This window comes from Emydura macquarii, unplaced genomic scaffold, assembly GCF_026122565.2.
Source record: "Emydura macquarii macquarii isolate MOO-44397 ecotype Brisbane River unplaced genomic scaffold, CSIRO-AGI_Emac_v2 contig_2246, whole genome shotgun sequence".
NCBI classification, from domain to species: Eukaryota; Metazoa; Chordata; order Testudines; family Chelidae; genus Emydura; species Emydura macquarii.
Window position 1 is genome coordinate 2708789 of NW_027132383.1, and position 281779 is coordinate 2990567.

The 281779-nt window shown below is 53.0% G+C and overlaps 8 protein-coding genes across 9 annotated transcripts in view; 2 read left to right on the top strand and 6 right to left on the bottom strand.

Annotated features, from left to right (window-relative positions):
- Positions 1–238: 238 nt before the first annotated feature.
- Positions 239–82065, bottom strand: LOC137161083 (uncharacterized). The gene is made up of 30 exons (XM_067560119.1): positions 81920–82065; positions 62015–62142; positions 61289–61476; positions 60937–61046; positions 60241–60312; positions 52387–59380; positions 49373–50795; positions 45173–45398; positions 38014–38226; positions 37671–37877; positions 36833–37014; positions 35252–35369; positions 32286–32375; positions 26255–26374; positions 25483–25708; positions 24377–24510; positions 22890–23090; positions 21643–21791; positions 20358–20517; positions 20003–20111; positions 19279–19412; positions 17709–17820; positions 16768–16997; positions 14989–15022; positions 14033–14173; positions 13276–13481; positions 11533–11768; positions 5106–5259; positions 4385–4433; positions 239–320 (listed from the first exon to the last, which is right to left on the bottom strand). The coding sequence occupies exons 2-30, from the start codon at positions 62113–62115 to the stop codon at positions 310–312; spliced, it is 12330 nt and encodes a 4109-aa protein (XP_067416220.1). The 5' UTR covers positions 62116–62142; positions 81920–82065; the 3' UTR covers positions 239–309.
- A 3061-nt stretch (positions 82066–85126) lies between these two features.
- On the bottom strand, positions 85127–150751 carry WDR97 (WD repeat domain 97). The gene is made up of 28 exons (XM_067560055.1): positions 150718–150751; positions 150188–150336; positions 148884–149467; positions 148200–148321; positions 147212–147875; positions 146755–146903; positions 145666–145902; positions 143765–143855; positions 142947–143079; positions 141126–141253; positions 140185–140251; positions 139396–139551; positions 136384–136539; positions 135241–135396; positions 132526–132681; positions 118199–118354; positions 116415–116570; positions 115986–116096; positions 115017–115154; positions 113173–113310; positions 106292–106441; positions 105337–105534; positions 103690–103811; positions 101743–101908; positions 100520–100603; positions 99611–99807; positions 97314–97375; positions 85127–85560 (listed from the first exon to the last, which is right to left on the bottom strand). Exons 1-28 carry the CDS (start codon positions 150749–150751, stop codon positions 85358–85360), a joined length of 4863 nt encoding a protein of 1620 aa, XP_067416156.1. The 3' UTR covers positions 85127–85357.
- A 4742-nt stretch (positions 150752–155493) lies between these two features.
- On the bottom strand, positions 155494–177723 carry MAF1 (MAF1 homolog, negative regulator of RNA polymerase III). 2 transcript variants are annotated; one of them, XM_067560179.1, is made up of 8 exons: positions 177390–177723; positions 165506–165647; positions 159571–159699; positions 158772–158937; positions 157316–157437; positions 156605–156724; positions 155999–156118; positions 155494–155644 (listed from the first exon to the last, which is right to left on the bottom strand). In XM_067560179.1, the coding sequence occupies exons 2-8, from the start codon at positions 165586–165588 to the stop codon at positions 155623–155625; spliced, it is 762 nt and encodes a 253-aa protein (XP_067416280.1). In that variant the 5' UTR covers positions 165589–165647; positions 177390–177723; the 3' UTR covers positions 155494–155622. The 2 variants fall into 2 exon arrangements, with proteins under 2 accessions (XP_067416280.1, XP_067416279.1); XM_067560178.1 differs by having other exon boundaries at positions 155507–156118; positions 177390–177722.
- A 4556-nt stretch (positions 177724–182279) lies between these two features.
- SHARPIN (SHANK associated RH domain interactor) lies at positions 182280–228009 on the top strand. The gene is made up of 14 exons (XM_067560144.1): positions 182280–182782; positions 198927–199101; positions 201522–201638; positions 202147–202288; positions 202834–202924; positions 203275–203554; positions 207318–207454; positions 208109–208282; positions 220607–220767; positions 221020–221131; positions 221594–221773; positions 226433–226531; positions 226938–227081; positions 227750–228009. The coding sequence occupies exons 1-14, from the start codon at positions 182495–182497 to the stop codon at positions 227828–227830; spliced, it is 2181 nt and encodes a 726-aa protein (XP_067416245.1). The 5' UTR covers positions 182280–182494; the 3' UTR covers positions 227831–228009.
- A 464-nt stretch (positions 228010–228473) lies between these two features.
- On the bottom strand, positions 228474–236406 carry CYC1 (cytochrome c1). Its single transcript, XM_067560168.1, has 7 exons — positions 236255–236406; positions 231509–231702; positions 231056–231182; positions 230658–230815; positions 230031–230191; positions 229699–229799; positions 228474–229505 (listed from the first exon to the last, which is right to left on the bottom strand). Exons 1-7 carry the CDS (start codon positions 236348–236350, stop codon positions 229401–229403), a joined length of 942 nt encoding a protein of 313 aa, XP_067416269.1. The 5' UTR covers positions 236351–236406; the 3' UTR covers positions 228474–229400.
- A 2624-nt stretch (positions 236407–239030) lies between these two features.
- On the bottom strand, positions 239031–248930 carry GPAA1 (glycosylphosphatidylinositol anchor attachment 1). The gene is given in 14 exon segments (XM_067560140.1): positions 239031–239517; positions 241074–241244; positions 242970–243166; positions 243643–243738; positions 244134–244287; positions 244553–244749; positions 244909–245105; positions 245404–245505; positions 245912–246059; positions 246755–246866; positions 247304–247329; positions 247331–247490; positions 247989–248101; positions 248901–248930. Coding segments are annotated over 13 exon segments (1878 nt in total). The 5' UTR covers positions 248063–248101; positions 248901–248930; the 3' UTR covers positions 239031–239273.
- A 3084-nt stretch (positions 248931–252014) lies between these two features.
- EXOSC4 (exosome component 4) lies at positions 252015–255255 on the bottom strand. Its single transcript, XM_067560183.1, has 3 exons — positions 255055–255255; positions 254320–254526; positions 252015–253747 (listed from the first exon to the last, which is right to left on the bottom strand). The coding sequence occupies exons 1-3, from the start codon at positions 255223–255225 to the stop codon at positions 253388–253390; spliced, it is 738 nt and encodes a 245-aa protein (XP_067416284.1). The 5' UTR covers positions 255226–255255; the 3' UTR covers positions 252015–253387.
- A 7244-nt stretch (positions 255256–262499) lies between these two features.
- The window catches only part of OPLAH (5-oxoprolinase, ATP-hydrolysing), a 25612-nt gene continuing 6332 nt past the window's right edge, over positions 262500–281779 (top strand). The window contains exons 1-15 of the mRNA XM_067560186.1: positions 262500–262673; positions 263681–263872; positions 265777–265891; positions 266239–266362; positions 266619–266814; positions 267250–267415; positions 267700–267838; positions 268791–268858; positions 268941–269209; positions 269831–269943; positions 270427–270597; positions 270859–270996; positions 271384–271522; positions 272110–272222; positions 273301–273452. Coding sequence (XP_067416287.1) covers positions 262500–262673; positions 263681–263872; positions 265777–265891; positions 266239–266362; positions 266619–266814; positions 267250–267415; positions 267700–267838; positions 268791–268858; positions 268941–269209; positions 269831–269943; positions 270427–270597; positions 270859–270996; positions 271384–271522; positions 272110–272222; positions 273301–273452 — 2269 coding nt within the window. The remainder of the gene's footprint in view (positions 262674–263680; positions 263873–265776; positions 265892–266238; positions 266363–266618; positions 266815–267249; positions 267416–267699; positions 267839–268790; positions 268859–268940; positions 269210–269830; positions 269944–270426; positions 270598–270858; positions 270997–271383; positions 271523–272109; positions 272223–273300; positions 273453–281779) is intronic.

Consider the following 281779-nt stretch of genomic DNA (forward strand, 5'->3'; position numbering starts at 1 on the left):
AATAAAGAATTAAAGAAGGCTAATGTAATTAATGCAGATCAACCTGAGTTTAGAGGAAACAGATCCTGTCAAACTAACTTGATTTTTTTTATTAGATTACAAGTTTGGTTTATTAAGACTTCTGTAAGGTGTTTGACGTGGTACTGCATGACATTTTGATTAAAAATCTAGGATGATATAAATGTAACATGATACAAATTAAATGGATTAAAAACTGGCTGATAGGTCTCAAAATGTACTTGTAAATGAGGAATCATCCTTCAGCTGGTGTGTTTCTGAATGGGGTCCTGCAGAGATCAATTCTTGGCCCTACTTCACATCTGTATCAGTGAATTGGAAGAGAACAAATCATCACTGAAAAAGTTTGCAGATGACAAAAATCTGGGGAATGGTAAACAATGAAGAGGTTAGATCACTGACTCAGAGCATTCTGGATCACTTGGTAAGATGGGGGCAAGCAAACATGTTTTAATATAGCTAAAACTGTAAATGTATAAATCTACGAACAAAGAAGAGAGCCCATACTGACAGGATGGAGGACTTTATCCTGGGAAGCATAGTCATTGAAAAAGGTTTCAGGGTGATGGAGGAAAATCAGCTAAACATGAGCTTCCAGTGTGGCGCTGTGGTCAACATGGGCAAATGTGATCCTGGGATGTATAAACAGGGAAACTTGAGTAGGAGTAGAGAGTTTATTTTATCTCTGTATTTGGCATTGTGTAACCACTGCTGGAATCCTGTGTCCAGTTCTGGTTTCTGCAATTCAAAAGGATGTTGATAAACTGGAGAGGGGTCAGAGAAGAGCCATGAGCATGATTAAAGGATTAGAAAACATGCTTTATGGTGAGGGACTCAAGAAGCTCAATTTATTTAGCATAACAAAAAGAGAGGGTTAAGAGTGATGTGATCACAGTCTGTAAGGACCTACATGGGGAACACACATTTAACAATGGGCTCTGCAGTGTAGCAGAGAGAGATCTAACATGATCCAATAGCTGAAAGCTGAAACTAGACAAATTCAGACTGGAAACAAGGTGTAAATTTTTAACAGTGAAGGTGACTAGCCATTTGAACAATTTGCCACGTGTTGTGGTGGATTCTCCATCACTGAAAATTTTTCTATCATGATTAGATGTTTTTCTAAAAGCTCTGCTCCAGGAATGATTTTGTGGAAGTTCTCCGGCCTGTGTTGTACAGGAGATCAGAACAGATTATCACCATGGTCCCTTCAGCCTTACAACCTATGAATGCACTTCCTGTCATGACTGGCCCGTGAGCAGTCACTGAGATAAGGAAAAAAATTGGCCTGCCTTGGCATTTCAGGTATGCCACTACTATGGGTAGCATCTTAGTAAAAACTCTGAGGGCCATCGAGAGCCTGAAGAGAAGGACTCTGTATCAATTAATGATCTGGACGTACTGTGAAATGCAGGAATCTCCTGTGCACAGGATCAGTATCTATATAGGAAAAGGCATCCTTCAAATCAAGAGCTGCAAACCAGTTGCCTTAGGTTAGAGAGGGGGTTAGAGAGGCTAGGGTGGTCATCCTGAATCTTGATCTGCATATGAAGACATGCAGCTGTCTGCAATCTAAGATGGGTCTTCCAGATCTCCTTTTTTTGAGGGGACAAGGAAATATCTTGAATAAAAACCTTTTCCCCTTTGTTAAGAGGGTATGGGTTTCTAAAGCTCCTAGCTGTAACAAGTCCACTTTCTCTCTGAGGATACTCTCATGAGAGAGGTCCATGAAGAGAGACCGGGAGGAGGATTTTGAGGTAGAAAGGGAAAGAAACTCTTGTGAAGCCAGTTTACATGATATTTATGACCCATTTGCCAGAGGGGACATGACACCACGCTGGGAAGAAACAGGCCAGGCAGCTACCAAAAAGGGTTATAATGAGGGTAAAGACCAGGTTGGCAGCTCTTATAGGTCCTGTCAAAATAGCCTCCCACCAAGAGACTAAGACTGCGGGGAGGTTGATGGTGGGGCAAGACGCCTGCCACGCTGCAGTCTCTGATGTCTCCTGGGAGGTTCATGTGATCTCTGATGATAAAATGTTGTGGAACAGGGTGACTGTATGCAGGTCTAGAGCAATGTTTCTCAAAGACCGGTCTGTGGACTGGTGCTGGTCCCAAAGATCTCCCCAACACTGTTTAGGAAAGCAGCAAGTGAGTCCCTGGTATCAAAAAGGTTGAGAAACACTGGTCTAGAGTATGTCCTCTGAGACACTGAGGTGTAAATACCTAAAGAGCAGAGAGTTGCCTGGGTGTTCTTGAGAGTATGTAGTGACTCATCCATTTTCTCACTAAACAGATTGTTCCCTTGAAGGGAAGGTCCTGCGCAGTAGCTTGAACTTGCTTGCGGAACCCTGAGGATTGAAGCCATGAGCCCTGTCTCATGACAACCAAAGTTGCCACATGGCAGGAAGCTGTATCTGCAGCATCTAACAAAGCCTGGAGGGATGACCTTGCTATTAAGTAACCCTCCTTGATGATGGCCTGAAATTGTTACGAGAGTTCCTGTGGAATTCTGTGGAACTCAGTTTGTAATTGTTAATAAAATCATACTTGGAAAACAATGAGTGGTAATTGGCTATGCAAAACTGAAGGCTGACAGAAGTTTACACCTGAAAAAATCCAGTCTTTTAAGAACCTTGTCAGAAAGAGTAGACTTGGGCTGGTGCAGCTTATTGCTTTTGTGTAACCACCTGAACCACCAGGGATCTCAGAGTGGGATGAGAAAATAGATATTCCATCCCCTTAGATAGCACAAAAAAGTCTTCCTCAACACTTTTGGGGTGGAGGCACAGGTGAATGGGGTAGGCCACACCACAGTGGCTGGCTCCGTTACTGGTTTGTAGATTGGGAGCACCATTTTGTTAGTGCCTGCAGTTTGAAGGGGATTTAAGCAGCTTGTGAGTTGAATCCTGGATTCCTCCAGAAGAATCTGAAGAGACTCTGCAATCCACCACAAGACATCTTGAAATTGCTTGAAGTTAGTTGGGTAGTGATGATGTGGCTCATATCACCACCTTATCAAGGGATGAGGGAAAAAGTGCTGCAAGGGAGTTGAGCAGCTAATTTGGCTTGGGTTGATCTTCCTCAAAGTACTCATGAGGGGGGCTGAGGATATTTCCTTTGCAGTGATCCTTGTGTAGATTCCTGCTGAGATCCCTTTAAGTCAGGTGTTCTGCAGTAAGGATGCCAGGAATCCCAACAAGTCCAGTGGGTGAGATCATAAGGGCAAGGGGTGATGCCAAAGGGGGAGGGTACAAGGAGAGTTTGGAGCCCCTTTCTGGGCAAACACTGCATCTTGGAGCAGGCAGATGGACAACTGACTTTGTCTCTAGCTCACCAGAAGAACAGGATTCTTCAAACTCCACTGAGGGAACCACTGGTTCTGCACACCTTGTGATACACCTCAGCTAGTTGATGGTATTGTCAAATGGTGCATCAGAGGTGTGGGTATCTCCTTAGAAACCACTGGTTCCACAAGTATCAGCGACTCTGTGTTGGAATAAAAGCCAGATCCTCCAGGACAGTGACCCAGGTCTACCAAAAGGAGAGCAGGAAGAACTGCTACCTCCTAGTGGGGCTGACAGTAGTGATTTCAGTTGGACGGTAGATGATGGAACCATCAAGCCCCTTTTGCTGCTGTGGTGTAGTACTGACAGTGCAGCCAGCGATCACTACCTCCTCTCTATTTCCAGTACGGGGACTGGTCCTGACCCTTCCACAGCTGGCTGTTTAGGGCTGCTCTTGGCCTTTGTTACTGAGGAATTGGCCCCATGGTCCCAGTGAGCTCTTAACATATCCATGTTGGGATGTGATTTGGAACGTGGTGGTAAGGTAATCCTCTTTTTAGAGGCCTTAGGAGGGGATCTTTCCTGTTTCTTATGGGAGTGTTTGATCGTACCCTTCTCCACACTTCCCCTTATGCCCTCAATTCGTAGCCCAAGGACGCATAGGGTGCAGGCACAGACCAAAGGACACTGCCAGTAAGAATTTTCAAGTCTCAGGCACGTGGAGCACATGTACAGATAAGGAACATCTCTCGAAAAACCACATACTCTTCCGTAAACCTAACCAAACACATTCAGAAACAGAGGAAGGTCCTCTGAAATGGATCACTGAAAAGGGGATGAGTCTGTTAAGATTCAGACTGCAGTCACCCTTATTAATATGGAAGCAAGGCACACAGAGACCATAAGTCCAGTACAGTTTGCCTTGATCAGAGCAGACATGCGGAGATATATGTGCTATGCAGGCTGCATCTCTTAATTGACCGTAGTCTGCAAAGGAGATGAAGTTCCTGGTTGGGCACATTTTGGGTGTTCCTAGCCTACCGAGGACACAGTAACCATTAACAGTTGCCTTTGCTTACCTGCTACTCTTGGAATGGTAATCGAGTCTTGTTCATACTTCACATTTACCTGAGGAAATAAACCAGAAGAATTAGTTAAAGTTCAGTATATATCCAACTATACAGCCCCCATATCTCTCATCCTTCTCTTTATCAGCAACCATTTTTAATTATGAGAGTCCTGTAGCACTTTAAAGACTAACAAATTTAATTTCTGCAGCCATAAGCTTCTGTAGGCTGTAACCCACTTCGTCAGATGTGGGTTACAGCCCACGAAAGCTTATGCCTGCAGAAATTAAATTTATTAGTCTTTAAAGTGCTACAGGACTTTTGTTGTTTTTGCTGTATACAGACTAACACAGCTACCCCTCTGGAACATTTTTAATTAGCTGCTCAACTATGGCCTGTCAGACTCCAATAAGCCAGAGAGGGCTGGGTCCTAAGTTTGCAAGGAAAGAGAAAGCCCTCAAGGTGCTGTTATAAAATAGAAGGTATGCCCAGGGCTTTGACAAGGAAACAAAGCTCTCACAAGGGATGGCATAATAAGGTTCACCAGTAAAGATGCATAGAAGTCTGTTTCTAGTTAAGGATGAAATCCTCCAGACAAAAGTCAGCGTTCATAGTACTGCACAAGGTTTTAGTTGTACAACTCCCATGAAAGCCATAGCCCAGCTGATGTGACTTGCTTTTAAAGACTGTCAGTGCCTCCCCGCTGTAGCATGTTCCCTAGCAGGTTGCTTACACGAGAGCTGTGTGGTGCCTCAGACAGGGACATTCCTGGAAGGGAGGCTGTATTCCACTCATCACACTCAGGTGCATACTCTCTGCTTGTGTTCCGTGGGTGACTTGCCATGGTCTTTCTGGCTGGCACCACCAGTCTGCCAGGAACATGTGGGCTGAATTAGAGAAAATAAATATATCCAGTAGGGGTATTTAAACAACAGAAGGCTTAAAGAGACTAAAATAGAGGTCACGTCACTGCTAATTCAATACCCACTGTAGACCTAGAAGGACAAAGATGCAGAGATACCATGGTATTGGGCCAAAGTAAACCCTGAGAGAGAAATTCATGAGCCTAAACAGCCCATTATATTTATTCTGGACAAGGAATTTAATTTAGATTGTTTAGTATCCAGATGTGACACACTGTCTGAAAGAACCCCTCAGAACTCCATATTTACCACTGTTACAACAGTATTTCATAACTTCACATACAATACACCAGGATATTAATATTTAGCAGATCAAGATTTTTGAAATATCATCACACAAAGCATACTTTGTACAGAACAGATCATAATTATGTATCTGCTACTAGAATAGGTTGTAAGGTAGGAAACTTCCACAAATAGCCGTTCAGGTACACTGATGAAGTGGCCAGACGTGCTAATTGGCCATTCAAAGAAGAATCCATTAATGGAGATTGTTTACAATGGAGACTTCACTGAGGAAGCAAGCAGGCAATGGACCTTGGTGGCTGACCATTGAGGATGACTTCCCAGGTCACAAGCATTGATTGTTCCAGCAAGCTGGAACAGACTATAAAAGAAGGGGAGTGACATCACTGGGCTTCTCTCCCCGCCCCCAGCTTAACACCTGAAGCAACTTTGGGAAGACAAAGAACTTTGGACTGGAGAAGGCGTGGTCCCAAGTGGGGAAAGCAATCTCTGCCTGGGTACTGAACATCTGTAGCCTACTTGTACCATCTTTCAGGGTGAGACATTTCTAGATTGAACTCCTATTAGTGAGTAGACTTTAGACTGCAATCTTATTTTTATTTCTTTGGCAAACTATTTCTAGTCTCTTTACTTACCACTTACTATCACTTAAAATGTATTTTTCTGTAGTTAATAAACTTATTTTATCTTAACCATTGTGTTTCTGAGTGAAGTGTTCAGGGAATCTCAGCTCAAGTTAATGGGGGGGATGCACAGTCTCCCCATGTTGGGGGGTGGGGACTGAGAGAGGACAGACTTATTAACCTCACTCTGACCTTACTCTAGCCAAACTTCTGACCAGAGCGAGATGGCATAAACTTGGGGTGCGCTCCTGTAGTGAAGAGCTTACGGGTTGCGGGGGTTACTGGCTGTTGCCTTGCTCTATGGTGGGTGCATGACTGGCTCAAGGACAGCATTCATGTGACTCAGTTGGGTATGGGATGACACCTGCTGTCATGCTTGGTGATAACAGGGCCCAGAGAGGCTGTCTGCGTATCATCAGCAGAAGCATGGTTGGACATCAGCCCAGGCTGCAAAGGTAAGGTGGTTCAGCAGTACCACAGATCCAAGCTACATCAGGCTGTATCTTCATGACAGCAGAAAGAGACCTTAGTTGGAAGAGGCTCTTCATTTACAAAGAGAGGCTGGAGAGACACCAGGCTGTAATACTCAGGGCAAAAGCAGTATAATTATCATTTAACACAGTCTTATGTAAAAGAAATCTTGTCAAACAAACTTGTTTTTTTTATTTTTGTTGTTTTACTTTTTAATGACTTCTGCATATTCCCATGTGCAGGAATTTAGCCAGCAGTACATCCCTTAAGAATCATAGAAGATGAAGGTTGGAAGGGAACTCAGGAGGTATCCAGTCCAACCCCCAGGCTCAAAGCAGGACCAACCCCCAATTAAATCATCCCAGCCAGGGCTTGTCAAGGTGCACCTCAAAAACCTCTAAGGATGGAAATTCCTCCACCTCCCTAGATAAACCATTCCAGTGCTTCACCACCGTCCTAGGGAAAAAGATTTTGCTAATGTCCAACCTAGACCTCCCCCACTGCAACTTGAGACCGTTGCTCCTATTTCTGTCATCTGCCACCACTGAGAACAGCCCAGCTCCATCCTCCCTGGGACCCCCTTCAGATAGTTAAAGGCATCTATCAAATCCCCCCTCACTCTTCTCTTCTGAAGGCTAAACAAGCCCAGTTCCTTCAGTCTCTCCTCATAAACTAAGTACTCCAGCCACCTAATAATTTTCATTGCCCTCTGCTGGACTCTTTCCAATTTGTTCACATCCTTTCTGTAGTGGGGGGCCCAAAACTGGACACAGTCCTCCAAATGAGGGCTCACCAATGCCGAATAGAGGGGAATAATCACTTCACTCCATCTGCTGACAATGCTCCAACTAATGTAGCCCAATATGCTATTAGCCTGCTTGGCAATAAGGGCACACTGTTGACTCCTATCCAGCTTCTTGTCCGCTGTAACCCCAGGTCCTTTTCTGCCGAACTGCTGCCTCACCAGTTGGTCCCAATTTGTAGCAGTGTATGGGATTCTTCCGTCCTAGGTGCAGGACTCTGCACTCGTCCTTGTTGAACCTCATCAGATTTCTTCTGGCCCAATCCTCTACTTTGTCTAGGTTACTCTGTATCATATCCCTACGCTTCAGTGTATTTACCACTCTCCCCAGCTTAGTGTCATCTTCAAACTCTCTGAGGGTGCAATCCACCCCATCCTCCAGATCATTAATGAAGATGTTGAACAAAACTGGCCCCAGCACCGACCCCTGGGGCACTGCCCTTGTTACCAGCTGCCAGCTAGACATGGAGCCATTGATCACTACCTGTTGAGCCCGATAATCTAGCCAGTTTTCTATCCATATTACAGTCCATTCATCCAATCCATACTACTTTAAGTTGCTGATAATACTATGGAGACCATAACAAAAGCTTTGCTAAACCAAGGTATATCATGTCCACTGCTTTCCCCACATCCACAATCAGTCATCTCATCACAGAGGGCAATCAGGTTGGTCAGACATGACTTGCCCTGAGTGAATCCATGCTGACTGTTTCTGATCATCTTCCTCTCTTCCAAGTGCCTCAAAATGGATTCCTTGAGGTCCTGCTCCATGATTTTTCTGGGACTGAGGTCAGGCTGACCACTCTGTAGTTTCCCAGATCCTACTTCCCTTTTTTGAAGATGGGCACTGCATTTGCCTTTTTTTCAATCATCTGGGACTTCCCCCAATTGCCACCAGTTTTCAAAGATAATGGCCAATGGCTCTGCAAACACATTAGCCAACTCCCTCAGCACCCTTGGATGCATTGCCTCTGACCCCATGGACTTGTGCATGTCCAGCCTTTCTAAATAGTCTTGCACCTGTTCTGTCAGCACTGAGGACTGCTCATCTCCTCCCCATTCTGTGCTGCCCAGTGCAGTAATCTGGGAGCTGACCCTGTCTGAGAAGACAGAGGCAAAAAAAGCATTGAGAACTTCAGCCTTTTCTATATTATGTCACTAGGTTGCCTCCCCCATTCTGTAAGGGGCCCACACTTTCCCTGACCTTTTTCTTGTTGCTAACGTACCTGTAGAAACCCTTCTTGTTCCCTTCACATCCCTTGCTAGCTGCAACTCCAATTGTGCTTTACCCTTCCTGATTTCACTCCTGGATGTTCAAGCAGTATCTTTATACTCCTCCCTAGTCATCTGACCAAGCTTCCACTTCTTGTAAAGCTTCCTTTTTGTTTTTAAGCCCACTGAAGATTTCTCTGTTAAGCCAAGCTGGTCGCCTGCCATATTTGCTATTCTTTCTGCATATCGGGATGGTTTGTTCCTGTGCCCTCAATAAGGTTTCTTTAAAATACAGCCAGCTCTCTTGGACTCCTTCCCCCCCCCATATTAACCACCAGGGGGTCCTACCCATCAGCTCCCTGCGGGAGTCAAAGTCTGCTTTTCTGAAGTCCATGGTCCGTATCCTGCTGTTCTCCTTTCTTTCTTTTGTCCATCTCCTGAACTCGACCATCTCATGGTCACTGCTGCCCAGGTTACCACCCACTTCTACTTCTAAGAATGTGGACTCTAGTTGAATAGAGATTGAACAGTTTCCCTCCCAAAGCAAGCATCCTCTTCAAATGCCAAGTCAACAGTAGTGCTAGCAAGTATGTATACTCAATTCCAAGTAGCCATATGGAAGTCTTGTGAAGTCAAGGCACTGAGACAGCCTTTGCCCTATTGGAATAAGCCCCAATTTTCCCAATAACTGGAGCTTTGGCTGAAATGCAGCCGGTCTATTCCCAAAATGCTTCTATCTGGATCTTAATGAGGGCTTGTATCAGAACCTAGAAGCACTACAGGACAGAAAAAGCCCTGGCATGGAAGGACTACCTCCAGCTTGAAGACAGCTAGTTAGAGTCCTGGGGCAGCACTGGCAGAAGAGGAGAAGACCTCAGCACAGATGATGATGGAACAAAAGTCCTGGAGCCAGCCATTTGATCCAAGACCTGTGTGCGCTTCCCTCCTTGTCTTTAAGAAAGTCCACCAGATGAGGGAACACCCCAAAGCTCTGTTTCCTCTTGCCTGCAGGCAGAAGGGCCAACTTTGGTCCCAACTGCACATATCTCTAAGATTTGTGAGCTTGCCTGGACCTGGACTAAGATGGAATATCATGGGCTAGCTGAGAAGACAGTGTCTTAGGCTGTGTCTACACACCAGCTGGGAGGGTGATTCCCAGTGCAGGCAGGCGGACACACGCTAGCTCTGCTCAAGTTAGTGCTCTAAAAATAGTAGTGCGGCCCAGGGGGCTGCTCAGGTTACCGCCTGAATACAATTCCACCTGACGCTCTGGGTACATGCTCAGCTGGCTAGTCCCGCTGTCGCAGCCACACTGCTATTCTTAGTACACTAGCTCAAGCAGATGCTGATGCTGTTGAGAGCTAGTGCATCTGTCTAGCCACGCTGGGAAGCTTCAGTTAGGGTATAAGTACATAATGTAAATTCATATAAGTATTTAGACCTGTGTATCTGCCTGAGATGGGATTCTGGGCCTCTGTCTCCGAGATACATGTTAGCAAAGAACAAAGACATAGTATATTCCTTTTGCCTACCCGCAATTAGATGGGTTTTTCTTTATTACTGTGGAAAAGATAAGGGATGTAGTTAAAATGTTTCAAGGCGCAGTAAAGATGTGATATATGAATGCACAAATGAGGGAAAGTTCTGACTCTTCAAGACAGATGCAAGAGCAAGGCCAAGCAACTGGCTGGGAAAGCAAGGGAGATGTTAAAAAGAAACAAACATAGGGCCAAAAAGTGACCATGGCCAAAATGTGATACCATGCCCTGCCCCTGCCATGGGGTACAAAAAGGGTTGTACTAAAGCCCCCAGATCCAGACCACCCAAAAACAGAACATGATCATATATTGGAAGGGGTGATACCGGGGGGGAGTGGGCACAGGTATAATTAAGGCCATCAAGAAAAAGGAGGGGAGAGGGGGTTTTGCCGGCATACAGACCATGGTCAGAGAAAGAGAGTTCTAGGAGAGTACAGAAGAATGGTTAGCAGGAAGGGAATTATTGGAGCATAGAGAAATAAGCCCGACTGGTATGAAGGGCTTGGAAGTATGGTTATGGTTTTAAGCTTGTCAGTGTAATCCCCAATAAACCCTTTGTGGAGTGCCTGCAGATTGGACTCTGGACTGTTGCTTTCCGGTGAACTGTGTCTGGGAACTGAGAGGGGACAGAGCAGGGGAACCCTAACAGCTTCCTCCCAGCTGCTGTGCAGATATCACCTTAGGCAAGCAACTTCTACAAGAAAGTGAACTAACTGGACTGAGCTGTTAATCTATTCCTCTCTTAATAAGATAGCAACTGAACAAACAGAAGTATAACATTTTAGGCTGGATGAAGCAAGTTTTTCAAGTTTACCCAATTTTTTGCTTTAATAAGGGTGAAGAATCAAGACATGCTAATTTAGCATAAACCCTTTCCCTCTGCGTCAACCAGGGCTCTGCCTTCATAAGCCAAGACATACTGCGAGTTCCTATTGGGAGGCAGGCGGTGAAGCTGGAGTTTCCACATGGAAAGGTTAGAAGAAACTGCATTTTAATTGGCAGAGGAAAAGTGGTGGGCTCAATTTGATGAGCAACCGGAAATGAGCGTTTTCCAGCTTTGAAGCCTATAAACTTTAAAACTGTAAATACAGATACAAATTGGCTTTTTGTCACCAAGTCTCTCTTCTGAGCTTGGACTTTGCAGGCCATTTCAATCTTGAGGTGAAATTTTTGTACAGACTTTTGAGCTGCTACAAAATGTGATTTTCCGACAGACCCCACTAAGCTGAGATTGGGGTCGTGTGTAATAGCTGGCTGCAATTTCTGCTGATGCTGTTGAGAGCGCTCTCTCTCTTAGTACTGCTATCTGAGCAGCAAAGCTCTGGGGTGACAGTGCCGTTACCTTGGCAGGCAGGACTCCGCAGGCTTTACTTCTGGGCTTTGTTCTGTGGTTTTGCTCTTGTGCTTCTTCTCCAACTGTAACTGGATCTCTCCTCCTCCTCTCTTTCTGCCATATGGATACAAGTTCACGCCAGGGAGAGGAGGCTGCTGTGCAATGGTGAAAATGGCTGGTTGATCTGATGGTGAATTGGAAGGTGGGACCCCAGCAGTCTTTTCTTCATCATCATATTTTAAATCCTATGGAAGAGGAAAAAAATTGAGTATCTGCTAAACTGAAAGTTCTAAAATGCAGCTTACAGCAAACTTAACTTTTGAAGTCTTAACCATCTATCCCTAATGCCTTCTGAATGTATTTTGTATGGAATTTCCTTGGGTTCTTTTTCTTCTGGTTTAAAAAAAGAATACAGAAAAAAGAAAATACACAAGAAAAAGTTTAGCTCTTCAGGAGTTTGCAGTTCTGCTGGCTTGCACTTTACAAAATGCCCAGTGAGTGAGTAACTTCATTTAATACAACTTCAGGATCTTTTTCAGAATTCAGCTAAAATATGGCAGAAGGTACAAGAGCACTGAACAAGATAAACAATGGCTGAGCCCATAACAGCTTACAATTCAACAGCATGCAGCTTATAATACTTGCATATGCACACACAGCATAGCCTTATTTTGCTGTACGCTTTATAAAAAGAATGAGATGAAGAATGCAGAAGTCTACTGCACACGCGACACATATATTTCATAGGCTCATATTAAATTACAAAGCTTTTGCTTAAAAGACTTTCCAAAAAAAATTAACCCTCAGATAGAGATCAAGCCTAGATCATTTCAGCTCAAGAGGTCAGAATTCCTGAAAAATGAGTGACTAAACACCATGAAAAAATATTTGTCTCCGTTATCATAAGATACAAATCAAAGCAGTAAAGATGTCCTCCCAGGAGGGGAGAAACTATCCAAAAGCTATATATAAAAAGTCTGATTTTGTTTTAAGTGGGTTTTTTTAAACTATTATATCTAAAACTACTACTAAGAACAACTATAGTAAACGAACTATTAAAAGAGCTAAGGACACAGCTGAGGAAAAACTTAACACAGACAACTGCGAAGGCTTCGTCTCAGGCTAAGGTGGTTTAGAAAGAACTGAGGGTGTTTCACCTACACATGAGACTGAATAACATGCATATGAGGACTGAATGGATGCAGCTTGAGAAATCTCTGATCAGAGGTGCAGAGCACACAAGTGCACCTAGAGGGGAGCACCCAAAGGCACACTACTCAAAAAACTACTTCCCATTTCATCTGGCTTCAGAATCAATGACAACTTCCCATGAGAGCTTGCAAGCCTTTACAGTCGTTTCTCCAATGGAAAATTCTGAGTAGTTAAACTGTATAATACTAAAGTTTACCTAGCCACCATAACAAGCTTTCCAAACTTAAATACAGACTCCCACATCACATGTCTAAGTTACGCATATCTGTCTGACTAGGAAGTAGACAGATCTGATGGATAAATGCTAAAAAACCCAAAACATTGAGAATTCACTGTTACTAGAACTAGATTCTGCTGGAGGCTGAAGAATTTGTTCAAGAATAGATGATCTATTAACATGTAGGGGAAGGCCTCAGTCTTTCAGAACAACTCTTCAGGGCTGGCTGGCTCTCATTTGTGATGCTCAAGCATCCAGCTTTTCCAGTGAACAGATTCCAACTCATTCTCTCTTCAAAAAAATAGTCACCAAGCAATTCCCACCTCCAGCATGCAGAACTTATGATGGCTCACTTGAACAGTGCAATACACTCCCAGCGATTCCAATTTATCTCTTCCCTGCTGCAGATTTAGTTCCTGGAACCAAGGTATGCCGCCATGTCTTGCCGATAGGAATTCTATCAAGCTACGGAAAGATGATGGGTCCTGGGGCTTGTCCAGGATTATGAGAGCCTCCTGGTTACCTAGGTCTAAAAGATAGTACAATTAAACTACATTACATAGCACAACATAAACTAATCTCGGAAGTGTGAAGGAGTTTTTTCTATCACTTCCCCCACCTACTACTTGCTGGCTGCTGTTTCCAGGAACCCGACATGTTTGGAGGTAGTCTCAGAATGTTTACATGGTTTATGTCAACTTTGCATTTTGATAGTCACTGCTACAGTAGTGAAGCAATACTAAGTCTATGGATTAACTCAAATTAGCATAGATACTATTCCATAGAGAAGACATAGCAGGAGAACTTCAAAGAAACTCCTGCTGGCTCCACACATACTGATTATTATAATGAGAGATGGAAAAAGCTAATGTGGGTGTATGTGTGCATTGCAAAGTCCCCCGTAGCGGTTCAGACTCTAAATGACAATATATGGTATATTTGTTTAGTGGAGATGAGGAAAGATATGGAAAACATAAACCTTGTACAAAAAAAGCCCTTCAATAGTTCAGAGGTTTTTTTAGGTCATTTACAAGACACCACCACCACCACCACCCCAGAAGCATTCCCATTTCTACTCACTTGAGTTGAATGCCTGGCCTCTCAATCTGGAGTAAATGTCCTTGGCCAACTCAGGTGAGATATGAAGGATCAAATAATACAGGTGGAAGCAACATTCGCAAAGATACACACCGCTGAACGGAAGAGTCATGGTGGTATTATCTTTGGAGGAAGAAAGATGACCATTTAAAAGTATGCTCAAATTTATGCCCCCTATAATAGCAAAACCATATTCAGGGTTTCAAAATTTCTGAACATAATATAGTGCCACAGCCAAAGGATAGTGCTGTAGCTGCTCTATTAATTTAAATTTATATTATGTGCTTTGTCCTTGTGGAAAGAAAATATCCTCCGATCAAAAACCTACTTAAGCCTCCCACATAAGAGAGTAACTAGCTGTTCATTGAAAATTCTAAAATGAAGTCGAATTTTAAAGTGTACAAAAAAACCCTCACTAGAGAATGGCAGTAGGTATCAAATACTGTAATGACTAATTCCTCAAGGCCAGCGACCAGGAGCTTTCTAGGAGCATCAATGCAATCTGCCTGCTGGGAAATCCTGGTTCTGGTTAATAAGATTTAACTACAGGGTAACCGCAGGGATACTCCAAGCCCTAAGACATGGAATAGGAAAGAGGGGCATGAAGTTCTAGGCTCTCTCTCTCTTCTGGGAGTACAGATGGAGAAGTAACAGGAATGTATGCCAGAAAGGTGTGAATGGATTCAGTGAGAGCAATGATTCTAAAAGTCAATCATTCTGATCCAATTCATACTGCCCATGGAACGCCCCCATACCAGAGGGACCTTGCTTCTGCATGCTGAGTCCAAATTCTTCATAGCCAAGGCAGAAGCAAGTGTCAAAAAACAGTTATCGTCATGGGGAGTTTCAAATGCAAAGCCACCAACTTCAAGGGATTGAAGAAAAACCCTTCTACTGGAAGACAGTGTACAAGGATAAAATTGATATTGGTTACTGACCTGTCATAGTGATAGTGACTTCTTGCACAGAGATCTTAAAAATACAAGAGACAGTTGTCAGGCAATAACTCACTGATTAGCAAATGGAAAAGTGAGAAAAGAGACATTTCAAATCAAGGTTTGTGGCTGTAATTTATTTTACTGTACTGGCCCCTGAACGGAACTCTAAAGTATGTTCATAGAGAAACTCTGAAATAAATGAACAGACTGCTTTTCTCCTGAAGGTCAGTTTTTTATTTATTTTACTAAAAGCCTCTGTAAACAGATCTATGAGTTAATAAAATTCACTGCAATTGAGAACTGGATAACACAATTTGCAATTAAAAAAATTTCATTTAGTAATTAAGGATGTTAATGTAAAATAAAATTGTATTCGATTTTTAAAAACTCTGATGTTTCAATTTCCAGACTTTCATAATGAAGATCCACCAAACAACTTTATCGCTAGCTCCATAATTCCCCCAACCATTTATATACCCATGATTTACTCAGCAATAGAGATACAGCAGATGTATATGTACCTATTTCATCTGTGTACTTTCAGGCCAGGATTTGGTATATTTTAGTTTTCACAATGAAGTCCTTGACCTCTATCAGGAGGTTCATAAGGAAGGTAATTCAGAGTATAACCTTTATTGTATACTTTGGAGGGTAGTTGCAGTTGATTGCCATCTAATTGGCAGTAGCTGTGGATCTGGGAGTGTATTAAGGCTCATTGGTAGGAATAATTAAAGTGAATAATAAAACACCTACATAAATAAACGAAGACAGGCCAAGGCAGCACGCTTTCTGTAAGAGACGTTTGCACCGCTCCAATTTACTAGAATTACTTGAACATGTCAAAGTGGATAAAGGAGAATCTGGTAACAACGTACAGTAAATGCTTTTGGAAAGTCTCTCATAAGAGACTATTCTGCAATTGTCTATGACATTTCACAGTCCTCTGAAGCATTTGATAGTGGTCAGTGTCAGAGACATAAAGACTACTAAAGGAACCTCTAGTCTAATCTGGCATGGCAATTAATAGGTTTGTAAAATATTCAAGCCAAGTGCTGCAACTGGCAAGCTTTATAAAGCATGGAAGGAAGCAGTGGTTCCAGGTCTGTGGTAGATAAATCCAAATCTAAAAGCTAGCCAGCATTCTAGAGGTACTCAAAGGCACTAACTGTCACTGACGACCAATGGATGAATAAGATGGGGGTGGGAGGCTGGGTTTCTAGGGTCTTAAAAAAAGGTTAGACTACAGAAAGTTAACTTATTTTCCAAATTCTCACATCTGCAATTAATCTCAAATATAAGAAAAACCCCTCTGGCAGGATGCTTCACATGAGAAATTTCTGGTAGAAAGGATTTATTTTGAACAAGTTAGGGCTAGGCAAGGGACCAAAATCAAAACGTACATGGGAAATCTAGTTACATCCTCAACTACTGAAAGGAAACACAGCTTCTCAATCTGTTCGAACCTGCCCAAAAGCAGACAGTGGTCACAGAAAGGAAGAACGAACATTTCCAGTGCGGGTAAATTTCAAGAACAGAAAAAGGGAGAATCTCTTACATCTAATGGAAATATATTATGCCAGTGAATCTTGTGAGGCAATCAGAATAGTAGTAGTAGTAGCAATAGTGTAGCAGTCAGAATAATGGGTCTTAAAGTTTGACACCACTTTGGCAGGAGTATTCCTGCCAGTTTCTCTCGTACCTTCTCTCTTCGACACACAAATCTGCTTCTACTGAACATCCCTCCCATCCCAAGGGAACAAGAGCTTTTAAATTCAGTACCTGAATGGGATTAATGTGAGAAAGTGGCACAGTCCCAATGCGGATGACATTGCACTTTCCCAAGAAGTTCGGGGGATCCATGCCTTCCTGCAGTTCCCTCTTTAATGACAGCTCTTTCCGAGGGGAAGCGGGCACAGAACAGCTCTCAGTCTGGCTGAGGTTGGGAAGAACATAATCTACACATGATATCTTACAAATCTTGCTGACTTTGGCACAGATGTTCACTAAATCTGGACAAAACATTAAAGGAACAAATGTTATTCTCTCAACCAACCAGCAGCCCTAATGATTCAGGGCTGCACCTGTTATAAATGCAGGATGCATTGCAAAAAGGCTTTCGACAGTCACTATATTTCTGCAAGCAAGAAATGGGTAGCATTAACACAAATTGCACCACTCCCAAAAAGCCGTGCAAACCACTGAACTGAAATACTGCCAAACAACAGATTTTGTGCAATGCTTTCTAGTGGATACATGGCACCTCCTATCTATTTATAAGGCACACCTGGTGCTACTGGCAGCCTATTCCCAGGAGACATATAGGTGCCATTGGTAAAGTCTGCATGATTAAAAGGGCCATCCTTATGGCTCTTCCCCTTTCAATTGATGTATGTATATACAATTATGCTTGTGTGTGAAGTCTGCCTCTGAGGACACACCACTAGAAGGCAGGCACACAGCCCAAATCTGACAAAGGCAAAACTATTTTTTAAAGCATTACAGTTCAAAACTTAGAGACAGCACCATTTCCATCAGCATATAGAGAATACTGAATTAGCTGCGGCAATGCCTATTTGTTATAGCTCACATATGTAATCAGCCTCTACCTGCTCCACAAGAAGGTGCTGAGTTCTATGATGCTAGGTCTATTTGCAGCATTTAATCTAAACATTGTTTACAGGGACTAGAGGAAACCAAAGTGCAAGCAAGAGCCTCTTTACCTGGAATAATTCCATCATTTTTCTGGACAGGCTTCAGCATTGGTTCAAACTGCATAGTCAAGGATTTAGTCAGCTCCTGAACGACGCACTCAAAACTACCACTGATGTATCTCTAAAACAAGAGAAGGCTTCAAGGTTTCATATTACACAATAATTTTCTTCAAATTGGATATTAATTTTTTTTCAATCAGCAGGGCCCTTTTTGTTTATTAGGCTGCTTCACCACTAAATCACTCTAATCAGGCTAAATCTCTTTGATAGTCCCTGTATAAGAGCCAAACAAAGGTGAAACACAGAGGGGAGAAGGCTCAGGTTGCAGTTTTATAGGGAAACCCTGTACATTAAATATCCAGGACACAAGCCTCCCTCTCCCATTTATCTACACATATTCACTTGGTGATTTTTCATGGCATGGGACATGTTTTTATAGAGACTTGTGGATCTGCCTCCTCTCCCATTTTGCAACCCAATGGACCCACTCTCTTCCAGGTCTCAGTTACACAACCATCAGTGACTAGGCTGGCTCCTCTTCCTTGTTTCCAACTACTTTCATACGGCTCCAGGGCTCTTTGCCATCAGCAGCCTAGAAACAGCTGGAAGCAAAGAAAGGAATCTGCACAATGGGAGCTCTCAAAATCTCTGCAGATCATGGGCTGCAGTTTGAGGACCTCCATTCTAGCAAGCAACCAACCAGTTAGTGAAACTACAAATAAATTTTAAAATCTGACCTGTTTAAATCAGGTCCAAATTATACATTCGCTAATGCAGAGGTACGCAACTTTGCTGAAGCACAACATCAACAATTTTATCATCGTCTTTAATATAGAAGTGTGGCCCCTGGAGATTGCCGAAACCAGCATGCAATGCTCCCTCTGAACTTTAGTAGGCTTCCTGTATCTCTCTGCCTCAGTGGCTCTTCACTTCTTTGCATACCTCATTTGAAGATCTATTTCATGTATTGTTTTATTCTTAGTACTATTTAACTCTAAAGCATCCTGGAATATAACAGGCATGTATTACACTATGCAAAGTTGTTTTTAACAACAGAAATCTGTCTATCAAGAAGTCAGTTTACTGATTCAAACAAGCAACCCAAAAGAGAAGGATTCTAGTGTGAAAAAAACTGAAGACAGCAGTCATGATATGTAGCCCCATGGTATCGTACCTATATAGAGACTCATTTTAAGGAGGCATCTTGCACAAAGCTTTCCTGTATGTGCTTCACACAAAATCTTTCATAGACAGTAGACATCTTTCCATCAAGTAACAGTTTCATAAAAGTTATTCTCCCTTCTCTACACTAAGGGGTGGTTATTAAAAGCACTGGAATCGCACCAGGGCTAAAATCCCAGTAAATATTGCAATGCGAGTCAAACAACAAAGAATAGGAGAGGTCCACTTCTAATACTGGCTGCAATTCTTGCTACTTACCTGCAAATGCAAAAGCTACAATGCTTTTTCCAAGGCATACCAAAAATAGCATGATCCTGTGACCTGAGAGGCAGCTGTTCTGTCACATTGTACAAGGCCAGCTACTTTCCAGAAGAGTGCTAATTCTGTTTCATCTTACCTGGAGCAGGTCAAGTTGGCGCCGTAACTTATCAGTGGCACAGCTGAACATGGTCTCCTTCTGACTGCGGATGTACTTCTGCATGAGATCTTTCATTCTCTGGAAACATCCAGGACCATTCAATTGGTTACAAACTACAGGAGAAAGATGGCATTTAAATGTCAGCACATAATCTTACAAGTGTTGGTGCAGCCTTGCTCTAATGCTACTCGACCAAGGCCTGCAACGGCAATCTATCAGGATGCCTGGTACCATATATAATGACTATTAAAATGGAAACTGCAGGCCTACAGAGACTGTAGGTCCTAGCATATAATGCTTCATTTTGAGCCAAGTGGCCCTACTAAATTGCCTGTTGGGACCAATGCACTAAACAGCCTTACTATTTGTGAACCCCAAGCTGAGGAGGAGAGAAGGAGAGAAATCTCCCTCTCAGGGACCAGAGGTGCAAAGCCTGCATGGGAAGAATAAGAATTTAAAGTTATCCTTTTGTGCTAGGCCTTTGAAATTTAAGAAATAAAAATGGGACAAGCCAATTCAACAGGAGAGTACTGTAGCGACTCTACCACCACACAGATTTCCCTACTACTGGCTTGGGAACCATTCTTTCCAATACGAACTGGCTGAATTTACAATGCACAGATGTTGAATGTCACTGCTGCAATTTGGTTCCCAGTTCAGTGCACAAGAAGCCATACACAGTCCAGCTGTAGGATTTTCCTACCTGTGTATATTGGTTTCATGCTAGCCTGTATTTCTGGCGTCAGGACACGGGATATACCACGCTGCCTTTTATTGATGTACTCTGTCTGATCCAGGAGAAAGTTACACAACTGAGAAGTGGAAAAGGAAAAATCAGTATGGTGTGCTACAAAATAGTTCCGTCATTTCAAATTAAGTGGCTGCTTATCAAAAATTGCCAGTTACCCAAGACAGTTACGTTACTTGAGTGTTTGCAGATTCCCTACAGTAAGCACAAGCAAACTACAAATTGTGAGGCATCCTTACCATATTTACCAAACACAAAACAGGCAAGTTTTGAAGGGCATCCACTGTACAGACCTCCTTGCCAATCTTACCAAAGCCTGAACAGCTTCCATTTGATGCCTCTGAATGTCGTTTACTGGCTCTGTGTTTCTGCCTTTTTCCTGGAGCTTGTTCTTGAGATCTTTGAAGAAGTACCTCAATTTATCCAAGATGGCTTTGCTGAATTGTTTGATGGATTCCCCCAGTTTACAACTGGAAGGGGAGAAATGCATACAAAAGATTAATCCAGGTACCCAAGGGCATGAATAAAATGCTGCAGTACCAAAAGGGGCATTTGGGGGCAGGCTCAACACACACTTACACTGCCATTGGAGGAGATAAAATGATGGGGTCATACTGATGTCAAAATGATGAAGTTATGTCTGGAGAAATGAGTTCTATGAAACATTAGCATTTTTTTCACAGGTGCTAAGTGTCCTTTTAGAGGACCCTTGCTGCATCAGATCAGTGTTTCTGTCCTGGGCTTTCCTACTTCTATAACACCTTCCATTAGAGGATCTCAAAGCACTTTGTACTCTTTAATGAAGATGTGTATTATTATCTAGAATCCTTTATTGTCAAAGAAGATGGACCACTGGTCTGATCCAGTATGGCAATTTATATTATGAATCTACTGTTCCAAAGTTTGGATCACTTGGGCTATAAGTGACTGATTTCTTAATTCATTCATAGTAGGATATTTTAAATAGGTGCTATTGCTCCATTATATTATCCTCCAAAGGATTAGTACATTTTATGTTCATTTAATAAGTTTCAGAATTTAATGCCTTCATCCTTGCTAAAACTTGCATTACAAGACATGTAGATATAGAGTATAAATGTTACATTTTAAAAATAGTAATTAAATACATTTTTGCAAGAAGTGACTGGAGAATATGGCCCTGATCCTGCAATTGCACTTAAGATAACTAGGCTCTGCACCAGCACTCTGGAATCTGGTTGCAAGAGGGAACTATGTGATTTCATTTAATACAAATTAGTACATAACTAATCCGTTCCCAATGCAAATTAGACACTAAATCAGCCATGTGGTGATCTTCACCTTTGGGAAGACAGGAAGTGAATTACTAGGCTCAGCCCCTCAGGGGATGAGGTCATGAAGGTTTGCCATTCCCTGTATCAACTGCCGGGATATCACTTCACACATGGAATAAAGTGGCCTGAGGACATTGGAGAACAAAGGTCATGCCTTTTGCAACAGCTCATCTCTCAGTTTTTGGCAGACAGCACAAAATTGTGTTTGTTTTTATACCAGAGAGGTTTGCAAGTGTCTTGTGTTAGTTAGAATGTCCTAGTGTGCAGTGAAGAGGAAGGTACCTGAAGACGTCGTTCCATGTCATGGAGATTGCACTGGATATTGGCTCTGTGAGTTGCTCATTGAAATCAATAAACCCACCGGTTACAGAGCTGTAGACACCTTGACGAGCACACACAGCTCGGTACGTAGCATAGGGGTATCCAATAACCTGTAAAGTGGAAAGCAAGGAGATGGAGGGTCTTGCAAAGTATTTCAATATACACAGGATACAGCAGTTCAACTCTAAAATAGGAATATATGCTCTTTGGTTGCTGACAGGTGAGAAATGAACCTTTGGGGATGACCATATCATAACTCTGCAGGGCACTGATACTGTATGATTTAGCTGTATTTAAAGTGCACAACATGCTAGAGTGTTGTAAAGTAATGCAAATAAAAGGGTGTCTCAAAAAGGTATAGTCAACTTACTATGACAATTCTTTGGCCCACTTATGGACTACTAGATGCTATTCCCCTACATAAATAAGAAGACTAAAGTGCCAGTACAAAGTAGTTTATAGGGAGATGGTGTGAGATATACTAGAATAGTGAGCACAGGAGTGCACACCCATACAATTTTATATTATTTGTAGTAAGACAGTGGTTAAAGGCTCCAATCACGGCTCTATTGTGGTAGGCCCTGTACAAAAGCACTTACTACAAAATTCAGCAATCTAGATCGCAAGTGAACTGGCAGATGGATGAAATAAAGAAATGGTTGTGCGGATTTACTAGTGTTTGTGCAGCATTTTAAAGGTGTAAGATGCTATTTAACTGGGGGAGGTGAAGGAAACACGAAACGCACCTTAGCACAACTAATGATAAACTGAGTTATCACAGCCAACAAAATCTCTATAACCCACAAAACTTTACATGACTAAAGAAGAGAGCCCTTGTAATTTTCTTCATTTCAGTGGAATGGGATCTCCAACTCTACCCTTTCCTATCACAGGTATTCACTCCCATGCAAAAATTCTTTCTACAATCACCAACTCCCCACTCCAGTTACATAGCAGTTTTAGAATGCCGCAAAAACACTAGATAGTCCTCATCACTCCCCTCCAACATAGGTCAGCATAAGCATCATTTTATATTTGCCTTCATTTGGCCATGTACAGAACTCAGTACATGGAGGGTGCAGGGGTACTATATACAAGGGCAGAAGGAAAGAGCAGCACCAAGCCTGAGACACAGGAAAGATGGCAATGGTGACAGAACAGGATAGGGTTTGGCAGACAGAAGACTTAGAGGAAAGTATGTATCTTACTGGTAAACCCCAACTTCTGACTTTGTCTTCACACAATTCCTTTGCCATTCTGGCTCCATTCTTAAGACTGGCGAGAATGAGGACAGAAAAATAGTACTGGATATCATGGAGGCTGTCATCCACTACCTCCTGGAGGAGCTTAGGTAGTCTCGACAAGCACGTCTGCACGATTTCTTGGACCTGGGCCCGGTGAGAATTGTCCTGAAAGGCAAACAGAAAGAGTCTTAACAGGGTAACGTAAAAAGCTCTTGGTGAGCTAACTTGGTACAGAACCCACAGCTCTGCTGGCCTGCTAGATCAATATCCAGAAACACAAGTTTGGTAAGGTAATAACTTTTATTGGACCAACTTCTGTTGGTGAGAGAGACAAGCTTTTTGCTACACGGAGCTCTTCTTCAGGTCTCTGCATAAGCTCAAAAGCTTGTCTCTCTCACCAACAGAAGTTGGTCCAATAAAAGTTATTACCGCACCCACCTTGTCTCTCTAACATCCTGGAATGGACACAGCTACAATTCTGCATACAAATCTACATCCCATCAGTTCCCACATCTCTCCAGTGGAAGATCCTGTGACCATAAAACCACGCACATGTCACAGATATGTGGCTGCATTACATTCAAAGGCTGCACAACACAGGGCAACAGCAGCAAGATGCCATGAGCCAAAGAATTACAGCTACTTAGCCACCCACATCTTTAACACAGAGGTACAGCCTACAGAAACTACAGGTCCCAGCTAACAGTGATTCACCATGAGCCACGCATTCAGGCCACAAGTCACACGAGGACCTGTAGTATCTTCTGGCCATTACTCCATATTAAGAACAATAAAGTAGCCATAGGCTACACTTCAGAATTTCTGGGGCTGGATATGGCTCAGAGGATGCACTTTAGCATCCCCTGATTAAATACCTTTTCCTTCCTCACTCTGCTACAAAGTGAGCATATGGGACTTAACAAGTATGCCTCACAGGCCAGCACTAGAGAGAGAACAACAGGATAGTTACAATTTTTTCTCATGTGAGAGTTTGTCTTTGATTCAAACTAGTGACTGCCCATTGTCTGCCATCATTGCTGTCACAGAAGAATTCCATTTGGAGTAAGTACTAGAAGTCAGTCAACATGAAATGCATTAAAAAAGTTAAAATTAACCCTCACACCCCAAGGAGAGAAACACAGGGCCTGTCTTGCAAACAGAGAGAAGGAGAAGATAGTTTCTTCAGATTCTTAAATATGCATATTAAGCCATACTAGGCCATACTGTTCATTTTGCTCGTTGCCATTTCAGCACTTCTCCATCTAGAGCGGGACCCAGGACAACAGCTCTAACAGCCAGCAGCTTGTATCCATAAGCCTAGAGTCCCTACAAGTCACTGCAATATGTCCATTCCATCCTATGCATGTGCAAATATCTATCAGTTTTGAGGGAACTTTTAATAACTGCCCAACCAGAATAAAAGTAAGTTAAAAATGTTAGTGCATGCTTACTTCTGCTCTCTGGTTAGTTAGATAATTGACCACTTGACTTATGACACGAGCCACATTTCTGATCACTTTCTCTGTTGCCACCATGCTATGCTGCAAGGCTGTGTGAATGGCAAACTTCTTCAGGGCCGGTATTTCTGAACAAAGACAGACAAGAGAACATTACCATTCCCCTGCACGGACCCTCTTCCTCAGAAATTATTAGGGCTGTCAAAGGATTAAATAAAACTCATCACAATTAATCATGAGATGAAAAAAAGAGTCAATTTATTGCACTGTTAAGCAATAATAGAATACCAATTTAAATTTATTATAGATATCTTTGGATGTTTTTCTACATTTTCAAATATATTGATCTCAATTACAACACAGAATACAAAGTGTACACCCCCCCACCAGCCATTCTCTGGAGGGGCAAGAGCCCCAGCAAAAAGGCAAGGGCCTCTGAGAACCAGACAGGACTGGGATCCAGCAGGGCGCGGCCATCTTAGAGAGGCTGTATTACCCTCCTCCACAATTAGAGGGTGGAAGAACACAAAAGGGATGAAGCAGTTCCCTGACTTACCACTAAAAAGAAGCGCTGGACCCACCGAGGTAGAGGAAAAGCTTTGTCACAGTATTCTATTATTGTTGAACAGTGTGATTAAAACTATGATTCATAGCGACTTTTTTTTTAATCTAGTTAATTTGTTTTGTGTTAATTGCTTGAGTTAACTGCGATTGAGAGCCCTAGAAATTATTTAAATTACATTAGCATTCAGAGTGCTCAAGCGTAATCAGGACCCCACTGTGCTAGAGTCTGTACAAACATCTAGTAAACAGCTTGGAGTCTTATTTAAGATAAAAAAGAAAAGGAAGACTTGGGGAAGAAGACTAAGAAAGAAAGTGGTGGGAAAAATTAGCAGAACTAAATGTAGTGATATTTTTAAATAGTAAGATATAAAACAAAAGTGATATCTGTAATACCTACTGGCCGTGTACCTGGGAGAATACACTGAAACTGGCCTCAAAGTTACAGGGGGTGGATCACTGTACTAGTGAGCAGTCAAGAGAACAGACCACTAGCTCAGCAGCATGACAGTTGAGTTCAGGTTAGCAGGTGTTAGTACCTGTATCCTCATCACTGTGGAAGACTTGTGGCTGTCCATCTCGGAGTAGTTTTCCATGCAATTTTAGATATTCTGTAGAACTGACTGTGAAAACCTGCAGTTTCCCATGCTGGGATTCAACTTCACCAGGGTCACTTGTGTCTGAAGTAGTTAACTCTTCATCTTCAGTCTCCTCCTCTTCCATATCTTCACCACATTCAGCAAATGCAGCTTTCCTTTTCATTTCCTGCAACAAAGAATAGCCTCCATTTCACCTCCATTCAAAGTAGACTGGTGGATCAGCTGTAGAGGCTGTGGCTAAAATCTAGTTGAGTCACTAGAACAAGCACTTCTTGTCTTTCTAAGAGATATGCTCTAGCTCAACCACAGGCTGCATTTGCTGAAGTTCTCTGGCCTATGTTATTCAGAAAGTCATAAATGGCCCTTCGTTGCCTTAAAAAATCTATGATTGAATGTACAACTCTTCTCCTGAAATTAGCCAAACAAGAACATAGAGGGGCCCTCTATTAGATGATGTGCTTCTCATTAATAAGGTACCCTAACCATTCATTAGTAGTACATATAGAAACATTAGCAATTCAGATTAAAGGAGTTGGTAGCACCAAGAACATATGGATTCCCTTCAACTTTTCTGCGAATGCTGACCTTTCATATTTCAGTTATGGTTCACTGCATCCACTGATTACATAAGAGCAGAGAAATCCAGCTGGTGGCCTGAAAGAGCCACCTCCCCTTCTACAGAGATGGAGGTGGTGTACCCATCAATTCCTACCTGAAGGCCATTGTTGAAATCCACCCAAATCCGCTGTTTGGAAAACCTATTTCGGGACTGAACACAGACCAGACTAATAGCACGAATCTTCTTATCTTTCTCTCTCTGCAAATTATTGATCTAAGTAAAGGGGAAAGGAGAGAAATGAGATTATACACAGAACAGAAGATATTTAAAAAAACCCAAAGTTCCAACGACAGTAGAAAGTGAGAGCATGAGGCCTGAAGCCTAGCATAACAGGCCAGGGCATAAGGCCTAAGCTAAAACAATGGTCAAGTCTGTTATAAAGCCAAGTTAGCAGGAGTCAGGCTGTGAACTTATGATCTCACAAAAACTGGCAAGAAGAAAGTTGATACTGCAAACACACATAATTCCAAAACATCACTAAGTATAAGAGTCTAAAAATACATATCAGAGACAGAAGGTACCAGGACATCCTAACACCAAAGAAATAACAAGGGCCACCTGACCCCCTCAAATGGCATTTTAATGCATAGAAATGTCTTTTTAATATGACACAGATGTTTTTCCTAAACCATCCAGTGCAAGGCAATGGGTGGTATAAGGCTATGTCAAGAGGTGGCAACTACCTGCGTCAAAAGGGCAGAACGAAACTTGTCCGTAACAGTGTATAAAAGAGGGTGTCAGAGGGAATGACTTTGTCTGGCTGAGGGGATAACAGAGTCCCAGTGTTAACTGAGCCGTTCCATTGTAAAGGAGCACTTGTATGTTAAGTGTACTTGTAAGCTATAGGTCAATTCTCATTGTACTTCGCTGCAATAAATCTGGCCGGGTGCCTTCGTTGCTCAGCGGATCCATGGTTGCACTGATTCATTCAATCGTGAATGCCATCTTGGTTACCTGCAGAGCTGGGACAGCACATACACAAAGGGACACGCACACAGCCAACAACTAACAAGTACTACACAACTGACAACTCCAACTGGAACCAAAAGCTGATGCTGCATGTGAGCTGCAGAGAGAGACTGCTGTCTTATTGGAATGTCATTGCTATTCAAAGACAGGAATGACAAGGTTGCCAAAGGAAATAACTTAAAAGGAAGAAGAGGTTACTCATTGGTAATTGGAGGTTCTTCGAGATACATGGTCCCTATCTGTATTCTACTGTGGGGTATGTACGTGCACCATAGAATTTGGAGCCAAAGAATTTGAAAGCAGCATCCTCTGGTCCACACATGTGCCCTGGATCACCCTCCTGCCTCCAACCAAGGGGATAAAGGACACAGTGGACCGACCATCTCTCCAGTTCCTTCTCCACCATGAATCAGAGGAGATCCGAAGCAGAGGGGAAGGAGAGCAGGTAGAAGAACACAGATAGGGACAACACATCTCAAAGAACCTCCAATTACAGGTAAGTAACCTCCTTTTCTTCTTCGGGCGATGGTCCCGACTGTATTCCACTCTGGGTGATTAACAAGCAGTACTTAAGCAGGAGGAGGATGCGAGGATATAGATGGTAGGGGCTGAGCAAAGTACTGCTGTTCCAAAGGAAGGATCAGCAAAGGAGTCCTGGACTAGGGCATAGTGTCTCAAAGGTGTGAACAGAGCCCCACGAGGCTGGTTTACAGGTATCACTTCCTGAGGTACTTCCTGAAGAGATGCCATAATCGCAATTTGTGTTCTCATGGAATGAGCTCTTACCTCATGTGGGAGGGAGACTTGCTAGTTGGTAACAGAGTAGAATGCAGTCAGAGATCCATTTGGAGATCCTCTGGGTTGGGATTTATTGTCCCCTGAATCTATCGGTTATAGCAACAAATAGTCCTGGGGATTTCCTGATCGGTCTTGTTCTGTGTAGGCAAAAGACTAAGACCCACCAGATATCGAAGGCGTGGAGTCTTTGTTCCTCTGAGGATGTGTACCAATCAGGTAAGAGAACTGATTGATTCAAGTGAAATTCAGAGACAACCTTGGGAGTGAATTTGGGGTGTAAACATAACAAAATCTTTATGGAATACAGCGTAAGGCAGATCTGCCATCATCATTCCAACTCATCAACCCTTCTGGTTGAGGTGATAGCTACAAGGAATGCAACTTTCATGGAGAAAAGAGAGAGTAGGAAGCTAGGAGTTCAAAGGGTGACCTTGTGAGTGCTGAGATAACAAGGTTCAAGTCCCACTGAGGGGGTAGGCTTGTGTGTAGTCGGTAAGGTTCCAATTAGGCCTTTCCAAAATCTGGTGGTCAGTGGTGAGCAGAGACCAAGTAACCCTAAGAAGGTGGATGGTATGCCCTAATCAATTCTAGTTGGACTCATAAGAAGCGGATGTATAGGCCTGATGTCTTTAGAGAAAGGGTACAGTCTAAAATGACAGAGATATCTGCATCTTCTGGAAGAATGTTCCTTCGGTGTGGACAAGAAGAAAAATATCTTCACTTAGCCAACAGGTATCATCTAGTGGAATCCTTCCTACCATTAGAAACTATGTCTTGTATGGCTGCAGAAGATGCATGTTCTAAGGCTGACGTTCAGCCAAAAACCAAGTCCTGAGGTGAAGCAAATGCAGATTGGGGTGTTTGATCTTGCCATTCTGCTGGGTCAGGAGCTTGGAGAATGTTAGGAGGATGATCAGTATTCAGAATGACATGCACAGAAGATTCGGGAACCAAAACTGTCTGGGCCAGTAGGAGGCAGTCAGCATAACCTGTGTGCTGTCCTGCCAGATTTTTGGGGGTGAGAACAGGTTTTTCGGCATTTATACTGATCCCCATGGAAGAGAGGGGTATAGCATCATTAGAGTTGATGCATGGGCCTTCTGGCATGACTTACCAACAAGGAGCCAGTCATCGAGGTAGGGAAAGACAATGAGACCAAGGAGTCTGGCGTGAGCTGCCATTACCGTGTATACTTGGATTGAAGACTCTAGGGGTAGTCACTAAGCCAAAAGGGAGCACTCTGTAATGAAAATGGTTAGGGCCCATCATGAATCTGAGGAAGCATCTGTGAATGAGATGAATATCTACATGAAAGTAGGTGTCCTTCATATCAAGAGCTGTAAACCACATGTCCTTTTCTGGGATGGTATTACAAAGGCCAGTGTGACCATACAAAACTAAAGTTTACAAATAAAGTGGCTGAGGAGGAAGAAGTTGAGAATTGGTCTCCATGTGCCCTTCTTTTGGGGTATAAAAAAAAAAAAAGAGTCAATTAAAAGCCTCCTTGGTATCGAGGAGGAACATGTTTTATCACTCTTCTCTCTAATACGCAGTCCACCTCTTGCTTGAGAGTAGTCTTGTGAGAGCAGTCCCTGAAGGAGGGGGGAAAATAGGGTTGTGGAAGAGGTAGGGATGCAAATTCAATCATACAGCCAGCGTGGATGATGTTCAGCACCCACTGATCTGTTATTGCACTCCAGGGGTTGAGAAAGAGTGCCAGACAACCTACAAAAGGCATGTTAAGGTCAGGCAAAGTTGGGCCTAGTGGTTCACAGCTCTTATGATCCCGTCAAAAATTGTATCTCACTGGGGGGTTGAGATTGGGATGCTGAGCCTGTTGCAGTAGGTGCAGGAAAGCAGATCTTTTGAACACTCTGCCTTTTGCATGGTAGTTCACAGGGCACCTGATGAAAAAGCCGTTGACCCACAGGTCTAGGTCTAAATGATTGTTGATGGAACTTTCTCTTGGGAGCAGGTGTATATGTCCCCAGAGAGTGGAGGGTAGCCCTAGAGTCCTTCAAAGTATGGAGGAACTTGTCAGTTTTCTGATTAAATAATTGTGATTCATCAAACGGGAGGTCCTCCACAGTATTCTGGACTTCGAGGGAACCTTGACACATGAAGCCATGATTCTGTGCATAACAATGTCAGCCATGGCTCTAGAGGATGTGTCAGCAGCATCAACTGTGTATTGGAGGGCAGTCTTTGCTATTAGTTTGCCTTTGTCTATCAATGTTTGGAAACAAACTGCCCTGTTGTGGAAGACTGTCAGTGAACTCTGCAAACTTGGAGTAGTTCAGGAAGTCTCACTTGGCCATTCATGTCTGGTAGTTGCCTATCCTGAACTGGACGTTAGATAACAAGATGACCTTTCTCCGCAAAAGGTCTAGGCACTTATGCTCTCTGTCTGCAGAAGTACACCATGGGTACTGCTGTCTAGCCCTTTCAGAAGCTGCCTGGCCTAAAGAGTTGGGAGGAGGAGGAGAAAAAAATTCAATCCCTTTGGCTGGCACATAACATTTTTCCATCTTCTTGGGGGATGGAAGTGCAGGTGGCAGGCAGGTGCCAATAACTTTAGCTGGCTCCATTATAGCTTCTTTTACAAGGAGTGCTATTTTGTTAGATACAGATGGGTGGAAGTTGTCAAGGAGTTTGTGCTGAGATTCCTAAAACTCATCAAGAGGAATCTGTAGTTCTCCAGCAACCCTACCATGAAGATCCTGGAACTGCCTGAATTCATTGGGGAGGGGGTGGGAAGGAGACATAGGGGTTACTGCTTCATCCAGATCCAGTGCATACTGCTCTTGCTCCTCTGAAGGATACAGCGGGGAAGGAAGGGGCTGAGAATCATAGTACCTCCATTGAGAGGAGGCAAGAAGTGACTCCTTCGCAGACCTGACTGACTCTGCACGGCAGTACTGGTCTCATGGCACCCCAATATGGGCAGTAGGAATCAACACAGGGGGATGTGGAAGTCCCCATGGCATGGAGTGCCAGTGGCTCCAAGTTAAATACGGAGGTTGGTCCCGAGCTGCTGTAAGTCTTTTGGGCTGTGGAGGATATGTAGAGTAAAGAAACCAAGGCTCCTCGGATGGTTTGGAGTTTCCCCAATGAGGAGAAAGCTGATAATGTTCCAGAGGCGGTGCTGCTGGAGGGAAGTTGTCTCTCAAGGTAGGAACAGGCAATAACATTCTCCAAGCTATTGACTTATCAGGTGGTGTTATAATATCTCTTGAAAGGAATGGACCCACTGGAGTGATTTTGGATCCGGGAGTGCGAAGATAGCCTGTGGATCAGCATGGGACCCAGTTCTCCCAGTGAGAGAGAGATTGTCTTTGTCTGGACCATCGGAGCTGGAAAGGATGCTAATCGAAGACGGTGCCGCAGGTAGGAGGTGAATGGTCTTTGTCAGTGCCAACAGATCCTGAGGTCTGGGAGACAGCCGAGAACAACGGTACCGACTGATCGTGTTCCGGTACCTATGGACCTTGATGTTTATGGACTTTCTTGTCAAACCTTTGTGATTTACGATCTACTAAGTCCTCTTAGGCGAAGTGCTGGGCTTGCTCAGAGCCAAATTCGACATCTTCAAAATGGATTTTGAGAAAGACAGTCTGAAATGTAGGAGAGTGCTTCCTTGGTTCCCAAAAAGATCCTGCCGGGGGTAGGTTCTCTGGCACACCAGTGTCAGACTTAATGGCAGGAGTCTCATGCCTTGCTTAGTCAGGCTGATGTACAGGGGGTTTCCCCAGCCTGGGTTCAATTGAGGACTCATGACCTTTTCCATGAGGTGTTTTCAAAGGCAGAGTTCTCACCCTTCCCGGACATGGCTGGGGAATGAGTGGTAGATAGCTTCCCCAAACAGTACAAGCATGATAGTCGTCACTGACAGAGAAGGGCTGTGGCCAGGAAATGCGAAGTTTGAAGCCCCAAGTCCTGGGCAAAGTCCAGTATCCACATGGAATATTGGGGAGAGGGGAAGTGTTTCCCCAAGGATTAATCTAGCAATATGAACTATGAAAACATTAAAATTATTAACTGTACAAGATGCTAAAAACTATTTACAAAGCTAAACAGTAGCTTTGCCAAAGCTATGGACACAGAAAGGCTCCAACCTGGTTCATACGGCGGTGAAAAAGAACTGGATAGGCAGTCTATCTGCCCTACCCATTATCCACTCAGTGAGAGGCACATGCGCAGACCAATGAACATGACTTTCAAATTCTCTGGCTCCAGGCAGATGGTGCGCATGTACAACCCACAGTGGAATACAACAGAGACCATCACTTGAAGAAGAATTCACATTTCCCCGTTAGAACAAAAAGTTGATCAGGTAATGGGTCCTGAGGGCACTCACTCTGAATTCCTTCTCTAGGATTTTCTTCCTAAGGTCATTTTCTCTCTCGAATGAGGATAGATTTTCTGCACCAGCTCCTTGTCTCTGCTGCTGCAAAAGAACAGAACATTGGAAGCATTAAGAACACTAGATGATTGAAACTCCACAGTGTCCCAATCACCAGGCAGTGCCCATAGGTAATCTAGACCAATGACTCTCAACCTTGCTAAATTCCTGTACCAAATCAGGAATGATTTGTGTTGCATACCCCAAGTTTCACCTCACTTAAAATTACTGACAAATTGCTTACTTTCTCATTTTTACAAAATCATTATAAATCAACTGGAATATAAATACTGTACTTTCATTTCAGTGTACAGTATATAGAGCAATATAAACAAGTCATTGTCTGTATGAAATTTTAGTTTGTACTATCTTTATTAGTGCTTTTTATGTAGCCGTTTGTAAAACTAGACAAATATCTAGATGAGTTGATGTACCCCCTGAAAGACCTCTGTGTACACCCAGGGGTATGCATATTTCTAGTTCAGAACCACTGATCTAGGCCTTAAGTGGGTTTTATGAGTTTTTTTTTTTTTTTTTTTAAGTGATATTTCCTAGAGTTTGGGGTGTTTTTAAATTAGAAAAAAAATTCTATGAACTAGAGACATTTGGCTAGACAATTGAACACCCTGGTTCAGATGGCAGCAGCATACCGTCCCCAGCCTCGGGGGGCAGGGAGGGTGCGCCAGGCTGGCCATTCACTACGTGCGCACGGGGACGGAGGGGAATGCAGGAGTGGGAGCAGCCGCCCCTCAGCCTCCTGCAGCGTTGTGAAGAGCTCCTGACGCTCCCCCCCGCCCCCCCCACCGCTCCAGCCCCCACTGCTCCAGCCCCACAGAGGGGCCTTGCCCCTCCTGCGTGCCCTCCCTGTGCGTCATGAAGGGCCTGCCTGGCTCCCCAGGCTGGGGGGTGCCATCTGAGCCGGCCCTGGATGAATGGTGGAGGGTAGAGGGGGGGTGATCAATGGCTCCATGTCTAGCTGAGTGGAGTTCCCCAGGGGTCTGTCCTGGGGCCTCAACATCTTTATTAATGATCTGGAGGATGGGGTAGATTGCACCCTCAGCAAGTTTGCGGACGACACTAAGCTGGGGGGAGTGGTAGATACCCTGGAGGGTAGGGATAGGATACAGAGTGACCTAAACAAACTGGAGGATTGGGCCAAAAGAAATCTAATGAGGTTCAACAAGGACAAGTGCCCTCCACTTAGGAAGGAAGAATCCCATGAAGGGCCTGCCTGGGCAGCTGCAGAAAAGGACCCCCCAGTGTGCCCTGGTTGTCCTAATGGAATATTGGGCTGCATAGGAGGGGCATTGCCAGCAGGTCACGGGAAGTGATTATTCCCCATTCGGCATTGGTGAGGCCGCATTTAGAATACTGTGTCCAGTTTTGGGCAAAAAAGATGTGGACAATTTGGAGAGAGTGCAGCGGAGGGCAACCAAAATGATTAGGGGCTGGAGCCACTGAGGGCTGGTTTAGTCTGCGCGGCTTTTAACTACCTGAAAGGGGGTTCCAGGGAGGATGGAGCTAGGCTGTTCTCGGTGGTAGCAGATGACAGAACAAGGAGCAACGGTCTCAAGTTGCCGGGAGGTCTAGGTTGGACATTAGGAAAAAGTTTTTTCAGGAGGGTGGTGAAGCATTGGAATGGGTTACCGGAGGGAATCTCCATCCTTACAGGTTTTTAAGCTGAGGCTTGACAAAGCCCTGGTTGGGATGATATAGCTGAGGTTAGTCCTGCTTTGAGCAGGGGGTTGGACTAGATGACCTCCTGAGGTCCCCCACCTGCTGAAGGCCTCTTGTGCCCCCCACCTGCTGAAGGGCTGGCCCAGCACCCTCTCACAGGCTGGCAGCCGGTGGCTGGCCCTCCCCCCGTTGGTATGCCACTGGACAAGTAACTTCAACTTTGTTTTGTGTAAGCCTCCCTAGCCATCTCACCTGAGGACATGACACAAGACACACAAATAGGCTTGGCTGCAAGCTCCTGAAGTAGATAATTTGTTTATTTTCTCTATAAAAGGCCCCTGTACAACCGTGCCACTATTAAGTGAATAATAGTTACATTCATCTATCAATATATGTTAATAATTATTAGTATTATTTTTGTAGCAATCAGGATTGGGGTCCTGTTATATGGCATGCTGTACAAATGCATAGGAAGAGACAGCCCCTGATCTGAAGAGACTTTAAAGATTAATTGAGACTGGATACAATAAATGAGCAACCAAACAGGAATGAACGGGGAAGGGAGGGTCACATCATATAGACTTCTGCACAGTCAGCTGGTTTTAAATATTTAATTATACAATATATATCAGCAATAATGAACCCTAGTATCTGAGGCAGAATTTTCATCCATCCACTGCAATTGCTATTAACGACTTTCCTTACCTACAACAAATGAAGTACAAAGCCTAACTTCCGTTCATCTTTAGACTATAGAATAGCCTTCCAAGAGAAGGAAAAGCTCTATTGCTTGGGCTGTTCCAATGTTTTGCCCTGTGTGGTCTGTAAGAACATACTGCAAGGTACAGTTCAGCACTGTCTTCTGGGTGATGGACTAGAACTAAGAGCATTTTCCTCTCTAACGTGGCAGTTTGAGAGCTGAGGATCCCCTTACATCTCCTCTTATTGAGCTGCTCCCAAGGCGTGAGTCAAATTTTCTTCATATACTATCTCTGGATTATCCATCCTCCTCTTGCCCTACTAGGGCAACTAAACTGTGAAAAGTCTTTCTCCAGCTTTGAAATACAGCCCATCCGAGTCTGAGTGGCAAGGATGAAGTTAGCTGGAGGAGGACAGCTCTTTTTCAGGGAAGCAAAGTGCATAACCACTAAAACATGATTTTCTACTGCCTGGAAGCTGTTTCCAGACCCAAACATATTTGCCACACAGCATCTTGTGCTAGGTGGGGGAAAAAAGTTACCAACCTCTTGCTGGAGTTGAACATAAAGGGTTTCCTTCTCCATTTCCATTTGCACCCGCTGGTTTTCCAGCTCTTCCAGTGACTTTTCCAAGGGCTGGATTTCATCTCTTAAATCCAGGTCACTGCAAGATCCAGGTCACTTAAAAGTTAGGCTATAAACAAAGTGAGCCACTACAAAAGGACATTGCATACACCGATATTCTACTTTAATGAAGTAGATATTTTTGCTGTAAAATAATTACACAGATATTCTGCTTTAATTGCTCAATTACTAACAGCAACTCACTGTGAACCAATCTGACAATCCTGTGCCACTTGTTTTGTTTGCAAAGCTTTTCCAGACGGATGAGTTCCATGGCTCACTGGTTGGCACAGCACACTATAATCTAGGGCCCTCATGCTATAGGGCCTGATCAGAGCCCAGTGCAGTCATGGGGAAGATTCCTATTAACTTCAATAGCTTTTGGATCAGGTTCACAGTTAGCAAAGCTGGGATATTACATGTAAAAACTTACATTTCCTTGTCGGAAATAAACAATCCAGGCAAATATTTTCCAAGATTACCATGGAGCATACAAAAATGAGACAGTCACACAGATAGGAAGGTTAATAGCAAGGCAAAAGGACTCCATCCACACATATCAATTCTGCTTCTCAGACAGTACCCAAGTGAATGTTCCCTGAATACACTCTACCTTTTAAGGGTTAGAGTGTGAACAGTAGGACAACAATGGTTTTTCCTGAAGCTAAGACAAGAACACTGCATCTTGGGGAGCAGATTACAATCCAGATCCGTGACTCGCCCTGAAGTCAGAGGAAGCTGAGAATGCTAACACCTCACAGAACTAAGCGTTTGAATTTTAAGACAAGAGACTGAGAACCTGTCTGTTATGGGCCTGTAAAATGCTCAGCAGAAAGCACAAGTCAAGACACTAGAAAGCCCAGCACACAGACACTCTGATGACAGATAAATACTTAGCACTTTTTTAGCAATTTATATCTTCAGAGCACTGTACTAGCATGAGTTAAAGAAGGTACAGTCCATTGTAATTCAATGAGTGAAAGCCTAGAGACGCATCAACTTTTCCCAATAGGAACATAGTTCACTGCTGTGGCCAGTAATCCATACAGTACAGTATGGCCAGTAATCCATACAGTAATCCATACAGTCAATCATCTGCCTAGCCCCGGCCAAACCAGAACACTTAGCTGATCATTTCCTGATTTTGTACACTTTAGGGCTCGCTTACATGGCAAGCCCTACAAGTAGTAGTATGAGCAGTTACACTCTGACTTTCACTGTCCTGTAACAGTGTCCACCACAGGATGTTAGTGCATGGCAAGCTGGTGCACTGCAGAGTCAGACCCTTGTTTGCTGCACAGTAACTTGCAAGCTCTTAGTCTCAGTGGGATCACCTCTACATTCTACCTCTACTTGTAATCTCCCGTTTTATGGAAGTTAAGAGCATCTCTTGTGCCCCTGGCAAGGTGCTGAAGTGGTTCTCAGATTAACAGAGCTTGAGTGAGCAAGCACTACCTCATGCAAGACATGCTACTGCAGCAGACTCGTAAGAGGTGAAGTTACCTGATTATTTCTGTAATGTTAAAGCTGTCAGTCTTAGTACAAACAAAAGCTAAACTCCCATATTGGCCATCCATGAGTAGCTGCCTCCGCAGGTTTGCGCTCAGAATCTCTTTGGCAGTCTTGTCATCCACTGCTCTGGTGATGCTGGCTACTACCCATACTGCGTTGCAATTCTTTAAATACTAAAGGATGGAAAGAAAAGTCAGTTTACAGGGAAACTGTAGTGATTAGTTCTAAAACTTGAGAGTTTCAACCAATTCTTACTAAATAATACATTTAGAAGAGCTGTCAAAAAGTTGTTGGTTTTCTTTTTTAAAGAAACACTGTTCATCGTTTCAGAATCTCCAAAACTGCATGGGTGTCTGAGTGGGAGAGTGACACTTAGAAATATTAAGTGGAAACTCCAGCTGGATAATGCAAGAGGAAAGAATTCCAAACCCATTTACATGCAGAGGCTTTCAGAGCTGCTATATAACAGTTATATGTGTCTAAAAGTGGTGAGTCATTTTCCAAATTTAATGTTAACAGAATGCAAAAAAATGGTTATCTACCGAAGGACCATAGTCGGTTGCCCAGAATGCACTAATACAAACACAATTTAGCAGTGATGCTGATGGGGAGGTACAAAAATGATTGCAATGGCAGAAAAGGTCTGTTTAGACACAAACACAGCTGTGTTACTTCTGTCTGGTTAACAATTCTTCTAGCTGCTTACAAAAATCACGGTTGTACTGTGGAGAGTAACAACAGTAAAACAGTAATTTCAAAAAAGAACTCTGCCATTATATTGCTATAGGAGAATTGATCTGTTGATTCCATTTCAGAGATTCCATTGTACCTCTTTGGCAGCACTATCCCTGGCAGCATTGGAATCTCGTACTCCAGGCAAATCCACCAGAACTGCCCCAGTCTTCAAGACATCAGAACCGGGAACACGGATCTTGACACATTTAACAATGGGCCAAAATTCTCCACCTTTCATGTCACGCAAGTTATCAGTTCGAGAATCAATGAATTTCTCTATTTTTGTGCGAAAATCTGCTGCCTAAGGGAGAGAAAACAAGAGTAAGGTTAACTAAGGAAATAGGCTGCGCTACTCCACTTATCATCTATATCAGTCTGCAATAGCCTGAACAGATGAAGATGCAGGAAGGTCACACCTTAAATCGTGCTGTGTTTACCTTCTCTGCAGAGATGTGTTTTACTGTTCCAAGATGCTGAGTCACTTCCTCCATCTGCTTCAGCTTTGAAAGTTCTGCTATCATCCCATATACAGCCTTCACACGACTATAGGCAGCACCAGCTTCAGTCTTGCGATCTGGGCATCGTTTCTTTAAGTTACCAGATTTGTCTTTCATATCTTCTAGCAGAGCTTTTAGCTCATTATCCCACTCCTGAAGTGGGAAATATAGAAGTAGTTGAGACAATATTCCAAAAGATTAAGTTAGTAAATTCTTATAAGTAGAATAATTATTAAAGTTAAAATGAATCAAGACTAGATACTCTGTTTGCCTCAAGATATTTTTACTGTATACAGAGGAATGAGTTTCATTACAGTTGCTTTGCTGAGACCAAGAAACTTTTTAACTGATTACACGAGCTAGTCAGCAAAATAGGAAATAATTTTCAAACATTTTTTAAAACTTGTTTTTTCCCCTTGAAGATTGATGAAAGTTTTCCACTCAGCTCTGATTCTCTCCCTAAGATATTTATAGAGCTCCCTTTTACCATAGTACCTAAGCACTAAAATTAAACAAACATACAAGCACTAAAATTAAAGATACAATATGAATAGCAATGCTAAGACTTGTGAAAGACAACAAAATGCCTACTGAGGCTGTCCACCAATGAATTTTGGGCTCCTGGCAGGTATACTACTGATAGGGTGATATAGTTCTTGACCCACCAGCTCCATAAGGTAATCATTTCTGTACACGCAGGACTGATCTTGCTACTCCCTGATTATTTATGTAGAATACAGTTGTTATATTGCCCAAAATTATGAGACTATGACAAGATTGCCTGACAGGTAGAAATACCTTGCAAAATAATTCCTAGAACCAATTTTTCTAAAAAATTATGTTCTTGATTTTAAAATGGTTAATGATGGAGAATCCACCATGACCCTTGCTAAACTGTTTTAATGACTAATTACTCTTAAAAACATATACTTTATTTCCAATGTAAATTTATCTAGCCTCAACTTCCAGCCATTGGATCATGTTAATCTTTTCTCTGCCAGATCAAAGAGCCTATTATTAAATATTTGTTCCCGTGTAGGTACTTGTACATTGTAATCATGTCATCACTTAATCGTCCCTTTTTTAAGTAAATAGATAGATTCCAGGAGCTCAATCACTCTAAGGCAGATTTTCCTTTAATTAAACTTCCTTTAATTATTCTCATGGCTCTTCTCTAAACCCTCTCCAATTTTTCAACAATCTTCTTTTGTGGGCACCAGAAGTGGACACAGGATTCCATCAGTGGTCACAGAAGTGACCAATACAGAGATAAATGTAACCTCTCTACTACTACTTGAGATTCCCCTGTTTATACATCCAAGGATCACACACGCTTTTTTGGCCACAGCATCACACTGGGAATTTATGTACAACTGATTATCCACCATAACCCCCAAATCTTTTTCAGTCCCTTTTCCCCAGAATAAAGTCCCTCATACCTATAAGCATGGCCTACATTCTTTGTTCCTAGATTTATCCATTTACATTTAATCATATTAAAAACAGTTTGCTTGCTCCCAGTTTACCAAGCAATCCACATCACACTGCACCTGTGACCTGTCCATATTATTATTGACCACTCCACCAATGTGTGTGTCATCTGCAAACTTTATCAGTGATTATTTTACATTTTATCAAGAGCTATGAACAATGTGTCCTTTTCCAGGGTTAGTATTATCAATACCAATATAACCATGTGTAATTTTAGTTTGTGAATAAAAAATGTTTAGTCATTGCAGGTTGAAACTGGGTCGCCACCACTCTTTTTGGGAACGAGGAAATATTTCACAGAAACCGCTTCCCAGATGCTGAAGAGATACTCTCTCCTCCATCAGGAATCAATATAGCAGGTATCTACTCATAAGAGTGGTCCCTGAAAAGGGGAGGTTTTGAAGGGGGGAGACAGAGAGAGAGAGCAGCTTGATGGTATAGCTGAAATGGAAAGCTGACTGCTTTTTATCCACTGTTACCCCCAGGTCCTTTTCTGCAGAACTGCTGCCTAGCTTGTCGGTTCCCAGTCTATAGCTGTGCATGGGATTCTTCCTTCCTAAGTGGAGGACTCTGCACTTCTCTTTGTTGAACCTCATTAGATTTCTTTTGGTCCAATCCTCCAGTTTATTTAGGTCACTCTGTATCCTATCCGTACCTTCCAAGGTATCTACCACTCCCCCCAGCTTAGTGTCATCCGCAAACTTGCTGAGAGTGCAATCTATCCCATCTTCCAGATCATTAATGAAGATGTTGAACAAAACTGGCCCCAGGACCGACCCCTGGGGAACTCCGCTTGTGACCGGTTGCCAGCTAGACATGGAGCCATTGATCACTACTCATTGAGCACTATGCTCTAGCCAGTTCTCTATCCATTTTATAGTCCATTCATCCAACCCATACTTCTTTAACTTGCTGATAAGAATACTGTGAGAGAGAGTATCAAAAGCTTTGCTAAAGTCAAGGTATATCACATCCACCACCTTCCCTACATCAACAGAGCCAGTCACCTCATCATAGAAAGCAATCAGGTTGGTCAGGCATGACTTTCCCTTGGTGAATCCGCGTTGACTGTTCCTGATCCCCTTCCTCTCTTCCAAGTGCCTTAAAATGGATTCCTTAAGGACCTGCTCCATGATTTTTCCAGGGATTGAAGTGAGGCTGACCGGTCTGTAGTTCCCTGGATCCTCTTTCCTCCCTTTTTTGAAGATGGGCACTATATTTGCTTTTTTCCAGTCCTCAGGGACCTCCCCCTGTTGCCACAAGCTTTCAAAGGTTGAGGCATAGGCATTAGTTTGTATGGTTATTTATGGTATTTCCTCTTCGGGGCTGGTATATACATACACCCAGGGAGTGAAGAGTTATCTTGCAGTCCTTTAGCGAGTGCGAAGACTCATCTCTCCTTTCGTTGAAAAGATTGGGTTCGAAGGGCAAGTCCTCTATCTTGTTCTGGACCTCCCTAGGAAAGTCCCCAAAGAGTGCAGCCATGATTTTCTGTGCATGTCAATGACAGCTGCCATTGAACTGGATGCAGCATCAGCCTCCTCAACCATAGATTGTAATAAAGTTCTGGCAACCAGTGTGCCTTCACCACTAAGGGCCAGAAATTGAACCCTGTCCTGCTAGGGTAGTTTGTCCTTAAAATCTAGGAACTCTGCATTCTTTAGAAAATCATACTTAGCCAACAGTGCCTGATAGGTCAATATTCTGAACTGGAGGTTAGTAGACGTAAAAACACCTTCCTCTCCAGCAGGTCCAGACGTTTAGCCTCTACCAGTGGGGGTGGTCCTTGGGTGGTGCTGCCTAGATCTTTCAGGGACAGCCTGAACAACCAGAGTTTTGTGTGGGATGGGTAAATAAAAACTCTACTCCCATGGCCAGCACAAAGGAATGCTTCTCAGCCCTCTTGGGGGTGGGGCACATGCTGCTGGTATATGCCAAATTGTTCTTGCCAATTCCAATATGGCTGTGTTCACTAGGAGGGATCCAGTGTGGGTTTCATGGGTTTCAGAATGTCCAGAAACTTATGCTGGGTGTCCTGTATTTCCTTATGAGATGTGGAGCACTTCAGCTAAACTCTGTTGCAGTTCCTGGAATTGCTTGTGGTCATCCAGAGAGGATGGTGAAGCTAGAGCAACTGCCTCATTCAGAAATGAGAAAGGTACCCCCCGTCAGTACCAGTGGAACCAACTCATACTCTCCCTTTTCTATAGGCTCAGAAGGATGTTCTGATTGTTCTCTTGGAAGGGAGGGGTGATATGACTCCTTATTAGATCACACAGATCTTGGGTGTTGTGTGTATGGGTTGTGTGCAGTTCTGTCTGTCCATACCAACAGAGCCAAAGCAGGAAGGGTCTTAGTTGGTGGATCCATATGGGGTTGGGGCATTACTGCCGATGACTGAGGTTCCCAATGTGTGCTTTTTGTCAGTACTGGTTCTCTGCTTTTTGACCTCAATGGTGGTGTTAATGCAGCTGTGTGACTGTGATACTCCTATGCTGTTCGTGGAGCTCTGCTGTTAGCTGCACTAGCATAACTGCAGCTTGTTGATTCAGCAGACCTCAATGTTCACCATAAAGACAGACCACAGTGGCACAGGCTCAGCCAGGGTTTATTATTGACAAGGCACAGTTCTAATGCCCTGGCTCAACAGTTAAAGGTACACTAACATGCCCAAGATAAGGTATTAGCTCACACCACATTAGGTCATGCCCTAGGCTTCCTTCCATTCTCCATTTATATGTTGATACAAACAAGTTACATCTTACATTACGAACATTACCACCTTTGTACCTCCTAGTTCGAACAAAACATCCTCATCCATTATTCTGTCATCCCATTCTTACCTTTACAAGGTACAGGAACACACAGACCCCACCATCTTAATAATGTGTTTAGGTAATTACTTAAGAAGTCAGTGGGTTCCTGCATCATCCTCTACAGTCAGGAACTTGTTTACCTAGTTAGCGAATATCCAGATGTTACTATTCTGACAAGATCTACTTTGATTCACTACCTTTGGGTCATACTGCTATGAGCGCCTCAGAACCCAGCAAGGCCTACAGATGGTACCTGTCAATGGCAGTGTTGCCAGTGCAGAGTCTAGTATTGGTGGAACCTTGTTCTTATCCATCTTTATATTGTGGCCTTGGGACTTGGGCCCTGGGAGCGAAGATTTGCCTGACTTGGATGGAGTTGGGGAGGGATCATCCTCTTCAGAGTAGACTTAGAGGAGACTCTGCTTTTGTGCTCATGAGAGTGTCCCCTGCTCTCCTGAGCAAACCCTGATGGAGGGTCCATAGGTGTGATCTTCTTCACTCTTGCATCAGGCCTCATGCTAGGAGACATGCTCCTTGAGAACTCTGGTTGATGTACAGGGAGGTTCCCCAGGCCTGGGTCTGACAGGAGCCTTAGAGCCTTCTCTATGAAGTGCTTTTTAAGTCAAAATTCTCACACGTGACAGGTCTGGCTGGGTAAGGCAACAGATACTGCATTTGGAGAAGATATGAGCTTCCCTGAGGCAGTACAGGCAATGCTGATGGTCATCACTGACCAGAAAAGAGCAGGGACAGGAAACGCAGCTTTTAAAGCCCAGCATTCTGGGCATAATCTAATTCCCACACGAGGAAGCTGGGAAGGTTCTCCATGGTGGGGAAACTACCTAACCACTAGCTAGTATTAATAGTTCTATTAGTATAACTACACTAAAGAGCAAACTGATGAACTTTGAAGTATTTACAGGTCTGAAGACAAGGCTAAGGCTAAAGAAAAGGAGACATGCCAGACAGTGGAGTTTCCAATTCAGGCCATTCCTCAGGTAGAAGGAACTGGAGAGGCAGCTGGTGCGAATCACGAGGAGAGCAGGAGCGCAGCTGCAGACCAACAGACACTACTTGCAAGAATTTTCCAGTCTCCGGCACATGGAGCACATGTGTACCCAAGGTGGAATACACACAGGGACCTCGACTCCAACAAGAAATGAAGTTTACTTACCTGTAAACTACGCTCTTCAAGATGGGCTCTGCATATTCACACTCATGGCATGTGCCTACTGGGCATGCTCAGACGTGGAACTTTTACTAGCTGTGCCCGCTGGAGTGCTCACAAGCTCCCACTACCCTCTCCCCTCACCACTCAAACATTCTAAGGCTGAGGTCACTTAAAGAAAAAATGTAGGCCATGATTGTGTGCGCACAACTTGAGACATTTTTCAAGGGGCCTGATTTCCACAGGGGAGCAATTTCTGAAGATCAGGTTCTTTCAACTGGGCACCCAACAATTCAGGCACCCAAAACCATTTCTGAAAATTCAAGTTTTAAATTAAATTAAATGCAAGTCACTGATGGCACTGGCCTAGGAGAAAGCTCCTGCTCACCAAGGAGAAGTGGTTTTTTCAAACCCTGGCACAGGAAGTCTTAAAAGTAACACTCAGCTAAAAGGTCAAATTACCATCATCACAGACACCACAAACAAACCCACATGTCAGTTTCACATCTCTTTGAAACAAGGTCAGAGAGATTTTAATCTCATTATATTTAGTTGTTTTACTTCTCTCTGGGTTTAGAAATCTATTACATTCCAACTGAAAATAAGGCACACGTTTATGATGATGAGAGTAACCAACAGAACAAATTTAACAAGGTCATGATGAATTTTCCATCATTAACAATTTTTAAATCAAGACTGGATGTTTTTCTAAAAGATATGCTCTAGGAATTTTTGTGGACGTTCTATAGCCTGTGTTGTACAGGTGGTCAGACTAGATCAGAGGTTCCCAAACTTTTTCTGTCACGGACCTCTCCCCCCTGTACCCATAATGGAATCTGTCCATGGTCCCCAAGGAACCGTGGTCAGGGGCCAGGGTCAGAAACGGAGGCCACAGGCAGGGCCGGAGCTGCGGCTGGGGCCGACAGTGGAGCTGTGTTTGGGGCCAGGAGCCAGAACAGAGCTGTGGGCAGAACAGGACTTGGTGATGCTCCCTTTCTGCCCCATCTGGGGGCTGTCTGGGCCCCACCATGCCCATACCCCCTCGAACATTCCCACCCAGTTTGGAGACCACTGGACTAGATGACAACAGTGGTCTCTTCTGGCCTTGGAATCTATGAAACCCTTACAAACTAGAACACAATCCCAAAGATCTAGCGGGGCACCCAAAATTTTCAGATGAATGGCATTCACATGATAGTAAAACTGTTCAAAAGGCATTGAGAAGACTGTGTTTCAAGTTGCCAACTCAGGTACAATGAAAAACATGCCCATTAGTTTTGCGGATTGGCTTTAAAAGAACTGTGCTAACTGGAACATTCACTCAGGAGTATAGCGCAACCCGTAAAGAACGGAGACTGAGAGCAAGACAATCCAAATTAGGTTAATGGGTTTCAGGAAGCCAGAATTAGAGGACAGGTCCATGGGGAGGGAGGGAGACAGACAATGTCGTAGATTTCACATTTTGCCCATGAAGACAAAATGCATCTGCACTGCACAAGAACAAAATTACTCTTCTTTAACCCTGTTTACCTTAACACAATAGACTGTCATTGTCATCATACAATCATTCTATTGGCAAAATTTAGCCATTTTAGGGATACTTAGATTTATCTTTGCTACCTACTTCTTTAGAAAGAAACTCCACATCTGCTTCATATAAACTCTTCCCAGACGTCTTGGAGATCTCCACCACCACAGCAGTGCAGGCTCTCATGGCCGATGTAGGCAGCACGGCTTCCTCATCCAGCAAGGCATTTAACAAGCTGCTTTTCCCTGCTCCAGTGTTCCCCACCACTGCAATGTACGTCTTTGGCATTTTTGTATCTTTCTGCAACTTTTCCATCTGTTCTCTTTAATTTAAAAAAAGGGGGGGGCACAATCATGAAGCAGTCACCTGGCAGCATTTAACTTATTTAAACTTCCAATTTGCATAAGTAGCTATTTTGATTAATGCGAGTTTTGAAGCCATAAATTACATACAAGATGAACTTTATAGCTGCATACAAGAAGAAATGCCTACCACGTTCCCAAAATTACCCCATCAGAGATCAAATCAGAATTAGTCATATCCTACTTGTATTCCAGAACCCATCATTGCACACTCAAACATTTCACTTACAATGTACTTCCTACTATAGAGATGGTTTTATTGGTATAAAATGTTTTATACAGGTATATTTCTGTACAGGAAGGGGAATAAACAATACTGGTATAAGGCATATTTACACTAGTAAAACTGAGAACACTCTCAAAGTTGTATCTGTATAACTATTTTGGTTAAAAACCCCACACCCTAACTGAAATAGTCGCACCAATACAAAAACTGTGTTTAGACCAGGCCATAGTAAGGTCTGCCGAAGTGGGAGGCCTCCTTCACTGCATTGACATGTATAAGGTTATAGGGGATTTATGAAGTGCTAAATAAGAGCTAAGTAAGCAAGCAGAATAGGGGAGCAAAGAGAATAGACCAAAGCTGAATGCAATGATGAGCCAAATCAACTGGGGAGAGGAGAAGAATTTAATCAGAAAAATGAGAATGATAATTGGAAGTTTAACACTTTAATCATGAGGGTAACTAACCACTGGAACAATGTAGCAAAGGTTATGGTGGATTCTCCATCACTGGTGATTTTTAAAATCAAGATCGAATCTTTTTCTAAAAGGTCTCCCTAGGAATTATTTGGGGGAACTTCTATGGCCTGTGTTATACAGGAGATCAGATTAGATGATCACCATGGTCCTTTCTGGCCTTGGAATCTAGGTATCATCTGTTCTTTTGCTGGTAGGATCGCTGCACCTTCTAATACTGTTATTTACTTGCTGCAATATTTGACAAATCCACATGATTTCCAGCTTTGGTCACTGCTTAATAATCTGGGCACATGAGCAAATCTGACCTCTCTCAAACAACATCTTTTTTCCCCTGTTAAGCCCTCTCTTCAGCAATCAACAAAATTTATGATTATTCTACAGAATAACTGTCTGCCTCCAAGATTTATGCTTATGTAAAGCTTCTACAAACAATTCAACTTATGTTTTCTTTAAGAATTGAAGAGCTCTATATAACAATAGTTTTAACAAACCAAGAAAGCAATATATAATTAGCAAGGGATAAAGATAGAGGCCCCTCAACATGATAGGACATAAATACAAGCAATAAATTCCATGGGGATTTTCTATCCAAGTGCAATAAAAATAATTCTCCTTTATTTTGTATATAACTACAGCATATATAAGTTCTGTATTGTCAGTGATGTAGATACATGCTAGTATTTTGGCGCTCCAGAGTCCAAAAGACTACTGAAAATTGCAACTATCTAAAGAGTATTTATGTCTGCTCCAGACTAACAAAAATATCAGAGCTGTGCATCTAATAAATTTCAAACCACAGAACTATGCTTACTTAGGAAGCATGTTGGGATGAACTAGCTCTTTGGGGTTCAGCAGAGAATTTCCGAGACAACAGCACCCTAATCCAAATCAGCTTCTGGAAAGAAAACCCAATATCCCTGCATCTATTGCAGGGATTTATCCAGGACTAACAGGAGTTCATGAAGTGGGTTTACTTTAGCAAGTGACCTCTGCTACCCTGCCAATTAACCCAGCGGGAATCATAACACCTGCTGCTAGCCTTCCTTAGGAGCTCAATGAGACAAGCCAGTGAACTTGGTCAGAACTCTGGCCTCGAGAACTAGGAAGAGTGATTTTCCTACAGTTTTGACTGTTTATTAACAGTATTTATCCTGCAGTAGTTCCCAGAGACCCCTGATCAGGATGAGTGTTCCATTCTGCTACAGACGGTACAAACTCATGACCTGATTCTTGTCCCAAGGAGCTTGCAATTTAAGTTTCCATTTTTAAAATAACAGGTGCTGTTGTTCTGGGACTATAATTAAAGAGACTGGCCTAGAAGCACAGGAAGACAGAAGTCTATGGTGTGCCCGTAGGCCCTTCACAGAACCAGAAAGCACCCCAGAAAATGGGAAAGTCTTTGTTAACCAGTGTGTGTCTTAGCGTATGGAGGTGGAGGAGGCCTCAAAAGTATTACAGGAAAAGAAGGTCAATATTGTACTACTGTATTCCAGCCATACTCGTTATGCACATTGACTAGAAGTTTCCAGTGATATAAAGCTTCTGTTTCTAATTTTTAGATGTCACAAGATAAAGAGACCTTAAACTGGTCTCTGGTGCAGGACTAAATTGCCAGTCTTAGGTTTCAAGAGGATGGGTATTTTTTGTTTAACATTGAGGGAGCTGTGTGTGAAACAAACACACATCTCTATAGCAGATTGAGGATTTTTTTGTTTTGTTTTTAATGGACAACTGCTTGAAGCTACTCAGAGGTTTGGAATGTTGCACAGTTCTGAGAACCTGGATTAGCTGATGACAATACATAAAAGGCAAGAGGTATATTAATGTAAAACATGGATAACACTACACGTGGAGCATGCACAAACTTGTACATCTTAAGAAAACATTCAGATAATCAGTGTTTCCTATTCAATTCATTTTCTTTCTATGTGGGTGTGATGGGGTGATCTGCCCCTTAAAGGCAGTAGCACCTAGTGGTCAGTCCACCCCGCCACATAACATAGCTCTTTAAGGGTCCAACAGATTATTATACATGAGACCTAAGGGAGATAAGAACTAGAGGGGAAGAGGCCACGGGAATGAACAGGGAATGGAGACAGGATCTTGTCACTGTTCCTGTAAGGGCCCAGGGCCAGGAGCCTTGCCGAGAGGGTGGGCCAAGTCTCCTTTCTCACCCAACCAATAAAGAATGAGCTGGGAGAAATGCCTGTAGAAATGCTGCCTCCTCTCAACAGCAGGGCAGATACCTGCAAATACTACAGAAAGTAAATAAGCTCCTGCACAACCCTGAGTTAGCAAGGGAAGGTTGCCTGGTGAACATAGAAAGCATAGAAAGATTGAGTGGGGGGAAAAAATGGTCAGCTTGGGGAAAAGCTGTCTGAGACTCTACAGTAGACCTAAAGCCTAACTCCAGCTCCAAGGAGGAGAGCTAGCAGGCTCCTATATTAAAGGAATGAGACATGGGGGATTGTCTGAAGTCTAACCCAGCTCTGGGGAAAACAGGTGGGGCCTTCTGAACAGTGGAGGAAACTGACCAGGACTTTTACATGGTCCCAGAGAGGACATGAACTGGAGAGGCTAAACAGGTGAACTAACTCTGTAGAATGAGTTAATAAACCTGACCCAGTAAAGGAGTATATGTTGGAACTGTAAATAAAACTAGACTGCGCAAAGAAAGGTTGAACTAACCTGGTCTGGGTAACTGTTTGAAAAGACTCAAGGAGCACCAAGTCTAATGCACCTGCAGGGCCACAGCAGACCACAAGAAGACATACTGGAGAGGCATGCCCTCATGACAACCACCCAGGATATCTACGTAGTTTCCTGTTCTGACCCCATTAATGTATGTTTTCACGCTGATAATCCATACTGGCTGAATACTACGTCCTCAACAGTTTCTTAAGAAATTCACCACTGGGGCAACACCATGCATGAAAAGATTCTGCCCAAAAGAAATGCTGTTCAACATTTATGATTTCTTGAGAACAGGAAATAAAAATGACTGTTTAACAAATTTACCTCTTATAAGAAGCCTAGAACATCCCTGTGAAGTGGCTGCAAACCCTACTTTACAAATGGGAAAACCGAGGCACAGAGGTTAAAGTGACTTGCCTAAGATCTTGCAGTGAGTCAGGAATCCTGCCTACCAGTGTGCTTTGGCCACTATGACCCTGCTTTCCACTAATAGTCTCATTAGTTTGACAGCTACTGAATCTCAAGAATAAAGCTTTACCTCCATTCCCCCATGTGCGCTTCGTCAATGCCCTCCACAGCACAAAGAGTCTGCGAAATTTCATCGAGCACAGTTTGACACTGACTCAACTGGACCTCAATGTCTCCCTCTGATAAAGCCCAGACTTTCTGCACCTCACTCTCCATTAAAATTGTATTACGGGAATTTGCTGTGGGAGCAGAGTTTTCAGCATCAGAGAGATTGCCCAGATTTTTGGTTTCAGACAAAAGTCCAATAGCATTTGAACTCTCTGTTAACATGGATGGAAATTCTTGCATATCTTCACCAAAATCCTTGGAATGAGAGGAAGCTTCTTCATCCGAGGAGCAAACACGCTCTGAAGCTGGTAGGCTAAACCTCCATGCCTTAAATGTACAAGGAGAGGTAACCCTACCTTGAATCTGTACGTTCATAAGATCTGCTACAGTCGTTGGTTGAAATGAATTGTCTGGCAGGGAGCTTACTGGAGTTTCTGAGGCACCATGTGGGTGCAAGGTTGAGATTACTGGAGAATGAGCTGTGGGATACTCCTTGAAGTCCAGGCTGAGATGATCAGAAGTGTCAGAAGGCGTCTGTACTTGCAGAGAACACTGCTGATTTTCTTCTTTGAAGGCAGGAAAGGCAGCAGGTTCACAAGCTAAACTGTTCAGTGCTGAGCTAGACAAATTCACACCCTCTAGTGCTGGCACACTGCTCATAAGCTTCAGAACACTCAAATCATTAGTAGTCTGTAAATCACTGGGTTCTCTCGATCCCACTGCAACGCAAGGCTCTGGAGCAACTCTTCCATCCATGTAATCAGACAGGTTAGTTTGTCCTTTCTGTTTTTGCTGGCTTCCATGGTGGTTATCTTCATTGAAGTCCTCCTCTCGGTCAGTTCTCTCATGGTGGCCATTAATCACCTTAGCAGCATCACCTGCCTCAGGAGGAGGAAGCTTTGAGGAAAAGAGGTCCAACTCTCTGTTGAAATAAGAGCTCTGAAGACATCTGCTTATGTTATTATTGACAGCTTTCTGAGAAGCACTGCTCACAGGGACTGCAGAAGAAGGGACAGGTGAATATGAACTTTTCAGCTTCTTCAGTGGTAAAGAGTGCGTGGCTTCAGGTTTGGATGGAGTTTGGGTAACATGATCAGTAAGGCTTGTCTGAGAAGTGGTGCACAATCCTGAAGCATCAGGAGTGCCAATTCCCTTTTGATTTGGTACTGGTTCCTCACTGGCAGACTCTGAAGAAATTGCAATGACAGGGGGATGCATTTTGGATGGAGGGGAAATGCTGCTTCTGTTACCATTGCCATGCTCCTCATGAGAAAGCTTTCTTTTTAACTGCGTCTGGGAATTAATACCTAGTCTTACACAGGATGTAATTTGTTCTCGTATAGGTGAGTTAGCGTTCCAATCCACTGTGACTCCAGGTGTTAAATCTTGGGGGGGGAAAAAACATCAAATATTTAGTTTGGTATTGACAGAAATCTAGACTATTCCAATCCCCACTTTGTCTCCTTGTATTCCTGCCTATCAAATACAAGTGTCTGCTACTTGCTTCTCAGCTATAACTTTGTCTCCTTTTCCTTTCCCTCCTATGTTCCCTGAATTCTGCCAATGATGCCAGCCTAGATACCCCTTTCACACACTGCTCCTTTCTGCCTTCTTCCAGGCCACCTCCAATACACGAAATGTCCTCCTCAATGTTTACCAGGTCATCTCTGTCTCTCACTCTCAAATCCCACCCCCATGTCTTACCTCTCAAAAGGCCACAACAGATTTAAAGTCACCTAATGTAACCAATGTGTCACTGCTTTACTATGTAACCACGTGATCTTTCTGCCATCACCTCTCTTAAATTCCGCTATTTTATTCATCCATATCCCACATTTGTCATGTCCAAATGTTAATTGCTTTTTGGGGTAGGGACTGTCTACTTGCTTTTGCGGAGTACCTAGCATGTTTTTGGTTGTTTGAAGAAACAAAGATAACTTGAAACATTTGGGTGTCCACCACCCTCACCCCTTGATTCAATGTTAGCTTTGCACCAACAAAAAACAGCTGCATTTTAGAGTGAGTAGCTTCATTTGTTTACACTCTGCTAATAGAGGCTTCCTCAGTTGAGAATATCATTTTTATCCTTTGATCCATTTTCATCTTTAAATCAATCAATCAATATTATTTGTTTTCTTCTCTTTACAGACTCAGATGGCACTGGTTTACATTTTTTAGGCTATTTTCACAAGTATACAGGTTAGAAACTTTTCTTTTTTAAATTAAAATTGAAATTCTGAAACAATTCCATGAACGAATTCTATGATTGCAGAGAAATACAGGGGCCTTGTTTATGTGTGTCTGCATAAATATGAGGCCTGCTCAGGCACATCTATCAGGTCTGTGTTAGGGTAGGTCTATAGTGTAATCACAGTGTGCAACTGCAGCTCAGGTAGACATGTCTCAGGTACTAGAGCAGTGAAGCTGCAGCAGCATGCACGTCAGTGTGGACTGTACAAGTCTGTCCAAAAGCCCATGACTGCAGTGTAGACATTCCCTTAGACAGAAGCCAGTGTTCCAGAACACTAGTAGGCTAGAGAACTACAATATTTGTATACTTTTCAGCAAATTTGATCAGCATTAGCCATACCACTCAGGCTGCTCTGTCCCAGTCATGAGGAGGCAGGGAAGATGAACAGAGTGTGTCTATATAAAATTATATACACATTAAATTTATAACTGAAATGCAGGAGCCAGAATAACAGAAGAAGTTTGTCTGATAAGGCAAGTTTGGTTCCAAAACACTACAAGTGTGTGACTTTCCTCATACAAAAGGAAAGTTTATCAATGTGAAACCAGACAACTATAAATTTCTCTGTACAATAGGGACTAGCATAATAAATATGACGTGTGCTGTAATAGCCAAATTAATTTATTTCTGGCAGTTCACCCCCAGCCACCACAACATACGGTTTCCCAAATGCATTTTTCTGCCTTCAGACATGTACTTTTCATTCCTTTAAAAAAAATTATTACCTTTGCAGGGAGAGCATGCAGGTTTTGTTTGAAGACAGGAGATTTCACTATGTTGTATGTTGTTGTGACCATCAAATTCAGGGACTTCATTTTGGTCTGCATCACTTTCTACCTTCAAGATGATCTGTGAACTAGGACCAGCCCCAATCACTGAATTGGCACAAGGAGCGGGAACTGATAAGTCTTCTATATTGGGCGTTTTGTCACCATTAAGTGTTCTCTCAGCCTGGTTCAGTGCTGGCATGTCATTTTTGGCTATGATGCTTTCAACATGATCTTCTGACTCCAACTGCTGTGGCAACACACTGGTTGTAACACACTGGTTGCTTTCTCTAGATGTTGCAATGAGATCTGAAGTTATATTTGTGTCTTCATCACTCCAAAACACAGCTGAGGCTTCTAAGGAGTTACAAGAAAAACCTGACTGTGTGTCAATAGCAGCTACTTTGCCACTGTCACTGCAAATACCTTCACGGAGACCATCACCTGTTCCACTAGAACTACTGCTACTAAGTGGATGGTGCTCACTTTCAACAGAGCTATTCGATATGTCAGAGAATATAAAGTCCAAATCTTTGACTTTGCTGCTCTCTTCAGACTCTACATCAGGTGACTTCAGGGGAGAATTAGCAGAAAAATATCTATTATTTAATGCTGAACACACTCTAGACTGAAACCGTTCCTCTTCAGACAGAGAATCTGCACTTGGGCTTTCTGGAATTTTACTTACTAAGTCTTTTTCTAGTACATCAGTCCATGAATCTGCTGAACCGGCAGCAAGTTCAGCAAACCTGAACTGACTGTCAAGGGGGAGAGACTGAGTCTCAGACATTAATTTAACTGACTGTTTTTCATTTACTTGAGGTTCAGTACTTGACAATAGAAGAGAACTGCTTCCCTCTCCACTTGTACTGCCATCACTGTCTACTTCAGCTACAGATTTACAGTCAGTGTCTTTTTCTACTTTACTTTCAATAGGTGGCACAAACACTTCGTGTTTTATGTTTTCATTTACCAGGTTATCAGAGTAATTTGGTTTTTTAAAAAATTCTCTCACCAATTGGGCAATATTTTTACTATTTTCCTTCTCCACCTCATCAAGATGCTGGGTTGTTTGAAGAGTGGTGTGTTTTTTAAAGAACTGCCTAACACCACTACTAACAAACCGGTCACGACACTCCTTCAAATCAGTGGGAATGGAAAACCAGGTTACATCAGGACTGGGCAGGTCAGATACAGACTCCTCCATTGAAAGAGACCCCAAACTGCAGTTTCTCTTTTGGGAGCACTGCTCATCTTCAGAAACTGAAGTTCCAGAATATTCATTTCTGCTAATATGTCTTTTTAGTGTTCTGAAAGAATTATTTTTGTTTGCCTCTTCATTCTGAGAATCTTTATTCTCTTCTTTATGAGAGTCCATTCTGTTCATAAGGTTAGATTCTGAAATGTTTAAACCTTCATCACTGTCTGCAGAAGAATCTGTACATCCTGCGGGCTGGCATATCGTTATTTGGGACTTCAGGGATTCAGATTCTTTGCTTTCTTGCTGCACGTGTACCAGTTCATTTGTTTCTGTTTTCTGATTAAATTTGTCTTTTTCTGCACAGAGGCTGGTCAGTTTTTCATTTTTTGGAGAGTCTTTAACAGTTTTTTGGGCTCCAAGAGGTGCTGCTAGTGTCCCCATGTCTAGTTCTTGAGTGCAACCATCAAGCAAGCTATCCTCAGGCTCCAGATTCTCCTCTAGCTTTTTTCCAGCTTGGATAGTATTAGAATCAGCATTCCCTACAAGTTCATCTGAACAACATACTTCTCTCTTATCCAAACCAACCTCTGCACAGTCTTTCACTGCTTCCATTTCTCTCTGGCTCCCTGATATGCAGGAAAATTCTACAGAATTATATGGACAATGTAAGAGCACAAGATCACATTCTGTAGTCGTTTGGTTCTCTGCTTTTTCTTCTCTCAGTGTTGGGCTTTTCACTAAGTGATTGAACTCACCAACTACTATACCTGTGCTACAATGTTCAGGTCGAGCAATTTTAATTTCATTTAGATCATATTCTGCATTGCAAAGAGAATAGCTCTTTTCCTCCAAACTCATGTCCGTTAACTTTTCTATACCTATCACTGATTTGATATCAGCTGTTTCAATCACTTTATCAAACTGATCTTCATCTGGGTTGTAGTCCAGGTCAGCTTGCAGAACAACACTGCCAGACACACACTTTCGATCAGAGATGACAGTGTCCCTTTCCTTCGGGATTTTGCTTCTCTCATACCGCATTTCAGTTGCATTTTTCATTCTCATGCTATTGTTTTCTTCCTTTTCCTTTTCGACTTCAGAGTCTGATATATATAAATTAAGCTCTTCTGCACTGAATGACTCAGACACCTTTGTAGGGTCAGTTTCAACTTCCTTTAGGAGGTTTTCAGCTATATTTTCTTTGGCAGATTCAGGTGTTCCAAATCCAATAGCATTTCTGTCTATACTGCATGGTTGTGTGTCCATTTCAGAATTTGGCAGTTTGATGCCACCTTCCTCTTGGCATATACTGCTTTGATTACTCCTTTCCACACCAGTTAGTGTCAAGATTTCCATGGGCATATTTTGTTCACATAGCTTTTTCAAACCACTGTCTATGACAAAATCCTCTGAATAAAGGGATTGTTTCATAGGATCCTTTTTGGATTCCAAGGCTATATTACTTTCCAAATGCTGGGACTCCACAGCATGGGAATCTGTCTCCTGCTGGTCATCAAATGCACTAGACTGCTGTCGTAATTCCAAATGGAAAGAGCTAACAGAAGAGTTCTCATTATCCTCTTGGTAATTATTCAGTGTTCCCAAATCAAGCTCACTAATGTGTGTATCAGTGTGCTTAAATTCCACTTTATCTTCTTCCAGAGTTACTGATTTTATACTCCATTTACGGTTTACTACTGCACCTCTATTTTCATCATTCAATTTCATATCGTCTTCATTCCTGGTGTCCTGCTGGGGCAAAATATAATCATTTACAGGTTCTGGATTGTTTCCCATGTCTCTTTTATTCACATAGGAAAGAGACTGCACTTGTGAACAGGAATAATCATTAAAGTCAGAGCTTCTTTCCACTACTAGAGAAGGGTGTTTGGATAAGCATAATGGAGAAAGATCACTTGCTTTTCCTCCCTCTAAGTCTGAAGAGGGATATGCTGTATTCCCTTCCAGACTGTGCGTGTGTGCTTCTGTAATGCTGTTGTGATTAAGATTTGTTTGTCCAACACATACATTTGCCATAAACTCTCTCTCTTTATCTACACCTTTGATTTCTATATTTTTCTGTTGTTCAAATATGCTGTCATTAATGACTGATCCTGAGTCACGTCTCTCTCTAGGTATTTTCATGGTTTCTTTGCTTTCAACACAATCTTCATCTGTCTTTTTATAAAATGTATTCTCAATACTAGCTGACTGATCAAGCTGCTTCCCCCCTGATGCTGTATCATCCACTACTGAGCAAGCAGTTTTCAGTTCCTGGCAATCAGTATCACACATCTCATTGTTATCATTAAGAGTGGAATCCAAAGCATGGCTGACTAGGATTTCAACTTTAATACACCTGGTGTTTGTGTTTTCTTCCAATTCTCTTTCAACCACAGAGACATCTGATTGGTCCTCTTCTTTCCATGGAGACCTCTCTCCCTCCAAAGTGCAGTCACTCTTCTGTGACAGACACTGATCAATAAGTTCTTCACCTACATTATTCGGTGGCTCAAGATTCATCACTTCCATCAATCTCTCTCTTGTGCTTTCCAAAAATGTCACTTTATTTGGAGAAGAACATGAAGCTACAAATTCTGTTTTCTCTTCAAAGGTTTCTAAGAGAGTTTCTGAAGACAGCTTTTTCTTTGCTATGGAATCTAACTTCATGTGTTTGGAGAACTCTCTCGAGGAATTTTTACTTGCATTATTATCCTGTATAGTTCTTTCATATGCCTCTGAAAACTGTTGAAGACTCAAGTTTGTGTTCACAGATACATTTACTTCTTCCTCACAGATACTAGTGTTTGACACACTATTTTTGTTTTCATTTACTGCAGGTTTTGTAGCCAGTAAGTTTATTTCCCTCTCATTTATGAGGCTTGTTTGAGTTTCCACTTCTGCATCTGATACTTCGATATAATCTTTAACTGAAGATATTCTGGTCTCTGTATCCATAGAATCCATCTTCAATTCCCTCTCATTTTTGTCTCCGTGTCTAACAGGACTATCCTTTATTGAAGAGATGGCATTTACATTCATAGCTGTTTGCTCATCATCTCCTTCAGAAGCATTTACTTCCAAATATATTTTATTGATACCAAAATCACTGGTAACCCCCTTCGGTACACCTTTTGTAGATACAGATGTAGTCATATATACATGGTCTGACTGAAAGTCTTCAGACTCTATACACACAGTGGCATTTAAACAAGCTGCATGAGAAATATTTGCCTTATTACATGAATTCTGTTTGACAGGAGCTTCAGTTTCATTTTGGGACAATGGCTGGATGTTAGCTTTTTGGTTCACTGTTTCACTGACGGACCTCTTGGCAGATGTAAAAGCCCCAGAATCTTCGTATCTGCAAGGATACTCAGGAGAAGTCATTTCTACTACTGTGGCCTGCAAACTGAAAAATGTTCCTCTCAAAGGTTTGACAACTACACCTGAATTACAAGTTTCCTCTTCCTTTGGAGATGGTTGCTGAGGTGAGCTTTTACTGTGTAAAGATCCAGAAGACGACGGCACACAATCATAAGTTACATCTTCCAAGTCTGTATCTTTAGATAGGATATGGTCTTTAGAAGGAGAACGTACATGATAGTCTGAGATATATTGTACACAAAAAGGCAGCTTTTCTGGTGCTGCGGTATCTGCATTGTTTTGCAGTAACTTTGTTACAAGCCCATTTACTGCCTCATGAGAATCCACTGATGATTCTTCCTCTTCTGAATGAAGCACATCCAGACACTGGACAATCTCTGTTCCACTGGCTCTAGAGACTTCTTGTTCTGTACCACAGCTCTGGAATAAGGCAACCCCATTAACATTGTCATCTTCATTTTCTTGGGATTCAGCAGAACCAATATCACACTCAGAACTGGACATTTCTTTTGCTGCACACATTGTCAGAATGTTATGAGCATTAGAAGAGTTCTGATATTCTAGGTTAATTAGTCCCGTGTCCGAAGGCATATAGTTCTGATCTAAAGCATTTTGCAACTTATTCTCAAAAACATGATCTCCGTGTATTGCTCTCACTTCTTTGTCTGACGTCATCATGATTTTATCATTGTTAGGTTCAGCTGCCTCTTGAATGTCTAAAGCAGTTGCAGGCTTCTGCGTTTCCACAGCTGAGGTATTATTTAAAGTTTCCAATTCTCTGTCAATCAAGGAGCAACTGTCACTTTCTACATCACTACTTTCTTTTACTGCTTCCTCATTTGGCATAAGGTGGATTTGCTTTATAACTGAACTCAGCTCATCTTTGCAGATCTCACTTTTGATTTCAGAATGCCAAACATTATGTGGAAGTTCTAAGCCTGGCACAAATGGTACGCTTACTTCCGGAGTTCTGTTTATAGTCATAGATTGAGAAAGCAAATCCAGCTCTTCTATAGAGGTTTTACCACCTACATTCCCTAGTTTTTTTGGGCTTACCACTTCTTTTGCAGAAGATGCACTATCTGGATCTTTACACAAAGCAATGTCTTCTGGGACTCTGCTTACTGTAATACAGTCATTGTTTTCTGAACAGTTTTCTACTTCAACAATAACTGATTCTGACAAGCTATTTACATTAAGACAGCCCTTTTGCTTTGAATGGGAAACGTAAGTTTCAGCATCAGTAACAGATGAAACTCCATGTGTGTTTGTATGTACACAAACATCAACATTATGCTGCTCGAATGAATACTCATTCAGTTGTTCTGTTGATCTTTCCTTTTCCATTAAATTCTCTTTATAACCACTGATTGATGACACTTGACCATTTTTCATAGCTTCATTTATTACTTCTGTGACTTGCATTTGAATGTAAGGTTCTGAACTTCCAGGAGTTTCATGTTTAGCTGTTTCTTCAGTGCTGTTAACAACATTGATCTCCATCACTTCCTCATCATTGTCAGAGTTTGCACAACTTCTAGGCACTGACTTATCAGTTACAGGAGCTAGTGGCTTAGAATCAAGGTTGCCTCCACATTCTACTTGAAATGAATCTGAAATATCTAGACTGTTATCAGAAACACTAGCTTTGACAATTGCTCTTCCACTTGGGTCACTGTCATGTGTCTCTACAGCATCCCTTGAGTGAGGAAAAGGTAGTGAAGGTTTCTGATTATCACAAGTTACAGCAGGAGGTTGTGTTTCTGTTTCACCACTGTCTTGTCTCTCATCTAGGAATGGTCTGTAAAACTTTGGCATGCTTCCTGATGTGCATGCTTGGCCTCCACTTGACGTCATACAGAGAAAGTCAGAATTAGCCAGTTCTGCTGTCCTTGCATTTTCCTGAAACAAAGACGGCTGTGTAATTTCAAAGATGCTTTGTTGAGAAGACTCTGCAGTGACTGCAGAACCCTTCCTATGGACATATTCAGGTGAAGCAGAACGTACAATCTGAGAATTAGGTGTACTATAGTCTTCCAATGAAGTATCTGGTGTTGCAATTGATCTACATGTTGCAGGCATTTCCAATTTGTTTGAAGTCACATTAACAGAAGTTGTACACAGAAAAGATTTAGCTGAAGACAGCACTGACCCAGCTGATGTTAATGGCAGAGTCACAGTGACCGTGGGAGGCTGTATATCACCACACTGTGTGCTAGATTTAGATAGAACTATATTATTTGGGACTATCTGAGAAGGCTGTGCCAACTGGGATATAATGGGAAGGCCAACATTTTTCTCAAACACCAGACTTGAGTTGTACACTTGTGGTCCTTCAGAAGACGCCAACAGTGGTAATTGAATCTGCAGAAAAGAGACAAGGGTCAGCACCATAAAGTGCTAAGTATAAATAATTGAAAAAGAATTCACTTTGGTTTTGTGTATTAAGTGTAAAAAGAAAAACTCATGTAGCAGGGATGACTTGACATTTCATATCTACTTAATCCCTCTTCACCACCACCACTTACTTACTTAGTGCCACCCTCCACCACACTACCCAAATTACTACATAAGAGAGAATTTTTGACTAGAGGGATTCCTTCCTCCCCATATGCAGCTGATGACCCAAGTTTTATGGTTGGGGAGCTGATATTTATTGCACTCCAGGTGTAGTCAGTGCTGTTTTTCAGGAACTGGGCCAAGTTCCAGTTCTTTCTCGTTCTGTCTGGCCAAAGAAGGCACCGCTGAAAGAAGTTCAAAGCAGTGCAGGGATGATCAGAGGGAATTCAGCAAGAGAAGGGGGAGGAAACAGTGCTTAGGGAAGACAGAAATTTATTACATACAATGGGTATTTATTATTTATTTCCATTTATAGGAACTGAATCTTCAAAAAAACATGTACATATACAATATGACATTTTTGTACATTGTCCTTCCTTCCCCAATTCCCCATCTTGTTTCTTGCTATCATTCATTGTATCTTGTCTAACATTTAGAAAATAAGTACACTGGGCCAGGATCTGGGTCTTATTTGTCTGAAATTACACTTGTGTACTGAACAACAGCATGACTCTTGCAATGAGCAGGGAAACTGATTCAAGAGGTCAAAGTGCATTTCACATATTTCCACCTTTAGTTTTCTCAATTGAGAAAAGGAACATTTGACAAACAAAGAAATACCCTGAGTACCGTTAGTAGTTTATTTTACCTATGCTTTGCCTCACCTGTGGTAGCGAATTCCTCATCTCTTCATGTGCACTTTGCAGCTGATCGATCCTACAGTAACAACGTTCAAACTAAAATAGAAGTGCAAGAGGTTTATCTGAAACACAACTTCACTTTAATTCAAGATCCAGAAGACTAAAATGAGGCGGCCTAATTCCTTGTAAACTGTGTCATTTGCTGCTAATTAACACACAGATGTCAGTTTTCAGGCTTAAAGGAAGTTAAGTTTTTTCAAGTCTTCCAATTTTAATGCAAGTCAGTCTTATTTACTAACCTTTAAAAGGTGGTTCATTCCCAGAATCTGTAGCATAAACAGCTATACTGATGTATTAAAAGATTCAAAGTTATCAGATTACTAAACTTATGGGAGTTCTCTTCAGTATCGTTAATTAGAACAGGGTCCTCTAAAACTTTGATCTGCTGGGAGGACCTTGCCAGGACCACAAGGGCAACACTTAACTTATTTAAGATGGATCAGATCACAGCCACCCCACCCAATCTGCAAGAAGAACAGGACACTTGGATCAAAATGGAGCACAGCATGCTGGGACTCATAGTTTCAATGGGCCCTACCTTGTATTAAGGAGGAGGGTAGCCACAGACTGCACTGTTTAACAACGTGAGTCACACTTGACCCATGAGCCATGCTTTGACTACTCCTACAACAGAAGGAACAAAGAAGGAATAAAACATACCAGAAAGTAAAATTCTGAATTTGGCTGACGAACTTGTGTTCCAGGCCTTATAGTATTCCCCGCAGGATGTCCAAACGTAACAGTATCTCCTTCCTGCAAGATAACTGTACCTGAAAATTTAAAACAAAACCAAAAAAAAAAAATATTACACACCATAACATCATTCTTTTCAAGAATTCAGAACAGCTGCTGTTGGATGTATTATATCAGGCAATAAAGAAGCTATAATGTAAATGTTAAATAAGCAAATAAATACATAGAGTGATCTATTATGTTACTCTAACATCTGATTAAAGAGAGGAATGCACAGGGTTCCTCTGGATGCCCTTAAACATCTTCCTTCCACACTCACCATTGATTCTAATATCATTGACATAAACGCCTGTCAAGCTGGAATCTGCAAGTCTGTAGGTATCAGTAGTTCGAATCACTCTGGCATGAGTCCGGGACATGTAATCTTTTCTCTCTGAAACTGGACAACTGATGAAGTAGTCCACAACATCTTTGTTTCTTCCAATCAGGGTAACTGCGTTATAAAAACTTTAAACAAAGTTTAAAAAACAAAGTCAGTTTTTTTCTCTCTGTAGCTTCTTCTGCAGAAGTCAGGATTTCATGGAAAGCAATGTGGTCACAAGAAGCTGGAGACAACACATCTCACCATACCATAAATAGGTACAGTAGAATTTCTGAGGTCTATCAACTGAATTACAGTTGGAGTAATGTATCATCATTGTCTAGTCACTATCAGAGAACCTATACGGAGCAATACTAAGTCAGCATGGTAGGGAGTGGTTTCAGGGAATACATGGGCTTGCATTTTCAGAAGTAACTAGTGATTATGGGTGCCTAGTAGTTTACAAAGGTAAACTACTATTAATAATATTAAACTAAACTAAGAATATATTCTATCAAATAAAACTCATCCCGTAACAAGTTAGTCTCAATACTGGACACAGTCCACCATATGGACCATAGCCACTCATATTTAACATGGAATACAGCCCGTAAATTACAAGCTGTTCATGCAGTGCTCATTCTAGAGCAGTGCACCCCAAGAGCTGTCGTACACAGTACTCACTGGATAACGTCTGCAACACCGGAGACAGAAGCTTTGCGGCCTATCCTGCGCAGATGACACTGGTTGCACACCCCACTGTCTGTTTGGCAGATTGTTGCCATTTCAGAGAATACAAGCTTGCTTTACATCTGGAGTGGGGGTAGGAGTAGGGGCGGAATAAATAAAAAATAAAGTGAATGAAGCATGTAAGTTTCACATTGCTCACAGAAACATTCCTGCTTTATCTACAACCATTCAATACATTTATCACAGGAACATCAAATATCACCGTCCACAAAGTGAACCAAAGAAGTGGTCCAGGGTCAAAAGTGGAGAACCAAGTTCCAACAAGGCCAACAAGCAAATAATTCAACACAGATTTCTCTTTTTCTTCCTAGGTTCCCTCAGTTGCGTAGTGCCTTCTAGCCAAAGGATCCCAAAGGGCTTTACAAATTGTGTATAGGAAACATTGTGCCCATTGTGGAAATATAACCAACTTTGGTGTGGAACGTTGCAGATCTTGCACACAACATTATACAATCATTATTAATTTTCTGATCCTAAAAGAGAATATCCTTTTCATAGTTTCCTAGGCCGGAGAGAAACTCTAAACGTAAGAACGGCCATACTGGGTTAGACCAGTGGTCCACCTAGCCCAGCATCCTGTCCTCCGACAGTGGCCATCGCAAACAGAGGCTAGGGACATTTGAGAGCATGGTTTTCCATCCCTGACCATCCTGGGTAATAGCCATCCTCCAGTAATTTAGCTAGTTCTTTTTCGAACCCTGTTATAGTTTTATCCTTCACAACATCTTCTGGCAAAGAGTTCCCCAGGTTGACAGTTCATTTTGTGAAGAAATACTTCTTTTGGTTCATTTTAAACCTGCTGCCCACTAATTTCATTTGGTGACCCCTAGTTCTTGTGTTTTGAGTTGGAATAAATAACACTTCCTTATTTACTTCTCCACAGCAGTAATGATGTTATAGACCTTTATTATATCCCCCCTTAGTTGTCCTTTTTCCAAGCTGAGAAGTTACAGTCTTATTAATCTCTATTCATAGGGAAGCTGTTCCATACCCAAAATCATTTTGGTTGCCCTTTTCTGTACCTTTTCCAATTCCAATATATCTGTTTTGAAATGGCCGACCAGATCTGCACAGTATTCAAGATGTGGGTGTACCATGGATTTATATAGAGGCAATGTGATATTTTTGGTCTTATTATCTATCCCTTTCCTAACTATTCCCAACAGTCTGTTAGCTTTTTTGACTGCCACTGCACACTGAGTGGATGTTTTCAGAGAACTGTCCACGACTCCAAGATCTTTCTTGAGAGACAACAGCTAGTTTAAACCCCATCATTTTATACAGATAGTTGGGATTATGTTTTCCAATGTGCATTACCTTGCATTTATCAACACTGAATTTCATCTGCCATTTTGTTGCCCGTTCACCCAGACTTGTGAGATCCCTTTGTAACTCTTCACAGTATGCTTTGGACTGAACTATCTTGAGTAGTTCTGTATAATCTGCATATTTTGCCACCTCACTGTTTACCCTTTTTCCAGATCATTTATGAATATGCTGAACAGTTCTGGTCCCAGTACAGACCGCTGGGGGACACCATTATTTACCTCTTTCCATTCTGAAAACTGACCATTTATTTCTACCCTTAGTTTTCTATCTTTTAACCAGTTATTGATTCAGAAGAGGACCTTTCTTCTTATCCCATGACTGCTTACTTTGCTTAAGAGCCTTTGGTAAGGGACCTTAAAGGCTTTCTGAAAATTGAAGCATTAACAGAGAAATCTCAAATAGGAGTAGAGAGGCTACTTTTCCTTTGTATTTGGCACTGTGTGCAACCATGCTGGAATTTTATGTCCGGTTCTGGTGTCCATAATTCAAGACAGATGTTGATAAATTAGAGAGGGTTCAGAGAAGAGCCATGAGAAAGATTAAAGGACTGGAAAATTATGGCTTATAGTGACGGACTCCAGGAGCTCAGTCTTCTTAGCTTAACAAAGAGAAGATTAAGGGGTGACTTGATTACAGTCTATAACTATCTACATAAGGAACATTTGATAATGAGCTCTTCAATCTAGTAGAGAAAAGTCTAACATGATCCACTTGCTGTGGAAGTTGAAGCTAGACAAATTCAGACAGAAATAAGGCATACATTTTTAACAGTAAGGGTAATTAACCATTGGAACAATTTATCAAGGGTTGTGGTAGATTCTTCATTAACAATTTTAAATCAAGATTGGGTGTTTGTCTAAAAGTTATGCTCTAGGAATTTGGGAGAAGATCTGTCTTAGTTATACAGAAGGTCAGACTAGATGGTCACAGAATTCTTTGAGGGGATCAACAAGCATGTGAACAAGGGTGAGCTAGTGGATATAGTGTAATCCAAGGATCACATTAGCCCTTTTGGCCACAGCATCACACTGGGAATTCACGTTCAGTTGATTATCAACCACAACCCTGAAATCTTTTTCAGAGTCATTGCTTCCCAGGAATATAGTCCCCCGTCCCCCACCATGGTCTGAGTATGGCCTACATTCTTTGTTCCTAGAAGTATACATTTACATTTAGCTATATTAAAACGCATGGTTTGCTTGTGCCCACTTTACCAATCAATCCACATTATTCTGCATCAGTGACCAAGCCTCTTCATTATTTAACCCCTTCCCCAATTTTTGAGTCATCCACAAACTTTATTGGTGATGATTTTATGTTATCTTCCAGGTCATTCATAAAAATGTTAAAATATCGGAGAGGCCAAGAACAATCCCTGCAGGACTCCACTAGAAACATACCTGCTCGATAAGTCCCAGTTAGCCAGCTCTTAATCCATGTAATGTGTGCCATGTTAAGAAAATTAGCATGATATAAAATTATCAAAATGTTTTGCAGTACACCAAGTCAAATACCTTACAAAAATCCAAGTCTGTTACACATCAACACTATTACCTTTATCTGCCAAATTGTAATCTCACCAAAAAAAAGATTTCAAGTTAGTGTGATTGTCCATAAAACCATGTTGATTGGCATTACCCTCCTTTAATTCTTTACTAAAAGAATCCCATATCAGCTGCTCCATTATGCTGAAACAACAACAGCAGTTATTTAGGCCAGAAGAATCTGGCTAGAGCACTGAGTTAATAAAAGATATTTAATGAAAACTGGACTAGACCTTGGTTTTAATGTCTCATCTGACAGACAGCAGTTCCAGCAGCACACCAGCTCTTAGCAACATACAAACTCAAGGACCAAAGCAGCAGCTTTTACAAAGGTAAATGGGCATTTTGCCTACACAGGACTCAAGGATAGGCCCATGCCTAGAAGTTCCACTGAATCAGCAAGTCTACAATCCAATTAGTCAGTCATTAAGAGAGAAAAAAATCCACCCCACACAAGCTTCCAAAAGCTCATATTGATATTTTAACCAATATCTTGTGACTAGTAGTTTGTTTATCCTTTACCTGCTTTAACCTGTCATTCTTAAGAGACTTCTATATTCATTATTTAACTAGATGAGCATAGGTGGTCACTGCCAACTGGACCATCTCTTGCCTACTAGCATTTAAATATTCCAGCACTTGGGTTAATATCAATAACTCCTTATTCACCAGAAAAAGGAACAGCAACAAGGATTGAAGCTACATTCAAAATCTGGGGGGTTAAATCTTCATACTCCTCCAGCACCCTAGAGAACCTTAAAACTTATTACCCTCTCTCTGACCCCACCCCTGATCCCGCCTAATGTCTGTCAGAAAGTTGTAATCTCTCTGGGACAGAGACTGTCTTCCTAATGCAGTGGTCCCCAAACTTTTTACCCCCCACCCCTCCCCACACTGTCCATGCCTCCCTTCCCCCCAGCAGGGGCTGGGAGCAGGGCCAGGTGGTACTCCCTCCTTTCTAAATTCTACTGGCACAATGCCAGAACTCCTTCCCCATAGAGTTTTGCCGCATGAAGGTCTGGACAAAAATCCAGAAAGCTTCCTTACATTTCACTATAATAGAGACTTTTGAGACATGTGGTAGAGCCCAGCTTACGTCCACATAGAATGGAAATTAGGCAACCTCTAGTGTCCTCCATGAACAACAAATAGTCTGGGTGATCGCCAGGATAATTTAGTTCTATTCAGAGACTAATAGGCCAATGTTTTCACATCTCTCTCAAGTTAGGCAGGCTCCTAAAGTGACCCATACTGGAAACAGCAGGAGCTCAGCATGAAATTTAGGCCACAGTTATGTTAGGGTAAGACTTTTATGCAGAACACACCTAAAGCCTGCAAGCACAGAGAGTACTTAAATAAGCAGCGAACAAGATATTCTTGTGCTGTTTTTGTATGCTATTACACATTTTTTATTGTGCCCCTGCTTTTTGTTACATATACGTACTTATGTTTTTTACAATGTATTTTTGTATTTGTTGAGACTATTTCCCTCACCCCTCCTTACTGTTACATACTCCTCCAGCATGTATTTTTTATTTATTGAGATTTGTTTTTTTAACTTTCCCCTTCCCACCATATATGGAGTTGTTGTTTTTTTTAAGTTGTAAAAAAACTGTTTTTGGTGACTAGTTTAAACCGGTTTAGTTTATTTTGATGAGTGAAGTGTATTTAAGAAACTGCTGTAACACTTGTACTTTGAAGTCGCTTGCTAAGCCCTTCCCAACGCGTTGCTAAATAAATTGCTTAGTATCATCTGTGTGTTTGGATTCTCTAGAGAAGAATTCCTTTTGCTTAACAATTCTGGCTCAGCGAGCAGGGTGCAGTTGGTGACGCTTGGGAACCCCCGCAACCAAGAATAGAGGTGAGTACATTTTATCTTACCACCTCTAGCGTGCACCTCGGTCTGGGTTTTCCCGGAGGCTCCCTCCACACCCCTTTTGGGTCTGAACTATCCGGATAAGAGGACTAAGCAATATTGTAGTTTAAACAGTCAGGAGGACTGGTGCGAGAAATCGCAGGAGGACTGCACTGAGTGCACGGACAGGACACTGCAGGAAATTGTCCCTGGTCAGGACGGTGCTGGGTGCATAAATCACACCACAGCTACACTGAGTGCAGAGACTGCTGAGAGCAGAAACTGCATTACAGGACACTGAACACAAAGACTTCTGCAGGCAGAGATTGTGTTGCAGAACACTGGGTATAGACGCTATACCGCAGGAATCAGCTGGCTGTATTGTTAAAAGGAATTCCACAGAGGGGGAGATTGTTGACAATTAAAAAACATAAAAAAGGGCAAAAGGGAATAGTTAAGGATAAATTAAAAATATATAAATACAAGGGATAGTTTGCTGTAGTGGTCTAGTCAAACAATAGGGAAAGCTAAAGAAAGGAGTTGTAATTTTGTGCTATAACTATGGAAAGAAGGTAAAAAAAAGAATTGTATACTCCGGAAATCTGTTGATTTGGAGAAATCCCAAAAGAATGCCTTAAGCTATCAAGTAAATAATTTAAAAAAGGAAATTGACACCATGAAAAGAAAAGCTGAAAGCCTCTAACTCCTCCGCGCACCGCATAGCTGCGGCCATGCACCAGATGAATTATTCAAATCCTGAAAACAAAAACTTGGCTGAAATTAACTGGGAGGATCTTGTCCAAAGAGTCCAAGAATGGGAACTCGCAAGATCCGAGGGTGACCAGCATAGCTGGCCTCCCCCTTATAATCCAAGTTCTGATGCCAGTGCTCCCCTAGCCCCTCTCCAAGCAACTAAATGCTGGGTAGGTCAGGGAAATAACAGAACTGGCCAGGACACTTACAAATACATTCCCCTCAGCACCGAGAAAATTCGCCTTCTGTTAAAAGACCTCCCTGATTTAAAACCTAATGACCCAAACCTCAAATTCTGAAAAAAGATCACCCAGATGGTAGCCACTTATACTTTGCACCCTAGAGATCTACACATTCTTACAAAAGCGAAATGCCCCAGATTGTCTTGGTCTAAACTTACTGCAGATGGGTTCCGTAATGGCCCTTGGGCACTATAAAATTTGACTCAAAAATGACTATAAATACCATGTGTACTGCGTTTCAGCAAACAGTCCAAGAAGCCTTTGCCAACGGTGCAGGAAACTGGGGACTCATAGTTGGCTGTATACAAGACAAAAATAAAACCGCTGCCCAATATTGCAAACGTAAATAGGATGTATATGCAGCCAATACTAATATTGCAAAGCCAAAAAAAACCGACCAAGCATTTTTAAAAATGTTAAAGAAAGCTTTAACTCTCATCTACAGACAGCTCTTAACCTAGATATCAACCCAGGCTCTGACTATGAGTCAATCTGTATTTGGGCTTCTAAATGTGAAGCAAAACAGGCCTAAAAAAATAAATAAATAAAGTCCCCCATGTTGCTGCAGTAACAACCGGAAATAAAATGACCTGCCACAATTGTGGTGCCTCTGGTCATGTGCGGAAGAATTGCCCAACCAGAGGGCAGGGTTGTAGTCAAGGGCAGGGCTGCGGCCATTTTGGGTCTCGTAATAACACCCCTCTGTCCCACCCCGGCCCTGCAAAGCCCCCCCCCGCTATACTTGGGGTGGAGGGTAAGACACTGGGCTGCTGGCTACCCGAGACGCCCAGTTCTTTCTGATACTGTGCCTCCTGCTACTGTATCTCACCCCAATCGTTCCTTTGCTAGCCCCTATAAACATCGGAGTTTAAAAAAAAAAAAAAGAAAGGTCAGACTGATTAATTAAATGAATCGCTAGGACATTTCGGCCCCCTTGCTTGTCAGTTCTCCAGACACAAACAAAAACCTCGTTAGACCATACCTCCAAGCATGGATAGGGGGCCGGTCACGCACAATGCTTGTAGACACGGGGGCTTCTGTCTTCATTACTAATCTCTCCCTCTCTACCACCAAACATTATGTCACTGTTTTGGGAGGGGGAGGGAGGGGTGGCGTGCATATCACCTCATATAAAAGCCATCCAATTCTCGTTGAATCTAATTCCTTCTTTTGGGTACAATCTTTTATGTTGCTCCAAATGCTGAAGGGACCATACTAGGCACGGATGCTCTCTCTGATCTTTCTGTTACTTTAAACCTCACTAAAAGTACTGTTACATTTACAAATAAGCTCTTGTGCACTCTTTCATAGAATCATAGAATATTAAAGTTGGAAGGGACCTCAGGAGGTCATCTAGTCCAACCCTTGTGCAACAAATGATCACTCTCCTCTGTTGCTGCTGCTAATCCTGCACCCCCCACTTGGAATGTTCTTAACCCTTTTCACGAGCTTTGTTCCAGGTTTCCCGCTGTCTGGGCAGAAGACAAGCTGTCCTGCGGTTTGGTACCTGAGCACCTTTGTCCTCCCATCCAGGTTACTGGTCAACTTCCTCCGCCTACCAAACAATATCCCCTCAAGCCTGAGGCCTGCGATGCAGTAGGTGATATTATACATTCCTTACACCAGTGGGGCATACTAGTTCCCTGTTCCTCCCCCACCAACTCCCCCATCCAGCCTGTTAAAAAGCCTGATGGTTCTTGGCGTCTTACTGTTGACTACCGTATGGTTAATCAATATGCTAATAAACTTGCTCCCATGGTCGCAAATCCTTCAGTTGCCCTTTCAGGCCTTGACCCTTCTCATTGTATTTTTAATGTGTTAGATATCGCTAATGGCTTCTGAAGCCTCCCTGTTGTGAAATCACAAAAATTCAGACAGGATGCCTTAGACTGGAACAGTGATAGAAATGCTAAATTCAGGTAGGATGTCTTAGAACTACAATAGAAATGCAAAATCGTTGGCCTATGTTGTAAGACGTTAACTACCTTTGTAATAGCACCCAGCCATATCCTGTCAGATAGATATCAAGTGACTGTATGTGACTCGGGACTCACTGGCACCAAAAGAATCACTGAGACATGCTGGCACCGTGAGACCCCCATTGTGTGTTATAAGTACCCTACGTGCGGTAAATAACCTGTTAAGTATCAGAATCTCCACTATACGATCTATATGTAAAAAGGAATCTTAAAAACCTATATAAGTCACCTGTATTTTGTACCAAGGCGAAGTTCCAGAGATCAGCACAGGGATGTGCTGTCTGGACTTCCCTACAGCTATAGCTGCCTGTGTGTTTGTCATAATTAAAGTTCTGCTCAATCCAACCCTAAAAGAGAAGCTGTGTGATCTTTTCCACGACACTGTGCATCCAGACTCTCAGCCTTGGTTTGCCTTTACCTTTGGCCCAACCCAGTTCTTCCCCAAGGTTATCACAATAGTCCCACCCTTTTCCATTGGGTTATGGCCAAAGCCCTGTCTGGGATTAACTGGTCTTCTATTAATTCCACCTGTCTACAATATGTTAATAATCTGTTATTTGCTTCCCCTACCCCCTCTGACCACCTGACAGCTCTCCAGATGCTTTTGCAAGCTTTAGTAACTGCAGGGTTAAAAGCCAGTCCAATATCTAGGTCTTACTGTCTCTCAGAACTCCAAGGCCCTCACTTCCAATTGGTGGATTGACATTGCCACAGCTCCTCGCCCCACCACAGTGCGGGAGCTACGCAAACTCATGGGCCTTTTACATTTCTGTAGGCAATATATCCCATCATTTTCTTCCTTAGCACAACCACTTAACGACCACCTTCAGAGTGCCCTTGCCTCCTCTAATTCCATTCCTTGGACCCCGGAGCATAATAACTGTTTGGCTGAGCTTAAAACAGCCCTTCTCTTCACTCCGGCACTTGGTTTCCCCCGCCCCTCTTTACCATTTGAACTTTAGACACATGTACAGGAGGGTCATGTTTCTGCTGTGCTCACACAGGCCCATGGTGACAGGCACCACCCTGTGGCCTATTACTCTACACGCTTGGATCCTGTAGCCTCTGTCCTTAATCAAGCTGTTGAAGCTGCCTTGGGCAATAACTGTTTCAGCCCTGCTGGTTTCTGGGGCTCCCCTTACTATTTATATCCCTCACGCTGTTCATAACATTTTGGACGGCGGCCGCTTTTCTAAAGTCACCTCAGCACAATAGTCTAAATTGGAATACACACTTCTTAGCTCCCATATCACCATCACCCACTCTAATCTCCTTAATCTTGCTACTTTAATACCAACCTCAGGGGACCCTCATTCGTGTCCCCTATCGGAAAACACCCTTTCCCCGGAACACCCCATTCTTAAGCAACCTTTACCCTCTTCTGACCTTACCCTTTTTGTTAAAAAGTCTCGCTATTATGCTATGGGACAGCCCGATACTGGCTGGGCTGTGTGTGACCTCTCGGGGTCATGCCTCCTTTCAAGCTCTTTACTCCCCTTCTGCTCCGCCCAAGTTGCTGAATTGGTAGCCCTCACTCACGCCTGTCTACTAGCTGAGGGCTATACCGTTACTGTCTATACCAATAGTCGCTATGCCTTTGGTGTTGTGCACGACTACCTGGATTCATAAACAGCTCGGGGATACCTCACCTTGTTCGGTACCCCACTAAAAAATGGGGAGTATATCAAAAGTTTACTAGAAGCAATTCAAAACCCATCTAAATTAGCAGTAGTAAAAATCAAGGCACACGCCAAAAACAATGACCCCTTCTCCCGAGCAAATGCAGCTACAGATAAGGCCACTAAAGAGGATGCAGTAAAACCTCAAAGGGCCTATACGGTGGCAGCTACCCAAACCTCTGACCTAAAACATACTGTTATCTAAAATACAGGAACTATGCTCTGGAAAAGAAAAATGGACACAGATCGAGAATGCATGCAAAATTGACAACACCAATACCTGGGTTACTAAAGACCAACAATCTGTGGCCCCCAGGGCAATTGTGGCTCACCTCTGTGACCTTTACCATCTGCCAACTCACCCAGGATCAAAAGCTATGCTACACCACATGAAGGGAAAATGGTGGTGGCCGAAAATGTCAGCTGACGTGCATGACTACTGCACACGGTGCCTTATATGTGCTAGGTGTAATGAAGGGAAAAAGCTTAAGGTTGCAATATGACATCAGCCTAGGCCTACAGGCCCAATGCAAAGTATTCAAATTGATTTCATAGCACCACTTCCACCAACTAAAGGAAAAAAATACTGCCGGGTCATGACTGACCATTTTACCAGATGGGTTGAAGCTTTCCTTACTGCTAAAAATGATGCCCTTACCATAGCTCGAATTCTGGCTAATGAATTCTACCCCCGCTGGGGCCTACCTTGTTCAATTGACTCAAACCAAGGTACTCACTTCACCGGACGGGTAATGAAAGATGTGTTCTCTGCTCTAAGTATCAGGCAGAAATTCCACTGCCCATATCACCCCCAAAGCTCAGAGATAGTAGAACATGCAAATCAGACCTTGAAAAAGAAACTAACTAAGACTTTAGTAACTCAGGGACTAGCGGGCTGCCGCAACTGTCAGCCACCCTCCTCTTGATGAGACTCCAGTTGAATTGGGAGTGACTCTCACCCTTTGAACTCCTTACTGGAATGACAATGTCCTTAGGAGAAGGCTGTGTAGTTCCAGCTCCTTTCCACCTGGTGTCTAACACCGCACGGGAATACATCAAACGATTAAATGAGACCCTGCCACCCTTCAGGATGACGGTTAGGGACAGACAAGCTGATCAAGATCCTTGTGATCCTCCCTCCTGGCCCGATGTACAGGAAGGTGACCAAGTCATGGTAAAAACCTACAATCTCGCCCTGTTTCAGCCTAAATATTCAGGCCCATACATGGTGTTAGCACACACAGATATCTCTGTCAAGGTGCAAGGGATTCCAACTTGGATCAATAAAACCAGAATTAAGTTATATATATATAAGTCTATTTAATGTGTGTCCTGTGCACTAATTTTGTCTTTTCAGGTGAAAGATGTTGTTCCTCATAATGATTCTTCTCCTGGGCCTCAACACTGCATACTCCTGGAACCCACCCGTAGTCCAAATCACGCAAGACACCTGTCTCAAGGCTGGCCAATACATGCAACTTCCCAAGGGGGGAGATGGCGAGTGGGCAAAAAAACCAAATGTGGGGCTTACTGCCCTACCTTCCAGAAAGAAACCCATCGTAATTCCTGGGCCCATCCACCTCTCAGATTATAACATAGCTTCACCCCTTCTGCCCACCCCCGGGAGCAGAATACGACTGCCTGCATCTAAATATGCCAAATACAACTGTGGAACTTCAACCCTAAGGACTGTCCGCCCATCCACACTAGGGGGTATCCACCTGGCCCAGCCAAATGTATTCCATTTTTGAAATGTAACACAAAAAAACAACACTTCAAGGTCCTTCCCCTCAAGAGGGCCAACCTCACTTTCTCCATAGCCTCCAGTACCATTAATGTCCAAAACATATCCAGTCGTTCCACCGGTTTGGGAAACTTTACCTGTATTTGAAGCTACAGGTTTGGAAACGGTATACAACTTAGTTTTGGGAAGGAAGTAATTCTCAGAGCAGGATGAACAAAACTTCCACCTTTGTTATAAAAGCCTGGAATGGAGGGACAGTATTGCCAAGAACATTGTTCAAACCCAGTCAGACACCTGGGATGCTCGAACGTAAAATGCTATGATTTAACTACCTGTGGTTATACTCCCTCTACCACTTGTCCTACACTCCACGCCATCCCTCTTAATGGTATTATCCATTTGGGATCTAATAAAACATCTTAACATAGTGTAATTATAGTTTCTGTTAAGGTTAAATATGATTTGTCTAATTTTACTGCACCCTTACAAAATGTATGTTCTGATCACCCTAATTCTGTACAGTGGTTACAAGAACAGTTAAAGCTATTAATGCACTAATATGCTGTCTGCGCCCACACAGTAAAAAAATAAAAGCGAGGCACCCTAAGTGACGCTGGGGGGCTATTTAGAAGCACAAACTCCATAATAAACTCACTTAATGCCAAAGCGAATAGGTCATACAATACTGGGTCAAAAGCCAGACTACCGAGGCCCTAAAACACACCAATGCTGGTTTATTATATGCCCTCACTGCAACCACAGATGAGCTCTATACAGTAATTAAAGACCCCTCCAATATTATTGTTAATATAACTAAATCCCAATTTAAGCCTGCTTTTAATGTTAGCTCATAATTTATTTAATGTATTAAAAGAAAATATGCTAGATATGTCTTGGTTTCCCCCCTTCCCACACCCGCTCCTCTTCTGCCCTTGCACACCTGGCAAATGTATCTGTCCAGATAATTGTTGCATCCCTCCTTCCCCTTGAAATCTCCTCCACCCCCTCTTTTACTTTTCTTCTTATATACCCTCTCGCTATCCCCGCCCATGTTTTCCCTTCTTTTTATTTTAAATTTGTTAGTTATGTGTCTAACAATACTGTTTATCGAGTAGGATCTTCTGGCTATGTGTCTCCATCCCCCAGTGGCGGCATGCTTATGATGACTTAATTGCTGTACAAAGACTGCTGATTATATTATTTGTTCTTTTTCTATTCTCCGCCCTCTGAACATTTCTTCCCCTGTGGTTATTACCAGCCTTCCCCTTCTGGATGCGGAGGCTGCTGTCCAAGTGTCTGCCACTCAGTGGTGCTTCACCACTACTGTAACGCATTACAACTATGGCCCACTACAGAATCCTGCCAATTCTTCCATATACCTGCAAATCAGACTCCTTCACCCTGGGTGACATTCTTCTGCCCAGCCGTGTCTTCACTGGAATGACAACACTTCCTTAGTAGTATGGCAATCTGTATCTGGACAATACCCCCGTCCAACTAGCAAAGGAACTGCTGACTAAAGCAGTCCTTGCTGCTGCCTCTGTGTCTGCCACCATCCATAAAGACATTGTTAAAGGCCGCGTGTAAGTTCAGCTCTCCAACCAGATCATAACCCGCTTGGAAGATTCAACTTCTGGTCCATCCTATGACCCCATCACCTGGTAGACCATCTTGCAAATGGCTGCCACTGCTGTTTCCCTCTTTGTTTTATTTTTATGAGTGTATGTGTTATTTTACATATATGCTTGCTAATGCCGCTTCCCTCGCAGTCCTTGTTTCTTCCCCCCGTTTTACCCATACTCCTCCCCCAACCTATGACCCCTTGCCCCTCACCCTCACTCACAAAATTAATCACGAATATAATTACATTTAGAAGTATTGACTGTATCTCACTCACAAGTTCGATATGTCAAACAGGAGGGAATCTGTTAGGGTAAGACGTCTATGCAGAACACACCCAAGGACTGCAAGCACAGAGATTACCTAAATAAGCAGCGAACAAGGTATCTCTTGTGCTGCTCCTGCATGCTATCACACACCCCTCTCTGTGCCCAGGCCTTCCATCACTTATACGTTTTCATGCCCCTCACAACGTATCTTCCTTATCTGTTGACACCACTCCCCTCATCTGTTTCCTTCCCACCATATATGGAGTTGTTTTCCCCAAGCTGCCAAAAAACTGTTTTTGGTGATTAGTTTAAACCAGTTTAGTCTATTTTGATGAGTGAAATGTATTTAAGAAACTGCTGTAGCAATTGTACTTTGAAGTCGCTTGCTAAGCCCTTCCCAACGCATTGCTAAATAACTTGCTTAGTATTATCTGTGTGGTTGGATTCTCTGGAAAAGAATTCCTTTTGTTTAACAGTTAGGAGCCTAAACTCGGGTACTTATGTTTAAAAAAAAAAATCACCTCATAGACTTAACATGTAAACAATATAATTGAGCCTCCCTTCCATTAACATAACTGTGTAAGTGGAAAGCAGAGATCCCTTTAGAGAGGAACTGGAAGACAGAGGACCACCATATCCCTGCAGAACACGATATATGGTGGATCAGTCATCAGTACCTATATCCCACAGCTTCTCTAGGTTGATACAATCACCATCACCACAGTCTTTAGTGAGAGACTGTGCGGGGACCATTCCATTAATGGTGGTTCTATTACTTTGGCAAGCACCATATTTAAGTCATAGGAGGGGGTGGCTTACAGACAGGAGGAAAGACCTGAAATAGGGTGAGCAAGAGTTCTAGACAGGAGGAGAAACAGACTGTAGTCTTATGAACTCTTTTAGAGCTAGGAAAGAATGAGCTGCCAGGATGTAGCAAGTACCAAGAACCCAGAACAAAAGAACTGGAAGACTTTCCTTCAATCTTACCCAGATGGAGAACAATTTCCACTTCTAACAACAAAGGTTTCTGGGCAAAGGCTTCCTGACCTCCAGAAATTTTTAAGGAAAAAAACAAAACAGTTCAGAGACAGTTCAAGTTGTCTGAACAGCTAGAATCTAGGCTGTCAGATTAAGGAGCATTGGATCAGGAAATATATTCTGCATCTGCCTTTGGGACAACCTGGTCCACTGGAAAAGCCACCTCCACACACTGGTCCTTGTGGCTTCAGTGTTCTATTGTACTTAGTACCATCTCAGCAATCCAGACTTACCCTTTGAAGAATCCAGACTATTTAGTGGCAAAAACAGAACTCCTTCCATATTTGGGAGGATGCTAGGGCCACCTTCAGATCCTTGGGCCTTTATCAAGATGTTTAGTTCCTCAGGTAATTGGTCCAAGAGAACAGAGTTGTCCCAGGTGAGAAACATAGCAAATGCTACTTGGTAGTTAACTATTCTCATTTGAAACTTAGCTTATGACTTCTCTCCCTAGAAGTGGTAGTGGGAAACAAGAGGAACAAAAAAGTTGACTTCTCTCTGGCAACTGAATTGAAATATTCAAATCCTTCGAGGGACTAGAAACCCACAGCTGCCTCCTTCCTTGCTGATCCCGTCCCTTTGGCTGCAGCAAGAAGCCTGCACCAGTCTTTTAATGCGCTCCTTAGGCAGTGACAGCCAGTGGGAGGGGAGCAGTGGGCCACTTTGAAAGCCCCCACGCGCCATGGGTTGGGAAACACTGCCTTACATGATTTGGCACAGTCATTCTGTCACCAGTATCACCTATTAAACTGGTATCTACACCACCCTTCCTCTTAATGTCCATTCTCCTACCCACTGATATATCCTCTCATTTCCTTTTCCTCATGCTCAATATTAAAATCAGGCATGGAGATTACCCAGGCATCTCCCAACCACCTCCCCCAAATTCCTAGTTTAAAGCTTTCTTAGTCAGTTGTGCCAACCTCCATTCTAGAAGTGCATTTCCCTCCCTACACAGGTGAAGTCCATCCCAAGAGAACAGTCCTCTGTCCATGAATGCCTACCAGTGGCCATATATCCCAAAGCCCTCCTTATAGCACCACTGCCCGAGCCATCTGTTGATCATCAGAATCTTGTCACGCCTTTGTTGTCCTCCTCTAGGGACAGGCAGAATCACATTGAAGATCACCTAAGCCTTGATTTCCTTAATAGTCTTCCCCAGCCTGGCATAATCTCACTTGATTCGTTTCAGTAAGAATCTAGCCCTATCATTTGTTCCAACATGAAGGACAATCAGTGGATTCTTTCCCACTCCCGCTATGTCCTCTCCAGCCTCAGGTCCACATCTCGTATCCTAGCACCAGGTAGACAGCACACCCTTCTGTTCTCCAGATCAGCTCTGGTTACATTAAACATGCCAATTATTTTTTTTTTCGTAAACGTTTCTTCATAGGTCAGCTTTTCTAAACTTTTTTCATTTTTGTTGTTTTCTTCTGGACTTCATCCAATTTGCCCACATCTTTCCTAAAGCATGGTGCCCAGAATTGGACACAGTACTCAAAGCTGAGGCTTTGCGCCAGTGCCAAAGAGAGTGGGAAAATTACTTCCCATCTCTTACATACAAACACTCCTGTAACACCCAAGGATTATGTTAGCTTTTTTCACAACTGCACCACATTATTCACCTTCAATTTGTGATCCACTATAACCCCCAGATCCTTTTCAGCAGTATTACCACCTAGCCAGTTGTTCCCCATTTTGTGCTTGTGCATTTGATTTGTCCTTTCTAAATGTAGTACTTTGTACTTGTCATTATTGAATTTCCTCTTGTTGATTTCAGATCATTCTCTAATTTGCCATGATCATTTTGACTTCTAAGCCTACTCTCCAAAGTGCTTGCAAACCCCTTTCTACAGGGTGTCATTTTATGAAACAAATTCTACTCCATTATCCAAATCATTAATGAAAATGTAGTACCAGACCCAGGATTGAACCCTGCTGGATTCCATAAGACACATCTTCCCAGTTTTACAGCAAACCACTGATAACTATTCTTTCAGTGTGGTCTTTCAACCAGTTGTGCACCCACATTATAGTAATTTCATCTAAACCACTTGTCCCTAGTTTGCTTATGCAAATGTCATGTGGGATAGTGTTAAAAGTCTTCCTAAAAATCAAGCTATATCATTTCTACTATTCCCCCCATCCATTAAGCCAGTAACCCTTTTAAAGAAGGAAATTAGGTTGATTTGGCATTATCTGTTACTGACAAATCCATGCTGGCTATTCCTTATAACCCTGTTATCCTGTGTGCTTACAAATCAATTGTTTAGTTATCTGTGAGAGAAAGGAACCCCCTAAGAGTCCCCTTCTTAGCACCCTTGACATAAAATCCAATAGAATGGGACAATTAGCTAAGTCTCTGCATGCTTAGATGCTTTCATACACGGAGACTTTTGTTTGTTTATTTGAAAGTTCTCTGATGCAACCTTATCAAGCCACATCCAGGACCCATCTGTAGGATATGAAGACGTTTAATACTCTCCCCACTAGGTGTTGCTCGTCAGACCTCTCCTGATCATAGTCAGGCACTGCTTCTAGCATTGGAATTTGCATTGCAGGAAGACTAGTCTCTCCTATTTCCAGGTTTAGACTTGTTCCATTTGCTTTTGCTGCAGTCTCACCTTTTGTACTCAGGAATAGCCATGAAAAGGATATTTAGACCTGTAATAAGGCTGACTATCCCTTTTCCCAGCTTTGGAGTCAGTGGGGGTTCTGCAAGATCTTTTTTGATTTTTCTGGGGATTCCACCACCACTTTGTCTAACAGCTAGCTCCCCAGTAACTGATCTCTGAATAGTTCAAAGCCGCTAACATTATTTTGCCGTGTATATCACCTTTCCAGGCTCATAAGTCCAGAGGTGGCATCTGGTCACCACACTGATGTCTTCAGCACATGCCATGACCTCCAAAGATTCTCTCATTGCATTGGCTATGAATGAAGCCACTGAGATTTTCTTTAACCCCAAACTTAACCACACTGATATAACCTTTTTTGGCAATGCCAAACTCAGTCCAGGCCAGTATTGCTATTGCAAAACATGCTGCAACAGCAGAAGACCTCAGAGAGGAAGATGCAGCCTCAAACATATGGCACAGTGGTATTTCCATTCCGCAGTTGTTGGGTTCTTTTGGAAAAAAGTCCTCTTCCCTTGGGACAGCAGTCTCTCTGACTCGTGCTGAAACTGCCCTGTTCACTTTGGGAAGAGAGACAAGATCTGGACAAAGTTAACTATAGAAAAGCAGGTTTCCTTAAAAAACCTCTACAATCTCAAAGACTTTGGCAGTGTTTCCCTTCCAGCCTTAATTACTTTTTCCAAAAAGACGTGAAGGGGAATGTGTGGTTCAGATTCTGAAGCAGTTGGAAAATACTTTTTGTAATTTCTGTATCAGTCTCCTCTTCTCCCTCCCTAGAATCTTTTTTAATGGGCTCATCTGACAGAATGAGCAAGTATCTAATCACTTTTTGTAACATCTTCTCAAATGATTTAGCTGGAAAAATATCCTCTTGCATCGCTTCATCCTGCGTTTCAGACACTGAGATTGAGAGTTTCTCTCTCTCTTGTGAAGAAGATCCTGACTTTCCACCATTTGACTTTTTCTCTCTCGGACTTAGATTGAACAAATTTCCTAGCCATCTTCTTCTTTGATTATGCCTATGAAGATGAGGATGAAAATGAATCAAATAATGAAGATCCAGACACAAACAATTCTATTCCCTTTAAGCTTTTTCTTTCCAAGTATGAAAACCTTGTGAGCAGAGCCTTTGAAATCTGATGATGAGTCAGTGAAACTGCTATCCCCAAAAGAACAGGCCAGTTTTCTTCTAAGTTTCTGAGACAATTTCTTAAACCCTTTTTCTCTTTTTAAAATTTTACTCCTTAGGGAAGATGGGGATTGGAAGCCTGAGTCAGATGTGGAGTCCTGTGAACTTCTTCTGCTAACAGGCATCTCCTTATCTTTGCCCATTTGAGAGTGGGCAGAATGCCTGTAAGGAGACAATGTAGCTACTACCTGGGGCTCATGAGATGGCAGCCTCGGAGGTAAAAATGCTTTCTGCACCAAATCCAAGAGCTCCTTAGCCTAAAAAGGCATTTCTTCTCCCCTCCATGCAGAATTCCTGACTTCTCCTGGGGCTAAACAAAGGAAATCAAATTTCTCAGTGAGGGAAGTGGAGGATAAGACTTGCGCTGCGGGACAGCATGCACATGTAAGAATCTTATCAACTTCTCCTTGCTTTGTCTGTGGCAGATCAGCCAGTCCTGCTTATGGTTTCCCTGTACAGCAAAGGGTAGCAGCCTGGTGTAACTGCCTCCGCAGCCGAACAGCTCACATCATTTTTCCACCATCCTTCAGGACATTCACAGCCTGGCTGTCAAGACTCTCCACTGGTGAGGAACCAGCTCCTGCGTCAGGATAAGGCAGCCAAAGCAAAACCTTTCCAACCTGGCAGATGAGACGGCTGGAGCACACAATGCACATGCCATTCCTTCTCCACCCTCCAGCAGAGATACAGAGCAGGAGGAACATAGCTTTGGTCTTCTGTTTGGACCTTTCTCCTAGCCTGAGCTGCCAGGAAGAAGGGGTTATGGTAATTCCAGGCAGGAGACAAAACAACTCTTCAGAGTATTTTGTTTGTTTTGTTAATTTTCTCTCTTGCATTAGATGTTACAAGAGGCAGAACAAAACCAGGGGGTCTCCAGAAGCTGTCCAATCAGCTCGGATTCTACCCCTATAGCTACGGACAGGTGAGGATCCAGACTGAAGACTTGTAGCACTATCCCTGAGAGAGAAGAGGTGACAGGGACCTCTCCCTCCCACAAAAATAAAAAGCAAGAGAAGGTAAGAGGAATTGTCACACCTGGACAGACCGTCCAATGGTCCATCTACCTCAGTTTACTGTCTCTGAAGTATCAGAGGAACATGCAAGAAACTCCGAAGTGCATACCTTTATTCATTGTATTACAGCAGTACCTAGCAGCCTCAAATCATCAGCCCCCACACAGCCAGGTGGTGAGAGTCTCAACCACAGAGAGTTGATCTAAATGGCCAAGACAAGAGGTAAGAGAAAGTTTCTTCCTGACACGTAGCAGCTGGCTTCGGCCCAAGGCCGGAGGGTTTACCTCCCCTGTATTAAAAACACAGGTTTTTTATTTTTAGTTCATAAAGGGGTAGGCACATGGAAGCGTGAAATGAAGCAGGGGGGCGGTTCCCAACTGCAGTCCAGAGAGCGCCAGCCAGGCAAATGGTTGTATCTGCTGAAGATCACATCGCAAAAAGTGAAAATATATTAAAATGTTCCCAATGTTCATTTTCCAGGCAAGCAACCGCTGCACTGCCCGGGGGACATGACCAGCCAGGCCACAGGCGCTCGCTCGCTCGCTCTGTACAGCTGGGCCCTTCCCTGGCCCTGGAGCAGCAGCAGCAGCACCCGCGGGGCTGGGGTGTCCCCGCACTGGGGCCACAGCGCAGGGTCTGAGACCCCGAGTTCCGGTCAGCGACATGCAAAACCTTCGGGGCACGTCCCCCTCCTCCCCCAGAGCCCGCGGCCGCAGCGGGGCAGGCCCCGGGCAAGCTAGGGGGCCGCAGCCCCACCGCCCGCCAGCCGAGGGGCGGAAACCGCAGCCAGGCCGTGGCCCGGGGGACAATCGGCCCCACGGCACGAACCAGCCAGGCCGGGCCGGCCCGGGCCCACCGCCCGCCAGGGACAACTGCCCCCCTCACCCGCTCGGCTCGGCTCACCCCGCGGGGGGAGGGGCGCGCGCCGCCGGCGCAGGGCGGTTCTCACCGGCTCCAGGCGGCGGCAGCAGCTTCCCGCCCTCGGGCCCGGCTCGCGCCGCAACTGCGTGTGCTGCGGTCGACGGAGCGGTGCAGCGCAGTGCAGTCCTCGGGCCCGCGCGCAGACCGCCCCACGTGACCCCGGCTGGCCACCCATTCCCCCCCCCCTCCCTTGCGTTGATTGGCTGCCGGGGCTTTGAGCGGCAGAGCGGGAAGGGGGAATCGAAACCGAAAGGCCGGAGTGGGGCGGCTCGTCAGGGCGGGCAGCGGGCAGTGGGCGGGGGCCGCCGTCCGCACACGCCCCTCGCGCAGGCGACTCTCCGCGTGGGGGGAGGAAAGCCCCCCCCGCTTCAGATCACCATGACCCCCCCCGGCCGCCCCCATATCACACGCTGCCCGTTAACTACCCCAGCCCCTCCCTGCCCCCTTCACACCTGCCCCCCCAGTCACACCCCCACCTCACACCCTGCCCCCCCAGTCACACACCGTCACCCCATATCACACCCTGCCCCCCCAGTCACACACCGTCACCCCATATCACACCCTGCCCCCACCTCACACACCATCCCCTCAGTGACACCCCATCACACCCGCACCTCACACCCTGCCCCCCACTCACACACCGTCACCCTATATCACACCCTGCCCCCACCTCACACACCATCCCCTCAGTGACACCCCATCACACCCGCACCTCACACCCTGACCCCCAGTCACACACATCCCTCCTCAACACACCCTGCCCCTCAGTTACACACCGTCCCCTCAGTTACACCCCTCATCGCACCCCCATCTCACACCCTGCCCCCCACTCACACACCATCACCCTGTATCATACCCTGCCCCTCCAGTCACACCCTCCCCAGTCACACCACCCCATCACACACAGCCCTCCTCAACATACCCTTCCCTCCAGTCACACACCGTCCCCTCACTCACACCACCATCACACCCCCTCCTCAACACACTCCCCCTCAGTCCCAACCCATCCACACTCACTCAGTCAGACTTTCTCCCCAGCAGCCTCAGCCACACATTGCTCCCTCCCGCCCAGTCACACCCTCTTCCATGGTTTTCCTCTTGCTCCTGCACTTTGGAGACATGACTTCACTCCAGCGGATATTCCAGCACGTGCCTGGCCAGGTTCCGATTTATTTCTGAAAATGGTGGGTAAGTGATTGCTTTCTACTGATCACGGGTCACAGCCCTTCTTCCCCCTCACTGCTGCTTTTAGCATTACTGATCATCTATTAATGCCCCAGGAGGAGAGGCGCTGAGGAATGTGCAATGCATTCATCCCACCATGCACTGCAAGCTCCAGGGACCCAGGGAATGGAAGGGATGAGGTTGCTCCCCCACCATTCTACTCTTCCATAGCTGCACCAGCACCTCTGAAGAAGCCTTTGATGGACCCTGAACATTTCACTACATACTCACTCTGGCAATTCACAGATGGAGACACGGTACCTGCCCCAAAACATTCCCAGTCTAAGATGCATGTGTTAGTGACAGCTATTCCTCATTGTGCTCCTCAGTTCTTACTCCAGGTCCTTGCTCCCCCAATTCAGTAAAGCGTCCTGGAAATCAAATCCGACTCAGTAGGGTCCCAGCTGTCAGTGTATATTATCATAGTTGCTAGCAAGATGATACCCATATGTTACTTCGTATTCCATGAAGCATTCAAGCTCCAGTGGCCACTCCTCACTCTGCAGGTGTTTTGTCTTGTTTCTGCTTCTGCTTTTACACTGACGAAGTGGATTACAGCCCACGAAAGCATATGCCTGCAGAAATTAAATCTGTTAGTCTTTAAAGTGCTACAGGATTCTCGTTGTTTTTGCTTTTACACTGCGAGGGGTCGTTCACACTGACCGCGCGATTCGGCAGCAGTCAACGGGAGTTACGCAAACTACACAGAGTAGTTTGTGTAACTGACGTCGACTGCTCAGATTCCCTTCTGCCTGCTGTTCACACTGCGCTGAGCCGACGGGAATAGCGTTCCCGTTGACTCAGCGCTACGCTACTTGAGGGGGTGGACTTACTCAGTCGACTTCCTGATTGATTGAGCGGTCAGTGAGAACCGCTCAATTGATCCTGAAAGATCGATCTGGTGGCGGCGATTTTGCCACCGTCAGTGTAAACGTAGCCTCAGTCTTCCAAAGCAGAGGCCTATTAACATTTTGTCTTCACCTCCCTATGGTACAGGTCTGGAAACATTTAAAATGATGCAGGAGTTAATTCATTACAATAATAATAAAGAAGACACTGAAATAATTAAGGAATGAACGCTTTCAATGTGATCTAGTTTTATAAGACTCATAAATATTTAGAGATGCTAAGTGCTACATTAAAAATGGATATTGCTTTTTTTTCCACCCTGATCTTTTGGGTGCATTTATTTAACTACTAGCCCTTTCTTACTTTTAACTGTCTGGGGAATTTGTGATATCCAAATTTCAAAGCCTGGCCAGAGCAGTCATCGGGAGATTTTCAAAGGGACAAAGGGCAGTTACATGTCTCATGCCCCATTGTTCCCAAGTGCTGTTCTCTAGAGTAGCTGCTGTGCCACTCCATCCATTTCACCAATGCCCTCTCCCTGAAATTACCACCGCTTCTCAGAGCAAACCAAGAGACCCCAGGTCTCCCCAGAGACCAAGCATGCAGACACTGTCGTGCCCCACAACCCTAGAGCCACGTCAGGGCATATCTTGGATCAGTGCCCCTCTCCAGCATAGATGCTGTACTAGTGCTTCTCTATGGGCAAACACTACCACATTTCTGAGAGGGGATAACAGCGCCCTTGCAGGGATCTGATCCTGAGAAAAAATGCAAAGGCCAAAGCTGAAAAGCCATTCACTCCTTGTGTAGCTCCACTGAAATCAGTGGAGTTACACCAGGGATGAACATGGCCCAAGATCTAAAGTCTCAACAAGCCTCCACAGTAAAGCCCACTATCCCACCGGTCAGCATACGTTATCATCCTCACTCCTGTCCTCTTATGCATGACAGTACTGCCTGCTTCCCCTGACGCCCTGTGACTCCCATTTCTGTAGACGGAAGCAGGAATGGGAGCAGAGATTAATTTCCCACATATTGCCACAGTCGCCTTTGCTGATGAAACTAGGAGTTTGATACAGAGCTATCACCAATCAATGATTCTTCATCACATTTCAAGAAAAGTGAGGAGACAGTAATTGAGTCTGAAGCTACTGAATCCTGATTCCACATTTATTATTTCCCGAATGCATTTAGTTTTCTTTGGCTTGCTCCATCCCATTGTTGGTGTATCACTCTTAGCTGGGCCTCACCTCTTTACCATACATATTCTTCATTTAGTTTCATTATAGCCAGGCCTAGAAGAGCCCATTATCACCCTGTCTTCAACGATCTCTACTAAGTATCAAGTCTGGGAATCAAGCTGATGCAGAGCCACCTAGGGGTAGCTATGACTTCAGGGATAGCTATCTGCAAGTGAGAGCTTTGGGATGAAATATTTCTGGACTTTCTGTTGCATGGAGATGAATGTATTTTGTGAAGCTGGCACGTCAGAATCACGTGGAAATGGGTTCACGTTGATTCTTGGCACAGGCAATTTAATAGCATGTACAAATCCCTTCAACAAAGGGAGCGGAAAGATGCGCGGCAGGTAGAAACCTGTGTTTGAAGGAGAGAAACAAAAAATGTATTAAGAAAAAGAATAGAAAAGCAATACAGAATAGTTTCTAATAGTGCTGTGACTACTATTGCTTTCCGTCATGTGTGTTCCTGCCTAGGGTCAAAACACATGGCTGTGTGTTACCAATGTGTCTTATGTTTATATATACATTTATAAGACTGCCAGTTGTGCACCTAATTGGACTGCACTTTCACATAGGAGAACACGTCCTCCAGAAATGACTGCCTAAAGGAGAGCACATAACATAAAAATGGCCATTCTGGGTCAGACCAATGGTCCTTCTAGCCCAGTAACCTATCTTCTGACAGTAGCCAGTGCCAGGTACTTCAGAGGGAATGAATACAACAAGGCAATTTCGAGTTACCCATGTCCTGTTGTCCAGTCCCAGCTTCTGCCAGTTGGAGATTTAGGGACACCGAAAGGATAGGGCTGTGTCCCTGACCACCTTAGCTAATAGCCACTGATGGGCCTATTCTCCATGAATTTACCTCATTCTTTTCTGAACCCAATTATTCTTTTAGCCTTCACACCTCCCCTGCCAACATGTTCCACAGTTGACTGTGCGTTGTGTGAAGAAGAATTTCCTTTTGTTTGTTTTAAACCTGCTGCCTATTCATTTCATTGGGTGACCCATGGTTCTTGTGTTATGTGAGGGGGTAAATAACACTTCCTTATTCACTTTCTTCTCCCCAGTCATGATTTTAGAGACCACTATCATATTCCCACTTAGCTGTCTCTTTTCTAAACTGAACTGTCCCCAGTCTTTTTAATCTCTCCTCATATGGAAGTTGTTTCATACCCCTAATATTTTTTCTTGTCCTTCACTGTACCTTTTCCAATTCATATATATCTTTTTTGAGATGGGGCAAGCAACAATGCACACAATGTTCCAGGTGTGGGTGTACCATGTATTTATATAGTGGCATTATAATATTTTATGTCTTATTATTGATCCCTTTCCTAATGGTTCCTACCAGTCTTTTAGTTTTTTTGACTGCCACTGCTCCTTGAGCAGATGTTTTCAGAGAACTATCCACAATGATGCCAAGATCTCTTTCTTGAGTAGTAACAGCTAATTTAGGCCCCCTCCTTTTGTATGTATAGTTGGAATTATGTTTTCCAATGTGCATTACTTTGCATTTATCAACATTGAATTTCATCTGCCATTTTGTTGCCCAGTCACCCAGTTTTGTGAGATCCCTCTGTAAAGAACAGTTACTTACCTCGTAACTGTTGTTCAAGATGTGTTGCTTATGTCCATTCTGATTCAGGTCTGTGTGCGCCACATGCACCAATGCTGGAAATTTTTCCTCTACTGGGTACCTGTAGGACCGGCTCTAGCGCCCTCTGCAGCAGCGTGCTTATGCGCTCTTATATAGGGCACTGCCAGTCCCCCTCCCTCTCAGTTCCTTCTTGCCAGAACTCCAACAGAGGGGACCAAGGATGGGTTGTGGAATGCACATGAGCAACACATCTCGAAGAACAGTTATGAGGTAAGTAACCATTCTCTCTTCTTCGAGTGTTTGCTCAGGTCCATTCTGATTCAGGTGACTTACCAGCAGTGCCTCCAGAGGTGGGCAGGAGTTCATAGCTGTGAGGATTGCAGTACTGCTCTGCTAAACCCTGCATTGTCCCGAGCTTGCTGTGTGATGACACAGGGGGACGTAAAGGTGTGTATGGATGACCGTGTAGTGGCTCTACACATATCCTAATGGGCACATGTGCCAGGAAAGCCGCTGAAGACGCCTGAGCCCTAATGGAATGGGCAGACAGGGATGCTGGAGGCATGACCCCCGCTTGCTCATAGCAGGCTCGAATGCAGGCTGTAATCCAGGACGATATTCGCTGAGATGAGACTAGACTGCCCTTCATCCGGTCAGCAATCGCTACCAAGAGTTGCATGGAGTGATGAAACGGTCTGGTCTTATCGATGTAGAGGGCTAGGGCTCCCCTTTTATTAAGAGAGTGAAGGCATCTCTCCTTATTAAAGCTGTGAGGTTTCGGGCAGAATACCAGCAGGAAGATGTCCTGGTTAACATGAAAGTGGGAAACGACCTTCGGAAGAAACGCAGGGTGTGGGCAAAGCTGGACTTTGTCCTTGAAGAACACTGCATATAGAGGTTCTGAGGTCAAGGTTTTTATCTTGGACACTCTCCATGCAGAGGTAATTGCCACTAGAAAGGCCACCTTCCAGGACAGGTGCATGAAAGAGCAGAGTGCCAATGGTTCAAATGGCGGAACAGTGAACCAAGACAGGACAAAATTCAAGGAAACCAGCTCCCAAAGTGGAGGGAAAAGCCTTTCCAGTCCTTTGAGGACTCTAACAGCCATCTCGTGGGAAAACACCAATCTGCCTTGTATCGGTGGGTGAAAAGCCATATTGCCACGAGATGTACCTTAATGGATGAAAAGGCTAAGCCTTCCTGTTTCAGATGAAGTAGATAGTCCAGGATCACCTGTATAGGAAACTTCATTGGCGAGATGTTTTGCTGGCCCACCCAGCAGGTAAAGCACTTCCATTTTGCTAGATAGGATGCCCTGGTGGAAGGCTTCTTACTTTCCAAGAGGATTCTTTGATCTTGAGCCAAACAGTGATGCTCTTCCTTGTTCAACCACGAAACATCCACACCATCAGATGCAGGGAGGCCAGGTCTGGGTGAAGCAGCTGATCTCTGTCCTGGGAGATGAGGTCTGGACGCAACGGAAGTGACCAAGGTCGAGCCACCAAGAGCTCCAACAGCATCCCAAAGCAGTGCTGACGAGACCAAGCTGGGGCTATCAGGATGACTCAAGCCCTGTCTCTTGATTTTCACAAGTACTCTGTACACGAGAGATATTGAGGGAAACACATTCATGAGACCCCTCGACCACGATAGGAGGAAAGCATTGGTCAGGGAGGCGTCCTTGGACCCCAGGAGAGAGCAGAAGCGAACACATTTCCTGTTCTCCCTGATCACAAACACGTCCTCTTGGGGAGTTACCACAAGATGTGGGGAAGATGTGGTCGGCCACCTCCTGGTGGAGTGACCATTCATGGTGAGAGCAAAAGAATCTGCTCAAACGATCTGCTAGGATATTCCTTAACCCAGGAAGATGGACTGGTGTCAGGTGAATGTTGTGGTCCATTCAGAGCTCCCACAGATGTAAAGCTTTCCAGCACAGGGCTGAGGATCTGGCTCCTCCTTGCTTGTTGATGTAGTACATCGCCACTGTGTTGTCTGTAAGAACCCGCACCACCTTGTTGGACAGATGTGGCAGGAACACCTCGCAGGCCAGACAGCTCACCTTGAGCTCTCTGACATTTATGTGAATAGCCAGCTCTTCCCTGGTCCAAAGGCCCTGAGTTCGTAGGGCACCGAGGTGGGCACCCCAGCCCACATCTGAGGCATCTGAGACCAGGGACAATGTTGGTCTTGGGGCCTCAAAAGATACTCCTGCTAGCACCTGTCATGGGTTCATCCACCATGATAGAGAGGTAAGTATGCAGGGGTGGAGGGAGGAGAAGATCATGAGAACTCTGTCCAGGGAGTGCCTGGATGGAGAGTATACTGTTGCTAACCACATCTGAAGCAGCCGAAGCCATTGCTTGGTGTACCGAACCACATAAGTACAAGCCGCCATATGTCCCAGGAGGCTGAGGCATACCCTCGCCATGGTAAGGGAATGGGTCCTTAGACTGGCTATAAGCGCCATCATCGCCAGGAACCTGACCCTGGGCAATAGTGCTTTGGCTTGACTAGAGTCTAGGACTGCTCCTATAAACTCTATTCTCTGGACCGGTGTAAGTACTGATTTCTGTTTATTCACCAGCAGGCCCAGCGACCGACATGTATCTCTTATGAGCTCGATGCCGTGTTGGACTTGTTCCCTTGATCGACGTCTAATGAGCTAATCATCCAGATAAGAAACACTTGTACTCCTCTGCACCTGAGGTGGGCCGCTACTACTGCCATGCACTTGGTGAATATGCAAGGTGCTGTGGAAAGGCCGAATGGAAGGACTGCAAACTGGCAGTGTCGTGTGCTAACCAAAAACTGCAGGAATGTCCTGTGGCCTGGAAAAATAGCAATATAGAAGTAGGTGTCCTTCAAATTGAGGGTGGCGTACCAGTCGCCCGGATCCAGAGAGCAGATAATGGCCGCTAGAGAGACCATACGAAATTTTAGCTTTTTCATAGAATCATAGAAGATTAGAGTTGGAAGGGACCTTCAGAGGTATCTAGTCCAACCCCCTGCTCAAGGCAGGACTAACCTCAGCTAAATCATCCTAGCCAGGGCTTTGTCAAGTCGCAGCTTAAAAACCTCTAAAGATGGAGATTCCACCACCTCCCCAGGTAACCCATTCCAGCGCTTCACCACCCTCCTAGGGAAAAAGGTTTTCCTAATCTCCAACCTAGACCTCCCCCACTGTAACTTGAGACCATTGCTCCTTGTTCTGTCATCTGCCACCATTTTGAAGAACTTGTTTAGTGCCCATAGGTCCAGTATGGGTCTTAAGCCTCCCTTTGCTTTTGGGATTAAAAAGTACCAGGAGTAGAATACTTTGCCTCTCAGTCCTTGGGGGACCTCCTCCATTGCCCCCACCTGCAAGAGGGCCTGTACTTCCTGAACGAGAAGTTGTTCATGAGAGCGGTCCCTGAAGAGGGACGAGAAGGGAGGGAGCGAAACAAACTGTAGGGTATAGCTGCCAGCCACCGTGCTCAGTACCCAACGGTCCAACATTATGGCCCTTCAGGCTGGGAAAAGAGAGGCAAAGTCCTGAATCCAATCTTGGCTCCGATGCTGCTTGGAGAGCTGACTCCATCAGAAGAGCCGTAAGCCTAATGTCCTGGTCCTTCTTAGTTCATGGGCGAAAGCCCTTACAGATCTTGCACATCTCGGAGACACCAAAAAAACAAATAAAACCACTAGGAAAACTGAGACTTGCAAGAACAAGAAAGTTGTTCCAGCACTGTCATGGGCGGTAAGAAGGAACTTACCTTCTTAGGGAGAGAGGGAGGGGGGCTGGCAGTGCCCTATATGCGAGCGCATAAGCACACTGCTGCAGAGGGCACTAGAGCCGGCCCTATGAGTACCACTAGGGGAAAAATTTCTGGCACTGGTGCATGTGGTGCGCACACACCTGAATCAGAATGGACATGAGCAAGCACTTGAGGAAGAGCTCTTCACAGTCAGCTTTGGATTTAACTATCTGTCACGACTGGGCATAAACAGTCCGACCCAGTGGTTTGAACAGGAGTTGTGAATCAGGCCGGGTCAGATACCAGGGAGTCCGAGTAAGAAACAGGTCAGAGCAGAGGTGGAGCTAGCCCATGGGGGACCCCAAGCAGAAATATTTTGGGGGTCCCTCCTTTACCTCTCACCCATCTCCTAAAAATACTAATTGCATTATTTCCACAAATGAACAAAATATGTGCCAACACAATACATGCTAATGCACTTGTTAAAGAGTCCATGTTAAATAAGATTAATGGTATTTTGGGGATAACACTAAATCAGGGCCTCCTTGAGCTGCACAGGACCCTAAGCAATTGCTTAGTCTGCTTATGCCTAGCGCTGCCCCGGGCCAAAGGGCAGACAAACAGTCAGGAGGCAGGCAGGGTCCAGTTACCAGGAGACCAGACTTAAAGACAGGCCAGAGGGCAAACCAGGAGACAGGGGTTAGGAAGCAGGCAGGTTACCAGGAGATCAGTAGCAGGCAGTAGCAGGAGGTATCACAGGGGAAGCCATGCTAAGCAGGGAGAACCAAGCTGCATGGACAACTTCCTGTTCCTGTGCTTAGGTTAAAGACAATCTGAGGACCACGCAGGACCCCATACGTTCCACCAATTAGATCCCTGGATTAGAGTCCTCTGTTTGAGTTCAGCTGCTATTCTGGCAGCAGTTAGCTGGTCACTGGGTGGCAGATTCGGAGTGCCTAGCTCCTAACAGCCCTGTGAATCAGGGTTCATGACCTACACTCCCTGACATCACCCCTTTCACCAAGCGGTGTGGGATCAGGCTTTTTGGGGTGGTGCCTACAGAATGCTTGCACACATGCGGAGGCATATACATTTTCTACCAGCTCCCAGATGTACTCCTCAGGGCCACACACTCCCAGTCAACAAGATACCAGGGCATGCCACATTTACGTTTAGAGTCCAGGATCTCATGAACCATGTATTCCTCATGGCCCTGTACCTGTACCAGTGGAGGAGGTGGCTGGGTCCTGTGGGGGAATAGTTTCTTGTGTAGGGTTTCAAAAGCGATATGTGAAATACTGGGTGAATCTTCAGAGAGTGGGGTAGTTGGAGTTCAAATGTGACTGGATTAACCTGTCAGAGAATCTCAAAAGGGCCAAGGATCCAGAAGTCCAGCTTGCGAGCAGTTCTATCGGTGGGTAACTCCATGGAGAGCCATACTTTTTCTTCCACTGAGTAGGTGGGGCTTTGCTGTTGATGTTGGTCTGCATACTGCTTAGTCTGCTCTTGCTTGTTCCAGGTGCTTCTTCACTTCTTCCTGGGTCCGACAAATCTGCTGCATTAGGTCTAAGGCAGCCATGTTGGGAGAGGACGTGGGTAACTAAGTATGGAATTAGGGGTGGTGCCCATAGTTGGTGGAAAATGGGCTTTCACCTATAGATACATGGTCTGCATAGCTGCAGGCAAACTCTGCGTAAGGGAAAAATAAAGTCCAATCATCCTGGTGATGACTGATGTAGCAACACATATACTGCTCAAGAATTTGTTTTTATCCTTTCTGTCTGGCCGTTGGCCTGGCAATGGTAAGCAGAGGAAAGACACATAGAATTATAGAAGATTAGAGTTGGAAGAGACCTCAGGAGGTATCTAGTCAAACCCGCTGTTCAAAGCACAACTAACCTCAGCAAAATCATCCCAGCCAGGGCTTTGTCAAGCTGGGCCTTAAAAACCTCTAAGAATGGAGATTCCACCACCTCCTTAGGTAACCCATTCCAGTGCTTCACCACCCTCCTAGTGAAAAACTTGTTCCTAATAGCCAACCTAGACCTCCCGCACTGCAACTTGAGACCATTGCTCCTTGTTCTGTCATCTGCCACCACTGAGAACAGCTTAGCTCTATCCTCCCTGGAACCCCCTTTCAGGTAGTTAAAGGCTGCTATCAAATCCCCCCTCATTCTTCTCTTCTACAGACTAAACAAGCCCAGTTTCCTTAGCCTCTCCTCATAAGTCCTGTGCTCCAGCCCCCTAATCATTTTTGTTGCCCTCTGCTGGACTCTCTCCAACTTGTCTACATCCTTTTTGTAGTGGGGGACCCAAAACTGGACACAATACTCTAAATGTGGCCTCACCAATGCCGAATAAAGGGGAATAATCACTTCCCGCGACCTGCTGGCAATGCTCCTACTAATGCAGCCCAATATGCTATTAGCCTTCTTGACAACCAGGGCACACTGCTGACTCATATCCAGCTTCTTGTCCATTGTAACCCCCAGGTCCTTTTCTGCACAACTGCAGCCTAGCCTGTCGGTCCCCAGTCTGTAGCTGTGCATGGGATTCTTCCATCCTAAGTGCAGGACTCTGCACTTGTCCTTGTTGAACCTCATCAGATTTCTTTTGGCCCAATCCTCCAGTTTGTTTAGGTCATGTTGACTCTCAGCAGGTGCAGGACCTCACACCAGAACCAGAAACCCTCGATCGGTGGTCATGCGTTCTGGAAGGCCATGGAGATGGACTACATGGCTAATCCATAGCTGGGCTATCTCTTCAGAAGCAGGAAGACCTGGCAAGGGATGAGGTGGGCCATTTTGGTAGTCATCCACTTCTGTCAAAAAATTGTTGTAAACTTGTTGGACTCTGGTAATTCTACAATTGTCGTCAGCAATCCCTTGATTCAAAGATGATTTCTACAACAGATTTACATATGGGTCCTGAGATGACTCAGGAGTCAAATCCTGGAATCACAGATCTGCCCGCAATAGGTACAGACATTTCCTAGCAGGTCAGCTGCTTGCTGGAAGATCTTTCTTTTTCCTTCTTTCTCTCTCTTTTCAGCTCCATGGGCAAGATGCTTCTCCTCAAAGCAGGCCACAGCCTGATGGAAGATCTAGCACCATTGAGTTGGTTGGTGGCTTGCTCCTCCCAGCTTATGATGTCCACATCAGTTTTCTTAAGATATGCTTTCAGTGCATCTTTGTGGCGTTTCCTCTGACCGACATGAGATCTCTGACCGTAGGTGAGCTGAGAGTAGAGAACGTGTTTTGGGAAGCGAAAATCTGGCATCCGCACACAAGGTCCAAATTAATGCAGTTGGTGCAGAAGGATTATGTCTTCATTATTATTGGTGCAGAAGGATTATTGCTGGTGACATTGACTTCAGTGAGGATGCTGGTATTAGTGCAATGATCTTTCCCACTTGATGCAAAGGATCTTCTGGAGGCATCGTTGGTGACACCTCTCCAGACTCTTGAGGTGTTGTCAGTAGGTCACCCAGGTTTCGCACCCATAAAGGAGCCTAGGGATGATAACTGTCTTATAGACCTGAATCTTAGTGTCCTTCCACAGGTCACAATCCATGAAAACATGTCAAAGCAATTTCCCAAAGGGAGCACTTGTGCACTGGATCCTATGATGAATCTCATTGTCAATTTTTGCATTGGAGAGAGAGTTGGCTACTGAGGTAGCAGAAATGCTCAACTGTCTCCAAAATTTGTCCCTCGACAGTAATTTGTGATGGATTATGTGCAAGACCTGAGGCAGGCTGATAGAGCACTTTAGTCTCTTCGATATTAAGTGAAAGCCCTAGGCTTTGCTGGTAAGCTTGTGCAAAAAGATCCAGTGTAGACTGAAGGTCATTCTCAGTATGTGCAAGAATAGCACAATCATCAGCATACTGAAGATCAATAATGGATGCCCTGAGGATTTTAGACTTCAAGCAGAGACGTCAAAGATTAAAAAGCCGCCCATCCAATCTATATTGAATGTCAACTCCAGTGGGGAAATGGTCTTTAACAAGGACCGGAGCAACTGCTAAATAGATGGAGAACAGGGTTGTGGCAACAACACAGCCTTGCTTAACCCAAGTTTTGATGACAAAAGGGTCCATCTCTAAACCATTACAAAGAACAGTTGCAGTAACTGATCATGAAGAAATGTTGGAACTTTAATAAATTTTGGAGGACAACTGAATCTGGCCAGCATCTTCCACAGGGCTTCACGATTGACAGAGCTTAAGGCCTTTATTAAATCGATGAAGGCTATGGACAAGTTTTGATTTTGCCCCCGAGAGCTTTCTTGTATTCGGCAGGCACCGAAAATCATATCGGTTGTCCCATGAGATCATCTAAAGCTGCACTGAGATTCTGGTAATATTTCCTCAGCAAGGAGAAGTAATTGATTTAAGAGAATACATGCAAGAAATTTCCCTACCGGAGATAGCAAGGCAATGCCTTGATAATTTCCACACTCCGACTTGTCTCCTTTCTTAAAGATAACAACAATATTGGCATTTCTCAAGTTTTCCGGAATTCTCTCATTATACCAGATTTGAAATCAATGTCAAGTCTCTTCAAGATTTAATGACTCGGGAGAAACTACAGCAGTCTCTCCAAGAGAGGTTCACTGCCATGCCTATAGCTGACAATGATGATGAACATTTCTGGAAGGGATTAAAGGCTGACATTCTCTTGGTCTGTGCTAAGTCTGTTGGCTATGTCACCTGCTATTACCAAGATTGATTTGATGAGAATGATGCTGAGATTCAGGGCCTGCTCAACCAGAAAAGAAAAGCTCATTGCATATGGCAAAATGATATATCACACTAACAGAAGAAAGAATCATGTAAGTAACTTAAGGCTGAAGCCCAAAGGAAAATTCATGAAATCAAAAATGGTGGTGAGAAAAGGTCAAGGAGATTGAGCTCTACGCTGATAAACATGACACGAGGGGCTTTTTTCAGGCAACAAGGGCCATTTACGGTCCACGCTATCATGGTCTCACACCATTCTGAGCCCAACATGGGTTGACATACATTAGGACAGTGAATCCATCAAAATCAGATGTAAGGAGCATTTTGAGTCCCTCCTGAACCGTGAGTCAACTGTCTCTGATGCCATTATTGAATCCACACCTCAATGACATGAAAGAGAATAATTTGCCGATTCCCCCCACCACCCTTTAAGAAGTAATATGAGCCATCATGCAAACTAAGAACAACAAGGCAGCAGGACCAGATGGCATACCATCGGAAGTCTATAAGTTTGGAGATGAAGAATTGGTAAAGAAGCTACACAAACTTTTTCTTCTAATTCTACAATAAAGTCTATGGCGATGGCCACCCAAGGTTGAGATTGGGTATACAAAGACTCGAGGAGACCATAGGGCTTCTGGCATGGTGTCTTGGCATGGGCACAAATATTGCAGGAGGCAATGAATAACTGTATCATCAGTCACATCCGGGGCCCCCAAAAGGAACTGCACATTTGACATTGGGTCCTGACGTGCCCCAAGTGTCCTGCTAGGGGAAAATTGTAGCATTGTAAGGTTGTAGATCTGCAACTCTTGTGGTTCCAGGGGGAACATAGACACAGCCCCTCACGTATGTGATCCCTTCCCGGGAGTCAAGAGGTTGCCTGTGGATAACAGCTTGTTCATCAGGCAGAATTCTTGCGGCAGAGGCAGAGCACATCAGTCTGAGTATATCCTGGCAACGAGCTGCACTGAGAAAGCTACAAGATTTGAGAACAAGGGTTGGCTCCTGGCTGGGGTCACATGGGTTGGTACCATATCTTCGGGGCAGGGCGTAGGCCTGACTATTTTTGGACATGGGGTGGTATGTGATAATGAAATCGAATTGTGAGAAAATGGGACCCATCAAAGCTGCCACTGGTTTAAGGTTTTCACTCTATGTATGGAACAGGTGGCGAGCTCCTTCCAGGTAGTGCCACCATTCTGGGGATTAAAGACTGCCTTTGCAGGAGTTCCTTATCAAGTGTTTCGTAGTTTATGAAGCTCACTCCTGCAGAGCTAAAGTAACAAGTGCACAGGTGTAACATTTGTTCAGGACCAAGTTGCTGGGAGAGGACAGCTCCAATCTCTTAAACTGCATTGAGAGCTCGTTGAGGAAAGAACTGCATCTCCCGCTACCCCAGTACAACAGGGCCCCAATCCTGATTGAGGCTATGTGACAGGGTGCTAGGCAACGGAAAGCTGGGACAGCCCTCTGTCACCTGAGCCCCAATTAAGGAAGAACACTGGAGCTGTCTGAGTAAGCCTGCACTTAGTGGAGCAGCTGCCAGCCTCATTAGCCAGGGGCTACAAAAGACTGACAGGAAGGAAGTGGAGGGCGGAAGAAAACAAGCCAGAGAGTAAGGAAGTGCATAAGCTCCTCTCAGCTGGTGGCTGACTGTGAGGCCCCTGAGGCTGTTAAGCTGAACTGTTCGTAAATAGAAGGTGGTTGGCAAGCAACCTGTAAATACACCTCACGGGCGGGAGCCCGAAGCCGAGGTCTCTGACTGCTTTGTGGACGCAGAAATCCCAAACAACAGGAGGGCCCTGTGCGAACCCACCACAGGCTACAATAATAATCCAGAACCCTGCAGCTGACTGGTGAACAGATTTTCAGGTCACTAGTAACAAGGGAGAGAGAAAGGCTATAAGGGGGGAAGAGGCAGAGAAAATCAGGGAGAAGGTAGCAATGCAGGGAACGGCTGACTATGAAAGTCCATCTGCTGGGGACTGTGTAGCGAAGGGAAGGAGGTGAGAGCCGTTACTTACGTTGGGACGGTCTCCTTCGAGCCATAGTGTTGGTCTCTCCTAGCCTCAAGATGGCCTGGCTCCTGAACAGAAACAGTAGTTAGTCTCTGCACTCTGAAGCGATGCAGACTCTTTTTCTTGAACAAGGGAGCTCATGGCAGGGATGTGAAGGAAAACCCGTGAGTGCTGGCCTATTCCTGGCTGGTAGTAGGACATCCCACCCCATACAGTTGCTGTGTGTGATTTCTCACTGCTGCTTTACCAAACAGTGTGCAATACAGGGGTGGCCAAAGTGCAACCCACAGAATCCTAGCGTATAATGTGAACCACCATCATCATATCACCGACACGTGGTCTGTAGTGACCACAGGCCCCAGCACATAATACTTCAACCTTGCCTCTGGGATAAAGATGCAGCATTGCATATTGGGACCTTTAGGCTTCATGGATCACACCTTCTGTATTAAAAGATCAGGGTGGCTGCAACCTGCTCCATTTTATGCTCCTAAGGCAGGCTCCTTAGTGGCAAACGGAGGGGGATGCAGTGGAGGAACGTGTGGCCCAGAATAAAGGATCCCATGAAGGCCTGCCTGGGAACATAGGAATTGCCAGGCGGGATCAGATCCAAGGCCCACCGGACAGTTCAGTATCCTCCCTCTGACAGTGGCCTGCACTGCATGCTTCAGAGGAAGGTGTAAGAACCCTGCAGTAGCGGAGGTGGGATAATCTGCCCCCACATTAGGTCTTGTCCTGGTCTCTGATCATTGGAGATTGGCTTAAACCCTGAAGTGCCCACTCCAAAATCTGTTATCATTAATTAGAACAACTTGGATATTGCTGGCATCCACATAAATATCCAATCCTTTTTTTAATCTTTGCCTCAATGACTCCTGTGGCAGGGAAACGCATAGGCTAATCATATGCTGTGTGAGACAGTATTTCCTTTGATTGGTTTCGAATCTCTCACCTTTTAATTTCACTGAACGTCTCTTACCACAAAAACAAGTCAACAAAGAGAACTTTGGTCACAACGAGACAAGTTTAGAGACACAATTGCTCGCTACTTTGAGTGACTGCCTCGTGGAAAAGCTAGAGCACACTCAGGGAGATATTCTCTACTCAGGCTTCAGATACAACACAGGAGCTAATTCAGAAGTGACAGCAGCTGGGTCACTGGGTAACTGTGCACTTACATTAGGTAACATCCCAGAGGCACTCAGAGTACCAAAAAGAGCTGGCCCCAGAGCGTAGCTGAGCTGGTTACATTCCCCTTATCGTGTACCTGCTTAGAGCTGATGGAATGGGAGAGCAGCACAGCGTGGACACACATCAAATGAAACAATCTAATGTTTCTTTAAAAATCAGTTTAATCTAATCTCAGGGTACGTCTACACAGTAAACACCCACAGCTGGCCTGCATCGGCTGCCTTGGGATCAGGCTGCAGGGCTACAAAACTGGGCTCTGGGATCCTGCCAGGGGGCAGGGTCCAGACTCTGGCTGCCAGCTTCAGCCTGAATGTCTACGCTGCGATTGTAGAGCCCATCAGTCTGAGCTGTGTGAACCCAAGCCAGTTCAGTGCAGTGCAGTGCAGACAGACCTAAGACTTCAGACACTTTTTTACACTTTTTTACACTAATGATAACTTGACGGCTATGACATCGCATCCCTGCAGGGTAGAGTGAAGGTTGTTTCAGTGCCTTAATTATGGAATTCCATAACGGAAGATGTTTAGCCTTGTTTTAAGTTTAACCCTAAATCTGAACGGGTGCTGCCACTCACAGCCTGTTTTCTAACATGCAGACTGTAAGCTCTTGGAGCCACCCTGGTTCGCTTTATTTCTCTGTGAAGCACCCAGCATTGTTCTGGCCATGGGCAGACTCCAGCTCCTCCCAGCACCCTGAAGAGCTATTATCCTTGGCACCGTGCGACTTACTTTGCCTACTGGGTGTATAAGAACAAATCGCTGTAGTCCCTTGCCATGACCGCCCAAGACCCTCTGAGCAAAGCTCCTGTGACCACGCACCCTGCACTGGAGATACCAAAGCCTCTTTTTTCAGCCTCCTTTCTCTGTCCAGGCAGATTTTTCAAACAAGCCATGTCAGAGGTTTTTGCAGAGCAGACACGCTGCAGCTGAGAAGGAGCCCCAATTGAGCCAAGATTTTGCCAACCCAGGCCCCAGCTCCTTGCCCTGGGAGGGATCCCGCAGGAAGGTGCTGCCCCAGCCCCCCTGCTCCCCCGCCACCAGCAGCTCCTCCTCCTCCGGCAGTGTTCTCTTCCTGGGAACCTGAAAGATGGTAACCCCGTTGCAGTAACTCACCTCCCAATGGAAGGTAAGGCCATCACCGTGTTCTTGGTTTCCTGCGTTCCGGCTGATTTTGGCTGCTTCAGAGCCTCCAAATCCCTCTTCATCTGCATTTTACAGAAATGGTTTACTGCGTCTATTGGCCACACTGATGCCAGGTCTGGGCTGCCAGCAGGTGGGGAAGCCTTGCTCCTCGCCGCAGCTTTCCTAGCCTGCAAAAGGAGTGACAGATGCCGATTACCATCAGCCAGTGCTGCCTGTCTAGAGTAGGTGCTGCCACAGGCATGACAGTGTGTCCAAAGGACATGCGGGACCTGGCAGATGGGCAGCCACCAGAGCCTCTGCCAGGTTCATTTGGCACTGACGTGGTTAAATCAGTGCCAGGCCTGAGCTCTGGCACCTCTGGGCTTGGCAGTTCATAGCCCTGGCACCTCTGGCGCCTGCTGCATCAGTCAGGATGTAAAAACGTTTCTTGAGCCCCAGCACCAAATTGCTCGAGCCGTGGCACCTCTGGCACCGGGTTAAATCCAGTGTCAAGGGCTGTTTCAGTGACACAGGAGAACGACCCTTTGAAAGTGACAGGAATATGACTATGCTGCACCGTCACCGTAGTATCTGGGCCCTCAGCCGGGACACTTCCTTTCAGACTGCCGGGCACTAGCTCTGGGGGTGGCTGCGTGGGTCTGCCCACCCCGTTAGCAGCTGGAGGGGTGGGATCCCGCGTCCTCCCTTCTGCAGGAGCTGCACACTCGGGTTGCATGCAGCTGTAGCGAGGTCACTGGTACAACGGAGCAGGTGGCTGCAGGCGTTTGGGGAGGGGCGGAAGCTGCCGGAGCCGAGAGCTTGGGGCTTGTCTTGGGGGTTGGAAGGAGGAAAGTATCATCTGGGAGGCACTTGAGGACTTCCCCGCGGTGCGGGGCTCACCTTTGAGCTGCCGCCAGGGAAGTGCCTTTTCCCTGGCCGTGCCTGGAACGGCTCCTCCTGCTCCCACCTGCTGCTCTGGTGATCCTGGAGCAAACAGACGTAACCCGTCAAAACGAACCCTCCCCCTGCCCATCGACCCCCCACACCCACAGCATGATGGGAGGGGAGAGCACGGGATGGTCAAACTGGCCCTCCATAGGGGCTGCCCCTAGAGCCCCTTGGGTCGCACCACCTGCCGGCAGACGGCGGCGAAGGCAACGTGAGAGCAGGCAGGACGAGGCCTGTATCAGGATTCCAGCCCCTCACTGCTTCCTGACCGTTATCACGGTGATGATCATTCGTTTCACACCAGCAGTGTGCGGGGGCTGCAGGGCCAAGGAACGAAGAGAAGGGTCTTGTCCCAAAACCTCACGAGTTGGACGGACAGCATCCAAACCGAAAGGGGGCGGAGGGGGCAGTCGTGGCAGCATGTCTCAGCGGGGCATGTTGCCATGCACCTTAGGAGAGGAGCCTGCTTTTCATTGTCTGTAAGAAGATTTTTCAGCCACCAGGTGATGCCCCAGGTCTGAGGAGGGGCTCAGGAGGGCAGCCTGTGGGCACAACCCCTTTGGGAGAGCACGCAAGGCCTCTGAGCTATGCAGTGGGGCCAGACTCCCCTTGCTCTGAACTAGCTCCCTCTCGCTATGGCTTGGTCCACGCTTAAAACTCACGCTGGCGTAGCTATGTGTGAAAAAACCCTCACGCCAAGAGAGGTAACTCTGCCGACCTACCCCGGCCAAGAATTCCTCCGTTGCCCTTCCTCCCACCTCTGGGGACGATGGATTAACAACAGCGATGAGAGCCCATCCTCCCGCCATAGGCAGCATCTTCACTGAAGCACTACGCTGCGCCGCTGCAGCCTTTTACGTGTAGACAAGCCCTTAGCCTGCTCCCTTCCCTGCAGTAGAGCCTACCTGCTCCTCATGGGGAAGGTCCACCAGCCTCTTCCTGTGGAAAGGGATTCTTCCCCCGGGCGGGTTGGTTTTGACACATGCATAACTGCTTCAGGGCAGACCAGAATGAAATCCCACGGGGGCCCTGCCTGGCGCGGCTTTGAGCCAGAGCCCTGAGCAGAACCCAGCCTGCAGAAGAGCTAATCCCACTGTGCGGTATTCCAGTCAGCCCGGGCCCAGCTCTAGAGGGGGAAGGAGGGAGGAGAACTGCGAATGAGAGAGGCGCCGCACCTGGAAATCCTGCATGACTCCTTCAAGCCACTGAGCACAGACTCTCCTCAGCACTGCCTTGCTGGCACACTTCTCCCTGGAAAGGTCCCAGGCGTCCATCTCCTTGAAGAAATAGCTGTGCGGATCCTCCAGACCCAGCTCTATGAAAAGAGCCTTAATGGACCCCCTGAGAGCGAGGGAGAAATCAGGGTCACAAGGACACTTGTTCCTGCCCTTAGAAGCCGATGCTAACTAGCTTTAATCGAGACACAGTTTGCAGAGCACCCAGTGGGTGGGTCGCCTGGTGGCCAAGCGAGCAGGCTTGCACGTGAGCCTCCGATAGCATCAGACTGCAGAGACCAACGCCTCTAGGGAGAGACGAGCCTGCAAGCGAGCGGCTTGTGCTGTGCTGCATGCACCCACCGCCTGACGGGAGCGGGGGCTGGGGTCGTTCCTCCCTTTAGATGGGGGGGTTGGGAGTGGTTCTGCCGCTGCCTCACGCCGTGATGTGTGGTGGGCCCCGATTCCTCAGCGACTGCTTGCGCTGCGCTGTGCACCAACCTGGGGTCTGAGGTTAGCCCCTAGCCACGCTGTGCATTGTGGGATGTCTCAGATCACACCTTGAGGTGTGACATGGGAGCGTGCTAAAGTCAAACACACGGGGCAGTGTGGGGCCAGCCCCACGCCCTGCCTGAATCCCCACTGCCTTCCTGCACCGCCTGCCCCCGTTCCCAGGTGGGCCCCTGGCTGACGGAAGTGTGACCACAGCTCTGCTGGACCCCAGGCCAGCCAGAACTCACTTCCTCAGACCAAGTGAATGGGGATTTAATTGGTCACTGCTTGACAAGGGGGTCTCCGAGTCCCCCTCTCACTGCATGCCAGCTGGAGCCTGGACCCTCAGCGTCCCGGAGCGGTACAGCGTGTCTGTCCTTTTGCAGGCTCACCTTCGCTCTGGAGCTGGATGGCTTCCCCACAGGACCAGGGCTAACACAGAAGGGAAAGCTCCCCACACCCACCCCACAGACTCTGAGTTCTCCTTTCGACGGGGGGCAATGGGCCCCTGGCACGTGCGAGGGAGTCCAGTAGCACAAGCATCACGATGACCCTTCCCGCCAGATAAACATCGCGAGAGGGAGACGCAGCATTCGATGCAGGGGCTGCACGGGACTCGCTCGTAGACGTATGGGACTGTGCACAGAGACAGAGAGGAGGTGCTACTAAATGAGCAGAGTTCCAGAGGGGCAGTCGTGTTAGTCCGTATACAGCAAAAACAACCAGGGCTCTGGGGCACTTTAAAGACTAACACATTTAATTTTTGCAGGCATAAGCTTTCGTGAGGCTCAGCTCACTTCGTCAGATGCAGAGGTAGAAATGAGACACATAGGGAGCATCATATGCATGTACAAGTGCATAGAGAACAATGGGGGAGGTGGATGAAAGGCGGGTACTTGAGGGCTAATGACAGTCATTGAGTAGGAGTGAGAATGGGTGAGCAAAGCAATTACCTCTTGTAATGAGAGAGCCATTCCAAATCTCTGCTTAAACCCAGTTTGAATGTGTCAAGTTTGCAGATCATTTCTAACTCAGCAATTTCTGTTTTAAACAGACTTCAAAGAGAAACTGCTGAGTTAGAAATGATCTGCAGATCAGTGGATCAAGTGCTGCGTCCCCCTGGGATCTCCAACACAGCCCTTTGACTGGGGGAACAGACCTGAGAAGGGTTTGACTGGTGCTGCCCTGGGATAGCCCGTGACCGCAGCAGGCCAGTTCCAGCCCTGGGCTGAAGCACAGCCCTGGCGCGAGGCACTTTACTCTAGAGCACCAGCGTCCCCCAGGCACGGAGCCCAAAGCTCACACTTGCCATGCAGGCGAGTGGTCTGAGGTCACTGATCGAGCGCGTGGCTCCATGCCCTCAGCCCTCCCTTCAGAGTGCATGCTAGTCGTCCCTGCACGCAGCCAGCCATTCACCTGCTAGAGACGGGGCCGTGCAGGAAGTAGGCCATCAGCTCCAGGAGCAGCTCCTTGCTGTCTCTGCAGAAGGTCAGGAGGGCCTTCAGGGAGGTCAGGACAAACCTTTTCTGAGCCTTTTCCTGGGACGAGAGAAGATCGAGTATTAGCCTGCCCCAACCCCAGCGAGAACGAAGGTTCCCCGTGGGACTCGAGGAGGTGCAGGCTGGGCCTGGCAAACGAAGAGCCCTAGAAACATCCATGGGCAATGTGCTGGGCAACCAGACTCCTTCCTCCCTTTGAAAACTAGTGAGTCAGGGCTGCCACGACCCTCCTCCCTCTCTGACAGGCCTCTAGCAGAGAGCAGCCGGCAGCCGGCGGGACAGCACACGCAGCAGATAGCAACAGGTCGACAGGTGCAGCCACACGCCGCAAATACTGGCACACGCACACCCACGCTCCCTCCCGAACAGGCCCAGGTTGTCCCGGCAGGGCACGGCATCCCGTCCGCGGGTGGCCCAGGCCCACAGAGACTGGGCCTGTGATGCGGATGCAAGAGCACTCTTGCACTTGGAACACGCACACAAGCACAGTGTGTACTGGTGTGCATGAAGGAGGGTCTACACCCCCTGCGGTTTCATCTGGACACACTCTTCACTCCCTGCCTTGACCCACTGCATGCCCGTGCTGTGCAGGGAAGCCATACCCGGTTCCCATCTTTGTCTGTCACTGACACCAGTGAGGGCTGGGTCTGCCTTAACATGGCGTCTGTCACGTCCAGGGGGCTGGCAGTGGTGGGGGGATGTACCAGAAGCTGATGAAGAACTTTGAGATCCTTTGGGGGTGAGAGGTGATATCCCCCTGCTGCCCTGCTGTGTGCAGCATGCACAGACACACACGGTACAGAGCAGCGTGCGCACGCCTTGTACCGCACGTGCCAGCACAGGGACCGTCTCTGGCCAGACACACCCCTGTGCAATGGGAACTGTTCCTGCTTCGGAGTCGGCACCTTGGCCTGCCTCACTCCCTCCTCAGGGCTCGGGGGGAATGACACTAATTAGCCTTTCTGGGGCTCTGAGCTTCTCCTAACTGACCCTTCGTCAGTGTGTGCTCACTCAGAGCCGCTCCCTCACACGCGGTCTCTCAGCCCTCACGGTTCAGCTTGCAGCTTCCTTTGGTCTGCTTGTTTCCTGGAGGCAGCGTGGTGGTGGCCTGCCATCCCCTGCTGTCTCAGGCCTTTCTGCCTCTCCCCCACCTCTGGTTCTCCCCTGCCTAGCAGGTCTTGTTCTCTCTGCTGGTCACAGCTGTGGGTGCCTGTCCCTATGCCTGGCAGTTCTGGCAGCTGCGTGGGGTCATGATCCAGCGGCTGGGCATAGGCAGGAGAGACCCTCCTCTCCCCCATTACAGAGTCACTTGTTTCATTTCTGCTTCCAGCTCCTTGGAGGCCAGTGGAGGTGGCCAGGAAATGACAGATTCCCCCTAGCGAGCGACCAATCCCCATCAATTCTGAGGGCTCCAAACCATAACCATTTCAGACCAGCCTGGCGATGGGGGGGGGGGGGGAGGATTACCTCTGACCTTTCATATCCAAGCACCTCTTGTGCCCGTCCAGCAGACCTCTCTACAGTTAGCACAGCCCTGGGGCGTGCTGACACCGCTGAGCCTTACCTCCAGTGTGGGCGGGTCGCTCTGGTTCAGGCTGAGGAGCAGGGCATTGCAGACCTCACGGCTGTTCTCCACCCCAGCCTGCTCGTGCAGCGTTAGGATGGCTTGGACTATGCCCGTCTTTGCACTGTAATCCACGGTCAGCAGCACTTCCAGGAGCTGGCGCACAAACCCGCTCACTCTCGGTCCCTGCAGGAAGCCCTGACAAGGGGCAAGGGGAACATTCTCAGACACTCTTTCCACCTTGCTGCCCCCTCCTTCTCATACATGGGGAGAAAATGGGCCTGCTCGGAGCCGCCTCCCCTGGGGCTATGTGGGAAGTCACACCCCCAAAGCAAAGCCAGCTGCTTGAGTTTCTGCCCTGGAAAGACATGCGCAGGGGTGTGTGTGTGTCAGTGCAACGTTGCAGGGCTTTGGTAGGGGATGTGGCAGCAAAATCAATCAATCAACCTACAGAAATGAAAACTCTCTGAGCTAACTTCTGCAGCCTTCCAGGAGAGACGTGACATGATTTCCAGCCTCTAGTGAAAGGTGGGAGAAGGGAGGAACCATGCCCAATCTCGTGGTGCAGCCTGAGCGGTAGCCAATTGTGTGTGTGACGTGGGCCCTTCTTGCTTCCTTCCAGGGCTGCAGAAGACACAACGCCTGGCACCAGGATTAACTACAGTCCATTGATGGACGGCTTCTGAATCATGCCTCACAGTAACACCGGGCACTCGGACAGCCCTTTATAGCCTCTCAGAGCTGGGCCCCTGGTAACTGGGTAAACCCCGGGAGATAGCTCTATCTCATTAGCCCACCCCCTCTGGTGGGGCACTGGCTTGCCCAAGGCCACACAGCAAGCCACTGGCACAGACGGGGTTAAAGCTCAGGGGCTCCTGGCACCCAGTCCTGTGCTCCGCCCACTCGACCACACTGCTGCGTTTGGTCCGTGTCGCAGACAGAGGCAGCTTCTCACCGCTGAGCTGAGGAAGGGGTAGATCTGCCTGAACCATTCTGCATTCTGGAACTGGAGGATGAAGGGTGGGATCTCTCCTCTGGGGACAGAGGCGTGGAGCAGCTCGTGCTCAAACCCATCTGGCTGCGTTAGGAAAAAGCTTGTCCTGCTCTGAAACAAAAGCAACGGTGAGTCAGCGGAGCCAGCCCAGAGCCACAGAAGCTGCCCTGCCCAGGGAGGCCAGCAGCATTCTTCTGCTAGCTGCCTTCCTGTCGGACAAAACACCACCTCCCTTGATGGCAGTGACAGGAGCCTGGTGCAGCGCAAACAGGCCTCTGCAGAACACCAGCACTCAGGCAATGCGCCTCGGTGCTGGCCTGTCTGGCTATTTCCGCCCTGCCACCTGCCCCTGAGCTCTGCCAATGCCCGGCCTCAGTCCTGACTGCAGCCCTTCCCACGCTTCCAGTCCTGCCCCGCGCACATCGTGCCGCCAGGGCTTCCAGCCTGTGACCAAACACAGGGAGAAACAGGTTGCCTCCCAGACAGGAGGGAAGGTAGCTCACTACCTGTCTCCCGGGAAATTAAGCAAGGTAAGACCAAAAACAATGGAAGCCCCAATTACGTACGACTCAGCAAGGGGGTGGGAAGCCGACAGGGAGGGGAGAAAAGCGTGAGGTCATCCTGAGTCTGGGGACAAAAGGGTGAGGTTGGGAAGATATAAGGAGAGAGGAGAAGCCAGCTTGGCACCCAACACTGGACAGACACAAGGGGCCAGAGCTCTTGCAAACTGAGAAAGGCGGGTCCTTCAGCCAAGGCGGCTGAAGTCTCTGGGAACGGACGACTAGTAGGGAAGCTCCCTTGAGCAAAGATTGTAGCTTGTTGAGTTAGATCTTAGACACTTTTACTTTCGGGTTTTGTAACTCTTTCTAACTTCACTCATTCTACTTTGTAACACTTAACCTATGTTCAAAAACAACGAGAGTCCTGTAGCACTTTAAAGACTAACAAATTTAATTTCTGCTGGGGTCAGAGTTGCTGCACTAGGGCTGTGAATACACACAGACACTCAGCGTATGCTTGCTGCTGACTGTGAATGTTCCAGGGAGTGAGTTACAGGAACAAAGCTTTTAAGGCACAAAAGGGTTGCAGGGTAAGAAGTGCCACATTCTTCACTGGTCTGGACTGCACCCAGAACGTGACAAAGTGTATTTCTTAAAAATGAACTAACTGCAGCAGAATGACACCAGTTCGTGCCATCTGCTGCCGAGATGTCTTTCGGGGATTGGATTAGGATGAGGTTGGATCTCTACTGACGTAAAACATCCTTAGCGTTCCTAAAAATGATAGACTATAAATTTCTAACACAAAGTTATTTAGAAAGTTCTCTCTCATTCTGGTGGATAAAGTTGAATGTAACTAAAAATTGATGGTGCAAGTGACAATGACCTGATTTCACTTGCTATGCGCAGAGTATGGTCACGTACAGTAATAGATACACATGGTGATTTAAAAGAGTCGGTTTTCCAAAGCTGTAAACAACCATGAGCAAAACTGAGTGGGAGGAAATATATAAATAAAAAATCTGGATGATAATTGGGAACTGATCAAAATGCTTTATCAGATGCCTCCCAAAAACCACAATTCTACAATCATGAAAGAAGGTATTTTCAACTTTAAAAAATCCAAAACAAAAAACCATCCTTGTTAAGAGTGGAAATGACAGCATCTCTCTCTCTCTCTCTGTACGTAACAAACGGGAAAATGGGGAAACTGATAGCAATGAGTACAAATCAGCAATTAGGACATGCAGATAATTGATAAAGGAAGCTAAAAGTTACAAATGAAATATCTATGGCCAGTAGAGTTATGGACAATATGAAGGAATTATTTAAATATATCATGAATAAATTAAATCCTAGCAATTGTATAGGTCTCATACTAGACAAGGATGGTAAAAATATCAATCATGATGCAGAAAAGACAGAGGTATTCAACAAATATTTCTGTTCTGTATTCAGAAAGAAGCGTGTGGAGGTGTTCACATCTCACAGTGATAATGAAATCCTTTCTATGCCAGCTGTAACTAGAGAGGCCGTTAAACTGCAACTATTAAAGTTAACCTTTTTTAAATGAGCAGGACCAGAGAACAGGACCCCAAGGGGCAGAAGAGCTTTCTGAACTATTCGTGTGGATTTTTAACACATCTTGGAACGCTGGGGAGGTTCCAGAGGACTGAATTTAAAAAAGCTTCTGTAGTGCCAATATTTATCAAGGGGTAAATGGAATGATCCAGGAACCTACAGGCCAGATCACCTGTAAACCATTGTAAGCCAGTAAAATCAGAGGAAGGCTGATATGGGACGTAGTCAGTGAAGGAGCAAAGGATGGTAACATAATTAATGCCAAGCCACGTGGCTTTATGAAAAAAACTTGTCACCCAAACCTGATCTCATGTTCTGATAAGATTAGAAGTTTGGTTGATAAAGGTAACTGTGCTGAGACAGTCTGACTTCTGGATGGGTGAATGACTTAGTGCCACCTGACGTTCTGATAAAAAAATATCAGCACAATGCACAATCAACATAGCCCATATTACATAGATTAAAGTCTGGTTATCTGATAGACAGCAAAAAGTACTTGTAACTGGGGAATTCTCACCCAGCAGGGGTTTTTAGTGCAGTCCTGCAGGGATCTGTTCTCAGACCAATGCTATTCAATACCTTTATCTGTGAACTAGGAGAAAATGTAAAACCACTGTTGGTAACATTTGCAGATGACGCAGACATTGGTGGGGTGATAACTAATGATGGGGACTGGTCCATTGCACAGACCAATCTTGGTAAGCTGGCTTCTTCTGAAGAACGTGTGTTTCAGCACAGTCAAACGTAAGGTCAGACATTGAGGGAAAAGACTGTAGATGACACTTCCCAGACAGGGAACTGTATCCTGGGATGCAGTGACTCTGAAAAGGACATAGGGTAATGAACCCCAGTTGAAAAAGAGCTCCCAGTCCCAGTACGATGCCATAGCTAAAAAAGCAAACACGATCCCCAGATATGCAAAGAGGAGAATATCAGGTGGAGCAGGAAGGCGCTGTTACGGCTGTGTATTGCACTAGTGAGCCCATGCCTGGACACGGTGTCCGGTTCTGGCACCCACACGTTAAACGGGATATTGACAACTTGGAAAGAGTTCAGAAAAGAGCTGCAAGAATGATCTGAGGTCTGGAAAACATGCCTTCTAGCGAGAGACCAAAGGAACTCAATCTATTTAGTTTATCCACAAGAAGGTTAAGAGGTGACTTGATCTCGGTTTATACGTCTCTGCATGGCGCAGAGATTTCTGATGGCAGAGGGCTCTTTAATCTAGCAGACAAAGGCAGAACAAGATCAGATGGGTGGAAGCTGAAGCTAAAGGAATTCAGACTAGAAATGAAGTTTGCACTTTTAACAGCGAAGGTCGCTGACCACTGGAACAACTCCACGAGGGACCTGGTGGCTTCTCCATCACGTGACGTCTTTCACTCCAGACCAGATATATTTCTAAAAGATCTGCTCCAGCTCAAACAGAAATTATGGGCTTGATGCAGAAGTGACCGTGCGGTTCTCCGGCCTGTGCGGTCAGGCTAGATCAGAGCAGTCCCTCCTGGCTGTCGAGACCATGAATCAGTCTGATATCCTGAGCACACTGGAACCAGCCAATCATCCAGCCTCCCCAGCAATGCCCCGACGCAGCCCTTCCATCAACCCAGCAATCAGCCACGGCCTTGGTTTTTCTTGGGCGGTCAAAGCAAACACTGAGCGGCCTGTAGCGACACATCATCATGTCAGATCCTACCAGCTGTACAGGGCGCCAGTGCAGAGAGCTGGCTCAGCCATGCTGACAATGGGCGATCAAACAAAGAGGTGGCTGGGAAGGCCAGGAGCCACCTTTCCAGAATCAGCCATTCCAAAGCCACAGGCCACAACAGCCAGCGCCATGGGGAACTGAACCCTGCTGCCCACACTCAGAGTGCTCCTGAGTGCTGAGCTTGCCCTCTCAGATACGGGGCTTGTGGTCTCCTAGCCAGCTGCAGCCTGCGTGCCGTGACCCTGCAGAGAGAGGGAATGGGGCGGCGTTCATGGCTTCCAGGCATGCACCAGGGACTACGAGCTGAGAGGCGTGCAGGAAACTAATTCCAAAAATCTTTGGAAAGCCACTGGCTGGGCAGGGAACAAGCTGCTGCTGTAGACTTGGCCAGGCAGAGTTTGCAGAGCAGACGCCCGGGTTCTCAGATCACCGTCTTCCCCTTTGCTGACAGGACGGCGTGGGCGAACGTCCCCACTCAGTGTCTCACACCTAGCCTGTGCCACACATCATCTCTGCGCGGAAGCCCGTCTGCCCCGGCCTTGCAGGACACAGAGCCTTCGGGGTGCAATGCTTTAGAGGGACAGTGATCACTTTCCCCAGGGGGGCTGCCCCAGCCCCCCAGGGCCTGGCGCACACAACTCCCATTTCCAGTATTCACTCCCTTGCTGCTGCGTGAGATGCACACAAATGTGGGGCCGACAGGGGCGGCAGATCACCCGGGGAGGCCCACTGAGCCACAGCTGGTAACGTGGCACTGACAGTACCTAGACCCAGCTCCTGTCCCTGTTCCCCAAGCTCCGACCCCTCTCCTGCTCCGTGGTGCAGTCCGGGAGCGCGAGGTGGGGAGAGGCGCCCAGCTTCCCTCACGTCACTCCCCAGGCGCAAATCTGGAGCATGGGGGGTTCCTCGTGTCCCCACTCCCACGCCACAGGAGCCCATGAGGAGCTGATGTGCCCCACGGGGAAGGGAAGGAAACCAGACGGGGAAGGGGAGCCTGCTCAGCGCCTCAGTGAAGCAGGCGTCGCTTCAAAGCACCCAACGGCCCCTCCTGTGTCAGGGACCAGAGACAGGGCACTCGGCCCTGCTGCGCTGGAGACACTCACCGAGGTCCGGGCAGGCTCTGGGGGCTCTGGCTCGGTAACTGGCACGCACAGCGGCACAGGCTTTTCCATTGAAAACAAAGAGAGACAGGTTCAGAGGGAGCTGCCGGGAGCGAGCTGAGCCGGGAGAGGCCTGAGGCCGGGGGCTCCCTGCTCCAGGCTGCAATCAGAGGGCAGCACGGTGCCCAGCCGTGACCCGGCCTGTTCTGCTCACAGACCGGCCCCTGCCGTGGGCACCATTCTACGGCATTCCCCACAGCAAGCACCCAACATTTCGGGGGCAGACCCCCAGACATTCCCAGAACCAGTGCAGAGCCCCTCGCGCCTGCCCCAATGGGCGGGGAGGCCGGCCCCATAGAGGGAAAGGGAAAATCACAAACATGGAAGGCCCAGGGTGTGGAGAGACCCCCGGGTCCCGCTGCCGGGGTCAGAGCAGGTGGCAGGGAGTGAGCCTCTGAGGCGGTGGGGAGCCCGCTGCTCTGTTCCATTCTGGTTACGTCCTGCACCCTGAGCTGCTAGCCCAGGTCCCCGCACCCCAGTGTCTTCACGTCTCCTCTTCCAGGGGGTGCACAGGGACGCAGCGAAGCCCCCAGCAAGGCAGCGAAGAAGCCGTGGAAAGCCAAAGGCAAAGAAGCAAGAGCGGCCAGGTGGGATGAAGGGGGGGACAGACAGCGAGTGGGGATCCCAGCACTGGGGTCACTCAGCACTGCCCGAAACAGGCGCCCCTCTCTGGACCCTGTCCTGTCCTCTCTGCGCTCGGGGGGCGAGCACAGGGAGAAGGGAAGGTGCGAGGATGGCGCCCAACCGCACCACAGGGGAAGTGAAGGTAGCATCAGATACGGGCAGCGAGAGGGGAAGCTTTACAGCTCCTGGAGGAGGCAGAGTGAAGGGAGGAAGCCTGGAGATCCAGATCGACGGGGGAGCCACAGAGACCCGCTGGAGACCAGGCCAAGCCAGGAGAGAGGCAGGAGGGCGCAGCCAGGCATGCAGGGATGGGGAGACGGTCAGCTGGGGACAGTGCTGAAGAGGCAGGGTTCAGAGCTCCCAACAATCCCCGGCAGTGACTGCGCCGAAGCCAGGCCCATGGCAGAAGCACACAGAGAAGGGGTCTATGCGGAGGCCAACAGACAGGAGCCAGTCCTTTTTGGAGGGCCATTCCAGGGAGCAGGTGCCTCGGCTCTCCCTGTGCAATGCCGACGTGCCGGGCAGGACCTTTGGCTGCTCTCTTCATTCCTGTGGCAGAGTCCCCAGGTGGTAGCTGAGAAGGACTCAAGCCGCGATGAGGCCAGATTACAGCACTTCCCATGGCTGTCTGGAATGTCACAGGGCAGACACCAGCCCACACTATGTCCTGGAGCCGCCCTGGCATGGCCTCAGAGACCGGAAGGCATGCGTGTTCCAGAGCAGCTCCGTAAACCCACCAATAAACACACAAAAATCAAAGCAGGAGCCATCAACGCCACCGGCCGGGGGCCCAGTCCTGCAGCAAAATGCTCCTCCAAGAAGGTTGGGGCAGAGGCTCCATCACTGCCTCTGGGAGGGGGTGAAAGGCCCACGCAGGGACAGGCACCTACCTGTGGCCTAGAGGCTCCTGCGCTTTCAGGCCTGCTTGCCAGAGACTCCTGGAAGAGAACCGCTGGCATGAAGCCTGGAGTAAGTTGACGGGGTTTTCCAGCTGACGGAGGCGGGCCCTGCTGCAGCGTTTCACTACCCAGACCTGCACCCCACAGCTCTCCTGCCATCCCTTCATTGCTCTCTCCTCCTTCCCCAGCTACCCGGACAGCGGGAGGCGACGGACCCATGCTCAGGGCGCGCGGTTTTCAAGAGGAGACATCCCGGCTAATTAACACCCGCCCGGGGATCAACCTGGCACTCGCTCTCCACGTGCAGAGCGTCCACCAGGCACCCACAGGCCCCCGCTGCAGACACCGCTGCAAGTTGCCCCCCGTTTACCTCCTTCCACTTGGAGACAGGCAAGGAAAGGCTGGATAACTTCTGTCGAATTGCCGCTCTCCTGGCTGTTTCCTCCTCTTCCTCTTCGGCTTCATGCAGCTCCTCGCCTCGCTCGGGGCCGGCCCCCCCCACCGGATCCTAGCAAGGAAGAGGAGGGGGAGCGGCTCCTTTTTGCCTGCTGCAGCACCCACATTCATAGCCCCGGTGCTCGAAATTCAGGTGAGCTGAGAGTCAACAGGTGGAATCTCCCTTGTCTGAATGCTGGGCCCGGGCTGTGAGCAGGCCTGGGCTGGGACATGGGGCTCTGCCCTTGCTCACAGAGCCCTGCCCCAGCATATAACGCTGGGCCCGTGAGGGCAGAAGGCTCTGAGCTGACGCCAGGCATGCGGGACGAGCCGGGAGAATGACGACGCTGCAGGAATTCACTGCTCTGCTCTCGTGACTCTGACCTTCAGACACAAGAGGGGCCCCGGGGCTCCTTGCCAGAACCCCAGCCCATGGCCGCACAGGTCGGAGGCCTGGCTCTGCTCTGGGAGGCTGCCCTGGCCCCAATCCCAGAGTGGGACAGTGGAGCAGCGGGAGGGGAGCATGGAGACCAGCACTAACCAAGCGACTCCTCTCAGTCAGTCTCCAGGACTGAGGCCAGGCTCCCCTGCAAGCCCCAGTATATCTGCCCCGGTTCTGCTCCAGGCTCGGCTGCAGCCCAGCTCCCCGTCCCCAAGGTGCTCAGCTCCCTCCATGGACAGAGGAGGCTGGGAGACGCTCTTGCCAAGAGGGTGTGTGATGGGGCGTACTCCCCACACTGGCCCTGCAAGAGCTGAGTGGGGCCAAGGGGGCCCAATCTGGCGGCAATCGGAGAGAATTAAGCCTGGGAGGGAAGCCCTGAGTAGGGGACGCTCCCCTGTGTGGGAACAGGCCGGGCTTACATAAAGACAGGGCACTGGACACAGCGGGGCCTGCGATCACTCCCTGGGAGACGAGGTGCGTTTGGGGGCTATAGGGACAGGTAGCCCACGGTTACTCCCTGGGAGGAGGGTAGTGAGAGGCTGGCAGACCCAGAGGAGTGGGGGGCACCAGGAGGTGAGGAAGAGGCTCAGGGAAAGGCAGCAGGGCGCAGGAGGGACCCACACCTTGGCTGCTCTTTAGAGGGTCCCTGAGCCAGAACCCGAGTAGAGGACGGGCCCTGGCGCCCTGCCAGCCATTGAGGGCAGAGCACCGGGGCAGCGACTGGCAGAGGCTGCAGGTCAGCAGGGACTTTGATACACACCCCCGGGAGGAGAAGCCACACAGTGACCTGGCCAGAGGGCCGCATCACAAAGGGGATGCTGCGGTTCCGGGAGCGAGAGAGGCCCATGGGCTGAGAGAGTGGCAGGGTGTAACCGCTGGAAGGGGCGTCGGCCCGGCAGAGCTGAGTCCCAGAACGGCCAGGAGCCGGCGCCATCCTGCAGTGAGCAGAGCCCCCCGGTCACGTGGGTTTTATGCTTTGTGTATCGAGCTCAACCTACAACAGCACCTGCCCTGCAGCTGGGGGAGGGCAGCACCACTAGCGCCTGCCTGCACTGGGACCAGGCCACCACACCAGCCGGACCCAGTGGGCCTGGCCATGGGATGAGCAGAGACGCAGGGAACAGGGTCACTGCATCTTTGGTTGCTGAGCGTCATGCAGCACAGGGAACCCGCAGGAGAGTCAGGGCGAGCAGAATAAACAAGGGGGCTCCAGCCTGGAACCCAGGGCAGGGGCTCGTCTGAGAAACAGGACGGAGAGCAGCAGCGCGCTGGGGAGACGCGTCGGGAGAGCTCTGCCTACGGATAGCGCTTTCTGTTCTGGGTCCGCACTCCGCTACCTCTGGCACTTCCAGCCACATTGCCAGCAGCGATTCCCCTGAAGACTCGATGTCTTCCCGGCTCCGGAACTGCTGCACCGCCACCGAATTGGGCATGAAGCCAGATGACAGCCTGTGGACTTGGAGATAAGCCGACTCCTGAGAGAGGAAGCGAAGCGTATCAGAGAGCAGCTTGCCCTCCAGGGGCACAGCAAACCACAACCCAGGGGAACCTCAGCAGCCGCCACTGTCCACGAGTGCTTTCTGGGCCAGCTCCTAAATGAGCTTCCCACACCACAGCTGCGCTGGAGGCCTGTCCAACTGTCCTTCTGCACTGCGTGGCCTGTGTGGGGACCCAGCAGGGCTGGTGGCTGTAGGCAGGGGCATGCTGCAGAGCGGCTCCTGCTCCCCTGCCTAATTCTCTAGGGGCTGTGACAGATCCTCACCCACTGTGGGGCACAGCAAGGCCTGGGAGGCCTGGGGAGGGGCTGACAGGGCCAGCGCAGTACATGGGAAACAGCTGGGCAGGGAGGAGCTCCTCCCCAGAGCAGAAGGGCTGGGACTCAGCACGGGGTGGGGCGTGCATGAAAGGAAAGATCCGGGTTTTATCCCCTGGCAGAGGGGGTGGCTCCAGAGGGAGATGCACGCCTCTGTGGCGCTACTGGACAGGAAGGTCCTACAACGAGAGGCACGTCCGCACCTGGCGCTCAGAGCGGGGCCAACAGCCTGTCCTGAGCAGGGATGGCGTGCGTGCAGCTCCGAGCTGGAGGAAGCAGGAGTCGGTGAGCTAGATAGCCACAGCCACGTGCGGGGAAGGAGAGATGCTCAGGACTCGGCAGTCGGGGTCAGAGAGGAGCGAGGCCATGGTGGCGTTTCAGGGTGATGGCGGTAGGCGTTTCCAGGGGACGGCACGGTGGCAGGGCTGGGCGGGAGTCCCAGCAAGGCTTTGCTCAGCTTACGAAGTCTTACCTTGGACGTCTGACTGCTGGCGTGAGACACGTAGGAGCTGTGGCCGCTGACTCTGGTGTTCTGCAATGAAGACGACCTGCTATGGCCGCCGGTCTGCTGGCTCCCACCGGCTGCCACGGCCTCCTGGCGAGCCTTGGAGAACCAGACCGAGGGGGAGTTATTCCGCAGGGCAGACGCCTGCTCTGGAGCTTCTGCACTGTTCTCACTCGTTACTGCCTCCCCCCACCGCACGCACCTGGCTGCCACGGCGGAAACCGCAGCTTATGGACTGCCTGGCAGCTCTCCCTTTGCCCCCAACCAGCCTGCCAGCTGCATGGCTAGAAAACCCCTGCCCTGCCCCCTGACAGCCCATTGGATCCCCTACCCCAAGCCAGTCCCGAGGTGAGATCAGAACCGGCAGGGGACCTGCTGCCTTGCCGGAGCCGGCTCGGCGTCGATCCAAGCCCTTACCTTGGATATCTGACTCCGGATGCTTTCCAGCGAGGTGCGGAGCACGAAATCCTCCAGCACTTTAGAAGCACTGGGGGGTGGACGAGCTGAACGTGAGCCACGGCCTGCGGGAGGCTCCGGGGCGTCCTCTCGGCAAACCCCATCCGCCACGGCAGCCTGGGGGACAAAGCAGCTCTGCGCACAGGTGCATGGTACAGGGCCCCCCACGCCTGCACCTGCCTGTCAGCCCGGTGCTCCACCGCCAGACACCAGCACAGGAGCTTCCAGCCCAGGGCAGGCAGAGCCCACGTGGGCCACAGTGCCCGGGCAGCCGCCCACACCCTGGGGAGCAGCTGCAGCGTTGTTCAGTGCGTCTGTTATGGGCTGTGCCAGGGAGCGACGTGGGCAGAGAGCAGGGGAGGCAGCGGGAAAGACCAGACCTCGCCCCCCTCACCACACACACACCCCATTTCAATTCAGTGAGACTATGGGTCCAACCCACCCAGGACGTGGCGACTCCCTGGCGTGGGGTGTGGGGCCCTGTGCCCGGTGCCAGGCGAGTCTATTCCAGATCCTGTGACAGGCTGCTACACACCCTGCCAGCGCTAGCCCGGCCACGACACACCTGTCACACAGCAGCAGCCAGTCCCTGCCTGGCCACCCTGCCCCACTGACACTGCCACCCACTGTATCGCTGCTGCCTGCACACCAGCCCGGCCCCACGGCCGCAGCCCCTCCACGCCTGTTCCCCTAAGACAGGCTCCATTGTGGGTGTGCCAGCAGCCCAGGCTCCTCCCTGGGAAGACGAGTTCCAGGGTGAGCAGAACAGCGGGACTCGGGCGTCTCTGGGACGTTGCTGCCGACAGACACGCGGAGAGGTGCAGGGTGCAGGTTGTGGTCATTGGCGACCCCTCCCAGCTTTGTAAGACCGACTCCTTCCCTGGGAATCTCCCCAGAGACCTGGGAGGCAACAAACTTACATTCAAACCCCGTGGGAACAGGCTGGGCACCAGCGCAGCCACTTAGCGAGTAAGGGGCTGGGGGAAGCAGCAAACTCCCCAGCCTGGCGATGCAGCCACCAGCCAGGGCCCAGCGCCAGGCAGGGAAGGGACAGGAGCAAAGGGCGCTGTGCCGTGAGCCAAGGTTGTCATCTCAGCCGTGGCCAGGATCAACACATAGGTCCCGCTGCACTGTTTTTACACTAGGGAAGCCATGTGGCCTGATGCAGGGCTCTGGTTCTGGGCATCTGGTGGGCCAGTTTTATAAATAATCCCTACCCAGCCAGATCCCCATCCCCCAGCCCGTGACCCAAGCCAGATTCTCCTCCTTCATAACCTGCCAGTCACCCAGGACTGGTCCCCTTCTTTCCCCGTCACTTATGGACTGTCCTGCAGCTCTCCCTTTGCCCCGCAACCAGATGGCCAGCTGCGAGGCTAGAGAACATAAGAACGGCCAGGCTGCGTCGGAACAATGGTCCATCCAGCCCAGCAGGTGCGGTGGCTACTGCCAGGTGCTTCAGCGGGAATGACCAGAAAAGGGCAGTCATCGCGTGATCCACCCTATCGTCCAGTCCCCGTTTCTGGCAGACAGAGACTTTGGGACACCAAGAGCATGGGACTATCTTGATTGATAGCCACTGACGGACCTATCCTCCGTGAACTTTTCGAATTCATTCTTTTTTGAACCCCATCTCCCCAACCAGCCCATTGGATCCCCTGCCCCAAGCCAGTCTCGAGGCGAGATCAGAACTAGCAGCGGACCTGCTGCCTTGCCGGAGCCGGCTCGGCGTCGATCCAAGCCCTTACCTTGGATATCTGACTCCGGATGCTTGGCAGCGAGGTGCGGAGCGTGGAATCCTCCAGCACTTTAGAAGCACTGGGGGGTGGACGAGCTGAACGTGAGTCATGACTTGCGGGAGGCTTCAGGGTGTCCTCTCGGCAAACCCCATCCGCCACGGCAGCCTGGGGGACAAAGCAGCTCTGCGTACAGGTGCATAGAACCATAGAAGACTAGAGTTGGACAGGACCTCAGCAGGTATCTAGTCCAACCCCCTGCTCAGAGCAGGACCAACCTCAGCTAAATTATCCCAGCCAGGAATTTGTCAAGCTCCACCTTAAAAACCTCTAAGGATTGAGATTCCACCACCTCCCTAGGTAACCCATTCCAGTGCTTCACCAACCTGCTAGGGGAAACGCTTTTCCTAATGTCCAACCTAGACCTTCCCCAACTGCAACTTGAGACCATTGCTCCTTGTTCTGTCATCTGCCACCACGGAGAACAGCCTAGCCCCATCCTCCCTGGAACCCCCTTTCAGGTAGTTAAAGGCTGCTATCAAATCCCCCCTCACTCTTCTCTGCTGCAGACTAAACAAGCCCAGTTCCCTCAGCCTCTCTTCGTAAGTCTTGTGCTCCAGCCCCCTAATGATTTTCATTGCCCTCTGCTGGACTCTTTCCAATTTGTCCACATCCTTGTTGTAGTGGGGGGCCCAAAACTGGACACAATACTCCAAATGTGGCCTCACCAGTGCCGAATAGAGGGGAATAATCACTTCCTGTGATCTGCTGGCAATGCTCCTACTAATGCAGCCCAATATGCCGTTAGTCTTCTTGGCAACCAGGGCACACTGCTGACTCATATCCAGCTTCTTGTCCACTGTAACCCCCAGGTCCTTTTCTGCAGAGCTGCTGCCTAGCCCGTCGGTCCCAGTCTGTGCATGTTATTGTAGGGGTGTAATTAGAGCTGAGGAGGCCTCATCTCTTGGGACAGCAGGAGGGAGGTAAATGGATCAGCGGGCTGTAAACTGAATGTCTGTGCTGGCTAAGATAAGGGGGACACCCCGTGAACCATTGACAATGGACGCAATAAGTGAGGAACATAAAGATGAGGTAAAGGGTTAGTTATACATGGACAGAGCACGCTGTGCAGGGATTGCTTCCCGCAACGTAGCCAAGCCAATCGCAGAACGTCTGATGTGATGTACAGTAAATGCAATGGAATATGTCAGTGTCTATAAAGGAAGAGGTCTGCTGTATAACTTGGGAAGTGTGATACGCCCTATACCCACCCCCTGGGTTTGAGTCTGACCAACTCAGCCTCGCTTTGCTCTGCCATTTAGAGGGATCCAAGTGACAAGACTGGAGTCAAACTGGGTTCTTGGGGAAGTGGGTGGATGAGGTCTCAGGAGCACCTCAACAAAAACAGGTTATTAGAGTTCACACATCTGACTTGTCAGTCTTCGTAATCAATGGAAACCTGCACAACACCTGTGACCCGTCCATGCCTAGGGCAGCCACCTGAAAATGCCAAGGTCAGGGCAGGCTGTAAAAGGGGAGCAGATTCTCCCAGCACTGGTGGGTGACACTGAAGTCAGGCATCCCAACCAGCCACAAACTGTGCTTCTGATTCCCTACACTGCTTATCAAGAAGCCAGTACACAAATACACACAGCCCCCTTTACTGCATTCCAGTCTCCGGCTCCCAATCAGCCACTAGGTCCAGTAAAGAGACCAGTTATTTAAACTCCATGCTCTTTACTAAAAAGGTTCCCTCTGACCCCAAGGGGTCAGCCACAGCACCAGAGCAATGTAAGTTTAAATAAACAAACAATAAGAGAATTAAACAATTAAAGAATTAAAGCAACCAGATACATACAAATGATTTGAAAGTCCATATACATCAGGTTTCTAGAAGAAATGTGGAGTTGCAGGCTTGTATAGTCCCTCTGGTGTACATCCAGTACCTGGATGGGCCTCAGTCCTTTGTTTCACAGCTTCAGTTGCAGATGGCTTGGTCCAGAGGTAGATAGGTGGCTGGAGTTGAACAGGACTGACGACAAAATGGATTCCCAGGCTTCTGCCTTATATATCCTCTGGCCCCAGCCATGCTGTTTGTGGAATTTTATAGGAACCAAAATGGAGTCCAGAGTCACATGGGCAAGTCCCCTGGGCCCCTTGCACCTGTGAATGTCTCAATGGGCCATTAAGCAGGCTGTTGTCCTGCCGCCATCCTGTCTGGGGTGTGTCTCAGACAGCACAGTTTAAAATACAGATATATTAAATATATCCATAACTTCCACTACACACATAACACCTGAACATAAACATCATCATCTGACTTAGCACATTATGGCCTTTCTAACGGTACTTGACATGGCATAGCTCACATGAATTACTGTGATTTTGACACACTGATGTACATAATATAATAAATGCCCCCCCCCCCCCCCATCCAGACAGAGTGACACCCCCAATGCGAGACTGGTATAGAAGGGAGTAATCAGAGCTCCTGAATACACCTTATACCGAATACCCGCCCCCCTTATCCAGCCAACGTGACACCCCCATGCAAAATCGATGCAGAAAGGGGTGTTTCTAGGCACTGCTGAATGCATCATAGGAACTTTCCCTTTTCAGTTTTGTATCTTCACAGCTTTTAACAGGTCTGAAGGTTTTACAAAGTATCAGGCACATGGTACATTTCTACAGATTCTGGCATTTGGAACAAATTGCAAGATTTAACATTGGCCCTAATATTAACAGCAAAATCATGTTCAGCTAAAACAGGCATTTTCTTTGTAAGGTTCACTACGGAGGTAACAATGTTATTCAATTTTTACAAACATGTAAGGGTTTAGTTAGCTCAATAGAGGGTTCTTGGTGCATAATCTATGCTCCTCTTATGTGATTTTGCAAGCTCTCTCTAAACTGTGACACGTACTCCACCACTGGTTGTTCTTTCACCTCTACATTACCCTCCCAGGAATCATGAATCAGATCCAGGGGTCCCCAGACCTGCCTCCCATAAAGCAGCTCAAAAGGAGCAAACCCTGTAGACTCTTGGAGTACCCTTCTGTACGCATACAGCAAATAAGGCAACAAGACACCCCAGTCATTCTGGCATCTGTCCACATACAACTTTAGCATAGCCTTCAGTGTCCCATTAAATCTCTCTACCAAGCCATTGGTCTCTGGATGATAAGGGCAGCTTTTAGATGACCTACTCCACACATCTCCCATAGCTGCTTAAATACAACTGACATAAAATTGGCACCACAGTCTGACAAGATTTTCTTGGGAAAACCCACTCTGCTAAAAATAGTAAACAGAGCTGTGGCCACCGTCTCAGCCTCAACATTGGACAAAGCTACAGCCTCAGGATATCTGGTGGCAAAATCCACCCACACCAGAATATACTTCTTCCCATTTCTGGAAGGTTTAGGGAGTGGCCCCCCAATATCCACAGACACCCTGGGAAACACCTCCCCAATACTGGGCACTGGCTGTAGGGGTACCTTCTTAGACCCTTCAAACTTGCACTTCTGACACAAATCACAGCCTCTGCAATAACTCCTCACTGTGTCAGGCATGTAAGGCCAATAAAAGTTTTGCTCCAGCCTGTCTCACATTTTCCTATGCCCAGACGTCCTGCAAAGGGACCATCATAAGCCAACTTTAACACCTCAATTCCATATCCCTCAGGCACTACACGCTGATGGCAGTTTCTATCATGAGGCTGCTTTTTCCTTGTAGGGAATTCTCTGTATAGCAAGCCCTCATGCATGAGAAATCTGCCTGCTCCTCCTGCTGGGACTAGGCTTTGAGTCCCACTCTGGCCCCCTCTAAAGAAACATCCTCTTGTTGAGCCTTAACAAACTCCTTCTCAATTTTACTCAAATTCAGAGCCCTTCCAGGCACATCCAACCCACTTTCAGCTGGCCACACCCGAGAGGAGTCCTCCTTGCTAGCAGCTACGGGTGGATCTTTCTCCCCTCCTCCCCCATCTGGCAGGTACCTTGCACTACCACCACACACACTAGCTAGTTCACTAGTTTCTAAATTCTTAACTGTTATCCGTTTCAAGTCTGGACTTGGTTTTAAAGAGACACCAACCATCCTCACTAGCATCTCATAAACAGGGTTCTGTTGTGCCTTCATTGCCAATCTCTGACTCCACATAGCATCAGATGTACCTGAGTCCACCAAGAGACTACAAGATGTATTCAAAGCATTCAGAGGTGAGTTTTCCTGCCAGCCCTCTCTTTTCCCAAGAGATCAACGTCACATCTCTCCTGCTGTGTAGCTTTAGCTTCCTTCTGAAACGGAGGCACTCTCTGTTCACTTACAGAGCTAACAGCCTGGAGACATTCAGGTTCCAACAGCATTGTCTCCCCACTACAATGATCAAGCACAGCCACTTGGTTACGGGGCTGTTTAAGCTCCCTCATAATTTCCATTCCATCTGGAACCCTTTCCAAGGTACCCAAATTGGACCTTTCTAAAACAAAGTCAGTGAATCCATCCACATTTGAAAAACTTTGGCCATTAGAAACTGAACCAAGTTCCTCAACATATAAACATATAAACTGTCAGCCAGAGTGACACCCCCAACGCGAGACTGGTGTAGAAGGGAGTAATCAGAGCTCCTGAATACACCTCAAGGGCCCCCTTTATTCAGCCAGCGTGACCACACCCACAAAAGACGAGACTGGGAGCTTAAATTCATAATTTTGCTAGCTACTAAAAATCAGGGACTGAGCAGACAGAACGGATTTATGGCTTATTACCACAATCTATAATCCACTTAGCCACACACACACACAGCTTTTTTCTTCTTTTCCATCTATGACAGCAGAGGTATTAACAAGCCAATTCACCTTGAACGATCCCTTGAAATATGTGCTGACTCCTTATGCTAAACACTCTGTTCCCCCTTGCAGAGCCATCCCTACGATACGGCGAATTGGGGCGACTGCCCCGGGCCCCACGCTTTGCCCCAAGCGGGAGGCGGGTGGGTGCTGCCAGGGTCCTGGCTTTGCCCCGGGCCCCGCACGCCCTAGGGATGGCCCTGCCCCCTTGTATGCAGCTGTGATGTTTTCCCGAGCTGTAGAGGAGCGCCGTGTCGCTGAAAAGCTTGTCTCTCTCACCAACAGTAGTTGGCCCAATAAAAGATCTGACCTTCCCCCGTCTCGCTCATGTTACAGGCTCCCCGAACGGCTGTCAGGTGTGTCGCAGCCAAAACCAGGAGCTTCTAATCCAGAGCCAAACCGCCCGCCCGCGCCCCAGGGAGCAGCTGCAGTGTTGTTCAGTGGGGTTTGTTATGGGCTGTGCGTCCCAAACACAGTCGCAGGCCGGTCAGGGAGAGACGTGGGCAGAGAGCAGGGGAGGCAGCAGGAAAGATCCCTGCAGTGTGTCAGTGCTTGGACTGGAGCCCTGTCACCTCCCACACCCATTTCAATTCAGTGAGACGATTGGTCTCAGGTCTCTGCCAAAGATGGGTCCCACCCACCCAGGACAGGGCGACTCCCTGGCATTGGGTGTGGAGGCTCCTCCCTGGGAAGGCGAGTTCCAGGGTGAGCGGAACGGCAGGACTCGGGAGTCTCTGGGACGTTGCTGCCGACAGATACACGTGGAGAGGTGCGGGGTGAGAGGTGGCTGGGGTTGGGGTCGGTGGCGACTGTTTTGTATTTTGTGTCGTGTCATAGCAACTGAGCTTAGCTTGTTGCCATAGCAATAGAGTTAGACTATTAGGGGATAGCTCAGCCAGTCCTGGCTGGTTTTAGTGTTAGTTCAATAAAGATGCTCCCGTGTTGCATCTCTCTGTGATCCTGGGCCGATTTCTCTTTCTGAGTACAAGCAGTTAGAAGGAATTCAACATAACAAAAGTGGCGATGGAAGATGGATTGACCTGTGCTGCACCGGCAAAAAGGTACAAGTCAAGGTAAGAAAGACCTTTTTGCTGCTTTGAGGGCCGGGCTGTTTACACTGATGGTTCCAACTGAAACTAAAACAGGCTCTGCTCTGTTCTGACTGAAGTGAAGCAGACAGAAACGAAGCAGTGCTAGTGAATGGAAATCACCAGCAATTGTGTGTGAACGACCCAACCACACATGAATAAAAGACACTAAAGACACCCTGATAAGCCAGAGACAAAATCTTACAGTAACACTGTGAAAATCCTGGAGGCACATTTTTCCCCCAGAACCGCTGGTAATTGCAGAGATTTAGGTTCCACAAAAGGAATCAAGAAGAAGATGAAACGATTGCCCAGTATGTAGCAGCTCTGAAGACGCTTGCTGAGCATCATGAATTTAATGACGTGCTAAATGACACCCTACATGACAGCTCAGTCTGTGGTCTGCACAATGAAGCGACACAGAAGCGCTGATTGACAGAGGCCCAGCTCACCTGGCAGAAGGCCATTGAAATTACAGTTTCCATGGAGCCGGCCACAAAGGAAGCCCAACAGCTCAGTGCATCAACCAGAGTGCATAAGGTGACACAAGACCCTACCCACAGCCAGTGGGGAGCCGGGACTGTTACCGCTGTGGAAAGCCGGGTCACCATGCACCGGAATGCCGGTGTAACGACCTGGTGTGTCGGCAATGTGGCAAAAAGGGACACACTGAGCGTGCCTGCAAACAGAAGAAAGAAGAGTCAAACAGAACAGGCAAACCAGAGAAAAAGCAGCCTGCTGCCTGGCGGAGCAAAAGGGAAAATCTGCACGCGGCAGAGCAGGCTCAGGATGATCAAAGTGACACCCAGTCTGAAGAAGCAGCACCACTCCATGGCTTTGAATTCTTCCAGCCCGCTGTTGATTATTTGGGACATATCATGGATGCTACTGGCCTTCGTAAGGCTCCTGCAAAAGTCAAGGCTCTTGTGGAAGCCCCACCTCCTTGAAATGTAGCCAACTTCGCTCTTTTTTAGGACTATTGAACTACTATGGAAAGTTTATTCTACACTTAGCAACACTACTAAAACCACTGCATGAACTCCTCAGACAAAAGAAGGTCTGGAAGTGGACTGAAGCCTGTGATGTTGGATTTAACAAGGCTAAACGTGCACTGCTAAGTTCAGAGGTTCTGACACATTTTTATCCATCCTTACCTCTACAGTTGGCCTGCGATGGCTCCCCTAATGGAGTGGGAACAGTCGTGTCACCCATTATGCCTTTGGGAGAGGAGAGACCCACTGCTTTTGCCTCACACACCTTAAGCAAAGCAGAAATTAACTATGCCCAAATCAAACGTGACGCACTGGGAATTATTTTCAGAATTCAGAAATTTCACCAGTACCTGTTTGGACGGAAGTTCACACTTCTCACCGACCATCGACCTCTAACATCAATTTTTGGACCACGCACAGGCATTCCACCATTGGCTGCTAGTCGTATGCAATGATGGGCATTGTCGCTTTCCACACACACACGAGGTCAAATATCAGATTCACTCTGCACTGCAACGCAGATGGTCTCTCAAGGCTGCCTTTACCAGTTAAACATCAAGATGTTGGCCAGAAAGAAATCTTCGACTTTGAACAGGTAGAGAACACACCCATCACTGCTACTCAAGTAAAGAAGGCAACTCACATTGACCCAGGACTGTCCCAAGTTATAGACCTAGTGATGCACAGAACATCTCTACGGGTCTCACCCGACCTTCTTCCCTGCATGTCCAGGAGGACGGAATTATCAATCCATTCTGGTTGCTTGTTGCAGGGGATGTGTGTCATTATTCCACCACTACTGAGATTACAGGTGTTAGAACAGCTACGTTCAGATCACTGTGGAATAGTGCACATGGAAGAAATTGCACAAAGCTACTTTTGGTAGCCTGGCCTGGACAGTGCCATTGAAGAGAAGGCAAGAGCTTGTACTTCATGTCAGAGTGTGAGGAAAGCGCCTCAGTTGGCACCCTACACCCATGGGACTGGCCTGAAAACCTGGGCAGCGTATTCACGTTGATTTTGCTGACCCGTTTGAAGGAAGCACATTCCTGGTTGTTGTCGATGCCCACTTCAAATGTCCAGAAATCTCTGTAATGCCGGCCACTACTGCTGAAAGCTCTATCCAGAGACTGCGAGAAATCTTTAGTCGTTTTGGTCTGCCAGAACCACTTGTGAGCGACAACGGACCGCGGTTCGTCTCTCAGGAGTCTGAGAATTTTATGAACTCAAATGGGATACATCACATCACTTCAGCACCGTATCATCCACCCACCAGTGGATGAGCTGAAAGGTTTGTGCAGACCATGAAACAAGCTGTAAGATCTGCAAGGGGACATTCGTCCATTCAAATGCGTCTGGACACCTTCTGACTATCCTACAGAAACACACCTCATGCTACGACCAAAGCGTCTCCGGCCTTGCTAATGATGGGACGAGAGCTGCACACTTGCTTTGATCTGCTGAAACCTGCCAAAGCACGACAAGTTGTGCAACGTCAACAGCAAAACCAAGTCACCAGACGTGCACACAGAGCAAAAGACGGAACCTTTAGTCCCGGACAGCCTGTCCTAGCTAGGAACTCTGCTTCTGGAGCTAAATGGGTCCCTGCTAGTCAGCGCCCAGACAGGACCTGTTTCCTGCACTGTCCAGACTGCAGGTGATCTCACCTGGCGGTGACATGCAGATCAGTTGTTGCCAGGTCACACACCTCCCAAGGACACAGCTCCAGTTGCACTGCCTGACCTCACCATTGCAGTGAGATATCCTCGAGTCAAGAGTCACCCGTTCCTGACGCCCCTCCTCCATCCACCTCTCAGCAGATACAGCCCCTCCGCTGCTGGAGCAGATACAACATCCTCACCTGTTCGAGTACGAGCCCATCGTTAGACCTGCACTGATAACACCTTCCAGTGCAAAAACACCCGACGTTCGCCGCAACCCACCTAGAGAGAGAGAGGCGGCCTCCTCAACGGCTGGATCTTTAGCTAGGGCAAACCCACGTGACAGGGCAGAATAATCCCCGGGGTTTAGCCGGGAACTGAGGCAGTCTGCCCTCATTCCCTGGCTTAGTGATTGTTCTGTTAAATGGGCGTTTTCATTAAGGGAGCAGGAATATGTTGTGTTTTGTGGGTCCTGCCTAATTGCCTAGGTTGCCATAGCAATTGAGCTTAGCTTGTTGCCATAACAATAGAGTTAGACTATTAGGGGATAGCTCAGCCAGTCCTGGCTGGTTTTAGTGTTAGTTCAATAAAGACGCTCCCGTGTTGTATCTCTCTGTGATCCTGGGCCGATTTCTCTTTCTGAGTACAAGCAGTTAGAATTCAACATAACAGGAACACCTCCTGGCATTGCAATCTCCCAAGAGACCTGGGAGGCAACAAACTTACATTCAAACCAGATGGGAACAAGCTGAGCACCAGCGCAGCCACTTAGTGAGTAAGGGGCTGGGAGCAGCCACAAACTCCCCAGCCTGGCAACACACCCACCGTGACTCAAGAAGGCGCTGAGAGCCACTGGCAGAGCGCACCTGATGCCATCCAGCTCCTCAGGACTGACATGCTCTTTGCTCCAACTCCCTGGTGTCAGAATCGGTACTGAAGAGCTGTCGTGGGAGGTGTCAGCCGCACACTGAGAACACGCTTGGCCGTCAGTATGATTGCGTGGTGTCTGCATGGGCGGTGTATGAAGAATTAGAGATGTGTGCAGGAACTACGTTCTAACAAGCATTAGGCAAGCAGTGCAGGAGCCCCACCAGCCCCAGACAAATGCCTGCTGTTTTGCCTGCTTGACTGTCTCCAATGCAAACTGAGCCAGGCAAAGCCAGGGCCACTGGAAGTGCACTTATACAGAGGTAAATAGAGCCACAAAGCAGCAAGCGGGAGATGGCCACTTAGCAATCACGACAGCGGATGGAAGCTGCACCCCCAGGGAGCCTTCCTGGCTCTTGAAACAGACAATGGAGAGACAGAAACAGAAAACCATTCTGGCACCCATCAACTGAGGGACTCAAGAAGCCAGAGCTCTTGAAATCTGAGAGAGATGGGGCCCTCGACCAAGGGAGGAGGGCTGATGTCTCAGGAACTGGCAGCAGGTGAGAAACCTGCTTAGACAAAGACTGTGACTTGCTGAGTTAAGTTTTAGACACTAGAAAGCAAGTTTGGTTTGGTTGTGACCTTTCCTCTCTCTTTCACTCTCCCCCTGAAATAATGTATTCTTGTTTTATCACAAAAGCACCTCCGTGCTGCTACACCGAAGTGACGCGTGAGTCTTCCGCTAACCCAACAGGCTGCTGGGGGCTCTGGCTCTTCGGAGACCGCGAACTTGATAACTTCGGTGAGTGTCCAGGGAGACGGACTGGACTCTGCAGGGAGACGCCTCTGGGGAACTTGGGACCTGGGGGTTGCTGGTTGTTGCCTGCAAGGCCAGGTTTGGACAGGCAGAGGCCTGAGCAGTTTGCTGGCCGGGCCAACCTGTCGGGGAGCAGAGGCACAGCTCGGCAGCAGCGAAGCTCACTCTTGCTGAGGCAGAGTGGCAACCGTGGCTCATGGTTCTAGGTCATCTGAGCAAGAGCCACCAACCAGGGCCCAGCACCAGACGGGAAAGGGACCAGAGCGAAGGGAGCTGCGCTTTGAGCCACGTTATCACCTCCACTGGGGTGCGGCTTGTGACTCTGGGCCCCCCTGCATTCACACCCCACGCACCGAGCTTTGTCAGAACATGCCTGCTGAGGAATCAGTCGAATACTAACCCCAGACTGGTCAGTCCTGTCAGTAAGACATGGATGAGATAACGGTGCCGGAGGAATTATGGATGCTCACTGATATTATGCTTTACTGTCTGTGACCAAAAGGTGTTGAAACCAGGCATGGCCGGGGCAGTTGATACACAGCTTTTCTCCAGACCAAAGGAAAGAAGCCAATACCTCAAACCAGGTGCAGACAAAACCAGTGGACTACTCATTTGTACCAACAGTGGCAGGAAAACCGTTTGCATCATTGAGGAAGAAGGCTGTGTGGTGCCCACCTCCAGCAGGGAAGAGGATCATTATCTGGGGATACTTTTCAGAAGAAAACACTGAGAGGTTTGCTGGATTCTAAGAAGATGGGGAGTGAACCCCTAAGTTCTTCTTCTCCTGAGGAGAAAAGAGGAACCAGCACCGTGTCCCTGAGAATGCTGGCTGAAAGCTAATCAGCCGTTGCTGGGACAGGAGGATTGGCAAGGAAACTACCTTGAACCAAGGCTGTAGCCTGTTAAGTCAGGTCTGAGCCATCAGTATCATAGAATCGAAGGGCTGGCGAGGACTCCAGTAGATCATCTAGTCCAGTCCCCTGGACTGCAACCATATTAGTACGGTCCATGGGCTAGAGAAGTGTTACCTAGCCTGGCCCTGACAAGTGTTTGTCTAACCTGCTCTGAAAACCCTCCACTGACGGAGAGTCCACAGCCTCCCTAGGCAATGTGTTCCACTGCTTTACTAGCCTGACAGGTAGGGAGCTTCTCCTAACGTCCAGCCTAAACCTCCTTGCTGCAGTTTAAGCCCATTGCCTCTTGTCCTGCCTCAGTGGATCAGGAGAACAATGTATCACCCTTCTCTTTTTAACAACCTGTGACATACCTGAAGACTGTTCTCGTGTCCCCCCTCACCTGTCTTCTCTTCTCCACACTAAACAAACCCAGTTTTTCAGCCCTTCCTTGTAGGTCGTGCTTTTTTCTAGACCTTTAATCATTTTTGTTGCTCTTCTCTGGACTTTATCCAAATTGTCCACATCTTTTCCCAAGTGTGGTGCCCAGGACTGGACACAACACGCCACCTGAGCCTTATCAGTGCTGAGTAGAGTGGACGAGTTACTTCTCGTGTCTTGCTGCTGCAGGCTTTGCTGGAGCTCTAGGCATGGCTCAGAGTGTGAACCAGAGGCAGGGAATCAAAGCAGGCCTTGTCCCATGTAGGTATTGGCTACCCCAGTAAGCCCATTCCTGACCAGACAGGACGATACAGGAACACGCAGGGTTCTCAAGTAACTAGGAAACCCAGCTCCTCAGAGGGTGGTACATGGACACACCGACCCACTGGAAGGTAAGGAGGAAATGACAGGCTAACGGATGAGGAGGTTTGGTTCAAACTAGCAGGAACCAGGCACAAGAGTGTTAACAAGCAGCGGCTGGGGTGTAATACGTAACTTGTGTGTATCCGTGCACAACAGGAGGCTGGAAGGAGGGGCATCTTTGTACTGGCCTACGGGGCGACACGGTGTGAAGTGACCAAGACCTAGGCGCAGACATACGTGTCAGCGTGCCTGTAACCGCCCAGCCGGGGCCCTCGGACTGTACTTTATCGACAATAGCCCTGGCCGAGCCTCTGCCAGCAAACCGAGCTGAACTTCGAGGCTGGCTGCATGGGCGAGACGCAGGCTCTGCCGGTGCAGCTCACACCAGCACTTCACAGCCAGCAACACTCGCAGCGCTCCTGCCAAGACATCCCAGACTGAGGGAGGGTCCCTCTTTTTGCAACAGTGTGACATTCCTCACTCAGATTTATTTTATGATCCACTATGGCCCGCAGAATCCTTTCCGCCGTACTCCTTCCTAGGCCGGCATTTCCCAATCTGTGTGTGTGCAGCTGCTTGCTCCTTCCTACGTGCAGCACTTTGTATTTGTCCTTGTTGAATTTCATCCTATTTACTGCAGAGCATTTCTCCAGTTTGTCCAGCTCATTCTGAATTTTCATCCTATCCTCCAAAGCACTCGCCACCCCTCCCAGCTTGGTATCATCTGCAAACTTTACCAGTGTGCTCTCTGTGCCGTTATCCAAACATTTCTGAAGATACTGAACAGAACCAGACCCAGGACAGATCCCTGCGGGACCCCACTCGATACACCCTTCATGCTTGACAGGGAACCATTGATAACTACTTTCTGAGCACTTAGAGAGCGTATTTTTACTCGTGTTTGTTTGGAATCCTTTCTACCTTCATTCCTTCTACCTGGGGTCACTTAAACATGTAACTTTTGGTTAATAAACTTGTCTTACTTTTACTGCAAACCAACTCAGTGCCGAGTTTGAAGGGAAGGGTGCATTTACGCCAGTTAAATTAATAAGATGGAATGTACAGACTTTAAACAGAGCAACAAACTTAAGATCTTCTGTGGACATACAGTGACAGGTGCTGTGCCGGGCAGAGAACCATCACGGAGGAGCTGCGGGCTGGTGTTTGAGGATTGCTACTTGTGAGGTGTGGTGAGGTTTGGGCCGGGAGGGCCCTGAGGAACTTGCTGCAGATGAGGACAGGCTGGTGAGGCAGGGAGCTGACAGGGGCTAATCTTTAGCACAGCTCACTCTTGCCGTGGCAGAGAGGTAACAGTGGCTCACAGCTGGGTAACCCCAGCAGCACGGCACGTGGGTCGCTGTGCCGCTTTAACGCTACGGCAGCTGCATGGCCCAACGCAGGACTCTGGCAGTGGGGCTCTGGGGGGTCAGTTATGTAAAGGAGAATAATCTCCACAAACCAGACCCTCTTTCCCCATAAGCCAGCCAGTCCCCCTGTAACGGTCCTCCCGCGGGGTATGGTAGGGAAGCATGGCCTAGTGGTCAAGGCTGCAACCCGTGCCCAGCAGGGGGGTAGTGGGGAGGGGAGCCCAGGCCCTCTCACTCCACTGGGCTCCAACCCAGGGCCCTTTGGGCTACCAGCAGTCTGGCAACCACGGCTACTTAAGGCTGCCCTCCCTGGGCCACTTTCTCTCATCCCACCCACTCCCAGTCAGCTTAGCCCAGGGCTTTCCCCTCTTGTGGAAGTTCAAACCAAAGGAGGAGGGATTACCAGAGTCCAGGTCCATAGACAGGGAGGGGGCACCCCTGCTCTGGCTACTTCTGGCCTGGGTCCTCCTTTCCCTCAGGGAGGCTTGTTGGGCGGCTGTGTCAGAGACTCTGGGCTTTCCCCGGCATGGCACAGCTGGAGCTGTGGGCTGCAGGGCTGCCCTCCTCCAGCTCTCTCGCTCTTTCCCTCTCCCTGAATTCCTCCACCAGCTGGAGCATTTGCTGCAGATGTGGCGGGACCCGGCTGGCTCACCCAAAATAATCCCTTAACCCCTTGTTACCCAGTGGGGATCTGTACCTCCTGCAAGCCAGATCCCCCCAGCCAGCCAATCCCCACAAGCCAGGTTCTCCCTCCTCCTCCAAAACCTGCCCGTCACCCCCAAACTGGCCCCCCTCTTTCCCTGTGTCTTATGGACTGCCTGGCAGCTCTCCCTTTGCCCCCAACCAGCCTGCCAGCTGCATGGCTAGAAAACCCCTGCCCTGTCCCCCTGACAGCCCATTGGATCCCCTACCCCAAGCCAGTCCCGAGGTGAGATCAGAACCGGCAGGGGACCTGCTGCCTTGCCGCAGTCGGCTCAGCGTCGATCCAAGCCCTTACCTTGGATATCTGACTCCGGATGCTTGCCAGCGAGGTGCGGAGCGTGGAATCCTCCGGCACTTTAGAAGCACTGGGGGTTGGACGAGCTGAACGTGAGCCACGGCCTGCAGGAGGCTCCGGGGCGTCCTCTCGGCAAACCCCATCCGCCACAGCAGCCTGGGGGACAAAGCAGCTCTGCGTACAGGTGCATGGTACAGGGCCCCCCGCGCCTGCCTGTCAGCCCGGTGCTCCGCCGCCAGACACCAGCACAGGAGCTTCCAGCCCAGGGCAGGCAGAGCAACCTGGGCAGCCGCCCGTGCCCCGAGGAGCAGCTGCAGCGTTGTTCAATGGGGTCTGTTATGGGCTGTGCCAGGGAGCGACGTGGGCAGAGAGCAGGGGAGGCAGCGGGAAAGACCCCTGCTGTGTGTTAGTGCTGGGACCAGACCTCGCCCCCCTCACCACACACCCAGCTCACACACACACACACACCACCACAATCCATTTCAATTCCATGAGACTCTCTCGCCACAACCAGCCTACGCGAGGCACTAGAGAGCAACCAAGCGACAGCCCCTCGGGTCTGTGCCAGAGACGGGTCCGAGGTGCCCAGGACGTGGCGACTCCCTGGCGTGGGGTGTGGGGCCCTGTGCCCGGTGCCAGGCGAGTCCATTCCAGATCCCGTGACAGGCTGCTACACACCCTGCCAGTGCTAGCCGGCCACGACACACCTGTCACACAGCAGCAGCCAGTCCCTGCCTGGCCACCCTGCCCCACTGGCACTGCCAGCCACTGTATCGCTGCGGTGTGCACACCAGCCCAGCCCCACGGCCGCAGCCCCTCCACGCCTGTTCCCCTAAGACAGGCTCCATTGTGGGTGTGCCAGCAGCCCAGGCTCCTCCCTGGGAAGACGAGTTCCAGGGTGAGCGGAACAGCGGGACTCGGGCGTCTCTGGGACGTTGCTGCCGACAGACACGCGGAGAGGTGCAGGGTGCAGGTTGTGGTCATTGGCGACCCCTCCCGGCTTTGTAAGACCGACTCCTTCCCTGGGAATCTCCCCAGAGACATGGAGGCAACAAACTTACATTCAAACCCCGTGGGAACAGGCTGGGCACCAGCGCAGCCACTTAGCGAGTCAAGCAGTGGTTGCCAAACTGTGGGGGGCACCTCCCTTGGGGGGCACGGAACAAGGTGTGGGGGGGGCATGGTAGGGCCCAGGCCAGCATCCACATCGGGTGGAGAGGAAGCACCACCAACCCCCCCTCTGCCCCCAGCTCAGCCCCCAGATCCTGGCCCCACTCTGGCTCCCACCTGCGTTCCGGGCCCCGGCTGTACCCCGCTCCTGCCTCCAGCCCCAGCCCCCTGCCGCGCTGTGGCTGGTGCCCTCTTCTCACTGTGCTCTCCTGCCCTCAGCCCCATTCCTTGCCCCTAGCTGTGGCCCTGAACCGCAGCCCTCACCCAGACTCACCTCTGGCTCCTGGGGGAACATGGACCGGGTAAAGGGGTGCATGGAGCAATAACGTTTGGGGACCACTGGAGTAAGGAGCTGGGGGAAGCAGCAAACTCCCCAGCCTGGCCACGCACACACCAGCCAGGGCCCAGCGCCAGGCGGGGAAGGGACAGGAGCGAAGGGAGCTGCTCTGTGTGCCATGTTCTCACCTCGGCCGGGGCCAGGATCAACGCAAAGGCCCCGCAGAGCCGCTGTCATGCTAGGGGAAAGAGCCGCTTTTCACACGCGTGGCCTGACGCAGGGCTCTGGCTCTGGCCTTCCGGGGGCCAATTTTGGAAGGGAGAAAAATCCCCCTCCCCCGCTAGCCAGCCAATCCGCACGTAGGCCTCGCTGGAGCCCCAGGCATAACTGACAGCGGAGCGTCGTCCCAGCTGCCAGCATTGCTGTTCTGGGAGCGCCGTGTCAGTGGCCCTAGCAGACCGGGCAGCGTGTTCGTTCCACAGACCGCGCTGCACCTCGTCCGACAGCCGCAGGCTCGGTTTGGTGGCGAAGGCACTGGGCCAGGATCACTGTGGATGGAGCATGGTCCGAGAGGCCCCGGGAGCTACAGGCCCAGTAACGCGTGTAGGTGCTAGCGCCACCAGACCGCCAGGATCCCGTCCCCTCGGCAAGTCCAAAGTCGCCCCTCCCATGACTTTGCCTTTTATACACTGAGACACACAAGCTGCGTATCATGCTCCTGCCGTGGTCACTTGCCACCCTTCCCCTTGTGCCTGCTAGTTCGACACAACAACCTCCCATTATCCCGACATCCCACCCGGATCCCGGAGGGTCGGGGTGATCCTGGCCCATCTCCTGGGAACTCATTTACATAGTGACCTGAGAGACCGGTGTGGTTTGTATCACCCTCCCCGGCCAGGAACGTGCTGCCCAGCGTGTGTGGTGTGGTATGGTGTGGTGTGGTGTGGCTGCTCTGCCGGGCCAGGCCTGCTCTGGTTCACAGCCTTTGGTTCACACCGTAAGTTATGCCTAGGCCTCCAGCAAGTCCTATGCCTGCCAGCCAGCCAGAGCCCCCAGCCAGATCTCCATTCCCCATCGTTTAAGAACTGCCTGGCAGCTCTCCCTTCGCCCCCAACCAGCCTGCCAGCTGCATGGCTAGAAAACCCCTGCCCTGCCCCCGTGACAGCCCATTGGATCCCCTACCCCAAGCCAGTCCCGAGGCGAGATCAGAACCGGCAGGGGACCTGCTGCCTTGCCGGAGCCGGCTCGGCGTCGATCCAAGCCCTTACCTTGGATATCTGACTCCGGATGCTTGCCAGCGAGGTGCGGAGCGTGGAATCCTCCGGCACTTTAGAAGCACTGGGGGGTGGACGAGCTGAACGTGAGCCACGGCCTGCGGGAGGCTCTGGGGCGTCCTCTCGGCAAACCCCATCCGCCACAGCAGCCTGGGGGACAAAGCAGCTCTGCATACAGGTGCATGTTACAGGGCCCCCCACGCCTGCGCCTGCCTGTCAGCCCGGTGCTCCGCCGCCAGACACCAGCACAGGAGCTTCCAGCCCAGGGCAGGCAGAGCAACCTGGGCAGCTGCCCGTGCCCCGAGGAGCAGCTGCAGCGTTGTTCAGTGCGTCTGTTATGGGCTGTGCCAGGGAGCGACGTGGGCAGAGAGCAGGGGAGGCAGCGGGAAAGACCAGACCTCGCCCCCCTCACCACACACACACCCCATTTCAATTCAGTGAGACTATGGGTCCAACCCACCCAGGACGTGGCGACTCCCTGGCGTGGGGTGTGGGGCCCTGTGCCCGGTGCCAGGCGAGTCTATTCCAGATCCTGTGACAGGCTGCTACACACCCTGCCAGTGCTAGCCCGGCCACGACACACCTGTCACACAGCAGCAGCCAGTCCCTGCCGGACCACCCTGCCCCACTGACACGGCCACCCACTGTATCGCTGCGGTGTGCACACCAGCCCGGCCCCACGGCCGCAGCCCGCCTGCCCCACTCCAAAGACAGCCCCCACCACACTGCCTGAGGCAGACACAGGCTTGCTCCCCACATTCAGAAAACTGGAAAGGAAGAGAGGTGAGAAAAATGGGGGAGGGGGGCCATTAGGACCAGGAAGAGCCAGGCGGTCCCAAAGGCTCCAAGAACCCAGGGCTCCCAGCTCCTGCGTAGCCTCACGCTCACTGCATGGGGCAGGTCACCTCTCAGCTAGACAGACACCAAGACCACTGTGAGTGGAGGCAGCGCAGCCTAGAGCTCGGAGCACAGGTCTGGGACGCAGGCACGCCAGAGTCCTGGCCGCTGAGGCAGCGCATGCCATGCGTCAGTGAGCCCAGCTGTGCCCGGGCGATGACCCGGGTGGGAGGGCCGTGGGCCGTTTGCAGGGCCGACGCTGCTCTCAGCTGCCCCGCCAGCACGCTGGCACGTGTTTACCTTAAGCAGCTGACATTCGGTGTTCTCCTCGGAGCCGTCGGAGAAGGCCCCTAAGAACATGTTGGAAGCAGCTGGGCCGAAGAGGTTCGGTACCGGTGCACCAAGGAGACAGGCCTCCAGAACCATGTCTGCATCAAAGGGATCGTTGCGGGGGATCTGCGGGGAAAGGTGGGGGGAGCAGTCAGCCGGCTCCATACGTGCTCCAGGCACCAGCTGAAATCCGCCCGCAGCCTCGGGCTGCGCATATCGGCGCTGAGCCAGGAGGGGCCCAGGCGGCCACCCACGCGTCTGGCATTCACATGCAGCGCTGGCCGCACCACACACACCTTGTGCTTGGCGTTGCCACAAGGCCACGGCTGCAGAGTGTGCCGTCCCCCGCCAGTGGGGTCTGTGCAGCTCCGGGCAAGGGTCAGCGCTTTGAAAAGGAGCATGGCCATGCCCACGGCCCACACAGCTGCCTAAGGGAGGGTGTTTCGAACACATCAAGCAGAGCACATGGAGCCAGCCCCGTTCCCAGTGAGCCGTGTGCTCCCGACACATACACGCACTGTAAGGCGCGAGCTAGCTGGCTGCTGGAGGGGAAGGGAAGCCAGCACATCGTGGGCTCGCACCGCAGCACTCCCTCGAGCTCACCAGGGGCAAGGCACCGTCCCGACACAGCCGCCGGTTTCAGTCCCAAGTAAGAACGGCCAGGCTGGGTCAGATCAAGGGTCCACCCAGCCCAGTGTCCTGTCTGCCGAGAACGGCGGGTGCCAGGGGCTCAGCGGGAGTGAGGGGACTGAAGTGAGGCTAACCAGCCTGTACCTGCCGGGATCACCTCTGGAGCCTTTTCAAAAACCGGGTGTCTCATTAGCTACCCCCTCCAGTCCTCTGGTACAGATGCTGGTTTAAGGAAGACGTTACACACCACAGTCAGTAGATCTGCAATTTCACACTTGAATTCCTTCACAACTCTTGGGTGAATCCCATCTGGCCCTGGCAACTTATTACTGTTTAATTGATCCGTTTGTTCCAAAACCTCCTCTATTGACACCTCAGTCTGGGACAGTGCCTGAGATTTGTCACCTAAACAGAATGGCTCCGCTTTGGGAATCTCCCTCGCATCCTCTGCAGCAAAGACCGATGCAAAGAATTCATTTAGCTTCTCTACAACGGCCTCGTCTTCTTTAGCACCTTGATCATCCTGTGGCCCCACTGATTGTTTAGCAGCTTCCGGCTTCTGATGTACTTACAAATGGTTTTGCTGTTACCTTTTTGTGTCTTGCTAGTTGCTCTTCATGTTCTTTTTTGGCCTGCCTCATTACACTTTTACACTTGGCTTGCCAGAAGGTATGCTCCTTTCTATTCTCCTCGCTAGATTTAACTTCCAATTTTTAAAGGATGCCTTTTTGTCTCTAACCGCTTCTCCTGCTCTGTTAGCCATAGTGGCACTTTTTTGATCCTCTTACTATGTTTTTTAATTAGGGGCATACATTTAATTTGAGTCTTTATTACGTTGTTTTTTAAAAGTTTTCATGCGGTTTGCAGGAATTTCACTCTTGTGACTATACCTTTTAATTTCTGTATAACTAACTTCCTCATTTTTGTGTAGTTCCCTTTTCTGAAATTAAATGCAACTGTGGTGGGCTGCTTTGGTATTTTCCCTCCCACAAGGATGTTAAATTTATTACTTTATGGTCTCCATTACCGAGTGGTTCAGCTATATTCACCTCTTGGACCAGATCCTGTACTCCATCTAGGACTGTCACCATCCTGGTCAGATGGTCGGTAGAATATTCCTACTGCTCTACTCTTATTATTTATTCCAAGCATGGACTTTCTAAACATAGGGATTTGATGGTGCAGTTTGATTCATTTAAAATTTGTTGCTGTATTTGACTATATGCTTTCTTTTACATATAGTGCCACACCCCCACCAGCACGAGCTCCTCTGTTCTTCCTGTATATTTTATAGCCTGGATTACCATGTCCCATTGATTATCCTCATTCCACCAAGTTTCTGTGAGGCCAAGAATATCAGCATTCTCATTTAGTACCAAGCTCTTTAGTTCACCCATCTTCATATTTAGATTTGTAAAGAAGCATTTATAAAATACATCACTTTTTAGCTGCCTGCCTTCACGTGATGTAATTGAAAGGACGTTTTTTTCATGTAGCTGGTTCTCTTCAGTTCCTACTTGTACTTTATCAACTTCCATCCTCTTCTCTTTACTAGGATATAGAATGTCCCTTCAATAAATCCTCCCCTACGGGGCGTCCCTGTCCAAACCACATGCTTCTCTGCACCTGTCGGCTTTCTCCCAGCTCTGAGTTTCAAAACGCCTCCGTGACCTTTTTGATTTTACGTGCCAGCAATCTGGTTCCATTCTGGGTGCAGCCCGTCCTTCCTGTCTAGGCTCCTCCTTTCCCAAAGGCTCCCCAGTTCCTAATAAATCCAAACCCCTCCTCCCTGCACCATCATTTCATCCACACATTGAGACCCTGCAGTTCTGCCTGTCTAACTGGCCCTGCGCGTGGCACTGGAAGCATTTCAGAGAATGCTGCCATGCAGGTCCTGGGCTTTAATCTCTTACCTAGCAACCTACATTTGGCCTCCAGGAGCCCGCTCCTATCCTTCCCTATGTCACTGGTACCTACATGTTCCACAACCACCAGCTCCTCCTCCACACCACACATAATTCTGTCTAGGTATCTCGAGAGAGCTGCAACCTCCGCACCCCGCAGGCAATTCCCGGTCACCACAAACCAGCTGTCTGTGTGTCTAATGAAGGACTCCCCTATTACTGTTACCTGGACCTGGGATTCCCGCCCCTGGAGAGGTATCCTCACTGCAAGAGCACACCATGACATCGTCTGGAAGGAGAGTCCCACCTATGGGTTAGTAACCGCCCCCACAAGCCACCCGCCAGCCCTTTCCCAGGCAGAACTCCTAGCCTCAGAAGAAGACAGAGCGTGTCTGGCTGGGCCCCACTGTCAGCGGTGCAGCCAGTCCACTCCCCATCCCCCTGTCACCTGGATCCTCGGCTGCCGCCTGTAGAAGAGATGCATGTAACAGTCAAAGGCCTTGTCCTGCAGCTTCTTGGTCAGCCTGGGTTTCTTGAGGGCAGGGAGCTTCCCCTGCTGAATCAGACGCAGCTCCTGGTCTCTTGCCGCCAGCTGGGCACAGGCCTGCAACGTTCAAAGGTCTCACGGTCAGTCCAGGCAGGCGGAGTTGCTCGGTGACTCTCTGGGGAAAGCGGCTGGGCTTGGGCAGCGGGTCTGCGGCTGACAGGCACGCAGTGGCATACCACCCATGACAGCATGGGGCTGGGCAAGCAGGGCACTGGGAACAGCAGACTGGCTGCCCAGAGCCGGGGCGGTGCAGGGACTGGAGGGCCAAAGGCTGTGCCTGGGACAGAGCGTGGTGCCAGCCCTTTCCCCGTCTGAGGCAGGGGCTTCTGGACCCTGGCCAGGGCAGGCGCCTGGTGTCTGGTGACTGGATTTCGTGCCCCAGCGCCCGAGGGGGCGGCCGGATGCAGAGGCTGGTGTGAGCAAGCCTGGCCACAGCAGCAGGGTGAGAAAAGAGGGGCTGGCCACATCCTCACTGATTAGCAGGATCTATCTCCCTGTACACCCCTCCCGTCACCTTCCTTGCGCTAGGGCAGCTTCCTCCGGGACCGAGCCCCGAGAGGGCGGGACCTCAGCACTGGCGCTTTGGCCCAGTGGGATTGGTGCTTTGGCCCATCCCACAGGCGCTCTGGACTGGCGCTGGGGAAGGCAGCGCCAGCATCTGCAGCTCGCCAGCCTGCTGTCGGGCATCACCTTCTCCTTCTCTCGAGACCAGTCCTTGTCCTCTCTGGGCTTCCAGCGGATCGGAGGCGTACACAGCCTGGAGACAGGGACACGCCGGTCAACGGCCAGGCTCACGGCAAAGCCCCCTGACCACCAAGGGCCATCCATCAACCTTTGCCCACCCTGGCCAGGGTGGCAACGCCAGACATGTGGCCTAAACCCTCACAGAAGCCAGAGACGGCTCCTTGGGTGCAAACTGGAGGCAATGGGCCCGGGGAGCAGATCTCAGAACAGCCCCGCTCCCCGCACGTCCCCTCCCCACAACGGCTGCCTCTCCTCCAGCTCTCGGGGCGACAGCGTCCCGCCGGAGGCTGCACTGTGCAGGGATGGGCTGCCAGAGCCAAGAGACACAAGGCAGGACTGCCTGGGGGCCGCCCCGTATTGCCCCAGTGGGGGCCACACGGGCCAGCCACGGACTGCGGGAGCAGCAGGGATGTTGGTGGAGGGCAGTGTCTGTCCCCATGCGCGTCTGTCCCCGCATGTGTGCGTGTCTGTTCCCACGTGCGCGTGTGGGGTGAGCCCGCAGTTGCCTTTGGATGAGGCCCCCCCTGTGGCTCTCTCTGGTGCCCCTCCATAGCGCCGCTCTTAGCCAGAGCTCAGCCGCTTCCCAGACCCTCCCCCAGCCCCAGCTCTGGGGCTGCGTGTCCTGCATCCAGCAGAGACACCCTCAGTCCTGACGGGAACCTTGTCTACCCCCAAGGACGCTGGGCCAAGGGATGGAGCCTGCGGAGCCCATCCCTGGAGGGGAGAGTTTTGGGGGTGGGTCTTTGGCCAGGGTGGAGGAGGTGCACCCAGGGGACGGTGTCCTACGGCCATGGCGGCGTGGAGCCGGGTGCTTGGCTCTGCCAGGGCTGGCAGGAGCTCGGAGCACCCAGCATGGCATGGTGGGGCAGCCCCCTGGCTGTGCTCACTTGGCAGCGACAGAGCGACACTCCAGAAGCAGTCGTTGTCTGGCGTCCTTGGTCAGGGGCCGCAGCAAGCTCTCGCTGACACAGGGGGGAGCGTCCAGGATGGGATCTGGGAGGCTCATGCACAGCAGCTGCCGGAGAATGAGGCCCTGAGTTCTGCCCGCTGCGGAGAGGCAGTAGCGCACAAGCAACAGCGTGGACGGAAGAGCACTGGTGCCCCTCCACGCATCACAGAAGATGAGGGTTGGACGGGACCTCAGGGGTCATCTAGTCACACCCCTGCTCAAAGCAGGATCAACCCCAACTCAATCATCCCAGCCAGGGCTTTGTCAAGCTGGGCCTTAAACCTCTAAGGATGGAGTTTCAACCACCTCCTTAGGTAACCCATTCCAGTGCTTCACCACCCTCCTGGTGGAAAAAGTTTTTCCTAATCTCTAACGTAGACCTCCCACACTGCAACTTGAGACCATTGCTCCTTGTTCTGTCATCTGCCACCACTGAGAACAGCCTAGCTCCATCCTCCCTGGAACCCCCTTTCAGGTAGTTAAAGGCTGCTATCAAATCCCCCCTCACTCTTCTCTTCTGCAGACTAAACAAGCCCAGTTCCTCAGCCTCTCCTCAAAAGTCCTGTGCTCCAGCCCCCTCATCATTTTCAGTGCCCTTAGCTGGACTCTCTGGAACTTGTCCACATCCTTCCTGTAGTGGAAGGCCCCAAACCAGACACAATACTCCAAATGCGGCCTCACCAGTGCCGAATAGAAGGGAATAATCACTGCCCTCGACCTGCTGGCAATGCTCCTCCTAATGCAGCCCAATATGCTATTAGCCTTCTTGACAACCAGGGCACACTGCTGACTCCTATCCAGCTTTTTATCCACTGTAACCCCCAGGTCCTTTTCTGCAGAACTGCAGCCTAGATCGTTGGTCCCCAGTCTGTAGCTGTGCATGGGATTCTTCTGTCCTAAGTGCAGGACTCTGCACTTGTCCTTGTTGAACCTCATTAGATTTCTTTTGGCCCAATCCTCCAGTTTGTTTAGGTCACTCTGTATCCTATCCCTACCTTCCAGTGTATCTACCACTCCCCCCAGCTTAGTGTCATCCGCAAACTTGCTGAGGGTGCAATCTACCCCATCCTCCAGATCATTAATGAAGATGTTGAACAAAACCGGCCCCAGGACCGACCCCTGGGGCACTCCGCTTGTGACCGGCTGGCAGCTAGACATGGAGCCATTGATCACTACCCGTTGAGACCGATGATCTAGCCAGTTCTCTATCCATTTTATAGTTCATTCATCCAACCCATACTTCTGTAACTTGCTGATAAGAATACTGTGGGAGACAGTATCAAAAGCTTTGCTAAAGTCAAGGTATATCACATCCACCGCTTTCCCCACATCCACAGAGCCAGTCACCTCATCATAGAAAGTAATCAGGTTGGTCAGACATGACTTGACATGACCCGCTCAGTGTCTCACTGCACCTCCCAGGAGCCCAGGCTACCTCAGCCCCACCTCTCCCAGCAAGGGGTGCTGTGGAGAGGGGGCAGGGCAGGATCTGGCTCGGGGGGGGCAGCTCACAGCAGAAGGTGCTGTGGGGGGCAGGGCAGGAGCTCCCAGCTGCCCCAGCTCCACCCCTCCCAGCAGACCATGTCCGACTGGCACAGGGGCTGGGGGGTCCGGTGCGGAAATCACACATGGAGAAGGCCCCTTGGCAGGTATTTTAGCCTGAGAAACCTGGCTCATGTGTACCGGTGACTGGGCCCCACCCGCCCCGCCTCGCCCTGTCCCCCACGCCTGGAGCCAAGCCCAGAGCTCTGCCTCCTACCTTTGTGAGATAGGGCCTGGGCAAGTACTTGCTGTGGTGTATGCGGCACAGGTGCTGCTCCACACCCAGCAGCAGGTCCCCGCAGTCGTTCCCGAAGGCCAGGCTCTCCGGGATCGTGTTGAGCTTGAGGTGTCTGAGGAGCGATGCGCAGGTGTTAGGGGAGCGTAGCATGGACCACGCCAGTCACTCAGCTCAGCTCCCTCCTCTGCTAGGCCGCACGGACAGGCAGGGTGAATGTGCTGCGCTCAACCCCTGACGTTCCCCAGCTGGCTCCCCCGGGGGTGGGTTCACACCGGGATAACCGCGCCATCCTGGGTGTGTTTGACCGGCTTTGTCTTTTGGAAACAGGACCAGACTTTAACACCAACAGCCACAACACGCCAGCTGCAGCCCCTCTCCGCTGCAGTCTCTGCCCCCAAGGGACAGGTATCGCCACCTCTGCACCTTCCTTCTGAAAACTGCCTCCCGCTGGAGGGACGGGAACAAGGGCACTGCTCCGACCGACGCCAGCCTGACTTAGCTCCTGCCGTGGCAAACGCCCGGCTGACTTTCCTTCTCCTCCCACCGTTCGGGCAGGCTGGGCGGCTCTTTAACGGGGCGTTTGCATGGGGCCCAGCTGGCCGAGCTCCCTGGATCCCAGACCTTGTTTAACAGGGCGCACCTTGGGCCCAGCCCACACAGTCCCTCTAGATTAATACACCAGCCCCGCAGGGCCATGAGACCCACCCAAAGTCCCCCACGACTGTGGCACAGGCGGGATCTGGGGAGAATCCCCGATGGGCCGTGCGGCTTGCTTGGCAGGCAGGTCTGCCCCTCACCTGAGCAGCTGGTTATGGGTGTTCCAGACCTTCACCGACCCGTCCCTGCTGGCAGACGCAAAGAGCTTCAGCATGGGGCAGCAGCACAGGCCTATGGGGCAGGGAAGAGCTGCCATTAAACAGGGGCTGGCCCCCCTCCCTCACAGCACGCACCAGGGAACCAGGAGTGCCATAAGCCAGCTATGACCCATGGGGCACCAACAACCCCTTGTCCCACCCAAGCAGGGCATAACCCATGGGGCACAGCGTGACGCTGGCAGACAGGTACCGGCTCATGCCACAGCCCCTTGTCTCAAGGGAACCCTGACAAATGCGTAGCTGGAGCTGGCCTGCCCCACCTGCGTGACAGCATTGCTCACACATGGATTAGGCTCAGCAGACGGTGGTCAGGGCTTAGTCTGTACGGAACGTGTGTGAGCTGCTGCTGGTATTAGTCTCACTGCTAACTTCTGCATCCCAGGGATCAGAGAACATTTGAGTGGTTGGACCATGAGCCTCTGACAGTGTGAATCAATCACCAGGCAGGAGAGAGTCGTCAGGCAGTGGGAAGCGTGGCTCTCCGGCAGCAGGTGATGTCCTGCCACACAGGAAAGGCCTATGGAGACCAGATGGACCATTGTGGGATGATAACGAGGACAAAAGATGTTTGTTGTTCTGCCCTCTGTCTCCCGGCTGGGAAGATGAGTCGTGCAAGTGGATTCCTCCCACCAACTGAGTTTGCAGCTCAGAGCACAAGAGAGGAGGGTGATAAAACCCCTGACAAGCGGGAATTGGCTCTCTGTGCTGCTTGGACTCGGGCGGGGGGGCAGGTTTACTAGGCAGAAGCAAGAGATCCCCAGTGCTCAGCCTGGGTTAGCCCTGAAGGACACAGAGAGCTTGCTGATCAGAGACGCTTCCATGTTGTATCTATGGTTCCCTGCGTTAATCTTGTAAATAACTCTGGTTTCCTTCCCCTAGGTAATAAACCTCTAGGTAGTTTATTGTAGGACTGGCTACAGGCCTCGTCGTTGGTGTGAGATCCAAGGCTCAGTTGACCTGGAGTACCTGACTAGTCCTTTGGGTCTGGGAGTGATCTGAATGTTGCTGTGATCCTTGGTGTAAGGTGTGGTGAAGTGAGTTTTCTCAATGTTTTGTAGGAATATGGTGTATGCCGCAGTTTCCCCTGTGTGCTGCGTGTCTAACCAGGTGATGGGAGAGGGTCTTTATAGTTGCAGAGGATCAGGTGTGACCCCACCTAGCAGCCTGGACTCCAGACCAGATCCAGGCCTGGCCCCGTTGTAACTTAGCGACCCTATGGTGAGTTCACACCCTAAAGGGATCAGCCCAGGGCCCGGTACAGAGCGTGCAAGCACTGACCTCTGGTTCCAGGCCCCAAGGGCCCGGTACAGAGCGTGCAAGCACTGGCCTCTGGTTCCAGGCCCCAAGGGCCCATCTGTCACAGCTCACGTGAGTGGGGACAGATCGCAGAGCCCCAGGGCACTGTCTGTGACACCCCGCCCAGGCTGTTGTAGGGCCTGAGGAGTTTACACTGGGTAGCTGGTTGGTGAAATCGAAGTACAGAACTCACAGCCCACGGGGGGCTCGTGCCCTGAGGCTGGTCCTCATGCTCTGGAGTCACAGCAGGCAGCTCGACACACACACACACACACACACACACACACACACACACACACACACACACACACACACACACACACACACACACACACACACACACACACACACACACACACACACACACCCCCTGCCCTGCCCTGCCCTGCCCGGGGCTGGACACTCCCTGTGGGGCACTGCTACCCCTCTGGATGCCCAGACCCACATCTGGCACCAGGCTCCTGCTCCGGGGGCCCACACAGCCCCGGAAGGGAGGCGCAGAAGCCGCCAGGCAGCAGGGCTCTCACCCGTGATCTCGTCCAGCGGGTCGTCCTCGGGGCTGTGCTCCTGGCGGCTCTGGGCCAGCAGGTCGTACTGGACGATGCTGTAGGCGGCACTGGCAGCGTCCTGGACGGCAGCGCCCAGCGTGGAGCCCAGCAGGCACATGTGCACCACGGGCTGCTGGCAGGAGAAGCTCCGCAGCAGGGTCAGGCACTCGTCGATGTAGGGGAAGATGCGCCAGACCTTCACCGTGCAATCGCCACCTGCACCGGGCCGGCAGAGGGGCACTGCCGGGTTGTCCCACCGCAGCCCAGGCCGGGCTGCAGCAGGCCCGCCCCCACCAGCACGGGCTCTGCCCTGGCCATGGCCCCACCGCGAACCGCTCAGACTTCGCCATTCAGGCGCCGCCGTCGCTGCGCTGGTCGTTAGTTTGACAAAATATGTGAAAGGGGGACAGTCCCGCAGCTCCGACGGAGCGCCAGCCTCCCACCCCCAGGATGGGGGGACACTCTGCCATGCCTCCCGGGGCTGGGGGAATACCCGGCCCCTGCCGCCCCCAGGATTGGGGAAATGCCTTGCCCTGGGGGCTGGGGGAACAGCCCGCTCCCACCCCAGGGATGGTGGGAGCACCGTGCTGCACCTTCCCAGGTCAGGCCGGGGACTGGGGGATTTCCCACCCCGTTCTCGGAATTGTTTCCACTGGAAAAGGGTGGAAAGGTGGGAATAAAACCCAAACCGCGAAAGGCCCCCACACACCCCGCCCTGATCAACATGGCGATGGGACAACGTTGTGGCAGTGTGGGTGCTACACACCCCCCAGCTCCAGGCGGGAGGGGGCTGAGGCTGGCCGGGGCCAGGCCATGCCTGAGGCCCAAGGACTCTTCTGCTGACACAGGGTCACCCAGCCCCCTCCGCCCTGCATTCCCTCCCTCTTCACCAACTGGGTTTTGTGAGCTCTGGGGCCAGGACTTGTCCAGCCCCCGAGAGCGTGACCCTGTCCCGGGGCCCCCGGGGAGGACTCTGCCCTCCAAAGGCTCCGTGGGGATCCCTGCCCCAGGCCGGCGGTCACTCAGGACACACAGACAGCCCTGGCACCCGGGGCTCAGCGCACTCACCGGCCGAGAGGATGCAGGTGTCGTGGGGGTAGGCGGCTAGCGCGGTCACCCGCTCCGAGCCGTGAGCCTCCACCCGGTACTGAACGCGGCCGGTGAACCACTGCAGCACGCAGAGCTGGCCGTCCTCCTGCCCCAGCACCGGCAGGTACCTGCGGGTGAGGCGCGTCACACGCTGCACAGCCAGAGCGTCTCCGCAGCCGGCCCGCTGGGGTGGGGGGAGCTGGGGCAGCTGGGAGCTCCCCCCCTCCCCAGCCAGGGTTCCTGCCCCACCCCCCCAGTGCTCCCTGCTGGGAGCTGCCCCCACAGCCAGGGTTCCTGCCCCCCTCTCCACAGCGCCCCCTGCTGGGAGAGGCCGGGGCTGGAGCTCCCCCCCACCGCCGGCACTCCTGCCCCGCCCCCCACAGCGCCCCGTCTCTTAGGGGCTGGGGCGTGGAGCTGGGCTGGGACTAACCCTCACCGGTTTTTGTCCTGCAGCCTCAGTGGCAGCTGCGTCCAAGACTTCTTGTCCCCTTTCTGCTCCACGATCTCCCGCCACTGGGCGTAGGCCTTCTCGGGCTCCACGACGTGGCTGTAGAGCAGCAGGCAGCAGGGCCGCGCCGAGTCGCTCCAGGGCGCCACGGCCTTCTTGATGCTCATGGGGTTGACGGCGGCGTTGACCCGCAGGAGCTGGCCCGGCGCCAGCAGCACAAAGAGGGTCTCCCGGGGCAGGCAGTAGGCCACCGCCATGGCCTGGCAAGGCCTGTCCAGCAGCAGGGTGGAGAGGACGTGGCCGGTGTGCGCGGCCACGAGCCGCACGGTGGAGTCCTGGCACACGCACACGGCCCGCACCGGGAAGCTGCCATGGGCGCTCAGGTCGGCGGTGCAGAGGTGCGTCACGGCGGCCCCCAGCCGGGTGTGCAGGGCGTAGAGCCGGTTGACCTTCCACAGGTCCACGGTGGAGCCGGACAGCGAGACCACGTACCCCCCCTCCGGGTGCGTCTGCAGCTGCTCCACCACCTCCGCCACCTGCACTTGGTCCACCTGGTCGATGGTCTGCAGGTTCCAGGTGCGAATGGTGCCATCCTGGGAGGCGGAGAGGATGAGGGGCCCCTGGGGGTAGATGGTCACCGCGGTCACAGGCCCTGCCGGAGAGGAGGGCAAGGAGGGCAGCGTCAGAGCAGAGCCCAGGCTGCGCACTGGGTGCTGCCAGTCCGAGGGGCAGGATTTGCTCCAGGTCAGGCATCCCCAGGAAAAGGCCAGGTGGGAGCCAGGGGCCAGCGTAGTGTGATGGCAGCACCCTCCCCCCATCTCCAGGGCAGGGCAGGGGGTACGGGGGTCAGGGACAGCCCATCGATGGCCAAAGGAAGTGTCCGGGGCAGGGACCAGCAACTTCAGGCAGCCTCCCACCCTGCCCCCCACATGGGGAGGGGGCCCGGGGCAGACTGGGCTCAGCCCCCGGCCCTCACCAGTGTGTCCCACGAAGATTGTCTGGATCAGCCACTTCTCGTCCCAGACCTTGATGGTGGTATCCCGGGAGGCAGTCACCACGCACGCCCCCGCCTCGCAGAAGGCAATGTCCGTGATGGCCCTGGGAGAGAGGCAGCTGTGAGCGTTCCTGCACCACATCCCAGGGCTGGACCCAGGGCCCGGCAGGCGTCTGGCACCGGTGCCAGCACAGGCAGGGTCACCCCACGACTGCACAAGTCCTGAAGCATAGGGCAAATGGCACAGGGGCTGGGCTTCGGGGGCACAGACCCAGGGGCCTGGCAGGGCTCTCTCAGCTGTAGCTCTATGAAACGCCTGCCCCACCAGTCAGGGATGGGCCGGGAGGGCTCAGAGAGGGCCCCACAGCCTGCCCCAGCCAGCGTAGCCCGCGGCCAGACAGAGCGTGGGCCCGTGGGAACAGCCTCTGAATGTGGGCATCAGCGAGACCGGCACCCCTAGCACGCACGGGGGCAGGTCCCAGCGGCGACACACGGACTGCACAGCCCCCTCCCACCGCTCACCCACGCCACAGCCGGGCACAGCTGGTGAGGAACCCACCCAGCACACAGCGCCTCCTGGCCATCCACTCCCAGGGGCCAGGCCCTCCTACCACAGCGTGAAGCTCCCCGGCAGAGCAGCGCCCCACTCCCTAGGGCAGCCGTTACCTGTTGTGAAGGTCCCTCTGAAAGGTCCGTAGCTCCCCTTCGGAGATGTTGAAGACAGCAACCCCGGTGCCGCACGCAGCAAAGCACGTCTGGGGGACGCCGGTGTCCAGGGCCAGGCGGGCGAAGGCGTCCTGAGGGGACAGGCCCAGCTGCACGGTGGCCTGGCACTGCAGCTGGCGGAATCCGTAGCGGAAGGCCCAGACCGACAGGCTGCCAGCGCCAGCGGTCACCACCTGGTTGAGCTGTGGGCTGTAGAGGCAGCAGCAGGTGCTGTGCGGAGCCCGCACCTTGGAGAGGATCTCGAAGGCCGGGCCCAGCACCTGCAGGCTGTCCTGGTCCCAGGCCACATACTTGTTGACCTGGGCGGCGTACAGCAAGCCGGCGATGGGCTCCGGGGCCCGGGCGCTGCGGCTGAACCAGCCGTCATCCTTGTGCAGGTGCAGCTGGCTCTGGGCGTCCAGGACCACGAAGAGGCGGGCGTGGCTGTCGTAAGCCACGTGCTGCACGGGCTGCGGGAAGCTGAGGCGACGCAGGTGCTGCAGGCCGTGGGTCAGCTGAGCCGCCTTCAGCTCTTCCTTCTTCATCTAGGAGCAGGAGTCATCCTCACGCGGGGCCCTGATCCCACAGCCCTCACTGAGCTGCTCGGCAGCAAACTAAACCCACAGACCCCCCACGGCCACTCCGCTCTTCGACATGGGGACCGCCTGCTGGTCCAGCACCGCCTGCTCCATCCAGAGCCAAGCGGAGCCGGCACCCTGGTGCCCAACAGCTCCAGGAGGAGGGCGGCTGCCGTGCGATACGCATGGGCAGTAGCACTTGAGCGCCTGGTAGGCTGTGGGGTGGAGTCTGGGCCCCCCCGGCTGAAGGCATCTCCTGTCAGTTGGCCGCTATGGGAGAGCAGGCTGCGTGACCAACTCCCAGGCACGGATGGGCTGTTCCCTGGAGGATTCTCCTGCCAGCTCTCGGGACGCCGCGGGGGACGCTCAGCCCCGGCACTGGGTGGGGAGGGACAAGGCAAAGCTAGCCTGGCACGGCAAGGAGCTCTGTGGGGGGAAGGCAGCGCGGGGCCTGGCGAGCGCTTCCCGGGCTCGGCGGACACAGCTCCATGGGGCCCCAGAGGGGGCCAGCACGTGGGTCTGCTAGAACGAGCGGGGCACAGACCCCGACGGACATGCCGCCAGCAGGTGGGCGTGGTGGTGCGTACACGGCCTGGCCGTGGACGGGGAGCAGCCGCCACGGCCAGGCCGCGCTCATCACCAGGGACACCAAGCCTCGGGCTGCTTCCGCCTTCCCCCCACACATACCTTCTCCACGGCGACCTGGACGCCCCCTCGGAGCAAGGCCCAGAGCCGGCGGGCGCTCGTCGGCCGGGTCTCCTGCTCCCTCGCCCCCGGCGGGGCGCTGCGGTGACGCGTGGCGCTGGCAGTGGCGGCTGTCCCCGACAAGGATGCCGCTGCAGGAAGAGAGGCTGGGAAACTCCCCCCTGGGTGCCCGTGCCCCCCCCCCACAGCTCCCCTGCCCAAGCCCTGCTCCCGCGGCTATGGAAAAGTGGCCGAGGCCCAGGGAAAACTCCCGGCGACGGGCGGGAAGAGGCGTGTGCAGGGGGCAACTGACGGGAGGCAGCAGGAGGCGGCACCACAGCTGCCCCCGTCGCGGGCACAGAGGAGGCCCGGCTCTGCACCGGGTGGTTACAGGGCAGCCATGTACAGGGGGGCGCTGGCTGCCTCCTCCTCTCTCACCTTCCTGGGCACCATGGCAGCGACAGCAGCCTGGCCCCAGAGGGGGCGTGTTGGGGGGCAGAGCCGGCAAAGGCCCAGAGACGGGGTCGACTTACAGCCACTCGCCTGCGATGCCCGTGGCTCCGTCATGGCCGTGCGCGGCGTCTCCTCCGCTCAGCCCCACGCGGCGCGGCTCGGCTCAGCCAGGCCAGGCCAGGCCACCCACAGGCTCTGAGGGGCAGGAGGGAGCCCGTTGCAGAGCCCAGGACAGTCCCTGCTGCCCAGAGGTGGCACCGGCAACCCCCCCAAGCAATGACACCCCGAGCCCCCCCCCCAGCTCACCTGAGGGGCCCTGGCCGCTCAGCAGCTGCCCCCCATCAGTCACCCGCACGGGCAGCACGTGGGGCGCTGGGTCCCTTCTACCCCGCCTGCCCTGGAGCAGCCCAGGCTCCGGCTCCCAGATCTCGGCCCCACACCGCAGCCAGGGCTGGGCAGCCGGAGCCCCCTGCCCCCCGCCCCATCCCCCACTGGCGCCTGAGCCCCTCAGCGTTCAGGCCTCTCTCGCCAGACCCCGGCAGGCGGCAGGGGCCGATGGCACCCACCCTGCACCGCGCACAGCACCCAGGCTGGGACAGGCCGGTCGCCGTGGAGACGGTTCTGTTTAGGGCCTGGGAGCGGCTAGCAGGGAAAGGCTGGGCCAGAGCAGCAGGGCCGGGAGGGGGGGAGACATGCGGGGGGGGGAGGCCTGGGCTGGGGGAGTCAGAGCCTTCAGGGGCAGGGGGGGGCTCACATCTGTGGCCTGGAGGGGTAGTCCCTGCGGGGGCTGAGGTGCCCCCCCCGCCCTGGGGGAGTCCTGAGCATGGGGGGGGAGTGAGAAAGGGGGGAAAGGCAGTGATTGCAGGGGCAGGGACGTCCCTTTGCCTCCACACACACACACACCCCCGCCGCTCCCTCCCTCGCTCCCCCCCATGTCCTGGGGCGGCCCCGTCCTCCCCCGGACCTGCTGTGCGGGGCCAGGGCAGCTATGGGCCCCACTCCTGGGGAGGCCTCGCCCCTGGGGGAGCCTGGTGTCATCTCCCCCCCCACACAGAGTGGGGCACGCAGTGCTTCGCTGAGCCAGCGTCTCTCCCCCCTCAGCCCCGTGCCAGGGGACCCAGCCCCCAGCGACCCCCAGCAGGTCTGCAACCCAGGCACCTGCTCCTCAAACCTCAGGCCCCCCATGGCCCTGGGCCCCATGCCAGCAGAGACTTGTGGTGGACCCCCCCCGCCCCCCAGCTGCCATTCTAACAGGAACGTGGCCCGTTCCCAGAGCCAGCATGGGGCAGCCCCTCTGCTGAGGGTCTGGGCACCCCAGCGCGGGGAGACAGGCAGCGGGGGGAAGGGGGGAGCTACACCCCTGCCTCTCCTGGAGCCGGCAGCTATCGTCTGAGGAGGAGGAATTGATTCGGGGGGGGGGGGGTGTGTCAGCCAAGCAGAGATGGTCACAACGACCCCTCCTGGCCTCAGAATCCATGACGATGCCAGGCCTGGCCTCCAGCAGCCCAGGCAAACACCCCACAGCCAGCAGACCCTCACCTGCAGACTGCAATGGGGAGGTGGGGCTGGGGACCATGACTGCCAAGGCCGGGCCTGAGGCAGAGATCATCCACGAACGACAAGGAACGTCTGGCGTAGCGGGACCCCAGCTCCCCGATGCCACCCTCCCGCCCACTGAGCTCCTCCCGCACCAGACCCCTGCTCGCTGAGCTGCTCCACCACCAGCTTCGAGAGCGCCCGCAGCGTGTCATGATCGGCACCAACAGATGCCTGGGGTGGGGCCAAGGTGACAACTCCCCCCCCCCACACACACACACTCACAAGAAAGTCCCGTTGCGGGCAGACACCCGCTGCCCAGAGCTTAGACCCCACTGGGTCCACGCAGCCTGTGCTAGGACGATGCTGGCTGGATCGTATCCCGCTGGAACAGAAAGGTGCGATCGGCCTGGTTACGCTCGCAGAGCACTGCCTCGACCTGCCCCCCAACCGCCTCCAGTGGGTCACTCCCTGACCCTACACTTCCCCCAGCCCTTCCGCTGCCACGCCTCACTGCCCCCAGCCCCGGGGTGGGTGCTGCAGCCGGCACAGGCCCTCCGTGCTGCCACCGTCAGCACATGGCGCCTGGGGGAGATTGAGCAGAGAAGCAGCCGGCCAGGTGGGACTGGGGGAAGATGAATACATTTGCAAACGCAGCCCCTTGGTGCTTTCTCCCCTGCTACCCCCCAGGCTTGGGAGAAGGCCCTGTAAATGGTCACAAACCTTCCCTACCACCCCCCTGCAAAGCCCTCCCGAAAGCTCTCTTGGCAGGATGCCGACAATGCCGAGCACCATCTACTGTGCCTCGGCTCTGCTTCTACCCGGCCACCCACTGTCATCTCGCTGGGAGGCAGGGGCCATGGCTCGGTTCGGAGTGCACGGCCTGAGGCACAGCGGGGTCCTGGGGCTCCCAGCTACAACACACACAAATGCGAAGATGGGGAACGCACCTGCCGGGTGTGACCTCACGAGGGAAGGAGAGAGGCAGGACGTGGGAGGGGTGACACGAAGCAACTGAACATTCAGGCTGAATCTCGGCAGGCTCATGAGCACGTGCTGGGGAAGGGGCTGCGCAGGGGCTGGATGGCAGCACCAGTAAGCGCAGGAGGGGCACCCGTGCCTGTGGCGAGATGGGCAAGGAGGAGCCAGCCCTGCCTGCGTAGCGCCCGTTTTCCGCCTGGAAGAGCCGGGAACTCGCAGAGTGGTAGCAATGCTGATTTTTCTTCCGGTGTCACCCTCCCGCCGGAGAAGCCAGCTCCTCCGGCCCAGGCTGCTTCTCCCGCTCCCAGCCCCGTGGCGGGGCAGACTCTAAAGGAAGGGGCACCAGTCACAGACAAACTTTATTGGTGTAATGATACATTGCTATGCAGTAAAGTCAAACATGAAACGGGCCCCAGCACCCCCTGCCTGCCCGTGCAGAGGAGGCTAGAACAAGGCAGCACCTTCTCCCCTCCCTGAAACGAGGAGCAGCCGCAAGCTCTCGAAGCAGCGTGGGGGGGCAGCAGCTGTGCCCTCCCGCGTGGAAAGGGGGCTCGCTGCCGGGAGGCTAGCTATGCGCCACTCGTCCCAGATGATGAACACAGGGGCAAAGGCAGGCGCGGGAATGCCAGGTTCTAGGTAGCTGGGCTGGGATCTGCTCCATGGGTCCTGGCCAGGGCCCATCTCAACCATGGATAAGGGGCGCGTGTGCCCAGACTCAGAGTAACGCTGTGGTGCTTACTGTGTTCACCACCCCCCTGCCGACACCATCGCAGAGACACCCACACAGGGCCATGCCCAGCACGTGGCATGAGTCCGAGCCACCCCCAAAACGGCCTGTTGGTGCCACCAGCCACCAGGGCCTCAGGGCCGGGCTGCCACCCTTCACCCCCATGGCCAGCCACGGCACGGCTCAGAGGCAAGCGCGACTCCCTCCGACAAGCCCTCAAATGCTGCGAGCGCGGCCACAGCACAGCCGAGGGTGGGGTGCTCCAGCAGGGATGGTCAATGCACACGGGCTACCTGCTCAAGGCAGGAGGGCACAGCCACAGCTCCCAGTGCTAGGCAGAGCAGCCTCCTTAGGCTGGGGGGTGTAAAACAGGACACTTACCTCCCCCCATCCTCCCCTAGAAAGCAAGGCCCACCTGCTCCCCACCTGAGCAGAGCCCCCAGGCACACGCCCCCAGGCTCAAAGAGGCAGACGGTTCCTGCCAAGACAGCTCATGTCAACAATGATGCACCGGCACCTGCTGGCCCTCAAAGCACTGAGCTGGGCAGACGTGATGATGCCAGCGTGTTGTCATGAGGGACCAGCAGCTGCCCTGGTGCAACCCGCCAGGGCCGGCGAGGAGACAGGAGCTGCAGGGAGCTGGGCCCAGTGATGCTGCTCTCTGCAGACGTCATGCTAGTGCCAGGACCCCCCACGTGTTCCAGTGCCCGTGGAGAGAGGGCTGCTCTGCCCATTCCTGCTGTGGCGCTGGGACAGCGAGGGTGGGAGAGAGCCGATCTGGGGCCAGTGCTGGGGAACCGGCCAAGGCAGACAGAGGGCTCGGCCCCATGGAGAGGGGTTCCAGGAGGGGAGGATGCAGTTAAACCAGAGTGTGAGTCAGGCCTGTCAGTGCGGAGCTCACAGCACGAGCCTTGCACCCAGCTACGAAAACAGGCTCCAGGAGAGCAGAGCAGGCTCCCGGCAGCCACCCGCCGCTCGTCCCCTGCGGACTCTTGCCCTGCTCTAGAATAGCAGATGCCAAAAGTCACCTGTGGTTTAAAAACAAAATCCAACCAAGCAACCGGCCCCTCCAGCCCCAGCCTGCTCGTTTGCGCAGGGGCACGGCGTAGGAGCAGCACTGAGCCTGGGCCACAGGGCGGCTGCTGCAGCCTTGGAAAAGAGCAAACCGAACCCGTGAGGTGAGCGGGAGCCAAGCAACAGCCCGAAACAGATGGACTCTTCTGGGAGCAGGCTAGGGAGGTGGGGCGGGGCGGGTTACCAACAGTTCCGAAAGAGGAGATCCAGACCAGCAGCAGGGCATGAGGATGCCCTGCCCCGCCCCGCCCCCTGCTGCTATGGCTGGACGGAGTTTGCTGTCTCGCCATCGGTAAAGGGAAGTGCCGGGGAGCAGCCTGCCCTGCTTCGGAGCCGGCAGGAGCAGGACGGTCAGTGCAGCCAGCAGATCAGTTCCTAAAGTGCATTGAAGCGTCTCAAAGACTCTGCACACAAGTGTCTGGTGAGCCGGAGCCCAGGCTGGCAGAGAGCGCAGCCTCCGCTGACCAGCTGCGCAGCATGCAGTGCCTTGGAGCAGGTGTTTGGGGGTGCTCCGGAGCCCCCGGCGCCGGTGAGCAGAGCCACGCTGCAGGCTCTGTGCATGGGGCAGATCAAACAACGTCCAGGACTGGCCCACCCTCGATGCTGATGGACTGACGACTGGCAGGCTGGCTCAGCACGGCTGAGTCCTTGGAGCTCTTCCGGACACTCACATGCAGATAACCTGCACCCTGCAAACAAGCACAGCCATCACAGCTCCGGCAGCGGCCCAGAGCCCGCCAAACAGGCTTTGGGGGAGCACAGCTGGCCGCTGCTCTGAGCCACACCCGCCGGGGGCTACACCGGTGCATGCCAGCTGGTGATCCAGAGAGCTGCCATAGCCATACAGCCTCACATCCCTCTCGGGAGTGGTGACAGCTTCACAAGTTTCAGTTCAACAGGGCCAGGCCCAGCGCCCCCAGGGCTGGAAGCTCTGCTCCCATCACCGCAGATGGGCTGGAGAGTCATGGATGGGGCCACGCCCGACGGGCGGGGGACAGACAGGGGGCCCCCTCTGCACATCCCTGCCAGCCGAGCTCCCAGACCTGTCCTCCTCGATGCTGCTGTTTTCCTTGTCATAGGCATCCATGCTCCCCTCCTGGTCATCTTCGCCAAGATCCATGTCCAGCTCGTTCCCAGCCTCCGAGCGAGGGTACGTGGATCCACTGCAGAGACAAAAGCAGCCGTGAGTGCCAGCCAGCTCCCCACGGGTAAGGCACAGCCCCACTGACACCAGTCCTGGGGGCACTGGCCTCCCGTCAGGAATCCTGCCTGCACTGACCAAGGGCTCCCAATGCAGCTGAGTCAACCACAGGGGAGGAAGGGCTGGTTGCAGGGACCCTCCCTGTGGGAGGCAGAGTGAGGGCCAGGGTGCCAGGAGAACAGCTCCCCTCTCCCTGGAGGCTGCGGCTCCCGTCCATCAGATTTAATTTAGATGTGAAGATGGGACTGTAGACGTGAAGCCCTCTCTGCGGGCAGACTGAAGGGGCCTGGCTGCTCTGGCAGAGCAGTGCGCCCCTCTCCCTGGCTGTGCAGGAGTGGGGTGCAGGTCTAGCTGAGGCCACTGCTGGGGGTCTGGGTCGAGGTGGTCCCACCAGCAGGAGGCTCTGCTTTCAGACAGGTAACACTTTCCATGAGTCCTGCGGCCTGACCTGATGGAGCGGCAGGTGAAGAAGACAATCCTCTTCAGCCTCTTATTGTAGAAGAAGTAGTTGAAGGACCAGAGGCTGCCCTCCTCGCCGAAGGGGTCCGAGTCCAGGTCTGGGTTGTAGCTGTGACATCAAGGGGGAGGGGTGAGAAACGCCCTACCTAGAGCTGCCGGTGCAAGGGGGGCTCCCCGCGTACAGACTCGCTCTCAGCCAAGGCATGCTGCTTGCTCTCGGCGTGGGGAAGGGCTCTGGCCTGACACCAGCATCACAGAGCAGAACCGACTCATAGCCCCTGGTGTTCAGAGCGCAGCACGAATGGTAACAGCCCAGCCCCCTCCCCAGAACGACCCACTAGGCAGACGGGTGCCAGGATCAGCGTTGTGCAGGGAGAACTGAGGCAGGCTGTTAGCCCCCCAGGCCGGCAGCCCCAGGCAGACCAGGAGTAAGGTATTCAGCTACGTCAGCGGCGAGCTCATGGCGTGCCCAGGGAAGGCTGCTCTGGGTGGGAAGGGGAGGGTGTGGGATCCGCTTGGCAAAGGCACCCGGCTGGCCTCATCAGCAGGACGCTCCCCAGCTCCACGACCAGCCCTGCACCATCAGGCCGCAGTCTCAAGGAAGAGCCCCGGCTCTGTACTCCCCAGCAGCACGTGGCGCAGGGCCTGGCCTCTCTGCGGCGTGGGGCTGCCCCGCGCTGAGTGTGCAGACAGAACAGACCTGTAGATGTCGCACTCCGAGAGACAGATCTCTTCATCCACAGCATCCCACAAGTGAGGCTTCAGGGCTTTGAAGTCCTCCCGGACCGCAGAGAACAGGCTACAATTCACAGCGTTCACCACCTGGAGGAGATCAGGACACAGAGTCAGGACCCTGCAGCTCTCCAGAGAGCCCAGAGCGCCCCTCTGCCTCAATGGGAGAGGGAAGCTGGGCTGTGCCTGTGATAGAGCCTAACTCCTCTGCTCTGGGGAGTCTGGACAGGCGGGTTGGGAACATTGGCCGACCCAAGGGCTCGCTCTTCCGAGCAGGAAGGAGCCTGTTTCCCATGGCACCTGCCGGAAGCAATAAGCTAACACAGCGTAGGCAGAGCCCTCCGCAGGTCACACAGCCCTTTCACTGACAGGCAAGCCGTCTCCAGGGAACCCTGGGGAAGGGAGGAGAAACGGGAGTCCAACCTAGAACACAAGATGCAGGCCAATGGGCACGCCTGTGTTAGATGCAGGGAAACCGTGGGGAGAAGCAGGAGGAAATGCAGAAATGCGCTGTGGGGCAATAGAAGCTGAGATGGGGGTGGCTGGACCTTTCACAGGATCCCAGACCAGTTCAAATGACTTTGCAGCTGCGCACGGCTCCCCTGAAGCTGTCTGGGAACAGGGCACTGCCCCGGACCGTGGCAGGAGGCCTCCTGCCAGCAGGCACAGCCTGCTCAGCCCCAGAAGGGCTCTGGACGCCCCCCGTTCAGTCAGGATGGAGTGCTGCCCCCTAGTGCGGTGCATGGGGAGCTGGCATGTGGGGCAGGGGAACCCACAGCCGGCGTGGCTCACAAAAAGCAGGAAAATGATCAAGCCCAGCCCCCACTCCTACGGAAGCGACAGCAACACCAGCCTTTTTTCCCCACCCCCCAACCAACATAAAACCTCCCCAGACAACCCCACCACCGTGAAACAGCCCAGCCCAGCCCGCAGAGCAAGGGGAAGTCAAACCCCTCTGACAGGCACAGCGCCCCCCGAAGGAGAAGGGCGTGAGAGGTCCTGGGGCCTAGCAGGGCTTGTGCTAGGGCTGCTGATTTTACGTGGGAAGTGCTGCATGATGGGCAGTGGGCTGAGACCCCAGGGACCATCTGCGAGGGAGGGGGAAGAACTTTGCTCCAGGGGCTGAAGGGGAGGGTGTCTCACTGGAGGGTGGGTTTGGAAGTGGCAAAGCAATGGCCTGGCTGCAGCCCCTCACGGAGAGGGTGGGCATCAGAGATCTAAACCCAACAGGCTGGGTCCCTGGGGCCCCCCGCCATGCCAAGCTGGAGAGAGCCCTGTCCCGGCTGCTCTCAGAAGGGCTGGGACGTGCCGAGATGCCCAGCCCTGCCAACCTCCACAGCAAGGAGCGCTCTCACCCCCGCTCCCATGGGATGCTAGCTCCCGGGCAAGGTTTGAGAGAGCCCGTCTGCGCTTCCATCCCCTACCCAGTTGAGGCTTGGCTCCCGGCTGAACTCGTGGCTCTTGGCAGCGCTGAAGTCGTAGTCGGGCCGGAAGGACTCGTTGAGCGTGGCGATCAGGTAGAAGAGGGTCTTGCGGCTACACTTGTCACTCAGGGGCCCCTCCTCGTCACCACTCTGACTCTTACTCAGCCTGCGTGCACAAGACAGCTAGGAGAGCAGCTGGGAGGCAACACACTGGAGGGAGGCCCCCGGCAGAGCCACCCCACGCCCAGGGACAGGAATCCTGTGGAAACTCCCCACCGGCTCCAGCCCCAGGGACATTCCCAGAACCCAGCAAACAAGGCCATTCGTGCAAGGATCGGACAGACACGGTCACGTTCCGCCCCCCAGGACGGACATTCGGCAGGGGCACTGCCCAGGGGGACGTGCCAGACAGCCCAAGCCGCAGGCACAGGTGGAAATGCGCACGCGCACCCACCTTAATCCAAGGCCACACTGGTCGCTTGGCATGACCGAGCACCTCACCTGCACAGAGAGAGGGCCTGGGAGCTCACCAGTCGCAGCATGCACTGCTGCATCTCAGCCTTTGAGGCTCAGGAACAGAGAGCACTAATCCCCAGGCTGCCTGTCCACCCTGGGATGTGGCCAGCTGCAACGCATGGGGCATCCTGGGGCAACTCCACCCTTCCTGCACTGGGCTTTTGCCCCAGCCCGTTGCTACCTCTTGTGCAGAGCCCAGCTGAAGCACACAGGGGTCCCCAGCAACTCCCCCCAGAAGTCCCATGCTGCCTTGTCCCTGGCCCAGAGCGGAGGGCTGGCATACCTGCTGGGGCTGATTCCTGTGGTCTGGGGGGGTGACAAGGCCTCGAGAACATGGGGCTGGCCCTCCTGGCAGAACTGCTTGAACATGTGCTTGTCATCGCCAGCCATCTTACATGAGTAACTCTCAATCCTGCAGAGACACAACACAGCATGAGGCCCGCCAGAGAGCAGCACAACATGACGCTGGCACCGAGTGCTGGGAAGTGACAGACCAGCAGGAGCTGGGTCACGTCCAGCACAGACACAGGGCTCTTGGAAATCCCCCAATGTTCCCCACCAGGCTGGCCCAGCTCCGTCCAGGGCACCAGGGGCTGCTACTTAGGAGAGATTTACATGTGAACACAAGCACGTCCTGGAGAACTGGCTGCTGGGGCTGGAGTGTGCACAGGGGAGGGAGGAGAGCTGGGCTGAACAGGACCCAGCAAAGCTCCTCCCTGAACTCTGACCTGGAACATGCCCACTAGCTGTTCTAAGGAGCCTGGCCAAGGGCACAGAGGGATCAGAACAGAGGGGCAGGAAACCCAGCTGATCGCTGCAGCATCCTGATCTAACTAGAGCCCTGCCCACACCAGGGAGTGCATGGCTGTCTGTAAGGCTGTCAGAAGAGGGCGCCCGAGCTAGTGCTGGAAAAGCTAGTGCTTCACTGGCCAGTGTGACGCTGTCTGGAATACAGCACAAACAACGAGTCCTGCAGCACTTTACAGACTAACGAATTTAATGTCTGCAGGCACAAGCTTTCGTGGGCTGTAACCCACTTCGCCAGATGTAAGGAACAGAAATCAGACAGGACGTATATATATACATTTAAGGGTAAGGAACAACAATGGGGAAGTTAGGCATGAGCAAAGTCCATTCAGTTAGAGTAGATGAGGCCTATTCACAACCTTTGATCAGAAGGTGAGAATGTGTGAACAGTGACAATTACTTCTTGTACTGAGAGAACCATTCCAAGTTCCTGTTCAGACCCAGTCTGATTGTGTCAAGTTTGCATATGAGTTCCAGCTCTGCAGTTTCTCACTGAAGTCTGTTTTTGAAGTTTTTTTTGTAGAAGTACGTCAACTTTCAAGTCAGCTACAAAGTGTCCTGGGAGATTGAAGTACTCTCTGAGTGGTTTATGGAGGTTACCATTTTTTATGTCTGATTTGTGTCCATTTATTCTTTTGCGCAGTGACATTCTGGTTTGGCTAATGTACATGGCAGAGAGGTATTGCTGGCCCATGGTGGCATATATTACATGCTTACAGACAGCCCCCCAACCTGAAGCAAATACTCACCAGCAACCGTACACCATACAAGAACACTAACCCAGAAACATACTCCTGCAACAAACCCCATTGCCAGCTCTGCCCGCACATCAACTCTAGTGACACCATCACAGGTCCTAACCCCATCAGCCACACCATCAGGAGCTCATTCACCTGCACATCTACTAATGTAATATCTGCCATCCTGTGCCAGCAACGCCCCTCTGCCATGTTCTTTGTTCCTGTTCCCGGGAAACGTGTGACACAGTGGAGATAATCTTGGGGTTTTCTCTGAGTGTGCTGTGCGTGCCTCAGTTTCCCCCTATGTTAGCCGTGTATTTTGGCGACGGGACCTGAGTTGTGATAATTGCAGAGGCCACTAGAGGGCGGATGGGCCTTCCCAGCCACTCGTAGGTACGCAGACCTGGCCAGGACCCCCTGCCCCGGCCCAACTAGTTGCAACAGGTTGTGGAGGTGGAGACCAAGGAGCGGCCACCTTGCCTGGGCAGACGACAAAGAAGCGGGGAGGGGCAAAGGGACAGCTCTGGGTGTGTGTGTGACGGGGCTGGAAGGCAGAGCCAGTGCCCGTGCAGGATTCGCAGGGGAGCAGAGCCCAAGGAGGGGGCTCTGGGGCTCCTCAGGTGGTCGCTGCTGTAACTCCTAATTAATCTGCTAACAAAGTCCTCCTGTGCTGGGATCCTGAGAACTAATAAATGCTCCTGACTCCCACGCTGGCTGGGAATTGCTTCTGACTGCACGGTGGGGAGCATGGCCCCTTTGGGGGCATGGAAAACACCTCAGGGTCCCATGCAGGGGGCCCCACAGGGGGAGTTCTGGCAGAGCAGGGTACTGGATCCTCCGAGGCCAGAGTCAGGAGGCGGCTGCATGGGTGTGTGGAGAGCCAAGGGGGCAGATTCTGAAGCACTAGAGCCCTGAGTGGCTGCGTCCCGAATGGTTCCAGAGCACAGTTCCTATGGGCTCCATCACACACCTCCAGTCAGGAGGGCAGCAGCACTTAACCTGCTTAATGGACCATCAAGGGAACTCAAATGTACAATGAACCTAGTGACAGGACGCAGGGGCTGCACTTTATGAGGCACCAGCACCTGTAAGAACAAGCCTATGGAGAGGGGACGCTGAGGCTTTTCCATGCCATAGGCTGTGCGGCCATGTTTAGGACAAAGGAAGTACAAGCCTGATGGCAGAAACTACAAAATGCAGCTGCACCCTCTCCATCTTATCTTCATCCCTGCTTCTTACTGCTAGAGCCATTCAGCTACAAGTGAAGCTGTGAAACAAGGGACTGAGACCATCCAGTGCTGGATGTACACTGGAGGAACGGTCCAAGCCTGCGAACACCACAGTTAGCCTCATAAGCGGCTATAGATGCAGTTTGAAGTCATTTGTATGTATGCGATCGCTTTAACCATTAACATCTCTCTTTGTTTATTTCTTTCCTTTATAATAAACCTTTAAGGATTGGCTGGCAGCATGGTATTGTGGGTAAGATCCAGACTTATACTGGGGTGGTAAGGGGGCTCATCCTCTGGGGGATCAGGAGAACATTTTGGTAAAAGGGAAAAGAGTTTTAATAACTTCTCTCTTTATTGGACCTAGCTGCTAATTGGAGGGCCAGAGACTGAAATGCAATAAAGGGGCCTGCGTAACTTCAGTGTGGGGGATCAGAAGCACATTTTGTGACTGGCTGGTGAATCTCACTGCAGTATTAGCCCCCAGTGCGGGAGAATCAGCTCTCCTTTTACAGCCCGCCCTGACCTTGGCATTTTAGGTGGGCTACCTGAGACGTAGCTGAATCACCGTCAGCATGGAATCAGCCAACCTGCAGCCAGGACAGAAGGCCCCCCTCGCAGAAACCTCCCCATTAGGCTCAGTCCCTTTGGACTGGCAACTAGCCCACGTTGCCTCTGGTTCAGGGGGAAGATGGCCGGCCAGCCAGCCAGCCATTGCTACTGACCAGTTAGTTCCAGGTGCAACACAGCACATGTGCCAGGCTGGAAATCCCTGCCGGGGGAGCATGAGGGTCCCAATCCCCGGTTCAGCTCAAGGGTGGATAGGAAGGGGGTGTCCCACAGCTCCCTGTGCAGGGACACTGGCTCTGCTGAGTCCACCCACATCTTCCCAGCAGGCCACAGGGTGAAACAATCCTGAGGGATGCCTGGGGGACACAGGAGTGTGATGGGGGAGGAGCGTGATGGGGGAGGAGCAGAGACAACCCTGGGAAGCAGCGGAGGGGGCTGGCCTGGCAGTGGCTGTAGCAGCAGCACAGCCATTCAGGGGCAGTTGGTCTCACTCCCTGGACCAGCTGAGGCTGGAGCACTATGGAGGCAGCAAACTGTCCCGGGGCAAACAGAAAGAGAAAGCGATCCTCGCTGATTGCCTAGGGCCTGGTGGGCTCAGGAGGCTGCAGAGCCCCTTATAGCAGAGGGAGCTGTGCTGTGGTGCCAAGTGGAAGAAGAGATTGGATTTGCAGCACAAGAGAATGATGTCCCTTCTTCCTCTTGCTCGCCCCCCCACTGAAGAGAGGAATTAACAGGCCATGATCAGCTCAGAAATCACTCTGAGGTCAGGTCTACACTTAACAATTAGTTTGACTTAGCGAAGTTGCTCAAGGCTGTGAAGCGTTTTATGTCCGGAGTGCCGCAGTTAGGTCGGCCAAACCCTGGTCGAGACATGAAAGAATTCTTCCCTCGACCCAGTTAGCACCTGTCAGAGGTGGATTAGCTACACTAACCCGTCCATGCCACGGCAGCAGTAGTGAAGACATGGCCTCAGAGACACGCCTGCCTGGGCTGCCAACACTGAGACCAGCCACACATTGCATGCACCGGGCCCTATCACGCTGCTCCGTCCTGTGTGCCTTTCCAGTGCGTGTGTCAACAGGCCAGTCGGTTTCACTTCTGATTCTTGCCACTTCCTGGCTGTGGTATCTGGGCTCGTCTAACAACCCTTCCCTTGCCCTGCACATGTCCAATGTCATCTGCAAGACTGGTTTCATGGACGTATTTCTATAGACCCCGCCCCCTAGAAATCTCAGGTAGACCTCACCTCCTGGCTTCTCTGCGAATGAGTTCCCCAAAGGAGAAGCAAGCTGCGCACACTGACAACCACCATGAGAGCAGGAGCTGGATGACAAGGCCCCGGTCACTGCAGCCTCCCATCAGAAATTACACCCAGGCCCCGCAAGGGCTCCGAGATGCTGCCCAAGAGGTGAGCGTGTAAGCAGGAAGTGTGCTTCTGGGGCTTGCAGGCAGGACACAAGGTGGTTTGCAAACTCAGACTCAGACTGTGCCTCAGTTAACAAACCAAATGAAAATGGACCGAACCTTTCAGAAAAGGCAGGAGACCCATGCCAGAGGTAGGGCTTTCTCCCTGCCAACCCTGCAGCATGTGCTCCACCATCACCCAGCAGTACTGACAGAGGCAGAGAAGTAATGCAAGGTTCCATCCAGCCACCATGGCCCCACGATCCGCTGGAACAGAGGTGTGCAACCACACTTCCTGAAGGACAGCAGGAAAAGCAGCCTATGCTGTGGGAGGCATGAGTGCTGCTGGCCCCATGTTCACACTGAAAGGGAAGTGGGGATTGGGGCACATTCTGGAGAATGTCTGCAGGAAGAGGGGCACTCCCTCTACTCCTCTCCCCTTCTCTAGCTCCATTACCCAAGAACTCCTGTTCTTTGTGTAGTGCTTCAAAAGCCCACGGCTAGAGCTGGGTGGAGCGCATTTGGAGCACTGCCCCGCCACACGCCTGGACGAGCTGGGCAATGGAATTGCTTCAGTGTTGTCTCCATCAGCCCAGGAAAGCAGTAACTCACCAGGCTAAGCTACCTTGGTTTAAATGCCATTTAAAGAGGCTAAGCATGAGCTAAGGTTCCCCACGTCTGGGATCCCCTCAGATGGATAGCAGGTGCAGCTCAGAGGCTCTGCCCCCACTACAAACTGCCCCCTGTGCTGAAGCACGTGGGCGAGGTGGAGTTAGTGGGTATCTGTGCTTGAGGGGGCCCACGGGAGCTCCTTACAGTAGTTTGCAGGCATACTCCTGGTCAGAGTTCATGGAGAAGCAGTTCCTTGGGCCCAGCAGAGACTCATCCTTAAAGCAGCCTATGGCATCTAGGCTAGCAGGCATCTCAGTCAGCCTGCTGAGACGGAGCTTCAGAGCTAGCTGGGAATGCCAACAGGAGCCGATGCAACACTCCAGAGGTGACTGCGTCGAGCCTGGAAGCAGACACCTGAGCCGTGTGTGCCCTGAGACCCCAAAGCCCATGGCAGGGCGGAACCTCACGGACAGCTGGGGAATCCCAAGAGTCTCTGATGCTAGGCCAAGGCAGATGTCACAGGCCTGTGACGTCTATGTAGTCCATTCCCTCTGCACTCCCCACATGCTAGCCGCAAGTATCTGCACAGTACCCATTTGACACTCTCCCACTCACCAATTTCAGCACCGTGCTAGTGCCTTGGCCAGTCCAGCTTTAAGTGTTCCTCATGGGGGGAAAGAGGTGCTCCCTCCCACCTGTTCCTGGGGAGGCTGCTCCCTAGCTGAGCAGATCTCACCGACAGAGCTACCAAGCTTGTCTGGCCTCCCTTGGAGGGACTTTCTCCAAAACAGGAAGAGCACGAGAAGAGGTGGCTCGAGCACTGGAAAGCACATAAAGAAGGCTGGACAACACTCACCTGCCAATGATGTGAGCGTCTCCAGTCTCCACTGTCAGCTGAGAGTTTATTGCTTCAAAACTTGAGTTCTCCAACAGCTTCATCGTCCCACTTTCCGGTTCCAGAGTGACTCAGTGGGATGATTGCTGCAAGGTGACGCTGCCTAGCACAGAGAGACAGTTTCCCATCAGCTGCCGCCCATCCCAAGAGCAGCACAGCAAGATTGCAGACAAGGCTAGAACAGCCCGGATTCCTGGGCAGCTCAGCAGAGGGCTTGGAGGCCAGCACTCATTCCCTCCTTTAGCAACAGGCTCCTCGCCAGCACCTACAGCTTACACTCTGCAAGGGCGGGCTATAAATTCCCCCTTCAGCCAGCTAGGCCAGTTCTCCCACCTGTAACCCACAGGAAACCATTTCTTCCGGTTCAGCCAGAGTCTGTGCTCCCTGACGCTACTACCCTCCCACTCAGCAAGGGGACCTGTTCTCGTCAACACACCAGCGTAACCAGCCACAATGCTCCTGGAGGTGGCAGAGCCGCCCCAGCAAAGGGATTACTCCTTCAGTGGTCACTATGGGGCTCTTCAGGACACGCTCCCAGGGGCATCTGGTAATCCTGGCTTGAGATGGCAGCTGGCGAGGGCTCTGGCTCTCGCTCCCCAGTGCTGCCACACAGAGAGAAATCTGGGCTCTCAAGAGCTATTTCCATCTAGAGCAGTTTCACCCCAGCTTCTGTATACTTCAGCTGTAGCCACTTTGTCAGACTCACGGAGGGGCTCACTAAAATCCCTGCTGGCCACTAAGGTGGAGAAGTCCCTGCCCAAGAGCTCCGTGCCCCACCCCTCCCCTGCTGGGGCCTATGGCACAATCCTGGCCTGTAACAGGAGAGTTTGTAAACAAGCAGCAGCAGGGACATGCCAGGGCAGTCGGGAAGCAGTGTCCCCTTACAGGCCTCCTGAGGGAGGCGCTGTCATGCCTCTGCCCAGACACAGGGAGCCAATCTGCTTTCAGAGAGGAGTAGGGAAGATAAGCCCTTGGGTGGGGACTCAGGGCCAGCTGCAAACAGACAGCCCCTTGAGGCTGAGTCCATCCCGGGCCCAGAGAGAGAAGCAAGCAGCAGAGCGCAAATGGGGAACCCGCCCACCGAGCAAGGTCAAATGGAGGTCGGCTGCACCAGGCCTGCAGGCCCAGCCAGACTGTGCTGCACGGAGAGGCCTGAGGCTGCTGGATGTACTTCCCCTCCCCATAACCTGGGAGGAGTCACACAGGGACAAGCCACCCGACAGGCAGCCTCAGCATTAGCCAGGCAGCTCCGAGCCTCAGCCCCTGGGACCCTGCAAGGGACAGCCAGCCTCCAGACACAGTATTACATGGGGCCACAGGGTGCCAGGACTAGGGAAGGGCAGCAGATGGCCTCAGCATGGACACTCCCACTATCTGCAGCAGACCACCCTACAGCTCCCTGCCCCATGGCGACGCTGGCTGCCACAGAAGCTAGCATTCCCTCACAAGGTGGGATGGGAAATTCATGACACACCTGCAGAGGGGCCATGCCAAGGCAGGAACCCTAGTTCTTCCTTCTGGGGAGCCCATAACCACTCGGATCCCCCCAGCCCACTCTCTTATGACTCACGTGGGCACAGACACCTGCCCCGTCACTCCCAGGATAAGTCAGTCAGAATCCTGTGTTTCCCAGCAATGCCTGGACTGATCTTACCCTGACTCTTCCTAACAGTGCCAGTGGTGCTGGGGCCAGGAGAAGAGAGGAATGAGTCCAGGGGAAGGGGACGACAGACACCCAGGTGGACGGAAGCTGCTAACAGAGCAGGAAATGACCACAAACATTCCCATTGGTCTGGGACTAGTTTGGTCCCTGGTTCCTCAGCAGGGCTGGAGCAGGAAAGGGAGCTCCCCCATCACTCAGCAGCATGCAGAACCACCTGGGGGAGGGTCACAAACCAACCAAGGCGTGTGGGACATCAAACTTCAGGACCATGGGAGCACCTGCAGGCCCTGCCTGTCATCCCCAGGAAGGGGGAGGGAGTCACAGCACCCCCAAATCTGATCTGGGACAGAATGTGGCAGTAGCTACTGCAGGGCAGGGGGCAGTGTCAGTCTGGACAAGAGCAGACTCCCCTTCCTATGAGAGCTGCCAGCGCAGGGAACAACCATCAATGAAAAACCCTACAAACAGTGAGAATGTGGTAGGTGAGACGCTGTGGCCTGAAGCAGGGCAAAGATACTAGGGTTACATTAGTGTCCAAGACAGGGGCCCCACTGGGCAGGGTACCATGCAGAGCGAGACACTCCTCACTGCAGAGCTTACAGCTGTAGCAATGGCGAGAGGACAAGTGCCTCCCAGTCACCCCACGCCTGAGGCTGAGTGCCCAGAGCGAGAAGGGTCTGTGCATCAGCAGAAAAGAGCCACATGCAGGAAGTTAAACACCCCCCACGTGATGCATGGTACGGGCTGATATTTTACACTCTGAACTCAGGAAACCAAGCTTTCTTGTGACAGAATATCTCCCCGCTCCTCCCAATCCAGCACTGAGCTCTCTCTCTACACAACACCCTTTGGCCAGGCAGGCCTGCAGTGGGTCAGGAGCAGGGACTGGGCCTTTGGAAACAAATGATGGCGTCTAGCACATTTGAGTACTTGCAACAAAAGCACAGTGATCCAGAACAGATCTTTCATGCAGGCAAGACGTCCCTTTTGAATCCCAACTACCTTCCCACTATATAAAGCTGTCGGGCACCACACCTTGCATGCTGGCCTCGGGGGTCACCAGTGCAGAAGGGTGCTGAAGAATGTCATTAAGGCTGTTACATCTGCTTAGTGCTTCTGTTTTTCGGAGCTCCGGTGTTATTAGTACTAGCAGATCGAGGGCTGCTGAATTCGCAGCTGCATATGTTACTCATGAAGAAAGCCCACAGGCTCAGTTCAGTGACAAAGGCACGTGGCCACATTTATTGCCCTCAAGGCACAGCCCTAGTGTCCTATAGGAGCTACAGTTACACTAACACGAGTGCCCAGCTGCAAGGAGTGGCTCAGTCAACAGCAGGAATTTTTGCTGTCCCCTCAGCCACACAAAGGATTAAGGCGAGGTACCCCAACATTTATAGACTGAGACAAACAAATGGGATACACAACTTATGTACCACCTTGTGTTTCATGACATTTGTTACCTGCCCTTGTTTTTGATATTTTGTTCAAAACATCCCTATTTATTGTTTTGTCAAACCATCTTATCTTGGGGGTATATCTGTACTACCCTTTCAAAATGTATTTACATAAATGTCTAGAGCTTAGTGCTTTTTGGACGTGCCTTTGTTCTAGCAATGCTAGCAGTTCATGTACTGGACACTCAATTTGTAAGCCTTTGCTTTAATACAAGGCCTGACTTACATGGCCTCAGAGCCTCTGGTTCAGGCTTCAGATTTTGCATCTGGCCCAGTGCGCCAGGTTCTCTTTTTCTACTACACCATGCAGATCTGGTCATCTCCTCTCAAAAAAGATATATTGGAATTGGAAAACGTACAGAGAAGGGCAACAAAAATGATTAGGAGTATAGAACAGCTTCCATACAAAGAGAGATTAAAAAGACTGGGACTGTTCATCTTAGAAAAGAGACAACTAAGGGGAGATACAACAGAGGTCTAAAATCATGAATAGTGTAAAGGGGAATAATGAAGTGTTATTTTACCCCTTCACATAACACAAGAACAGGGGTCACCCAATGAAATGAATAGGCAGCAGGTTTAACAAAAAAAGGAAATACTTCTTCACACAACGCACAGTCAACCTGTAGAACTCATTGCTGGGGATGTTGTGAAGGACAAAAGTATAACTGGGTTAAAAAAAAAATAGCCAAGATGGACAGGGATGCAGCCCCATGCTCAAGGTGTCCCTTAGACTTTGACAGCTAGATGCTGAGACTGGATGACAAGAGATGGATTGCTCAATGATTGCCCAGTTCTGTTAATTGCCTCTGAATTATCTGGCATTGGCCACTGTCGGAACACAGGATATTGGGCTAGATGAACCATTAGTCTGACCCAGTACGGCCATTCTTACATTAGCCTTTTTGGCCACAGTGTCACAATGGGGTCTCATGTTCAGCTGATTGTCTACCAAGACCCCCAAATCTTTTTCAGAGTAACTGCTTCCAGGATAGAGTCCCCCATCCCGTAAGCATGGCCTACATTCTTTGTTTCTAGATGTATGCATTAACATTTGGGTGTATTAAAACACATATTGAGTGTTTGCATCCAGCTCATCAAGTGATCCAGATTGCTCCATGTCAGTGACCTGTCTTCTTCATGATTTACCACTCGACCAATTTTTGGGTCTACTGCAAATTTTATCAGGTGATGATTTTATGGCTTCTTCCAGCTCACTGATAAAAATGTTAAAACAGCATGACGCCAAAAACTGTTCCCTTCAGGACCCCTTTAGAAACAAACTAGCTTGAGGGTGATTTGCTGTTTACAATTACATTTAGAGAATTATCAGTTAGCCAGCCATTAATCAGTTTAATGTGCACCTTGGGAATTTTATATCATTCTAGGATTTTTAATCAGAACATTGGGAGGTACCAAGTCAAACACCTTACAGAAGTCTAAGTATAGTACATCAACAGTATTATCTCCATCAACCAAACTTGTAATCCCATCCAAAGAAGGTATCTAGTTAGTTTGGCATCTATATAAACCCATGTTGATTTGCATTAATTACATTATTAATAACCAAGCAAAGGAAGGTAAAGTCCCACATCAGCCACTCCATTATCAATTACCTAGGTCACCCTTTTTACTTTTTTTTAAAATTGGCCCAACATTGGCTTTCTTCCTAACTCTTGCTCCTGGTGCTTACATCTGGGGGCTCATGCTGCAAAGACTTGTCCTCAGTTGGGTTAAGGAACATGGTGCTTGAAACACCAGCAGCCATGGTGAGCCCTGCTTACCCTAACCCTTCACCCACTGGTGCCACGTCCATGACAGTAGTGGAAAGTCTAGCAAAAAAATCCTAATGCATACACAGGCTCCTGGCAAGTGAAAGCCAACCCTTAATCCTGACACAGGAGGGGGAGGCGGTCCCTGACTAATTAGCAAAGAGCAGCATAGGGCTTTTATAGTGTTGGATCCAGAACAGCAACCCAAGGAGCTCCCATGCACGTCCCCTAGCCACGTTCTAGTTTGAAAGCGTTTGATGGCTCGTGTCTCCTGCAATAGGATCGGCAGGGAAGGATAGACTTCCAAAAGACTTGCTTGCTTAGCTCATCTCACGAGGCTACTGAGAGATTCGGCATCACCACAGAGAGACATCCTAGGTCACGACACTAACTCTATTCAAAAAGGCCTTTGTCTCAGACCTCGAGGTTTAGTTTACAAAGTTTTAGAGCTCCCCAATACCAGGTGACAATGATCACGCAGCAGTTTTGGCTGTTGGGACCTGAAGGAACATAGACCTCACGTGACCGTAGCCGGTCCACAACTGTGAGCAGCATGCATTGCTGCAGAAGAGAGGGCAAGAACCCTGCCGGAGACAATTGGGGGATAATCTGCTCAAAGGCGAAATTCCTTCCTACATCCTAAGTGGTGGCCAATGCTTGGAAGCACAAGACTTGAGAGCCTCCATTTTTTCCACCCCCCTCCAGGAGCACACACACTGCACTCAGCTGTCCCATGGGCTGGATCTGGCCCACAGGCCGCACTTCAGAATCTTCAGATTACCAGAATCTGAAATGCAGCCAGTCACACACAGAGGGTCTGGTTTAGCATCAGAAAGGGCTGTATTAGTCAGGTGACAGAGCATTGTGGAGACACTGTGGCTGATAAGAGGAAATAAAAAACGGGGTATCATGAAACAATTACAAACCATACTTGACAGGGACCATGTTCTGAAAAAATGTTCCTGAACCCCCTATTCTGGCCTCCAAACAACCACCCAATCTTGCCAAGTTCATCATTAGAAGCAAGCTCCCCACAGACTGGGGCCCACCAACTCAAAGCAGCACCAGACCCTGCCAAAACAACAGATGCAAAACCGGCAGACGTATCTCCACTGCTATGATGATCAACACACCTTTTAAGATCAATGGATCCTATCCATGCCTATCACAGCATGTGGTATACCTCATCGAGTGCACTAAGTGCACAAACAACAACTATGTGGGTGAAACCAGACAATCCCTACACTCTCACGTGAACTCACACAGAAAAATGGTAAAAAGACAAAAACACCGTATCATCCACCGGGCGACCACTTTTCACAAAACAATCACTCCATATCTGACCTCTCAGTCCTTGTCCTCAATGGAAACCTGCACAACACCTTTAAAAGATGAGCCTGGGAACTTAAATTCATAACTCTGCTAGACACTAAAAACCACGAGACACTGGATTTATGGCTCATTACAACAATCTATAACCCACTAACCCTCCTCCTCTTTTGTCCTCTGACTGCAAAGGTAGTAACAGGTCACTTTACCTTGAATTGTCTTTTACAACATGTGGTGACTACTTATGCTAAACAATATGTTCCACCTTGTATTTAGCTGTGATGATCCCCGAGTATCTTTTCCAGATCTAAAAAAGCTCTATGTAGCTCAAAAGCTTGCCTCTTTCATCGACAGAAGAAAAAAATATTTCCTCGGAGAGAGACAAGGTGGGTGAGACAGTAAGTGAGAACAAGAAACTTTTCAGAAGGTAAAATTCCAGAATGAGCAATTTGTGCCAAAGGTGTAAGAGGCTAAGAATATTTGTGGGCACAGTCCCAAAAGGAACCTGTGAGCTCTGGCCTCACCTCACAGACCAATTAGACTCCACCCACAGAGAGATTTTATTGCTGACAATAAAGCACTCAGAGTGCAGGTGCCCTGCTCCCCACCTCAGCAAGGTCAGGAAGCCAGGCACGTACCTGGCTATAAATACCATACCTGAAGGCTTGTTTTAAGAACTAGTTTATTTTTCCTCACAGGTCTTAGCAATTCCCCTCTCCAGGGCCAAGCAGAAAGCTCTTCCTGGAGAGTGGCTGTTCCCCAGCACCTCCAAAAAACCTCAGCTTTCATTTAAAAGGATTAATCCTCAGCTCTGCTCCAGCAGCACAAAGCTGCCACCAGTGGAAGATTCCCCCAGTGTCAGGAAATCCTCAGCTGATGCAGTTATCATAGCAGCTCCCATACCCATCTCCCAACCCCTGGACCGGGGAGTGGAGGTGGCCAGGGCATCTCTATCATCCCGAGTTACAAGAACTGGCCCTTCATAGGTTAGAGCAGCCATGTTAGTTCCTTTCTGTTGCTAGACAAGTGCTACTGGGGCAAAAGAGGCAAAATGCTACTGTCCCTCAGAGGAATTGAGAAGATGTCCAGGGCCAAAGGAAGAGAAGGGATTTCAGCAACCCTGCATTGAACTAGTGGGACCATCACCCACTTCCACAAGTTTCTGAAAGGGCCCTAGTTAGATTTTGCTGCTACAGAAAGGCAACTATGACTGTGAGTACCTCCCTCAGGAAGGGAGGGAGACAGGGCTCCCTGTGATAAGGACCATTTCTCTGTAGTTAACAAGGACTGCAATGATGACTGCAATGAACAAACAGCAATGATCTAAAGCAGGAAACATTAAGAATTAATAGTTGGAAATACTTCCCAAAAAAGAACCTTCAGGTAATGGAACAGGAAACCAGGAAAGGCCACATGATCACTATCTTGCTAGATCACTAGACATGGTGCTGATACAGGAAGCTATGAAAATTGGTTTTACAGTGAGGCAGGAGTGATGGACTCTGAGCTAAGAAAAATTCTACAATCAAATATCTACGAGTTCAACATGCTACATTAGATTTTCAGCCTTAATGCTGCACTAATGTCTGAAAACTTGGCCAACTGTGGGAGAGAAGGATCTTTTATGACCCCAGTAAAAGAGTAAAAAAGAGAAACAGTGTGAAACTGAAATCAAGCCACCTTTAACTGAAGTGTTGTGTTAAATTTCCATGAACTAGGAGTGAACATTTAAGGTAGGTCCATTTTTCAGAGCTGGAATCTCATTACTACAGCATAGACTTTGGATAGTAGATAGCTCAAAGTCTGCAGTAGTTCCTCATATTTGAGCACCAGGAGCATGTCCTGGAGTTTGTACCCCACTTAGTTACCAGGCAGCATATAACAATGGAGAGGGAGAGGGAGTGGGGGGTGCGGAAGGGGAGGCATGAAGCAGGACCAGCGCCTCTTACTCTGGGCAGTTGGAAGCCACAGCCATTGTCCGAGAGTCTGTCAGCAAAAGATACCATCTGCTCAGACACCAAAAGATTCACGACCAAACTCATGGGCATAAGGGAAACAATGAAAGTTTACCCCAGTCAGGAATGGAGAGAAGTCAAAGCTGGATAAAGTCAGGTTAGCGAACAGCTCAACTGTGACTAGAAGAGACCAGGAAAGGCAGAAAGCAAAGGGAACATGTGAAAATCAGAGGTGGGTAAAGGCGTAAGTATTAGCCCTTTCAAGCCTTCGCTTTTAGTCCATTCCTATCATCTGACTTGTCTGAGAGGAACTGCTCTTGTGGTTTCCAGATACCAAAGTGCATTATTTGGACTTCTTGAATCTTAGTACAGCTGCTGCTCATTAGAGCAGGGACTCCCTCCACCTCCTAGAGACCTTCCACCCTAAGGCTATGTCTACACTAGCACTTACTGCACTATAATTTATATTGCCTAGGAGTGAGAAAAAGCCACCCCCATGAGTGACATAAGTTACATCAACCCAAGCACTGGTGTGGACAGCACTGCATCAGCAAGAAAGCTTCTCCCGCCGACATAGGTACTGCTGCTCATGGGATTGGAGTAGTTAGGGAGCGCTCTCTCCCGTCAGCTTAGCGTGCTTACTGCAGCGCAGCTGCATCTCTGCAGCTCCACCACTATAAACTCTCAAGTGTAGCTGTAGCATCAATCTCCAGTTAGCTTCTCTAGAACCAGGAATAGCAGAAGGTGCCTCCAATTGCAAAACAGTTGGTTGAGTTACAGTAAGCAAAACGCTGGAGAGTCCCATGACAGAAACGCATAAGAACCTGAGCACATAAGAGCTGCCATACTTGGTCAGACCAATGGTCCAACTAGCCCAGTATCCCGTCTCCAAGAGTAGTCATTAGCAGAGCATCAAGGGAAGTTTACAGAAGAGGGCAATTGGAGAGCCACCCCTATCTTCTGGGAGTCAGAGATTTAGAGTTACCTGGAGCATGGGGTTGCATCGCTGATCATCTTGTCTAATAGCCACTGGGGGACTATCCTCCACTAACTTTATCTAGTTCTTTTTTGAACCAAGCAGTTATACTTTTGGCCATCACAACATCCCATGGCCATGAGTTCCACAGGTTAACTGAGCATTGTGTGAAAAAATACTTCCTCGTTTGTATTAAGCCTACTGCCTATTAAATTAATCAGTTGACCACTGATTTGTGTCTTGTGGGAGAGGGAAAGTAACACTTCCCTATTCACTTTTTCCACACTATGCATAATCCCCCACCCTCTTACTTAGTCATCTGTTTTCTAAGATGAACAACCCTAATGTTTTTAGTCTCTCCTCATATGGAAGCTGTTCCATAACCTTAATAATTTTTGTTGCCCTTCTCTTAACCTTTTCCAGTTTCCTTTTGAGATGAGGTGACCAAAACTGGACACAGTATTCAAGCTATGGATTTATATAGTGGCACTATGATATTTTCCATCTTATTTTCTAGCCCTTTCTTAATAGTCCCTAACATTCTGTTGGCCTTTTTGACTGCTGCTGCACACTGAGCTGAAGTTTTCACAGACCCTGCACAGTGACTCCAATCTCTCTCTTTCTTGAGCAGGAACAGCTAATTTAGAATCCATCATCATTCTATGCATGTAGTCAGTATTTTTTCCAATGTATATTACTTTGCACTTCTCAGTGTTGAATTTCATCTGTAATTTTGTTGCCCTATCACCCACTTTTGAGAGCGCCTCCTGTAACTCTTTGCAGTCTGTTTTGGATTTAACTAGCTTTAGTAATTTTATATCATTTGCAAAATTGCCACTTCACTGTTCACTCCTTTCTCCAGATCACTGATGAATATGTTGAACAGCACAAGTCCCAGTACAAACCCTTTGGGGGACCCCCCCATTCATCTCTCTCCATTGTGAAAACTGACCATTTATTTTTACCCTTTATTTCCTATCTTTTAACCAATTACTGATTCATGAGAAGAGATCATGTTATCACAACTACTCAGTTTCCTTAAGAGCCTTTGGCGAGTGACCTTGTCAAAGGCTTTCTAAAAATCCAAGCACATTATATCAGCCTTATCCATATGCTTGTTGACAACCTCAAAGAATTCAAATAGATTAATGAAACATGACTTCCCTTTGCAAAAGCCACAAATTGAGTTTATCTGTGTGTCTAATGATTCTGTTCTTTACTATAGTTTCTACCAATTTGCCCAGTACTGACATTAGGATTATCAGCCTGCAAGTAGCAGGGATCACCACTGAAGCCCTTTTTAAAAAATTGGTGTTACATTAGCTACCTTTCAGTCATCTGGAACAAAGGCTTGTTTCAATGATAGGTGACATACTATAGTGAATAATTCTTCAATTTCAAATGTGAGTTTCTTCAGAACTCTTGGGTGAATACTATCTGGTCATGGTGACTTATTACTGTCTAATTGAACAAACAGGCAATCAACCCAATCAACAAGCATAGCTCTGAGTCAACAGTGTCATAAAACATACCATATACCTTACATGTGACAAAGCCTAATTACAGGCACTGCCCAGCCATGGATATGTCCCAAACATGCCTTAGATGGGTTTATTGGTAAAAAAAAGTATTGCTCTGCCTACAATAACAGAAATGGGGACCTAACAAGGATGCTGCCCAATGTTTATACCAGTTGGGGAGAAGAAGAGGTCAGAAGAAACTGGTTTTGGTAGCTGATGTAACAGGTAACCTGCCTCCCTAAATGCAAGAGAGTCTTATCTTACTAAAAGACAGAGAACATTTCCTTGGGACAGGAGACTGGCAAGGACCCTGGGGCAGCCTTTAGGTTGGGAAAATACTTTCCTTCTGTCATCTAAGATTTCTGAGGCATGCAATACTTGGTAGCTTAACTTTAGGGCCTCCCTATCTGGCCACATAGACAGGTATTTATGTGGCCCTATCGCCATGCGACCAGATTCCCTAACAAAGCTTCACTTAGTATTTGAATAAACAAGTGTAGCTAGTACCTAGCTTGAATTTATGTTTTTCCTCTCTGTTGCTTACCCATAAAACCTACTCCTGAGACAAGTGGAATTGGCCTGTGGATACTGGCGATGGGGCAATCACTGGTGGGCAATGCTGAGATACTGACCTCAAGGAGGTGGCAGGCGAAGGGGGTTGAGCCCTTCCACCCAACCATGCCACGCCTCCCAGCAAGCACCCAGCCAATTCTAGGGGACGGCACGGCTAAAGGGGCAGCCCCATAACTCCCAGCATGCAACACTCCGTCCCACCTGAGCACCCCCAGGAGCTCCCAGCACCATGCTGCGCTCCATCCCAGAGTCCAGCGCTTTGCCCTGCAGCTCCCACCATGCAACACGCCAGCCCGCTCCCCGAAGTGGGGTGCAGCCCCAGGGCACCACGGTTCCCACCATGCACCGCGCCGGCAGGCCCCGGAACGCAGCTTCTGAAGGCTACCAAGCTCGGGGGGCAGAAGCGGGGGCGGGAAGAGCTACACCTCCCAGCGCCCAGTGCGTCACCGGAGCGGAACCTGGAGCCCAGGGAGAAGACTACAACTCCCAGCATACAAAGCGCCGCCTTGGGCCGAGCCGCTTCCGCCCGCCCTGCCCCGCGTAGCGCATTGCACGCTGGGAGTTGTAGTCCTCGGGGCTGCCGCGGCTTCGCGCGCCACCGACCTGCTCTCGTCTCCCCGGCACTGTCCCGGCCGGTCTCCCCGCGGCGGCTCCCTCACTCCCTGGGCGCCTGTAAGCGGCACAGCGGGCGAGGAAAGCTCGAGCAGGGCGCCTCCGCCTCGGCCGCCGTCCGGCTCCTCTCCGCGGCCCACCGGGCCTCCGCCCGCCTCGACATGTCCCCGCCGAACCGGGGTGGCGCGACTGACCGACGGAACCCGGGCTGCCTTTGCCAGCGGCGCCCACCGACCCGTCTCCTCAGGCGCCGGACGACAACAGGCACCGCCTCCGCCTCGCCCACCCCGAGCCGCGACTGACCCGCTGCCCCGGTCAGCCCGCCCACTCCTAATGGAGGAGAGAGATGCCACTCACCGCAGTCCTGCCCTCCCCTTGGCTAGCACGGATGCAAATCAAACGCGGGCCCCGCCCACCGAGGGCTGAGAGCCTGCCTCTGATAGGCTGCGGCTTCTCAGGCCCGGGTTGGCTGGAGGCTGGGACAAAGCCGGAGCCGCTGTCAGTCACGTGCGGCTGCCTGGCCGGGAGGCGGGGCGCTGTTAACGGGACACAGGCCGCAGGGGGCGTGGCCCTGACTCAGCTCACGGGGCGGGGGACGGCCAGGCACCCCCCACATCCTTCCCCAGGGCGGCTCTGTGTGCCTAGCTCCCAGGAGCCGGGCTCTGGAACCCCTGGGGCGCAGCCAGCCAGGGCTGTACTGCTCAGAGCTCTGCAATGACCACAACCCGGCTCCCATCACCCAAATACATGGGTAACCTGTGGGGAAACTGAGGCACGCACACAGCACTCAGAATATCTCCACTTCGTCACAGGGGGCCAGGCCCCTGCACCACCCCCGCAGGTGCATCCCAGGCACCCCCTCACCCCATCCCTCCCCAGAGAGTGGCCAGTCTCCCTTACCCCCCACCGGTGCAGCCTCTGCACCCCTCATCCCACCCCTTCCCCAGGGAGGGGTTCATCTACCAGCCAGATCTGCCCCACCCCAGGTCAGTTCCCCACCCATTCCCCACCCTTGGTTCAGCCCCTCCCCAATAACCCCTCTGCCTCCTTAGGGGACCCAGCCTTCCCATCAGCTGTTATCAGCCTCTAGCCTTTCCAATTGGCCTCCCTGCTCCTGGGTTTGCAGACGGTATCACTGGCATGGCATGTGGGAGTCCACACCCTTTCCTCTCACATAAGGGCCTTGGTGCCATAGGGTGAAACTTAGTACATAGTAGCTGAGTTAGCCCACAGAGGTCTGAGCAGCCTGTACTGAGGGGTGTGGCTCGCCGTTCCAGAGTGAATGAAGTCACATCCTGTCCTGATTTACAGTGGTCTGAGCTGCTTCAAAAACTACCCAGTCCTTTGTGAACCTCCCGGACAGCTGTGCTCTACGGGGATGCTAAACCAAGGACCGGGATAGAGCAGGTGCATGGCACACAGCCCTTCCAGCTGCAAGACCCAGCTCTGAGACACGTTAGGAGAGCAGATGAAATCGAACCTGACCACATCCCAATCTGAAGGCAAGGCAAGGCAAGGCCAGGCCCACATTGCTCAGTCAAGAACTGGGGACTTTACAGGGGAGGAAGTAGAATGGAAGAAGGACATTTTAAAAATAAATTAAAAAAAAAAAAAAAACCCCAAACACGGCTCCCGGAACAAAGGAAACTGTCAGAAAACTGCTTCTCGGTGCAATCTTTAATTGTTGTATGGCACTTAGATAGGAGCTTGACACTCTGCACATCTGAACCTAGCTGCTCCTTTCCCTGACGATGGCATATTCATCTCATGTCTGTTTGTGACCGAATAGGCTGCTGACTCAGTCCTCTGGTTGGAAAGAGAACATTAACCCTCTCTCTGCCAACTCTGGGTGGGGTCTGTACACCCTGGCACACCCCATCAAACCCCACATTTGCAATAAGCTCAAGCACTGGTGAGTCCTATTTTGTTTTCTTCCAACAAGAAAACAAGGGTTTTGACCCTAATTTGGGAGAAATGGGGTGGGCAGGTATGAGCAAACACCATTTTCCTCTGATGTTGCCAGACCTACCCAGGCAAGAATGAACGTTTGCGAGGCTGACTCGGTGGCCTTGCATTGGACAGCTCTACTGTGCTCCCAGCCAAGCTGTATGAGCGTCTCGTGGAGAACACACATCTGCAACATGCGCAGCCACATGTATCTTCCTGGTTCTCACTATGCTGCGTGCTGTGACTACTCATAACTTTGCAGTGACAGCCAGGAGAGCGCTAGCTACTCTTGTGACAGACAATCCTCTTTTAGCTGGGATCGGTGTAGGGCCTATGACACACATTGGAGCAGTTCTGCTTCTCTTGGACCCAGGCAATGGTGCACATGCAAGCTAGCCAGTTCACTACTGTAGGTTTTTATTACGACGACAAAGCAGTTCATAAAAACCAGCGTGGTCCTGCTAGGCTGGTAACTGGTTATAGGCTAGTAGCCTGTCAGCGATGCTTCAGAGGCAAGTGCAAAGAACCCCTGAGCAAACATTTGTGAGTGGTAAACAATGAAGAGGACATGGCAGTTATACAGAGTGCTGTGGATCACAGGCTGAGATGGGGCACAGCAAACAAGACGCATTTTAAAATGGCCAAATGTAAGGTCAGACATCTAGGAACAGAGGTTATAGGCCATTGTGACATTCCCCAGGTACCATCTGGACTGATGGGCAGCTGGTTCCCTCAGTTCTCTAACTTGGGGTGCCTTTTACATTGCTTCGGTGTGAGAGCAATCACTCCTGGTGTGCCCACACACCACCTCCAGCTACACAGTAGGAGTGCTATAAGCCAGCCACCTATGAATTACATTACAGAGCAACACCAGCAATTCCCAGTCCCAGGCTTTCCCCCAGAAAAGTACGTCTTTTACTGCCCAGAACCCTCCTGGACATTGAAGCTCATAGAAAGTCCAGCATCTCATTAATAGAAAATGATATACACAAACCTGGGTCTCTCAGATGGAGTTCCCCAAACACTTCAATTCAAACACACACACTGGTGTAGATAAAACAAAAGAGCAAGTTTACTAAGCACAGAAAGATTTTAAGTGATTACAGGTAATAAGGCACACAAATCAGAATTGGTTACAAAGTAAACGAAAGGTAAAATGCATCTAATACCTAACTTAACAAGCTAAGTGAATTCAAAGCAAAGGTTTCTCTCACCACGTGCTTTAGCCATCTCACTGTTCAGTGTTAATTTCCTTGTCCTGCAGGTGTTATTGATGCTGTGAGTAGAGATGAAGGGAGAAATATTTTGGAGAGCTCCACTCCCCTTTCTTATAGCTCTCTTTTTCTTTGAAAATCATCTCCGACTCCAGCTGAGGTTCAGCAGACAGCCAGTCTGTGGGACGGGAACCTCCACTTGTTTCTTTGTCAACCCATACATTTCTCACTCACACCCGTTTTCCTGCCAAGGAATGGCCACTTCATCAGGTAATGATCCACTTGAGTTTGTTGACACCTGGCTGAGGTGTCAGTTTGCTTTTTGTCTTTGAGGAACTGGTATGTGCCTGCTTTTCTAAACTTGGACTATGTCTCAGTAATATTATACAATAGAATCTTATAACTTTACATACAACGTTGCCACACATTTTACCAGGACAATAATGATCAGCACATTATGGGTTTTCAAATGGTACCTCACAAAGCCCGCTTTGTACAAAACCATTACAGCTTTGTCAAAAGGGTGAACAGAGGGATACAGACTGTCACAGCCATACTCACAAGATGAAGACTCACTGCTGGGAAGCAGCGACCCTGAAAAAAGATTTTGGTGGATAATTAGCTGGAAGAAAAAAGGTTGGTGAACAGTCAGCTGAACATGAGCTCCCAAGTGCGATGCTGGGGCTAAAAGGTCTAATGTGATTCTTGGATGCGTAAACAGGGGGCTATTTTATCTCTGTGTTTGGCACTGGTGTAATCACGGCTGGAATCTTGTGTCCAGGTCTGGTGGCCACAGTTCAAGAATGTTGAAAAATTAGAGAGGGTTCAGAGAAGAGTCATGAGCATGATAAAAGGATTAGAAAACCTGTATTATGGTGATAGACCCAAGGAGCTCAATCTGTTATCGCATAACCAAGAGAAGGTTAAGGGGTGACTTGATCACAGTCTATAATTACCTACATGGGAGGGGAAACAAATATTTAATAATCATGGAGGTGTAGGACTGGAAGGGACCTCAACAGGTCACCTAGTCCCCTGCACTCGAGGCAGGACTCAGTAATAACTAGACCATAACGGGCTCTTCGATCTAGCAGGAAAACATCTAACAGAATCCAATGGCTGGAAGTTGAAGCTAGACAAATTCAGACTGGAAATAAGGTGTACATTTATAACAGTAAGAGTAATTAACTATTGGACCAGTTTACCAAGGGTTGTGGTGGATTCTCCATCGCTGACAATTTGTAAATCAAGGTAGGATTATTATTATTATTATTTTTAAAGAAGACCTGCTCTAGTTTAAAAGGAATTGTTTTGGGGCAGTCCTATGGCCAGCTACGCTGGAAGTCAGACTGGATGACCAGAGTGGTCCTTTTCGGCCTTGGCAGCTGTGAACAGGGCCCTGAGGAAAGCTCCTGCCTACGTCCTGTCAGCCCGGCCAGAAGCAGGTGCAGGTGAGTCCAGGCTCCTGCAGCCAGGGAAGTGCTGGTTCTCCCCACGGCTGGTATTTGTGTTCTGCTAGCAGGGAGGCAGGCGCCCTAGGCACCGGCTGTACAAACACAGCAGGCAAGGACAGCCCCTACCTCAGTTTACCACCTGTGGGTAAGACAAGAGACAGCAGGTGCGGACAGACAGACAGACAGACAGACAGAGGGGGAAGTCCAAGGAAACCCCCAGCGCCGGCGGTCCGCAGGGCGCCCCCAGCAGCCCCGGCCCAGGGGCGCGGGGCGGGGAGCAGGGCGCGGGGCAGTGGCCAGGCCCGTGGGCCGTGCTCAGCCGCACGTGCCCCGGCCCCGGCCCCGGCCCCGGCCCGCCCGGAACGCTGCTGCGGCCGGGGCGTGTTTCCAGCCGGCCGCCGCCCGGCGGGGCGCGGAAGTGCGGCGCGGCCGCTGGCTCGGCTCGGCACGGCTCGGCGCGGCTCGGCTCGGCTCGGCGGCGATGGCTCTGCCGGGCACGCCGGCCCCTTCGGCCCCCGCCGGCCCCGCGCCGCTGCCCGTCCCCACCGTGCTCATGTCCGTGCGCGTCTGGGTGGCGCGGCCCTTCCCGCCGCCGCTCCGCCGCCTCCTGCTGCCGCTGCCGCCGCCGCCCGGGGCCGCCTCGGCCGGGGGGGACGCGCTGCTCCGCCTGCAGCTCAGCGTCCGGCCCGGCCCCGGCCCCGGCCCCGGCCCCGCCGGGCAGCGGCTCTTCCGCCTCGCGCTGCGCCACACGGACGCCCGCCGGAGCGTGGTGAGTGGGGGAGGGGCGGGCGTCGGGGGTACGGGCCGGGGGGGGTCAGTACTGGCGGGCCGGGCCAGGCCGGGGGGGGACCTGAGGGGGTGGGGCAGAGGGGTGGCGGTAGGGAGGGGGTGGGGGTACGGCCTGAGGGGGGAGGGGACAGGACAGGGAGGGGGGGTACGGTCTGAGGGGTGGGCAGGGGGTAAGTACCGGGGGGGGGGGCTGGGCGAGGGTATGACCTGAGGGGGGGGCCTGGGTGGCAGTAAGGAGTGGGGAGGGATGGGGAGGGATGGCCTGGGGGCGGGGGTGGGGGCGAGCACTGGGTGGGGTGGGACTGAGGTAGGAAGCAGAGGCCCTGGGGGGGGGGTCAGTAGTGAGGGGGGCTGGGGAGAGGGCAGGTACTGCAGGGCGGGGGGGGGGGGTTGTGGCAGGTAGGGTCTGAAGGGCAGTGGGGCACTTGTACTTACTGCCCCCCCCCCCAGCCTCCTGGGGGACGGTCACCCCCTCCTTTGCAGGCCAGCGCCTCTGCAGGGTCAGTCAGCACCAGCTCCGCCATCCAGCCCCTCCATCCCTGCCTCAGGACGGGGCTTTCTGCATCCCTGGTTGGGCCCTCCCGTTCCGTCCGTCCCTCCGTCCGTCCGTCCCCCGACCCAAGGCAGGGGCCGTTTGCTCAGCAGCTTCTGAGGCGGGAGTTGCACAGGCTTTGTGTTGCCCGGGCCTGGTTACTGCCCTGCCTCCAGAAGAGGATTTCCTGACTGCTTGGGAGGCCCTTGTGGGACAACCGCAGTGAAGCTGGGACCCCCAGTGCAAAGCCACCATTAGACTGGCACTGGCTGGCCCCTGTTGGCAGTCTGGGCAGAAAAGCCAAGGGCTGCATAGAGCTTGGAGGCTGAACTCTCTTCTCACCCTCAGAGGAGCATTCCTCCAAGGCAGGAGAGGCAGCTCCTGGAGACCCTGCGGCAGGCAGCCCTGCTGTTCTCTGCGCTGTCCCAGCTCTGGGATGATGGGAGGTCTCCCCAGGCCAGTGCTGCTACCCTGTCACCAGTCACAGGGTCCACGTTCGTGCCGCTGTACAAACACTTGACAGGCTTCACGGGGAGCATCGTGGGAAGCAGCCATTCTCTGCTTTCAGTGCTGGGCTAGAAATATCCTCCCCCCACCTGGCTGTGGATCACCTACAAGTATAAACTCATGATAAGGCTGCACTGAGTTCTGCAAAATAATTCAGCTTATAAAGTCCTTAATATCCTGTGTGTGTGTATGTGCTAGACAAAGCTTTTCCTGGCTGCTGCTGTGTTTCTGACTGAGGGGATTGAGTTCCTGGCAGCTGTATAAGAGATCTGGTGGGACACCTCTTATCACTTGGGAATTCTGAGGGGTTGTCTGACTCCCAGTACAGCATGGTCAGTGAGGAGAAGGAGCTGTGTTTGCAGCGAAGAGGAGCTGTATTAGGTAAACAGGAGTGTCATCTTTCCCCTCTCTCTTCCACCCAGATCCTTCTGTCTCCCAGCCTGACATCTGTTCTATGTCAGTTCTTATACAGTACTCATCATCTGAGTTGTAGCCTGATTTTGGGTGTTTTAGTAATTTGAATGGGGTTATAGGCTCGCCAATTGATCTGATCCGAAGATAATGAGGTTCTTGTCCTGGAGTCAGGCTCCAGAAGAGATTTATAGGGACCCCAGGGTGCACGACAGGAATGCTCACAGTAATAAAAGCTTATAAAATTATCCAAATTTAGTTATTAAAAAGCAAAATGATAGACAAATGGCTAAAAGAAAGTGAATAATCCAATGGATAGGATTACTGTCTTATTTTAGAGACTCATGTGATAGTATATTAATCCAAAGCATACTGTAGAAATATAAACCTAACACCCTTCCCTGATGATGTGGTTGAGAGAGATGTCTGGTTCCTCAACTCTTGAGTAGAGGAGTGGAGAGCTAGGCAATGCTCGAGAGCTAAGAGCTGTAAGGCTAAGACTAACTATAAATAACTTAGTATAAACGAAGGAATCTTAATACACTAACTAAAAGAAGCTTCAAGAAGGAGTAGCTGATGATTGCCCCAAGTGACATGCCCCTTTTTGCCCCTTTTTATACCCTGAGCAATATGGGTCCTCCTCCTTAGTCCAAACTTGGATTCTTCACCCCCAAATTATTAGGGTACACATTCTATAGGCTGACAGGTTTCTGTGTATTAATGACATATCCATATCCTTTCCAGATGGTTCACTTATCTCACCTTTGTTATTTCTGGCCCTTTTTGTGGGTTCTGTGGTGTATCTGTGAAGTTTACTCGGGGCATAACCTGAGACAGCCCCCTCTGTTTTGATGCCTCCTAACTTATCTAGGGTAAGGGTTATTACCATATATGTCTTATCCTTTAACTCATCACTACTTATGTTTGGGACCTTTGGCCCAGATATGTATGCTAACTGCCTTAGCTTTCAAACAGGATGTGGCCTGTAAGGCACCCTGCATTACAGCTATAATACTTCACTGTGAATCTACGACTTTATTATAATGAAACAATACTTAAATGTATAAGGAAAGATAGAGAGCTATGCAAACAAGTAGACTAGTCCTATAGGCTACAGAGTGCCTTGTATTAAACTACATGACCAGCATCTGTCCTGGGGTGTTCTCTCTCTCCCCTGGGGAGAAGTGTGTGCAGTGGGGTGTTGTGTTTTGATGGAGTTTTTAAAGTGTACTCACCGCTCTGTGGTGGCTGCTAGAGAAGTCACATTGGAGAAATTCACCTGGCTCTTGAAGTGGAAGGTGAGGTTTAGCATGGTCCTTAGGTCGGGGGAAGTTCATTCCACGGCCTCAGGTTGGCCCTGAAAAAGTTCTGTCTCCTGCATAGACAAGCTGTACCCTTATTGCAGAGAGTTCATTGCACCAGAGCTCTTGACTGAGGTCTTCGTCCCAGAACTTCAGGCTCTTTTAGACACTTTGGCCCCAGGCCACAGAGCGCCTTGAAGAGAAGGACTGAAATTTAGCCATGTTCTTCCATGAATGCCTCGACCAACAGGCTGGTGTCACAGCACTCTCCTCTCCTGAGGAAAGTCACCTGTCCAACCTCTCCTTTTAACTCTAGTCGAGGCTTTACTCAGTCAGCTTTAAGTGCAGAGAGCTGAGTGCTGTCAAAAGGCTCCATCTCCACACTTCTCCTCCTGGAGCACCTCCTTGGATAGGGACTTCCCCAGTTTTAACCAGCATGTTGTTTCTGCGGCGATGTCACCTGACTCCATCTCCCTGTCCAAACGGAAATCTTGGCTTGTCTGTGACCTCTTCCCATGGCTGTCTAGCTGGCAGCACAAGCTCCACATGGCTAGACCCAAGCTCAATCTCACCCTCTCCCAAACCCTCCCTGCTACCTCCTTTCTTGAGGACCGAGGACAACACTACCATTCTGCCCGTCACTCGGGCCAGGAACCTGGGTGTCATCTTCAACTCAGACCTCTGTGGAACCTCACATCCATACTGCACAAAACTTGCACATTCTGTCTGCATGATGTCACTAAAATCCAGCCTTTCCTTTCCAGCCACCCAGCTAAATGCTCACCCAGGCTCTCGTCTCTTCCTGCAGCACCCTGCTGTCTGGCCTTGCCGCATACCCTCTTGCCCTGCTCATGTCCACTGCCTGTTGCTCTGACCGTTTCACCCCTCCCCCTGCATGCTTCCCTGGCTCCTCCTGCTCTAAGCTATTGGTTTACATTTGAGGCCCTTCAACCTGTCCCCTCTCGTTCAGTACTGAAAGGTTGAAAGTACTGACCAGCTCATGATTCCAGCCTCCATCACCGGCTTGTTGATTTTTCAAACAAGCACCCTCCTGCTTTCTCCCATGCTGCCCTCCACTCTGGGCAGGAGCTCCCTGTAAACATCCGCAAAGCCACCTCATTGTCCTCCTCCAGATCCTTAACGCTCTCCTTTGCCTGGAACCCTACAAAATACTCAACAGGTCGGCTGCGATGTGCTGAGACCACAGCTTACGCTGATCAATAGCCTCTTGTTTCCGCATCCTCCTCTGTCTGTATCCACCTATTGTCTCTTGTCTTACGCTTAGGTTATAAGTCTTAGGGCCTGGGGCCGTTTCTTTGTTCTCTGTGCGTAGCATAATGGGGGTCTGGTCCATGAGCAGGGCTCTAGGTGCTGCTGTTACTGTCAGGAGAGTGTTTGTGTGTCTGTCACTGAGACATCTGGGCACCCACCTTGGCCACCGTGGCTCTGGAGGAGATCCCCATTCAGGGTGACTGCTTCTCTGCTGCTGATGCCCCAAGTCTGTGGGGCCGAATGCGCCCCCTCGTGCTGGCAGGTGCACTTCCCCGCTGGCGTTCCCATGGGGTGACAGCTGCAGGAGAGCCCAGGCCAGCAGCAGAGGGGGCATCGGGATTCCCTCTAGTTCTTTCTAAATCGCCCACCCTCCACTGCAGGTGGTCCAGGAGGCTGGTGCCTGGGAGCAGGTCTACATCTCCTCCAGGCTCTGCTTGAGGGGTGCTCTTTCCTTTGTGGTGTCTCATTTGCCCGGTGCTCATCCACCTCCAAGTTCCTCCCTCCCTCCCTCTAAGCGATCCATTTCTCAGTGGTGTGTGGGGGATTCTCTGAGTGTGTGGAGGCTGCTACAGGATGAGTGCTGTGTGTGCTATTTCCAGGGGGGATGAAGGGGAAGGAAACAAGCTTCATTTTGTACTTCAGCTGTCTGCTCTCCCCCTCTGCCCCCATCCCTGATCGTTCACCTGGGGACTCTCCCAGTTGCCTTCTGTCTTGGCTTGGATTTCACCAAAGAGCCATTTTAAGTGAGTCCCGTTCCATGCCCTCTCTCTGGGCACAGCTGACCTCCAGGGTGGCGGCAGTGGGGTTTGTATCTGCAGGACCCTGGCTGGGAGGTATTTTCCCTTGGGCTGCAAACTGTGCAAGGCTGGTATTGAAATGTCATTTATAGGACGTGCAGGGGAGCCTGGGAGGCGCATCCTTCAAAAGGAGAGCACTAAAAATGCATCGCAGGCTTAACATTGGCCCCGGTCTAAGCAGAAATGCCACAGGCTGAGTCAGTGTAGCCCAGCACCCGCCTCACAATGGCACTTGGGCCATCTGCCCTTTAAAGAACAGGTTTTCCTGTCTTGTGCAACACACGAGGTTGGTGACGTTGCTGTATCAGATTGCAGTGCATGTGGCCCTGCTGCTGCTACCAGATGGCAAATGACTTTCTCCTCAGCTGACGGGAGTGGCAGTGAATTTAAAGATGTGTGACGGCACTTCATGAAAGCCCCACTTGCGCTACCAGCATAGCCAGGCTTTGGGACCAGTTGGTGACACTCCGACCTGACATGGTGCAGAAGGGTAGCTCACCCTGCCGCGGCTGGGCGTGGCATAGCAGGGTCTTCTCCTCTGCTGCCCGAGGCTGCAGCCCCACCGTGACTGGGCCCTCCTGCCGGGTCACACGTAGCTAGAGCTATGAAATCCTTTTCAGTTTTTTTATGAATTTTAGTTTTCATTTTTGGAACTGTTTTGTTATTTGGTTTTATGCATTTCCCCCCCTCCGGGGTCAGGTCCTGCTTCTGGGGTGGGGGAAGCCCCCAGCACGAGCCTGCCCTCCACTGTTCCCACAGCAGCAGCTCCTGTCTAATGGGGCTGGGCCTGGCTACTTGCTCTGGGCATTGCGGCCTGGTGCCCAGGTTCACAGCACACTCGAATTTGGCCTGGCTGCTCCTCTGTCCTGGTGGCAGGGAGTGGGGGGTGGCCAGGACAAATTTGAGTGAGTGGTGCTGTGCTCCCACGTGGGTACCATGTTATTTCACGTTTGCAAATTAATGGAGTTCTACAAATAGCCCCACCCTGTCCGGGCAATCGGAGTCCAGCCCAGCAATACAGCCACATTTCACACTGACAAGCTGACTGACCTTGGGTTTTATTGCCTTCCAGCCCGTCTACCTGGGTTTCTGGGCCACTGTCCTCAGCGCTGGGCAGGGAACCCTGTTTGTCCTCTGCTCCGTGTTCCAGTGTGGGGGCGCTCCAAGCTAAGGTCTATGTGTTCAGACCCCCTGCCTCCTCCCCGCCTCTGCCTGGCTCCAGGCCCTTCACACAGCCCCTCCCTAGGCTTTCTTCTCTGCAGATCCCAAGAGAAAGGAGATGATCTACAAGGGACAATGCACATGTAAAGGCCCCGCTCCAGGCCAGCCATGCTCCAGGCTCGCTCTAGGTTTCCCCTGGCCCGAGTTGGGGCCACTGGGCCTTCCCTCACGAGCTAGCATAAGAGGTCCACACCACTTCCACTCCGAGAGAGCCACTCCTGAGATGGGCTTCCCTTTAACCACCCCTCCAGGCTGGACACCTGCCTATGTCTACACAGCAACTAGACACCCATGCCAGCAGACTCAGGCTTGCGGGGCTCTGGGGCTGTGTAAACTTGAGGGCTCTGGGATCCCTCCACCTCACAGGGTCCCAGAGCCTGGGCTCCAGCCAGAGCCCCGATATCTACACAGCAGTGAAGCAGCCCCTTGAGCTTCAGGTGGCTGACAACCCCCAGCTGTGGGTTTTTCTTTGCTGTGTAGACATGCCGCACAGGTGTAACAGGGTGGAGCTGACTGAGCCCATAGGCTCATTAACTCCTTCTGGGCCAGTGGGGGCATGGTTTACCACTCCCATATGGTTACAACACACCTCAAGTTGTGTCCACACAACTTTTTTGGCTACACAATGTGTGAATTGTGTTTGTCCATCTGCCCCTAAAACAGTCACTGATATGAACATGCCAAGGCAACATCTGGTTCGCTGTCCCAGCGTGCCTCAGAGGACAAGCACAGAGCAGCAGCTGGGGACAATGCTCTGCTGAACAGAGCTGGGAGGTAGGAGAAGCAGCCCTCCTGCCACTGGTTATATGGCTGGTGAGGGGAAGGGACTCAAACGCCCAGTCTCTGCCCACTGGGTTCTGGTCTAGGCTGCTAACAGGAAAGACATGGTTACTGCGTGGGTGATAGCCATCCGGTGTGCAGCCAGGGACACACCAAGTTCAGAGCCAGCCACCCCCCTCACTTGTCAGTACAAGGTCCTGGTGTAGGCATGGCTACCGCCTCTCTTCCCCTGCAGTGACTGCCTGTCTGTCTGTGGAAGCTGTTGGGTGCAGAAGAGAACCTCTCTCTCTCTCGGAGTGGTCTTCGTGCTATGTAGGACATCACAGTGCACTCCTGTGGGACCTGCCCCACCCCAAGTTCAGCCAAAGGCAAAGCCACTCATTGTTTTCCTTCAAATCCCTCCTCAGACTCCCCTTTGCCATGACACCTACCAACAGTTGGATAATGGTTAGGCTACGGGTGTGCTGAGACCCCTGCTTGTCATGCTGACCAGTAACGTCTCATGTTTCCCTGTATTCCACTGTTCGGCTCCATCTGTTGTCTCGTCTCAGACTGTAAACTCCTTGTCTTTCTTGTGTCTGTACAGCGCCTGGCACAGTGGGGTCTGGGCCACAACTAGCACTCCTGGGTTCTGTGTTAATAAAATAAATAATGATGGTAATAAAGGACTTAGCAGGGGATGCCGTAAGCAGAAGAGACGCCTGGGGGGGCTGTGAGGATTCAAACGTCTGTCAGCCTTAGGGAAGCAGTGCACCAGCTGTGCAGAGTGGGGCTGTAATGCGTCCCAGGACGCTGGATTTGTGGAGGAGGAGCGGGAAGGCCTTGCATGCACTAGCTGGGCAGCGATTCAGCGCACAGAGGGCTGTGTGGGAGAAGTGGGCCCAGGAAGCAGCCCCTAGGAAAGACGATTGGGCAGAGCAGGTCAGAGGTCCAGACGCCTCCTCTCCAGGCTGGAGTCTGGCTCTTTGGGTCCAAAATGGGTGTTTTGCTCTAGAGGAAAGGTCTAAAGGAGCCAATTAGCAGACAGGTAGCCGGGCAGTGTGAGGGCAGGGCAGCAGCTGGGACAGCGAGTGCGGAGGCTGCTCCAAACCCTTTCCGTGCCTGATCACAGCTCTGCTAGCTGCCCTGCCCTCTGCACGGTACAGTCCATGCCCACCACCCCCGGATCTGCCCTGCTCCTCCAACGACAGACCCTTTCCTATCTGGAGAGGGTCCCCTGTAAGGGGCGGCGCCGGTGGCCCTCCCTCCGTGTCAATCTCTGAGGGAGACCACACCTCCCGGCGCCTACGCCCGGCCCTTGGGGAGTCCCACTTAGTAGGGGGTAATTGTCTCTTGCCCTCACAGGGCAGGCAAACACGCTATGGCCTGGCCCTCAGCCAGGGACGGGCCGGCAGCGGGAATCCGTCTTCAGCCCTCAGCGGGGCGAGGCAGTAGTCTCCGGGCTAGCCACCTAGCAGGGCAGGCCGGCAAGGGGAGGAAGCAGTCTCTAGCCCCAGAGGGGCAAGGAAGCAGCCTCAGGCCTAGCCCTGTGGCAGGGCAGGCTGGCACTGGCGGAGGGGAACACAGTCTCAGGCCCTTGGCCGGGCGGGAAGGTAAGCAGTCTGTGGCCTGGCCCTTCTGTAGGGCAGGCAAGCAGGCTGGCTCAGGCCCTCGGCCGGGCAGGCAGCAGTCTAGAGCCCGAGCGGGTGAGGAAATGGTCCAAGGCCCTGCGTGGGCCTCGGGCAGAGCAGGGCAGAGGGACAGCAGTCACTAGCCCTTAGCAGGGCGGGTAAGTAGTCTATACCCAGCCCTTCGGCCAGCGTGGCAGGCAGTAAGGGACAGGCTCTGGCCCTTGACGGGCATTCACCCCAGCTCAGGGTAGGGGGGACACAGGCCCACCCATCTCCACTGCATCCCAGCCCAGGGCCCTGTCAGTGACAGGGTGTCCCATCAGCTGGGCTCCAGCTGAAACACGCCGGCTCCCAGCAAACTCAGCCGGACCATAGTCAGCTTCCCTGGGCTCCTTCTCCCATCCTCTCCCTAGAGTACCTGGTCTCCTGAGCCCTACCCCGGTTCCTCGTCGCTTGACAGCAGGTCCGGGAACTGTTCGGGGTCCTCTGCGGAGGGTAGTTCCTCTAGGTCCCAGGGTCCGTGGGTCCCTTCTGGCTCACCGGGGGTTGGTACCTCAGGCAGGTCCTCAGGCCTCCAGGTTGTAGGATCTGGGGTTCTCCTGCAGCTCATCCGGTTCAGGCAGATCCTCAGGGCCCCACGCCGTGGGTAGATCTGGCAGCATCTCCTCTGGGTAGCGGACAGGTGCAGCCGTAGGCTCAAGCACCACAGGAGAGGCATCCTTCTCCCTCAGCCGCTGGGCTCTGACTGAGCAGGCTGGCCTGGGTTTTATAGGCCTAGCCCCACCCACCTGCTTCCGGTCAGGTGCTGCCTTCCTGGGTTCCAACCCCATGGGGGGATTTGGCTCTCCCTCGGTGTCAATCTCCGAGGGAGACCACACCTCCTGGCTACACTATCCTGTGTCTGCCCTCAGTCTTGCTCAGGGCCAGGGTGGATTGATTTAAATCACCAAGAAAAAATCATTGATTTAAATCAAGTTTCCCACCGATACTTCTTCACATATTTCTTAAACAATGGTGCAAATCTGATCACTAAAACACGTGAATTTACAACTCAGTACAGCATTGTACAACATCGAGGAGGGTATACTGTGTGTACTTCTTTAGATAACTTGATTTTTATTAATTTAGGAAATAGTACATAATACTCATTACCTGTGTCAAGCTGCAGATGCAGCAGCAGCACATTAGGAATGGTAAGAACTAAATCACACACACACACACAATAGCACTTATATTTTATTAAACTAAATCTTAAATGTTACATAAATGTTTCACATTTGCAATTGCAGCAGTCTGCTGCGTTGCTGGCTGACGCCTTTCCATAAACTCTTTTTTTTTTAATTTTCAAAGTTTATTAACTCTAACAGACAAGTCATCACAACACTAAACGTACGCTGTCCTTAAAACTTATACAACTAGCTCTCAACTTCCCTACTCCCACTGTCATTTTTATTCATAGACTGAAACAGAAATACGAGTTTTCCTGCTTTTTCAACTCCCAGTCGATTTCTTAGCGTTGAGTGAATAATACCAAACGATGAATATATTCTCTCTGTGCCTGCAGAGGAAGATACGACTGTGAAAAGTTGGCTTAGCAACTGAAATAACTCTGTTTCAAGGTGCCAGGCTAATGATTTAACTGAGGAGTGATTTTAAGATACCCATGACATGGCAGCAGCATCTTCTTCAGAAGTTAGGCATCTACCTTTATATCTGGGTTCAAGAATGTTCGCAAGAAAATGAGGTGGAATTAGTGCTTGATCCATTTGCTTCTTTATTGCCTGCAGGTTAACTTTCTGGTGAGGTATTTCTTTCTTCAACGTCTCTTGAAGTGCCTTCCAAATTTCGATAGCATCTGCAATGCAGCAACAATTTCTCTGAAGTTTGTTTAAGGCTATGGATATAGGCTTCAGTATACGAAGCATATCCTCTACATTCCTCTTTAATCCGATGTTAGATACTTTGGATGAGATACTTCCATCGGTTTTATCATGGTTTTCTTCACAAAGTTTTATGAGAATAGGCCAGTTCTTAATCAATTGTTCAAAACAATCAACCACAGAATTCCATCGACCATCTTGTGGGAGAATTAGTTTGGATCCTCCTGCTCTTTTCAGTGAAGCTGAAGCAAAATGGTTGTTACGGAAGTATTTTGTGGCTTCAACATTTTCTTTTATTCCTGGAGAAGACGTACTTAAGTCTTTGGCTAAAAGATGCATTAAATGGGCACTGCAGCCATATGTTGTTAAGGAGCATCCTTCCGTTTCTTCTTCTAAGTATCTTCTCATCTTTGCCATGTTCACAGCATTGTCTGCAACAAAACTGCGCACGTGACAGTTGAATTTTTGTTCACAATTTATTACAGCTTTCACTGCCACTTCTTTTAAATATTCTGTCGTGTGGGCATTTCCTGATGTATCTATTGTTTCTGGAAGATATGCAACCCCGTCTTCTGTTGTCACACAGGCACATATTACTGGATCATTGTGTACATGGCTCCACCCTTAAGGCTTAAACTGACAAATTTCCCCTGAGTATTTCTTGCGCACTGTTCAAGTTCCTTCTCATACACTATATCTAGCAACCTTCCACCAATATCTGCTCTACCAGGTGGAGAGTAACCTGGTTGTAAGGACTCGACCATGTCAATGAAGTGTTTATTTTTTAACAATGTGAAAAGGAGAATTTGTGGCATAAATGAACCAAGCAATCTTCCAGTTTTTCTGTGGCAAAAGTGTGGAGGAATATAGGAAGCTGTGTGTGTGCTGAATAATGTCTTCCCTTTTTCTTTCCAGTCCACTCCACTGTTCCTTTCTACTCTGCCTCTGTCCTTCGTCTCTCTGTCCTAAGACAGTGTCTTAACTAACTCCTCTGCCTTGCTTGGCCCAGCTCCACCACCACATAACCACAGAACAACAACAATCCTGTCCAGCCTGTGTCTGTCTTTGCACATGGGACTTTAGTCTGCTGAGAAACAGAAACTGAAACAGAAACTGAAAGCCCAGAACTTCCAAGAAGCAAGAGCTGGTAGTTAGGCTGGACAGACTAGAGCCATTAATTCATTTAGATGAGACTGTAAGTGTAGGTTTAGCATGTTTGTGATGAGATTTAATTGTAACTGGTATTTTTTAAACGAGAGAGAAATTTAGTGTTTTATTGATGATTTAAAAAAAAAAAAAATACGATTTAAATAAAAAAAATGATTTTTTTTTTTAATTTTTTTTTAAATCAGGGCATCTGCGAGGTGGGAGACCTGCCCAGTGCCTCTAGGCAAGGTACTCGTCTTGGGCCCTGCCACACTTTACAGCTGTCCCTTGACACTGACAACAGACTTTGCATAAGAGGCAGGTAGAAAGGACCTCAGGGACTCACTGCTCTTTCCAGCACCTGGCGATGTGCTGGGTCCTTAGCCCAGCAATGAACAGACACGCTCCCTGCCCCCCAGCACTCCCAGTCGGCTCTTGGAGGCAGCTCCAAGGGGGGTATAATGAGCAGTGAGGAGGCTGGATGAGCAAGGATAGCTCCGCGGTCACATAGCTCATCCTGACAGTCCCCTTCATCATACTGCTGGGGTGTGAATTCACTTACTCCTCGGAGGAGGGGGAGGAGGAAGAGGAGGAGGTCTCCTTCCTGCCCCGCAGGTGGTAGCACAAGACAGGGCCGAGTAAGGACCCACACCTCTCTGGAGTGCAGAGGCCACTTGGTTGATCTCAGAAACAATCAGTCACTGTGTAAAAGGCTCATTCTTCTCATGCTACATTTCGAAAATGGGGTTTCACCTCCTTTCCTTCTGGCCGGGGGCTGGCCTGAGAGATGCCCCCAGCTAGCGCTTCTCATAAGCCCTTAGGACAGCAGCCAGTTGGTGGCAAGGCAGGAGGATGATCCGGATGCCTGCTGTGGCATGGCCTCGCTGTCAGGAATGGATTCTGCTGCCGTGCGCTGTGCCGGTGCCTGTCATCCCTTGCTCTGTCTGGCCTCTCATTGGCTCAGGCGAGAGGTTCACCCAAGTACAGTAGCAAATCCCTGAGTCACCCTTCATTTGACTCCCCCTCCCCTCCCTTGCATCCGCGGTGGCTGATGCTTCAGCACTGGGCTAGCGCACAAGGGCCAGAAAGTGAAAAGGCCTGAGTCTAATTTTGCGGGCCTGACTGAGAGGAGAACAGAAGGGACCCCGCTTCCTGGATTGCTGGCGGAGAGGGGGAATTCATGCGAGTGTTCGGTCTCTCAACTCTAGTAACCTTTGCGGGGAGGGGGCGTTTAACACAGGAAGTGGAACTTAAAACAAAAAAAGACAAAGTCCCGTCAGCCTCCTGCACCTCCCACATTTTTCCATGCAGCACTGAACCCTGACGCAGCCAGGTGCTGTGCTGACTCCCCGCTGTCTTTGTCCCTGGCTGTGCTGGGGGAGGCAACTGAGGGCCTGTTAGTAAGTCTGGAAAGCTGTGTGGCCCAGCAGAGCTCCTCACCCGTCTGAGGGAGGCACCAGGGAGGACAGCCAGCTCTTCAGAGCTGCCTTGCTTTCACCAGGGGTAGCTTTAGCCTGACAGGATGGGAGAAGGAACTAGCGAGACTTTCGAGACAAGCTATTTATATTCGGCCATGGCCATAGAAATGAGGTCCCGGCCTCTGGCGTTCAGTCTCAAGTTAGAAGAGAGACTGACCACACATTAGTCAGACAAGCAGGAGAGGGTGTCACAGGTGTGGCTAGAACAAAAGAACGGCTACCCCGGGTCAGACCAATGGTCCATCTGGCATGCTAGCATCTAATATCCCATCTTCTGACAGTGGCCAATGCCAGGGGCCTCAGAGGGAATGAACAGAACAGGGCGATTATCGAGTGATCCATCCCCTGTTGTCCAAACCCAGCGTCTGGGAGTCAAAGGTTTAGGGACACCCAGAGCAGGGCGTGGCATCCCTGCCCATCTTGGCTAATAGCCATTGATGGACCTATCCTCCAGGAATTTACCTAATTCTCTTTTTAATACAGTTATAATTTAGCCTTCACAGCATCCCCTGCCAACAAGTCCCACAGATTGACTGTGAGTTGTGTGAAGAAGTAGTTCCTTATGTTTGTTTTAAATCTACTGCCTATTAATTTGATTGGATGATCATAGAATCATAGACTATTAGAGTTGGAAGGGACTTCAGGAGGTATCTAGTCCCACCCCCTGCTCAAAGCAGGACCAACCCCTACTAAATAATCCCAGCCAGGGCTTTGTCAAGCTGCAACTTAAAAACCTCTAAGGATGGAGATTCCACCACCTCCCTAGGTAACCCATTCCAGTGCTTCACCACCCTCCTAGTGACAATGTTTTTCCTAATATCCAACCTAGACCTCCCCCAACTTGAGACCATTGCTCCTTGTTCTGTCATCTGCCACCACTGAGAACAGCCTAGCTCCATCCTCTCTGGAACCCCCTTTCAGGTAGTTAAAGGCTGCTATCAAATCCCCCCTCATTCTTCTCTTCTCTTCTGCAGACTAAACAAGCCTAGTTCTCTCAGCCTCTCCTCATAAGTCTTGTGCTCCAGCCCCCTAATCATTTTTATTGCCCTCCGCTGGACTCTCTCCAGCTTGTCCACATCCTTTTTGTAGTGGGGGCCCAAAACTGGACACATGACTCCAAATGCGGCCTCACCAATGCCGAATAGAGGGGAATAATCACTTCCCTCCATCTGCTGGCAATGCTCCTACTAATGCAGCCCAATATGGTATTAGACTTCTTGACAACCAGGGCACACTGCTGACTCATATCCAGCTTCTTATCCACTGTAACCCCCAGGTCCTTTTCTGCAGAACTGCTGCCCAGCTCGTCGGTCCCCAGTCTGTAGCTGTGCATGGGATTCTTCCGTCCTAAGTGCAGGACTCTGCACTTGTCCTTGTTGAACCTCATAGGTTTCTTTTGGCCCAATCCTCCAATTTGTCTAGGTCGCTCTGTATCCTATCCCTACCTTGCAGGGTATCTACCACTCCCCCCAGCTTAGTGTCATCCGCAAACTTGCTGAGGGTGCAATGTACCCCATCCTCCAGATCATTAATGAAGATGTTGAACAAAACCGGCCCCAGGACCGACCCCTGGTTCCTGTGTTATGTGAAGGGGTAAATAACGCTTTTTCTCCACCCCATTCATGATTTTGTAGACCCCTCTCATATCGCCCTTAGTCGTCTCTTTTCCAGCTGAATGGTCCCAGTCTTTTTACTCTCTCCTCAAATGGAAGCTGTTCCAAACCCATAATCATTTTTGTTGCCCTTTTTTTGCATTCTAATGTATCAGTTTTTGAGATGGGGCAACCAGAACTGCACGTGGTATTCCAGATGTGGACATACCATGGATTTATATATTGTAGTGGCATTATGATACATTCTGTTTTATTATCTATCCCTTTCGTAATGGTTCCTAACTTTCTCTTTGCTTCTTTTGACTGTCGCTGCACGTTGAGTGGATGTTTTCAGAGAACTGTCCACAATGACTCCAAGATCTTTCCTGGGTGGTGACAGCTAATTTAGGCTCCATCATTTTGTATGTATAGCTGAGATTATGTTTTCCAGTGTGTATGACTTTGCATTTATCAACATTGAATTTCAGCTGCTATGTGGTCACCTAGACACCCAGTTTAATGAGATCCCTTTGGCATTCTTTGCAATCTGCTTTGGACTTAACTCTGGTGCCCCTGGCCAGCACAGCATAGCACCACATACCCCTCCGTTGCCCCTTATCGGGTTGTGTCTGTCTAGGGGTTCCTGTGGCTTAGTCCTCTGGCTCAGTCACTTGGAGCTCCAGTTCCCTTCCAAGGTAACACAGGCCCAAACAAGCGAAAAAATTTTCTGCCCTGCCTGGGCTTGTTTTCAGCCCAGCATCCTCTCCCAGCCCTCTCTGGACTACCTTGAATCTCTGCTCTGGGGTAGAGTGCAGCTTCCCGGAGTCCCCTGCTTCCGGGCCTTCCACAGGTGCTCAACTTGCCCCTGGGATTCCTCCTCCAAACCGAGTTATGAGGCCCAGCCCAGGTGTTTCAGGCTGTCACCTGACCCCAGTTGGTCCGGTCCCCTTAGGCTGGGAGACAACTAATAATTATGACACAGGTGCGGCTAACTGAACAGGGCTGGCTAGCCCCAGGCCTCATGGCCCCTAAAGGGGCAGTCCCTCCTGTTACAGAGAGCTCTGCGGGTTGGGGAGAGGTGCCCACTGCACCAGGCACTTCTAGCTCTCGCTCTTTTTAGATGCCTTTTGTGGTTTTGTCGTGCTCCCAGGGGTGGAGAATAGACGCGGCAGTGGGTGCTGCCCTTGCGCCGTGGTGATGGAGCCAGCTGTGCCTTGCTGCAGCACGCTCCTGTGAGAGACAAGGGGCTGAGATGGCGCAGGACAGGTGGAGGATTGCCAGGGTCTTTTGTCTGGTGACTTGTGAGCTGTGCACTGCCCAGGGTTTTGGTGTGTCAGTTCTCCCGTGCCGTTGGCCCCACTGCTGCGAACGTGGGCACGTGCGTAACTTCACCTGCAGCGCTTGTGCTAAGCACCTGGAGCAGCAGCCGCACGTCACGTCTAGTCAGAGGGTCTCTGGAGGTTAAATGGGATGTCCCAGGTTAGGGGGGCCCTAGCCAAACACGGGGACCAGTCAGCACTGTGTGTGGGGAGGGAGGTACGGTGCCTTTCGCGTGTCTCGGGATGGCCTCATGACGCGCTCCTTGTTCTGTCCCCAGAGCATTGCTGAGTATAACCTCCAAGACATCTCGTACACGGTCAAGAACACCTTGTGCCACGAGCTGACGGTCCGGAGCAGCTCAGACGACCCGCTGGTGTTTAACTTCGAAGATGAGCGGGAGGCGCAGAAGTGGTGGACGGTTGTCGGCAGCTCCCTGCGGGAGGTGCAGAAAGGTGAGCAATGGCAGGTCGGGCTCTCGGGGGCTGGCTGCAGCCCGACAGCAGGTACGTCTGACAGAGAGACACTGTAGGTTTCCCCCGGCCCCAGGCCGCACTGGCGCTGGCCCAGAGCCCCAAGGCCATAGTCACTGTGGGTAATAAGGAGCAGATTGCAGACCCCTCTCAGACAGGTACAGAGCAGCAGGCAGGCCTGGTAGCTCAGCTGGGTAGCCCCCGCAGCCGCTGCCTCTCACCTCCGCTGGCTCTGGTGCACGTTGTCTGGGGCGCAGGGCATCTCTCGGGGGGTAAGCAGCAGCCTGGCTTTGCTCTGTCAGCGTTGGTGATCTGGCAAATTGCGCTGTGTGGGGTCTCCAGGAAAGCAGGAGCCTGTCTTCCCGGCTGGGGTAAGGGCTCTGCACTGGCTGAGGGTGGGAGGCAGGCAGGGCTGGCCCAGGCCGTTAGGCGGTGTCTGTGTCGGGGCCCGGCTGCGGCTGGTTGCTGTGCTCTGGCCAGTTACCAAGCTGCGGTCAGGAGTCGGGGTCAGTTTGGGTCAGGTACCAGGTTACAGACAGGAGGCGAGTAGCGGAGTCGGGGATGAAGCGCAGTCAGGAGACGGAATCTGGGGTCCCCAGCCAGGCCAGGGCTGGCGGGGAAGCAAGCGCACAGTCTGCGTCTGCTCAGACCGCTCCCTGGGCTGGCTTCCTGGTGTATAGACTGGCCTGGGCCCCGCCGGGCGGTACTTCTTGCAGTGCCTAGCTCCACAGGGTCCTCCAGCGGAAACCCAGCAATGCTGACATCGAGGCATGGTCCCCGGTTCTAGTCTGGCAGGTGCTCACAGGCGCAGCATCAGCAGGGCTCGAACCCAGCAGGAGAAGGGACGCTCTCCGGGCCGGCCACTCACAGGTTATGTAGCTCCGCATGTGGCCGTCCCTCCTTCCTGGGGTGCGGTGATCAGCACGAGACAGCCAACGTTTACACGGCCATCATTAGACTCAAGGATCAACGGGCAGTTATGGTAAACGGTGCAGTCCGTACTCCTGGGGGCTGTGCTTTGGGGCTGTTGTAGGCTCAGGCATGCGTTCCTGAAGTGGCTACTCCTGATTCATGTTCTGAAGGTTTTCCCCACAGCCAGGAGGGCTAGACGCTGAGATATCGCTATGTTTTTGTAATGCTCGCTGAGATTCTGGGGCCAAGGCGGCAGCCCCCAGGAGAACTGACTAACTGAGCAGCCACCAGCCAGCCCGGCTTGACCCCGAGCGCCAGAGCTTTCTAGCAGGGGGAGATGCCTTGTCTCTTCCCACAGGCCGCAGTCGGTGGTGGGGAGAACTCACTCCTTGTCTGGATATTCAGATACAGATCTGTCCGTGGCTTTAGTGCCAGTTCAAGCCAGGGGCTGCTGGGCCCGCATATGGCGATGTCTGGCCCCACGTAGGAGCTTCCCTGCAGCGCTGTGCCAGTCCATGTCCCTCCTAGCCTGCAGCACTCGGCCATGGCCTGGGCCTTGGGGTGACATTGTGAGAGTCCGTGCTCCAGCGGCTACCCCAGGTGTCTTCTTCACCCCTGGCCTTGTCATTGCTAGGCAGGAAGATGAGCTCTCCCCTTGTGCTGACACCCTAGGGTGCATCGGGCAGCTGGCATTTTCGTACATGTTAGCCGGTTGGAATAAACCCCGTGGGGAAACTATACACTGTCTTGTCCACACCAGATGTTACCTTGTGGTAAAACACCTTTTCCCCTAGTGTAGACGCACGCACCCCTGGGAGAGGGCCCCTCTGCAGGCACCTGTCCCAGCCCGGCTTGCCCAGCACCCCCCCAGCAGGGCGCAGGAGCAGAGTAACAGAGGAGGTGACTGCCCCTGGAAGTGCCACAGGCAGGGAGCACAGCCCTGCCCTGCCCAGGGGGGAGGAAAAAAGCCGGGGCGTGGGAGGCTGAGGGCAAAGCGGATTCACAGAGGGAGGGTGTCTGGGACCGAGTGTGGGCTGGCGGGACAAGGAGTGCTGTAGGGGCGCCATGTCCATGGCCCGGGGGAGTGTATCGCGTGTCACTTCCTAGCAACCCTCCCCCCCCACTCCCCGGGGCAGACTGAAGAAGCAGTGTGGGGTTCCAGCGGGAGAGCCTGTAACGGAGGGGCCCTTTGAGATGGGGAGGCAGAGCGTGTCTTGGGGGGCGGCTGGTGGTAGCATCCCAGGGCAAAGCATTTCAGACGGCGTGCGTGTGAACTGACGTGATTCCGTCAGTCGCCGGACACCTGGTTGGGTGGGTGGGGGCAGATTGCGATTACACCCCTTGCCATTTGCAGCCCCTCCAAAGGAAGCTGCCACAGCTGCTCCTGGCTGAACTAACACCAGAGCGTCCCAGGGATGGCCCTGGCTTGGCTGCACTCTCTCGTACGGCTACAGCTTCCCTGCCCCGACACTCTCCTGTTTCTCTTTCAGCTGCTGAGAGTCCCAGTGTGCTGGCGTCGCAGCCCTCTCCCCTGCCCGCAGCCAGCGGGAATGCCACGGCAGCGCCAGAATCGGAGACGTCTCAGCCCAGGGAGCTTTCAGAGCAAGGTAGTGAAGAGTGGAAGGTTCCCTGGCTCTTCGCCTAGGTCAGGAATTGTCACCTCACCGCAGACACGGAAGCCAAGGGCCATGAGCCCAGCTCCGCCTGCTCCCTGGCGATGTGGTGGGTGGGGCTGGCCTGTACGATCAATCCAGCCAGCTGTCTCCACCAGCAAATCCCCTTTGCATTCCTGCCGCCCTGCCTGTGCCCCTCTAGCAAGGGTAAGTACCACAGGGCCGCTGGCTGGGAGCTCCTCCTAGGGGCTGAGCAGCCGGCCTTCACTGCACACCTGCCCCTGGCTGGCCAGAGTGAGAGGCTGGCCCTGGGGAGGAGCACTCTGCCAGTGGAGCCCCAGGGCTGCTTCTGAACTAGCCTCCGCCTGTAACACGAGGTGTTTCCTCTGGCCAGAAGCAGCACTTCACCCCACCGTGCTGCAGGGCCCCCCTCCAGGCAGGCCGCGGGGGTGCCCCGTGCTCCCCCTGCTCTGTATCTCCCTGCCTTTCCCTCCTTTCCTAGAGGATTTGGCGCTCCGCCTCGCAAAAGCCATTGAGTTTGGGGACGAAGAGGCAGCCTCTGAGTGCGCCGTGGCGCTGGCTCGGCAGCAGGCTCCCTTGTGCATCCTGCTGAAGGAATCCAGCCGGCCCACCAGTGAGATCAGGTGAGCGCCTTCATGCTCGCCCCGTTCCAGTGCCAGCAGGCACCCTCCCAGCCCGGCGGGGCGCATTGCCTGCGCTGCATGAAGCTGCAGGGTCAGATGCTAATGGCCAATCTCCCTCGCTCTGCCACTGCTCCTTTCTTCCGCCCTGAACATCCAGCGCTGCCGAAGGAGCCTGGACTTAGGCTGAGCGCCCTCCAGGGCAGGGCCGGTGTGGGCAGCACCTGGCGCAGTGGGGACCAATCCTGGCTGGGGCTGTCAGTTGCCCCCAGACTAGAAATAGCCAAGAAGCTACTCTCCACAGCAAAGGGTTTGACTTTGAACGAGCTTCTCCCCAGCCTGGGCAGAGCTAAGGCACCTCCTTTCCTGTGACTGCCTGTGGGAGCTGGGCCACGGGAAGCCAAGAGCCACTGGCCCATGGGGGTCAGCCAGCCCTGGGATGTCTCTGCCCACTGGAACCTGGTCATCCCTGGGCTTCAGGGACCACCTGGCAGCCGGTGCAGTGCTGACACAGACCCTGCTGACGGGCACCTGGGCTCTTCTTTCAGGATGAAGGTTGGAGTGGAAGATGCGACGTGCTCTGCCAACATCACCATCAAGGTCCATGCTCACATGACGATCGGCACGCTCCGGCAGCAGGTATGACGCAGAGCTAAGGCACCTCCTTTCCTGTGACTGCCTGTGGGAGCTGGGCCACGGGAAGCCAAGAGCCACTGGCCCATGGAGTCCATTGTCTGCCTTTTAGCAGGGCCGCCCAGATGTGCTCCAGCCGTAAGTTCTTAGCTGCGGCTCCGCATCTGGAGCGAGAGCTGGGGATCCAGTCCGCTCCTCTCCTCTAGCAGGGCTGGTGGTTCTTCACCAGTGTTCCTTGCACCCCGGTGGACACGCGTTTCAAACCAGCGTGGCGCAAAGCTACAGGGCAGAGCTGAAAGCGTCTGGGACGTGTGCCGATGCCTTCAGGTGTTCCGTTGGCTTCTCCCGCTGTGCAGGTTTTCCAGGATTACGGGTTCCACCCCAGCGTACAGCGGTGGATCATCGGCCAGTGCCTATGTGTGGACGATCGGACGATAGGCTCGTATGGCATTCGGAAAGATGGAGACATGGCCTTCCTGTATCTGCTGTCAGCCAAGAGGGCCAACCTGTCTGAGCAGCGCTGCGAGGAGGACCAAGCACTGACCATGCTACCTCCAGCCCCCTCGCTCACAGACGGCTCTGGCACCGACGAGAAACGCAAATACAGCACCTTGCCGAACATGGCTCCAAAGAAAGGTGTGGTGTGCTTCCTTTGGCTCAGAGATGGGAGCTCTCGGGAGGGGTAGGCCAGATCCTCTGCTGGCGTGAACAGGCTCAGCTTCCCCCCAGACAAGGGAGCCCACCTGAGACACAGCAGCTGAGGATTGGGCCAGGGGTTTTACCTCTGAAATGTTTCCTGTCCCCCATATGGAGCCAGAGAGACAGGCCCAACTACAGGGTCTCAACACGTGGATGAGACAGTGGTGTAGGGAGGAGGGTTTAGGGTTATTAGAAACTGGGGAACCTTTTGGGAAGGAAGGAGCCCAGGCAGGAAAGATCCCAAAACTGAGCCAGATTGCTGGCATGTCCAATTAAAAAGGTCATAGAGGAGTTGGGAGAAAGCCGCCAGGTGCAGAGGAGCACCCGTTCCGGGCAGAGACATCCCATAGGATGAATTTGTTCAAGGGGGACCTGTGTGTCCTAGTAAAGAGATTAGGAAAGAAGTTGGTAAAGCACAGGTAGGCGGTAGTGAGGAACTGTCAAATGTAAGAGTCCCATTTAAATTTAACACACACAGGCAAGGAACTGAATACTGACAGAATGGACAAGTGCTTATATACAAATGCTGGAAGTCTAAATACTAAGATGGGTGAACTAGAGTGCTTGGCATTAAATGGTGCATTGTGGAAACTTGGTGGAATGAGGATAATCGATGGGACACAGTAATACCAGGGTACAAAGTATATAGGAATATATATACCATGCTGGCGGGGGTGTGGCACTACATGTGAAAGAGAGCATAGAGTCAAATAAAGTACTGTAAACATTTTAAATGAATCAAACTGCACCATGGCATCTCTCTGGATAGAAAGTCCGTGCTTGTCCAATAAGCGTGTCTCCGTAGGAATACACTACCAACCACCTGCCTAGGATGGTGACAGTGACTGTGAAGTGCTCAGGGAAATTAGAGAGGCTAGAAAGGCAGAAAACACAAAAATAATGGGAGATTTCCACAATCCCCACATTGACCAGGAACATGTCTCTTCAAGAAGGGGTGCAGAGATAAAGTTTGTAGACACAGTAAATGTCTGCTTTTTGGAGCAGCTAGTCCTGAAACCCACAAGAGGAGAGGCAATTCTTGATTTAGTCCTAAATGGAGGACAGGGTCTGGTCCAAGAGATAAACATAGCTGAACTGCTTGGTAATAGCAACGATAATATAATTAAATTTAACATTCTTGTGGGGAGGGGGGATGCTAAAAAACTCCACCCCATAGCATTTAGCTTCAAACAGGGGAACTGCAAAAATGAGGAAGCTAGTTAAAAGTAAATTAAAAGGAAAAGTCACAAAGATGAACTGTCTGCAAACTGCATGAAGTCTATTTAAAAACACCGTAAGAGAGGCTCAAACTAAATGTTATACCCCAAATAAAACAAAACCAAACCAGTAAGTGGACAAAAAAAAGCCACCATAGCTAGTAAAAGAGGCAATTCGAGGCAGAAAGGCATCTTTAAAAACGGGATGTCAAATCCTAGTGAGAAAAATAGAAAGGAGCAAAAACTCCGGCAAGTGACGCATCAAAGTACCAGGCAGATCAAAAGAAAAGGTAAAGAGCGGCTAGCTGAACACACACGAACTAAGTAGGAGCAAAAAAACTGTAAGTCCATGGGAAGTAGGAAGCCTGCCAACCATCAGTGGAGCACTGGCTGACTGAGGTGCTGAAGGCTCACCTGTTCTGGGACCTGGGCTGTGCAACATATCCATGAACGATCTGGAAAAGGCGGTGAACAGTGAGGTGGCAAAATTGGAAGATGATACAAAATTACTCCAGATAGTCAAGTCCAAAGCTGGCTGCGAGGAATTCCAAAGGGATCTCGCTAAACTGAGTGTCTGGGGGACAAAACAGCAGATGAAGTTCAGTGTTGAGTGCAAGGGAATACACCTTGGAGAAAATAATGCAAGTCCCAGTCTTTTTAATCTCTCCTCAGAGGGAAGCTGTTCCAGACCCCTCATCATTTTAGCTGTGCCTTTTCTGTACCTTTTCCGATTCCAATATATCGTTTTTGAGATGTGTCGACCAGAACTGCACGCAGTGTTCAAGGTGTGGGCGTACCATGGATTTATACAGCGGCAATGTGATATTTTCTGTCTTAGTACCTATCCCTTTCGCAATGGCTCCTAACAGTCTGTTAGCTTTTTTGACTGCCGCTGCACATTGAGTGGATGTTTTAGAGAACTGTCCACAATGACTCCAAGGTCTTTCTTCAGCAGTAACAGCTAATTTAGACCCCATCATTTGGTATGTGTAGTTGAGATTATGCATTTATCGACATTGAATTTCATCTGCCATTTTGTTGCCCAGTCACCCAGTTTAGTGAGATCCCTTTAGAGAGACTATCTTTAGTAATTTTGTATCGTTTGCAAACTTTGCCTTCTCACTGTTTATCCCCTTTTCCCTGATCTTTTATGAATATATTGAACAGTTCTGGTCCCACTACAGATCCCCGAGGGACCCCGCTACTTACCTCTCTCTCTTTTGAAAACTGACTTTTTTTCCTGCCATTTGGTTCCTATCTTTTAATCAGTTACTGATTCTTGAGAGGACCCTCCCTCTTATCCCATGACTGCTTACTTTGCTTAAGAGTCTTTGGTGAGGGACCTTGTCAAAGGTTTTTTGAAAGTCCAAGTACACTACATCCACTCAATTATCCTTGCGCCTCAAGGAATTCTAGTAGATTGGTGAGGCATGATTTCCCTTTACAAGAGCCGTGTTGACTCTTCCCCAACAAATTGTGTTCATCTGTGTGTCCGATAATTCTGTTCTTTACTACAGTTTCAACCACTTTTCCTGCTACTGAAGTTAGGTTTACCAGCCTGTAGTTGCCGGGATTGCCTCTGGAGCGTTTTTAAAAAATTGGTGTCACATTAGCTACCCTCCAGTTATCTGGTACAGAGGCTGTTTTCAGTGATAGGTTACACACCACAGATGATAGTTCTGCAGTTTCACATTTGAGTTCCTTCAGAACTCTTGGGTGAATCCTATCTGGTCCTCGTGGCTTATTCCTGTTTAATATATCGAACAGTAACAAGTTCCAAAACCTCCTTTAATGACAACTCTATCTGGGACGGTTCCTCTGATTTGTCACTGGAAAAGAATGGCTCAGGTGTGGGAATCTCCCTCACAGCCTCTGCCGTGCAGACCGATGCAAAGAATCCATTGAGCTTCTCCGCCACGGCTCTGTCTCCTGTAGCCCCACTGGTTGTTTGTCAGTGGGCCACGGAGGTACAGACGTGCCTGGCTGAATCAGTGCCAAACTGTTAATGTCTCTGGGGCAGGGACTGTCTCTTACTGTGTGTGCAGAGCCGCACATCTTTCCAAAGCCCCAGCCCAGGCTCCCCTCTGCCCCACTTGCTACCAGCTGCCTCTCTTTGGCCATTACGTGCAAGGTGAATGAGGCGGGTTGGGGAGAAGCTGGCTCCCGTCTGTGCTGCTGCCACTGAAATGGGAGGAGAGGGAGTGAGTGCGCTGCCCCCGGGCGGGAGGGGCAGGTGGCGCTCAGGCCATTGCAGACTGTGCCGTTCCCAGGGTATCACTGTGGTGTCATTGTGCACACGAGAGGCCCCTCCCCGTGCAGCGATCTGTGGTCGCATGGCTCCCTGCACGCCCACACCTCCAGGCCTGGGTGACCCTCTGAGCTACGCTGAACTGGCCTGGCTCAGCCAGTCGTATTTGAAATCTTCTTCCATCATCCGTGGAGGCGTCTGTAACGTGTCTGTTTTCTGGTGTCTGCTCCTCTAGCCTGGGTCGCTGACAACAGCGGGAAGATGGAAATCAGGGAGATCAGCAACCAGCTGGGTGTGCTGCAGCTCAGCAACCCCTTACACAGCCAGCCCAAAGTGCCCCTGGCCGCCGCTGCTCCACTCTCCCCTGTGCAGGTATGCATCCCGCTGGCCCCTCCCCTGTGCAGGTGTACCCCGCTGGCCCCTCCTCCGGGCTGGTATGCATCCCTCCCCGTGCAGGTGTGAACCCCTCCGCTGGGCAGGTGTGCACCCCTCTGACCCCTCCCCCCATGCAGTATGCACCCATCTGACCCCCACCTCACCCCCTCTGGCCCTCCTTTGCTCTCACCTGTGCAGGTTTGTCCCCCTCTGTGGCTGCGCCAGCCTCCCCTTCAAGTCCCCAGAGGCTCCGGCCTGAGCAGGGCGGGTGTGTAGAGCAGTAAGCGAGGCCAGTCCTCGTGCAGTGGAGTAACAGACCCACTTGTGGCCAGGCCAGCCTTTTGCAGACCCTGTCTCTGTGCCTGGCACCCTTGGCCATCGCAGTCAGGTCGGATCCCCTGCGAGAAAGTGCCCATCGAGTGCACCCAAATCAGCGGGGGGCTGACTGGGAAGGACCCCCTTCTTTCAGAGGGGGATTTTCTCTGCTGCGGTGTCTGTCGCCTGTCCTTCAGCTTTGGGGATGTGCAGGGGAGACTGTTAACCCTTGTGCTCCCATAGGCGCTGGGCGCGTGGCTCCGTGCGGGTGGTGGAGATGGCGGCAGCCTCCCTCTCAGTGCTGTGTGGGTGAAGGGCTTGTCTTGTTCTCTGCAGACGGGCTGGTCGTGTCCAAAATGCACCTTCATCAACAAGCCCACGCGGCCGGGCTGTGAGATGTGCAGCACCGACCGGCCGGCGGAGTACGTGGTGCCTGGTGGCTACAGACCGGATGAGCTGGAGCTCTGGAGGATGCAGCAGGAGGAAGAGGGGATCTTGCAGTACCAGCAGGTGAGTGGAGGCAGCTCTGCCCTGGGGGGCAGCCGTGGTGCCCTCACCGATCTGCGCGGGGCAGCGCTGGGGAGGATGGACCTATACTAGCTGCCTATCAGGAGTCACATGGTGCTGTTTCCGGGGTGCCTGGATACCCTGGCAAGGGCAACTACTCACCAGGCCCCACCATGCTGTGCGGGGGCATCTGCCTTCCCCTGGAATAGCGAAAGGCAGGCAGGGAGCGGGCAGGCGCCAGCGTGCAATGACCCGGTGGCCCTCGGATCCCCGTGGACATCGCGTTACTGCAGCGCTAGCCCTGCTGTTAACGATGAGGGCAGCCGCTGGCCGCGCTGTGCGATTCCCGAGGCACGGCAGGTGCCAGTGGGTGTGTCCCTCGTCATCGCCTGCAGCAGTGACGTTGGCTAGCACTCTGTGCAAAGGGCTGTCCAGCCTGCAGCTGAGGGGCACTGCAGCCTGCGCTTGGCATGACACGGGCTCCTGGACTGGCAGCTCCTTCCCTTCCCCTGCAGCTCCATGTGCAGAGTCCTGTGGCCGCATGGCCGGCATGTGTCTGTCGGGGCTCTGGGCTGGCAGCGGCGAGGAATGGGAAGAGCTGCGGTCGGGCTGGCTGGGCTGGTGTTGTTGGAGCTGTCTTCCCACGGGGATGGCAGCAGCAACAGACGCTCCAGTGTAGACCAGGCACCAGCGGGTTGAGCCTTTCCGAACCTTGGCTGCGCTGTGGCGTGAGCCAGGGGCGCTGCCCCCGTTGGGAACCGCGGCTCCAGCCCCAGCGCAGCCACCGCCCAGGTGCCGCAGGGCTCCGGCGAGCCAGGCTTGGCGACTGACCAAACTCTTCTCTTCTTTCTTTTTTCTCTCGTGCTGGAATCTCACTAGGAAAAGGGAAGGAGAGACGATGGCTCGGCCACACACTACACCCGGAACCCGGGCCCCCTGGATGACTTCATCCACCTCTCCTCGGAGTTCTGCTAGCCACGTCTCATGCCTAGCCGCGCTGGACTGCCCCGCCCCAGCCCCCCTCGCGCTGGCCTCAGCCTTCCCCTGCGCTGTCTGGGGCGTCCGTCGCCAGACGTGGGCAGACCGTAGACTCCGTGTCCGGCACGGAGAGCAGCGGGAGGGCTGCGGCGTTCTACTGTGCTACCCGTGACTGTGGGCAGAGCCGCTCCCAACGGCCCCAGGCGGGTGGATCCCAAGGGAAAGCCTGGGTCTGATCGAGCTGAGTCCCCTCTTTCCTTGGAGGGCCGAGGATCTGGGGGCCCTTGCGCTGCTGAGCTGGGTCTGCTCCGGCGGGAGTCCCAGCAGGGAGGCAGCTTTCTCAAGCCCTTTCTCGTCTGCCCTGCACGGGTTTGGCGATGGGGCTTCACCACGTTGCCGGGTCCTACAGCCGAGAGTGGCTGAGAGACGGGAGCCAGTGGAGGATGTGCCAGCACAGGGCCGGCCCTGGGAACGCTGCAGCTGGGAGAGGCCCGGCTGCCTCCTGTGTCTAGGGGCTGGGGGCCCTCTGCAGTGTAGCCGGAGCTCTTCAGTTTGTTTTCCCTTCCCCACCCTCCGTGGCTGGTCCTGGCAGCCATGCTCCTCCCCGCCTCGCAGGGCTGCGCAGCCCTCGCTACCCAGCTGGAGTGCGCCAGGCCCTGCCTGTTTGCCTGTGCTCCAGCAGCAATGGCCTGGTTCTCCCGTGCATAGACAGGCCAGGCGTCTTGGGCAGCTGCCCCACAGAGCTTCCTTAGGAAAGCCGGGGACTGGGCTGCTTCCCGGGCTGGCGTGTGTCTCCGTGGCCTCTACCTAGCTCTTTAAGGGGAGAGCGTCACAGGCAGATCTGAGGCCCCTGGAGAACGGTGCGGGCTGCTGTTGCCGTAAGCTCCTGTGGTGCTGTCGCTGTGACCCCGTCAGCGTGGGGAGCAGGAAGGGTGTCCCGGTTTCCCCTCCTCTCCCCAGGGATTTCTCTTCCCTGGGAAGTCTCTGCCTCTCTTCCTGTTTTATACACTGCAGTTGTCAGTGCTGCTGCCACGCGGCGATTCGGGGGACTGGGGAAGGGAGGTGAGATTTCGTGTGTACCCCCAGAGAGCCCAGGCTGCGGGGCGCTTGCTTGTTCCTTTAGGCTTACAGACAGCGGTGCGGGTGGGTGCTGACGGGGTCGCCTGCCGTCCAGCCAGCCCAGAAGAGCCGCTGTGTGTTGCAGAGCTTGTTGCCCAGGGGCTGGAAAAGGGCCCATTCCCCAGGGCATAGGGCCAATCCCTGGCAGGCCTGTGGCGGCCCTGGGACCTGCAGTGCCCTGCACTAAACCACGGGAGCTGACGTGCCCACCCAGGGCTGTGCTGAACCGACATGGAACAGAGCCACTCGCAGCCTTGACCTCCCCAGCTGAAGGTGCGGCCCCTGGCCAGCACCGGTCCCAGCACGCTGCAGGTGGGGGTGCTCAGGCCACGTGCTGGGACACCTGTATAAAGTGGGGGGCTGCTGTGGGCTACACGGCCCTGCCAGCCGTGCCTGGGTCACCTGCACAGACACTTCCTGTGCAGCATGGAGCCACCCCCTCATCTCCGGGAGCGCCTGCACCTGCCTTGAGAGGTCTGGAGTCCCACGCACAGTGGAAGGGCAGGGCCTCCTCCGCGCTCCAGCCAGCGAGGCCCTCGGGGTGGGACTTGGTGCAGGGACACACACTGGGGGGGATGAGTGCTGACCGGGGTGACTTCCTGCCAAAGGAAGGAGGGTTTGACAAATGCTAGAGCAGGAGGATCCTCCAGAAAGAGCGAGGGCCGCGGGTTCGAGGAGACGTGTTGGACTCTGGTTACGGGCTGCGAGTGGCACGTCCCCTCCCTTGGCAGCGTGGTGTGACCGTGGGCTGGGCAGATCTCGCCCAGGAACCGCAGGCAGGCGCTGGCCTGGCTAGCAGCACGGGGAGGGCAAGGGGGCCATCGGCCAGGTGGGCCAGAGCGAAGCCAGGGCTCGCGGTGCCGGGCCAGAGCTCCCACGCCAGCGTCTGCCTGACGGCTGGTGTTTACTGCACAGAGGGCGAAGGGCGCGGCCACGTTGCAGCCGGCGCTTTGCAGGGCTGGCAGAGGGCTGGGCACTGCACTGGCTGCAGGTGCGGCCGCAGCAGCCTCAGTGTAGATGGGATTGGAAGCCCAGGCCGAAGTCCCGATCCTTTGGAGACGGGCCTGGTGCTGAGGTCCAGCCCTCCCCGGGCTGCGTGTCTCCTGTGAAACACAGAGCCCCATGCGAATAGCACTTTACTGGGGGGAGCTGCTCCAGGCCCCTCGTTACTGGGATGTACTGATGCCGTGAGGGCCTGTGGAGGCCAGTCACTGATTCTGTGTCACAGTGTGTTGGAAATCTCAGCCCAAAGCCGGCACCGGCTGTAGGACGGAAGTGGCCAAAGCATCTGTCAGACACATGCTGCCTGGAGAGCGTGGCTCTGCCGCCGTGGGCTCAGCGGTGCCATGTGGTAGCCGGCTGAGGGTCGCTGGCATTGAATGGAGCAGATTGCAGCCATCACATCCTAGCGTGGCGGTCTGGGCTGTAGGGACTACAGCTCCCAGCATGCAATGGGCAGCTGGAGCACGATGGAGGAGCATGATGGGAACCCCTAGGCGAGGTAGTTGCCCTGCCCAGGTGAGGCAGGCTTTGGCCACCGGCTAGCTGAGCGCGTGCTCCTCTCCTGTAGCCTCTTGTGGTGGCATCTCTGCTCATTTCCTCACGGGGGCGTGATGGCCAGTGACTGTTCGGCTGGAAGTGTTCCTTGGTCTATTAAAGGTTTCTTTAACGAGTGTGTCTGCCGTGGTGTGTTATTCTGCAGCTGGCAGGGACTAGGGCCGGGGCGGTATGTACCATGCAGCACTGATCTAAAGGGATGCTGGCCCCATCCAGGTGCTTGAGGGGCTGATTTGGGTTAGTTCAACCTGTTCTTTACTGGATTAAGGTAACTCAAAAGGAGCCAATCGTAGCAACACAGAAGGGCCAGATGGGGTCAGAGGCGAGGTCCATCTAGCCCAGGGTCCAGTCTCTGACAGTGGCAGGTTGTGCAGAGGAAGGTGCTAGAAACCTGCAGGAGGAGATGTGGGATGCTCTGCCCCAGACTCTTCTCCGCCTGGTCTGTCTTAGCCGAGATTGGCTTACGCCCAGAAGCAGCAGGTTTTCTCTCTCCTGCTAGCACTTTCTAATCTAACTCTCGTTAATGTTCTCGTTAACCATGGAAACACCCAGTCCTCTTTGGAAGCTTGTTAGTAAATCCCCAGCCCTCGCCTTGAGCGAGAATCCTGCAGCACGAGCGCCAGGAGGAGAACCCCAAACCCCAGCACTCACCGGGGGATGCTTAACTTGGATACGTAAGCGGGGACCTCGAGCAGGGGCAGGGGTTATGTTACCTCTGTTTGGCACTGGTGTAACCGTTGCTGGGTCCCTGGGTCCAGGTCTGGTGTCCACAGTTCAAGAAGGCTGAGAAATTGCAGCGGGTCAGAGAAGAGCCATGCGGGTGACGAAAGGTTTGGACAACCTGCCTGACAGAGAGAGCTCTGTCGCTGAGTCTGTCGCTGTTAAAGAGCCGGTTCAGGGGTGACGATCTCAGTCCGTCAGTGCGACACGGAGAACAAATGGGTGGCAGGATTCGGGGGGGGCTGATGCCCCCCCTGGAAATAGTGTAAGTTCACGCGTGCCGGAGGTGGGGTGGAGGCAAGCACAGGACCCGGAGGGGCTGGAGCAGCCGCTGCAGCACCCGGCATTGGAATGGAAGGGGCCAGAACAGGCCTGGGAGCAGGTTGGAACCCCCAGGACCCTTCTTCCCAGCCTGGAGCTGGCCGCCCCGCCCCTACCAAGTCTCAGTAGCTCTCTTTGTTCCCCCTTCATACCCCTCTGGCCCCCATTGCAGGGAGCGTCTGTCCCTGCAGGAACAAATACTTGGTGCTGGGTGCCTCGTTTTAGCTGGGAAAGTTGAACACACTCCAGTGCCTGGAGATTGAAGCTAGGCAAATTCAGACTGGAGCTAAGGCGTAAATCTTCAACAGCGAGAGCAATCGGCCATGGTACAAATGCTCTGTGGCCTATGGAGAACATTTGCGTGGCCCGTTCAATTCCCTGGTAATCCACTCACCTCTTCTCAAATGCACCACTGGAATTACCCAGGCAAACCCGCATCCCTCAATGCACTAGCCAGCACCTCACCATGTTACCAGGGGTGCTTATGGACGGTCACACAGGTGGTGTCATCTGCAGCATCCAGGGAGTTGTCATCGAAGGATGGTCCTCTGCCGTGAGGGGCCTGGCTGCCCTGACTTGCATGTGGGGCTCCTTCCGCTCGGGAGGCTGCCCCCCAAGGCTGAAAAACACCACCTACCCTGGGCAGTTTAAAGGTGCCCGACACTCCTCTCTCACCCCCACTTTTTATGGGAACACCTCTGCCGCACGAAGGCAAGTGATGCCGAGGGTTCCGCTGGCCATGTGGGGCATTTTCTAGGAGTTGGGAGCTCGTCCCCAGCCCCATCCTGGCCCTCGCAGCCCTTTGAGGAGGCTAGCAGGCGGTCAAGCAAGCGCTCTTCACTGGCCCGAGGAAGGTTTGCACCATGAGAGCAGCCTGCCTTCCGCCATGACAGCATGAACTCAGGGTGTGAGCGGGACGTGTCGGTCAGTGATGACCTGCAGCCTGTCTGTGTGATGTAACTGTCCCAGAGTCACGCCCTGCGAGGGCCGTGATGACGAAGAGTCTGAGAAACTCTGGCGAGACCCAGAAGGAGTTCGCAGCTGCTCACCGTGGAGATGTGGGAATGGTACAAGGTGACGGGAGTGCATGCCCTTGTCCCGAGAGGTACCCAGAATGGTGCTGCTGGGTAGGAAGGCTTGGTGTGGCCAGACGAAGAGCAGAGGGCTGTGACTCACTGCCGTTTGCAACTGGAAACTTAGTGTTAGCAAATCAGAGAATCGTAGGACTGCAAGGGACCTCGAGAGGCCTTCCAGTCCAGTCCCCTGCACTCCAGGCAGGACCAAGCATTGTACCGTGTTCGAGCACAAGTGGTCAAGGCGATGGATGTGGACACTGCTGAATTTGTGGACTGAGGTGGCATACTGGTGCGATGGGGAGTCGGTCCTCGAGAAGGCAGATGTAGGACCTGGTGGTAACTTAGTGATAGCCAACATAAAGATTCAACTTCGAAGCAAAAATGACCAGCCGGTTATCGGCAGACTCGGTTATAAGGTCGACAACCGAGGTCCACAGAACAAGTGGAATCCAAGAAGACGATTGAATGAAAGCTGCAAGCTGGAGTACAACATCTGCTGCATTAGAGAGACTGAGGATGAACTCCTGGGGATCAGCTGCTAAAGAAGAAACCTGGGATCACGGGGCAGATTGTTGCGTGGTATGACCAACGAAGAAAGCTAAGCGCACAATGAAAAATGGATGAACTGTGCAGGAGAGCCCTGTTCCCGTCTGATGCCAGTGACAGATGCACTGATTACCGTGGCAGAAGGAGATTGGCTTGAACTGCCAAGGACTGTGGCAAAGTCGCTGCTGTCAGATCGATTGCTCTGGATCAACCGAGCCATCAGTGCAGACCCGCTCAGTCGATCCCGAAATCGACCTACTAAGACCACCTTCACAAGTGGCGCAGCGCTGCGTCGACGGGAAGGCGGTTCCCATCGGCGCAGTGCAGTGACGATGGCGCGAAGAAGGGGAGCAGAGAAATCAACGGGAGTTACACATGATTTTTGCGTAGCTTGCGTAACTCCCGTCGACTGCCGCGAATCTCGGAGGTGAGTGTAGACAGGGTCTGCGTAATATAAGCAAAACAAATTCGAAGCTGGAAGTGCAAGAAGCAGAGGGGATAACTGGGGAGTTTGAATTATCCCAGTGAACCTCCGCCTACAACTGAAGAAGTGGAGGATGCAATGTGGGCACTGAAAAGCAGTAAAGCCCCGAAAGCGAGTAACTTACCAGCAGAACTAATCCAAAGTGGTGGAGGGGCTCCGTCCAGGCACACCAGCTTGTCAGTGCCATTTGGGAGTGTGGAAGATGGTCCAAGGCTCGGACTCAGTCCCTAGTGGTTCCTGTTCATGAAGAGGAGAACTCTGCCGCTTTTGGGAATTAGTGAACCAGCTCATTCCCAAAAGCGGCAGAGTTCTACTGATTGAAGTCCACACCCCGCCCCACATGTGGCAGGCGGGGATCATTGGACAGGGCTGGCCAGCGCCGAGCCTCCGGCCCTTCAGATCACAGCCTGCCCCCACAACTGGCCTTGCGGAGGAGCGCGCACTGCCTGTGCAGCTTGACGAGGGATCCGGGCGCTGCCAGGACAGTCTCGGCCCTGGGCTCCCTGCCTCTCATTCTGCTGCTATGCCTGCGCGCTGAATGCTGATGGCGGGGCAGGTCCTCCAGGGCCCCACCAGACCCGGGGCCGCCAACCCCAATGGCTCGGAGATTGAGTGTCAGATCCCAAAATTCCTGAGGGGCCAAAAGTCATGAGACTTTGTAGATGGAGATGAGGGGAGGGGCACAATTAGTGGTGCCAAATGTACTATGGTGATTCTGCCCCCGCCACAGGAGCTCTCGCCCCACGTCGGCCTGTCGTGTTCATAGAATCATAGAATATTAGAGTTGGACGGGACCTCAGGAGGTATCTAGTCCAACCCCCTGCTCAAAGCAGGACTAACCTCAGCTATATCATCCCAACCAGGGCTTTGTCAAGCCTCAGCTTAAAAACCTCTAAGGATGGAGATTCCACCACCTCCCTAGGTAACCCATTCCAGTGCTTCACCACCCTCCTAGCGAAAAACTGTTTCCTAATATCCACCCTAGACCTCCCCCACTGCAACTTGAGACCATTGCTCCTTGTTCTGTCATCTGCCACCACTGAGAACAGCCTAGCTCCATCCTTCCTGGAACCCCCTTTCAGGTAGTTAAAGGCTGCTATCAAATCCCCCCTCACTCTTCTCTTCTGCAGACTAAACAAGCCCAGTTCCCTCAGCCTCTCCTCATAAGTCTTGTGCTCCAGCCCCCTCATCATTTTTGTTGCCCTCCGCTGGACTCTCTCCAACTTGTCTACATCCTTTTTGTAGTGGGGGGCCCACAACTGGACACAATACTCCAAATGCGGCCTCACCAATGCCGAATAGAGGGGAATAATCACTTCCCATGATCTGCTGGCAGTGCTCCTCCTAATGCAGCCCAATATGCTATTAGCCTTCTTGACAACCAGAGCACACTGCTGACTCATATCCAGCTTTTTATCCACTGTTATCCCTAGGTCCTTTTCTGCAGACTGCTGCCCAGCTCGTCGGTCCCCAGTCTGTAACTGTGCATGGGATTCTTCTGTCCTAAGTGCAGGACTCTGCACTTGTCTTTGTTGAACCTCATTAGATTTCTTTTGGCCCAATCCTCCAGTTTGTTTAGGTCACTCTGTATCCTATCCCTGTCTTCCATGGTATCTACCACTCCCCCAGCTTAGTGTCGTCCGCAAACTTGCTGAGGGTGCAATCCACCCCATCCTCCAGATCATTCATGAAGATGTTGAACAAAACCGGCCCCAGGACCGACCCTTGGGGCACTCCGCTTGTGACCGGCTGGCAGCTAGACATGGAGCCATTGATCACTACTCGTTGAGCCCTATGCTCTAGCCAGTTCTCTATCCATTTTATAGTCCATTCATCCAACCCATACTTCTTTAACTTGCTGATAAGAATACTGTGAGAGACCGTATCAAAAGCTTTGCTAAAGTCAAGGTATATAACATCTACCGCCTTCCCCACATCCACAGAGCCAGTCACCTCTTCATAGAAAGCAATCAGGTTGGTTAAGCATGACTTTCCCTTGGTGAATCCGTGTTGACTGTTCCTGATCACCTTCCTCTCTTCCAAGTGCCTTAAAATGGATTTCTTAAGGACCTGCTCCATGATTTTTCCAGGGATTGAGGTGAGGCTGACCGGTCTGTAGTTCCCCGGATCCTCTTTCCTCCCTTTTTTGAAGATGGGCACGATATTTGCTTTTTTCCAGTCCTCAGGGACCTCCCCCTGTTGCCACGAGCTTTCAAAGATAATAGCCAATGGCTCTGAAATCACATCAGCCAACTCCCTCAGCACCCTCGGGTGTTCCCACAGCAGTTCTGCTCCCCAGCCCTCAGCCCCATCCGGCAGCCTCCCCTCTGCTCGTCCTGGGCTCTGCCCCCAACCCCGCCTGACCTGGTCAGTGGGCTGCTGCAGCAGGGTTCCCTTCCCCCACAAATGGATGTATTCTCCCTGGCTTGACCCTCCAGTTAACCCCACTCTTCCAAACGTGGCCGTGGCCTGGAGTGCCAGGGTGGCCAGGCTGTCACAGAGAGGGGGGCGGAGAGGACACCAGCGTGCAGGAGGACTCACCCCACGTCTTTAGTCCCATTTCCCCATAAAGCTGCCTCCCGCTCAGGCAAGGCCGCCGCCTGCGCCCAGGTCTCCCCACGCTCAGCACCCCCCAAGATTAGCTGCACCCCCCAAGAGTAGCAGCCACAGCCGGTCAGGTTTGCAGATGACCGAATGATTAGCGGGGTCATACGTAACAGAACGGAGAGAGCAGTCCTACGGAGTGACCGGCACGGCACGGCAAGCTGGGCCCTGTCACGCAACGTGTTTCCATCACACTCTGCCACGCGGGCTGGGTCTTAGAAGGCAGCGACTGGGACTGGCACTTGAGTCACGGTGAGGAACCAATTGAACGTGAGCTCCCAGGGCGATGCTGTAGCTAAGAGAGGGAACATGGTCCTTGGATGTAGGCGCAGGGAGCGGGTCTTACCTCGGCACAGCGTGAGTGAGACCATTCCGTGGCCAGCTCGGATGTTCTCACTCCAGCAGGGATGTTGACAAACTGGGCGGGTTCAGAGACGAGCTCTGAGGATGGTTCAAAGGCTGGAAAACCCGCCCAGAGTGAGGGTAAAGAGCTGCACCTGGTCCTGAGTTCAGCCAGGAGCCGGTTCAGAGGTGACTGGAGCCCAGTCTACGCAGCTGCCTACCTGGGGAGGAGACGTCTGAGAGCTGTGGGGCCCGGCTGGCCGGCGCAGCCTGGCCTTTCTCAGGGGTAGGGGAGGGCTCTGGGCCCCAGTGGGCATCGTGGTCAGAAAAAGGCAGAACAAGGATCCAATGGCTGGAAGATGAGGCTGGAGAAATTCAGACTGCAAATCAGATGCAGATTTTTAACAGTGGGTGCTGTTAACCACTGGAACAACTCGCCTGGGGATGTGCTGGCTGCTCTGTCCCTTGGAGCTGGCCGCCCACACTGCGTGGGTGTTTCCTGCACTGGCTCAGCCAGGCCGGGCTGGATGCTGGAGGCTGCACTAGGAGGTTGTGGTCCCTGCTGAAGTCTGTGAATCGCAGAGCAAGGGGGAGGAGCTGCTGTCAGAGGCTGGAGCTTTGCCCGGGGCTTATGGCTGCAGCCAGCTTGTTGCAGCTGGCTGTGGGGCGTCCCTGGTGGCTACCTTGCCACCTACAACTTCTTGGCATCTTTAGTAAGACCTCAGGCAGCACAAACTCTGGGCCAAGGTCATTGCTGTGGGGAGAGCAGGCCCCCGTCCAACTGCTGCCCGGGGAACGGCGTCAGAGGCACTCCTCCACCCCCGCAGGTGATCAGGAACAGTCAGCATGGATTTACCCAGGGAAAGTCATGCCTGACCAACCTGATTGCCTTCTCTGATGAGGTGACTGGCTCTGTGGATGTGGGGAAAGCGGTGGATGTGATATACCTTGACTTTAGCAAAGCTTTTGATACAGTCTCTCACGGTATCTTATCAGCAAGTTAAAGAAGTGTGGATTGGATGAATGGACTATAAAATGGATAGAGAACTGGCTAGAGCATAGGGCTCAACGAGTAGTGATCAGTGGCTCCATGTCTAGCTGGCAACCGGTCACAAGCGGAGTGCCCCAGGGGTCGGTCCTGGGGCCGGTTTTGTTCAACATCTTCATTAATGATCTGGAGGATGGGGTAGATTGCACCCTCAGCAAGTTTGCAGATGACACTAAGCTGGGGGGAGTGGTAGATACCCTGGAAGGCAGGGATAGGCTACAGAGTGACCTAAACAAACTGGAGGATTGGGCCAAAAGAAATCTGATGAGGTTCAACAAGGACAAGTGCAGAGTCCTGCACTTAGGAAGGAAGAATCCCATGCACAGCTACAGACTGGGGACCGACGAGCTAGGCAGCAGTTCTGCAGAAAAGGACCTGGGGGTTACAGTGGATAAGAAGCTGGATATGAGTCAGCAGTGTGCCCTGGTTGTCAAGAAGGCTAGCGGCATATTGGGCTGCATTAGGAGGAGCATTGCCAGCAGGTCACGGGAAGTGATTATTCCCCTCTATTCGGCATTGGTGAGGCCACATTTGGAGCATTATGTCCAGTTTTGGGCCCCCCACTACAAAAAGGATGTGGACAAGTTGGAGAGAGTGCAGCGGAGGGCAACAAAAATGATGAGGGGTCTGGAGCACAAGACTTATGAGGAGAGGCTGAGGGAACTGGGCTTGTTTAGTCTGCAGAAGAGAAGAATGAGGGGGGATTTGATAGCAGCCTTTAACTACCTGAAAGGGGGTTCCAGGGAGGATGGAGCTAGGCTGTTCTCAGTGGTGGCAGATGACAGAACAAGGAGCAACAGTCTCAAGTTGCAGGGGGGGGGGAGGTCTAGGTTGGACATTAGGAAAAGGTTTTTCCCTAGGCGGGTGGTGAAGCACTGGGATGGGTTACCTAGGGAGGTGGTGGAATCTCCATCCTTAGAGGTTTGTAAAGCCCGGCTTGACACAGCCCTGGCTGGGATGATATAGCTGAGGTTAGTCCTGCTTTGAGCAGGGCGTGGTACTAGTTACCTCCTGAGCTCCCTTCCAACCCTAATTATCTGTGATCCTATGTCGCTGCTCGAGCTGTGTCCAGCGCCGTGCAGGCTGCTCCCCGGTCTCGGTGCGCCTGTGGCCAGCCCTGTGGTAATGCCCCGCGGGGGCTGACAGCGACAGTGGGGAGCCTCCCCATGCTGGGACAGGTGCCCACGGCTTGAGATGAAGTGAAATGAGGCTGGCTGGAGGCATCTGACATCTCAGCTGCCCCTTCCGCCCAGCCCTGGCTCTGGCAAGAGCCCCGGGCTGCCTGCCCGCGGGAGTGACGGGGGGAGGGCTCTGGCCGGGTGATGCCTAGTGCCTGGATGGGCATCGTGTTCCCTTCAGGCCTTACACCTGAGGAACCTGTGGGAGCAAAAATACACATTTGAAATGGTCCTGCCCCAGGGGCTTGGTGGAAAGCTCCCATATCCCGCTGGGTGGCACAGCCTGGCCCCTCTCGGGGGCAGCTCCAGGCCCACTGGGCAGCGAGGCCTGACCCCTCTGGCTCTGTTCTGCAGGCCCTGGAGGACGAGCGGCTGCAGAACTTCCAGCAGTTGCTGCAGCTGGAGGAGGAGGTGCTGGTGCCCAGCCAGGAGGCGATGGAGTGCCGGATCTGCTACCTGCCGGTGGCCCCAGGGGACGGGGTGCTGCTGCGGGAGTGTCTGCACAACTTCTGCCGGTAATGCTGCCCAGACTGCGCCAGCCCCCAGCCAGCACGTCGGCACCACGGGGTGGGGAGGGTGGGACCGGGCCGGAGCCAACAGCTCTTCCCAGGTCTCTGCCATGCAGCGCTTGGGCTGCGTCCCTGAGGCCCGAGTGCTGGCACTGTGCTGGGAGCCTGGGGCTGAGCCGGGCCATGGGGTTGCGGGGGCAGAGAGAGCTCAGATGCTGGGGGAGGAGATCCCTGTGGTGACGGCGCCTGTCCTCACAGAGACTGCCTGCGGCAGGTGATCAGCTACAGCCAGGAGCCCCAGGTCTCCTGCCCCTTCCGCGACGACACCTACGCCTGCAGCAGCAAGCTCCAGGAACGGGAGGTCCGGGCGGTGAGTCCTGGCGGTGGGCACAGGGGCTCCCGCTCGCAAGAGCTGGCCTGTCGGCCCCAGCGGGTGGGTGATGTGGGGCCGGCGTCTCGGCTTGTTCCTTAGACAGCCCCTGCACGTGCTGGGCAGCCCTGGAGCTCCGGGCGAGGCACTGCGGGGCAGGGGGGTAAATGTTACCTGGGCCCCAGGAAGCCAGGGACCTGCTGGGAGGTGCTAACCCCCCCCCATAGCCTCACAGGCTCCCCCATCGGATCCCTTCTTCCCCCACTTGGATCTTGGGGATCTGCACGCTTCAGCCAGGCAAGCACCTCCTGAGATGGGCCCCTGCCCCACAGCCAGCCTCCGCCCAGGGCAGAGCTTCCTGAAAGGGCCCCTGTAGCCCTGTCCCTGCCCCATGGCTGGCTCTGCCGTGGGGTGGGGGGGAGGCAGCTGTGGCATGACCTCCCGGGGCGCCGTGTGCCGCAGCTGGTGTCGGCAGAGGAGTACAAGCGCTTCCTGGAGCGGGGCCTGGTGGCGGCAGAGAGGCGTGCTCAGAACAGCTACCACTGCAAAACCGTGGACTGCAAGGGCTGGTGCATCTACGAGGACATGGTCAACGAGTTCCGCTGCCCCATCTGCTGGGGCCTCAACTGCCTGATCTGCAAGGTGAGCGTGGGGTACTGCGGGGAGCGGATAGGCAGGCCTGCTGGGGGCAGGCAGCTCTGCTCGCCGGTGGGGCAGACATGGGCAGAGCCCCGCTTAGAGACCCCAGCACGCAGTGCCCCAGCAGCCCAGCCGCGCTGTGTCGTTTCTGTCGGCTGCAGCTCTGTGGCAGGGATTCCTCGATCCCAAGGCCAGAAGGGACAGTGTGACCCTCCCGTCTGACCCCCTGCCGAGCCCAGGCTGGAGCCCTGCCCCCAGCTCATTGCTAGAGCAGAGCTTTTAGAAAAACAGCCCCTCTGGATTTTTAAAATGATCAGTGATGGAGAATCCATGACCCTGGAGAAATTGGTCCAGTAATTAATTGCCTTCTGTGAAAAATGAACGTCTCATTTCCACTCTGAATTTGTCTAGCTTCCAGCCATCGGGTCCTGTTAGACTGGAGAGCCCCTTCATTATTAAACCCGTGTTCCCCATGCAGGCAGTTGTAGACTGTCGCCACGTCAGCCCTTGACTTGCTGTTTGTTAAATGAAATAGGTTTAACTCCTGGAGTCTCTTAGTGTAAGGCAGGTTTTCCAGTCCTTCAGTCACACTCGTGGCTCTTCTCTGAACCGTCCCCAATTTATCCACATCCTTCTTGAATTGTGGGCACCAGAACTGGACACAGGCTTCCAGCAGCGGTGGCACCAGTGCCACATACAGAAGTAAAATAGCCTCTCTGCTCCTACTCATGTTCCGCTGATTATCCACCATGACCCCCACATCTTTTTCAGAGTCCCTGCTTCCTAGGATAGAGCCCCCATCCCGGCAGCATGGCTGACATTCTTTGCTCCTAGGTGGACACATTTACACTGAGCCATATTAAACACAGCGTTTGCTTGTGCCGTTTACCAAGAGATCCAGATCATTCTGAATGTGACCTGTCCTCTTCATTGCTTGCCACTCGCCCAATTTGTGTATCAACTGCAACCTTCATCCATGATGATTTTGTGTTTTCTGCCAGGTCAGTAATAAAAACGTTCAATAGCACAAGGCCAAGACCCAGTCCCTGTGGCTCAGTTAACGACTCCCCGTTTACAGTTACATTTTGAGACCTATCAGTTAGCTAGCTTTTAATCCACTGAACGTGTGCCACGCTCGTTTTATATCACTCTAGTGTTCACTCCACACGTCTCACTCTCGACCATCAGTGGTATTACCTCTATCAACCACCCTTGTCAGCTCATTAAAAAACCACCAGATTAGTTGGTCAGGATCTATCTTCTCTCAACCCATGCTGATTGGCATTAGTAATACCACCCGCCCTTCACTCTTCATTAATCCTGTATCAGCTGCTCCATTACTGTGCCCAGCTCAGAATTAATGTCAGGCTGACAGGCCTGTCATTGCCTGGCTCACCCTGTTTAACCTTTTCAAATATTGGCACAAAAGTAGCTTTCTTCCACTGTGCTGTTCCAAGACTTACTGAAAATCAACAGTAACAGACCTGCTGATATAAAAATGTCTCGTAGCCGCGGTCTGACCCCCTCCTGAGATCTAGTGGAACGGGAAGCAGGTTATAGGATATGCCTACAGCATCCGTTTGTTTTTTCTGAAATATAGAACAGAAATATTTATTGAACACGGCTGCCTTCTCTGCATTACTACTGATAATTCTACTATTTCCGTCTGGTAATGGACCAGTGCCATTGTTAGGATTCTTTTTGTTCCTAAAATACTTTTTAAAAAATCCTTCTTGTCCTTAACTCTGCTGGCCACAGGATTCTCCTTCTGTCCCTTTGCTGCCTGTATTAGTTTGCTACAAATCCTAGTTTCTGATTCATATTCATTACTGTCAACTTCCCTCCAGTTGTTATATGTTTTTAGCTGCCTTCACCTCCGCTCTCAGCCAGGTTGGTTTTTTAGCCAGCAGAGTCTTCTTCCGCAATTGAGGCTTGTGAGGCATCTAGTAAGGAATTCTTAAATGATTCCCAAGGATCATTCACATTTTTCTGATTAACTTCTTCCTCCTGCTGATTTGGCTGATGATTATTTTCAGCTTTGTGAAATTGGCCTTTTTAAGACACCCTGGATATATATTACTGGGCTGCAGCTTATTGTGTTTACAAATGATAGACGTGTCAATTCAAGATCACTTGTACCGAAGCTGTGTTAATTTGTAGTCCTTTGGTCAGTTCCTCTTGACCTGGCATGATGAGGTCCAAGAAAGAATCCCCCGGCGTCACATGCAACACTTCTGGAGTTAGGCAATTGTCACCTGGACTCCTTAGAACGTCCCAGGATGTGCTAGTCCCGGCAGCATGAGCCCTGCAGCACGTGTCACTCAGATTAAAGTCCCCGTGATCACAGTTTTGTTCCCTACACATGGCAGCTGGGGCGTAAGGAGCCAGTCAGTCTCTTCCCCAGCAGGATGTGGGGTCTGCAGCGGACACCAACTACTGCCCCATCTTGTACTTTATGGGCTAGGACGTTGATCCGTGCGCATTCCAGATCATTGTCTTCCACCTTGTCAATGACTCAGGAACAAGTGATACCCCTTTTGACATCATGTCCCCAGCCCCACCCCGCTGGCCCTCTCGATCCTTCCTAAACAGGCTGGAGCCATCGATTGTAACTTTCCCGTCAGGGGAATCGTCCCGCCAGGTCTCCGGCACACCAGCTCCAACGGATTTCTGCTCCGCTCCAATTCGGCTGGTTTGCTGCCCGGCTCCCAGCCGTGTGGTAGAGGCAAGTCAGGAATTTCTTCTCTTCGCGCCCTTTGGGTCCTTCATTATTTTCGTTCTCAGCATCTTGATTTCACCATAAGAGGCTCAATTTAAATGTATACTCCACATTAAAACACACAGGAAGAGGACCAAAAAAGTGCCACCGCGGCTAAACAACAAAGTAAAAGAAGCAGGTAGAGGCAAAAAGGCATCCTTTAAAAAGTGGAAGTTAAATCCTATTGAGGAAAATGAAAAGGAGCCTAAACTCTGGCAGGTGACGTGTAAAAACAGAATGAAGAACGGCTAGCCAAAGACTCACACATAACAGCAAACATTTTTTAAAGTGCATCAGAAGCAGGAAGCTGCTAAACAACCAGTGGGGCCACTGGACAATTGAGGTGCTAAAGCAGCACTCAAGGAAGATCAGGCCAGTGCGGAGAAACTAAATGAATTCTTTGCATCGGTCCTCACGACTGAGGATGTGAGGGAGATTCCAAAACCAGAGCCATTCTGTTTAGGTGACAAATCTGAGGAACTGGCCCAGGTTGAGGTGTCATTACAGGAGATTTTGGAACAAATTGATAAATTAAACAGTAACAAGTCACCAGGACCAGATGGTTCCACCCCAGAGTTCTGAAGGAATTCAAATGTGAAATTGCAGAACTACTAACTGTGGTGTAAATCAGCTTCTGTCCCAGATGACAGGAGGATAGCTAATGTGACGCTAATTTTTAAAAAAGGTTCCAGAGGTGATCCTGGCAATGACAGGCTGGTCGGCCTAACTTCAGTACCAGGAAAATTGGTTGAAACTAGAATAAAGACCAGAATGATCAGACACACAGATGGACGCGATTTGTTGGGGAAGAGTCAACATGGGTTTTGTAAAGGGAAATCATGCCTCACCAATCTACTAGAATCCTTTGAGTGGGTCAATGAGCATGTGGACAAGGGTGATGCAGTGGATATAGTGTGCTTAGATTTTCAGAAAGCCTTTGACAAGGTCCCTCAGCAAAGGCTCTTAAGTAAAGTAAGCTGCCATGGGATAAGAGAGAAGGTCCTCTCAGGGATCAGTAATTGGTTAAAAGAGAGGAAAAAAAGAGTAGGAATAAATGGTGTTTTCAGAATGGGAAGAGGTAAACAGTGGTGTCCCCCAGAGGTTTGGACTGGGACCAGAACTGTTCAACATACTCATAAATGATCTGGAAAAACCTCTGCGTGCCGGATGCTGGGAATGGCTGACGGGCTGGTCACCCTGGTCAGTTCATTCCCTCTGAAGCCCCTGCCCCTGGCCCCTGTGGGCAGACAGGCTACAGGGCAGGCTGGACCATGGGTCTGACCCCTCTGGCTGTTCCTATTTTGTGCTGCATGCTCCATTCTTCCCTCTTTGTAAACGCCCTCCTCCTCCCCCCCCCCGCTTTGCTATTAGTTTAACGCCCTCCTGGCTACTGCAGGCAGCCTGCCCCCGGGGATCCTGGGCCCACTGCTACCGAGGTGGAGACCAGCCAACCTCTACAGCCCCCTCCCCACAGATGGCCCCACGTTCCACACACCCAACCCCGCTGGTGGGTCACTTACCAGCCCCTGCCTCCTTTGCTCATGGCAGTGGGAGGAGACCAGAGCAGGGGGGTGGGGAGGGACATGGAGGAGGGGTCTGAAGCAGGGGAGGTGGGCGAGGGGGGAATGGAGCAGGTGTGGAGGGAGGGGTGAGGGCCTGGACCAGTGGGGGCAGGATGGGGAGGACGGGAGTGGAGCAGTGGGGGAAGGGCAGGAGGTGGGGAGGGGAGGGGAGGCTGCAGAGGGAGACCCCCTTGAGCGAGTGGATGGCACTTGCCCAAGGGTCAAATCCTGGCCTGGCAGGTCAATGCCGAGTGCCCCAGCCTGCCCACCCAGGGCCTTCACCCCCAGCAGTGGCCATGGGCTGGTGGAAGCTGATCACGGCCCCTCTCGTCACCCCTGCAGGCCATCCATGAGGGGAAGGACTGCCGCCAGTACCAGGAGGACCTGCAGCTCCAGGCGCAGAACGACACTGCTGCCCGGCAGACCAACGACATGCTGCAGGTGAGCGCACAGCCCTGGGCAAGCAAAGGGCCGTGGGGCAGGTCAATGGGGGGGCAGGACAGCTGGGCTCTGGCATGGTCCTGGGGAAAGCCTGTGCCCCACGCGTAAAATGGGGCTACCAGTTCCTGGCCTCACTCCCAGCCATCCCCTGCACCCCCCAACCACAGCTCTGCCAGCACCCCTCAACTCCCCACCTGCAGCCCCAGCGAGCCTGGCCCTGGGCTTCCCCCCAGCTCTGCCAGTGCCCCTCAATCCTGACCCGCAGCCGGGCTCCTTCTGCAGCTCCGCTTGGTTCCACGCTGGTTCCCAGGCTTGTGTCTTGCTGGCTGGTGCCCGACTCCCCCGCAGCGAGGGGGCGGGGCGGGGCAGTTCCACGCCAGGTGACCCTGCTGCCTCCCCCTCACAGACACTGGTGCAGATGGGCGAGGCCATGCACTGCCCCGTGTGCCGCATCGTCGTGCAGAAGAAGGACGGCTGCGACTGGATCCGCTGCACGGTCTGCCAGACGGAGATCTGCTGGGTGACCAAAGGGCCGCGCTGGGGGCCTGCGGTGAGTGTCACAGGCCAGGCAGCCCCGGCCCCAGAGCGCCTGCCGGGGGGAAGGAATTCCCCCCACAGGGGCTGTGCTCAGCCCCGCTGCTGCCTCCGCCACACAGCCCCAGTGGGGTGGGGTGTGCGAAGCAGCAGGATCCTACCCCGTGCTGGGGGGCTGCCCCTCCCCTGGGCTCCAGACGGGGATTTCCCCAGCTCCTGAGCCACTGCACCAGGCAGGCAGAGGCTGAGCGGCTCCCCCTCAAGCAGTGGGGCTGAGGTTCCTGCAGCCCCCAGGCTATGCCCCAGCTGCTGGAAGATGGGTGCTCAGGGCCGGGCGTGGGCTGGAACAGGAGGGGAGCAGCCCCTGAAGCCAGCCAGAACAAGGGGCTCGTGGGGCAGCGCTGGAGCTGGCAGCCCTCCCCTCCCCGCCGGAGACTCGTGGGGGTGGCAGCAGCAGCAGCCTTCCCTGCTCCTGGCCCCGCGGCTGTTCCTGCTGGTGCCTCCGGCAGGGTCAGGGCCGTGCTGCTCCCCTCTGGCTGCAGCCCAGGGTTAGCCCTAGCTCCCTCCCCATTCCCCACGGAAGGTGGGTGGGGGGCAGATGCTGCTGAAGGCACCCCTCTAAGCAGCCTGGGGCAGGCACCTCCATCCCCTCGGCTCTGGCTGACCCGCTCTCCTCTCCTGCAGGGCCCTGGCGACACCAGCGCAGGCTGCCGCTGCAACCTCAATGGGCAGAGGTGTCACCCCTGCTGCCAGAACTGCCACTGAGCATGTGCCCAGCGGGGCAGGTGTGACTGAGGTGGGGCAGAATGTCCCTGCGCCTCCCCCGCAGCGCAGAGTCCAGCAGGGGCCTTGCTCCCAGGGGAGCGCCCAGCCGTAGCTGCGTGTGGGGCTTGGAGGGGGCGGTGTTCCCCTCACCCGAGCCCGTCTCTGCCCCCACCGCCGGCCAGGATCCGAGAGCGGCTGGACCCTGCCCTGCGTGCCTGGCTCCGGGGCCACGTTATGGCTTCTAGGGCTAAGTGGGGGCTGGAGGGAGGGGAGGGGGAGTGTGTGTGTGTGTGTGTGTGTTAACAGGTGTCCTGGAGAACTCCTCAGCCCCCTGCCCTGTCACCTCCGCGTGCTCCCCCCACCCCAGGGCTGTTGAATGGCTAACAGGGCCCCCCTGCAACAGCTGCACGGCGGGGGCAAGGAGCTCCCGTAACTATCTAGGGAGGGGGACGTGCTGGCAGAGCAGCCATCGGGGGGGTCCTTTGGGCTGCAGGGGCAGGGCCCAGGGAAGCTGCACCCCCATCCCGTCATTTACTAGGTAGGGGGCTGAGAGACAGTGCTCCGGGCCAGTCTGAGCCCCCCAGGCCCAGCGCAGCTCTGGCTGGCGCTCCCTCCACCTGGGGCTGAGCTGCAGGGGGAGCCCTGAAGGATTTACTCCCCAGGACAGGCATGGTGCAGCACAGGCTCCTGGTGCCAGGCCTGCCTGGAGCCGCTGACAACGCCAGGGGGAGAAGAGTCAGTTTCTACCATAAGGCCCCAGTGGGGGCAGCTCAGGCTGTTAATGGTGCCACCCCCCACCTGGGCAGCGAAGAGACCTCACCTCCTAGCTGCTCCTGCAGGAATCCAGGGGCCGTGCCCCCCAGGCCAGCTCCTGGAGTTGGGGCCGGGTCAGCTGGCCTGGGTCTGGGATGGGGGGCAGGTTAGCCCCCCACAGCTGTGGCCTGCTCTGCCTGTGCTGCAGAGCACCCACCCTGGCGGCAGTCCGGGCGACGCTAGCAGCAGTGGCCAAGGGCGGGTTGCTCCTCCCCACTGCATGGGGAGCAGGCACGGAGGACCCAGGCCAGGCCTTTGCGCAGGGCCCCTCCCCACTGCCAGGTGTGCTTCACGGTCGCCTCCCAGTGCTGGGCACGGGTCCTTCGGGGCGGGGCCCATCCTCTGCCCGGGACGCCCCAGACAGCTGCAGCTCAGGGCAGAACCATTTCATAAATGCCACCATTACACGCAGGCAGGCTGTGGCTGCTGGGGATGGCGAAGGCCCGGGGACAGGCCCAGGGCCGGGCAGACCACCACACTGCACGTCTCCCGTGAAGATTTAAGGGTTTATTTCTGCCCCCGCAGCAGGCGTGTGCAGACAGCCGCCCCCCGCCCCCCATTCCCAGAGTCCTTCCCCGAGGCCCAGCAGGCGCGCGGCTGCGTGAGAGGGAGAGGACATTAAATAAGAGCAATGTGTCATGAGGAGTGAGCAGCACCCGTCTGTCCATCCAGCTGTACATACATTCCTGTTCAGGGCAGAGGCCGCAGTCTGGCTGTGCGGCCCAGGCCCACGGGGCAGGATGCTCGGGCCCAGTGCTTACTTGGGGGGCCGGTACGCGATTTTCCTGCTCTTTAGCACAGACCACTTGTGGCGCTTCAGGTAGTAGATGAGCGGTGTCAGGAGGCCAATCATCAACAGCATCTGGGAAGGAAAGGGAAGGGTCAGGCCCTGCCCTGCTCCCGGCCCCAAGCACCTCCCCACAGCAGCGCATGAACCCGACCCATGCACTGGCAAGCGGAGGGCTGGCCGCCATGGGCCGCGTTCCCCCCTCCAGCGCAGGGCGCTCCACGCCTCCCACCAGCCCTGCCTCAGCGCCGCCTGGGCAGGGACTCACCTTCAGGCCCATGAGTTTGCGGTGATCGTGCTCCGGCTCCGCGGCCCACTTCAGGAAGGTGCACACGTCTTTCGCTATCTGGGACATGGTCGCTGGGGTCCCTGGGAGAAAGCAGAGTCAGCAGGGCCCAGGCCGCACGCGCAGGCGGAGCGCGCCAAGAGCCCAGGCTGCAGGCAGGCTGGGCCAGGGCCCGGGGAGAAGCACAGGGCACAGCCAGCAAGGAAGCGACTCCAGGCACAGGCTGCAGTCGCCTCAGCCCACACTCCCCACGCGCCCCTCGCTGGACAGTGCCCCGCCCCGGCTGGGAGGTCCCGCCGCAGAGCCCCTCTCACCATCCTCGAACTCCAGGATCTCGTTGTAGATGGGCGGTGCCATGGCAATGGACTGCCCCAGGAAGTAGGGGTTGTAGTGCAGCTCCTCCCTGATGGCTACCCCGGTGGGCGGGTCGCAGTAGCCGGTGATGAGGGAGAACACGTAGTCCTCACCCCCATGCCTGAAAGACAAGGCCAGGGTGAGATCCTGGGCCCTCGCCAGACCCAGCCGCCCCAGGCCGGGGCCGCCATGTGTGCGGCTGCCCTGCACCCCGGCAGGGGAGACGGGCTCTGGGATGGCCCCGTGTGATCCCTGCCTCCGCTGATGGCAGACACCCCGCGATGGAGGCTGGAAGGAGCCCCCGACTCTCCTGCAGGCGAGGGGCGGCCTAGGCCTTGCTAAGCGTGCTCAGGCCCATCAGGACACGGCGGCAGCCTGGGCTCAGCTAGTCACCGTCACCATGTGCACACAGAAGCCCCAGCCCGCATTGCTCCAGCTCATCTGGGAGGCGTGGTGCAGCGGGCCGGGCCGTGTGCTCCTCACAGGACGACGTGCTCTCTGGTACCGGCTGCTCAGACACAGCCCTGGGCTGCAGGCCCGGTCCCGGTCCCTGCCCGAGGCTGAGGGCACTCTGGAGGGAGCCTCACCTAGCGCTGATGATGTAGCTCAGGTCTGGGGGCAGCGCCCCGTTGTTGGCCGCTCGCGCCGCCTCAGGGTTGGGATAGGGCTTGGGGAAGTAATCGGAGAGCTTGCCTGGGCGTGTGAACATCTCGCCGTTCTCGTCAGGGCCATCGACCACCTCCACCTGGCACGAGAGAAAACTGAGCCGGGCCACAGAGCCCTGGGCTGGGGCCCCCGCACCGATGGTGAGAGGCCAGCTGCCCACCCACGCAGGCCCTGCTCCCCTCAGCCAGGGCCTGGGGGGCAGTCGCACGGCAGCGAGCCCAGCTCTCCCTCCGCTCCCAGCACACATCAGCCACAGGCGTCACCTGGCCGAGCTGGGTGCAAATGTCCCCCCCAGCCAGCCCCCTGCACTCAGCCTCACCTCCTCAGCCAGGGCCTTGGCTTCCGCCTCGGTGTGGGAGACGCCGACGAGGTTGCGGAAGGCCAGGTAGTCCATGCTGTGGCAGGCTGCGCACACCTGTTTGTACACGTGGTAGCCGCGCCGGATGCTGGGAAGAGGGAGGTGGCCGTGAGCCCCTCTGCCTGGCCGAAGCCCGTCCGCTCCCCATTGCTGAGTGAGCGGGAGGGGGCTGGAGCAGCAGCCACAGCAAGCCCTCCGCCGTAACCGTGGGGAGCAGCTGCCAGGCCCCAAGCCTCCAGCATCCCCTGCAGGAGCCTGGACATCAGGCAAGGGCCAGCGAGAGCCAAGCGGGGGGGCTGACCCGTCACCCCTGGGATCCAGCCAGCAGGACCAGCTTCCCCACCTGCCTGTGCTCTGAACCCTGCAGGGGCTGCCCTCCTCCGTCAATCCCTAGGACAGCCCCGCCTCACGTACCTGCTGTGATCCAGGGAGGCCAGCAGGCCCTTGTGGCTCCAGGGGTAACTGGGAGGATGCAGCTCCAGGTCCCCGGCACTCACGGCCGTGTGTAAAGCCAGGGCTAGGCCAGCGCCGCCAGCAGCCAGCACGCCCAGCGCGGACAGCGCCACCTTCCTGCCACGGGACATGCCCGACAGCGACGACATGCTGGCCTGGAACAGACGGGAACATTCAGACTCTCCCCCTCGGGCAGCTGGAGGACAGGCCTCCCACCCCCACACCCGCAGGCCCCCCTCACCCCCCAGACTCCACGACCCGGTGGCATGGGTGGCGCTGCCCAGAGGGACCAGGGTCCAGCCTCTGGAACCTTCCCCTGCCCCCAAGAGAGGAGTGGGGGGCAGGAGTGCAGCAGGGCCCTGGGCGCCCTCCGTCGTGCCACACAGACAGGAGAACTGACCTCCCCCGAGCAGAGGGGAGACGACTCCGGTCCCCCTCCAGACAGAGTGGGAAGGGCCCGGCGGCGTCAGGAGCAGGGAGCTGAAGTTTCAGCTGTCTGCGTGGCAGCCCCCAGCTGCAGCCATGGAGGGCTAGCAAAACGAGCAGGGGGTGGGCTGCGGCTCTGCCAGGGGTGTTGTTTAAACCAGCCAGCCAGCCCCAGCCACATGGGGTGAGAGTCCAGGCCTCTCAGGCCACCCCTCACCAGACACAGACCCCACAGGGGGAACTGGGCCCAGCAACTGCCCCTCAGGGGAGCAGCAGGAAGGACTATGGAAAGCCCAGGCCCACTAGCCCTCCACGGGAGAGCACCCCCCTGGCAGAGTGGACCCAGGCACGTCCATGGGGGAGTGAGCAGGGAGCACACGCTGAGGGGCACAGAGCTCCCAGTGCAGGGCAGGACAGTAACCAGGCTCAGCCCATGCACCTCCTCAGTTCGCTGTGACCCACCACGGGCCTGCAGCATCTCCTGGGCAATGGCACGCGCCAGCCCTGGCGAGAAGGGATGGGGCCTGGCCCCCACATACCAAGTGCCTGAAATAGGACAGGCTCAACACTTAGCCACATCGCCTCATCCAGGTGCGCAGCTAGACCGTCTGTAAGCACTACCCGTGCTCCACGCCACACCCCACCTTCCCTGCGGGATTAGGTTAGAAAATGGTGAATGGTGCCTTTATTTACTAGCTTCACTCTTTATTTGGGAGTTGGGGCAGGCTCTAGTGGGGTGGACTCTGGAATTGAATTAAAATGCACAGAACAGCTTTTCAATTTTTTTATTGGTGAAATAAAACTACCTGGAGCGTGGCAGATACTTTATCAGTGCTTTACCTGTGTCTGTGCTGCATTTCAAATTAACTCGGGTTAAACAAAGGCAGCGTGATCTGCAGTTAATGAACTGAACTGATGGACCTGGCGACCAGAAAATCAACATTTTAGCGCTGGGAGATCTTCTCTCACCTCGGTTTTATTCCTAGACTGGAAAAGGGAAAAAGTGTCCCTCCTTTCCCAGCCCCCAACTGATGCGTTAACTTTGACGGAACCAGCCATGGAATTGAGCTGGAGGAAGATGCTGAATTAAGACAATATTCTCTCTGCTGCTGTCAAAAGCAGGCTCAGCCCTTCATAAACTCTGAGTCCAGGTGCCCAGCCAGCGACTCCACCAGTCCAGTACTTCGCCTTCCCTTAAAACATCAGCAGTAAACGGGTGCCTCATACTATGGTTTATGTTCCGTTTAAATGATTCTGACGGATTACAGTGAGTTCAGGCCTTGACACAGGTTGTCAATTTCACATTTAGCTTTAAATAGGCTTATTTTTCAAAACAAAAGTGTATTTAATTTAAATAAAACAATCAGTTTCCCCCCCATCATTGATTTTTACCCACCCTGATTGCAGGACAATGGGACGCAGTCAGATGCCAGTACTGGGAGTGTCACATGGATGCATGTGGCCCCACCTCAACAAGCCCCACTCAGCTAAGGGGCAAAGGGCTCAACTAGGGGCAGCTGCTGCTGCTGTTTATCTGCAGCACCATATGTCAGCAGCCATGCCAACGCAAGGACCACCACAGCCCAGTCCAGCACCATGCAGTACCACACCACAGCCAGCTGCAGCCGCACCGTAACTACCGGAACGCCTGTCGCGGAAAGCACTGCTCGGAGGATGGGGACTCGGAGCCAGGAACTCCCGGCTGATGCTGATTTAAGCAGGTGGCCTGGACAAGTCATGGCCTCTCACCATACCACTCCTTAAAGCCAGAAGAGACAGTTAGATCATCTGGTCTGATCCCCTTTATAGCACAGGTCAGGGCATTTCACCCAGTTACCCCTGTGCTGGTCCAGGAAGTTGTTTGGCGGAAGCTTCCTGAAAAGCAGCTGGCTTGGATGTGAAGCCTTTGAGGGGGAGAATCTCTAGTCCCTGGGGAGTCCGTTCCAGTGGCTCATCACCCTCACTGCTAAACATCTGAGCTAGTGTCTCATTTGAACGTGTCTGGCTTCAGCTTCCAGACGCCGGTTCTTGTTCTGCCTGTCCCTGCTAGATTAAAGAGCACTTTAGTACCAGGCGTTTTTTCCGTACATACTAATCAAGTCACCTCTCAATCTTCCGTAAGCTAAACAGATCGAGCCCCTTAAGTCTCATTGTTCAGCATTTTCTCCAGCCCTTGAATCATTTTTGTGGCTCTTTTCTGCACCTCTCCAATTTTTCAACATCCTATTTAACATGTGGACCCCAGAAGTGGGTGCAGGGTTCCAGTGTGGGTCTCAGAAATGCCATGGCCAGAGGTAAAGTCCCCTCCCAACGACTCCCGTTTATACATCCGTGGATCACATTAACCCTTTCTGGCACAGCAGCACTCATGCTGAACTGCTCATCCGCCACGATTCCTTGATCTGATCCGCTCACTGCTGCACAGGATACAATCCTGGAGCCTCTCTGACTGACTGACTGTGTGTTGCGGGAAGAAGTACTTTTCTTATGCTCATCTTAAACCTGCTGCCTATTCATTTCATTGGGTGACCCCTTGTGTTACATGAAGGGGTAAATAACATCTCTATTCACTTTCTCCACATCATTCATGATTTTATAGACCCCGATCAAATCCCCCTTAGTTGCCTCTTTCCTAAGATGAACAGTCCCCGGCTTTTTAATCTCTCTCATGTGGAAGCTGTTTCATACTATTAATTTTGTTGCCCTTCTCTGTACAGTTTCAGAGAACATGTATTCTACCGATACCATACAGCGCTAGTTTATCAGAATGTCATGAAGCCTTAATGAAAGTCTAAATCTATTACAGCTGTTATTTGATAATAAGCTCTTCAATCTAGCCGAGAGAGGTCCAACACGATCCAATAGCTGGGAGCCAAAGCTGACAAATTCAGACAGGAAATAAGGCGTAGATTTTTGACAGGGAGGGTAATTAACCATTGGAACAATTTCTCAAGGGTCATGGTGGAGTCTCCATCACTGGCCATCTTCCAATCACAGTTGGCTCTCTCTAAAAAGGTACACGCTAGGAATGATTGCAGGGCAGGTCTCTGGCCTGTGTTATACAGGAGCTCAGACTGGATGATCACAACGGTCCCTTCTGGCCTTGGACTCTATTAAAAGAACGAACTCCGGTTTGATAAGACCTATTGTCCAATAAAACCACGCTGACTGTAAGACAGACCTTAGCAGAGAGAGAAAGATTTGTTCATATTTCCTCAGCGCTAGGAAGATGCAAAATGCCTGGTGATTGAGGCTGCCTCACCAGGTGCAGAATAACTCAGAGGACAATTCCCATGTAACAGAGGGACTTTATTGCCATCAGCCCAGCTACAGCGAGCACAGGAAAGGGAGCACAACAAAGTCCCCGGGGGGAGGCCGGCTGTGGACAGAACAGCCTGCCTTTACAGACCAGGGGAAGTCAAGGCTGGCAACAGGCGCATACCCTGACAGGTAGCAGATCTGAACGGAGACAGTCACCTGGCGGCAGCGAAAGCTCCCGCTGCCCCCGCACACCCGAGGAAGCTGCATCCCTGCCGGTCCCCCTGCAACTGCCGCTGGGCGGGATCGGGGCCACGCAGCCCCCGCCCAGAGACCCTTGGCCGTGGAGCCGTTGGCAGGTTTAGTGACCAGGAGCAGGTCACACGAGCCGCAGGAGGAGGAAACTGCGGAGAGCGGGAAGGCAGAGCCGCGGGCGGCCTCCCACCGCCCAGCCCGTGCGCGCCGGGCAGAGCCCTGCCTTGACGGGCCGCTTCTGCCCGGGCCAGAGACGTGCCCGGCGCTGCACCATTTCCCCCTCGCTAACGCGCGCGCAGCCGGCCCCCGGCGAAGGACTCGGGCCCCCCCCCAACTCCCACCTTCCCCCGAAGCTGCCGGGCGCAGGGGACGCGCCGGGGCCGGGCCGGTGTGAGCGGAGCGGCGGGCGCAGCCCAGCGCGCCCCGGGAGCACGAGAAGCCCCGGGCTCGGGGCGGGGCCGGCACAGCAAACCCCAGCGGCCCGGGCCGCCCGGCCCCCACCGCCGGTACCGGCCCCGTAACGCGGCCCGGGGGAGGGATGGCCCGGCCCGGCCCGGCCTAGCGGGGGAAGGGGGCTGTGCCCGGCCCGGCCCGGGGCTGTGCTGAGGGCGGGGCGGAGCGGGCCGGGCTCCCAGCGGCTCCTGACGGCGGGTCCGGGGGCGCCGCGCCCCGGTGACCTTCAGGGCCGGGCCGGGCCGGGCGCGGGGCCTGGCGGGGGCCGGAGCCGAGGTCGGGGCCGGGCGCGGCGCGGCGCGGGGCGGGGCTCACCTGGGGGGGCCGCAGGCGGGGCCCGTGCGGCGGAGGCAGGAGGGGGCCGCCCCGAGCCCGCAGCACCAGACACCGCGCCGCCCACAGCGCCGCCATCTTGGAGAGGGGCCGGGGGTCCGCCTACTTCCCAGCGTGCACCACGCGGGCGGCCCGACGGAGGCCGGGCGGGAAAGGCGCAACGGGGTGACGCGCCGGAAGCAGCCCTGGCCTTTTGGGGGCGGGGTCAGGGCTGGGCTCCACCCCCTCCCCCGCCCCCTGGCGCTGCGTGCGCGGGCATGGGCAGAGCGGGGCAGGGGGAGCTGGGGGGAGGGGCAGGCAGGAGCTGTGAGCTGGGGGAGGGGCAGGCAGGAGCTGGGGGAGGGGTGGGGGAGGGGAGCTGGGGGGAGGGGCAGGCAGGAGCTGTGAGCTGGGGGAGGGGCAGGCAGGAGCTGGGGGAGGGGAGCTGGGGGGAGGGGCAGGCAGGAGCTGTGAGCGGGGGAGGGGGAGCTGGGGGGAGGGGCAGGCAGGAGCCGGGGGGGGGATGCAGCTGCTGCCAGACCTGGCCATGGGCTCAGCTCCTCGTTGGCACCGTGTGGCCACTGCCCCCCCACGGCTGAGCACGCGGGGCCAGGCCAGGCCAGGCCGTCTCGTCCCGGGTGGTCCCTGGCCCCGAGGGGTTGGCGCTCTGAGGACTACACCACCGTTACCAGCCCATGCTGGCGTTGCGGCTCGCCCCCGCCCCACGTTGCTGAGCACTCAGTGGGGACACGGGCTGGCCCACCCGGCGGGGCGAGGGCGGGAGCAGACAGCGGAGCAGCCCGGGTACAGGCACTGCTGTGCCCTCAGGCCGGAGCAGGGGGAACACGGAAATGTCTGAAAAACTGCTCAGAGTTCTGGATGGGCTCATGAATATTCATGAGTGCATTTGGCGACTGCATGCTGGCGTGCCTCAAAATAATTCCGAGTCTCAAGGTGTGCCGCGGCCCAGCAAAGGCTGGGACCCACTGCCCTGCACCTCACCTCTGCAATGGATGTGCGGGGGGGGAGGGGGCAGTGTTGCCACATTGCCACCCATGCAGGGGGGCTCCTGCCCCCTCCCCCCCCATGGCACCGCTGATCACCCCCTGCAGGAAGAGCTGTGGGGCTGGTGGGCCAGGCAGCAGCAGGGGGCTGCCTTGGTGAGTTGGCCCTCCTCCAGCCCCATGCACACAGCCTGAAAACCCCACCAGTGCCCCCGGCTATTTACAGACACCAATGACCTCCCCCCACCTGGAGCAGAGGCACTCGAGTAATGTACAGATTTTCTGTGTGCAAAGAACCGACTCGGGGCCCAAGAAGCCAAAGCTCCCTTTGCCGTCAGTTCTGTGGGCGGGAGAGAGGCAGGAAGGCCCCGCAATGGGGTCACCACCAAAGCCTGGAGAGACGTGTTCAACCCCAGTGTGGCCTTGAGCCAGCCCCCGTCTCGCTGTGCCTCCATGCCCAGCTGTATGGTGGGGAGAACAGCCCTGCCCCCAGGCGTGCGCCGAGGAGAACGAGAGACGGGTGGTGCCCAGCTCGGACAGGGACAGGGGCTCTGCACTATCTCAGCTCCAGGCTGCTCTCCAGGGCTGCTTCTTCCCAGGGGAGGGCCATGCCATCCCTTCAACTCGGGGGCAAGTGCTGTCTCCTGCACTCACCCACCTCCCCAACAGCCAGCAATTCCAGAGGGGGGGTCTCTGGGGAGGTGTCCTGGGGGGAGATGGAGCAGTGCCCCAAAAAGCTCTGAACAGTGTGGGGAGACCTGGACTCCCCCGCGTGGAGCTGGGGCACAAGGGCACGGGAGGAGGTGGTGGCAGGGATGAGTGTTGCCAGGGGGTGAGCTGCTGCGTTCCGAGTGCCGCCCCCACCGCCGTGGCTCCGTGGCGGATGTTAATGCTGCTCTGCAGAGTGTGAAGTGGCTGCCTCGACACTCTACTTTGCCCTGCCTGCTCTGCTGCCAGCCTGAGACACCCTGGCTTGGCCTGGCCTGGTGACTTCCCGCAGCTACCTCCTGTCCCTGGCGTCTTCCCCACCACGCCTGACATAGGGACCCCCTGCCCTGCACTGGAGTGCACTGCTGTCCTTCCAACGCCCGCTCTGCCATGCTGCCACCACGGGGCAGATGGGGAGAGCAAGCACCACCGTCACAACCCCCCCCCCCAGTGTACTCGGAGTGGGGCTGTCTCCCTCCCCCTCTGCAGAGCAGTTCCCGCCCAGCCCTGTAAGCTCTCCGAGGCAGGATCATTTAGTTTCTTACAGTGGGTCAGGGCCCAGACCCACAGGGCTGCCCCGCACGATGGAGGCTTCCGGGCTAGGAACCACGCCCACCACGCTCGCTGAAGGCTTTGCCTGTTGTTTTATTACAAAGATGGACACCCCCGGCACGCACTGGACTTTGCATCCTCCGAGTTCCACCCCCCGTGCACCAGCCCACCCTGCTGGCTGCTTTGCAGGCCCGTCCCACCTCGACAGCAGAGGTGTGTGCACTAACCCGCGTCCCCACACCTCCTCCCCCAGGACTGAGCGAGTCATGCCCAGCCCAGGCGTGAGCTCGAGGGCGGTGTCTGCAATGGGGTCCTGCCGTGCTGCCTCCCCCTCCTCCCAGCGTGAGCCCAGCCAGCTGCCCTCTGTCCGTGGGAACAAGCGGGGCCAGAGCACCCCTGTAGGCAGCCCAGCACCCTGTGCCCACCTTCCCCCGGCACACGGCTGGTGAAGGTCCCAGCATGCGAAGCCCATGGACAGCGGATTCAGGGGAGCGCAGGAACTCCTGCTCTGGGACCATCACAGCTCCACCTTCCCCAGCGAGGCCTGAGCCCAAGGCAGGGGGACCAGTTCCTGCTGCAGGCCCACCACAGTCCAAAGGTCTCCCTCTCCCTCAAGAATGAAGGCCCAAGGGTCCCACCTGAGAACCTGGAAGGCTCCAAGGCAAGCCCCGCATCCTGGGATCCAGTGGCCAGGAAAGGGCCCAGTCAGCAGCCCCTGCCCACTCCCAGGAGACGTGGGGCCAGGCAGAGGGGCCCGGCTACTTCCAGAAGAGCACGTTCCAGAGCAGCAGCCAGCAGGGGTAGACGAAGAGGGCGATGAAGGGGAAGACGATGGAGCCGTAGAGGTAGTGATCCAGCAGGCCCTCCGACACTGCCTGCAGGAAGAGCTGCCAGCACTCCAGTGCAGAGATGGGGTACTCGATCAGCTCCTGGTACAGGAAGATGCTGAGCAGGAGGGTGACAGCTGGGGTGACTAGGACCAGCAGCACTGCGTAGAGATACCTGGAGACAGACACAGGCAGGGGTCAGAGCGTGCTGGACGGGGACGTGCTGGCCAGCGAGGCTGGGCCGAAAACGGGCAACTCCCAGCACCACTGCCCCACTCCCCACAGCCAGGGCTCCTGCACCGCTCCCCATAGTGCCCCTTGCTGGGAGTTCTCCACCCAGACAGTGCTCATGGATAGAAATGGATAGAGAGCTGGCTAGATCATCAGGCTCAACAGGGAGTGATCAACAGCTGGCTGTCTAGCTGGCAGCCGGTCACAAGCGGAGTGCCCCAGGGGTCGGTCCTGGGGCTGGTTTTATTCAACGTCTTCATTGATGATCTGGAGGATGGGGTAGATTGCACCCTCAGCAAGTTTGCAGATGACACTAAGCTGGGGGGAGTGGTAGATACCCTGGAAGGCAGGGATAGGATACAGAAGTGACCTAAACAAACTGGAGGATTGGGCCAAAAGAAATCTGATGAGGTTCAACAAGGACAAGTGCAGAGTCCTGCACTTAGGATGGAAGAATCCCATGCACAGCTACAGACTGGGGACCGACGAGCTAGGCAGCAGTTCTGCAGAAAAGGACCTGGGGGTAACAGTGGACAAGAAGCTGGATATGAGTCAGCAGTGTGCCCTGATTGCCAAGAAGGCTAATAGCATATTGGGCTGCATTAGTAGGAGCATTGCCAGCAGATCACGGGAAGTGATTATTCCCCTCTATTTGGCATTGGTGAGGCCCCATTTGGAGTATTGTGTCCAGTTTTGGGCCCCCCACTACAGGAAGGATGTGGACAAACAGGAGAGAGTACAGCGGAGGGCAACAAAAACGATAGTGGGGCTGGGGCACAGGACTTATGAGGAGAGGCTGAGGGAACTGGGTTTGTTTAGTCTGCAGCAGAGAAGAATGAGGGGGGATTTGATAGCAGCCTTTAACTACCTGAAAGGGGGTTCCAGGGAGGATGGGGCTAGGCTGTTCTCAGTGGTGGCAGATGACAGAACAAGGAGCAATGGTCTCAAGTTGCAGTGGGGGAGGTCTAGGTTGGACATTAGGAAAAACTTTTCCCCTAGGAGGGTGGTGAAGCATTGGAATGGGTTACCTAGGGAGGTGGTGGAATCTCCATCTTTAGAGGTTTTTAAGCTGAGGCTTGACAAAGCCCTGCCTGGGATGATTTAGCTGAGGTTAGTCCTGCTCTGAGCAGGGTGTGGGACTAGATACCTCCCCTGAGATTCCTTCTAACCCCCATCTTCTGTGATTCCTGCCCCGCCCCTCACAGCGCCCCCAGCTGGCACAGGCTGGTGGCGGAGGGATGACCAATGAACTTGACATCCTCCAATCAGCCCTGTGTGCGTGGCCCTTGGTGGGAGAGGGGATTTCCAGCCCATGGCCTGCGCTGGCTGTTGGCTCTCATGGCAGCTTCCCGGACTCCCTACCTGTACCGGAGCCAGGACCCTGTCAGCTGCAGAGCCATCCCACAGAGGATGAGCCTGGCTAAGTTGCCCCTGCTGCACACGGGGGGCCGGGCTCAGGTGACTCATGGGATGCCGGGGAAACACGCTGGTGTCACTTACTTGGGGCCTTTGGGCTGGACGACGGCTGCAACAGGCACCATGGTGACAGCCAGCAGGAAGCCCAGGGAGAAGTTAATGAGGGTGATGCAGCCCAGCTGCATGGCTAGGTACAGCAGGGACAGCAACTTCAGGGTCATCCAGCCGCGCTCACTCCCACTGCCAGACAGCACTCTGCAGAGCGGAGAAACAGCTGTCAGACCCCACAGACATCTGCCTAGCCCCCCACCCTGGCCAGCAGAGAACGACCAGTCCCATTTTCTATAGCGCGCTGCGACAGTCTGGATCCCTCTGTTCACCCTGGTTACAAAGCTGTGATGGGTTTTGTACAAAGCGGGCCTTGGGAGGCACCATTTGAAAACTCATAATGTGCTGATCATTATTGTCCTGGCCAAAGGTGTGTGGCAGCTTTGTGTGTAAAGTGAGAAGACTTTACTCTACGACATTGCTGAGATACGCTCCAGATTGAGACAAGCAGGCACAAACCAGGTCCCCAGAGAGGAAAGATAAACTGATTCCACAGCCAGGTATCAACAAAATCAAATGGACTATCTATCGCTGGCCAAGCGGCTATTCTTTAGCAGGAAGGCTGAGAGAGAGAAATGCTCATCTTGGCACAGAAACAGGCCCACAGATTGGCTGAACCTCAGCTGGAGAGGATTCTCAGTGAAGAGAACTGCTGCAAAAATATTCCCCGATCCTCTCTCCTCCCAGCATGGACAACACTTGAAAGACAAAGGGAGCTGGGGAGAGATCCCAGCTGAAAGGTTCAGCCAGTACGACTGCTAGGGCGTGTGGTGAGAGACCCTTCGCTGTAAGCTCACGTAGCTCGTTAAGTGAGGCGTTGGTCAGCGTTTTACCTTCGATTTCTGTGTAACCAATTCTGGCTCTCATCCCTCATTGTTTGCAATCACTTAAATCTATCTTTGTGTCGGTGATAAACTTGCTGCGGTGTTTTCCTAACCCGTACATCTCTGGATCGACTGCCTGGGGAGTTCCGTGTGAGATAACGGAGCTTGTGCATACCGTTTGCTATTCATGAAAACAGGCGCTTGCATTGTCCAGGAGGAAAGAGCAGGGCAGGACCAGATGCCCAGGATGTTTCTGGGACAAGTCTGGGGCTGGGAATTTGCTGGTGTTGCTCTGTGATGTAATTCAGACGTGGCTGGCTCGAGCCCTTCCCAGATGACTGTACCTCTTTCGGGAGGCTGATTTGTCTTGTGTACCCCAAGTTTCACCTCACTTCAAAACGACTTGCTCACCAAAGCGGACATAAACATGCAGCAATGTCCCAGCACGCTAGTACTGACACACGCGGACTCTCCTTTTCCCCATGCAATATAAACACTGCACTTACATCTCCGTGCATCGCACACAGAGCAGTATAGACCCGTCCCTGTAGGAAATAACTCCGCTCGGGCTGTTGTAAAACTAGGCAAGTATCTCGCTGAGCGGATGTGCCCCTGGTGGAGAACCACCGGGCTGGAGAACTCCCACGGCGCAGCCGGGAGCGACGGACATGCTGGAGGCATCTGGGCAGACCAGGAGTGGTGGCTCTCGCAGCGAAGCAGGGTGAAAGGCACCCCAGGTTGGAGAACGGCGGGGACAGCTGTCCATCAGTCCAGATTCTGCCCGGGGAATGTCACAGTGCCGCCTGCTGGGAGAGGCTGGGGCAGCCGGGAGTCCCCCCCGCCAACACTCCTGCCCCGCCCCCATAATGCCCCCTCCTGGGGGAGATGGCTCTGCCGTCGTCGTACCTGTGACTCAGGCCAGCTTGTGCTCCTGCCGGCCACTGACTTCACCACCCAGCACAACCGGCGGCTGGCCCTTGGGGGGTCATGTCACCTGCAGGCCTTGTCCCCTGCCCCTCCCTCCCGGGCCCCGGGCTGCCCCCAGTACCTGTGTGTGTTGTGTGGCAGCGCCAGGCCGGCCACGTAGATGGCGATGACCGTCAGCACCACGGCCTCTGCCTCGGAGACGGGGAAGTGCTGGGTGGCCACGTGCTGGCCCAGCACAGGCAGGAAGTAGAGGGTGAGGCCCGTGGCATGGCAGATCAGCAAGGGCGGCACCAGGATGAGCAAGCTGGGCCGTGACTCCTGCGGGGAGGGGATGGGGGGACACTAAGCAGGGCCAGAGCCAAGCCTAGCAGGCCTCCAGCTGCTGGAGGAAGGGCCCCAAATCTGCCTCCCAGCCCCAAACCAGGCCAGCACCCGGGGCAGCTGGAACCCCAGCCCAAGAGCGGCAGCTCCTGAGGGGCTGTGTCGGGCCCATCAAGCCAAGACACCGGGAGGGGGGGGGTCGTCACGTGGAGGGAACCCCTGGTTTGACGCCCTGCCCTGCCCCTGGGCCGGTCCGCGGTCCCCATCCATGCCAGGGAATGAGGGGAAATCCAGTCGATTGGGAGGTGCTCGGATACTACAGTAGAGGGCGCCACAGATGGGTCCCGTGGCCCCACGGCGTGGGGAGCCCACAGTGACAGCGGGGAGTGGGGAAGAGCCAGTAGCCGCCCTCAGGCCTGGCGAGCTCCAGGAGCAACGTGGGGCAGCGGGGCTGGGCCCTGCGACCCCCTCACCTCGGCGGCGGCATGGGCAGCGCCCTGGGCTCCATCGCAGAGCTGCTCCTCCGGGCCCACGTCACATTTACTCAGCTTCATCCACAGGTCGAGGGCGTGGGGCAGAGTCAAGGACACCAACGGGGCAATGACCGAGCCCCCAGTGCCTCCCGCCCCCTGCTGACTCCCACCCACCCACAGACAGATCCCCTCCCCCACAGCCAGGCGCAGCCCCTGCCTCGCAGAGCAAGCACCGCACGGGGACCCAGGCCGGAGAGGGGGCAGCAGAGGTGCTGCAGAGTGGGGTGGGGCCCCCTTCTGCGTGCCCAGGGCATGCGCCCTGTCACCCGTCAGGCAGGGCTGCGCAGCTCGGGGGGGCTTGTGGAACATGGCAGCCCCTCCCAACCCTGAGTCTGAGCAGAGACCCCATCCCCCCCAGAGCCCCCCAGGCCTGGCCCTGCTGCAGCCCAGAGCCCTCCCCCTTCTCTGAGCAGCTGCTGCCTCCAGGGTATCTTGAGGACGAGGATGAGGATGAGGAAGCCGAAGGCGGGCATGTAGACACCGATGGAGACGAAGCGCGCCAGCGAGGGCAGCAGGTAGAAGAAGTAGGACTGGTGCAGGCGCTCCAGCAGGTTGTTCAGCTTGCGGAACATCCCCTCCAGGGTCCTGGGGGCAGGATCGTCAGCAGGGACGGACGCTGGCACCGTCCTCGCCCGGGGATGGCAGCGGGGGAGGGGCGCAGCCTCTCAGCCCTGCCCCGGCCGGTCCCCTCACTGAGCTAGATCAGCATTTCCCTAGGCCCCCTCAGACCCTGGCTCTGCCAACACCACTGAATCCTGACCCGCAGCCCCGCTGCCATCCAACCCTGGGCTCCCCTCAGCCCCCGCGTCCCGGCCCGCAGCCTGCGGGGGAGCAGGGGTGCTGTACTCACTTGCCCACGGTGCCCATGTCGTACTTGTACTGCCGGAAGCTGTTGATGCCGCGCACGGTGATGGCCTCGATGTGGTAGCGCAGGAAGAGGCCGTGGTCGCCCTGGGGCCGGCCGGAGCCCTGCTTCAGCACCATGAGCAGCAGAGTCTGCAGGTTGTGCACGTAGGCCGGCAGCGTGTCCCAGTCCGTGCGCTGCAACTGCAGGGCAGAGAGGTCAGGGCCTGCGTCTCTGCCCCGCCCCCCGCCAGCAAGGGGAGGCTGGCCGAGGGGCCGGCGTGCAAGCAGGAGAGGACAGGAGAAAGCAGCGGGAGAAGAGTCCGGCTGGGATCGCAGCCCCGGGCAGCCCCCCCGTCTCACCTTGCCCTGGACGGTGCACAGCAGCCCGTTCTTCTGGCAGAAGGCGTAGAAGAGGTTGACCAGGTCCAGGTTGGGCAGCTGCCCGTTCAGCCCCTCCACGGCCACGTCGAAGCTGGTGATGACGTCGCTGCTCAGCTCCAGCGAGACGGCTGCCTGGATGGCCCCCGCGCGGCCCAGCATCCCCGAGGAGTGCACCTCTGTGGGCAGAGCAGCCGCTGAGCAGGGAGCCGCCCAGCCCGGACGCAGGCAGCTCCCCCCGCCCAGAGCCAGGCCGGCCTGCTAAGGGCCCAGACAGGGGCAGAGAGCCCCACCCTGCTCCCCAGCTCAGTAACAGCCCCACTGAGAGCAGCTGGGCCTGCTCCGTCAGCGCGTGGCTGGGATGGGAGACCAGAGGGGCCTGGCACAGAGTGCGGCACCCACCCCAGGCCCCTGCCTGCCCGCGGCGCCCCACCCCAGGGCTCCCGTCCCCGCCACTCACAGCCCCGCTGGCCTCACCTGTGATGTTGACGTCGTGGTAGGCCTCCAGCCAGGCCTCCATGCCGATCAGGTCATGCTCATTCACCAGGAAGATGATGTCCTTGGCCCAGTAAATCTGACCTGCAGGCAGATGAGCAGCTGCCTGTGTCAGCGAGGGCCAGGCCGGCTGCCCAGCCCCAGGGGAGCTGCACACCCCACAGCTAGGCCCGGGGCGGGGGTGGAGGAGCTGCAGCCGAGGCAGCTGCATACCCGGCCTGCGTGGGGTGATTGGCCCGAAGCAGCCACGGGAGGAACCCGCTGGGCCTCTGGGAGTCTGTGCATAGGGCAGAGGCCTTGGGGAGCAGGCGAGGTCTCCGTGCTCTGCACCCTGCGCAGACGCCAAGGGAGGGGCTGATACACGAGAGTCTGATTTGACCACTCGCCGGGAACCCCTCGCCAGGCCGGGAGGCCCACAGGGCCCGTGTCGCCGGGCCATGCAGAGCAGCTACTCTCAGGTGCACCTGCCCTGCCACCCCCACTCACTCACCCCGGAAGTAGGAGGCCAACGCCAGCATCAGCCCCACGGCCTGGTTGTTGTGCTGCCCCGTGCTGCAGGGCACGCTCAGGACCAAGGACTCGGTGCTGGCCGCGCGCGGGGCGCGCAGGATCCCGTACACGTTCGTGCCCTTCACCATCTGCAGGGAGGGAACCAGGGGCTCAGCAGGACCAAGCCCTGCCCCACAAGAGAAGGGGTTTTGCAGCAGGGCAGGCCCTGGAAAAGCTTCTCCCCAGCACAGAGCCAAACACAGTATCCTGGTGTCTGCCAAGGGGGGCCCAGGCCTGCACTAACAGGGGCTGCGGGTCAGAACTGGGGGCACCGGCAGAGCTGCAGGGGGAAGCCCAGGGTCTGGGTTAGCAGGGGGCTGCAGGTTAGGATTGAGGGCACCGGGACAGCTGTCGGGGGGGATCAGGGCTGGGAGAGCAGGTGGCTCCCGGTTGGAACTGGGGGCCACAGGCAGACCTGTGGGGGTGGGGGGCAGCCAAGGGCTGGGAGAGCAGGGGGCTGAAGGTCGGGAGTGAGGGGCACTGGAAGGAAGAGCTGTGAGGTGCCCCCCCAAGTGCTGTCAGCCCCTCAATTTTGTTACCCCTTTTCTGTGAGCAAACCCACTGGATCAGCATGCATGGTAGGGACCTGATGAAGGGCCAGGACCCTCTGAGAAGCCCCAGGGCTCTGTGGGGAGCAGTTGGCCTGTGGGGCTGCATCTGTCCCCATGCACCAAACGCCAGCCCTGGGAGGAACTCCCCCATCCCCGGCCCACAATGCCCGTGGCATCTGTGCCCAAGCCCAGGCAGAGACGGGGCAGCTCCCAGGGCCCGGCCCGACACGTACGTATCTTTCGCGCGTCTCGTCGGGGAAGGGCAGCGTGCGGGAGAAGGGCTGCTTATAAACCTCCAGGCCCAGGTTCCACATGGTCTTCTCCAGCCAGGCCACGGGGATCCCCCTGGAAAGGGGACGGGCAGAGTGAGGAGCCGGAACAGGGCCCCTTGCCCGGGAGCGGTGAGTCGCGCTAGAGCCCAGCGCACAGCGTGAACGCCAGAGCCCAGGGCCGCGCGCTATCTGCTCTGACCCGCCCACGGTGCCAGTGTCCTGCGCAATGAGGGCAACCCGCAAGGTCCTATGGTGCCACCCCTCCACCACTGCCCCTGGGAGACCACAACTCCCAGCACACAGCGGCCTAGCTGGAGCAGCGCGCGGCCCTGGCGGGACACACCCCTGTAGTATAAAGGCAGCTGGCCATGCCGTGCCCTCCCCTCCCTCGTGTGGGCCCAGGGTGCCACCCCCTCCCCGACTGGCCCTGGGAGAAGTGCGGGGAGGCCAGGGGAACCAGCCCAGCCCACTGCTGAGGCCTGCGGGGGACGGGGGGATGGTCGGACTCACCCCACCTTCTTCTTGGCCCCACAGAGAGAAGGGCTCGCGGGCGTAGGAGAGCGCCCTCTCGCCGAACACGAACTGCTCCTCCACCATGGTGGAGCCCATGGCGTTCTCCGACATGTAGGTGCGCAGGGTGAAGGGCGGGGAGGCCAGGCCCAGGAACCAGCCCAGCCCAGCCAGGTAGCTGAGGACACTGCGGACATTAGGAAAAAGTTTTTTACTAGGAGGGGATGAAGCACTGGAATGGGTTACCTAGGGAGGTGCCCTGGCCCCACAGAGAGAAGGGCTCAAGTCTGGTTGGGGATATAGCCAAGGGGCTTTGAGCATGAACTAGGAGGAGGTCCCTTCCAACTCTAATATTCTATGATTCTGGGGCCCACGGATTTGACCCCCAGCTGGGCCCCCGCCCTCCCTGGGGTGGGACGGCTGCTCCCTGGGGTGCCGCACCCGGCACTGCCACACAGGAGACGCTGGCTGACTGCGTAGCCCCTGGCCCCCAGGGCAAGGAGGGCTGGACCCAGGGTCTGGAGGAGACGGCTCCGTTCTGCAGCCCCTTCTGCTGACCTGATGGGGGGCCAGCCCGGGGTAAGGGAGAGAATCAGAGGGAAGGAATGAGAGAGTGAGTTGGGGTGGGGAGGACGGACAGATGCCCCCCCCCATGCAGCCCAGCAGGCCGGGGCCGCGCACTCACCACAGCGGGGTGTTGAGGCGGAGGATGAGCCGGGACAGCGCCCGCCGGCGGTAGGGGTCCGAGAGCAGTCCCATGGCGGGGGGCTGGGCTGGGCCGGGGCGCTCCTGGGGGCACTGCAGACACAAGGGCAGCGGTTCCAGCTGAGGCGAGCCCAGGACCCCCCCGGCAGGCACGGCCCCCGCCCCGCTCCGCGCCACCCCGCTGACGGCCGGCTGCCTGCCTGGGCCAAGCCCCCGCAGGGCCAGCGACACCCCGCACCCGGCCTGGCCCCCGCCCGCCCGCTGTGCCTATCCCCGCGGCGTCTCGGCTGCGTGCGTGCGGGCCCGGCCCGGCAGGAACCGGGTGCTCGGCGCTGCAGGAACCGGGTGCACGGCGCTGCAGCCTGCCCGGCCCAGCCCGGCCCTGCCCTAGGGAGGGGCCCGGCCAGCCCCCCCGCGCCGCTCTGAGCGGGGCTCGGCCCTCGCTGCGCGCACGGAGCCGGCGGCCGGGGTCGTTTCCCGGGGGCTCGGCCCCGCTCCCGGTTCTCCCGGCGCAGCACACGGGGCACGCGCTGCCCGGCACTGACTCCGGCCCGGCCCCGGGCGTGTCTACACGGCGCAGGGACGCCCCGGAGCCGCCTCGGAGCCCGGCTCAGCCATGCGGACGCTCGCCGGGCCGGGTCAGGACAGGATGCGGCCCCCCCCCCGCTGCTGCTTCTAGCCCCGCAGCCGAGTCCGCGGGCCGGGCCGCGCCGGATCCGATCCCGGCCCGTCTCTGCCGTGTAAACGCGCCCCCGCCCCGCGGCAGAGGGGCCAAGTGTGGGGCAGGGGGGGCTGGAGACGGCTCTGCGCTGCCTGAGCCGCGGGGGTGCCTAATTCCCCTGGGTCGGGGTCGGACCCGCCCCCCCTGCACGGCCCGGCCCCGCTCACCCACCCCGCCGCTCCGCCACAGCCTCAGGCCGCTCAATCTACCGCCGAGCCGGGCCGGGCCGCTTCCCAGAGCCCCAGCGCAACAATCGAGCTCAGAATCATCGATGGGACCCGCGCGCCTCCGAGCTGCCGGAAGCGAGCAGGGTGTGCACAGGGAGTGTGCAGCGTGCTCGGGGACAGTGTGCAAGGAGTGTGTGCAGGGTGTGCAAGGGGGCAGTGCACACAGGGTGTGCAGTGTGTGCAAGGGGCAGGGTGTGTGTGTGTGCAGTGTGTGCAAGGGGCAAGCTGGATGTGTGTGTGTGTGCAAGGGGCAGGGTGTGTGTGTGTGTGTGCAGTGTGTGCAAGGGGCAGGGTGGATGTGTGTGTGTGTGTGCAGTGTGTGCAAGGGGCAGGGTGGATGTGTGTGTGTGTGTGTGCAAGGGGCAGGGTGTGTGTGTGTGTGCAAGGGGCAGGGTGGATGTGTGTGTGTGTGTGCAAGGGGCAGGGTGTGTGTGTGTGTGTGTGTGTGCAGTGTGTGCAAGGGGCAGGGTGGATGTGTGTGTGTGTGTGTGCAGTGTGTGCAAGGGGCAGGGTGGATGTGTGTGTGTGTGTGTGTGCAGTGTCACTGTGCTCAGGATGTCAGTGCAGGCTGCAGTGCATGCGGAGTGGTGAGATGTGTTTGTTGGGGTGAGGGTATCTGTCGCCTGGCTGGGTCCGTCTCTTTCTCTGGGGGAGGGGGGGCAGCTCAGGTCACTGTGTAGTGACGAGCCCCAGCTGTTCATTACTGGGTGCAGGTTTTGTAGTGAGCAGGGACACCTTTGATAAAGAAGTCAGTGTGTGTTCACACCTGTGTGTGTTCTTTGCACTCCCTCCCCTGCCATTTTCTCTGCCAGATGCTCCTTGTTCAGCTTCTCTTCATGCGTCCCTCTCAACGCCCTGTGCTAAGGGGGAGCAGGAGCCTTGGCCCCACTACACAGATGGGGAACCTGAGGCCCGGCCCGGGGAAGGACTCAGTGAGGGTCACACAGCAAGAGCCGAACCCAGGCATCCTGGCTGGCCAAAGGCGGAGCACAATAGGGACCTGATCCCAATTAGGACTTCAAGATGTTAACTACAAATGATAAATATCAGTGCAATTAGACCCCACTGCTCACCCCCCTAGAACTGGGGATCAAACCCAGGAGTCCTGGCTCCCAGCCTCTTCCCCCCTGGAACCACTAGACCTCACTCCCCTCCCATAGCTCCAGTCATGGACTCGGCCCCCATTGGGTGAGGCACTGGCTGAACCCAGAACACAGACAGCGCCTGCCCCAAACTGCTGACATTCTAAGGATCAGGCCAGAAACAAGCGGCAGGTACAGACCGAGCGACTGGGAACAAGACACTGCTGGGCCCAAGAGGTCCGTGGACTCAGCTCCCCATGGCCTGGCTAGCACAGAGGTTTCTGTAGTCATTCCAGGAGCTTCAGAGGCATGGCCCAGCCTTCCCATGCTGTGGAGAGGTGACCCCACGGGGAGGAAGGTGTGGGTGCTAGCTGACTGCAAGGGGGAGGGATGTAGCATAGTTCCTGGATGACCGCGAGTGGGAGGGGGGCACAAGGCATGGTCCCCAGGTGACCATAAGAGGGGTGAGGCACGGTCCTAGCCATGCCCTCCCCAGGATGCCCAAAGTCTGATGGGGGCTAGCTCTTTGCCCCCCCAGCCTGTACCAGGACAGTTGAGGGCTCCCCCCATCAGTGTGCACACCTTGCTCAGGCTCATTCCATTTACTCAGTGGCAGGGATGGTTTTGTTCACTTTCTAAAGCTGAACTAAGCTAGTGCAGAGCGCCTGCCTGCCTGCCGGGCACGGACCAGGGCGTGCTGTGATGGAAATGCCAGCACCCCTGCAACCAGCTCTAAGGCATCTAGTGCTGCCACACCCAAGGGCAGGGAACCAGACAGGGGCTCATCCCGCTCACGCTGCAGTGGGGGATCATGACAGTTCTGCCTGGCACCACAGAACAGCCATTTCCAGCCCCAGACGTAGGCTGGAGCTGACCAGTGCCAGGCTGGCTTTGCAACGTGTCTAGGCTCCCTCCCTTCTGTCCCCTGCGAGGCAGGACATCAACTGACAGGTCTCACCCTGAGAGAAGATGGGTGAGGCAATATCTTTTACTGGACGAATGTCTGTTGGTGAAAGAGACAAGCTTTTGAGCAACACAGAGCTCTTCTTTGTGACCGGTATGAAGAAAGTAAAAAAGGAAGTGTTATTTACTCCTCACAACACAAAAACTAGGGGTCACCCAATGAAATTAGTGGGCAACAGGTTTAAAACGAACAAAAAGAAGTACTTCTTCAGACAACGCAATCAACCCCCGGAACTCCTTGCCAGAGGATGTTGTGAAGGCCCAGACTATAACGGGGTTCAAAAAAGAACTAGCTAAGTTCATGGAGGTTAGGTCCGTCAATGGCTAATAGCCAGGCTGGGCAGGGATTGCTGCTCGCCAGAGGCTGGGAATTGCTGATGGGATGGATCACTTGATGATCACCTGTTCTGTTCATTCCCTCTGATACACCTGGTGTTGGCCACTGTCAGAGGACAGGACACTGGGCCAGATGGACCATTGGTGTCAGCCACTGTGGCCACTCTTATGTTCTTCAGGCCAGGCTTTCACCCAGCATTCCTGAGGCACTGCTCTTAAATCTACTGCTGGTAAATGCATGTTTAAACCATTTCTTACCCCTCCCCCTCTGCCACAGCCAGTGCTGCCTCTGTTGGTGACAGGACACAGCGCTAGAAGGGCCCCTGGGCCGCCCAGGTTGCTAAATCTTGTGTTAAATAAAACCTCCTCTCTCCACGTGCTGCTGTATCCCCCCCTGCACCAGCACCACGTCTCCAGGAACCACAGGCTTCCGGGGACCACATTTACCATGTAAAGTTCAAACAGAAACCAACCCCCACGGCCACCCTTTAAATGCAAACAAGACTCTGGCAGCAGACCCCGCTCCTCCTGCAGCCAGCGGCACAGACGCTGTGCCTTTAAGGGCCAGCACGAAGGGCACAGCCCTTCTCCCTTTGAGGCAGGCGCTGCACGGGCTGCGAGGTTGTTGGATGCATTTGCACCAGAGGCCTTCCCCTTCCAGGGAGCCCTTGCTCTAGTGCCAACGGGCAGGGCAGGCCAAGCCCGATCTCCTCATCCACGAGATGCCCAGTACAAGATGAAGGGGCACAGCTTGCTAGATAGACAGGCAGTCATGCAGTGGGGCTCCCTGACCATGTGCCCCAGAGAACCCCCACAGGGCAGGGAGTTTCTTTCTGTAAAATGGGAACTGCCACAGAACAAACATGGCGTTCATTCCACCGTAACGACTGGGAGGCAAAGAGTTAAAGCAGGAAGCTGCTGACAAGACCCCAACACCCTCATGGGCCTTCCTCTGCCTGCTCTGCCAGGGGCTCAGAACCCAGCCCACCTGCCCCCCCCCCCCGCGTTGACTGTACCCCAGGTGGGTGTATGTGCAATGGGGAGGAGGGCACTGAGCCTCAGGCTGTATCAGGCTACAAAGCATCTGAGCTGCTCTGGGCAAGCTCTGCTGGGGAAGCTCAGGGCGTGGGCTACTCGTCAGGTGGCAATGGCTTTCCCAGACCACTGCCCTTGTGCCAGAAGTGTCTCTTCTACACCCTGCTGCACTGGCAGCTTCACTGGCATGGAGCCTGGCAGGCCAAGGAATGATGAGGCCAGGAGGCAAGGGGGTCCCTGGCACTGGGGTCCTGAATGCCGCCCATGGTGTTCGAAGACCCTGCAGAGTCACCATACCAGGGCTGGGAGCAGCTTGCTACAAGCAGAGGGGCTGCCTGGGGGTGGGAGGTTCAAAGCAGACTCCAGCTCACACCGGGTTACTCCTGGGAACACAGGCAGGGTGGCCCTGAGATAGCAGAGCACCCACCCCTCCTCCAGCACCTGGCAGACTTCAAATCTGATGTGTCCCCATCAGCACTGATTCCTCTTCGCCCTGCACTCAGCCGCGGGCAGGCTGCCCTTCCGCAGGGGTCAGCCAAGTACAAAATACGGTTTGTAGCAAAACAACCTTTTATTTACAGCTGTTTTCTTAAAAAAAAACAGCCCCTGATACCTGGGGAGTGAGCAGCTACCCACTGGGACGCATGTCCCAGCCTCCCGCGGCCCCCTAGGAGAACGAGTGGGGTCCAAAGCCCGGGTGTAGCCAGCCAGGGCTATGAAGAAGGGAAGCGCAGTCCAGGTTCATCACCCATGAGAAACACCAGGTTTTACAGACACCGGCAAGACGTTCAAATGTACCAACGCGATGTTACCGCCAAGCAGAGGAAGGCAGCCTGGACCCAGCACCGATTCTGGGGCACTCCAGACCCAGGCAGCGGGATGTTAGGGCACGTTGCTGGCATGGGCACTGGCTGAACGGGGTGAACCGATCCCCTGCGGAGGTCAGGGCAGTACTCCCTGCCCCCCTGCACTGAGTCACGTGCAACGCTGGCCCTGGGCACACAAGCCTATGCGCTCACTCCCCCAGCAGCGTGGTGACCTCATGCACGTGGTCACGCACCACCTGGTCCAGCACAGCGTAGACGTCCTTGCAGGCCTTGCTGGCAGCCTCGATGACCTGCTCCAGGTGGTCCTCGTGCAGTCGTGAGTTCATCTCCAGCAGGGCAATCTGGTCCGACTTGGGCAGTAGGGCCAGGGCCACCTGGGGGCCCCCGGCCGCCTCCTCCACGTAGTTCAGGTCGGCCAGCGGAGTGTCCTCGATGAAGCCGGCGGAGCTGGCGCACACGTAGTCTCGCATGGGGATGCCTGCGTCGATGGTGGCCAGCGTGGCTGCGTTCACACTGGCACAGTAATTCCCACCGTCGGCCTGCAGGATCTGGGGAGACAGAATGCTCAGCACAGAGGGCAGAGCAGGCGACACCCAGACGCTCTAAGGGAGCTCAGAGCCTGACCCAGCATACCCACAACCCGCCTTGGCAATCAGCATTACCTGCTCACGAAATGAGACGAGCCCCATCACCCGGCGTCGCTCTGCAAACAGCCCAGGCAGCAATAGCAGTGATCAGAAAGCACTGTGGCTGATCCCACCCAGAACCCCCCACAACAAATTAACCTTCCCCATAGCGGTGCAGGAGCCACTGCCCCAGCCAGGCATGTGAGTGACCCCCCCCTCCACGACCCACAGGGGCACCACCCCCTGCCGCAATGGCTCAGCTGACTGAGGGCCCTGACAAGTCCTCGCACCCCACGATCACGTCACACTGCTCTCCAACAGGCTATCCACATAGCACTGGGGGAGGTTTGTGCCCCCGTCCCAGCTGCTCCAAGGAGCTATGACAGGCAGCTGGGATGGGAGACATTGTGCTGGGTGGGGTCAGCACGCCAGGGCTGCCAGTGCGGTGTGAGGCGCTGAGGGGGTGCTGGGAGCCAGGCTGGGTAACCCCGCACCTGCACGTAGATGTCGATCTGGGAGCGGGGGTAGAGCTGGGTGAGGATGGCTGCCTCGAAGGTCTGCTTGAGGTGCAGCGTCATCTCACTGGACTTGCGGTCGCCGTGGGGCCGGCGCTTGCGCTCGCCGGTGCTGAAGGTGGCCATGCTGTACTGGCAGTTCACCAGCGCCCGGTCGTGCAGGGCCTTGCTGCGGGAGCCGCGCATCTGCCAACAGACGGGGGTAGCAGGGCAGGGCTCCGCAGTCTGGGGGGCCAGAGCTGGGCCGTGCCGTGCCGGGGTTACGGAGCAGGACTAGGAGGGGAGGGCGCCCAGGGCCCGTTTCCCTGCGGAGCAGCAGCAGGAGGGGTTGCCCCCTTCGGGCCAGGCCACAGGCACACAGCGACCTGCACGTCCCAGCCCTGGCGGGGCCTCTCCAGGGAAGGGCCTGTCTGGTGTGTCACCCCGCAGCCTGTCCCGCTCTGGGCCCCCGCTCTGTGCCCCACGCTCTGGGCCCCCGCTCCTCCCCCCAAGGCGGCCAGTGCAGAGCCATCACCGGGCGGGGGTTAGTGTGCCGAGGAGGGGCAGGGCTGGGGGCCCGGACTCCTGGGTTCCCTGCCGGCTCGGGGGGGGGGGGTCTGTGGAGAGGGGGGGCTGAGGGCTCGGACTCCTGGGTTCCCTGCCGGCTCGGGGGTGGGGGGGCAGGGAGGAGCCCGTGGCCCGGCCGCCCTGGCTCGGCTCGGCCCGGCCGCTCACCTCGTGCGGCCCGTAGACCACGGCCAGCGCCTTGGTGTTGCCCTGCTCGATGTAGGCCGAGCCGTCGGCCTGGGCGAAGACCCCCATGCGCGCGCGCACCGCCCGCAGCTCCCCGGCCCGGCGCCCGTCCCCGCGGTACCCCTCGTCCGACAGCAGCTCCAGCCCCGCCATGCCGCCCCGCTCCCGGCCTGCCCCGCGCCAGGGACCTGCGCCCCTCCCCCCGCTCCCGGCCTGCCCCGCGCCAGGGAGCCACGCCCCCCTCCCCCCGCTCCCGGCCTGCCCCGCGCCACGGACCCCCCGCCCCTCCCCCTCTCCCGGCCTGCCCCGCGCCAGGAGCCACCCCTCCCCCCGCCCCCGGCCTGCCCCCCGCCAGGAGCCACCCCTCCCCCCCCGCCCGGCCTGCCCCGCGCCAGGGAGCCACGCCCCCCCCTCCCGCTCCCGTCCTGCCCCGCGCCACGGACCCCTCCGCCCCTCCCCCCGCTCCCGGCCTGCCCCGCGCCAGGGACCCACCGCCCCTCCCCCGCTCTCTGCCCCGCGCCACGGAGCCACGCCCCCCTCCCGCTCCCGGCCTGCCCCGCGCCAGGGACCAGCACCCCCTCCCCCCGCTCCCGGCCTGCCCCGCGCCAGGGACCCACCGCCCCTCCCCCCGCTCCCGGCCTGCCCCGCGGTGCCGCTCTCGGCGCGCTTTGCGTTGCGCCTCCCCCTGGCCGGGCCCTGCCGGTGTCCCGAGCGCGCGGGGCGATTCGGCCGGCCCCCCCCCCGCCTGTTCCCCCCCCAGAACACGCCAGCCCGTCCCGCCGCGAACAGTGCAGCACGGGGGAAACTGAGGCACGCCCAGGCTTAACAAATATTGCACAAGATTCCCACTTTGCCGCCGCTCCTCCCCCGTCCGGACCAGCCTGGCTGCAGCGCTGCCGGCACGCTTACAGCGCCAGTGCTGGGACAGCGCCCGCCGCGGGGAGCCGGGCTGGGCTCCAGCTGTCAGCTGAGAATCAGACTATGGGGTGGGCAGGACCCAGCAGGTATCTAGTCCCACCCCCTGCCCACAGCAGGACCAACCTCAGCTATATCATCCCAACCAGGGCTTGGTCAAGCCTCCGCTTAAAAAGCTCTAAGGATGGAGATTCCACCACCTCCCTAGGTAACCCATTCCAGTGCTTCACCACCCTCCTAGTGAAAAACTGTTTCCTAATGTCCAACCTAGACCTCCCACCCTGCAACTTGAGACCGTTGCTCCTTGTTCTGTCATCTGCCACCACTGAGAACAGCCTAGCCCCATCCTCCCTAGAACCCCCTTTCAGGTAGGTAAAGGCCGCTATCAAATCCCCCCTCACTCTTCTCTTTGCAGACTAAACAAGCCCAGTTCCCTCAGCCTCTCCTCATAAGTCCTGTGCTCCAGCCCCCCTAATCATTTTTGTTGCCCTCTGCTGGACTCTCTCCAACTTCTCCACATCCTTTTTGTAGTGGAGGGGCCCAAAACTGGACACAATACTCCAGATGTGGCCTCACCAATGCTGAATAGAGGGGAATAATCATTTCCCGTGACCTGCTGGCAATGCTCCTACTAATGCAGCCCAATATGCTATTAGCCTTCTTGACAACCAGGGCACACTGCTGACTCATATCCAGCTTCTTATCCACTGTAACCCCCAGGTCCTTTTCTGCAGAGCTGCTGCCTAGCTCGTCGGTCCCCAGTCTATAGCTATGCATGGGATTCTTCCTTCCTCAGTGCAGGACTCTGCACTTGTCCTTGTTGAACCTCATCAGATTTCTTTTGGCCCAATCCTCCAATTTGTCTAGGTCACTTTGTATCCTATCCCTGCCCTCCAGTGTATCTACCACTCCCCCAGCTTAGTGTCATCTGCAAACTTGCTGAGGGTGCAATCTACCCCATCCTCCAGATCATTGATGAAGATGTCGAACAAAACCGGCCCCAGGACCGACCCCTGGGGCACTCTGCTTGTGACCGGCTGGCAGCTAGACATGGAGCCATTGATCACTATTCGTTGAGCCCTACGCTCTAGCCAGTTCTCTATCCATTTTATAGTCCATGCCTCCAACCCATACTTCTGTAACTTGCTGATAAGAATACTGTGGGAGACTGTATGAAAAGCTTTGCTAAAGTCCAGGTATATCACGTCCAGCGCTTTCCCCACATCCACAGAGCCAGTCACCTCTTCATAGAAGGCAATCAGGTTGGTCAGGCATGACTTTCCCTTGGTGAATCCATGCTGACTGTTCCTGATCACCTTCCTCTCTTCCAAGTGCATCAAAATGGATTCCTTGAGGACCTGCTCCATGATTTTTCCAGGGATTGAGGTGAGGATGATTGATCTGTAGGTCCCTGGATCCTCTTTCTTCCCTTTCTTGAAGATGGGCACTATGTTTGCCTTTTTCTAATCCCCCAGTTGCCACGAGCTTTCAAAGATAATGGCCAATGGCTCTGCAATCACATCAACCAACTCCCTCAGCACCCTCGGGTGCATTGCCTCCGGCCCCATGGACTTGTGTATGTCCAGCCTTTCTAAATAGTCCCGGACAAGACTTGGCAAGAGCTGGCACCTGGTGTCACAGCCAGCACCCCTGGGTTGGGTTTACCCAAGTCCCACTTCTGGGGCACCCCAGAGGGCCACCCTCTTTGGATCTGTGAGCTGGCCAGTCCCCTTTCAGTCTCTTTTCATACCTGCCCCTACTGTCCACACACTCATCTGCCAACCAGCCCGCTCTGTGCAGACCCGTAGGCTTCCTGTCCACTAACCACATTTAAGCTCGTGGGGACAGATCTCGTAGACTGTTCCAATCCCACCAGGTTAGAGAAGTCCTCCAGCATAGTGACACCTGCTCCCGTACCCCATTTGTGGAGATATTCTCCCGTCAGGGCGGTGGCTTCCATATATGTCACACACTGGGTCTTTTGCACACCCCGAAACCTCTTCCTATGAGCCTCAGGTGTCAATTCAAGCTTAAGCAATAGAGCATTTTTGAACTGTTCATCGTTCCCAGTATCAGCTCTGTCCGTCCGGCTGTATGTCTCTGTGACAAAGTGGGAATTTCTCATGGTACTTTGGATGAGAATCATGTGTGCCTCAGTTTCCCCCATGTGCTGTATGTTTAACCAGGTGGTGAGGAAAGGGTGTTTACTATTGGCAGAGACCCAGAGATTCAGCTGTGACTGTCGCCTAACTGCATGGGCCCCACAGCCATGAAGACAATACTCTAGACATCTGGTTGTCTAGCAACTAGTGACTACAGACTGCCGATCCCCCTCTGCAGGAAGCCAGCCAGTTGGGACCAGCTGGAGAACAAGGAGCTAAGGTAGATGGTCAGGTGACGTTTGCCCGGTAAGAGGAACAAAGGACTGAGGAGGGCAGGTTGGTTAGTTGAGTGTGGCCTGCTGGAAGCAGGGATGCCTCTGGCCTGGGGGCTGCGAGAGGACCCTGAGCTCCAGTCAAACCCAGTTCGACTTGGCTACAACTTTTCTGCTCTCTGTGCCATCCCAAGGCCTGCCTGTGCCGTGCTGTGCCGTGCCCCAGACCGGTAACAATCCTTCCATTGTACAGCACTGCCCGAGAGTCACTCCAGACTAAGCTGGGAGTGCATTGCTCCAGGGGTCCAGTTCCGGTGGACTTGCTGGGGGAGCTCACAGCGTGACGCAGGGGTGCTGAAGGCTCTGAGGTTTGGTCCCAGGAGCCAGTGAAGCCAAGAGGCTGACCCCAGGGAGAGAGTACAATCCTCGCGGTGGGATGACACACTGAAGGGGTCCTCCCAGGGGCTGCTCCGCGCCTGTGAATCCATGCCAGCCTCTGTGAGCTTTGGAACCGAGTAGGGGTGAGACAGCGGAGCTGGTCCGCAGGATCAGCCTGGTTCAAATTGCAACCCTTTTCAAAGGCAGTGAGGTGGGCATCAATGTTCCCCCTCCCCCCTTTCTTAAACGGGCAACAATGTGGTATCTAGGTTCCCTGTGGAATTGGCATCCCGGGGCCTTTCCCCACGTAGCCCTCGGTGGGTCCTCTTGCCCCTCCCTTTCTCCATCTCCATCTCGTGCTTTCGCTCCCTTCTGTGGTCCGCCAGTCTCTGCTGCTCCAGCTGGAGCTGCTTCGCTCTCAGCTCCAACTCCCAGCGCTTCAAATCTGTTGAGAGGGAACCAGCTCCTGAAGACCCCTGTGGGATGGGGAACGGGGTCTTGCGGATGAGCTGCTGCTGCTCTGTCATTCTCAATCCCTCTTGGAGCCTCACTTGGGCCTGGAACCTGCTTCTTGGACCAATCCTCCTCCTCCTCCAGCCAGTCAGCAGCGCCTTGCTGAGCTTCCGAGCACTTAACCCTCTCCCTGCACAGGTGTGCCAGGTCCTCCTGCAGGAGGTGGTTCTACACCGTGTTCTTCTTGTTTTCTGCTGGTGCCTTTAGCATCCCACCACGGCCACAGAGCCACAGGATTGGTGCTAGGGCCCCCGCCTGGAACAGTTTCTAGGAAGAATCCTGCAGGGTGCCAGACCCCTGAGGGGCCTCACTCAGGGTAGCCACACGGCTTCACTGCCCCCTGCGGCTGGGCCTCTGGCAGCATGAGCTGTGTTCAGCAAGTGCAGCCGAGGCAGACCCTGCTGGAGACTTGTCCACTCTGCAGGGACTAACGCACCTGGCTCAGCACTTGCAGTGATGCTCACGCTCACAACAGTCGGGTTTATTAGCCACCTGGAAAACAGCACAGGAGGTCCTTAGGGTTGTATAGAGGTGTCACAGATCCACAGGCCGGGGCTCTCGCATGGCTCTAGACCAGTCCCTGGCAAGACCCTTCAGTGCGCCGGCCCGCTTGGGTCACACTCGCCGGGCTCAGCCCTGTGGCTCCACTACCTCCTGGGACCGACCGTCGGGGCCTCCAGCGCCCCTGCTTCACGCTGGGAGCTCCCTGCGGCGAGTCCACCTGCATTGGACCCCAGCGGAGACTTGTACCCCAAAGGGAGCCCTGCACCCCCAGCGTGTTTGAAGTGGAGTGACTCGGCCAGCAGGTAACGGCAGGAGGGGTTATTAGATGTCTGGAACCTGCCGTAGAGCAGTGGTTCCCAACCTTTTTGGCTCGAGGGCCACAGATGTAATTTTTACTACCCTGAAGGGCCACCAGTCTCCACCAGCAGGTCCCCTCCCTCCCATCCCCTACAGCCAGACGGAAGGAGTTCACCGAGGAGGCGCTCTCATCCCCCTGGTTGCTGCAGGGAAACTGTACGCGTTCTGTAGCCCCATGCACTCCACCTGGGTCCTTAGGCAGCGGCTCCCTTCTGCAGCCAGCGGGAGGGGAGCAGCGGGGCGCTTTGAAAGCCCCTGTGGGCCACTTCTGGCCCCTGGAGCACAGGTTGGGAACCACTGATGTAGAGAGTCCTCAACTAACATGGAGAACAGAGTTACAGCAAAGTCTGTCTGGGCTGGCCCAGAGCTCCCTGACCCCTCTCTAGTCCCAGTCCAGAAACCCCACCTGGCCCCTCCTCAGTCCTTTGTCCTTGTTCCTGGGAAATATGGTCACCTGGCCTCCTCCTTAGCCCTTTGTTCTCTAGCTGGCCGCACCCGGCTGGCTTCCTGCAGAGGGTTGGCCATCCATGGTACCAAATGTCCAGGCACTTGGGGTGGCCATGCTCTTTGCTGGGCTCTCCGTGGGCATGGGGCATAGGCCCCAGACAGCCAGGCGTCAGTCACACGTGGGTCTCTGCAGAGTAAACCGCCTTTCCCCCCACCTGGTTACCATGCAGCTCATAGGGGAAATATTAATATTTCCGCAATATTAATCCAAAATATTATGAAAAATTCCCACTCTGTCAGAAGAGGATTGAAGGTTAACGCATGGTCCATTCTGGTTGGCCCAGAGCCCAGCCCAGCTGTAGTGCACTCCTGGGTCCGAGCTCTGTCTGTCCCTCCCTCTGATCTCCTCTGTTGGACTCAATGAGAAACCGACTGCTTCCTGCAGCCAACGCTTACCCCCAGCTCACACCTCCCCGGTTCTTAGGTCTTGAGCTGGGAATTGTTCAGCTTCCCGAAGGGGGCGGCGAAGTCCACATCCCTCTGGGGCAGTAGTTGCTAGGTAACAACATCTGGGCAACTGGATTTGCCATTGTCGTTTCAGAGGCTCCATTGATAATGGGGACCAGACCCAGACAGCTGGGCAACACGCACACCTCTGTCTCTGCCTGCCCGGGGAGCAAACACCCTCTTCCACCCCAGGTAACAATGCAGCACACAGGAACCTGAGGCGCACACGAGCCTCGTAAAACTATTACAGAAATTTCCCACATCATCACACGTCCCCAGCCTCAGCCATCCTCCCTCCTCCCAAACACGCTTCCAAATCCCCTCCGTCCCACTCACCACTGCTCCATCACCACCACCTGCTCTCCAGTGTTGTGCCTAACCTCTCTGCCCCAGCCATCCTTCCCCTTCCCAAACACCCCCCCCCACACACACACACACCGAATCACCACTGTGCCCTATTGGCACACAAGCTGCAGGGGTTCGCACGGCGCGGATGGGTGTAGCATCAAAGCTAGAGAGAGATGCCTGCAGCGCATTCCCCCCAGCGGCCCGTTCCCACAGCACCCCTCTCCTCTCCCTGTGGCCTGCTCCGAGCGCCAGCTGTCTGCAGGGGCTGTGCAGGTGAGCACTTTGTAGGCTGCTTCTGCAGGTCTCTGAGTGTGATTCCCGGGCCGGGGGAGCGCTCCTTGGGCTCTGCTGCCCTGGGCATTCTGGGCTGCCCAGCGCAGGGCTGGTCCACACTAGGGAATCAGCCCAACCCAGCTCCGTCGCTCGGGCGGTGGAGTTAAGCTGAGCCGTGGACAGCGCGGGGTGGACAGCAGAATTCTGGCATGGACCTGGCTGCGCCTCTGGGGAGGTGGATGGGCGGCGGTGCTGGGAGATGGGGAACGTGTGTCTCTGAGAAGCCTGCAGCAGTGCGTGCAGCTGCGGCCTTTCAAGTGCAGACAAGTCCCGCAGAGAGAGTTCAAGCCGCGCCAGTTGCCAGGCAGCCCCGCACAGGATCTCTCCTGGGTTCTTTCCTTAGGTGAAGCCCAGCTGCCCCCACGAGGTTCCTCCTCCGCTCAGGCCTTACGCTCTCTGACCCGGCTCCAGTCTGCCGCCTTCCAAAGAATGCAAGCGCTCACTCTCCTGCCTTTCCTCCTCCAGTCCTGGGAAAACCTCAGCCACCAGGGCCAGGCCACACCCCCGCCCTGCCCCGTCCCCATCCAACACAGGACGGTGCCGGGCGGAGCAGGGGGGCGGAGCGGAGGCTGGAGCAGACAGATCATCTGAGGTCTCCTGCAGTGCCCCAGCTGCTCCTTCTCTGCCCGCTTTGTGCTCCGGCCGGGTCCTCTGGCTCTGGGGTTCCCCAGGCACCTCCCCTCCTGCCCCATCCTGGTCCGTGTGGCCGCTGGCCTGTGCCCTCTGCGCCCCACAGGCTCCCGGCCCTGCCATGGCCGTGCCAAGCCCCAGCAAGTTCCAGTTCGCCATCGACCGCGGTGGCACCTTCACCGATGTCTTTGCCCGCTGCCCTGGGGGGCGCGTCCGCGTGATGAAGCTGCTGTCCGAGGACCCAGCCAACTACAGCGATGCGCCCACGGAGGGCATCCGCCGCATCCTGCAGGAGGTGAGGGGCAGGGCACAGGGAGGCGGGCAGTGCCTGGGGCAGCCAGGGAATCCGCTCATAGACCTATAACGTGGTCGCAGTCCTGGCCGTGAGCGGGCATGAGATAGCCACGCGCCCCTGTGGCCGGAGCCGGGCCCCTGGCCGGCAGCTGTAACAGCCGCATGCTGGATCGGGTGCCAAGGGGCGTGCTGGGTCACCAATGCTCACTGCACTGGCACATACCCGTGGGCCTGGCCAGTCCCCGCTCCCTGCCTCAGAGGGTCCAGTTGGCTCGCTGTTTGCCCCGGTCAGCCCAGCCTGCCCTTCCAGGCCCGTGAGCCTCCTCTGCACCTCAGCAGATCACAGCAAAGGGTCGTCGGAGCAAAACCTCCCCCTGGGCTGCCGCTGGTCAGACCAGTCTGGGCAGCGTCTCACCCTGTCTGTCCGTCAGGCAGTCAGGCACACACGTCCCGCTGCCATCCAAGCAGCCCGTACCCTGCCTGTGGATCCGGCCCCCGCTGCCAGCGGCTTTGGTGGGAGGGGAGGCGTGACCTCCCTCATGAAGGTGTCGGCGTGATGCTGTCCCACCTGGGAGGGGATGGTCGTGTCTTCCTGGCCCAGCTGTGTTTGGTGCAAGAAGGGGGCGTAGCCTGTGATACCCTGAGGGGGGAGCTCTCCTGACAGATGCGTCGTGGTGGGGGGCCCCAGCACCCCCTGTTCTCCTTAAGGGAATGCTGCCGGGCCTGGGTCTGCCTGAGGAAGGGGTAGACCGTGGTCGTGCTGGGTCATGGTTCATGAAGGGCCCCCAAGGTGAAAGCCCTGAGCTGGGAGCCAGGGCTCCTGGGTGTTTCCAGCTCCTCCCCTGGCTCGTTGGATGACCTTGGGCCAGCTTCTGCCCCTCTGCGCCTCAGCTTCCCCATTGACACCTGGGGACAGTGACTCTCCCCTCCCAGGTCCATGCGCATGAGGTGCTCTGAGCTCCCAGGAGGGCAGAGGCTGCCCTGCAGTAACCAGGCGCGTCCCCGCAGGAATGTGGCTCTCCCTTTCCCTGTGACCGCCCCCTGGACGCATCGCGGATAGAGTGGATTCGCATGGGGACCACGGTGGCCACCAACGCCCTGCTGGAGCGCAAGGGGGAGCGGATCGCCCTGCTGGTCACCAAGGGCTTCCGGGATCTCCTGCACATCGGCAACCAGGCCCGGCCCAGAATCTTTGACCTGGTGAGTCCCCAGCCGGGCCTTGTCCACGTGCGCCCATCCAGTGCCCTTGTGGGCCAGGCAAGGAGCTCTCGGGGCTTCAGCTCCTGGCTCCGGGAGCATCTGGAATCTGTGCAGGATTCTCCTGCATGCTCCATCACTGCCTGAGTCAGCCCCCACCTGACCCCTTCCCACATGCTTGGGGCAGCCAGGCAGGGCGGGTGAGGCGCTGCGCCTGGGCATTGGCTGGCACAGTCGGAGCGCAGAGTTGTTCCAGCCAGCTGGGCCGGGCGCGCTCGTGAATCCAGCACGTGAGTCCCTGGGGGCGTCGCCCTGCGGGAGTGTCCCGGGAAGGGCCCCGCGCACTGACCCAGAGACAATGTCCTTGGGAACCGCGTCAGAGGGGCCCATTGTTTGGAAGGAGCCTGGGCTGGATTCCGCAGCTAATCTTGTGGCTGCAATGCCTGCCTCCCTTTATCTGCACTTGGCTGGCGCTGGGGCCACGTGGCAGCTCCAGCCTCCAGCAGCTGCTGCTCCATCCCTAGCCACAGACCCCCCAGCTGCGGCTCTCCCCTGAGGCTCCCCCCCTGCTGTTTGCACATGCCTGGTTTGAGCCTTTAATCCCCGGGTTTGTCCTGCAGGCCCCCCCCCTCCCCCCCCCAGGCAAAGGAATTGGTCTCTCCACAGAATCCTTTTCATCTCTGAGCTTCTCCAAATCAGACTTCACGGAGCCCCCCACGTGCTCTGACTGGCACTGGGGGCCCAGCGCCCTGGAGGGGGAATGACTGTCCATCCATACACTCCAGCTGGCAGGCCCAATCAGACCTGGCACTCTGGGGCTGGCAGGGGTGACTCCAGAGAGCCCAGTCCTGTCAGCTCTGGCGCTCGTTGTTCTAGGCGGGAGGCTCCAGCGGGCATGACGGGGCGAGTCCCTGCGGGCACACCGGCACCACAGCACGCCCCGCAGCAGCAAGTCTGAGCGCGTGGGTCGGCTGACTCAGGGCCCCGGGGCTCGCGCTGTGCGGCTTCACACAGCAGAGTAGACGTTTGGCCGTGGGCTGAAGGCTGGGATCCGAGACCCCCCTCGCTGGGCCTCAGAGCCTGGCTCCAGCACCAGCAGGAATGTCTACACGGCCGGTGTTAGCTCCCTGGCAGGAGCCCAAGGCGGCTGCCTTCGGCTCTGAGACTTGCTGCCCAGGTGTGTTTTGCTGTGTAGACGGAGCCTTAGCCTCTCCGGGCCTGTCGGCATCGGCAGCTCCCGGGGGCAAGAGGGGTGAACCCGTGTGTGACTGCGCCGGTCGGACGCCACAGCGAGGGGGCCGAGGTCATTGCCACGGAGCCTGTGCGGCAGCCCCTGGAGCCGGAGACGGGGGGTGGGAGTCGCCCCCAGAATGGTCTGGAAGAGGGAAGGAAATGATGCTGCCGAGGCTAAACCAGGGCCTCAAACCCCGTGGGGGCCCGGCGAGAGCAGGGCCTGAGATTCAGCTGCTCACCTGGGACAGGTGGGCGGTGGGGAGAGAACCCACCCCCGTGGGGAGCCGGAGTGGCTGAGAGAGACCGGGACGGGGGCAGGGCGTCAGCGGGATGTGGAGCAGCCTCACCCCCTGGAGTGGGGGGGCCCAGTGCACACACATGCCCCAGTCCCCATGGAAAGAGAGTGGGGGGTGGTAGCAGGAGACCAGAGTGATGGCAAGAATGGCAGCAAGGAGGGGGGAGTGAACCCCCCCATGCCTTCGCCCGGGCAGCCAGAGCAGAGGATCCAGGGGGTGGGGTGGGATGAGAGCCAGTCCCTGGATCTGCCCCAGACCATGCGGGAGGCAGGGGGAATGTGCGGCTGGCCCTGCCCTCACCTGGTCCCCACACTCCATCCTGCCCCCTCCCATGTCCCCAGCCTGGCGGTGACCGGCCCCCCCCCGTTGTGTCCCCAGGCGGTGGCCGCGCCCGAGCTGCTCTATGAGGAGGTGGTCGAGGTAGACGAGCGGCTGATCCTGCACCACCCCGGCTGCCAGCTCCCCGGGGCCGACCCCGGCCAGGCGCTCCCAGGTTGGTGATTGGAGCCAGGCGGAGAGTGGTGGAAGTGGCCGCCCAGCCGGGGCGGGGGGTAGTCGGGGCAGGCCAGCCTGCTGGGGACCCCCTCCTGGTGCATACCCAGTGGGCAGCGCCCTGGAGGGGTTCATCCCGTGTCCCTTTGCTCCTCCCTTTGGTGTCTCCCCAAGGCCCCAATTTCCCCTTCTCGCCTATTCCTGCCCCCCTTGGCTCCCTGCCCTCAGCCAGTCTCCTCCCACACTGCCCCGTTGCCTCCCCTGGCTGTCTGACCCTCCGCCCCGGGGGGCACTGGGGGTGCGGTTTGTATGCCTGGGCCCCTCTGACTTGGCTCCGTCCCCTCCCAGGCGTGACGGGGGATTTGCTGATGGTGCAGCAGCCCGTGGACCTAACCACGCTGAGGGGAGACCTCCAGCGGCTGCTGGCGCGGGGGATCCGGAGCCTGGCCGTGGTGCTCATGCACTCCTACGCGTGAGTCCCTCCAGGCAGGTTCTAGGCCGGGCCCCGCTGGGCCCTACATGGCCCCCGGTGTAGCAGGTGGGCGGGGATGTGCTGGGAGGAGCAGCGGGGCCGTGAGGGGATCCCCCGTGGCACTGGGGGTGCGGGCAGGAGCCTTCCACCCTGCAGATGCGTTGGAAACGTGCCGGGCCACATGCTGCTTTGGGAAGCGGGAGCTGCCCTGCCCCCCTTCGCTCCCCAGATCCCGGACTCCGCTCTCTCCTGGCAGCTGGCCGGTCCATGAGCAAGAGGTGGGGGCGCTGGCCCGGGAGCTGGGCTTCCAGCACGTGTCGCTGTCCTCCTCAGTGATGCCCATGGTGCGGGTGGTACCGCGTGGGTACACCGCCTGCGCCGACGCCTACCTGACCCCCTGCATCCACCGCTACCTCGACGGCTTCCGCGCCAGCTTCTCTCAGCAGCTCCAGGTGAGCGTGGCATGCCGGCACGGCTCTGTCGCTCGCATCCCCTCCAGGGACCCACCGCTCCCGCATGGCCCCAGCCGCTGGGTGGCCATTGCCCTGAACAGCCCCTGCCCCTTGGCGCTGCCCCACTGACCCAGACAGACGTGGCTCTTCTCAACTCCCCACACGGCCACTCCCAGCTCTGCCCCTCTGCCACATGGGCTCCTCTGCACCTGGTCTGTGTCCCCATGCCAGGGCCCCTCTCCCTGCCTGGGGCCTGTCCCAGAGCCCCTCGCCTGGACCCAGCCTGCGTCCCAGGGCCCAGCCCAGTGCTGCTGGCCCGGTGCTAGCTGGGGACACTAGGTCCTGCTCTGCATTTCTCCCGTGGTCCGTGCAGGGCCCCACCCCCTCCTCCCACCTGGCTCCAGGCTCACCTTCTCTCTCCGGCTCCCCCCACAGGACACCCAGGTGCTCTTCATGCGCTCCGACGGGGGCCTGACCCCCATGGGGCAGTTCAGTGGCTCCCGGGCCATCCTGTCTGGTCCCGCGGGCGGCGTCGTGGGCTACGCGATCACCACCTACAGCCAGGAGGACGGGCAGCCCGTGATCGGCTTTGACATGGGAGGTGGGTGACGCCCACACCGGGGGCAGGGGTGTTTCTCCCTCGCCCTGTGACTGGGGCTGGGGAGGGTCTCAGCCCTGTTACCAGCGGGGCCGGAGTCCCCGTCACACACCCCTCCCAGTGCACGGCAGAGCTGGCTCCCCCGGGCAGGGAGTGGCCGGGGAAGCCGGGATGTCACCCTGCCCCGTGCAGGCTGCAGGCCCCGGGGCTGGAGCCTGCTGGATGGAACCAGCTCCGGGAGCCCTGGCTGGGGCCCGGGGCAAGGGGCTGACTTGGATTTCCCACAGGCACCTCGACGGACGTCAGCCGCTACGCCGGCGAGTACGAGCACGTCTTCGAGGCCACCACAGCCGGGATCAGCATCCAGGCCCCCCAGCTGGACATCAACACCGTGGCGGCCGGCGGCGGCTCCATGCTTTTCTTCCGGTGGGTGTCTGCCTGCGCCCCCGTGGGCCCACACCAGCTCCTGGCGAGTCTCCCCCAGCCCACGGGACCCGGCTGGCTCAGCTGTGGGGCCCTCATCTCCCCTTGGAGAGGGGTGAGCCCCAGGAGGCACGAGCCCCTCCTACACACCTGCGTGACACCCCCTCCAGGCCTAGCAAGCCGGTTCTGCTTGTGGGCCGGGCGAGTGCCCCAGAGCGCGGGCTGGGGTTGGGACCTTAGCATGGTGAGGGCAGCACGGGGCTGGCTCTGCGCCGGCCAGCTGCTCCTCGGGGCTGGTTCATGTGCAGCTCCCGGGGCCGGACTGGCCGTTCTTGTTCCAAACACTCGGACGTTCCTGGCCCGAGTGCTGCACTTTGAGTTTCAGCACCGGGCCCCTGGCACGTCGGCCATTCGTGGCTCGCACCAGCCTCGTCCCGGGCTCCGTCTCCCCTCCCCGTGCTAGGGTAACGTCAGCACCCCTGAGCTGGGCGGGGTCAGGGCAGCTCCGGGAGGTGCTGCTAGGAGCAGTCGGGCTGCCCGGTTCCCCTCAATAGCGGGTGCTCTCCTGTGAGTCCATGCTGGCCCCGGTGCCCCAGTCTGGTGCGAGGGGCGCTGAGCCGCTGGTTGGGGGTCAGTAGGGGCCTCTCCCCCTCGGTCTGTGCCCAGACACCCCAGCCTGGAGCTAACAGGGGTAACAGGGCTCCTGGCCCTTGTGTTCATTGGCGATTTCCTGTGCTTCCCGGGGCTGGCGCGTGTCCCTGCCTGGTTCCGCTCTAGGTCACTCTTTTCCAGCCCTCTCTTCCCCACGTGCCTTCAGCTGGGCACAAGGTTCTCCCTCACTTCCTGTCCCAAACTGCCGGGTGCGCGGCTCTTACCCGGGGCACGCCGCAGAGCTGCAGGAGGAGCCCCGAGGCTGGCGAGTGCTGCGGTAACGTGCCCCCCTCTCTCCTGCCAGGTCCGGGCTGTTTGTGGTTGGTCCCGAGTCCGCGGGGGCTCATCCCGGCCCCGCCTGCTACAGGAAAGGTGAGGCCGTGGCTCTGCTGTCCCGGGGCGGTGTCCGTGTGGGCTGGTGAGCGGGAGCGACTGACCCCGCTTGTCCTTGCAGGGGGACCCCTGACAGTGACTGACGCCAACCTGTGCCTGGGCCGCCTGCTGCCCCAGTACTTCCCCCACATCTTCGGGCCGGGCGAGGACCAGCCGCTGTCGCGGGACGCCACCCTGCAGGCCTTCCAGGAGCTCACGGCCCGCGTGAACGCCTTCCTGGCCAGCCAGGCGCCGGACCCACACCCTCCCCTCACCATGGAGGAGGTAGCCATGGGCTTCATCCGGGTGGCCAACGAGGCCATGTGCCGGCCCATCCGCTCCCTGACCCAGGTAGGGGCGGGGGCAGTGCCACAGCCCATCTACCCCAAGACGGTGCCACCTGCCCCCTCCGCTCCCCAGGGCCGGCAGGGCACCTCCCTCCGACAAATGCAAAGGAGCCCCCACCTCTGCTCCTCCGCCAGCGCTGGGAGCAAAGCCAGATCCGGGCATGGGCAGCTCCTGGCTCTGCCACGGGGCAGCCTGTGCACCCCAGCTAGTCCAGCCACCAGCGTTGGGGGGACGGGGACGCGCAGTGCGGAGCGCTAAGGGCAGGGCTCAGGCCAGGCTGATCATAGAATCATAGAATCATAGAATATTAGAGTTGGAAGGGACCTCAGGAGCAGTGCAGCCTCAGCGAGTGGGACGGGTTCCCCAGGGCTCGTTCCGGGGGGGATGGGGGAGGATGGTCCCTGGTCTCGCTGGGGAGGGGCCTCAGTTCCCTTCGGGGGGTCAGTTCCCTGGTCACTGGGGCGGGGGTTTTGGTTCCCTGGTCTCGCCAGGGAGAGTGCTCAGTTCCCTGGGGGGGGGATGGGGGAGGATGGTCCCTGGGTCTCGCCGGGGGGGTGGGGAGGCTCGGTTCCCTGGGGGGTGGTTTGCTGTTCCTGTGGGTGATGCTCCCTGTGGTTCCGGCAGGCGAGGGGCCACGACACCTCCTGCCACGTGCTGGCCTGCTTTGGCGGTGCGGGGGGGCAGCACGCCTGCGCCATCGCCCGCACGCTGGGCATGAGGAAGGTGTTCATTCACAAGTACGTGCCGGGGAGCTGGGGGAGGGAGAGTTGCGGGCCAGGGCCCCACAGAGCCCGGGGGCAGGGGGCAGGCAGGGTGGTCTGTGTGGGGAGGGCAGGTACGGAGAGCTCCATGGGTCTCGGTGGGGAGGGGGAGAGGGCTCTCCACGTGCCCTATAGCTGTGCTGGGAGCTCAGCTCTGTACTATAGGGCGGGCTGCGTTGTTTGGGTAGGGTCGGGGGTTATTGATTTCAGTGTCCCTGCTGCTGCCTGTGTCAGAGGCTGGGGGTAGTGGGCCCGGGCAGTGGTAAGGGGGGCCCAGAGGGGGCTGGGAGAGCAGGGCCGGGCACTGGGAGTGGGGGGCGCAGCGGGGGGCTGGGCTCTGGGGGGGTCGGCTCTGCACACGGGGACCGGCCCGGGGCCACTCAGCGCCCGGCTCGGACGGGCGACCCCTGCTGCAGACAGGCTGGGTGGGCGCCGCCCTCACCCCGGGTCTCCTTGCAGACACAGCGGGATCCTCTCGGCCTACGGCCTGGCCCTGGCAGACGTGGTGCACGAGGCCCAGGAGCCCTGCTCCCTGCACTACGGGCCCGGGGCCTATGCCCAGCTGGACGAGCGCATCGCGGCGCTGGAGACGGAGTGTGTGCGGGCCCTGCAGGCCCAGGGCTTCTCCAGGTAGCCCTGGCATGGGGGCGGCCCACCTTGGCATGGGCCCAGGGGGTGGGGCACTGCTTGCAGGCCAGAGCTCCCCGACCAAGAGCCCTGCCCGGTGCATTCAGGAGGCTGCATGGGGTCACCCTCAGCCCAGGGATCCCCATCAGCCCCTCCACGGTTCTCTGCGCGGGCGGGCGGGCGGAGGGGCTCCCTGGCACGCAGTGGGCAGGCGGGTCTCTGTGCAGACCCCCTCGTCCCCCGCTAACTCCTCCCCCCGCCCAGGTCTCAGATCTGCACGGAGCCCTTCCTGCACCTGCGCTACGAGCGCACGGACTGTGCCCTCATGTGCTCGGCCAAGGGGCACCCGGCCACCTCCGAGTCCTGCCGGGCCGGGGACTTCCGGGCCGCCTTCTCCAGCAGGTGAGTGTCCCTTGCCCTGCCTGGGGGGCCGGGCCCCTCCACCCCCCCGCAGCACTGTGTGTGGGGTGCCGTCCCCTCCAGTAGGGGCCTTGCCTGGGCACCGGGGGAGGGGGGCTGCTGCAGAATGACAGACCGGCACCGTGGCATGAGCCCAAGGGCCCAGGAGCTAGTGGGCTGCCACTTGCCTTGTACCTGTCAGTCCATGGCCCAGGGGACCCCTGCCTGCCCCCCTGCCTGCCCCCTCACTGCCCCCCAGCTGCTGCCCAGACTCCTCAGCTGCTCTGCAAGGGGTGCAGCGGGGTTTGCTCCCAGCCACATGCCTGGCCCCTCCCCCACCCCACCCCGGTGCAGCATGTGTCTGGGCTAGCGGCTGCCTTGGCCCCGCAGGTACCTGAAGGAGTTTGGCTTCACCATCCCGGGGCGCCCCGTGGTGGTGGACGACGTGCGGGTTCGAGGCATCGGCAGCACCAGGATTGGCCAGGACGACCCCGTTGCGGAGAGTGGGAGACCCCCCCGCCTGGAGACGGTGAGACCCAGGCAGCCACGCTCGCTCCCCTCCCCCCGCCGTGTGCCACCCCCCCTTCCCGGGGCCGCTCCCCAGCGCCTGACACCGAGCGCTCCAGGATGTGGGGGCCTCTCCTGGCCTGTGCGAAGGCCGGTGCAGGCGGGCTCTGGGACTGGGCCGCCCCTCTCCCCGTGCAATCCCACAGTGCTCCTGCCGGCCAGCGACCTGCCAGTCCTCCCCCGTCCCCTGCCTCGCAGCAGATCCCAGGGGCTCGGCTCTGCCCAGGCAGCCCTGCCGTGTGGGGCAGCGGGAGCTCTGCACAGGGCATGCGGTGGGGGCAGCACAGGCCTGCGGGACGCTGGCAGAGTGGAGGGGGGCAGTCGTGGTCTGACTACGCTGACCCCTGCCCTGTGGGTCTGGACGGCTCCTCCGGGGCTGGGCAGACTCAGTGCCCGGGTCTCACCTGGCCTGAACTGCTGAGACACAGGCTCCATCTCCATCGGGAGTCGCGGGGGAGGGATTCCCCATGAAGTGATGCACAGCGGGGCGGGGATTGGGGGGGGCCTGGGCGCAGGCACTCACAGGGCATCGCTCCTCTCCCTGGGCAGGTGACCCGCTGCTATATGACAGACCGCCACCTGGACACCTGTGTGTACCTGCTGGAGGATCTGTCCTCGGGCCACACCATCCCTGGCCCCGCCATCATCATCGATAAGAACAGGTGGGAGGAAAGGCAGACGCAGCCAGGGCAGAGTCAGAGCTGCTCCAGGGAATAAAGCAAGGAGCGGGGCCTCAGGACACCTGGGTTCCGTGCCTGGCCTCGGGAGGGTAGAGCTGCGAGGGGCTGGGGTCAGGCGTCAGCACGCCTGGCTGCCGTTCCTGGCCCAGCCTCTGCCTTGCTCTCTGCGTGGGCAGCAGGGATTCCTGCCTTTGGGGAGGCTGGGCAGGGGGGCACCGTAGTCCCACCCCCTGCTCTGCCCCCTCCCCGAGGCCCCGCCCACGCACCAGTCCCGCTCTGCCCCAGACCCCGTTCCCACTTGGCCCTCTCCCTGAGGCTCCCCTGCCCACGGCTCAGGTCTCTTCGCCCTCCCCGCTCACATCTCTCTGTGCCACCAGGCAGGGTGGGCAGGCGCCGGGCACCCTTTGTTCTCCGGGGTGCAGCCTGTGCCGGGCCCCGTGCCATGCTCCCCGCACTGCTGGAGGGCAGTGGCTGTGGCGCCAGGCCCCTCAGGCTAGGTCTGCCATGCACAGAAGCAGCTGATGGGATGGGCCGGGCCAGCCCCTCCCATGGCGGCATGTGGAGGCCGTGGGCGGCTCCCGCTGCAGCAGCCCGGGGCGCGAGGCCATGGGCCCCGTGGGGCGTGTGGGCTGCTCACGGGATCTGTCTCCAGCCCCGCACCAGCCCTGCCCTGGGGGAGGTGCCCAGAGGCCCTGCCTGCGCCTCCCGGGGTGCTCGTGACCCGGCTGGGGCAGGTGGCACAGGATCCTGCCCGGCCCCGGTGTCCGTGTTGAGGGTAGGGAGCTCCCGACGCCCGTGCTGCCAGGTGGCCCAAGCGGTGGGCAGGGGGGGCTGAGCAGGAGTGGGGGTGGGGCGGAGAGGGGGAGCGGCTGTCTGGGGGGGCTAAGCCTCCCCACGCCTTTTATACCCGCCGCCCATGGCTCTCTGGCTGTGGAAGCCGCTTCTCCTCCGTCCCTCCTGTGCACCAGGCGGAATTTGGGGAGGACGATGGGGTGGGAAGTGCTGCTCTGGGGGCCGTCCCCAGGGGTGTGCGGTGCAGTGACACAGCCTCGTCCCTCAGCACCATCCTCGTGGAGCCGGGCTGCACGGCCTCCATCACCCGCCGCGGGGACATCAGCATAGCCGTGAGCGCCGAGAAGCAGAGCCCCATCAGCACGCAGCTGGACGCCATCCAGCTCTCCATCTTCTCCCACCGCTTCATGGGCATTGCAGGTGAGGCGGCTGCCACGGGCGCCCCAGGCCCTCTCTCCACGTGTGTCACAGAGCCACAGGATCGGGGCTCCAGCCCCAGCTTTGGAACGGTTTCTTGCAGGCCCCCTTCAGTGTGCCAGACGCCCTGGGGATCTCACTTTTCCTGCAGGGTTGGCTGTGTGGCTTCACCGCCTCCTGACGCACCCCTGGGGCTCCAGCCCTCCTGTTTCACACCATCAGCTCCGTCCCGCGGCTCTGGTGGAGACTGGTCCCTCCGCAGGGGCTAACGCGCCTCACCCAGCGTTTGCAGGGACGCTCACACAGCGCTGTCACGACAGCTGAGGTTAGTCAGTGCTAACATAAAAAGGCTGTCCTGGGTCAGACCCATGGTCCATCTAGACCAGTATCCCGTCTTCTGACAGTGCCGGTGCCAGGTGCTTCAGCGGGAGCGAACAGAACAGGGCAATTATCGAGTGATCCAGCCCGTCGGCCAGGCCCGGCTTCTGTCAGTCAGTGGTTCAGGGACACCTGGAGCATGGGGCTGTGTCCCTGACCATCCTCCATGAACTTACCTAGCTCTCTTTTGAACCCAGTTATGCTTTTGGCCTTCACAACATCCCCTGGCCGTGAGTTCCACAGGCTGACTGTGCGCTGGGTGAAGAAGTATTTCCTTGTGTTTGTTTTAAACCTTTAAATGGTTAGGTTAGAGACAACAAATCCTGCATCTTGGTAGGGGTTAGACCAGATGACCCCTGCTAACCCTGTGATTCTATGATTCTGATTTCACTGGGTGATCCCTGATTCTTGTGTTATGTGAAGGGATAAATAACACTTCCCTATTCATGTTCTCTGCACCATTAATGATTTTAGACCTCTGTCATACCCCCTTAGTCCTCTCTTTTATAAGATGAACAGTCCCAGGCTTTTTAATCTCTCATACCCCTTGTGACCCGTCCGTGCCCATGGCAGCCAACTGATAATGCCAAGGTCAGGGCAGGCTGTAAAAGGAGAGCAGATTCTCCCAGCACTGGTGGGTGGCACTGAAGCCAGACTTCCCAACCAGCCACAAACAATGCTTCTGAATCCCCACAGAAGCCAGTACACAAATGCACACAACCCCCTTTACTGCAGTTCAGCTCCAGGCTCCCAAATCAGCACTAGGTCCAGCAAAGAGACCAGTTATTTAAACTCCATGCTCTTTACTAAAAAGGTTCCCTCTGACCCCAGGGGGTCAGCCACAGCACCAGAGCAATATAAGTTTGGACCTTACCTAAAATCCCACGCTGGCAGCCAATCCTTCAGTAACTAGAACTAAAGGTTTATTGTAAAAAGAAAGAAATAGACCACGAGAGAAATGTTAAAGGGTTAAAGTAAATCACAGATATACAAATGATTAAAAGTCCATTTACATCAGGTGTCTAGAAGAAATGTGGAGTTGCAGGCTTGTATAGTTCCCTCTGGTTCACATCCAGTATCTGGATGGGTCTGAGTCCTTCAGTTCAGTTGCAAGATGAATTGGTCCAGAGGCAGGTGGACAGGAACAAAGACCAAGATGGATCCTGTGGTTTGATCTTATAAACCCCCTCCCCCGGCATGCAGCCTGTGGACAGTCACACGACCCAAAATGGAGTCCAGAGTCACATGGGCCAATCCTGGTGCCTCTTCAGGTGTGCTTGGGCCCCTCCCACCTGTGAGTGTCTCAATGGGCCATTAAGCCAGCTATTGTCTTGCTGCCTCTCTGTCTGGGGTGTGTCCCAGCCAGCCCAAACTGACATACAGAAATAACAATACATCCATAACTTTCATTTTACACATAATACATGAACACAAGTATTAGTATCTTACTCAGCACAATATATTCTTTCTAACGGTACCTGACATGATGTACCTCACACGCATTATCATGATTCTACCATACTGATGTCACACAACTACTAAATGCCCCCCTTCCCCCCCGCTCAAGCCAGCCCACGTGACACCCCTCATCTCTTTTGTTGCCCGTCTCTATACTTTTTCCAATTGTTATGTATCTTTTTTGAGATGGGCTGACCAGGTCTGCAAACAGTATTCAAGGTGTGGGTGTGCCATGGTTTTACATAGTGACATTATGATATTTTCTGCCTTATCTTTCCCTTTCCCAATGGTCCCTAACATTCTGGTAGCTAGTTTGGCTGCTGCTGCACATGGAACGAATGTTTTTACTGAACTGTGTTTTTACAGTGACTCCAAGATCTTTCCTGAATGGCAACAGCTAATTTAGACCCCATCGTTTTGAATGCATAGCTGGGACGATGTTTTCCAATGTGCAGCACTTTGCATTTATCAATATTGAATTTCATCTGCCATTGTGTTGCCCAGTCACCCAGAGTTGTGAGATCCTTTTGTAACTCTTCGCAGTCTGCTTTGGACTGAACTATCTTGAGTAGTTTAGTATCAGCTGCAAATTTGCCACCTCATTGCTTACCTCTTTTCCCAGATCAGGTCCCAGTACAGATCCCTGGGAGACCCTGGTGTATACCTCTCTCCTCTGTGAACACTGACTACTTATCCCTACCCTTTGTTTCCTGTCCTTTTACCAGTTCCTGATCCATGGGAGGACCTTCCCTCTCATCCCATGACCACTTTGCTTGAGAGCCTTTTGTGAGCAACATTGTGAAAGGCTTTCTGGAAGTCCAAGTATACGGTGTCCACTGGGTCACCCTGATCCGCATGTTTGTTGACCCCCTCAAAGGATTCTAGTAGATTGGCGAGGCATGATTTCCCTTTACAAAAACGGTGTTGCCCTTTCCCAACAAACTGTGTTTGTCTATGTATCTGATAACTTTATTATAGTTTCAGCTACTTATACCTGGGACTGAAGTAATATAAGTGAAATAACCACCTGTAATTGCCGGGATCACCTCTGGAGCCTTTTTTATAAATGGGTGTCACGTTAGCTCCCCCTCCAGTCCTTTGGTGCAGAGGCTGGTTTGAATGATAGGTTACAAATACCACAGTTTTGTAGTTCTGCAGTTTCATATCTGAGTTCCTTCAGAACTCTTGGGTGAATCCCATTTGGTCCTAGTGACTTATCACTGTTTAATTTATCAATTTGTTCCAAAACCTCCTCTAATGACAGCTCAGTCTGGGACAGTTCCTCAGATTTGTCACCAAAAAAGAATGGCTCCGGTGTGGGACTTTCCCATATGTCCTCTGCCTCAAAGACCGATGCAAAGAATTCATTGAGCTTCTCTGCAACAGCCCTTGTCTTCCTTGAGTGCTGCTTTAGCTTCTTGATTGTCCAGTGGCCCCCTGATGGTTTAGCAGCTTCCTGCTTCTGATGGACTTAAAAAATGGTGCCGTTCATTTTTGTGTCTTTTGCTACTTGCTCCTCAAATTCTTTTTTGGTCTGCCTCATTATCCTGTTACACCCGACTTACCAAAACGTACGCTCCTGTCTATTTTCCTCAGTAAGATTTGACTTCCCAGTTTTGAAAGATGTCTTTTTGTTTCTAACCACCTCTTTTACTCTCTTGGTTAGCCATGGTCTTTGGCCCTCTCACTGGTTTTTTATTTGTGGTATGCCTGTAGTTTGAGCCTCTATTATGGTGTTTGTCAAAAGTTTCCATGCAGCTGGCAGGCATTTCACTCTCGTGACTGGTTAACGCAGAGTCCAAGTCCCTGCTGGTTAGCCCAGAGCCAGGCCAACCCGTAGTGAACTCCATCTTCGGGCTCTGTCTCTCTCAGGCCTGGTCTACACTAGAAAATCAGGTTGGTTTAACTGCCTCAGCCAGGAGTGTGAAAACTCCACCCCCCGAGGGGCATAGCTGAGGCTGACCCAGTCCCCGTGTAGACAGCGCTAGATCGATGGAAGAATTCTGCTGATCTAGCTACCGTATCTCGGGGAGGTGGATACCTGTGCCGACGGGAGAACCCCTCCCAGGAGTGCTACAGGGGCAGCTGGGCCACGCTAGTGTCCTTAGTGTAGACAGGCCCCCTTAGCCTGACCTCCTTGGTCAGTTCCCAGGTGAGAGCCCCAACTAACGCCCTCTAGCAGCCAACACTTACCCCCCCCCCCCCCCCCCCCCCATGCCTTCTTAGTCCTTTGTTCTTGAGCTGGGATCTTTGCTCAGCTTTCCTGCGGGGGGGGGGGGGGGGGGGAAGAGGAACCCACTCTCTCTCTCTCTCTCTCTCTCCCTCTCCCTGAGTCGCTGGTTGCCAGTGTCCCGGGAATTGGATTTGCCATTGTCTTCTTGGATTGTCCCCCATACGTGGTCAAACCCGTCCCTGCTCAGACAGCTGGTGAATTCATACCCATGTCTCTTAGCCCGGAGAGCACACAGCCCTCCCCCGTCCCCCAGTAGCCACATGAAATATAGGAGAAACTGAGGCCCAATGGGGGTCATAAAAATATTACATAAAATTCCCACTTGGTCGCCTCTCTTCGAGACCAAACTGAGCAGGGCACTTTAACCAGTGACCTGGGGACGTTCAAACCACCGATGTTACCTGTAGATGCCGCAGCCGCTTTCCCCTCCCCTTGCTCGCTGTCCTGCCAGGCACTTCCAAGAGTCTTACCGCGCCGGGGCCAGTCCCGCAAACGCACAGCGTCCAGGCGCAGTTCAGAGCAGCGTCACCTCCTCCCTCGGGTCAGGTCTGCGGGGTGGCACTGGCAGGGCGCGGATGGAGTTTTCGTGAGGTGGCTGGTGACCGACCGACAGTGTCCTGAGCTTACCAGCCTTTCCTTTGTGCTATTGGCCCGGGGGGACCCCCCTTCTCCCTGCCAGCCAAGCCACTTGCATTTTCACTGACACCTCCACTCTGAGGCCAGCCGCCCTACACACGTACTTGGTGTAACTGTACCGAGCCAGGCTCTGGTGCAGACAGCGCTGTGTGACGTCAGCGAGCTACCGCCTCTCACGGGGGTGGAGGGAGCAGCATCTTTGCCGAAGTGCTGCAGAGTCACGGCTGCCCTGGTGCAGCTCTTCAAGGGCAGACCTGCCCCCGGTCTCCCAGCCCACTTGGTTCAAAGCCATGGCTGATAGGGGAGCGGGGCTTGGGTTTTATCTGAGGTGCTCCAGTCATTCCGCAAGGGACAGCAGAGCTGACGTCCTGGAGAACCCCAACCACCGGCCACCCCGATCCCCCCGGGGTCTGAGCTGCAGGCAGAGCAAAGGGCTCCAGTATGGGAACATTGACCCGGTCGCACAGCTCTTCAGCCTTCACTGGAGCTGCATCGCACAGGGGCTGACGAGGGGTCTCTCCGTCCCAGAATCTCTCTGCCCCATGGATGTCTCCCCATTGATCACATCCTTCCACTCCCCAGGGGTCAGATGTGTCTGAGCCCAGGAGAGTACAAAGAACATGTGTCACAGACCCACAGACCGGGGCTCTCACCCAGCTTTGTCTGGACCAGTCCCTGGCAAGACCCTTCAGTGCGCCGGCCCCCTTGGGTCACACACTCGCCAGGCTCAGCCCCATGGCTCCATCCCTCCTGGGACCGACCCTCGGGGCATTCAGCGCCCCTGCTTCACCCCAGGAGCTCTCTGCATCGGACCCCGGGGGAGACTTGTACCCCAAAGGGAGCCCTGCACCCCAGCGTGTTTGAAGTGGAGTGACTCGGCCAGAGGGTAACAGCAGGAGGGTTGTTAAATGTCTGGAACCCGGCGCAGAGAGGCCTTAGCTACCACGGAGAACAGAAGGTTACAGCCAAGTCCCTCTGCGTCTGTCCTGGAACCTTCAGACCCCTCCTTCATCCCAGTACCCCCAAAAGTGTCTCCTTCCAGCAGCCCCACACTTAACAGCCCTCCCCCAGCCCCTCCTCAGTCCTTTGTTCTCCAGCTGGTCACACCCGCTGGCTGTTAGCTGCCATCCAGGGTCGTTTGTTTCTAGGTCGGTGCCAAATGTCCGGGCAGTGGGAGTGGCCATTGTCTCTGGGCCCCTCCATGGGCATGGGGCCAGGCCTCAGGCAGCCAGGCCTCGGTCACGCCTGTATCTCTGGGCCTCTGCAAAGAGTAAACGACCCTCCCCCACAGTTAGCCACATTGGGGAAACTGAGGCACACACAATATTCATACAAAACATGAAGAATTCCCACTCGGTGACAACATGTACGCTGGTGCCTGCACTGGGAGCCCGTCTGCCGGTGCATCCTGTGCCCCCAGGAGCTGGCTGCGTGGCTGCTTTCCTCCGAAAGCTCAGTCCCACAGTTCTCTCAGCCTGAGCCACAGACTGCCTTCGTTGGCCCCGCTGTCCTGGGCCGACCCTGTTTCCTGAAGGCTCAACCAGCCTGCCCACGTATGCCTGTTTTCCTAGCAGCGTTACACCTCCATCCTTGTGGTCCCCCAGCAGGGCTCCCCTGGGGTCGGCTGCTCCCCTGCTTTGGGTTTACTTGACTCCCACGTCTGGGGCTCCTCCACTCTACCCTTCCCAGGCCAGACCCCTTGCGTCTCTCTTCATACCCAGACCTGCTGTCCACAGCTTTATCTGCCAGCTGGCCCGGGCTACGCAGACCTTAGGTTTTTGTCTAGCCACATTGTAAGCCCGTGAGGACAGATCTCATAGACGTGCTCCAACTCCTCCACGTTGGGACACCTGCCCCCTCACCCCATTTGTGGAGCTGTTCTCCCACCAGGGTGCGGCTTCCATGTAAGTAACACCCTGGGTCTTTTGCACACCCCGAAACCTTCTCCTGTAAGCCTGAGGTGTCAATTCAAGTGTAAGCTGTAGAGCCTTGTTCAGCTGTTCATAATCCCCAGTCTGGGCTCCATCCATCTGGCTGTGTGCCTCTGTGGCCCTCAAACCGAGTTATGGGCTGAGACGGGAGATGGTCTGCAGGGTCAGTCTTTGAATCACAAGCCTTCCCAACGGCAGAGAGGTAGGATCTCTAGCTCCCTGCTTAAACTGGGGTGACAATCTGGTATCTAGGCTCCCTGCGGAACTGGCATCCGTGGGTCTTTTCCCACTTGCCCCCTGGGTCCTCTTGCCCCTCCGCTTCTCCAGATCCAGTCCATGCGTTCACTGCTTTTCCTCATGGTTTGGCTGCTTCTCAGAGTCAGCTCTCTGCCTTTCTCTGCCAGCTAGCGCCTTCGCTCAGCTCCAGCTTCCACCGTTCCCATCTGTCGAGGGGAATCGGACCGGGAGGACGCCCTGCCGCCTCTGTCGGTCTCAAACCCACTTGGAATCCGCCTGGGTCTGGAACCTGCTTCTTGGTTCAATGCTCCTTCCGCAGCCGCCCAGTCCGCGGCCCTTGCTGAGCCCCCCAACTCTGAACCCGCTCCCCACACAGGTTTGCGAGGTCCTCCCTGAGCGGTTACACACCATTTCCGTGCTGTTTCCTTTGACTAATGTTTTACTGCAGCAAAATACTGCTGGTGTGTTCAGCATCCCACCGCTGCCGCCGGCGGTCACGGACACACTGGTTCGGCTTTGGAACGGTTTCTCTGAGGGCCCCCTTTGATGTGCCGCCCTCCAAGGGAGCTCCCTCTTCCTTCAGGGTAGGCCGTGCGGCCTCAGTGCCTCCACGCCTGAACCTCTGGGGCTCCGGCCCTCCTTCACACCGCGAGCTCTGCTCATCGAGTCCCACTGAGGCCAGGTCTGCACTGCGGCCTGTGTTGCTGGAATGACATCGCCCAGGGTCCAAAAAATCCACAGCCCTGAGTGGCGGCGTTATACGGACTGTCCACCCCCTGTAGACGGGAAAGCTGCTTCCATCGGCACAGCTGCCGCCTCTCTGGGAGGTGGGTTACCTACGCCGACGGGAGAGCTGGCCCAGCCACAGGGGCGCGGGCACCGAGAGGCATGTGGGCCAGGGAGGTGACAGGTGTTTGCAGCTGAGCTTTGGGAAAATCTGCAGGGCCCACGATACAGAGGCTGTGGTGAAGGCTCTTGCACCAAGGAGTGTGGCGGGTAGTCAAAGTGCAGACAGGCTGGTGCTGGGGAAGTGGGGGAGAGACGGACTCGTGGTGCCAGCTGGAGCCAGGTCTGGAGGGGGACGCCAGGTTGCTGGGGAGGGTGGTTGTGTTAGTAGGAGCATTGCCAGCAGGTAGCGGGAAGTGATTATTCCCCTCTATTCGGCACTGGTGAGGCTGCATTTGGAGTATTGTGTCCAGTTTTGGGCCCCCCACTACAAAAAGGATGTGGAGAAGTTAGAGAGAGTCCAGCGGAGGGCAACAAAAATGATGAGGGGGCTGGAGCACAAGACTTCTGAGGAGAGGCTGAGGGAACTGGGCTTGTTTAGTCTGCAGAAGAGAAGAATGAGGGGGGATTTGATAGCAGCCTTTAACTACCTGAAAGGGGGTTCTAGGGAGGATGGGGCTAGGCTGTTCTCAGTGGTGGCAGATGACAGAACAAGGAGCAATGGTCTCAAG

Excerpts from the sequence above, each read along its gene's own strand:
- SHARPIN (XM_067560144.1), top strand. The coding sequence starts at position 182,495 with ATGGCTCTGCCGGGCACGCCGGCCCCTTCGGCCCCCGCCGGCCCCGCG. Across the intron at positions 203,555-207,317 it reads GAACATGGCTCCAAAGAAAG|CCTGGGTCGCTGACAACAGC; the intron begins GTGTGGTGTGCT and ends CTGCTCCTCTAG. Across the intron at positions 221,774-226,432 it reads TCAACTGCCTGATCTGCAAG|GCCATCCATGAGGGGAAGGA; the intron begins GTGAGCGTGGGG and ends TCACCCCTGCAG.
- MAF1 (XM_067560178.1), bottom strand. The coding sequence starts at position 165,588 with ATGAAGCTGTTGGAGAACTCAAGTTTTGAAGCAATAAACTCTCAGCTG. Across the intron at positions 159,700-165,505 it reads GACGCTCACATCATTGGCAG|GATTGAGAGTTACTCATGTA; the intron begins GTGAGTGTTGTC and ends GTGTCTCTGCAG. Across the intron at positions 158,938-159,570 it reads ACAGGAATCAGCCCCAGCAG|GCTGAGTAAGAGTCAGAGTG; the intron begins GTATGCCAGCCC and ends TTGTGCACGCAG.
- CYC1 (XM_067560168.1), bottom strand. The coding sequence starts at position 236,350 with ATGGCGGCGCTGTGGGCGGCGCGGTGTCTGGTGCTGCGGGCTCGGGGC. Across the intron at positions 230,816-231,055 it reads CCAAGGCCCTGGCTGAGGAG|GTGGAGGTGGTCGATGGCCC; the intron begins GTGAGGCTGAGT and ends CTCTCGTGCCAG. Across the intron at positions 229,506-229,698 it reads GCAAACTCATGGGCCTGAAG|ATGCTGTTGATGATTGGCCT; the intron begins GTGAGTCCCTGC and ends TTTCCTTCCCAG.
- LOC137161083 (XM_067560119.1), bottom strand. The coding sequence starts at position 62,115 with ATGGCAACAATCTGCCAAACAGACAGTGGGGTGTGCAACCAGTGTCAT. Across the intron at positions 45,399-49,372 it reads GCGCACATGGGGGAATGGAG|AGAACAGATGGAAAAGTTGC; the intron begins GTAAAGCTTTAT and ends TTTAAATTAAAG. Across the intron at positions 24,511-25,482 it reads CCACAGTGATGAGGATACAG|AAATACCGGCCCTGAAGAAG; the intron begins GTACTAACACCT and ends GTCTTTGTTCAG.
- EXOSC4 (XM_067560183.1), bottom strand. The coding sequence starts at position 255,225 with ATGGCGGGGCTGGAGCTGCTGTCGGACGAGGGGTACCGCGGGGACGGG. Across the intron at positions 254,527-255,054 it reads TGGTCTACGGGCCGCACGAG|ATGCGCGGCTCCCGCAGCAA; the intron begins GTGAGCGGCCGG and ends GTCTGTTGGCAG. Across the intron at positions 253,748-254,319 it reads AGATCGACATCTACGTGCAG|ATCCTGCAGGCCGACGGTGG; the intron begins GTGCGGGGTTAC and ends CTGTCTCCCCAG.
- WDR97 (XM_067560055.1), bottom strand. The coding sequence starts at position 150,751 with ATGACGGAGCCACGGGCATCGCAGGCGAGTGGCT. Across the intron at positions 101,909-103,689 it reads CACGGCCCCGTCTCTAGCAG|GGGGTCCATTAAGGCTCTTT; the intron begins GTGAATGGCTGG and ends CCTCGCTCTCAG. Across the intron at positions 100,604-101,742 it reads GAGTCATGCAGGATTTCCAG|GATCACCAGAGCAGCAGGTG; the intron begins GTGCGGCGCCTC and ends TGTTTGCTCCAG.